The sequence below is a fragment of the Salarias fasciatus genome, chromosome 11 (assembly GCF_902148845.1).
Source record: "Salarias fasciatus chromosome 11, fSalaFa1.1, whole genome shotgun sequence".
NCBI classification, from domain to species: Eukaryota; Metazoa; Chordata; class Actinopteri; order Blenniiformes; family Blenniidae; genus Salarias; species Salarias fasciatus.
The window spans coordinates 12,002,649-12,208,469 of NC_043755.1; the positions used below are offsets into that span (position 1 = coordinate 12,002,649).

Consider the following 205,821-nt stretch of genomic DNA (forward strand, 5'->3'; position numbering starts at 1 on the left):
TCTCCCTCATTCACTGTAGGATTGAAGGGAATACAGCCTGTGGAGGAAGTCGGGGTACCGATAGAAAACCCACTCACGCACAGGGAGAACATGCAGACTCCACACAGGAGCTGCTGTAGGAAACACTGCTCACTGGATCTCCACAGATTTTTCTCAATATTTCTAACCTAACTTTAACGTATCTGACCTGAAAAAAGTAATTATAAATAAACAGCAGCAGGGAGAACATGCAAACTCCACTCAGACAAACTCCTTAAAAGCATTTTTAAACAAAATAAACTAGTCTACAGTGCAGAAGTCAAGACCACATGTATAAGTGTCAATAAATTGAAATTGTTGCTCAAAAACAGCGAGCCTCCAGCCTGACCTGCGGCTTCCGGCTCGTCACATGGAGCTTCAGCAGGCCGTTTGGCCGTCCTGCTGAAGCGGTTCGCTCATGGCGTCTTTATCAGACGCAGCAGTTTGCAGATATTTTCAGAAGAAAGGCTCAAAAAAAAAAAGAAAAAGCCTTTGTGCAGCTCTGCAGGCTGATTCTCACTCAGCATTCATGAAGCAGCCATGCTTTTCCACTGCAGTTATTTCAGCCCCGCTGATTCTGGGGAGACACCTGAGAGCCATTCTCATCCTCACTTTGATTTTTTTTGTCCCTGATGAGACCGACGACTGCATTTCTGGAGAAATATGAAAAGATTATTTCAACCCAACAGTGTTGAGAAGGTTTCAGCCCGCCTCTCAGATTAAGCCCCATTCATCACCGGAGTTTGGCGATAATAGTTTGGCTCAGTTCTGGTGCTCGTCTTGAAGGCGTTTGGTCAAATTGAGATCAAGACTGAATGTGGGGGCGGAAAAAAAAACCGATTTCTTCATCTCGCTGTCTCTGTGGAAAACAATAACTGTCATTTTAATACGCAAGAGGAGATAAAAGTAACACGCATCACTTAAAACGATGTAATTCCAAAGTTCGAGTCAAACTGATCTAGTTTTGAGATGAGGATGTTCATGACACAAACTGAAAGTAGGATATAAAGTAAAAGGCCAGCTGGGTCTAATTAGCAGCTTTATGTAAGAAACAGCAGCCCGCAGGCTTCATGCACTCATTCACATAAACCACTGTTAAAATCAGACACACACAAACAAAGAGAGAATGAGTTCATCCCTCCCTGGTGGTAAAACAAGACGTAACTGTGTGATGATGAATAAATGATGATATTTTCAAACACAAACTGCGCCGCTTTACCAGAATAAATCCCAGATGAGATTAACCTGGAGAGTTAAATATTGATCGGATGACGATTAGAAGCTGTCACGTGTATCAGATGTTTCTCACCTCCGTCTCTTCATCATTACTTGGGACAGCTGAGCTCATTAGAGGAATTCCATCAGGAGGATGAAAAGCAGAAGAAGTGGTCGATTCTTTCCTTGTCTCAGGACATTTTTGTCTGAAAACAAAATGTTCGATTTAAGGGGTTTACATTTGAAAAAAAGCCCCACAATTTATGTGAGACTTTTATTTGCTTTTTTTTTGTCCTACTAAACAACATCAGTGATATAAACAGGTTACATTCACTCAGCGATTCCAAAGAAATTATTGTTATTTCTGCTTTTTTTTCATGAAGATGCAGCTCTTAATGTTGTCTAATAATTGCTGTATAAATCCCTATTTAAATTTCTTTTCATCAGCTTTATTGATCTGTGATAGTGACTAATTTCAAGCTCTAGCAGTGCGTTTAATATTGGCGCTCGTCATTCATGACGATTTCTGTTCCTCACTTTACTTTATCTCTACTTTCTGTTACTTGGATCACTGAAAAACAGCTGCAAAGATAACTCCATTCACTCTGCTCTACATTCCTGTCAGACTGGACACATTTACACCGAGAGGATGGATGGATGGATGGATGGATGATGGATGGCCGATCATTGCCCGCTGTCAGATTAGAAACCTGAATCTCTTTTTACTTGTGTACTTTAAGCACGTTTCACTGCCCGTGTTTTTCTCTCGCCGCCGCTGTTGTCGAATCAGCTCCTGTTCTTTTCCATAAATATCTGCACTTCAGCTCTCTGTGGCTTCTCAAAGTTCTGCAGGGCAAGACAAAGATAGAGTTTGGGTGAAGGAGGCGTCCGTGTCTGAAGACTGAAGGCAGACATTATCTTGATGTTCAGCTTCGCCGCAGTACAGTTGACCCCCCCCTGCTTTCACCCGCGGCTCCTCGCTCCTTAATTGTGACATTTAGAATATCCGTGCTCCTCAGTTATCAGCTCCAGTTCAAAGGTCAATATGTCTTCAGCTTCACCGTGATTGACAGACACTCAAAGCAAAGCAGCAGCCATTAGCGAGCTGATAATGAAGGATAATGGTAGTAATTATGAGAGATTTAGCGTTACTCCGGCGCTGTTTGAGGGTTAAACTGAGGCCAGACGCTCGGATCACAGGCGGAAGGTTTCCAGTTTATAAGATATCTCAAATTGGATCCAGGTTACATCACTGAACCGCCGCTTGCATAATCCAGTCTTGGCAAAAAAGTAAATTAAATAGAAACTGAATTGAGTGTTTAACATTCTGTTGGATAATAAAATGTTCCCTGAAAGTTTTTTTTAGTGCCATTATCAAACCAGAAGGCCCGAACCATTTTGTCTTTACTAAAAATAAATCCTTAGCTTTATGTAACCTTTTTATATAGTGTCTAATGATTACTTGGAGTTCCTGTGAAGCTTCAGCACCCACACAGTTAACTGGATGAAGTTAGAAGAGGTTTATTTTTTAATGTATGTGTTTAATAATCTGTTAATTAAGACGAACCTGGTGAGACGAAGGTGAATCTGATGGCTGCAGAATGAGTGAGTCCCCTAAAGATTCGCTGTAATCCTTCCAGAAAGCATTCTTTTATTGAAGCGTGATGGCAGAAGGCTGATATATTTCAGACACTTCATTTCCTGTTGATTTGCTGCATTAGTCACTTTGCTGACCTTGAGAATCTGAGTGGTTGAGACTCTGCATGTACGTCACCGTGTCCACTTTTCACCACCGTTCAAGGTAAAGAAAGTGGCCTTTTTTCCTGCTTTCATTTGGAAATTATTAGTTTTTGACCAACGTTCCTGAAAATTGTTTATTCAGAATAAGGAGACCTTCAGTTTCTTTATTTGGTAAAATTTTAATTTTGTTTTTTATTGAGTCTATAAATCAGACTGCAAACGATCTAGATGCTATAAATCTAAATTAGAACCAAGAGCTTCTTTGATGCTCGTATAAGCACCAGGATCACTGAACCACTTCCACTAATCATTGAGAGCCGGAGCAGAATCGAAGTTGGTGAAGGATGGATGGGTCAGTATTGTGTGATAAAATTAGAATGTACATCCAGACGCTGCAGGAGCAGAAATGCATTGAATTATAAAACATCTTGGATACAAATCTGGTTCAGAATTCTGAGTGGGTAGAGGCACGTTCTGCCTACAAATAATTCAAATTACTTCAGGAAGAAATAGTTCAAACGCACATGAAAGACCTTTCTGAGTCACACTAATCCTCCTGTCAACTGAACAACATTTTTAATTAAAACTAGTCAACAAAATAAAAATACCCAAACTTTAAAGAACAGATTACTTCATTAATCCTCTTGGTAGGAATTATTTCTCTGCATTTAATTCATCCCATGACTGCACGGTGGTAAACTGTCAGCAGAGGGATTTGAACCTGCAAACCTTCAGGCTCTCTCTGCCTTCGCAGTCAGAAAACCCTGCAAGGTCGCAGTGGTGATGAGCCGCGTTATCAGGTGAAATCCGAGGAAACGACGTCAAATCCAGAGTGATCGCTCGTCTCCAGTCGAGTTATTTCAGACGCAGCCTTCTTGTCGTCATTTTAATCCTCGAGATGAAAGCGCTTTGATAAAAACAGCCCCGGCGTCCTGAGAGGACGGACCTCAAACTTTCGGGCGACTGTGGCCTCGACCAGGGTGGGTGGGGAATAATGAAACACTGGTTTGTTTAACCAAATGGTATTACTGATGTTGGCTCGCCATGTTGAGTCATTTAGCTGACTAATTGTGCACATCTCTGAATCACATCTAATGTCTGATGAGGTCTCCCATCATTCAAACTCTCTGTCCTCACTTTAGGTTATCTGATCCCTCTGTATGTCTGTCTCTTTGTTCACTCTGCATGCGGTGCAGTTAAAATCCATGTAAGCTAAAGCCCGGAGTCTCCTCCGGTACGTCGGGTCTCAAACAGACTCCGGTGATCAGAGGTTGATTTTGGAGGCAGGGGAAGAGAATGAACGCGACTCATTCATCCTGCTCGGCGGAGACGTGTGGTAATAGCTGTGGGTCAGCAGGGAGTTAGTTCTGCTCTCGCTCCCGCTGTCAGTCACTGTAATCGCTCCGTCTGAAAAGTCTCCTCCCTGAACGTGGCAAACACACTTGGTGGAGGTTTGAACATGCTGTAACAAAACTGAAATCACCATCAGTAGAGCATGTTCATTGTGTTCAAGTTCAAGTTTATTTATATAGCACATTTAAAAACAGAAACATACTGCCCCAAAGTGCTTTCCATGATTGTTAAACCGCCATTATGTAATAAAAGGTCAACTATAATAAACATTAAACACAAGACTAAAACAAAACCTGGTAATACAATAAAATTACAATACCAAAAGCCTTAAAATCAACTTGAATTGAAAGCCAGTGAAAAGAAGTGGGTTTTCAGCAATGATTTAAAAGACTCAACAGAGGAAGCATGTCTGATATTAATAGGAAGAGTATTCCAAAGTTCAGGGCCTGCAATAGCAAATGCCCGGTCCCCTCTAGTTCTTAGATTAGACCATGGGATGTCCAGAAGAAGTTGGTTGGAGGACCTCAAGGTTCTTTGTGGGGTACGCAGCGTAATCAGCTCAGTTAAATAAGAAGGTGCGAAATTGTGCAAAGATTTAAAAACCAGCAGCAACATTTTAAATTGGATTCTAAAACTAATAGGAAGCCAATGAAGGGAAGCTAAAACTGGAGTGATGTGCTCACAGCGTCTAGTTCCTGTAAGCATCCGAGCTGCAGCATTTTGGACCAGCTGAAGCCTGCGGATAGAAGACTGGTCCAGGCCGTAATACAAAGAGTTGCAGTAGTCAATCCGGGATGAAATCAGAGCGTGAATGACTTTTTCCAGTTGATTGGGAGGGAGGTAAGGCTTAACCTTCCCCAAAAGTCTCAACTGGAAAAAGCTAGTTTTAACCACTGAACTAATCTGTTTTTCCATTTTAAACTCGCTGTCAATATAAACACCCAGACTTCTTACAACAGGGCAGCAATAAGATGACAATTGCCCCAGCAATTGCTGTGTTACTGAACAGTGAAGCACTGAAACAGTTCCAGCTGTAACTGGAGCTGCTCGAGGACTTTTTTAAGTTTTAAAAATGTACAACTGTTTAATATGCACCTTCAAGGAAAAATACTCTGAAAAATAAATAACAAAACCTTTTTGATGATTTGAGTCTGGAGGGGTGAAGAACTGTCATGTTTCAGTACAGCTGATATTCCTCTCGGTGATTACTGCCGCCGTTTAAAGAGGAGCTTCGACTCTGCTGATGCTACAAAAGATGTGATTTGGTTTTAATTTAATGGTTGAACAGAGCGTCGCCTCCGCTCGTCTCTGCTACATCTTTATCATGTCAGTGTATTTTTTTTGTTCTTTTCGCCTCAGCAGCTCTTTCAGTCTGCAGCTTTCTGCCTGCAGTCGCTCTGCATCCGGTTCACTGGAACAAATCGACTTTCAGTTTATAAGAAAATACATCATGTCTCAACTGCATGCGCCTGCTGTGATTTTTCAGACAGTTCAATTTGGATTCGACTGAAAAACAAGACTCACAACCATGTCAAATATAAGAAGAAAGTAATTTTTATGAAGCAGCAGATCGTAGGAAGGGTGAAGATTAAAGCCACTGTGATGTGAAGTAACACACTCCTATGTTCGGGTCGTATTAATTCAGCTTTAAAAGCTTTCAGATGTTAACGTGAGTTTCTAAAAGTGGATGTTAAGATTATTGTGATGCTTTTGAATTTCATACCCGGCAACAATGTTGCTTTTGGGATTATCAATAAATCTAAAAGAGACCATCCTTCAGTGGGATCATTCCAGTGGGTAACCAGAGAAAACCCACACAGGCCTATGAAGAACATGCAGTGACATTAACAAGGGATTTTCTCACCAAAACATTCATTGCTTCATGTAACTCAAGGTTGGTAAATCCACTCATATTAGAAATGACAGCAGCAGAAGCAGTAGAAAAATGTTTTATTGGTCACATATAGAATGAATACAGACTGAAATTTGGCCTCTATATTTATAACCCGCAGCTGGGGGGGGTCAAAGGTCGTGCTCACAGAGCCACAGGCTGCGGGATTCACTCCTGCAGACGTTTGATCACAAGCCGTCTTCGCTCAGCTCCAGGCCTCCGCTGCGGCTTCAATCCAGCAGAACCTCGCTGGGATTCATTTCATCCATTTAAGTCCGCGGACGATCGGCGGCTCATCGATCCGGGTGCACCCAGTCCCAGACGTGGAGGGAGCCGTCGGAGGCGGCGGACAGCAGCGTCCGCGGGCGCTCGGGGTGCCACGCGTGCGAAGTGACCAAGACGGGGGTGCCTCCGTCGGCCTGCGGCGAGGAAACAGCGTGGCCGCGGTGCTGGAAGAGCGGCCGGGCGTCCCGCGGCTCCATGGTCCACGCAGACGTGTCGTAGAGCTGAACCACCCCACTGAAGCCTGACGGAGAGGAAGGGGGGAGGTTTAAAAGCTTTTCTTGGTCATTTCTAGTAATCCTGAGAAAAATGTACTTAAAGCTCGCATAGCTTAGAAAGTATGTGGTCTAGAAATATAAGAGGCAGAAAAAAAACCTGTTATTAATTGATTTGACCAAATGAAAAATGAAAAATTGCAGTTTTTCAGTTCTTTTAAGTAAAAAATGAAAACTATTCAGGACTGAGTGTGTTGGAAAAAGCTGGCATGCTAAAACTCTGATGGTAGAATGTGCAGCGATATTTAATTATAATGACTGCTGCTGCTGCTGCTGCTGCTGCTGCTGCTGACCACACCAGTCTGACTATGCGCTCCTCTCGATGCGATTCTGCTTGACCTGAAAAGGTAACGCAACTCCTCATAGCAGCCTCTCTGTTTCCACTCCGTTAGAAGCAAAGGCTTCGGGAGGTTAATGAAATATGTTGAGCATGAAAACACGGTGCTGAACTCAATGTTTCCCCTCGACAATGGTCGACTACTCTTAATTAAAACTAACTGCACTAAACAGCAGAGCTGCAGCGGAGTCAGGTCTGACTGGATCAGGCATTAACAGCGCTGAACCTGTTTTGATGTTAAATTACGGATGAAGCGTGCGCTCTGACTCGTGCTTCTGTGTGAACTAACCTGACACCGACACGCAGTCGTCCAGAGCTGGAGCCCACGACACGTCGATGCGGTCCGGGCTGCAGCGGCGGGTCTGGACGTCCAGCTGAGCCCGACTCACGGCTTCTCCTGGGTTCCTGAAGTCCGACACAACCGCCCGTCCCGAAGAAGACAACCGGACGGCTTTGCAGCTGGACACGTGTGGACCTGCGGACACGTCTGTCCACCAGAGGACGGATTCTCCCGGGGAAGGCGGCGGAGGCGAGGACTGAGACGCGCCTGGTTTACGAGTGTCAGCAATGTGAAGGCGCCCGTTACAGCAGCTGGCGAGGAAAACCGAGTCGTTCACAAACTGTAATGAACTCAGAGGATCTGCTGAGTCGGTCTCTGTCGGGACAAAACGACACACAAAAGTCCAAAAGACATCTGGTTATTAGAGAAACTGCACCCTGGCTTGTTTGAATCTGAAAAGCAGCTGATCAAATCCTGATGGAGCTCACTGAGAATTTAGTTGGAAAACAAGCCCAATATTGGATTCTGACGACTCGGTGTGTGTTTAAACAGCAAGGTGTACATTACGGATGGAGCAGTGTGTTACCCAGTCGGTAAATCCTCTGTCCTGAAGTCACCTCGGTCAGCTGGACGTCGCCGCTCTGAGCTCCATGGAGGACCTGCGGTGGTGAAGAGAGCGGAGCGGCGATCCTGCTGCCGCTGCCCGGAGCGCTCCGCCCGCCCTCCAGGCTTCCTGTTCTTCTGATCACGTCTGGTGTTGGACAACAAGACGCGGCAGACAAACAGTCGTGGGGGAAAAGAGCAGAGAACACGGCTAAGACTGCATTCCTGAAGGACGCTGTGTCAGAATTATCATTTTCATGGATGGATGGAAACAGGCCGACCCTGCTGTCTTCTGACTTGCAATAAATCAAATGGTGCACCACAACTTGGTTTTCATAGACTGACACTATCAGCAGAAGCAGTTTCTCGTTCGACTTGCAGTCAGACTCTACTGAGGAGCTTCAGAGAGGAAACTCACCGCTGTCGTCTCCTCCGAGCTCCCACAGCCGCAGGTCAGAGCTCAGCCCATCATTAGTCACAACACACCTACGACAAGAACACCAAGGTGTTACATTTAACTAAGTAACTAATCATGACGTACTCTAAATCAGATTATAAACAAACAAAAAAGTGACACATTCACAACTGTTTCACCCCCAATTTATACAGTAAATGTGTGAGTTCTGTTCTATTATCAGTTTTTCTGTCCACTTGTTTCCATGATAATTTCTTGGACAGAAAATACTACGCTGCTTGGATCCATGCATACACAGGCAGAACATGCAAACTCCATACAGAAAACTACCATCAGAACAAAAACACAAATTAAGTTAAAACAAAAAAAAGCTTAAACAACGTCATTCATGACATTAAAAGGCAGAAACTCTTTCAAATAACTGTGAAAATGATAAATTGCTGCCTGACGGTGAGCTTTTATCCTCTTTCTCATGTCTGCTATTTTTTGATCAATTTCTTTTGCTTTCATGTCTTTGTAGCTGCACGTAATCAAATTGTTTCACATTTACTAAACTAAATCCCACAAAAGAAACGTTGAAACCGGGGTTTTCTGTGCTCAGTCACTTCACAGGCATGAGACATCAATGAAAGGAGGAAAGAGCGGAATTCCGTTGAATCGTTTCCCTCGCATGCGTCAGGACTCACCGTGTTCCCGGGATGTGTTTGAGGTGCCGGACGGGGCCGTCCGTGAAACCCCCATGGGCGACTTTGAAGTCTCGCTCAGCACAGAGGCCCTGGACACAGACGGTGAGTGCCTAATTGATGAATCCATCATGTTTAAGAAAAACACAAACATTCAAACCATTAACTTACCTGATTTTCATCGGCATAAAGTTTCAGCGGCAGACGAAGCTCCAACATTTCATTTTTTGACGGGCTGTAACCTGCGACGCAGACGGCTGCAAACACAGAGGAAGACAAAGGACCTGAAAGACGACAACCTGCAGATTCAGGGTTCAGCTTCATACTGTGTGAGTGATCGTGTCTCCTTATGTGAGAGGTTAGTGTAATCAATACAATCCATACAGCCAGGGTTACAGAGACTGAAGCTGACTGTGGCTCAAAAGGTAATGAAAGGTTTCATATGTACTGCAGGGCAAATACAGAAATAGAAACTATTCAAACCTCCAGGCTATTTAGTCAACATTGAGCTTCATAAACATGTAGCTGGACAGTAGAGGAAAGTCAAAGTATTAAAATCATCCAGGGGGGAACATGCAAACTCAAAACAGAAGGGGCCTGAAGATTGTCTCCTGTTAAACAAGTACCAGCAAAAACAAAAACAAACAACAACAACAACAACAAACTGTGACCTTTCAGCTATGTTGTTTATGTTTACAAACGTTTAAGTAACTAACAACTGGAGCAGCAGTTTGTCTGAAATCTCATTTGCATGTTTTTGTGTTCTGTCATTTTCTCTGAACTAAAGCTAAAGGCTAAGCTTGACTGTGATCTTTTAATTTTTATGTATATTTACTCAGTAAATGAAACGGAGAAGAGAAATCCAGGCGGTGATCCTCAAAAGCCTCTCAAGGCAACAATGTCACAAAATGAAGATGGGGATTGTCACACTATATAAATCCACACTCACTTTTCCCAGAGGTCCACTCGATGACCTGGGTGGGATGTTCCAACTGGAACACATGAAGATCTTCATACCTGAAGGAAACACAGCTCATCAGGTATTAACATGTTGTGTATAACACACACGCACGCACGCGCGCACACACACACACACACACACACACTAACTTATCTACTCATACTAACTGTGTACATATGAGGAAGAGATAGAGTGCTTAGTTGTGGTTTTTAAAGAAACACTTTTGATGCTTTGGATTTGCGCCCACACGACTACAAAACCAGACTCCATACAGAAATAACCCGATTTGTCTTTTTTTTTCTTTAAGAATAATTGTCGGTAGTTTTATCGCAAACTGTCATTTTACTGTTACATTTCTCTGACTATACTGTCTTATTCGTCTTGGTTAGAGCGGCAAAAATCACTACATGTTCTGTACAAAAGGGAATTATGTGGTTGAGGTTTCAGAAGCGCGCGAGAGGAGTCAGCTCTGCACAGTTAGCTTCGATTAGCTTGAATGTTAAGAAATATTTATTTTGAAAAAAGTGCTTTAAATGAAGGATAAAACGTTCTGCTCACGTTTTTAAAGACTCGATGAACCAGTCATCTAAAATATCCTCAGGCTCCGACTCCTCCATCTCCACACGAGTTTCTGGGGGAATGTTTATGTTGAAGCAACTTTCCTGTTTCTTTGGGTCTTTGACTTGTGAGATGCAGCCCGCAGCGCCACCTGCCGGTGTGGGGTCACCACTGAGTGGAGAGGTGAAGGTGGACTGAGGACAAAGGATTGAGTTCAAAAAGGTGAAGAAAAGCGGTGAAGGAGAGAGTGCAGGCAGGATTCAATAAACAGACTTATATGTGAGAGGAAAGGTTCACAGAAGCAGCCGCATATGTGAGCAGGAGCAGATATTAAACTCATTTTAAAGGCAGGTTGACAAATCCTCTTCCTCTATGATCCTGTTGCCTCCAGCAGACGGTCCTGAACATGACCCGGTCAGTGACGGACGTGGATTTACTATAACATAATTTGTGTTGCTCCGTAGGTTTTGCGTTGATAGACATAGTTCTGTTATTAATCTTACAGTCCCTCCAATTTGACAGTTTTCGCCCAATTTGAGACTCATGATTTAGAAGTGTTATTTGAAAATAAATGTTGCGAATTTTTACATTTGAATTGTCTGTAATTTTTGCATTAACTGATGTAGTTCAAATTCAATTTGTGATGCCAATGGTCCAGTATGGTTGTTTGAAGTTTTACCTTCACAATGAATGTTGTGAATTGCGACACATTATTAAACAGTTAAATCCATTTTGAGACGAGTAAAGCTAATGTTTCAAGTAATACATTGAATATGATTGTTGACATGAAGATAGACATTTTCTTGCCGTTGTGGTCCATGCACAGTGTTTCTTTGATAATGAATGCAGTGTTGTCACTAAAGACAAATTACTTCAACAGTACATGACAATTTTCATTTGCTTGAATGAAAGAAGAATGAACTGATCTGCAATTTATTTCAAGATTTATGTTGTACATACAGTTAGATCTTCCTTGCTTTAATTTTTTATTATCCTTACTATGATTTGCACTATTGCTTATTCTTTATTTGCACCTTTCATTACTTTTTACACCCACTGTGTGTTCTACAAGCCTCCTGCGCCTGTAAATTTCTCCGCTGTGAGATTAAAAAAGTCTATTCTATTCTATTCTATTCTATTCTATTCTATTCTATTCTATGTTTTCTCTATTATGGCAAGTACAGTAACAAACTAACAAGCAATATTTCCAGAGTTAGTTTAGATGAACTCTCGGAGCCAATAATGAAAATGAATAGTCAGCCTCAGAAAGTCAGAATATCAAGTCTCGACCATCCAGCAGATGAGTTTGGAGCGTGCTTTTACTTCACATGTGACTGGCTGGAAGTGATCATGTAGGTTGGCTGTATATAATCTCCTCTCAGATGGCTTGATAAGCCTAATGGAGTGAAAGCTTTTCTAACAGTATCAACCAGCTGTGGTCAGCATAAACACGCTCTCCCGCCTGCTTGCTCCTCTGCCTCCAACTTTATATCAAACAAACCACATAGATGGAAAAACCACGAGTGTAAATGAGTTCTGAGTAATTGGAAATGTTTGTTAAACGTGCCGACACGATGCCTCGTGCATCTTGTTAAACTATTGAGACGTTACTCTGGCCAGCACAAAGTCTGACATTCAAAATCCTCCAGTACCTAATCATGCTGAGGTTATTTAAGCCAAGACAAATAATTAAACGGATGACAAACCAGCACCTGCTCTGCTGACTGGAGGGGGGCAAAGAAAATCTGAATAAAGAAACTTTATAAAATCTAGCAGACTTGAAGTAGTGCTTTTATGCTGTGAGAGTTAATGTGTTTTAAAGCTTTTGGATTCACTGTGATGTTTTGGCAAATTAGCTGAAAGAAGCTGAAGTTCACAACCCTTTTTAGAGACCATTCTGAGGCCCTCCAAGGAAAATGGCTTTGAGCCACTTGGTTAATGTCGTGGAATTGGTCTTATCTTCGGAGACAAGATCACTGTAATCTCAACATAATTTGTAGTTTTAGGATAAACTATTAAAGTCATTGCTGTGACTCTTTTTCAGTTGTTGTTTTTTTTCTTTTTCTTTTTTGGACAGGTGACAACCTCCTTCCTACATGTGCAGCTGTCTGTCACCCAGACTGTTTGCTTCCCTCCTCCTCTCCTCCTCTTCATCAGCTCGGTGGTTCTGTTCATCCTGCTGTCTGGCAGGAGAGAAACTGACTCATACCTCTGTCACTCAGCCAGCAGGAGAGCAGACAACCTGCAGGCAGGCGTTCGGCACAGGGCTGTTTGGTCTTCATGTAAGGCAGCAACAGAGTAATGATTCAGTTTAAAAGAGACCGATAAAGTGATGATGCCCAGCCCTCAGACATGCTCATTGGTAAATAAGATTATGGATCAATCGAGGTACTGTGCAAGCAGCCACAATCTCTGCAAGTCCAGCTCATTTTCTGACTCATCATCAGGTTTTTTCTTTAAGCCTCTTTCCATCAATGTGTTTAATAGGATTGCTGTGCAATGTAGTTTCAGGCCTGTCTGCTTTTTTACATCAATCACTAATTATTTTCCTTTATATTTTTATTTGAATGACACAGTGCTGATCAAGACTGCTTTATGACAATTTGATTGAATAGCTAACCTGAAAAAGTGGAAGTATATTATTTCCTGGTTACATACAGGGGGCCATATAATACAGTGAGTTGTTTCAAAACTGTTTCCTGTTTGGAGCCAGTATTTTCTCTTTGGCTGTTAGTACAATTTCTTTATTTACTCGTGGCTGATTAGAAAGTCCAGATGTGTAGTCAGGTTGAGGACTGATCTCTGAGGAATCAAACAGCTTGCATGATGAGGATCAGTGGCCACCAAGCAATTACAACAAAAGCCATCAGAGCAAAATTCTTCAGTTCATTTCTGCAGTAAATGGAAAATTCCCACAACAGAACAATATATATATTTATAACTTGGCAGTGTTTTGAGCCTAAGCACTTTACACATGCAGCAGTATGAGAGAGATAGATCTGCTTAAAGAGGTTTGGATATTATGTAAATTTTGAGTTCAGATACTCTGATAGTTTCCAAAATGGACATTATCTGGAGTTAAAGAATCTTCTCAAACAACTTTAAAACAACTTTAATCTGCTTGTAGTTTAAGTATTTTGATTCTGCAAGGGACTTATCTAACAAACCAGTCAGCTGAAGTGTGCACTGGGCCACCTCCATGCAGCTCAAAGAGAGATATATGAACTGCTGTTTGTAAAAACACGGATTACTCAACCAGCGAGCGGCTCGACTCTTGGAAAAGGCCTCATCGACCGAGCGTCTCTGCTTTTCACATCCACCCTGACCTCGATCCAGTGAGAGGCTGGATGAATGGACGCACGGTGACTAACATTTACCGACAAAAAAAAAAAAACACATACCAACCACTTTATTTATTCTGACAAAAGCAGCCTCCCCATGCATCCAACAAGTTACAGCGGTGATCAGTAAATCTCTCACAGACTCAGTTTGAACAGAACAAAGCAACCGAGTTTCGCATTGATCGTCGGCGTCGACTTTATTCCATCGCAGAGATCTGATGTCTGAGTCTTTCCCGCTGCTGTCGTTTCACTCTCGCAGCAGGAAGACTTGTGTTTCCCTCGGGCACTATCGCTTCTCAGACGAGCCGGAACTGTTCCCAGCTGAGCATCAACAGGATCCCCGCAGCAGAATAAGCTGTGTGTACAATCTTCTAGACCCTTCGATCGGAGGTTTTATCATCATTAACCATCCATGTTTCCTGTAGCTGTAAGAACTGAAACAATACACAGCAACACCCAGATACATTTTGTAAACTACTGCTGGCTTGATATTGATCACAGGTGGCTGTAAAATGTGTCATCTTTTCAATATCAGAAAAAGGAATGACGTCTGTCTCGAAAGTAAGTGCAGAGACACAAATACTGAGTGGACTGTGCTGAGAGGTGCTGTGGCTGCATCCATTCACTGGAAAGTTTTAATTCTCTGTGACTCAGAGTTTTTCTGTTGTCCACAAACACATCTGCCATGTCTGTTTACTCACTGCAGTGAGCACACACTGCTTCATTTGGACTCATCTGCACATAAAACTCCGAACGCTCACTGAATCACAATCAGAGTCCTTCAATTATAAAAAGTCAGGATTAGACTCAGTTCTTCCGGTGTGTTTTCAGAGGCAGGCGGATCACAAAGTGCAATAAAAAGTTATCTTCTTTTAATGGAACGAGGTGTTGTCCGTATATAACAACAAGACATATGGACAAAAGGTATCAGACCGGGATTACAGCTCTCATAAATCCAGCTCTCACGATGTCTTATTTTTTGGAGGTTATTGCATCTCCTGGTGCATTTTTTTTTCTTCTTTCATGAGTGAGCCTCCCTTTGAAAGAAATTCAGTAAAAAACAGACAAAACAAACAAACAAACAAACAAAAAATTACATTTAAAACTTAAATCCAAAAGTATCTCATAATTGAGCACACCAAATCCTACATCTTTCCTCTACAGCTCTACAGATGTCATGTGGAAAACACCCAACAAGCTGTAATGATTCACTCTGCTTCTGTTCCATGATTGCTTTATTTTCTAAGTGTCTTTTCCAAGGAAATGATGTCGAACTAGCCTGAGTGTGACTATTACAGCCACCACACTGCTGTTTCTCAGGTTAGTATAAGTGACATGGATAAAACAAGTATTTCTCATGCATGGTGAATGGGCGGACCCAGTGTTTCGCTGACCCATCAGCCCTTTAATCTTCAAATCTTCATCCTGGTGATTGTCTCTGTTTTCTCTGACATCTCAGATGCTGCTTGAGTCAAGTGGATGAAATTATGCTTTAAAAAAAACAACAACAAAGAGCTCCAGACTCACAAACTGCAAAGAGAAGATACGTTCTCTGCAGGTGTGGAGTGAGCGTCAGTCCTGGTGTCTGCCACAGACCCATCGGAGCCGAGGGTGGTCCCGGAGGTCTGCCGGCTCCAGGGTGGAGAACCAGCTGCACTGGCAGGCGTACGCCCGCAAACCTGTCCTCCTCTGCAACTTGCTCCTGAGCTTCTGACGGTCCGGCATGTTGTTCCTGTCCACAGAGGGAGAAAGACGTCATGCAGTCGAACTTTAATCCCTTCTGAAGATAAGCCGAGTGTTTTCTGCTCTGCCCTGCGCCGACGGTGCAGCTACAAATTAATTAGGAGATAAAATGAACAATGTGCAGTGATTTTTAATTATTAATCAGCTGTAAGGAAACACGGCGTAGGAATGAAATGAGGTTCTGAATGGCCTTAAATGACGTTTTACCAGTAAGAGTAGAGTCACATTTTATGCTGATCCATCTGCTTATTCACAATTCATCAAGTTCAATGACTTCTTCAAAACTTCGACTGAATATCACCAACACTCAAGTTAATGCATGATTCATTATGAATACTGATGATTATAAAAAAAAAAATCTGTAAAGTTTTCTAGCAATAAATAAGAAAACAAACTTTGAAGACACAAAGAAAACTTGTTCAAATGTCTCCACGTGTTTTAGTAATAAATGTGTATAAAACAAAACAAAAAAGAAACATCATAGTAAAAAAAAAAGCAACAGATCTTCATAGCATGAGTGATTATTCTGCATGAAGGCAACAATACAGAAGAGACAGAAGAAAGCCGCCAACTGACACCAGTAACATGTACTATACTGTGCAGTTTTCAAATTGTCTTTATAGATTAATTACGACCATGCATGTGATCCGCTTCGGTTTTTTTGTCATCTTCTGTTTGTTACAAGAGCACAGCAGACTTGTGTTTCCCATTTGTCTTTTTAAGTTTTTATGAAAAGCCTCAGCCATTGGTAAAACAAGTCCAAAATAAACCCCTCTCACACAAGCTACTGTTTGCGTCAATGCTGAATAAATCATTTCAGACAAAGAAAGAGTTTGAGTACGGACTGATGTGCAGACCACTGACGTGTCATCTGGCAAATCTTTTAAAACAGAAAAATCTATTTCCTTACTTTCAAAAAAAGGTGCAGTTTGAGATACAAACTGCAATCTTTCTTAAACTTGTTGAAATCAGCTAAAAAACACGGAGAAACATTCAGATGAATGAGAACGTGACTTCAAGTAAACTATGTAAATAAAGATGTTCTTTAACCGTACTTGTTTGTCTGGAGTTCTCTGAAAGGAAATGCACATGTCCAGGAAGGAACAGTAAACAGCGACCGCGTGCATCATCTCAGCCGATTGTCTCTCTGCTGTTCCTTCTTCCTTTCACCACTTGCGGGTGGAGAGGCGGCTGATGAAGCTTCACCGAGAACACGTTTGGTGGACAGGAAGGGCAAACTCATCATCCTGAGTGCTTCCGAGTGTTGGAAAGTGTTCTGAACTTAACAGAGTCACACTTCAGGTAAACTCCACGCTTGCAGAGAGAAGCATGAGGCGGCGTTAAAATGTCAGTGGCGCTAATGGCTGTATTTCATGTTGAAAAGTGGAAAGGTGACACAAGGCTGTTTAGTTTCAATATATTTTTAGTTTTTTTATTTTTTATTTATTCAAAATCAACCACTTTTTTGAAATAACCCCACAACTTCACACCTGTTTCCTTCAAAACTCAAACACATACAGTCAAGGTTAAATAGTCACTATAAAAGCAATGATAGATGAGAATGTAACTGTGTCCATGATGGATGGATGGATGGATGGACTCGATCTGTCCACAGGATGTTTAGATGTCCACATGAAACATTTTATTTCTTTCTGTTGTATTGGTAGGACTGTTTGTTTTGCTACCACTGCCAGTCCGTGAGGTATAGTAATGTAGGCATTAATAATACTTGCAAGTGACTGGAAACAAGGATGGTGTTGCAACAATCTTGTTTACTTTGTGTGGCATCGAAACCTTGACTCCTCATCTCCGGTTCTGTCTCACAAAATTCCACAACACACAGGAGTAGTGTCTCTACTTTGAGTGTCTCACATTCAAAATCATACATGTAATCCATTGGCCTGAGACTGGACACATGAAAAATGAACAGGCCCAACATGTATCATAAAAAAACAACCAGCAGCTGCGGGTAGATCTCAGAGATTTACAAAGATTATCATGAAAAAGTTCATTATTTTTTTTTAACTCATTTCAGAAAGTGAAAACCAGATATTATATAGATTCATTACACATAGAATAATTCAAGTTTTATTTCTTGAAATTTGGATGATTGTCATCTGACAGAGTCAGAATCAGAACATCTGCAGAGTCTGTGATAAAAGTCCTTCGAAGATGAAGTCCATCAAAATTAAAAATAAAATAAACCATGTTGATAATTGAACAAAACAGAATTTGCACTTTAATAGATTATCTTGATTATATCAGTTGACTGGAGGAGAGGTGTATTATCCTGACATTAGGTACAACACTTAGGAGAAAATTTAGAGGCCAGGATGTCACACTCCTCCACTGAACTTCTTTATCACTTGCATGGCCATCCAGATAAAATACAAAGTAGAAAATGAACATCTTTGTTTGAATGCGATCATAAGAACATCAAATACAAGATCTGACCACAGATAAGAAAACTATCTATCTATTGAGTGTGAAATCATTAATGATCTCCAACTTTAGTCTCTTCAACTTAACTTCAACTGTTAAGTTAAACTTTTTTATTTGACAAACTGCAATAAAGGTCAGTCAGAAATGTGAGTAGATTCATCAGGTTTCACAATAAGTAAAGAGAAATGCTCATTTCTCATTGAAAATCCTATTATTCTCTTGAGTCCCTCAGGAAAAAGGGAAGAAATGAACATCAGTCAAGCATTCCAACGGCTCAATACTGCCCTCTCCTGGATAACTGGAGAAAAAGCTAAGCTTCAGACTCACCTCAGGAACAAGTAATCACAGGATGAGTCCCACTCACAGTCATCAAACATCAGCACCCGGAAGTCACAGGAAACACACCGCAGCTGGTCACATGACCTGATGACGCACAGTTATTAAAGTTTTAAAACGTTTGATAGTACAGACACATTAAACCAACCCTACATCAGTCATTTACACATTAAAAGGACAATTTATCAAAACACACTCAACAGTTCAGGTGGGTGTTTGACTCAGAACCAAGAGACCTGAGAAAAACTTTGTTTTCATTAAAAAAAAAAAAAAAATGTTTCTCACACCTTTGGGATGTCGCCGTTCCAACTCCATTTGAGACTGAGCTCCCACCAATGAAAACAGGACAGCACCTGACACAGAACAAGCCTCAGCATCATGATCAGGTCCAAGCTCCACAAGGATGACATGTTAGAATATTATGAATGCAGTAATGGAAAATAAATCAAGACTTTTTTAATATCAGAATTAAAAAAATATGAATATAGAGCCCAGTTTTTATACACATACATAATACATAACACACACATAATTACGAAACATGTGTTGACTGGTTAATTAAATCACGTACTTTCTTCCTCCAGGCTGAGATAACAGCTTTTTGTCCACTTGTCTTCCCTCACAACACTGTTTTGTCTGAAATAAAGACACAAAACACAACAAAAAACCTGTAATTTGTCATTACACAAGTTCTTGTTAACATAAAGGCCAGACTCCATTAACACCTGTACCTGCCTTGACTCTTGGGTCTGCTCTTTAGTCACATTTACAAAGCTGTGTTTGGTTTTGCTGATGCATCTCCAAATAAGCTGAAATCCACACGCGGTGGTAGGAATCTTTGCCCTTCACATTTTCAGATCATTGCTGTGTCGGTGATAGGAAGATCTATTGTGAGATCTTAATGTGGAGATACTGTACTTTTTGAAAGGTAAAAACTAAAGGAAAGTTAATTCAAACAATGCAACATTATGTGAAACATGAACAGATGGGACTCTAAAGTGTTCACAATTATAATTAATATTTTTTCTCTGGAGGGCTCCAGCTTTGTGTTTGTCATGTGTGCAGCTTCACCTTTGGATGAGCTGAATCTCCGTAGTCTTCTTCCAACAACTCTTCCAGCAGGGCGTCGATATCATCACTGACACTGCTCACAGCGTGGCGGACATTTGCGCCACTAATTGAGAGTCAAAACACAAAGTGAAGGTGATCATGTGTTTCTGTCGTGGCAGAAGTTTGCGTCAAACATCACTGCATGATTCTCTCACTCGTACAATCTATGCAATGTGTCAACGTGAAAAATACAGTTTACATTAGCTTGAAGCTGAGTTGTTAGCCAGTCTAGTTGTGTTAACCTGAGTTTTTCCAGTTCGTCTGTCTTTTTCTCGCATTTTGTAGCCCCAGTCGAGTTCACGTGAGCTGGAGACGTGACGGACACGTTACGACAAAACTTTTTCTCCACTTCATCCAGCAGATCGTCCAGATCATCATCATCGGCCATCACAAGCCTTTAGCTCCTCGGCTAGCTAGTAGAGGTAGCCTCTAGCACCCGGAGCGTTCACTGTTGCTAAGTAACAGGAGAACAAGCCGGAAGAGAGATACCTAAATTTCAAAATAAATGTTAACTCGGCTTCGGTTTGTGTCGTGTGCTTTGGGTGCTTTTACCAGCACGCCGATATCCGCAAAATGCAGTGATTACGGATCGAAAATCACGATGAACAGTCAGAGGGATGCGCGAGAGAAGAAAGGATAAACGAATTTCGTTGTCAGCAGGATTCTGTTTAACACTCGACCGCCTGCATGCATATGGAGTTTGAGGCAATTAAATATTTAAAGACAACTAGCAATTTTTTTCTTTCAAACGTCTTTTTGACATTGCTTTCAAGGCAACAAAACCACAAACTCTTTTCTTACGGATATGACGGTGTAAAACCACGTGACCACGTTGAAGGTGTTCGGTTTTTAATTTTTGTCAAAATGCTTCACGCTGATGAATGTTGTGAAGGATAAATTTGCACTGCAAATCCTACTGAGCGAAGAAACAAATAAAAATGTCTGGAATAAATGGTCAGTTGCGAGTTCGAGCGTAAAAACACTCACGTTCACCGACTTGTCCAGCAGATGTCACCGTTTGTGGCCGTGTGCCACGACCTGGCGAACTACTTCAACCTAAACTACTTCATATTTTTGTCATGGAATTACATTTTTTGTCGTCGATGAAGAAAAACAAATCATTAATATGTCGTTGATAAAACTAAATAACCCGATCTGATTCATACATACAACGCATGCGTTTCAATTTTGCCGCACTAAAATCTGCCTGAAAGCAAAACCTGACTGATCACAAAAACATATTTACGTCATCTGAAATATTTATTCACGCTCTGACATCGCGTTAAATTGCATTAATTGATTAATTTTATGACGAGAACGACGATGTCAGAAATAATATTATATATTTCGTTCTGGCATTTTGAGTAGCCGCCCCTGTTGGGTCCTAACTTGGGTCCTTCCTCAACGTGGGAGACGCGAAAATGTGAAGTTGTTTTGAACTTGTGAGGTTACTCACTTACGATACTCGCTTATTTACTGGTCGTAACTTCACACATCATAAACTCGGTGTTACTGTGGACCTCCGTGGAGCTCGACCATGATGCCGGGAGACAGCCAGAGCAGGACTGTGGCCATCGCCGCGGACGCCACTTTTGGAAACTGTCAGAACTGCTCTGTTCTACAGCAGGTCAGTGCACGTTGCTAACACGGAGGCTTATTTAATAACACAGATCGCGTGCCTTTGTCTTATGGGCTTACCTGAGCTTGAAAGTTGATTTCTGTTTTGTGTGTCCTTTTCTGGCTGTTGTTGTAGAATCTGACCGAGTATGTGACCTCATTTCTGGCTCTGAAACAGAAGATTACCGTCTCGGAGTGAGTATTAAATGTAATGTGTAAACTCTGTTTATTTAAAGCGTATTGCTGGGATATTTGTGTCACGTTGTCACCCGTTGATTCATCATTTTATTCCTTTTATTGGCTTTATGTTCTTCAAGACATAGCAAAGTAACAATCAGGCGCTTTTGGATGGCATTTGCAATGAATGGATCTTTACTGAGCTTGGGGTTCTGGGACACTCGATCTATGTAAAATTAACAAACTGCGCAAGATCGATAGATTGCACAACTACAATACATAGCGATCGATAGATTACGACTATTGCAAGCTATTTTGTATTGACAGATCTTTGCACACATAACGGATCCATTATTTGCGCAGGTTATTGTTGTGTATCTGGGTGCAGCCCAGACCGTGTTATGCTCCTTGTTACAGTTTGCAGCTATGGTAATATGTTTATTTTCTCATCACCTGTTTCATAGTGACACAATTAGGCTTCAGCAACAGTTGGAGGAGCTGCAGATCCGGTTGGGTTCTTTGGAGACAAAGACAGCAGATTATGAATGTGTGCAAGCAGAACTGGAAGAGAAAAAGGTATGTCCTTTTTAAGTTTGATTTTATTCAAATATTGTGGTTAGGAATGATAATTTGTTGTATGTTATTGTAGCTGGTACACCACTATTCCCACAAGTGTTTCGAGTTCTGACTTGTTGTGCATAAGTTTTTTTCAACCTGAACTGAAATGAAAATCCTGCTTCTGGTTTTTTTTGTTTGTTTGTTTGTTTTTTTACATCAGGCAGATATTAACTTTGTATCTGTTTTATAGAATGCTCTTAAGACCTATGTGGGTTTGTCTGAAGAAATGGAAAACCTGAAGCAAAGAAATGCCAAGATACTTGCAGAGTAAGTTATGACATCTGTCAAGTGAGTGTCAGTTGAAATTATGGTGTTGCATTAGTGTCTAAAGGATATAATGTTTTTTTTTCTGTCCCTCAGGAATAAAGAGCTTGCAGATCAACTCAAGGGTGTAAAAGGTACTTTTTTTCCTTTTCATCAATGTTGCAATTCATGGTGTTTAGGGTGATTTGCAAAGCATTACAGTGAATACTTCTCTTGATTTTCTCTGAATTTGTTGTTATAATTGTTAGATACAACGGAAACACAATCACTTGAAAATTTACAGCTCAGGAAGGAAAAGGCTACTGTGGAAAATGACTTGAAGAAAACCCAGGTAAGCAAAAGCAAATGTATACATTTGACTTGTTGTGCATAAGTTTTTTTCAACCTGAACTGAACTGAAAATCCTGCTTCTGTTTTTCTAAAATGTCATTTTCAACTTTTCAGGCATCTTTGAAGAAATGTCAGACACAAGCAGAGAAAGTTGAAATGTTGATGAAGGAAAAATCCAAGATGACAAGCATGTAAGATCATTTCCGTTTCACACTTTATGATTAACGTACACATTTTTGGCTTCTCAGTTCAATGCTCAATGGTGCGTAGCTACCTGTCTCTCCTTCAAGGTGAAATTTTAAACAATGTTGTTTTCATACAAACAGAAAAGACGACCTTGAAAACAAAGTGAGACTTCTCGAAGGTCAGTATGAAGAATCAGATATTATTCAGTATGCTGTGCATGTCTTGGATGTTTATGCAATAATGCTGTATTGTTTTGAAATGATTTCAGATTCGGTTTGCAAGCAGAATCTGCAAATATCCCAGCTGACCAAAGAGAAGAACCTGCTTGAAAGAAACATTGATGACCTCCAGGTACATTAAGAGCTTCAGTTTGAGGCAAATATTTCCCAACAATATGTACATAATTTTTCTCATTGTTTAATTTTCTGTTTAGGTGAGACTGAGGAGACTGGAAAGAGAAAGGAGTAAAGGTAAGATTTTTATTTATTTATTTTACTGATGGTGTCACAAGTGGAAACTTGTTTTTGTTGTAGCCATATATTATACATTTACAAGTTGTGGACATATTGAACTGTTTCTTCATCTGTAGTTGTAAAGACAACTTTACCAACTCACACTCTAACCAGTGTGATCGAGGAAGATTGTTTTTCTATTGTTGGACTGAAACATCGTTATTTCTCTCAAAGAATATAGAAGCGTGACAACTCAGGCAAGTGCGCCCACGGAGCCCAGAGTTGACAAAGGTAAGCAGGAAGGATTTTAGATTGATTACATTAGTTTAGTTTCATCAGCTAAAATCTTTTAACGTGGTCATTGACTGAATGTGGTTTTTTTTCTCCCTTATCTCCAGACAAGTTCAAGGCTCTGTTGGAGAATTTGTGGGCATGTGTACAGCCAGAGCAGAAGCAGACTGACAACCAGTTGCACTGTGCAGGTGAAGCATCATCATTGGACTGTCTCTCACTCTCACTCTGTCTCACTCTCTCACTTGTTTATGTAACCGTCACATTTCACTTTTGTGATTGCAGATTCCAGCTTCAAGCAGCTTTTTCCTTCTACACCACAAAAGAAATTGAATTCTCATGAGAAAGAAATGACTCTGCCAGCTTCTTGTAAAATCAGTGACTCCTCCAGTTCCCACACAGCCCGGAAATTATCTCCACAAGCACAAAAAGCCATTGAGCACCAAGTATCACCTCAGCGATTAAGAGGGAAAAAACTATCAAGTTCTCAAAAAAGGGCCAAGCGATCACCAAAGAAAGACAAAAATGAGTTAGTCACCGACGTGAACAACCTGGAAATGTCTATCGAGGAGATATTGGCATTATTTAAGCCTGTGCCTCCCTGCTTATCGCCCCTACGAGATGTGGTGAGAATTTTTTTTTTTTGCATTTTTAGCTTTCCTTACATATGTGCTGAGTTAACTTTGTCACAATAGCTCTGGTTTGCTGTTCAATTGAAAAACTATAGATTTATGAGAATTCCAGGATATTTTACAAATGGAAAAAAAGCTACTATTTGTTCAAATTGCATCAGTTTAAATAGAAAAAAAAATCCATTACATTAATCTTCATGTAGCACTGTTTAGTTGAAATACATTCTCTAAATTCTTCTTTCTGTATTTCTCTCTGGACACGCAGGTGGAATCTATGGATATTGATGACAATGAAAAGGAAACTCATCCTACACTGACAGAGGACCGTTTGCCTCTCGAACAAGAGGAGTCCTTCCACACCGCCACACCACTGTCCAGTCAGAAGAACACTACTGCTTTTCCAGCAGAGGAGGACACGGACTCGCCGATGGCCACAAATAACGACAGTGGACACATTTCAAATGAAACAGGCTCAAAACACTTAGAACAGAGTGTGTCGAGTTCTCAAATGAAGGATAAAATGAATGCAATCAATGAAAATGGATATACTGAAGGAGTCATAGTGACTGAGCCGGAGCCAGCATCTGCACCATCAGGATCCACAACAGAACCGTCGGCGTCTTTGTTCAACGGCACAGTTGTGATTGAACCTGTTTCAGTACCTGATAGTTTGATCATCGGTGATGCCAACAGCACATCTGGAGCTAAACCAGGAAATTCCACTGCGGAGGTAAAGCAGGATCAGTCTGAGAGTCTCATCAAAATGGATTTAGACACAAACCATCGCAGCGACACTGATGCAAGAACAGTCACTCCTGCTGATGGAGAGTCACTCAAAGGAGGAGATGCTACTGCGATGTCCAGTGAAGCATTACCAGTGTCACTAGCAACCTCCTCACCATTTACAAATGATGTGACGGAAACCGATTCCCCCAGAACAGAAAGAACGTCGGATGGTGAGAAGAGTGAAGGCGGATCTGCAATCAAGACCCAGAAAAGTATTGAGTCTTCACAGAAAGACCAAGAAATGGCAAAAGTTTCTCTTTGTGCAGCCAGTGACCATCATGAATCTAATGAAATGGTTGAACAGAGGACAGAAATCATTGAGTCAGCCGTGGTTCTTGCAAAGGAAAATGGAAAAGCAATACAAGAAACTGCTGGAGATGGTATGGAAGCTTTTCCTATTCAGTCAAATGGTGGCAAAAAATTGCCATCTCCCATGAAATCTCCACTGCTGAAGGAAGATCAGGAACATGGCCAAGCTATAGTGTCAGTACCTTCAAAGAATCTCACGAGCATAGACACAATGGAAATAGAGATGATGGAAGATCATGGATCGGCCCTTTCAGACCTTCAGGAGAAGCAAACTCTGGACTGTCAATCCTCGAAGGAAAATGCAGATTCTCCTTGCACGCAGTTGAGTCCAACATGTGGATCACCCACTATAAAATCGCAAACTGTAGAAAGCGAGACCGACCCATCACAATTGAAGACAGATGCTAACTCTGAATGTATTTCAAATAAAGAAATCCCTGTTCCTATTTCAGAGAAAGAAGCCACATTTCAAAGAAATATTGTCCAAGACTTCCATCAGGACGGCGTAGATTCTGGTAGTGCTGTCTCATTTAATCACAATGCTGCTCCGACACACAAACAAAAAGATTTGGAGTCTTGTGCAGAGAAGTGTAAAGAGCAGGGTTCAGATTCTGATGAGTGTAAAAAGGAGAACAAAACAGTAAATTCAAAAACAGAGTGCATGAGCCAGATTCTCTCTGAAGTGGGTTCTCCTCTTCCTCCTCTCTTGACCCCCCTCCTCACTCCTCCAAAGATGCCTGTATCGATCAACCCAAGGCATGCAATTGGCAAACTGTTGTTTCCGTCACCCATGGATACACTGAACTCACCTTTGACCCCTGTGCCAGCCCACCTGACGCCCAACGGTCAGCAGCAGAGCTCTTCCTCTCTGAACAGCCCGGTGCCTCCAAACGGAGTCCCCTCATCGCCTCTTCAGTTCGGCTCAGCCACGCCGAAGCACGCTGTTCCAGTCCCCGGTCGCCTCCCCGTAGCGGCAGTGAATTCCTCCCAGTCATCTTCCACCAGTCACTCTCAGGAAAACTCCATGAGGATCCTGGACAGCATGTATCCAGAGCTGTCTGCTCGAGCCCGGACTCTCAGCATTCTCAGAGGCAACGTCGGTCTCGCAGTCGGTCCGTCAGACGGTGGATCTTCACCCATGGCGGCAGATAGTCAGGTGTCCAGCTTTAAAACTCTGAATTCCACTTCCACGGCCTTCACCAACACTGTCAGGGGGGAAAAAAGACCAGCCAACAGTTTGCTCCAACCTGTAAGCAAATGTCTCCGGCTTGACAGCAGCTCAGCTGATGCTGTTGGCAAGCATGTGCTTCCCCCGTCTTCAAACGGTGGAGGGAACTCTGCCTCGTCCCAGACTCCCAATGTCAGGCAGCCAGAAAATGACCCAAGCTCTGGCTCACCGGAGACCGGAGAGCGTGCCAAGCAAAACCTTATAGTTGACTCTTTAAAGAAAATCGAAAGCCAGTGCTTTGATCTGATGCCTGTGATCCGGAGCCACCTGCATGTCGGTAACCTGCCAAAAAAACCTGTGCTGAGAGACGAGGAGAAGGAGGTCATCTCTGAGATTTGCATCAGCAGCTCAGTGAGTATACCTGTTTGCTGTTTTCCTTTTGTAATTAACAGTTTAATCTTTGCCACCGAACAGCTGCGTTAATTTTTCCATCTCTTTGGCAATTTTTTGCTTGTGATTTTTTCTTTTTCATGCTGGGTTTTATCAGATTTATTAGAAAGTCAGCGTCTGAGATTTCGCATTCGTTTTTTTTTGTTGTGTGTGTAAATAAACACATCTTTTTCGTCATTGGCTTTTTCAGCACATGGCAGATGAGATGATTTTAGCCATCCTCAACAGACTGAAAACCGGAAAACGTGAGCTGAGCAGGAGCAGCATGCAGGCCCTTTGCCGGGTCTACACCGGGATCTGTAGACAGAAGAGAGACCACGAAAAGGCTCGCCTTCTGGCTTATAGCATTCTCACTGAAGGTAAGCAATTTATTTATAGCGGTATTCAAAACATCCTGTTGTACTTTTATGCAGGTGTTTTCTGGATTTGCAATTTCTTAATGAAACTGAAAGGAACCAATTGTTTTTGTGTCCTTTCTGTATTATTGTGACCATTAAGCTACACTCAGTTTCAAAAATGCTCTCAGTGCTGTAACCGTGCACCTTCTCACTGACGACTTGAGCTTAGCTGTACTTTTTTTAAATCCTGTCCTTCCCTCTGCAGATTTCCCAGAGTGTTCTCAGCTGGTTTTGTTTATAGTGACAACATGGCCCACCGTCCTTTCACACAGCAGTTCCCTGTGCCAGGCCATTCATACCGTCACAAAGCTGAAAGCCACAGATGAGGTTCTCAGCTGCCTTTCACCGTTCCTGGGTTGGGAGAAGGTATTGTGCAGTGTATACATTCAGTTTGTCCTGACTTCTCAATACCAAGTATTAATAAAATATAATATTTATGTATGGTAAGAACATGTGGGTCTTGCATGCCTTTACATGAAACAGCTTTCATACAGTTTAATTGGTGGGATTTTAAGGTTTTAGAGGCATTTTTCTTGCCCATCTGTCCTGTTAGTCTCTGATTTCAGGTGAAGTGTGCAATCTAATACCTATCTGTCTCTGTCACCACAGAGTCCTCCATGTGACATTGACCATCTGATCTCCAGGACTCTGTCTGAGATCCAGTCAGGCGTAAATCTGTCTTTCACAAAGCACAGTCGGTACGGGGATGACCTGGATACAGTGGCTTGGGAGCGCGTCCTCACACTGCACCTCCTTTGCTCGCACAAGAAGTGGAAATGGACTTACGAACATTTACTAGGGTACATTCTCTTACTTTCTTTCACATTGATTTAGTACAGTTTGCTCAGAGAATTTGTGGACAGAACAAAAAGGTTTGATGTTTTTACCTTTGACAGGAAGGAGGTGTGGCCAATAATGAACACTTGGGTAACACAGCCAAGAGATCAACAAGAGCCGGTGTCCGACGTGACTGTGGCCACTGTACTCCGACTTATAGGTGAACTGTCTCAAACATATGTTGTAAACAGTAATTCAGTCACCAGAGCACAGAAGGACAGCTTATTGTGTTGTTTTTTCTTTTAAACAGGGTGCCTTTGCCAGCTTGGACTCAAAGAGAAGTCTGTCACCTCTGTGGCAACAGTTGCTAATGTCATCAACACGTTTGGTCAGCGTGGACACAGGGAAGGTACGGTGTGTGAATGTGTGCGTGAATGGGTGAATGTGTTAATGCAGTGTAAAGCGCTTTGGGCTCTGTCAATGCAGTGTAAAAGCGCTATATAAGTGTAGACCATTTACCATTAGTTGTACGCTAGACCACAGTGAATACAGAATCTGTTCCTTTTTTCAGTTTAATTATCTTTGTTTGATGTTAAGACTGAGGTGACTTATGTGGGGTCCCGTCATTAAATCAGTATTTATAGGTCATCTAGACATGATAAAGCACAGTTGCATATTGCGTTTCTTGTCAAATTGAGTCCAAATGACAGACGTGACGTTAAAGTGTCTGTGCCGTGTCATATGTCTGCAGGTGTGCCATGGGAGGTCCAGCTCGCAGCAGTCTACTGCATCTACGACGTGTCTCCCTGCAACCCCAAACACGCCCTCGATGCCCTGGCAGAATGGAGAGGAGACGTGTCTCAAAGCGTGCCTCCTGCAGTCACCAGCTGCATTAACCAGTTAGCCTCCATTTGTCGACAAGTCAAACACTAGGAAATGCAAAACCTCACATAAGCTTTGTTCTTCCACATTTTAAAATGTAGCAAGTGTGACAGCAGCGTTCACTGCACTGTCTTGTAGCTATTTACAAATTGTACGATATCTTAGAACTTAATATTTAATTATGTTTACAGACTTGAAGACTTGTTTTTTAAATGCTCATTTCATCTGAAGGATGTCAAAGTCGTAGGTTCTTCTCAGATGTGGTGGAAACACTTGTTCATTTTTTTTAAATACCCTGTAATTTGAATCAGCCACAAACTGCAACAAGTGTACAGACACGTCTTTGTGCTACTCTGCAATACTCAGGTTCAGCTGTAAATATTGTACAGTCATTAGGTTGCAGTGCTAATGTAAATGTTTTCTTTAAAATACATTGTGTAAATAAGGGATATATGTTTATAATCAAGTAACATAATCATAAAATTATGGCGCTGTACCATTTGATGTTTCAGAGAATTAAAAGTGATCAGTTTTTTTTGTAGTCCTCCTTTTTCTGCTTTTCCTCAGTTATATTGAGTTCCAGGCCATGTTGCTCACGAAACTACGAATAAAGTGAGAACTGGCCATTAAAATTAGTCTGATCTGAAGCTGCTGTATGTTGCATACGAGCACCGGCGGATGTGATGTTTGACCACAAAGCTAAAATCCTCACTTTTTCTTTCTGCATTTGCATATCAGTAAAAGTGACTTTCATTAAAAAAAATGTAGATGTCACTGAAGTGTCAAATGTGACAGTTTTTGAAATTGTTGATGAACTGGATACATTATTGCACTTATTCTAGCCACAATTATTCCTTTGATTATGAAACATTCTGAATTGTGGTCGCTGGTTCGATGTTTTTAAAACTTTGTGAATATATCGTGATAACATCACATATGCACTCATTTGTGTGGATATGTGGGGAAAAGGGTGTCCTTTCGTGCATGTGCGTGTGTGTGCGCACGCGCGCGCGTGTAACTTGCCCCTGTCAGTTTAGGGGGCGTGCTCACAGATTTAAATCCCTGGCGCATGCGCACTGGCTGATCCGTGCTGCTGGCTGCGCCATATTGGCTGGTTTACATGGGGAGTGGAGTTGAGCGAGCGGCTTTAAATAAAAACCCAGATCAATTTCTGGACATGAAGCTCTTCGGGGATATCGAGTAAAATTCGGCGCACTTGGCTTCATCAGTTTACTCGAGTGAACCGCGTTCAGTTTGCCGAGCAGGTTGCGGTTTCCCCCCCACCGGCGAGGAGGTTCTCGGCAAACTCGAGTCCAATGGATCCCAGGACCGCTTGGATCCAGCCGGAGCAGAAGGGACCTGCCAATTCCCTGTGGATGCACATTTGGGAAACCTCTCAGGGATTCGGGGTGAACTCCATCGTCGACAACCACTTTCACCAACAGCGCAACTTGGCCGTGCACAACGCAAACTCCGCGGACTCCCGGGGCGAGTTCTACCCCGGAGCGGCGCCGCCGCCGCCGCTGCCCGGGGTCGCGTTCGGGAAGCTGGCGAAGCGAGACGGAGGCGGAGAGAGGGGAAGCGTCCGGAGGAAGGGCTCGCTGTCGCCGTCCTCCTCCTCGCTGGACTCGGAGGCCGAGAGCTCGTCGCCCTCCGGCTCGTCTCTGCAGATCGACAATCTGAACGTGAATGAAGAGGCCAAGCAGTTCCTCCACTACGGCGATCCGGGCGACGGCAGCGTCCGGCAGCAGTGCCCCCCTCCGCCTCCGCCTCCCCGCACCGCTCAGCAACACTGTCGCAGCATGCAACAATCCGGCGGCCACACCCCCACCGGGATGAAAAATCAGCATGGGAACGGCAGGCAGCACCACTCCCCCGGCCGCAGGAGGCCACTGAGCCGGGCCAACACTTTCCACGGCGTCCCCCCGGCCCTGTCCCCGTCCCCGTCCCCGAGCCTGTCCTCCGGCTGCAGCGGCCACTGTGGAGACTCCTGCTGCTGCCTGTGGAGGACCAGGCGCTACAGTCCGGACATCAACGGGTAAGACAGTCCCGCATGAGGGAACCAACCAGACCGGGGCCATCCGCAGAGAATAACTCGCACTGTATCTCCCCTCCATGCACGCAGCATTACATTCAGTTCTAATGAAACATAGGAACTGTGGAGGGCCCTGTCACAAGCTGAACTTTGCCACCCCCCCTCCCCCCCCTTTTTTTTTCTTTCTTGGAAATCCTGAAAAAAGCATTCAGGAAAGATGAAAATATATTATGTGAACAAGAAGGGTTGGTAAAGAAAGGAAATGATAAATTACTAATTGAACCATGCATTCTGTACATTTTTTTCCCTACAAGGAAACCAATCCACAGTCAGAAAATGAACCCCTTTCCTTGGAGTTGATAAAAAAAAAAAAAAAAAAAAAAAAAAATCGTATCCAAAATTCTTCATGCTCCCATTGTAGTGGTCTGACCCATTGAGGATCAACTACTAAATGAAATTAAAATAAATGTGACACCTCTGGTTCACAGTTGGCTATGAGTTTAAGCCTGAATGTTGCTACAGGGAATGTTTTATCAGTGAATGACAGCTAATCAGTATTGCATGAAATCAGTGCACACATTTAAATCTGATTGAACATCATGTGAGCTGAACAGGAACAACCAAATAGCTTTACTCTCGGAGTTCGTCAAATGTCAGTCTTTCAAATTTCACCTCACTTCTCTCTCTCTCTCTTCACATCTTTATCATTTTCAGTCTTCATGAAGAAATAGTCGACTTTTTCAACTTCATGTCGCCGCGGCCTGAGGAGGAGGCCATGAGACGAGACGTTGTGAACAGAATAGAGAGCGTCATCAAGGACCTGTGGCCCACAGCCCGGGTGAGTTTCCATCAGCAGGAGCTCAGAGAGGGAAGCCCCCGCTGCTACTCCTGGATATTGAAGTGTCTCTCCAGCAGACTCTGATCTCTCTTTAAATTTCCTTGTGGTATTACTGGAGGCGCCTCATGCTGCTCAGTTTTTGCTTCTTTTGTCCATTTCAATAGCAGCTCCCTGACATGGTGACTGTCATAAATCCATGAAAGCGCTGCCAGTTGCAACTTCCCTTTCTTGTATCAGTTTTTCAAGTAAAAAAAGCAATGAAAATGTCTCTGAGTTTCAGAAATGTTTAAATTGACTTGTCCAAGCAGTGGTGGAGAGGTTCGCAGTTCAAGTCCAGCTTGTAACCTTGTGCTTCAATACTTTTTTGTATTGACTTTAGTTTCCTGCTTTATAAATCCCATCACAAAGCTGCGATGCACCCTGTGAATCAGTGGTATTGGTTTCTATACGCAGACGTCATGTGTGGAGCTTTAATCCACCCGGGCGCAGTCAGCAGTCTCGTTTACAGTACAGTATATGTCCTCCTAGTACAGCCAAGATATGATCATTTATTTATGTATTCCCAAAGAAACAAGTGTTATTTTTCCGTTGTTTCCTGCCAACAGAGTCGTTGACAGCGATGGTACAGATTTTTTTTCTAACAATGTAAACATTTGAACTAATCTTGGCCTGCAGAAGTCCCACAGGGTTTCACTCTGACTGATGGTGCTTAAAAAAATCTCCAGAGATCATGAAAATGAAGAGCTTCAGAACAGTGTGTAATCTAGGAATGACTTTGGGTTATGGTCCTGCAGTGTGTAGTTCTCACATTATACCATCTGTACTGTCCAGTGTATCCTTTTTGTTGAGCTTGCTTTCTTTCCTGTTTGCAGATTTGATGAACATGAATCAACCTGTTGGCCTCCAAACCCCCAGATCTATTTAAACCACATTTATTCATTTGCTCTGTTGTCTGCAGGTGGAGATATTTGGCAGTTTCAGTACAGGACTTTATCTTCCAACGAGGTTGGTTGTCATTTCCCATTATAGTCTGAACTTACACTTTTGTTAAATGTATCAGTCTTTCACTTTTTAGGATATAATTTACGATCAGTTTGTTTTTTTTTTCCCCTCTTATTTCATTTTCTGTTGCTGCCATCATGGACTGTTATAGGGATTGTATGCATGCCCTGACATTATGAAGGTCTTAGAGGGAAAAACAAAACTTCATTATTGCTTATTTAACAAATTTCCTGGTGCGACCGTTTCTTTTGGGACACTTCAGTTTTCATATGTCGTATATTTCAGATTTCTGTTTCTAATCCCTAGAACAAAAAGTAGCTGATAACCTTTTGGAAGTATTTCTTCATGAAAGTGTTTTTCGTGGCTGCCATTGCTTCAAAACTCTTCAAACTGCCACTCAGATCATTCTGTGCTGTCTGCATCAGAATGCATCGGAGGTGTTGAAGCAAATCATAAGGGAATAAAAGTGTTTCAGGTAAGACCTATTTTGTGGTTTTGTCCTCAGTGACATTGATCTGGTGGTGTTTGGGAAGTGGAACCATCCTCCTCTGCAGCAGCTGGAGCAAGCCCTGAGAAAACACAACGTGGCTGGGCCGTATCCCATTAAAGTCCTTGACAAAGCTACAGTAAGGCACCAAAAATCTGTCTGTTTACAAGCAGGTTCGCTTTAATTCAACCCCAGACTAAGTAAATCTTGTTTTGCAGGTGCCAATCATAAAGCTCACTGATCATCAAACGGAGGTGAAAGTCGACATCAGCTTTAACGTGGAGACGGCGGTCAAAGCAGCACAGTTCATCAAAAGCTACCTTAAAGTGAGTCCTGTAACTCGTGGCATTTCGACGCTGTGCTCACATTAGTAATCTTTCGGCGATTGCTGACTTTCTCCTTTATTTTGCAGAAGTACACAGTTCTGTCACCTCTGATCTTCGTTCTGAAGCAGTTCTTGCTGCAGAGGGACTTGAATGAAGTCTTCACTGGAGGAATCAGCTCATACAGTCTGATCCTGATGGCCATTAGCTTCCTGCAGGTACACTTGCATGCATGTCTTTTGGGATTATTAAATCCCCTTCTTTGTTGCCAGAACACTCAGTAATTTCAATAATACCCAGGTCTTAATGGGCGATGGAGGAACAAATGTGTGCAGCAGGTGTTGCATCTACTAAATCTGAGTCTGAATCTGATGGATTAGTAAAGGAACGCAGCAGGTTAAAAACAGCTGAAGGTATGGGACGATAGGAGGATGGGCACTGTTGTGTATGTATATAAAACAATGGTGTTCAGACTGCTTTTAAATAGGAAGTGTTGTGTTCTGCTATTTTAAACTCGTGAGAAAGGCAGCTTATGCAAATTCAAACCTTCTACCATATTAGCAATGCACTGATGACACTAGTATTGACCTGTTTGATGAGCTGTAGTAGTTTTAGGGTTTTTTTCCAGATCAAATTGCATTTTTTAAGTGTTCAGTTCATTTTTAGTTCTGTGATGAGGAATAATTCTAAAATAAAGCCATGAAAGTTTCTACATTCTCCTTTTCTCTGCATCATAAAACTGATTTGTAATTGATTTGAGTTGCATCGTGGCTGTAATGAGTGCTTCCTGTTCCGTTGTCACAGTTACATCCTCGGATCGACACTCGACGTGCCAACATCAACCTGGGCATCCTGCTGATAGAGTTTTTTGAACTGTATGGCCGTGATTTTAACTACATGAAAACCGGGATCCAGGTGAAGAATGGGGGCGCCTACCTGTCCAAGCAGGACATGATGAAAGCCATGATGAATGGAAACAGGCCCTCTATGCTCTGCATTGAAGATCCCATACAGCCAGGTGAGCCTGAACTCTTATTAAAACAGAGTAACTTGAGCGGCACTTGATTTCACACCTACGAGGGCCAAAAACTAGGGTCCACCTAAATACGGCCAGTGTCAAAGCCCCTTAAATTTAGAGTGTTGACTGTCTTGAATATACTACTTTGTGATTAAATGCATACCGTAAATCCTCTAATAATGACCTGTATTCCATTAAAAGCCCGTCTCCTTTAATGACTAGTTGCGTCTTTGAAGAAAGCTCATAAAAGCCGCCTCCCAATACAAGCCTGTTTTTTTTTTTTTTTTTTTTTGGTCTTTTGTTTTTTTCTGTGAAGCGCTACAGCACTGTACTGACAGTAGTCTGTGCAACAGCGCCAGTCCTCCTGGTATGGCGACTGTGTATTACATGCGTCCGGTAAAAATGGCGAAGGGACAGAAAACATTAAACTCGATGTTGAAATTTTATTTTTTTCACATCTATTGCAAAAAGTACATTTACAGTACATTTTACTGGGTTCAAACTAACACAAAAGATCTTTCTGCTCTTTTTGAACATTTTAAAATATAAGCCTCTCTCTTATACATGCCTCCTTCCATTAAAAGCCTGGTGCCAGCTTCAGTTGAGGCAAATAAAAGCCCCGGCTACTATAAGAGGATTTACGGTACATTATCTACCAGGTTAACTTGTTTGGTGTGCTTTTTTTCCTCTGTCCTCACAGGGAACGACGTCGGCAGGAGTTCTTATGGAATCCTCCAAGTGAAGCAAGTGTTTGACTTTGCCTACATGGTGCTGAGTCATGCTGTGTCCCCTCTTGCGCGTGCATATCCCAACAAAGACAACAATGACAGGTTGGCTTATTTGAAAACTTATGAGATCAGTTAATTCATTTTTATTTATTTATTTATTTTTTTAGCAAACTACTTTACATCTTCTTAATTGTAATTTTATTTAGGGTCTGGTGGCGCTGTCCTGTCTTTGTAAAGAACTTGCCTCTCTTTTGTAGTGCATTAGGACGAATCATCAAAGTGAGCCCAGAGGTCCTGGCTTACAGAGACTGGACCATAAAGAAGTGGGGAGCCAAGCAGTTTGCTAAGATGGATCATAATGGTAACCTTTGGTTTGCATCTACTTAATTGTACTCAGAACTGTGACGCTCCAGTAAAGCGACGGATCACTTCAGACACAAGTGATAAATGTGATTTAATGCTACAAATTCAAAGAAACCCGTGTCAATCGTCGTATTGTTTGGCTCACAGACATCGAGGCCTGTGAACAGGACCTCGCCAGGCTGATGCTGGTGGAGGATCAGAGGGACAGCTCCTCCCCCACCAGTGCAGAGTCGCAGTCGCCGTCTCCAGTCTTCCTGCCCAGTCCTCAGCACCATTCATCCTCATCATCCGCGTGCTCGCTGTGCTCCTCTTCTGGGAGTGATGCTGTGAGGACAAAAATATTTTTATCTTGGCTTCACTGCATCTGCAGAAGCATGTGCTGTAAAGTTTTGACCTTTTCCCTGCACTTAAGTTAAACGCTGTATCTTTTTTCTTCCAGGAGTCCGATTCTCCTCCAAACAACAGTACTGTTATCCAGCTTCACCCCATCACTCTGGCCTCGGTCCATTCAGTGATCCAGCTGGCTTCTGACCTGAGGGCCGCACATCCAGCAGGCTTCATCCAAACATCGCCTCAGGTTAGCTGCGAAATGATCAGCCCTCTGATTATTTTAAATCGAGGTGTATCTTCTAGTTTCACGTCTTCCCTGCCGTATTAAGATAATGTAATGACGTCATTTTCGCTCGTTTCTTCTCAGGTCCAGATGTCTCTACCGGAAGGAGTCGCCGTCTCCTCGCTCCCCGACTGCCAGTTCTACCACGAGTCTCCTCCTTCCATCGGTATTGTGCACCGTCACACTTCACACGTCACTCAAGTCTCCCAGCACACCAACTCCACCAGCCCCGCCCCCAGCCCCCTCCACCAGCTCTACCACCCTCAGGTAGGAGGGCAGCACAGCCACGCCTACACCGTGACATCCATTTCAAACGGCTCTGCCGAGACGCACAAATTTGGCTTCAAGCACAACCAAGGCGGCGGCGCGCACCACCAGAACCCCTCCCAGAGTACCTCCAGTCCCCAGCGAAGGTTCGCCCCCCAGGGCCACAACGTGGCGCCGGGCTTCAGGAACCACCAGCAGCAGTACAGCCGCAACACGTGGCGGCGCCGGAAAAGGGACAGTCTTCCCGCTGCCAACCAGACCAGATGAAATCTGACTGCTCGACCCGACCCGACCCGACCCGACCCGACCCATCCCGGTTTGTTCCAGACCTCTCGCAGCCCCATCCTGAAGGATTAGACGATCTCACGCTAGTTTTTCCCTATGGCTGGTTTTTCAAAAACACGCCTAAAAAAGTGCTAGACTTCACAGGTCCATTCAAGCAGTCTCTCATCACATGTAGGAAAACTGTGAAAGGCTTAAAAATCTTGTTACAATCCACCTGGAGTCAGAAACTTTCTCTGAATTTGATGCACACCAGCAGAGACTTGAGTTGACTGAGGAATCGATCTTCTCATCAGTGGCACCTGCTGATTGGCTGATTGATGAGTCCACTTTTCCACGCAGCTCGAGCATCTTTTGAGCATCACGTGCCATAGCACCCAACCGGTTCATCGAGTCCGACATGTCTTGACGCTGACCGGGCCCGTATTTTTATATTGAGGTTTGGGCTCATTTGGTCTCCTGAACGAAACTCCTTTTAGCTCAAATCTGGATCCCAAATTCTTAAAGCTTGGACTATCGTCTTAAAAATTGTATTCCAGACTGAAGCAAAGCACTACCTTTCTACCTATGCAGCGCAACGCTGACGATGTTTCTGTGTGACGGCACAAAAGGACCTTGTCTCAAGTGCTTAAACTGTGATGACTTGTTTGAATGTATTCAGCATTTTCTTTTTTTTTGAGTGTTGGTCGTTACCTTTTGTTCCTTTCGTTTTTGTCACTGAGGGATTTCTTTCTCCACATTGGCACTATATTTTGTTCCGTACTGTAAACGTTGACACCTTATTTTTTACTTTTGTTGCATTGATGTGCAATAATGACTGGCTTTTATTTAATTTATTTCACTTTTGTTTTTTGTTTTTTTAGGGGTCTCCCCCCCTCTTGTTTTCCAAGACTATACTGATCTGTGCAATAGATGGATTTAAGGGCCTAAAAGGAATGTGTGTTTGCGTTGGAGTGTGTGTGTGTGTGTGTGAGTGTGAATGCGTGTGCAGCTTTCAGACAGTAGAGAGAGCTGTGGTGTAACATGAGAAATGTGCCAAAAATCCCACAATGCCAACATAATACTCATGTTTCATTTTTAAGTGTATTATGATCACTTGAAAGCTATTTGCGAACTGCCTGTCCAAATCTTTTTCCACCAGTATTCTCATTTCATTTCAGACATATCACTCAGTATTCGGTAGTTTTCCTTGGCTGTGTTTCCACATGATAGACCGGAGACTCTATTGGGGGAAATGCGCATTTAGCTGTGTTTACTTGTGTCATTTCAAAAACTGGTTGGTGCTACTTATTACCAGCAACGTACTTGTTTTTTGCCTTAGAATATCCTTTTTATTTTGTTAAAGCAACAGTTTAACTGCCTTCTGAAATGACCAAATCTGCCCCCCCTGGTTTCCTGTCCGTAGCCAGAGCTTCCTCCCTTCCTTTCAACAGGCACTGCCAGAGTTATTTGGCTTTTATTTCTCCGTAAAGCTTCTAGATCGAGGCTCCATTGCAGTCAGTGTTTGTTACCATTAGCATCATCTCATGTTTTGTTTTTTTTTTCTTTTTTCATTTTTCCTCCATTCAACAATGGATGATTCTAAATCAGTTGTTTATACGGTCCTTATAACTTTGAGGTATTCCTATGCCATATTAAGAGTCAGTTCAAGACAAGGTTTCACAGCAACATAGTTTACACATCAATCCACGCAAGGCTTCTGAGCTCGAAACACTTTTTCCAAAACGTGTTTTATAGATTTCAGAAAGCCAACGTCTAGAATTCAATGTTAAGATCCAAAATTCAAGGCCTGATTATTGTGACCGCTTCTGCCCCGAATATAACACTCTACATGTTTTTCTTACAGCGCAGCTTTTCAGCAGGTTGTTAAATAACCGGTAGGCGGTCGGCTGTCGTTTCACTCCAGGCCCCCTCTCCTCAGCTCATATCTGTGTAATTAGGTGGGTTGTAACGTGTAAACTGACTGACGTATAGATGTATACCTTGTTTTTTATGTAAGTTTTCTATTTTTTTAATAAAAGGTTTTAAAACTATATCCACACTGGTGTGTACTTCCTGTGCTTGTTTTTTACTTTTTCTCAATAGTTTTTTTTTTTTTTTTTTTTTTTTTTTTTTTTCAGAACGCCTGAATTGCATCTTTGTAGTTCCTCATTGTGACTGAAGGGGGCACTCTTGGATCACTGCTTGTCTGTATCAATTCCACGGGCTTGCAGATTGTCAACAGGGTGCAGGGAAGTGGAAAATGGCAAAAGAAGATCTTTAATTAAGTCACTCACACTGGAGGGTTAATGCCTAAAAACCATTGTCCTTTTTTTTTCTTCTTCTAATTAGCGCGATGGAGAAAAGCCCCCTCGCGGAGACCCCTTTTACTCCGTTGACCCACACTCGCTGACTAAAGAAATTAGACTCTTAATCCATGTTGCAGTGCACTTTTTAAAAAAAAAAAAAGATACATTGGCAAAGCTGCAGTTTATAATATTATTGAAATCTGGCTCTTTGTTCCCAAAGGATATATTAACCAGATTAGAAGAGCTTTGAGTATTGGGGGAAATGTGCAGACACAAATACCCCGACATACAGTGGGGCCAGTCTTGTCAGCATACTGATGGGGATTTCAGTTTCCATGATGCACTGTATTTATGTTTACAATGAATGCGGCATCAGGGATCATGTCAACATCTCCAGTCTTCGGGGAATAATAACCTCCAGCCTCCAGCCCCTGCGCTGAGCGAAGATGACATTTGGCTATGAAACTCCTTTTATGAGGGGGTGGTTTGCATGATGCACGGAGATAAACACAATGTCAGATTTAGTGAGTCTAAATGTTAATCGGTATACAAGCTGGTTATGATATTACCTCTGTGTGACTTTTTCCATCATGATCAGTGCTCTATAAATATGTGGAAACCAGTTACTGAAATAAAAGAACTTCACATGAGGGCCTTCTCTTGAAATCGCTCTGCCATCGACAGTAAAGTTCCTCTCAGAAAAGGTCAAAAGACTCTCTGGCTATTTCAGGCACTCGGCGTCTTGACGGTAAATTCTGCATTTCTCTCTAATCAGCTTCTTCACGTCTTCGGCTCTGCAGTGCAATGCGGCTCGGTATGTGAGCGTTATTAGTGTTTGCGAACAGCATTGTTCAGATGAACTGCTCGGACAGAACAGATGCCAGTTAGAGCTCGAGTATTATGTGGTTGAGATTCTCTGATATTGCAGCCTATAAATAAATGTCGTATCTCTTCCTCCTCGGTTTCTTCCTCGAGTTATTGCGAAATGTTCTTGTGCAGCATGTTTTATATTCAGCCGTTTCAGGAAGTATGTCGAGTAAAAACATCAGAAAAAAAGTTTGTGGTTGTCTGTACTAATGATTTTCAACTACTGTGCCATGCAAATTTGCAGAATCACTCAGTCCAAAGTACCTGTTGCCATGTTGAGACAGAGAGAGTAATTAAATGCACCACTTAAATGAAATTTGTGATGCAGTGAGAAAGAGCACAAGGTGGGTCGATAATGGTCAAGTGTCTGGAAAAACTGAACTCTGGACGACGGACCCCGAACAAAGACGTGACCTGAATGAAAACTCAAGAATAATCGGCAGCAAGTAAAACACCAACATACTGAGCTCAAGGTGGCAAGGCAGTGCTATTCCAGGCAAACTCACGAGTCATTTTCAAACTAAACACCGCAGAACATTTTGTAACACTTTGTGAACAGACTGAGAAACGGGCAGATTTCTTGTCAAGCAGCACAGATGAGCTCCTGACGCCAGCTGTAAAATCCCTCAGCTGAGAGCCAAATACACCTCCCTGGAAAGCTATGAAAAAACAAATAGTTAAAGCGCTCCTTTCAGACAGCACAAATGCCAGAAGTGTTGAGGATGTGTCTGCGGACATCAAAAGCGGAGTAACGCAAAAGATTGCTGTCAAAAACTTCTAATTTCAACTCTAGGAGGTGTGGACATGCCTGTGTTGGAAGATGTATGGAAAAACATATTGATTTTTTTTTAAGTGCATTTTTACACATTTATGTGATTAAATTGGGTCAGAGTTGGGGCTCAAAGTGTTCCTCACTGTCTTTAGACAGTTTTTGCTTAATTGCAGCCAAGGAGTTTCTTATTCTTGCAAACAGAGCTGATTTAATTTTGCTTCCAGTTTCATCACCGTATCGATGTGAGCGGAGCTTTTAAACCAGGACTGCTGAGAGCTGCTGAGGGAGAGATTTGTGAGTCTTTTATCAATTCCTGCAATAATATAAACTCCGTGCTCATCTAAACAGGCTCAGGACTCATGTGGAGTCCGTATAAATAAAGCCAGATGCAATAATGTGTGTTTTGATAGGTGGGCCACCAAAGTAAAAGACAAAAGTGCTTTGATGCTGAAAGGTTTGAAAAGCTTTGGTCTATGTTACTGTAGCTCTAAACTGGATATTGAAAATGAGTTTTTGATCTAACTTTGCATAAATGTTTATCGAATTTGGCATCAAAGCAAGAAACTCAGAGGAGAAGCTCTATATGAGGAGATCTAATGTTCCTTATTCTTCTGGGAACATATTCTTCTTCCTTTTATTTGATTTCTTTTTGCGTATTTCACTCTCAGGGGGAAAATGTAAATTACATTCACAAGCCTTTTTTTTAATGAAGGTATTATTATGTTTTCTAGCACTGACAGAGTCTCCTGCTGTGAATGTAAGCATTTATGAAGACGTCCTGTTGCAGCTGAAAGAAACTAACATGTCAGAAAAAAAACCCCCCTCCAGTTATCTATGTGAGCTATACAGAATGTTTTAGAATATTTTCCACGTCCTGGTTGTTTGTGTGTATTTGGCCGTATATTCTATGATTACTGCTCCGTCTGGTTCATCCTGCTGGTAAAGAGGTGAGCTGTCCAAACAACGAAGGCAGCGCTCGGTGTTAAAGGACTCCATTGATCTGGAGTCATTATGGTTGGAGTTAAGCCTCGTGTCAATAAAAATTACCTAAATCGACCCTAAAGTCTTTTTAAGTGGATGTCAATGTGGATCTCTGGTCTACTAAAATGCTCCTCCTGCTTTAATACAAAGCCATATCATGCATGTTTGGTTTCTGTATTTTCTTTTATTTTATACCAAGCATGAATCATCTGTGTTTTCAATTCAATGTCACATTCAAGCGGATCTGGTCAGAATTAAAAGCAGACATGGAAATAGAAGCACTGATACGACTCTCCTCAGTGTTTTTGGCAATTAATCGTCTAGTCTGCCTGTCTCTCCTGTTCTGCCTTCATATCGTCCCAGAATACAAAGAGGAAAGTGATCAAAGAGCTCCGTCCGAACTGCTGACAGGCTTCATTTGTTGTGTTCTTGAGATGTATGGAGAACATCTCTGCTATTACGTGGTTCACAGCTTGAAGCCACCTATACACAAATAATGAATAAAGATGATGATAACAGACCAGACTGTTTTAATAGAACGGAGGGCAAACATGTTGATGGACTGCTTGCCATTCTTTCATTTCTCAAATTATAAGTCACACTTTCTGTCGAACTCATTATGTTTTGTTTTTTTTATTATAATACATATTGCAAAATGAAAGATGTGGACAGATATCAACACAAATAATGCTGTAGTGGTTCAAACTCTCAGCACAAAGTGAGAAAATTCCCAGTCTGCTCCAGTTTCAATTGCTTTTCTTCCAGTCATGAGTTGGGACTGGAGCTGGTCCCTGTTGACCCTCAGCTGCTCTGCGCTGTGCAGAAGATGGATAGATGTTGGTGTTTGCTGCACTTTCACAAACACTTAAATAGATTTTCTTTAACACTCTGCCAGTGTTTTTTTTTTTTTTTTTCCTGCAGAGGCCCTGAGATGTATTTCTCCTTTCCAAAGAAGCTTCCATCATGTCAGTCCATGCTATTGTTCCTCCACCCTCCTCATTGCCCGGGCAGATTTGGACCATTAGGCAATGCAGAAGTTTGTAGTTTGAGCTGTTTTTTGAGGTCAACCCTCTTCTGCCACTCACATCTATGCCTAAAGATGGAACCACTCCCTTGTGGCTGCGGTCCTTCACTTTGCCTTCTTGTCTGATGAAGTGAATCTGCGGCTTTGGGGTTGATGATTCTGCTATATTAGTCTGAAATCTTTGTTCCTTCGGAAACCGCTGCCAGTTTTCTTGATGGTGGCAACACCCTGGGTAAAACTGATTTGGAGGCAGTCATAGTGTGCTGCATTTGGGCGTTTTGGCATTGAGGAGACAGCAGCTGCCCTCCAGATAACACCAGAGTAATGAGAATGATGTCTTATGCAGACTTGATCTAGAATCTTAACTTTGCCGTGAAACCCTTCAAATGTCCGTTCAGGTTATGAGTCTTTTGGTCACTGCCTTCCACTTTGTCCACTGTCCTTGCAGACTCTTGATCAGTGATTTATCTGGATTCATGCTTAAAAACAAGCAGTTTGAGAAACTGGGGGTATTTTCATAAAATCAAAGTATTAGTCCAGAGCCTTGTTGGCACTGTGCTCATTCGTATAGAATTCACATTTCAACTAATAAACACAAAGTGTCTCTCGTTTCTTCTGAAAGTCGGAGCACACATTTCTCGGCTTCACTTACCATAATTTCATGCTCAATCACAACCCAGTTCAGCGGAGACTCCGTTTCTTATATGGCTCAAATAGTCCTGATGGATTCAACGTTCTCCATTCAGCCTCCTCTCGCTATAAAAATCAACAGCGACCCATAGAAGCCAGTGTTCAGGTGCTTCACACAAAACCAATTTTTTCCACACTGAATAATAGACCTGATTTTCTTTCCTGCAGGTTTAAGAAATACTCTCTCTCTCTCTCTCTCTCTCTCTCTCTCTCTCTCTCTCTCTCTCTCTCTCTCTCTCTCTCTCTCTCTCTCTCTCTCTCTCTCTCTAAAGATGTTTACAGCTGAGTAGAAGTGATCCATGCACCTTCTGTTTTTGCAGATCATTACTTTCATGTTTGGTATTTTTCCCTACAGATTGGTGGCAGGCAGGGTTAATTTTTCATACTTTACAGGGGAGAGTCAACAAATATTGCATGAGGAGTAAAGTTACTCGGGTGTGACCTTCATCGACTGGTCTGCTGGTGATGAATGGTTAGATATTGGATTCTGGGTTGATATATTTTGAAAGGTGTTTGTCTCTTGAAAGGCTATTCATCAAAACTGAAGCACTGACACATTTAGGTGTAACTTGTTGGTGCAGATCTAAAGACCCGGCCTTCTATGATTTTTGATTTGAATTAGGTGTTTCAACTTACTAAGACACAGTTGCAAAATGTTTTTGCCGTTGGTCCATTTTTTTTTTTCAACATTCAGAAGCTCCTGCCTAATGTTTTTGGACAACTTCAGTTATTTGAAGAAATATTCAAATATCTTAGTACCAACATATTAAATTATTGGATGTGTGGTATTGTAAATCAGAAAGTCAGGTTATGTTATTATTATGTTAACTTTGATTTGCCATTGACACATCGTCTCAGTCGATGAAAAAAAAAATCAGAGTGTCAATTTGATTAGTTTGAATATTATCACAAACAAATGGAATTAGAAACAAAATCGTTTTGAATGATTTTATTTTCTATAATACTTAATCCTGTGCAGGGTCACAGGGCCTGGAGCCAAAGGACAGGACACACCGTGGACAGGTCACCAGTGGATCGCAGGATAAACGAGACAAGACACACACACACACACACACACACACACACACACACACACACACACACACACACACACACACACACACACACACCTGCTGGCAATTTAGGGTCATCAGGTAACTTCAGCTGCACACGTTTTTGGACTGTTGGAAGAAACCAGAGTATCCAGAGGAAACTCGGGCACTTGCAGGAAAAACATAAGTAGATTGGTTTCTTTTTCCATTTTCCACTTGTAATCACTGATAACTGCTGATCAAACAAATGTTGACATGTACATTTGTGTATCCGGTATTATTTAATGAGAAAGACATTTCTCTTCCTCTTGCCTTCTCTCTCTCCCTCTCTCTATCTCGCTTTTGTCTCTCTCTCACACACACACATACACATACACACACATGCAGCAGGGCTTTTTTTCACATTAATGAACTATTATGTGCGTCATTATTTTTTTCACACTCATTCAGAAATTGTGTTTCCTGAAGTGAAGTGAAACTGAGAATTAATTAGTGTGCATACTGTTCTATTGACCGTGTGTGTGTGTGTGTGTGTGTGTGTGTGTGTGTGTGTGTGTGTGTGTGTGTGTGTGTGTTCAATCTATACACTTGTGAATCACTTGCATTTGAACCAATGGGTTTATGTGTGTTGCATTAAGTTTTTCATGCACATGTGTGAAAAAGACACAAAAGTCATCCCGATATATTTTCTGCTGCATTCAGCACCGATCTATACTTTTTGAAGTGATGATTTTGCCATGAATGACTATTCATTGACAGGATATGATACAAAATGCAAAGAAAATAGAAAGTTAACAACTCGACTTCAGAGACATTCACTTGCATGCTCCTTCTCAACATGTGGGGCTGGGCCTCTTGTCCACATTCATTTTTTCAAGAAAATTATTTCCCCACTTTTCCTTCACTGTTGATCATCAAACCACACGAACACTGAGCTTTTCGTTCTTCATTACCAGAAAAAAAAATCCACCCACACCAGTTCTGCCACAGTACAAAACCACAAGATGCAACTTAAATGGAGTGGAGAGCACATCAAACCACCAATCTAATCACAGCTATCTGCCTTTCAGTGGACGAGCACAGCAGCACCCCTGGAGATAGCAGTGGTGCTTCTGAAAATCTGAAACACCATCTGAAAACTGAAAGCTCATTCTTTAGAAACACCAACTTAAAACTTTGGAAATGTCCAACAATCTAAACTTCGTAGTACATCTTTTCTCATGCTGGCAATACAAAAGGATTTTCAAAATTTTTAGCTGCATTCTGACTCATGTGTCACTCTAGTGAAGCAGTAGTCATTATATTACATTAAATCAAGTCGTTACATTAAATTCATGCTCTCAGTTTTTGGACAGAAACTGCAGTTCCAAGAGAAAATTCGTGCATACGCAGGAAGAATATGCAAACTTCATACAGAAAGACCCCCTCAGACAGTGTTGAGATGCATTACAGCAGCGGGTGGTCAAAACTGTAAAACTGTTGGACAAAATGTCAATCTTAAGTATTCTATTGGGAGATGTCTTGATTGATTGAAAGCATCTAACCTATGCTGACAGAGTGTGTGCTACCCTTTTCCTGTTGCCAGTGCCACATTTTGCCTAAACTACAAGAATTTTCTATTAATCCATCACCGCAAGTGAAAAATCTGGGTGTGATCTTCGATTCTGAGCTGAATTTTATCCAACACATTAAGAACATCAGCAGAGTTGGTTTTGATCTCTTAAAAAACATAGCCAGAGTCCGCCCTATTCTCTCTCGGGCCAACATGGAGGCCCTAATGCATGCTTTTATCACCAGTCATATTGACTATTGCAATGGCTTCTTTCCGGTCTTGCGAAGAAGAGCATTAAAGGTTTACAACTTTTACAAAATTCAGCAACTCGTGTCCTGACGAGGACTAGAAAGCGGGCCCACATTACACCAGTTTTAAAATCGCTGCATTGGCTCCCCGTGTCTCTCAGGATCGATTTTAAGGTTCTCTTAATGGTTTTTAAGTGTCTTAATGGTCTTGGGCCTTCTTAGCTTTCAGATCTGCTTTTACCCTATCAGCCTCCGCAGACCCTGCGCTCCTGTGGCAAGCGTCTCCTCCAAATACCTCATGTTAAAGGTGCTGTAGGCAGGATTCCGTATCTCCGCCATCGAAGATGGTGATTTGAAACCCAACACAGGCAATCCTGTCCTGTTTTCTCTGACATCACGCCCTCACGCAAGTTAAGCCCCTCCCACAAGAACGTGCGACGAACGCCCCTCGACCAATCACGGTTAGAGCCTCATGGGCTCTTCTGATTGGTCAAAGATACCTGGAGCTGTCGAGATTCCTTTTCAGCTCAGAAAAGAGTCAGATGGAAACGCTGCGCCCTCGCGGTAGTGTAATTATGCTACACTCCTAAAGGATTATCAATGGATACTCTAACATTTAATCCAAAGAAAACACAGAAAAATTAGCACTGACTCGCAAAATCCTGCCTACAGCACCTTTAACTTAAAGACTCAGGGTGAGGTATCTTTCAAGTTCTATGGTCCTAAACTCTGGAACGACTCGCCGCGAAAGCTCAGGGACACGGAGAATGTTCACATTTTTAAGAGCAGGCCCAAGACCCACCTTTTTGGTCTAGCTTTTAACTGATATTTATTTTTAGTTTAGTCTTGATTTGGTATCATTTGTTACTCATTAATCTGTTTTATTTATCTTATTTATGTTGTATTTATTCATTATCCTATTAATATTTTATAATGCTTGTGCTCTACTCTATATTTTAGCCTCATTTAGCCTTTTTTAGTCTTAAGTTTTTATGTTTTTACCTATTGTTATTTTCAAGTGTTTCCTCTGAGGGAACCCTCTGCATTGGCAGAGGGGCTCACTTGTGTCTGCCAGACTGCTGTGCTGTGGGTTCTTGGTAGAGATTTGGGGATCACTCCCCCGTCTCCTCTGGGTGTCCTGTGCCGGAGCCCTGGTTGCCATGGGCGACCTGCTGCTCTCGATGTAGATGGCTCCTGGGTGTGTTTCCTCTTCCAACTCATCTGTGCCCAGCCTTATATTCTATTTTAATACTCAATTCATTAGTTTATGGTGGAGGAAGGGAGGGTGGAGGGATGGTCTGTGTTCTTGTGCTGTATCTTTGGTTTTGGGGAAGACGTATTGGTGGGTGGAATGGGTGGAGCGGGTTTGCTTTTAATCTGTGAAACACTTTGTGTTGCAATTTTTATGTCTAGATTCAGGGTTGTGAAGCTGGGTTGTTGGGTGATGCAGGTTGAACCGACGGCACACATACACACACACACACACACACACACACACAGAAACATACACACACACACACACACACAGATGTAGAATTTTCAAAACAAACTGAAAGGCTTCCTATTTAGGTGTGGGCTTAAAAGGCTCTTCAGACTCCTTTTCGATCATGTGAACATGCAAACTGCACTTTTCAAAGACACATTCTTCAACATTTGTTTTTTTTTTATTTATTTTTTTTACATTTTCATAATGAAGATATCAGTACATTAATCATTATATACAGAGGGGGGCTGCTGCTGGGGGCTGAGGGGCCTGCGGGGGGCCTGAGGGGGGCCGGAGGAGGGCTGCTGCTGAGGGCCTGAGGGGCCTGAGGAGGGCTGCTGCTGGGGGCCTGAGGGGGGCCGGAGGAGGGCTGCTGCTGGAGGCCTGAGGGGCCTGAGGAGGGCTGCTACTGGGGGCCTGAGGGGGGCCGGAGGAGGGCTGCTCCTGGGGGCCTGAGGGGGGCCGGAGGAGGGCTGCTACTGGGGGCTTGAGGGGGGCCGGAGGAGGGCTGCTGCTGGGGGCCTGAGGGGTCCCGGAGGAGGGCTGCTGCTGGGGGCCTGAGGGGGGCCGGAGGAGGGCTGCTGCTGGGGGCCTGAGGGGGGCCTGAGGAGGGCTGCTGCTGGGGGCCTGAGGGGGGCCTGAGGAGGGCTGCTACTGGGGGCCTGAGGGGGGCCGGAGGAGGGCTGCTGCTGGGGGCCTGAGGGGGGCCGGAGGAGGGCTGCTGCTGAGGGCCTGAGGGGCCCGAGGGAGGCCTGAGGAGTGCTACTACTGGGGGCCTTAGGGGCCTGAGGAGGGTTGCTGCTGGAGGCCTGAAGGGCCTGAGGGGGGCTGCTGCTGAGGGCCTGAGGGGCCTGAGGGGGACCTGAGGGGGGCCGGAGGAAGGCTGCTGCTGAGGGCCTGAGGGGGGCCGGAGGAGGGCTGCTGCTGAGGGCCTGAGGGGGGCCTGAGGAGGGCTGCTACTGGGGGCCTGAGGGGGGCCAGAGGAGGGCTGCTGCTGGGGGTCTGAGGGGGGTCGGAGGTGGGCTGCTGCTGAGGGCCTGAGGGGCCCGAGGGAGGCCTGAGGAGTGCTGCTACTGGGGGCCTGAGGGGCCTGAGGAGGGTTGCTGCTGGAGGCCTGAAGGGCCTGAGGGGGGCTGCTGCTGAGGGCCTGAGGGGCCTGAGGGGGACCTGAGGGGGGCCGGAGGAAGGCTGCTGCTGAGGGCCTGAGGGGGGCCGGAGGAGGGCTGCTGCTGAGGGCCTGAGGAGGGCTGCTGCTGGGGCCTGTGGGGGGCTGGAGGAAGGCTGCTGCTGAGGGCCTGAGGGGGGCCGGAGGAGGGCTGCTGCTGAGGGCCTGAGGGGGGCCTGAGGAGGGCTGCTGCTCAGGGCCTGAGGGGGGCCTGAGGAGGGCTGCTGCTGGGGGCCTGAGGGGCCTGAGGGGGGATGGAGGAAGGCTGCTGCTGGGGGCCTGAGGGGGGCCGGAGGAGGGCTGCTGCTGGGGGCCTGAGGGGGGCCTGAGGAGGACTGCTACTGGGGACCTGAGGGGCCTGAGGAGGGTTGCTGCTGGGGGCCTGAGGGGGGCCGGAGGAGGGCTGCTGCTGGGGGCCTGAGGGGGGCCGGAGGAGGGCTGCTGCTGAGGGCCTGAGGGGCCCGAGGGAGGCCTGAGGAGTGCTGCTACTGGGGGCCTGAGGGGCCTGAGGAGGGTTGCTGCTGGAGGCCTGAAGGGCCAGAGGGGGGCTGCTGCTGAGGGCCTGAGGGGCCTGAGGGGGACCTGAGGGGGGCCGGAGGAAGGCTGCTGCTGAGGGCCTGAGGGGGGCCGGAGGGGGGCTGCTGCTGAGGGCCTGAGGGGGGCCTGAGGAGGGCTGCTACTGGGGGCCTGAGGGGGGCCAGAGGAAGGCTGCTGCTGGGGGCCTGAGGGGGGCTGGAGGAGGGCTGCTGCTGAGGGCCTGAGGGGCCCGAGGGAGGCCTGAGGAGTGCTGCTACTGGGGGCCTGAGGGGCCTGAGGAGGGTTGCTGCTGGAGGCCTGAAGGGCCTGAGGGGGGCTGCTGCTGAGGGCCTGAGGGGGACCTGAGGGGGGCCGGAGGAAGGCTGCTGCTGAGGGCCTGAGGGGGGCCGGAGGAGGGCTGCTGCTGAGGGCCTGAGGAGGGCTGCTGCTGGGGCCTGTGGGGGGCTGGAGGAGGGCTGCTACTGAGGGCCTGAGGGGGGCCGGAGGAGGGCTGCTGCTGAGGGCCTGAGGGGGGCCTGAGGAGGGCTGCTGCTCAGGGCCTGAGGGGGGCCTGAGGAGGGCTGCTGCTGGGGGCCTGAGGGGCCTGAGGGGGGATGGAGGAAGGCTGCTGCTGGGGGCCTGAGGGGGGCCGGAGGAGGGCTGCTGCTGGGGGCCTGAGGGGGGCCTGAGGAGGACTGCTACTAGGGACCTGAGGGGCCTGAGGAGGGCTGCTGCTGGGGGCCTGAGGGGGGCCGGAGGAGGGCTGCTGCTGGGGGCCTGAGGGGGGCCGGAGGAGGGCTGCTGCTGAGGGCCTGAGGGGCCCGAGGGAGGCCTGAGGAGTGCTGCTACTGGGGGCCTGAGGGGCCTGAGGAGGGTTGCTGCTGGAGGCCTGAAGGGCCTGAGGGGGGCTGCTGCTGAGGGCCTGAGGGGCCTGAGGGGGACCTGAGGGGGGCCGGAGGAATGCTGCTGCTGAGGGCCTGAGGGGGGCCGGAGGAGGGCTGCTGCTGGGGGCCTGAGGGGGGCCTGAGGAGGGCTGCTGCTGGGGGCCTGAGGGGGGCCGGAGGAGGGCTGCTGCTGGGGGCCTGAGGGGGGCTGCTGCTGGGGGCCTGAGGGGCCTGAGGAGGGCTGCTACTGGGGGCCTTAGGGGGTCGGAGGAAGGCTGCTGCTGGGGGCCTGAGGGGGGCCTGAGGAGGGCTGCTGAGGGGGGCCTGTGGAGGGCTGCTGCTGGGGGCCTGAGGGGCCTGAGGAGGGCTGCTGCTGGGGGCCTGAGGGGCCTGAGGGGGGCCTGATGAGGGCTGCTGTTGGTGGCCTGAGGGGTCTGGGTGGGGCTGCTGGTGGGGGTTGAGGGGGACTGCTGGTGGGGGCTGAGGGGGGCTGCTGCTGGGGGCTGGGTGAGGTTACTGCTGTGGGTCTGGGTGGGGCTTCTGGTGGGGGCACATGTAGGGCTTAAACCCTGGGCGCATACGGGCCTGGTGCCGGGAATGTGCGCGGGGCTCCATCTCAGGACAAACATGTTTTTTCTGCTGGGGATCTGGTTTGGGCTCCTGCTGGGGGCCTGGACGGAGCTTTTGGTGGGGGCAGATGCAGGGCTGAAACCCTTGGTGCACGCGGGGCTCTCGCTGGGAATGTGCGTTGGGCTCCAGCTGGGTGCACATATTGTTTTTCAGCGGGGGGCCTGGGTGGGGTTTCTGCTGGGGCTCTGGCTGGTGTTCCTGCTGGGGTCCTGGGTGGAGCTTCTGCCGGGGGTGAACGTAGAGCTTGTAACCTGGGCGCACGCGGGACTCTCGCCGGGAATGGGCCTGGGGCCCTCGCGGGTGGGGTTTCTGCTGGGTGCCTGGGTGTGGCTTCTGCTGGGGCCCTGGGTGGAGCTTCTGCTGGGGGTGAACGTAGGGCTCGTACCCTGGGCGCACGCGGGACTCTCGCCGGGAATCTGCCTGGGTATGGAGATAATTTTGTTTCTTTATTATTCAATCAATCAAAAACGGTTTTGCAAACAAAAAAGGGAGTTGAGACCAAAAAACATAAAGTTGCAATTAAAAAATAAAAGTTCAATCAAATACAAAAGATCTGAGAACTAAATAATTTAAGTGGCAACCCACCAAAATTTTTTTTTTTTTTTTTTTTTTTTTTTTTTTTAGATCAAAACAGAAAAAAGCTTTGGTTTTGAATTCTAAAGTTTTGCTTGCAAATCCAAAAGTTTTGCTTGCGAATCTGACTGAACCCAATGGGCGGGGCCAACAGAGAAGAGCTCCTATTGGTCGTTTTGACCTCACTCTACCGCCTGTCTCCGTGCTGTTGCTAGCTGCTTCCGCATTCGGTAAAGGCCAGTACACATTACAGGCTTTTTTCAGTCTTCCCCGATTCAGAGACCACACACTGGATGACAACAGAGGACAGATCGCACCAGATCTTCCTCTCCTGATCTTCTAGTGTGTGGAGTCGCTGTGGAACAGACTAGAAGATTCTTCATCAGAGAATCGGCTCCTCACTCTTCCAAATCTCGCGGAGTCAAACTTGACTTTGAGCAGTTTCCCTTCAGTCCTGTGTTCACATTAATCTCCACTATTAATAATAAGAGAAGAGCTCATTCCCTCAGGTCATTCATTCATATCGGCATCGGCTTCGTTCTTTCAGAGCACACCCACCCACCACAAAGTGATCTTTTATTCATGATTCATAATTTCTCCTGTTGTGTTATTTCTTCTAGTCTAGTTTTTGGATATATTATCAAAAAAGCGATTGTTTGGGTACTGCACTTGAAAGGCAGTTTCAACCATTACATTCATAGTTAGAGCGGGTGTGAAAATGTTTATATTGTGTTATTTTATGACAAATAATTATAAGTTTATGTACCTGGGGCTCCTGACCAAGTCAAGTATTAGTTAAGTATGTTGTGTTTCGGAAGCGTTCAATGGAGATCCCGGTTGGTAAGTCTGGATTGTGCCGAGTGTTCGGGGAGTCGGTACTTAAAGGGAGGGGAAGGGTTTAGTTTCTTCTGTTTTTTTATGCTTGGTTTTATTGTAAGAGAGGCATTTTCTTCAGGTTTTTTGCTGAGAGGCTATGAGGTATATTACTGTCAAACCACTTTTTTTTTTCTCATGAACAAAGTTGTAAAAGTTGTCAGTTTTAATGTTAATGGTTTAAATGGGCCTCTCAAACGAAAAAGAGTGCTAACATACTTAAAAAAGATTAAAACTGATATAGCCTTTATTCAGGAGACTCGTCTCACTATAGAAGAGCACAAAAAATTAAAGAGAGGGTGAATAGGCCAGGTTTTATCCTTGTCTTTTAACTCCAAGGCAAGAGGAGTTGCTATTTTGATAAATAAAAATATTCTCATCACTATCCATGATACAATTACTGACCCATTAGGCCGCTATGTTTTGATAAATTGTCAACTTTACTCAGAACAATGGACTTTGCTAAATCTTTATGCTCCAAACTATGATGATGTTTCTTTTATCCAGGACATTTTTCAGGAGGTCATAAACATATTCTTATGGGAGGAGACTTCAACTTCTGTTTGGATCCAGTACTGGATAAATCTTCAACCTCCATTTCCAAAACAAACTCAGCCTTACTACTTTGTCATTTATGAATTATTTAAATCTAGCAGACGTCTAGAGGCAGATGCAGCCCCAAAACATAGACTACTTATATTATTCGGGCCGTAATAATTCACATACAAGAATCGATTTTTTCTTACTGTCAACACAGTTGAGTTACAGAGTCCGAATATTTACCAAGGATTTTCTCTGATCATTCCCCCCTTACTCGGTCAATAGAAATGCCAGAAAAAGGACCAACTTTAGATAGGTGGTCTTTGAATCCAACCCTCCTAAAGAAAACTGACTTCTGTACTTTTGTCAGGGAAAAAATCAAACTATTTTGTGAAACAAATTGTGCCTCCTCACCAAATAGTTTCATATTATGGGATACATTAAAAGCTTATTTAAGAGGACAGATCATTTCCTATACAAATAGACTTAAAAAAAAATCTTAGACAGCAGAATTGGAAATTTTAGAGAGTGACATTCTGAGCCTGGAGAAAAATTTTCAACATCATTAAGATAAAAAGACTTACAATTTATTGGTCAATAAAAAACTTAAGTATAATACATTAAGTACTTATAGAGCTGAGAAGAATATTTTGAGAACAAAACAAAGGCACTATGAATTGGGGGAAAATCTCAAAAGATCCTGTCTTGGCAGTTAAAAAGGGAGGAAAGTTTAAAAACAATTAATCAAATTGAAAATGAATGTGGATGTATTACCCAAAATCCAAAAGAAATCAATTAAACCTTCAAAAACTTTTATGTTAATCTATATAAATTAGAATCGCCGGAAGATCTGTCTGCAGTAGATAGATTTTTATCTAATCTAGGACAAGAGGGATCTCGATCTCCCATTTACTTCAAAAGAAATCCAGGAGGCTTTATCTTTACAATCCAATAAATCACCAGGGGAAGATGGGTTTCCTCCTGAATTTTATAAAGAGTTTAAGGATTTGCATGTGCCTCTTCTTATGGATGTAATAAATCTAGCATCCAGAACACAAAGACTTCCTGACTCCTTTTTTTTGGCTATAATTACAGTGATCCCTAAAAAAAACAAAGATCCCCTAAAGTGCTCATCTTATAGACCGATCTCCCTTTTGAATACTGATTATAAAGTGATTTCTAAAGCTCTAGCAAATAGGCTGAGTAATAAATATTTACCAAAACTGATACACCCAGACCAGGTGGGTTTTATTCAGAAGAGATCCTCTGCCAATAATTTATGCAGGTTGTTTAATATTATTCATGAGGCAACATCCAGTGCTGAACCCAGTATAGCTGTCACTTTAGAAGCTGAAAAAGCCTTTGACAGGCTTGAATGGCCTTATTTATTCAAGGTGTTATCTAAATTTGGATTTGGTTCTTATTCTGTTAATTGGATAAATACACTTTATAGAAAACCACAAGCTAAATATTATTACTAACAGACAAATTTCCACTGTTTTCCCCCTGAACAGGTCGAGCCGACAAGGTTGCCCCTCATCCCCTGGCCTTTTTGTTACAGCCATCGAGCCTTTGGCCGAGTTAATCAGGCAAGATTCAGAGATAAAGGGGGTAAAAGTGGGTAGGACGACACATAAAGTTAATCTTATGGCAGATGATATTATTCTGTATTTAACAAACCTGTTCAATTCTCTGGCTAAATTACAATCAATTTTACATAATTTTGAGTTTGTTTCAGGATATAAAGTTAATTATGAAAAAAGTGAAATTCTTCCCCTCTCAGACTTTGATTATGTGGAATATCAACAGAGGAGCCCATTTAAATGGTCCCCAGAGGGGATAAGATACCTTGGAATAATGGTGGATAAAAATTTAAAGAATCTGTACAATCTTGATTATGTGACACAAATTAGTCAAATAACAGAGGATCTGAAAAAATGGACAAATCTACCTATTACCTTGATTGGCCAGATAAATTGTATTAAAATGAACATATTGCCTAGACTGCAATACCTCTTTCAAGTCCTTACCGATTCCATTACCACTCAGTTTTTTTAAGAACCTTAATAAACATATTAGACTATTCACATGCAATGGTAAACCTCCAAGGGTTTCAACTGAAAAACTTACCTGGGACTTTAAATTGGGGGGTCTTAAATTACCAAATCTGAAAAAGCATTATTTGGCAGCCCAAATGCAACTTGTTTCTTTTCTTTTTGGTAGGGAAAATATCCCACCGTGGGTTTTAATTGGAATGCATGCACTCAAAGAACTGTTCCTGAGGATTTTGTTTATAAGTGGACGCCCAAAACTATTTCTATTAGAACTGACAACCCTGTATTAATACATGTCATCAAAACATGGTACGAAGTTCGTAAAAATGTTGGACTGGAAAATAATTTGTTACCCAAAACACCTCTGAAACAGAATGGACTCATACCCATGTCACTGGACAATAAGACTTTGGAAATCTGGCACCAGAAAGGAGTCCGCTATCTGGAGGACTGTTATGAGAATGGATCTCTTATGTCTTTTGAGGAACTGAGGAGGAAGTATGATCTGTCCAGCAGAAACTTCTTCTGTTACTTACAGTTAAGATGCTTTCGTAAAACTGCTCTTGGACATCAAAGGACTCTGCCTACACTCAGTGAGCTGGAGAGACTACTTCATAAGGGCAACGCACCTCGTCTTATTTCAAAAGTGTACTCTCTCCTGATGGAGGATACTACAAAACCAGGTCTCCATAAGTCAAGGGAGAGATGGGAGTTGGACTTGAATATGTCAATTCGTCCAGAGCTCTGGTCTGACTTATCAATCAATCAATCAATCAAATTTTATTTCTAAAGCGCCTTCCAACTGCCAAACGGAGCACAAGGCGCTTAACAGAGTAAAACAAAATAAATAAGTAAAAACACTTTAAGACACAAAGTACTAAAAGGGGCTAAACATCAAACGCTAAATGAAAAAGGTGCGTTTTCAAATGACATTTAAAAACATTAAGTGCAGTGATAGACTTTAAATCCAGAGGAAGAGAGTTCCAGAGCTTCGGGCCAAGAACAGCAAAAGAGCGGTCACCAAACTTTCTATATCTCGCCCTGGGGACAACCAAGGAGGTGTGGCTTGACGAGCGTAGAGTCCTGGCAGGTTGATAAATTTGCAACAGCTCTGAGATGTAAGGGGGGGCATACCCATTAGTAGCCATAAACACAAACACCAGAATCTTGTACTGGACTCGGAACCGCACCGGAAGCCAGTGGAGAGCTTGAAGGACCGGAGTAATGTGTGAGTATTTTGAGGAGTTGGAGATGAGACGAGCTGCTGCGTTCTGAACCAACTGAAGTTTATGGAGGAGTGAGAGATTCAGTCCAGCGTAAAGGGCGTTACAATAGTCAAGTCTTATGTCAAAAAAGTTTAACTACCACAATTAATTCCAGATACAGGCTGACCAAATTATAACTTTCTCCATCAAACCTACATCACGCCAGAGAAGCTGCATAAATATAAACCTGAGATATCCAGCTTGTGCTTTCGATGTGGTATTGAAGAGGGCTCCTTCCTGCACTGCACATGGTCTTCCACTAAACTTAATACATTCTGGCATGATTTCTCAGACATCATAACAAGAATCTTGGGAGTACATCTCTCATCATGTCCTCAAATGTGCTTGTTAGGGGATTTAACAAATATTGAAGCTCATTTGAGAAGAACTCTAAAGAAGTTTCTGGCTTTGGCCTTATGTGTTGCCAGGAAGTGCGCAGCCACTACATGGAAGTCTGATTCCATGTTTCCATGATTGATTGAATAATAAAGAAACAAAACTATCTCCATACCTGGGGCCCCAGCGGGTGGGGTTTCTGCTGGGTGCCTGGGTGGGGCGCCTGCTGGAGGCATATAGGAAGCTCCTGCAGGGGGCGAGGGTGGCGCTCCAGTCGGGGGTGAGAATAGGGCTCATACCCCGGGCGCACGCGGGACTTTCGGCGGTCACGTGTGTGGGACCCCAGTTGGGGGCACGTCTGAGGCTCTCGATGAAGCCCACTCGGTGCAAACTGGTTCATCTTGGATGACTGCTGTAAATACATCGGTTCAGAACATGTTGCTTTCACAAATGTCCAATATGCACCTGTCTCACACACACACACATCTGCTAAATCTAACAATATGAGCAAAATGAAACAGTATAAGCCAGGAAAGTTGTTGTGGAGTGTTGCCAATTCAGAAAACATTGGTGTAAAACACTTTTGTAGTTTATTTCCAGTAATAATGTGAAATATTGACTTGAAAACAGAGGTTCTTACATTTCTTAGTGAGCGGTTGGTTCTCCTAAGGGTTTGTCGTCCGTCAAAAGCGCTGGAAAACTGGAATTCAGCAAGACTTGAAAGCTAAAAGCTCGCTAAGCAATTACAAGGGCAGTTTTTTAATGGTTCGGTCATAAAGGTCGACAGCAAGATGCAATGTGTCTGCACTGGAGGTCGCAAAAATTTAAAATGAAACCCAGTTCAAACTGGCTGCAGTGCAGATTTGAGTGGATCAAAGAGTTGCTGTAGAAACGGAGTCGGACTCTGGGCACATGACTTGGAATCGAGTCAGACTCGATTCATGAATTTGATGATTCTCGAGTTGACTTACAACTTTAACTTGGACTTGAGTCGAGACTGTTTTCCCCCAAACACAGATTGAAAAAGAAAAGTTTGTGAACGTGTGTGTATGCGATGTGCGCGTGCATGCACGATACGATTAATGTACTGCATTGAGCGAACATTAAACCCCACCGCCCGACCCGGGCTAAGGCCGGGTTGTGAACCCGGCGGGCACGCGGAGTGACGGCAGGGCGCGCAGGGCGCGCAGGACGCAGCGCGGACAGGTCCGGTTCCGAGCTCACGTTCCGGGGTCAGGCCGAGCCGAGGAACCCCGCGCCGCACCCCCTCCCCGCCTGCTGCCCCGGTGACGGCCGTGAGAGAGCCTCCAGCAGACGAGGTGAGGAAACGGAGGCTGTAGCCGGAGATGGAGGCTGTGGACTCTGGTCCTTGTTGTTCAAGTGGAGGAGCTGAGCGCAGTGGCGGTCCTAGCTGGTTTAGCGCCCCGGGCTGCAGCAGCCCAAGCTGCTTTGCGGGGTGGGGAGGGTGGGGTGGCTATGACTATGGGACTTTTAATTCTAAGAAAAAAATAAGTTAATTATGCTTTAAAATGACCATGAAAGCACCTGAAATCTTTATTTGGAATTAACCTGCCAGTTTATTCTAATTAATGAGCGGCTTTAATATGTCTCATATGTAAATAAGACATGACTTTATTCTGCTCATTCTGCACAGGCTTGTTCCCTCCAGACAGTTATTTAAGGAGAGCCTCAGTAGAAATATATCATGAAAAGAGTGGATGGATTGAAGCATATCTATGCAGACATATTATACAGCTGTAGCATCAAAGTTAACGGAGAAAGAAAGAGAGAAAGCTCCAGCGCCAGGATCCGTTTACTTCCTATCCTGTGGCTCCTCTCTCTCTCTCTTTTTTAATTCTTCTTTTCAAATGCAACCATTAAGAGCAACAGGAACAATGATTATTTCTGATTACATTTCTGTGTACATATTGGGTGATGCAGGTTGAACCGACGGCACGGATGAGTCATTGTGTTTCATGTATCTCCACACACACACACACACACACACTCCACATCGCTGTCCATCATCACACAGTGTCCACACCTGCACCAATTTGTGTTACTGTCAGTCTATTGATAACCTCTCCTCCTCTGAATCACTACCTTTGTTTGTTTGTTTGTTTGTTTTGTCTTGTAATTTCTTTCTCATGAGAAATTGTATGCATTACAGGTCTTTATCCCATTTTTCCATAGATCAGGAGTATTCTGTGTGTTTCTCTTCCCCTTTAACATCTACTTCTAATAACAATATGTAGTTTCTTGAGAAAGTTAACACTTATGTATTTCCTCAAACATATATGTCAGTGTAAATTGCAACTTTGATTGGCAGAAAGAAATAACCATGATCCAATAATCAGCATAGGGCAGTATGAAGATTCTTATCAATATCTGTATGCATTTGTCCAGGTAAAGCTCTTGAAATGCCTCTGCTGTGTGAAAAGGAGTCTTTGGTAGATACCATTCAACCTGACAGCAGCCCTTCAAACTGATGCTGACATGAAATTCTGACAACTGAAATTCTGAAGTTCTGTAGTTTTCACATCAGGCCACAAGTCAGCGCTGTTTGTTTTAGTAATGACACCTCACACACACATATGAGTGCAGAAAACAATACACATTAACAATGACAAGCACATAGATGTTTAGCCACCACTGTTGATATAGTCCATGTCCTCGTTGATATCGTCCATCTCCTCGCGCATCTGCAATAGTGCCATTAATTACGGTAGCCATTCGCAACCTTGGGGTCCCGACCCCACTTGGAGACCAGAAGTGATTTCTTAGGGGCACCAAATAATTTTGGAAAAACATAAATGCGCATAATTAATTTTGAATTACATTATTTTGGATAGGGAGCATTTTTTAAAGTGTAAGATAGCTGTCAATTAAAATTCGTATTCCTCCAATAAACCCAATGATGAGGCCAATCAGTGAATGTGTGAACACTGCCATTGTCAAACTGATAGCTTAAAGGCACCATAACTAAGAAATTTACTCATCCCATTTTTCACATGTCATCGAAGAAACATTCCCTTTCAATAATCTGTTGTCTCCATCAACAAATGTCTTCATCAAGTTTTTTTTTCTTTCAAAAGTTTCAATTTCAGGACAGAATAACTCCGATGGGCGGGGCTGGACTGTCACACTTCTGGGTTCCAGAGTCAATCATATCGGTATGTGAGTTCCTGAGGTTGCCAAATAAGCAGTGCAGCAATCCATATTTTCTGACTGCGTGCGCGCTACAATGGCAAAGCACCTGAACTCTCTAAACTCACTTAAACTTAAACTGTCAACCTGCACGACGCCCTCCAGGAGAAGTTCTAAAGGTCCCTGGTTAAATCCTGGGTTTTTGCAGGCTATAAGAACTTTGCAGTCACAGGGTACATCAGGTCTCTAAACTGTCTCTTATACTTTGAAAGAACAATGGAACAGTTCCCAGTTTTTAGTGTTTCTGCCATTGCCGTGTAAATGTTTCTGGAATGAAAACACAAAAGCATTGATCATCTTTCCTAAAAGAGCACATCTCCATTCTAAAAACTTTGAAAATCAACTTCTTTTGAAGTTGAACCACAAACACCTGTAAAATACTTGCCAAGAGAATTGTCTGTCTTGTTAAATATTATGCCAGAATTGTAAATAATTCACAATTTTTGAGCTTGTAAAGCTTATGTTTACAATGCTCTGTTCTAAATAAATTTGAGCAGACAGTGTTTTGCCTGGTTCTTATTTTGAATATTTACTACATTCACAATTCACGTTCAATATTTTGCATTTTTTTCATCAGAAATAAATATTTTTACTTTTTACTTGCAAAGTAAATTTTAAAGCAAGTGCTTTTGTACTTTTACTGAAGTAAATTATTCCTTGGGTACTTTGACTTTTACTTAATTATTTTTTTGCCCCAGTATCTGTACTTTTACTTAAGTAAACAAAATGAGTACTTCTTCCACCACTGTCCAACATTTTTGGGAAGTCAACCGACCTGTTGATAAGAGGAAACAATGAGAGACAATAGGGATTTTTTTTTCTTTTCCCTAGCCATATAACAACCTCCGTCCAGGACTGTCAGCATGTGAACTCCAAACTCTCCACCTGACACGGTTGGCCACAGAGCTCAGACACTTGATTTTTGATCTGTTTATGAGCGCCTCCCCCGGGCTGCGCTCTGATCTGGCGGTCTGCCTCCGTTCTCCACGGAGCTCAAACACGCTCGCTGTGTTTCCACCGGACGCGATGCGAATTTTTCGTGCGATGAGATTATATACAAAGTCAGTGCAATGACGCGATTGTCGCTCAACCTCGAGCACCTCACCCTCAGCTGACGCTGACTCCTCCATGCCAAATACAGAGCAGCGATGCATGATGTGATGTACTGCATGAGGCAAATGGTGATCACACCAGATACTGACTGGTTCTGAGTCCCCAGACACCCAGTAAAGCAAAAAATAATGCACATTTCAGGGTGGCCTTTTATTAGTCTAAGGCACACCTGTGCACTAATGATGGAGTCTGATGAGCATCTTGATGTGGCACATCTGTGAGGTGGGATGGATTATCTCAGCAAAGCAGAAGTGCTCGCTATCACACATTTAGACAGATTTGTGAACAAAATTTGAAAGAAATGGCAATATTGTGTATCTGGAATGAATTTTAGATCTTTGAGTCCATCTCATGAAAAATGGGAGCAAAAACAAAAGTGTTGCGTTTATATTTTTGTTGAGTATACATTGGAGTTGTTTGTTTTGTTTTTTGGTATAGAATGTGCCTTTGAGTACTCTTCGGATGTTAAAAACAGCAGAAAGACCTCGACAGCCAGATTTAATTCCTCTCTTGCTTTTAATCACTTTATGTTGCTGTGCAAATTTATCTGCGACTGTGCATTTGCGTTTTACTCTTTGAAAAACTTTTTTTTTTTTTTTTCAAATGAAGATTTGACACATGAATAAGGCTTTCAGGCCTCAAGTGTTAAAGAACTGTTCGATCTTCTCAAAAATATGTTTGTGGCAGTGTAGCAAAGTGCACAGAGTGCTTAGACGTACAAACCCATTTATTAAAATTACAGTATTTATTTTGATTTGGTAGAAATACATTTGCTTATAAAATAAAATGCAGACTCTGTTGTGGAGTGAAGTAAAATTCTTCCTGTTCATGATGGGCACACACCGTCTTCTCAGATCAACTAAAAATGGACATTTGACCGAGTTGACGCTCAGAAACTGCGGCAATGACAAAATGACCATTTTTGTGTTGAGAAATAGCAGGTGTTGCTCTGGAACTGACATCCATTCACACCAGTCTCGTCTTTGACAAGGCGTTCATTCATCCATCCATCTTCTATACCCTCTTTATCGAGGCTGAGGTCGAAGGGGGCTGGGGCCCATCTCAGCAAACACAGTGTGGGAGGCAGAGTAAATCCAGGTCACTAGTCAATCACAAGACAAGGCCAAGACTGAAAGACGGAGAGTGACCCACACACACACACACACACCTGCAGACAAAATGGAGTCATCAGTTAATATAACATACATGTCTTTGGGATTGTGGGAGGAAGGTAGATCACACAGAGAAAATTCAGGCAGACATGGAGCCCAAACAGAAGGACCCTGGATTAGATTGTAGTGTTTTCACTGTGACAACAGATTCTCTGTACAGTCTGTCAAGTCAAAGCGATCTTCCGGAGGGGAAGGTGAAGCTGAGTGGTGAAAACGCTGAACGGTTAATGAGGAACACCTGCCTGATTGTTCAGCGCTGCCTTTAAGAAGGACACACACCCACACAGTGGGTTTTGCTGCTTGTGTGAGATGCTGCCAAAGCAAAAGGGTTTATTTATTGGAAGTTTAAGTTTGTTAAAAGTTGGCCTGTGCACACTAAAGACATATTTGAGTGCACAGAGGCAGCCAGTAAAGATGACGAGGCTCTTTTGCTGAGCAATCTGAAAAAGTGAAATATGTAGTAATTGCTGAATGCGGAGGGTTGCTGAATATTCCCGGGCATTCGAAAGTGATTTATTCTCAGCACTGAGATGTATTTAATTTCATAGATTTCATTTATTAATTTAATGAATATTTTTTTCATAGTCAACGCTTGAATAATTTGGGATAAGCATTTGTTAATATGCATGCACTGTGCAACATCTAAGGTTTTGGATGTAATCCTCCCACAATCCAAAATGCATGTGCTCAAGGTTAACGGATCACTCTAAACAGCCCGAAGATGTGAAAATGTGTAATTATCTGTCTCTGTGCTTTGCTCTGCAGTGGACTTTCCAGGTTTTATGTTTCCTCACTGTTGGCCCCATTGGTCTGTAATTCTTAGCTGGGTGGGATGGTGCTGAATACGAAAGATGCCGCTCGCATTATTTCTTGGAAAACATCTGCCTGTTAGCTCAAATTACACATAAGACTTCTGTCATCAATTCAAGTTAGCATACATGAATGATAGATGAGCATAAAACTAAAACAGCAGAATAAAACAAATTAAAGGAATTTGAGAAGCCTTTATTAATGATGTACAATGGTAGTAAACAATGGGCATTATGTAAACAGACGACACAGTGCAGTTTTTGCACTAGTCTAACATCAAATCAAGGCTATGGCTGAGATTAATGGCATTGTAATGCGAAATAAAAGTAGTCCTGATGAAATATCTCAATATGACCACCGCCTGCAGTGTTGGGACACTGAGGGAAAGTGACAGGTAAATTGCATTTGCGGATGATTAATTTTTCATGGCAAAAAAAAAATCCAGATAATTTGCATTTCAAGTGTTATTTGAAATGAGTCTTTCATGACAGCAGTTAATGTTTTTTAATTACTTAATTTTCATCTGCACGCAGCTCTCTATAAGGCAACAGATTAAAGGATAAAATGAATTTATGCAAATGCTCGTGAAACTGATCAGCTTCAAATGCAAAGAGGACGTAGAAGAAAATCTTCTATTTTTGCAAATATATTCGGCATACGGCACGACAGCCTTCAAAGAATTGCTTTGAATTTTAAGCACAAATAGCACCCCCAAAAAAAAACTATCAATCAACAATCATCAAGATGGTGATGAGCATCACTTCAGTTTCAACTTTCCTCCAAACTTTCTTTAAAATCTGTCAGGAAGTCGGCTGGTTTTCTTCTGAACGCTGCCAAACATCTCGGCTTGGTTGTCATGTGTCGCACCATAACTCAGACAGCTGTGCCCCGATAATGATGAGACGCGTTTAATTACAGATCTTGTTCATTAACACATCCTCTCTGGCGTGCTCGCCAGTCAGCTGTGCGCGGTATTTTCGGAGACAGCGTGTGTGTGAGTCAGAGCCCTGTCACACTCAGACTCACACACACAGGTAATGCTGTGTTAACGCTTTGATTCCGTTTTCATTTTCATGCATCCATTCTAGTTTCCTTCATCTTCACACCAGTCTCCATGTTTTACGATCCTTCTCCTTCAGTGTTTTGTGTCAATTCCTGACTTGAGCTGCTGCGTCTCGTGACTGGATTTTTCTACATATGTCAGATCATCCCTCTTTCATCCATCCATCTTCAAACTCTGTCATCTATTTCACAGTTGTGAGTCGCCGGGACGATCTCACCTGACAGTGGGTGAAGGCAGGATAAACCCTGGAGGGGCAGCAAATCGATCACAGAGAGACGAGTTCTCTTCATGCGAGTCCTTTGGCAATGTCAAACCTGCTTTGGTTTTAATTTTACTACTATTGATTACCTGTCTAACTGTTGAGATGACAATATTATGTTCTACTGCCCCACTTTTTTCATATGAATGGTATTTTACATTCAAGATCATATTATTTATTCTAATAATTCTTTACAAGTCACCATAGTTTGAATAGTTTCTAGTTTTCTAGAGTTACTTCTTCAAAAGGTAATTTTCCGGTTAATGCGAACAAAAAATAACTAAGTAAGGTAGCTGTTGCTTTTACTTCGATGTGTCTCCCTCATCGGGGTATTTAGCTTTCTAATTGTGCAGTGGCATTGGTGTAACTGATTACTCCGTGTTTTGAAAAGAACCAGCAAATAATATTTATAGAGTTCATTACTTATGGACAGACTGAATTAATTCCTCAATGACAGTCTTGTGCTGACATATTCTCTCATTCGCGGCTGTAAATGAATTCTATCCTGCAAATTCTATCTGCAAAGCTACTGTACAGCCCATCTCTGGCATTATTCTACCTGCAGAGAACATCACTCAACCATAAAGGGCATAAAACGGCTCTCGTTCCCATGTCTGAGTTTAGACCGTCAGAATAATGGTTTCTTTTTTAAATAGCTTTCGTCTGAGCACTGTCCTCTGACCGAAGGCTGATAAGAATGAGGGCCGGCACAAAGACGTCAGCGGCCCATACAACGGCACCGAGCTGTTCGCCCGCTGATTCATTATCATTCAAGCTTTTTCTGAGCGCAAAGGACATCTGGACTGTTATGCTAAGGATGATGGAGACGAGTGGACCAAGTGGTTGCTCATTTCTTTTCTTTTTTTTTTTTTTTTTTTTCGCTTTTTGGAAACTTTTATATAATTCACATGGGCAGAAGTGCTATAAAATGTATTCTTTGTTCTATGATGAGGAAACATATTAAGATTTCTGATGTCAGTTTGGCAAATAAAAAGTTTGAGACACTGGATCACTACTGTCAAACAACAGCTACAAGAAAACTATAACAAAACTATGTTGCTCATTTTAGACTAGTCCTCCAAAATGTCTTTTATCGTCAATACAATCCATATCAATGTGTGTTATTGTCTCAGTAATGAACTGTAAACCGTCCATCATGTGAACCTTTGGCTTACATGATGTAGTTGTTTGGTATTGATAGAAGATAAGGGTATGGATTGCTATTAAATCTGTGTTGAGAATACTAACATGCCTCAGGTTTGAAGCAGTAATATTAATTACGCGATTTCAAACACCAAAGTTTCCATAAACTTGTCACCTTTACATCTGTCACACATGAACATGGTTGTGAAACTCCTGCTCTCTGTGCAACACCCTGCTGTTCACTTCCTGCTTTCTGCTGCTTCGTTGTCATCATTTACTTTTTTATTTGTGTTCCACCCTTTAACTTCCCACTACTTGGTGTAACTTCAACTAGAAAGAACAGAAATACATGCATAAATTGAGATCTTCCCGTCATTTTGTAATATTTATTCTGATGTTATGCTTTTGAAGCAGCTACAATGAAGGCCTTTATATTAATAATGGATCAAATGACTACTAATGTGAAAGCAGTCAGTGATGGTGGGGAGAGGCCCACACAGAGATGCACGTGCCTGCAGCTCTGCTTTGCGCTGAACAGCAACACAGCAACAACAAACCTGCTGTTTTCAGCAAAAATGCTGTAATAACGTTACGTGCAGCTGAGACACAAAGATTGCTACTCAAAAGCTTCCGTTTTTCTGTTCAGGTGTTCGTACAGACCCGGAGAAGGAGAGGGCTACGCACTGATTTTGACGGCAGTGTTAACGGTCAGCCGTTATGTGGTCGGTTCTCTACATCACATTCGTGCAGCGCTGGTACATTATTTCGATTTAACTTGTTACACTTCCACAGACAGGCGAAGGAAATCAATCAGTGCTAGTTAAATATAACAAGATTTAATGGAAGCAAGGGCACTTAAAAAATGTAGACATAGAGAATGTATTAATTAACATGCCATTATTTTAATGAATTTCAGAGAAGGCCTTGTAAATGACACAGAAGACATTATTCCAGCCCTGACATTTTGTTCAACCTTTAATGTGGAAAATATTGGGAATGGAAGCTCAATTATTGACTCTTCATGGTTTTGATGTTGAAGCCTATTTTCATTTCAAATGTGAATAAAATGTGACTCAGAGAGGGAACGTTGGCCAGCTTTTAAATCATAAAATATATATTTTCCAAGATGGAAAGATGATCATTTGTCATGGTATTGTCTGGTAGCCCTTTAAAAACAACTTTTAAAACAGCATTAGACTTTAATTCAAAAACTGATTATATATACAGTGAAAAGGTGAGAAATAAGGAGCCTCAAAATATGGAGACAGAACAGTTTGGATTTCTGACCTTCAAAAATGTAATCTAAGAGCTTCTTTGGATGAAACTAAAATTTCAATTACAAATTCTGGTGTGCAAATGTTGAACAGCAGGTATTATGTTGGACATTTAAAAGACAAGTTCAGTTTTGAAATTATATACAAAGTCCTAAGATACAAATGCAGGCGTTGATAATTGAAAGAATAAGTTTTACATTCTTGTCTGTATTTTTCATTCTCATATTCATAAATTAAAAATACAAATAGTAATTTGGATGGAAATTCCATCATGGAATTACATATGTAAAATAATTAAACAATTTCTGCAGCCTTTCTGGACCTGGCGGGAAACATTTATTTCATATTTATATTATAGCTTTTCTATGTATTTTTAATTCTACAGTCACCAGTGGTAGTGCATGGGGTTAGGGTTGAATTAGCTGTAAAATTATGAAAGTAAAGATAAAAAATGATGAGGGGAAGATGTTGGAATAACGATATTTTTCAAGAAAGCAGGTTTATTGTGTACATTTAGTACATTTGAGCACTTCGTAGGTTCACCACTTGTAATGCCACAGTCCTAAACACTTATTTTAGTTGTGTATTGTGTGTTTTGTTGGTCTTGCTGCTGTGTAGCTTTCTTAATTTATTATTCATCAAATAAAGCACATCTGATCTCATTTAAAACAAAAATATGTGATGGAATAATAAGGTATAATACACGATTTTGATTTCCGGGTGGATCACCTAAATAATTGGTGGGTCTGTTTGTCAATCATTCTGACGAGCTGCTTTCGTAAGGCGGTTCTACGTGCTTGCGCCCAATCAGCTTCTCCCTTTTGCGCATGCGCATTCAGAGTGTTTATGTAGCCGGTGAGCTTCTGAGCTAGTACTTACCGATGGCGAGTCTGACACAATGAAACTGTAACTGTTTCGGAAAAAAAGCTTTATTTATGAGCGAGGCGGATCGCAGAAACTGTAAACAGAGCCATGCACGCCGGAGAAGAGGAGATCGCGCTCGTACACTTCCGTGTTTCCTGGAAGAAGCAGGAGAGCCGGGCGGATGGTCTGGCGCATGCGCGTTGTTCAAAAAGTGAGTAGCTTCGTCTTTTCGAGAAAATCGTGTATTAGACCTGCTGCAAAGGTATTTGTCCACAAAACATTTGTGGATGGATGAGTTTTCAGCAACTTATACATCTCTTCACAAGGAACCTTTCACCTTTTTCATTGAGGTTTAACAGAATATTTACCATCTTAAACATACAATGTATAGATGTGACAGAAATACAGTAGGTGTTTACTGTTGAAAACTTCAGAGCCTGGTTCCTTTTAATGACGCAGTTGCGGAAATAAAGAATGAATTCACACCACTGGAGTTGTTGCACGTGGTACTTGTTATCAGGTGCCAGTGTAGCTTCAACCCTCATCCTCTGACCAAAGGGAGCCTCACGCTGTAAGTGAAAATGAGAAAAGATGAAGGGCTGGGAGAGTAATGAAATGGAGAAGCGGTGAGAGAAAGGTGAGAAGAAGGATGCAGAGAGAGACCAGCGAGAATTATACAAGAGGATAACGTCATGAAATGTGTTTTTATTGGAAAATAGAACAAAGGGCAGCAGATGATTGCCTCTCACGTTGTGCAATGTAGCAATGTAAAAAGAGGACAGTGTGAGTGACTGAGAAGAAGTCTCGTGATCACACTCCAGCTGTTCTCACTCTGACATGGACACACATTTCCCACTAATTTTCTTTACATTTGTCACACTTATGCTTAGTTTTCATCTATATTTTCTAATCACTCGGTGTTCAGATGAAACACCCCACAGGGTGGTGCACTGGAAAGTCTTGTGGAACTGATCTGGGAGGAAATGTCGTTCCTGATTAGGTGTTTTAGGGAAAGTTAAAAAGTCAAAAGTACTGTAGATGTGAGTTGAGTCCAAATAAGTCACACTCTCTGAGGTGTGAACGAAGGAAAATTTCCACCTCTCTGCTGCCCAGAGTCTGTGAATAATTAAAGACATTTTTAAAGACCTGTGTAAAAAATATATATATAACTAATCTCCTTCTCTTTTCTTGTGCTTTGAAAATTTACCCAGGGTTGTTATATCTGTGCTGCTACCTTTAGATCGAAAGTGTGAGCAATTGTGTAAAAAAAAAAACGAGATTTTGTTGGTGGTTCGCTCCATTGAAAGTCTGTTTAAACTTTAAGCACCTGAGGAATCACTGAGCCCAACAAAGGTGTCTTCTTTCTTTTTAACAGTTTTTTTTTTTCAGAAGGTGGAGGTTCTGCTGGTGTTTTGCAGCCTTGGTCTGTACTTTTGCTGCATAGAGGTGTAATGGTTACCATTCTGTCTTCAAGCTGCCCGTTGTGTTTTTCATACATAGCTTGTCAGATGAATGATCTCTGAACCAAGAGGACAATTTTCTTCACATACAGGTAAACTTCCTCTTATATTTTGTTTCATCTATTGCTGAAAAGATGACATTCATCCATCCATCTTTTGATATCTTTAGGTGTAATACTGGAGCAAATCCCAGCAGACTGTAAGGGAAAGGCAAAGTATAACGTGGACGAGTCATCTGTCCATCACAGACCAGACAGGCAGAAAAAAGGCAATCACATGGGTGGAGACCAGAGCACTCAGAAATATCACTCACAATAGAACATGCCAAAGCCACATATACAGCCCCAAAGTCCTGACTCAATCCAAGGGTATTTTCACTTTAATACAAGAGCACTAACCACTGAACGAACAAGCAGCCCTGGAGTGTCCGAAATCCTAAGTTAAATTTGCTACATTGAGGAATTTTAAATGCATGTGGTGCACATAGGTATTTTAGCTACTCTGTGTGAGCATGTTTACTTCATTAGAGAAACCCAATTAAAAAAATGTAAATGTACATGAATAAAAATATGAAGCTAATTTATTAATTTGCAACAGAATTCAGGATTGTACAACACTGTTTTAAAAATACAAAAAAAGTGAAGGCACGTTTAAAGGGAGAGTGCATACAAATAACTATAAACAGAAGAAAACAACTTCAATTAGTGTAATGACCTCTTTAATGGGTTATGAACAGCCAGAAGGTGGTGCTGAAAGCAGTTGGAGTATGCAAGCTAACAACGTCACCTGTGACCCGTTGGTGACCCGACAACGGTATTAAGTTCCGGTGTCACCACAGGCTCAGCTCCTCGTTTCTTCTCGCATGCAGTTCGCAAACAGCTTTGAAGTTTACGGGACTAGCCTATGTGGCATTCAGACTGCGTCACTGATAACCTTGTGACTGTGTTGGTCAGAGCAGCAAAGTTTGCCCTCCAAAGGCTGCCACGGCAGTTACCCCCTTTTTTCACCTTCGTTCCAAGGTGGGCTGGTGCCGCTGTGGCATAACTTCTGGTTGAGGGATTCACTCTTAACCTCCTGCCAGACGGTGAGGGTGCTGAATCTCTTCTCTTTGATTATCTGGTTGACGGCGGCCTCACTCCTCCACTGAGAATTCTTCAGGAGGGCCACATGCTGCTGCTGCTGGCCCCCTTCTGCTCCCCCTGCATGGTTCCTGTGCTGCGCAGACTTCCCCGTAGTGAACCGCGGTCCGGTTCCCTTCCAACAGGAGAGATATGTTGTCTGTTGAGGTCAGGTTTGCCACTCCATTCCTCAACGACTCCACTCAGTCTTGGATTCTTGTGGGCAGTCGCCCTCCATCTACCTTGTATGTGGCAGCAATATCAGTCCAGCATAAGTACAAATGGCACAGTAGGGAGCCATGAAACCTTTTGTCGGCTTTCTTATGGGGTCTATGGGGCCTCACCCCCCAAGACCCCCACAGGTTCCAGCATGGAACCTGCACTCAGTGCTAGAGGGCTTGTGTCAACCTCTTCATGAGCCTTTGGCAAAAAGTGGAGCTACAATGAGGGCCTACATTTTTGCTGGCCATTAACTTGGTGAAACTCATGGTACACGCTTAGTCTATCAGCCCATTATGCCTGAGGTGCCATCTGGATATTAGGGGTGCCACTCTAAGTCCGAATGCTGTCTTTTCCCAACAGAGCTGTTGGATCTACGGTCTATTCGTTTCGTTTCGTTTCGTTTATTTGGGCATATCACATAACATAAACATGTCAACAAAATATACAAAACCATTCAATGAAAGCCCAAAAGGAGTAGGCTGAAGCAGAAGCTTATCAGTGCCTACCCCTTCCCATATCTCGTAATTATATCACTGAGGGTCACATGGCAATGTTGTTGTATTTGTACATAATTTTATCATTCATTCAGCCTTTAAGGCTTGCACAATATGGCTCCATCAAACATTCCTCGAGAGAGGAAGGAACTCTTGTGCCCAGTATGAGCCCAGGGATGCTATGTTGACACTACCACAGGAATTTATACCTCTGAACAGCCTTTGGTCTGTTATGGAGACCCTGACGTAGACTCTGCTCTCTCCAAGCAGCGCTTTTCCCACTGCATTGTGGATACCATTCACCATTTTTTCAGGCGGCAAACTGCCCTATTGGGTGTGCTGCCACTCCACCAGAGCGGTGTCCACATCTTGGACCGCCTTGAGGGGAGTACCCCTGGACGACATTTGTGCCGCTGCCTCCTGGGTGATGCCTGGTACCCTTTTCTAGACTGAACAGCATGAATGCTGCCGTTCCTCATTCCCTGGGCATTGTCCTTGGCTCTGCAGAGGCTTGTCATAGAGGTTGGTCTCTGTGATTTCTCATGATTATGCTGGCATAAGTCATTTAGTGCTTTCAGCACTGCCTTCTGGCATTTAGTAGGGATGAAATAAAACAAAAGTCACAAATATCACTAAGGTTCTATAAATCCTGGATGACCTCCAGAGTGCTCTGTCACTCAGAATCCATGTGATCACGTGAAAAGATTCTGTAGGAACCAAGCCTGTGGTGAAAAAGGAACTTAATACCTTTCTAGGGTCACCCAGGGGTTACAGATGATGTGGTTGGCAAACATACTCAAATGCATACTCACTTCACATGCATGAAGGGGATTCATAGAACAGAAGTTAATTATGCTGCAGATTTTCATTCACAAGTTAATGCAGAACTATGCAACTTTTTTTTTATCTCAGATATTTTTCAGAATCCCTGTGGGGGTAAACAAAGACTTGGCACGGTGATTCGCCGGTCCCTCCACTGCCCCCGGGGTCTGTGTCCTGAAAACAGCACTTGCAACTTTCAGAGGAGCGGACCCGACTACATCTCGCGAAAACAAACCTGCTTTACGGCACTCATACAAGTAAAAAAGCGCGTAAAACAAACACGAAACCCTTGCTACTGTTAGCAACGCCACCCTTGGCTGCTCACGGATGGCAGAACCAAAAAGACAGAAAAAAACCTTTGACTGTTGAGTGGAAACAAAGGAAACGGGAGTGGGATGCTCTCTGCATGCGGGGTGTGTGTGTGTGTGTGTGTGTGTGTGGTGGGGGGGGGGGGGTGCGGAGAATGTTTACGACAGTGAGCTTTCACAGGAGACCAGTAGGGGGAACGCTAAAGCAAATCTTGCATGGTCCTGCTTTAAATCTCATTAGCATCACAATCACTTTAAGCTCTGCTTCAACTTCATTTTGGCTTATTGGCATAAAAATAACCAAAAGTGCAGCCTTCTAACATTCAGAAAATAACTTTTATCTTGTCAATCTTCTCTGTGTTGGAAAAAGCTTCCCAGCAACATTAGGATGAAGACGCACTAGCCAAAAATATTTTTATTTTTTTTTTTTTTTACTCAAATTCTCAGGACCACATCCAACTCCATCAATGATGCTGATACACAGAGAACAGATGAAAGAGGGGATAGATGAGAGTAAAGGAGGAGGAAGTAGGTCGAGATGGAATAAGCCCACCAATGTATGGAGGGAGACAGGAGGGTGAAGAGAGGAGAATTTGTTTTTTTAAAGGCATGTAATTCAGGAAAGGTCCAGGATGGAAAATGGTGGAAAGGAAAAATTGAAAAGGGAACTTGTAGGTGAGATAAACAAAGTTTATACAGATGGTGAACACCTTAAAGAGAAGAGAAATTTGAAATAAACAAAAGTAAAGTATAGACTTAATTTTTTGGGGAAAAGCTAAGAACAAAACAAGCATTTGAGGATTGGGGATAAAGGAGTGTATTAAACCATAGAAAAGCACAGCAAGAGTGCATCTCTGTTACATTTCTGGCAACTGAAAATTGAGATAATGGTGGAATGAAGAGGTGAAATATGAGAGAGACCACTACATAAAAAGGACAAATATAATTTCTTTTTTCAATACTTCCTCCAAAATGAAACTATTTAGTACAGCCTCCATCATCAGCTGCGCGAACTCCCCTCACTGGGGAGTTCATATAGTATGAAAACAGTGTTTTCAGAGCTGTTTTCTGTGTCATGCTAAAAAATAACAACAACAAAAATTCACTGTTTTAGAACAAGTCCTGAAGGCTTTGACTGTGGAAAACATTTTGCTTTATTTCCAAATTGCAAGTCATAAAATTGACTAAGCAGATAAGAACACTAATTAAATCGATTAGATAAAACACTGATGATCCCCATGGGGAAATTGGAAAAGGAAAGATTTAGATAAGACCAGAGCCAATTAAGCAACAATCCACTGTCACTGCGTCAGCCCCCATTTATAATTCAGTGCACAATGATATAGTTTGTCATGGAATGAAGATTTTAGTAAAATTCTTAGCATTGTATGAACACATACAAATAAAACCTTTCCAGATATACTTTACACATTTGTTGGTTTGTGTACAGAGGGGTCTTACCAAAAAAACAACACTTTTCAAGCACGCCTTTGACTGTCAGGGACTGTTGCCATGGACCATTCTGGAGTTAGGATGGTGTAAGCTTTTCGTGCTGTGAGTCTTCTTCTTTCCCCCTCCCATATCTTCTCACTTTGGACCTGGAAGATTTCAGCCTGAAGAACTTGAAGTTTGTGCTTTGTGCTTCCTGCCTCCATCAAATCTGCAGCGTGTGGATTAGCTTGATGTCTGATGTGAACTTGTTTGTTTGGTGGTCTTTTTCATATCTTTCCTCTGCTGGGGGGTTACTTCATGCTAAGAGGTTTTTCCTTTCTATATGTAGATTATTTTTTCTTTCTAGATTTTATTTGAATGTATATTTCCATGAGATGGCTGATTGTAACATTATAATGAAATGGAAAAATGTAGTGGAATTGAGCACTGAATGTTGGGACATTGGGGTTTAAACATCTGTCATGAATGTCTGCCTGTGAAATGTTATTATAGATTGATATCTGAATTTTGACTGTTGGTTCAATACCACATGTCTATGTTATAGACTTCCCCCAAAAGACACATCATTATTCTTAAAATTAATTATTTTTATTTTTGCAATGAACAGTACAAGATATTTCTACTGTGACACTGGAGGCATTTCATTCACATTTTCAGGCATCACTGATCAGCTGTCAGTATGTGGCAGATGATATGTTTTCTTACTCTAGATCCTCTGTTCTTTGCTTGTAACCGCAGTGCCCTGCATTGCACTGCACTGCATGGATGACCTACAATTTAATGTGGCAGCTAAATGCATCCAGACTCCACCGTGTATCGATTCCATTGTACAGATATCTAATTCTCTACAACTATTGCATGTTGTTTAAATATGTTTACATCAAAATCTTTATTAGATTAGAGAAAAAGTATTTTTTTTTTTTTTTTACATCATGTTCTTGGATTTCTGCTTCTAGTTCAGCCTGATGAGACCTGCTACAGCATTTCTTAGATAGGCATAGAGTGGATATCAATTAACTGATTTTTAGTTTCTTTCTTGAAAAATGTATAAGGAATTTAACGAAAAGAATGTTATTGAAGAGCATCCACCATATTAAAGTAAATCAGAGAAAGGGGGGCATTTCTGCTACAAAACTCGTCATCATCCCTGGGAATGAGCTCTAAAATTAAGCTCTGGGATTGAGACCAAAACCTGTCCGATCTGGTTTTATTAAACAATCATGTCACATAATGTGCTCCCTGTAAACCCTCATGCAGGAATCTCCTCTTTTCTGTTTTTCTCTCTCTGGCTGTCTTCTCCCTGCTGCTGCACCTTCTTTCTCTCCCTCCCTTCCCCTCCCCCTTGAGCCCTGTCTCCCTCCCCTTTCCCTTCACTTCCCTCCCACTTTTCTCTCTCACTCTAAAGAGCACTCAGTCTCTGCTGCTTCTCTTCATTTTTCCACCCCAACATGTTGGCAGGGGGAGAAAGAGGAGGATGCTGCGCTCCAGCCTCAGTGCGTTCTTGCCACCTCTCCGGCCAGCGCGCACTGCCTCTGACTCAGACTCAGCCTCAGCCTCGGCTTTCAGTTGCCTCCGCCTGAAGGACTTAAAAGAGGAGGTGGAGGAGGAGGCAAAGAACAAACTGGAGCCCAGGAGCTCTCACTCCAGGGTCCCCAACAGGAACAACAACAGCAGGAGAATACAACAAAACAACTGCTCCTCATCTGTGGTGGAAACTACCCATCCCTCAGCAGTGGCCACCTCCACCTCCTCCTCAGGCTTCCCTCCCTCTTTTTCCCTCCTCTCAGTTCCAAGATCCATGTGGCAAGAGGCAATAAGAAGAAAGCGCTACCTCCTTGACCGGGCAGGAGTGTCTGGTGAAGTGGATAAAGGGGGAGGAAGAGGAGGTGGCCAGGAGAGGAGGAACAGGTCTCCAGACTGGCTGTATGAGTCCTACTACTGCATGAGCCAGCAGCATCCCCTGATTGTGTTCCTGCTGCTCATAGTGATGGGAGCCTGTCTGGCTCTGCTGACTGTGTTCTTTGCTTCAGGACTGGTAAGTTGTTCATTCACAACACACACAAACTGCATAAGGTGTGTGAGCACTTTGCATGAGGACAGAGACATCCTGGAAAAGTGATGCACATGCATGCCCGTGTTTTTCTTTCAATATATGTAGATATAGGGCTTTAGTGAGTGGCTTGTAATTTCATGAAAAACTTGCATCTTTACACACAAGCACAACACCTACATGCACGCACACGTGGACTCCGGTCGTCTTGGTTGCAGGACTAATGTGAAGAGAAGGGTGAGCTGAGAGCGAGGGGGAGGATACGGGGCTCAGTTATTGTCTGAGCTCATGGCTGAGTGAACTACAGAAAGGAGATCAGTTTCTCTCTGTCACTATTTTGACAGGGTTAACTTTACCCAAAGAATCTGGGAAATTCAAAGCAGGGGACTATAACAGGTCATGCTGAACTAAAGGAAATCCTTTTTTTTTTTTTTTTTTCCCCAAATGCATAGTTTGAGCTTTAACTCAGAATGAAGCTGCCTTGGTCACAGTAGCACATCAAAATAGAAGAGTGTTTTTTGGGAAAGCATGAAATATAGTGATGAATATTTTAGTGCACTTACCAATGTGACTGTATTATTGCTTGTTGCATTAGCGGAGTGCCTCTCCAATTTTTTGTCTCTGCTGAGTCTGCTATTAAGAAGGGATTAGTCTAAAACACACTGGAGGGGAAAAAAAGGAGAAAGTGTTGGACTCACTGATACACACAACATCACATGAATAAAGAGACCATTATCATTCAGTGAAATAGTGCATGTTTTGTGTTAAATGAAAATAAAGGTAGAAAATCCTGCATGACAGACTGTGTCCACATTGTGCGAGTTTTAGCTGTGAGAAACACACAATGAAGACAATCTGTCAAAACAAACAAAAATCCTGGATTATAACAAGGAATAGACAAAATGTCCAAAAAAGACTAAATTGTTGAACGATTCCTGATAATTGAGCAATTTGTGGTTTTTGATTGATGCCACCGCTGCACAGAGACCATATTTACTGTGACTGGTCAGTAAATATCAGTTTTATTAGGCATGTGATTACTTTTCAGCCCAACGTAAGGACAAATCCAACCACCTTTATGATACACAGTAATGATGAATGCCCAATTACAATATGCATGTTCAAATAAGGCATGCAAGGATATTTTAATTTTAAATCGGCTGAATCGAGCCCCGCAGGAATAGGCTGAGACACCTCTGAATACCAAATTGCTGATAGACTAACTTGTGTGTATCACCCTGCTCCAGGACCGCTCCTATGAAACTTTAACCAGACATGTGCTTCTGCAGCATTTCACTATTTTCTGTGCAACAACAAAGAAAATTTCTCTTTTTTTTTTTTTTTTTTTTCTATTTTACTGTTGTGCCGCCCACCTTGTTCACAACAAACACTCAGCCTATGACTTGATCCGTGGATGTTTTCAATTTGGTATTTCCTTTAATTAGAGGAAGGCAGACAAGGTTAAAGAGAACTGAAGTTAGGCACCAATTATATTCTGCTCACTGCTTTCTTTTTTCAAATTCCTAATTCCTACCTAAATTCCTGCCTGACACAACTTGGCATTAATAATCCAAAAATCAAACACTGAGAGCAGCGTTCATTTCCATCTCTGTCATCCCAGCGGTTTGAGTTTTTAACTGTGATGACTTTCAATTCATGGCCATCGCTGCCACACGACAGACTATTTCACTGTGTTAAATTTCATATGGGAACCGTCTGACAGGGTTTGTGTTAAAAGCTGTGCTAGAAGTGTCAGAATATTGATTTAAAAGCAGCTACAACATTAACTATTAATGCAGAGTTAGACCATCAAAGCCACAGAACCAAACCAAGGATTTTGGGTGAAGGAATAATATTCTCCTCCAATGAGACCCAGACAGTGTGATTCAGCATGTTGTGATTATTATGTCGAATTTGTAGAAATGAGATAAACATCTCAGAGACTCTTTCAGGCTATCTGTCTTTTCTCTTCCCTCCATCATCCTCTGTTTCTTCCGGTTCTCATAGCATCCCTCACCTCCTCATATTTCTGCCCCTCTCCTTTATTCGTATCCCATCATCCCTCCGTCCTGCTGGCTGCCTGACCTAAATCCCCGTACTGTTTTGGAGCTCTGCTCAGGGCGAGACAAACTCTGTGTGGCTCTCCGCAGCCACACACACATCCTCTCCTGTCCTAGTACATCGGCTGTGCATGAGAGACGGGGGGGGGAGCTGGGGGTGGGGGCTGACGGAGGAGAAAGAGAGCCGCGGAGAGGACGAGTGCAATGAGAAGCAATGATGAGCAGCCAGGCTTTGAGAAAAACAGATAATGGAATGAAATTTAAAAAATCTTATTTAGTGATTGCACTTGATAAAACAAATCAGCGTGGAAATTATTGGTTGATGATTAACAAATGGATTGATGATTATTGGCAGATGTGGCAGATTTCCATGCCTACGTAGTCAAATGTGGCACATCTGTGTCAGTGTCCTGACCCACCTCCATCCCGTGTAGCACCACAGAAAAAGCCCTCATTGGCTGAATTCTGGCTGACTAGTGGCAGAAGAGGAAAACAAGAATGTCTCATTTTACTGTGCAGTCCACCTACATCTACCTAGAAGAAACTCCTGAAATTTTTAGAAGTTTCATGTTCAAGAGTGTTTCAGAAAGTTGAAGCCACATCTATAATAGATTCACAGCTGAATATCCATTATTGATGGAGCTTCATCTTCCTCCTGCTTCACACTGAAAGGTTTTATAGATATTTTTTTCTCTGTCAAAGCTGTTCTCTCGGAATCACGTACGCCCAAACATGGTGATTTAAAAAAAAAAGAAAGTTTGCACAAATAAACTAGATTTCTCTGTATGTCTGATCAGTGTGATCAGTATGGTGGCAATGAAAAGCAAATACATCCCTTTGTTTTCTTTTTGTCTTGCATTTCCAATTTGTCATTTCAGGTGAGTGGAAGTCAAACAACATGATGAAAATTTTGATTTCATTTCTCAAATTGAAACTCGCATTTGTTGATAGAAAAATGATTCGCTCATGATCAAAGTGGTCATGGTCATTTTTCATTAAAAAAAAAAACGAGTGGCAGATCAGGCAATAAATCTCATATTTAAAAAGTTAAATGCGGTATTATGAATACAATTTATCCTGTAACAATTTAAATGATGAAAACTTGAACATTACTCTCAAAAAGTACATCATCTCACTTTAATTCTTCCTCCTCTGTTCTTTGGTTGTTTTCCAGCAGAATTTTCTGAGATCTGAAAAGTAAAGTGGTTTTAACACAGGCTCACACTTATGAAGTGTGACGTCCTGTTTTTTTTTTTTTTTTTTTTTTGCAGGAAAACATTCTTTTTTCTAAATCTCTCGTCCTTTTGATAAACCTCAGTATTTCTGCTCTCACGATGATTTCCTTTGTCATGTCCTTTTCCAGAACGTGGCGGACCACGTGGCCTTTGTAATCACTGTGCCCACGGCACTGGCTATATTCCTGGCTGTGTTCGTGCTCGTCTGCATCGAGTCCATCTTCAAGAAGCTTTTACGTGTTTTCTCCTTGGTCATCTGGGCTTGCTTGGTTGCCATGGGTTACCTTTTTATGTTCTTTGGCGGGATCGTGTGTCCATGGGATCAGGTAAGGAAGAGGTTCACTGAACGTTCATATTGAACATATCCATACACTGATAAGAAAATATCTGATGTGATCCAAGTCAAAATAAGCAGAACAAGTAAGTACACCATTGGTTACACTATATGGACAATAAAGATATGATATCTGCATGAAAAGATAGCACTTCTATCAAAAAAATGAAATGTAACTAAGCTCCTTTTAGGATATTTTAACAACATTCAATAGGAATTTTGATTCACTTGCTTTAATTCAGACACATGTTTGAGCCTGGGCTCCATCGCCAAAAGTCAGATTTCATTTGCTTGAAATGACACTGATGCCTAGAAAAAGACGTCACAGTAATGTGTTTACAGACTCCATGTGCAGTTGTTCCATTCACCTTATTGGAAACGTCCTTGCTGCAGTTTGTTGTTGATGACAGTCACACTTGCTTCTTTCCCATCTTCTGCTCTCTGTGTCTCAGAAAAGACAGGCCAGCCCCAACAGTACACACACACACACACACACACACACACACACACACACACACACACACACACACACACACACAGCCGAGCAGAGGAGAGAAAGGTCAGGTGAAGATAATGTAACCTAAGCTGACAACTGCGCTTGTTGCGTTACGACAACTGTGATAAAAGTGAACTGAAAGCCAAGAGGGTTCATTTGGTGATGCACAGATGGAGCAAATCTGGGACAAAATATCAGGAAAGAGGTAAATGGTTTGTAACGTATTTGAAGAGAAGGTTCTGCAATTCTTGTGTCCTGATATGGGGTTTGTTGTACTACATGACATTGTGCTGCTACTTGTCTTATCTTTCACACCAGAACCCAAATAATTGAACTGTTTTTCATGAAAATGTTTGCCTCCGGTTGTGCAGAGTGTGTTACTGTAGAGAACTGTACAATGGCATGGCAGCATGAAGAAATGGGTGATTTATTTTAACGTATCAACATATATTGATATATAAATAGTACAATATCCACTTTTTTGGAGAAGAATACATCTACGTCAACAATAACCGGTCTCGTAGGAGAAATGACTGAAATTGTTTTTGTTTATGATTCGAACCAGCTCTGGCTGATATCTGTGAAATTACTTTTTAACCATTTTACATGTGAATGCAAAGCGTTGTCTGGCAAGAAATGGTTTGAGCTGCATTTTTCACTTCTTCATTTCACCTGCATCTGATCAAATTATTTCTCTTTAATTGAACTTTATGCAAGAGGCAGATGTCTGGTTCCTGGTCTTTCGTTTGGACTATGAGCTTTCCTAGAAGATATGCAAACTACAGCTGTGTCTGAACCAATTCATTGCATCGGAAATGCATAAGAACATTCATTCATTCATTTTTACTTCTATCTCCAGATAGATCTTTATTTAAAATGTTATTTTTTTTAAATATAACTTAAGTTTCATTGTGCCTTTAACACACATTCACCTTCCCAGTTGACCCTAGCTGAAGTGTTGCTGAGATTTCTTAACTTTCTTCTTGATACTTTCATAAAATTATTTATGTTTAGCTGTGCCACACTTTAGAAAGATCGTCAAGCAACCATGTATAAATTGTAAATGTTTAAATCTCAGTGTTAAACCAATAATTATTACAGTGGTTATGTTAATTTAAACACACACATACACACACCTTTTCCTTGATTGCTGGAAAATCTCATGGACCCCAGAGGCAGGGGAAGAGGCTCGATCTGGGTTTTATTTACTTATATCCGTTCTGCTTGACTGCTTGACTTGTCTTTGACATTACACCCAAGCTGCTCTGCAGCCCTAATGGGGATTTGGAGTCCACCATATGACAGAGTGAGATGATCTTCGGTATTTCATGTGGAGTGTTGTTATAAAGCAATTTAAGAGATATGAAATGGGACACAGGAATTTAACCGGACTGTGAAATGCAGAACATGCGTCTTTGCTCCAACAATTTCTCTTGTGATTTCTGACCTGCATCATGAAACAGGCTCCGTCTTCGTCTCTGAATCCTAATTTTATCGTGCCTTTGTCTGTTGCAAATAAGCTGAGAAACTAATTTGGATTTGCTGGTATGGATTGTTTATAACAGTACTTTTTAAGGAGCATAATAAAATATTAATAAGATCAAAACTGCATTATTGAAGCCGGGCCATCTGTTGCTAAAAAGAATTGTTCTCCATTAAGAACATTAAATGGCATGGCCTTCGTCAATAATCATCCAATATTAATTTAATGGGAAAGAAATTGATTGTTCATGTAAGTGTTTTTAATGACTGAGCTGATTACAAAAGCAAAGTCAATACTTTATTGCAAAGGCTATTATAATAGTTTCACCAGAACTGCACTGGGATACATCAGCTTGTGTAGTATTAATAAAAGAATACTACAGATCGTACTTTGGTGGAAATCAAGTTTAATTTGAAAGATTGTTATTGCTTTGACAACATTAGTAAATATACTATATCTTTCTTTAAATGGATTATTTAATTTACCTATCTAAAGGACAGTGGTGGTATTTAAAAAAGGTTTTCCACTTTTTAACGATTTTAAGCATGGATGAGCGTGGTTCAGGGATCTGCACTCTCACCATACAAAACGTTCACCTGTTTGGCTCGGGGGTCTTTACAGGGTGAAGTTTCCATGTATTTGAGACTAATTGATGATTATAAAATCGCGTGAAGGTGCCTTTGCATTGGCTATAGATGTCAGTGTGAGTGTGTGTGATGGGTGTATGATATGCTGCATGGTGGAACAGTGGTTTGCACTCTCACTTCCCACTGAAAAGCTATGGGTTGAAATTCCGGTCGGGTCTTTCTTTGTGGAGTTTGCATTTCCTCCAGGCAGTGTGGTTCCAGTCTAAAAGCATGCGTGTGAGGTTAATCGGTGACCCTAACAGGTGTGTGTTTGTCTGTCTCTGGCTGCTCGCCTTGTGATGGGCTGGTGACCCGTTCCGGGCGACTCCCTCCCACCTCCACAGATAAAGACGAATGGATGAATGGAAGTGTGTCATACATATCCACCGATGTGTAAACATAAAGCTGTGGTAACGTTACATCTGTGGTCTCAAGACAAAGGACTGTATCTCGCTGCATCCTGCAGCACGACTTGCTGAAAACAGCGAAGCCATTTGAAAGCCGCACTCACTCACTGGGGTTTGGCAAGACAAATGTCGAGTGCGGACTTGTCTCTGACAAAGAGGTAACTAAAGATGCACTGATTCACCACACCTCTCCATTCATTCCTTTCTTCTGCTCCCTGAAAATGTCAGGCCATTATCCCATTAAGGCTCTCTCGCTGCTGCATCTTAGCTGTGTTAATTAACACTTATTTGAAGAGACATTACCGTCGATAGGCTCTCCGCTCTCTGCGTTTTCAGGGGCTTCTTGTCGGTTTATAGTTTGAGGAAGTGATGACTCATTAGCGTCGTCACGTTGCTTCATTTCAGTGTTTGGTATATTCATTTCACTGAGGAGAACAGAAACCCTATGTCATGCAGCAACGTGAACAATATCTTCATGCAGTCAGTAATTAAGAAGAATGGAAGCTTTGAATAATACATATGAGATGTTTGCCAATAACCCAGAATAATTTTTGAGGCCTCTCCTGATTTTATGCAAGTCAGCTTAATAAAAGGAACAGCTCCCAATGCCTTCCTGAATGAGTGATGGAGGGACATGTACAAAAGAAAACCAAAGACAGAACACGAGACAAATGATTTGTTCTGGAGGACATGATAGTAAACCCTGGAGGGTTGGGATGCGTCATGCCACACCTATGAAGTTATGGCTGTGGAAGATCAGGCTGGGATTTAACAGTAAATCCGCAGAGAGGAAGGTACGGAGGGGATCATTTTAATCTCCAGTAAATTGGCAGAAGTATTTACAGGTTCTCCTAATGCAGGTCAGTGTCTGCCAGAAGACGTTTTGTGGCACGAAATGTCGCTGCAGAGCAGAACTGACCAAGTGTGAGATCGTTCACCCGCTGAGGGAGAACACGAGCTGGATTTACACTTCTTTCATAGCAATCACATACCGGTACTTCTTGCAAGAAAAGTCAGGTATCAGAATCTGATCGAAGGTGTCAGCTAAATTATAAACTAAAAAGAAAAGTGAAATACATGTATGAAAGCAAATGACAGTTACATAGAAAAAAATCTTCTTCACATTTATTTTTTGGAATTAATGGGAAAAGTTTTCCTTTTTTCCCTCGAGCTTGGTTTTCAGAGTTATTCCCAAATAATAAACTGATACTCTGAAAAGTTACCCATGAGTTCCTGAATGCTTTCTAAAGTTAGATACAGTCGAGGCAAGAGTTTGCTGCTCCAATCAAGTGAGAGCTTTTGCTTCAACTTCTAAGCATCTCTGAAATTTACAAAACTATATTATTTAAGATAAACTATTCATTCAGAAAAAGAAAACAAGATGTTTTTTGTGTGAATGCAAAAACTTAATTCGTTTATCTTTGTGACATTTCCAGATGTGTGTTCTATGAGCACAGTTTAACGTGCCGTGGTGGGTGAGCTCTCGCTGCCCCCTTTAAAGGGGCTGTATCATGCTTTTTTAGCTAGTCCAAACCCTAGAAATGGCATTAACATGGTAATAGTTTATTTTTGGCGCTAAGTTAAAGTAATTTTGTGTGAAATAAAAGATTTTCTGGGGCTAATTCTGAAACCCGGAAGAGAAAACGCTCTGTTTCACTGAAAATCCCGCCTCTCCCCCTGTGGACTTTGACTGACAGCGGACTTCAACCAATCAGCGCTTCAAAACAAATATGCTGGCGAGCTTTAGCTCTTTAGCTCTAGCTTCTCCACACGCAAAGACACGCGAAAACATCTTTTCCTGTGAGAAACTCACCAAGCGCAGACCCTTCAGACCCTTCAGACTCTTGCTCTTGCTTGGCTGTTGCTTTCAGACGATGGTTAAAGTTTATCTCCATAATCAGAGTTAGAAAAAAGCAGCAACGCTGATTGCCGAGGGCCTGCGGGAGGGGGGTTCAGGGGAGCCATCTTCACAGTGTGACGTCAAAGTGGGAAAACAGAGCGTTTTCACGGGTGCAGGAGGGGCTGCCTCTCTGAGCAGCACAACAAGGAGGAAAGCTCAAACACATAGGCACGAAGGAAAAAAACGCTTTGGGGGTGTTTTTGGTGAGTACATAACTATATAACAAGGTTAAAACGTACAAAAAGTGAATTTTGCATGATACAGCCCCTTTAAACTGTCTTTGATTACAGAATGGATCCCCTGATTCCTAAAGTTTTATAAAGCAGATGAGACAGTGTATGTATTTTTAATCATATTATTCTGCAGAAAAAAAACCCAAAAACAAACGGCACCAAAAAGAAAATCTTCCACACACTGGCATTCCAGGTTACGTCGTCCCAGTCTCATTGATACAAGCTTTAACTCTGAAAATGAGCTCATTTACAACTAACTCCAGAAAGGATCTTTAGGTTTAAACACGTTTGCATGTGTTGCACTCTTTGCCACTCCTGACGTTCTTTTCTTTTTTTTTTAAGCTATGGACTTGGAATCAGCTCTGCAGCTTTGCCCAATTATATTAACAACCAATCTGTGAATCTGTGGTCACCCTGGTATTACTGAGCAGGCGCTAAATGGATCGCTGCTACAGAGAAGAAACAGAAGATTCAAAGCGAAACCCAGGGCTAATTAAATACTGCTGTAGCAGGAAGGTGGCCATGAGAAGCAGGGGGATGAATCAGTGATTAGAGAAAGGGATTCATGCTCTCTCATCACCTCGCCTGTCATGTAAAGCCCCAAGCTCATTAGGAGTCGTGGATTTTTTTCATATTCTTCATGCACTGCTGCTGTTGCTAGTGAGTGTTTGAAAACGGTGCTGCCCTTTGTCACAATATGGAATATATGTGCGTGTGTGTGTGTGCGTGTGTAAAAACTTCGCGAACAAGTGCTACTTCTGGATCAGTTATAAAATACTGTCATGAGCGGGAGATTAGGTGTTCCTGCTCCTACACTTGAAAGAAAAGATTCATCCCAGCAGAAAGACGTGCTGGACTGCAGGTGGAAACACAAACACCAGTGAAAATATCAGAGATACCTTTGTTCTCATGGTCAAAGGGCTCCAACCTGCGACTGCTCTGCTCATTCTTGACCGCACAGATTCAGTAAGATGCTGAAAATGTTCCTCAGAGGTTTCAATTCATTTTCACAAGCAAATATTGCAAATCGGCTGTTTTTCTCCAAGGACCTCTCTCCCATTGTAAACAGTCACTAATTTCTGGCCTGTTTGATCAAACGTTAGTCTTGGTCAGAATAAGGGAGAATTCATTCAGTCAATGGGCTTTTATGTATCCAGTAAAAAAAATAAAAAATTCAATAGAATTCCACCTATTTGTTTTTTTTAAACTGAAGCATAATTACTAGGGATGTGCGATACCACTTTTTTTCAGACCGATACCAAGTACGAGTACTTCATCTTCAGTACTCACCGATACCGATACTTGCATACCGATACTTTATACACATAAAATTTAAAATAATGCAATGAGATTATTTTTGAAAATGAATTTTATTTCCAATAAAAAGGCAGCCCAGCCACTATGTTTAAGTCCAAAATAATAATCTGAAAAATAAAACAAGCAACTGAGTTTGCACTTATTTAAATGAAATTAAGTGCAAGATAAAACAATTTCTCTGAGTTTTACACTTTACATAAACTAAGGTTTTTAAATGTACTAATTTGAATTATTTTTTTATGAACTAAAGTCAAAGATAGAAAAACCCCTGAGTTTAAAGAGTTGCTCGTGTTCTCTGTGCTGCTCTCGGATCTCTGCTCTTCAGTTTCTCGGTCTTCTGCAGAGTTTGCCGTCGAGTTGCTGCCGGAGTTTTCTTTTTTCCAGCACAACAGCGTCAGACTCTCGTCCACAAGCTTCGCCCTGAGGTGTTTAAACAAATTACTAGTGGTAAATGAACAACATCGCGCACCTCCTTTAGCAATTTTAGCATTGCAGAGTTAGCATTCTGCAAAGCTCGGCTCGTTTTCACTTATATAACAGAATTTCCACACCGGCGAAGTTTTGGTGAGACGAGCAGCCGTTCTGGATTCATTCCTGTTGTCTCTGCTCTGGATGAGACTCATGGAGAAGTCAGCCCGCTGCAGTGTAGCCCTGCGCCTGTCAGCAACTCCCAGAGAGGAGCTTCTTCCTCTTTCATGTTTGTCGGCAGCTTGCATCCCATTCGGTTGCACTACCGCCAACTGCTGGTGAGGAGGGCTTACTACGCGTGGGGTTTTCTTGCCGTGAGTATCGGCGGCTGGTATCGGTAGCCTTCACGAGTACCCGATACCTTGAAATAAGGCCAGTATCGGCCCGATACCGATACCTGGTATCGGTACTCGCACATCCCTAATAATTACAATCAAAAATTTGCTAAACTTAAGCCTAAAGAACAGTGTATTATCAGTCCTGCTTACGGCCCCAAAAAATTCATGCAGGAGCTGAAAACTTTACTGCTGGAGGCAGGGCCGTTTCTAGCTTCATGGGGGCCCTAGGCAAGATGTTGTTTGGGGGCCCCTATTTTTTCAGACTGTAATGAAGAGATTCCTAACCCTTTAGATGGTCCACTAAGCCTAGGCTACAGTTAAAATCAAACGTCTTAAGAGTTGAGCCACTCAGACAAGTTAAACCGATAAAACTATAATACAAGGAAAATCATCCTCTGTATGTCAATAAATAAAACAGATTGAGAATTTATAAAAGAAAAAAACATTTACTTTAAATAATAAAACATAGCAAATCAACATGTATTTTAAAGTTCAACAATCAAAACAAACCACCGCTTAAAATAATACTTAACACAACAGTCTCACACTCAGCACAACAGCTAATAACAAACTATTCACAGTAACAGTCCCAGTATATTGCGTTCAAAATGTCTGCTTCCTAGCTTTCTGCCATCTTCTTTTCTGGGAAACGTAAAAACAGAACTGATCTGAAATGGCCCTCTACTATATCAGTTCTGAATGAATCAGAGAAAACTGATGGCCACTGGCAGGTCAGCTGGATCAAAAACAGACAGCTGACCATGTAAATGTGCAGTTGATGGTTCCTGGGCAGAAAGAGGTTCTGAAGTGAGTGATTGTCCTGGAGCTTTCTGGACAGAAGGAGGTTTGGAAGCACTTGATGGCCCTGGGGCTTCCTGGTCAGGATGTTCAGACGATCTCTCAGGCTCGATGTCTGGAGCGCCAACATATTTTAGAATTGCTCCTGCAACGACAAAGCTCATTAGGTTATCAAGCAAAAAATAGATCCTGAGTACATATTCTATTTTATTATTACAGCGTTGTTGCAGTAATACAGAAAATTAAAATTATCTGTCTTTAAACTAAACATTGTGATGTACAGTGTCCCTTTAAAGTTTGTACCCAGTTACAAAGTTGCCACTTTTAAGAGTTTTCTGCATTAGTTTACCAATTGTACTAAATTAATAAAACTAAGACAAATGAACCACTGCCATAACAGTCTAAAATAAGAAGAAAACACCATGCCTAGTATTTATAGATCACACTCATTGAACACATTACTTGTATTTGTTTTTATTGGTTTAATATTGTTTTATTGGTTTTAAATTATGTACTTATTTTTATTCATATACTTTAATTATTTTGGAGCGCACTTAGGTCACTGTATGTGTTGTAAAGGGCTCTATTAAATAAATGTTGATTGATTGATCGATTAAAAAACATACCTTTAAAAGAGTTCTTTAAATCAAAAACAAAAAAGTGGCACAGTTTTAATTAGAGTCCTATACAATACACTCTAAACTTAGTAAATTAATTCTAACTAATCATAAAATAAAGTGTAAAATTTGTGAGAGACAACTTCCACACAGAGCAGACTACTACAACGACATGCCCTCCCTCCTTATAATCTGAATAAACAGGTCTACGGGTCTAGAGTCAGCCAATCATTCCCATGGCAAGACAGGCCAGCTTTCATGAGACAAACATTAAAGCTGAGTTTGTGACTAACAGATAATAGCAGACAGCAAGCTAACATTTATCCAACACTAGATAGTGCGACAAATAAACAAACTTGCAAAAAAAAAAAAAAAAAAAACTTCACATCACCTTACCTTTATCCTTTGAACGTTTTTCTTCCTCAGTTCTTCCTCAGTCTTCTTTTTCTTCCGTTTTTCCGCGCCGCTGGGCTTTCTTTTTGATACCATTATGGTTTGTTTTGTTAATCCACTCGCTAATGATTGGTAGCTGTCAATCATTCCCATCGTACCTGTCGGCGGCCGCTACGTGACGTCACTTGCTGTGTGACAGTGCGGTCCAACAGACTAATAATGCCACAAATCATTGCAGTTTATTTTATTTATATCCAACGTTTATTTTTAAGCATATTAGAGGTGTAATAAACACAAGAGCTAGCTACAGATAAAAAAAGGACATTTTAATTTTCCTCAGAAGAGGTTGAACATGCAGCTTTGGGGCCCCCTGGTGGCTTGGGGGCCCTAGGCATTCGCCTAGTTGGCCTATAGGAAGAAACGGCCCTGGCTGGAGGAATATTGGCAGAGTCTTTAGGCTGATTCAGTCAATTTGGTCAAGACTCAGCCTCCTACAGTGTGAAGCTGTGCACAAAGGTCACTGCACCAATTTGAGGCTGTCTGGGATTTACCCTAATTTAACAGATCCGTGCGGTGCAGACGATCTCCAGCCAACCACTCCCATATGTCGTGCTTCTGTCCCAGATTTGCCACCTTTTGGTCTAAAATTTTCAAAACCCAGTGCACAGCTTATAATCCCACAATCACTGCTGAACCTCGACTAGCCCTGTTTGGAAACCCCCCCGATAACCACTCACCTCGAGGCAGGCGGCTCATTCCCCAGAGCTGGAGACTGCCTCACCCTCCTTCACACAACAGATGGATGAAGGAAGTGCTACTGTTCATCAAACTGGAAAAGCTCTGATTCTCCCTCCATGGTTCCAGGAACACAGTTGAAATTTGGAGACCTTTATTACATCGTTTTCAGTCTTTGACAGAGAGAGAGAGAGAGAGAGAGAGAGAGACAGAAACTTGAGATGTCAGCTGTATTTTGAGGCTACTGATGTAGATTTATTTAATGTTTGCAGTTAATTTACAACGTGCATGGTGTGTGAGAATGGAATTGCACAGGGAGGAGCCCCCTGGTCAAGACACATGCCACGAACAAACCGTGAAACCACATTACAGGTGCAGAATGAGATTGGAAATTCACAACAAATTGGAACTGCTGAGCAATTCACCTTCATTATTGGATACAGTTTAATACTGTAAGCTTTTTAACACTCTTTAATCCTGCCAGAGAACATCCCAAGCGTTTTAATGCAGCCAAATGTGAGGGTTTTGTGGAATAACTCGGCGAGAAGACAGCCAGCACACGGGCAGTATTTGTACAAGAAATTGTGCCAAAACAGATAAGACATTACCCAGCATCCTCTGTACAGCTGTCGCTTCACAGTTTCAGTCCAGCTGAGGTTAAGATGCTTAGAGGAGTAGTTAAAGCACAGTCCTTCACATGTGCACTTGACCCATCGAGCATTTTAAAACCCAATTCAGTGCCTGACGCAGTCCTTTCAATTTGCATTCATCGAAGCAAGAGGTTATATTCCCAAGGTATTTCACACTGCACTTTTTAAGCCTGTTTTACAAAACAGTAGTCTTGATCCCTCAGTTCCCTGCAGCTCTCAGCCAATCTTTAGTCCCTGAGTTTTATAAATATTTTAGAAAAAAAAAATATTTTGAATTCAGCTATTTTATCAACTTGACATATATGTGGTAGATAGTTCACTCTGGTCTTTTGGGTTCATCATCACAGAAAAGCAACTGTAGTTAAAGTGCCAAATGTTATCAGACTCTATTGAGACACCAGTAAAATTCATCAATACTACTCAGTTTAGAGCTCAGTCTTTGTCCTTCAGTGTACTATCTTTTTTTTTTTTAACTTATATCTACCAGCTGAAAATTGAGAGTTTGAAGAATACAAAATGCATAGGTCTCTGAATTATGAGTAAAAGTTTTCTGTCTTCAAACTATACGAAGGATGTCAACCTTACTTCGCTTCACTTGTCTTCTGGAGCGGATCAAATTAGTGAAATGTGTGAAAAATTACAACAACTCCAAATGTTTTCTTTTGTTTCCATGAAAATGAATGACAGCAAAAAAATGGCAGAGTTTACATATATTTAGATTTATTTTGCAAAACTTATAACAATTTCCTTTTAAAGGCACTCTGCATTATCATAACAGTATAACTAGATGGATTTTTCTGTCATTTAATTGAACTTTTAACAGGAGACTTTCCTTCCCTTATTTATTGTCTCATCAAGAAAACTATTTTAAAATTATTTTAAACTAACATTATGTTCCATGTGTGCATGAAATTGAGTGTTTTTGGTAGAATGAAGGAAAATAACATAAAATACAGAAAGGTTATTTTTGAGACACTTTCAAATTTCTTGAAAAGCAACAAACAAAAGAAGAATTATTGTAGTGTTTCTAGTTTCGGGGTTGAAAAGGTGAATGTGACCAGTTTAACGATTTACAGATAACATCACCAAATATCTTGCAATTTTTTTTGTCATTGAAGGAGACTTTTACCAACGAAATGCTAGTCGTACGATACGACTCATATCGTCATTTTGTTCACTGAAAAACTGCTGACTGTAGTGCCACAGCAAGTTTGATCCAATATTAGAGTTTGTTAATGTTGGGAGGAGGGTGAAGTCAGGTCAGCGGCTTGTAGTGTGGTGTTGAAGTTCTGTGCTGCTTCTGCTCCAATAAGCACTCAATACATCTTGTCCAGCCTTTTCCTGCCATGGACAGCATTATTATGATGGAATAGATACTTGGACATCTTTGAAGTGGTTTGAATGGTCGCATTGCCAAAATACGTGCACTGGTTTTAAATGAAAGGCCGTCGCCGTTCAGGGTAGCTGATAGTACGTATGAATGACAGTGTGATTATCAGAAGTATCCCTTCTCTTCTTCACGTCAGTACAAATTCTTTGACCCAAACCCTGTGAATACTAACAAGCTAAATGGACATCCCCAGTGCCAGAAATAACATGATATTGGTCCAGTACTACAGGACTCTGCAGCCGTAGGGACATGCTGTCTGCTGTCAAAGAATAACAGCATTAGTTTATGCTGACATGCTCCAAGGGACCGAAGAAGAAATTATGTTATTATGAACTGCACTGTGAGTAGAGTGCACGGAGAAGATAGACACTCCCATCCATGTAATCCTGCATTCTCCAACTTTTGCTTAAACATTTCAGGGTGCTGGGGATTATTACACATCTCTCACGATTATGATTACTGGCACACTGGACAGAAATACAATATAAATGCATTTAAAATCTCAGTACAGCGTGGTCGTCACCTCTCGTATATGGTGTAAAAATCACATAATTTATCTTGAATGAACATTTTAACAACAGAAATGATTTGATTCTTTACGATCCGCGAATTTTTTCAAGTGTTTTTGTTTCTACAAGTTATTTCTGACTTGCACGGTTCTCAGTTGTCACTCCTGCTATATTTATGTCTGAATTTTACTTAGTTTGTATCAGTGTATTTGTTTCACCTCTATGGAATCCTCTTCCAGTCTGTGAACATCCTGTATATATAATAAAAACCTCCAGGATCATGCAGTGAATATTTCTGCAGTGTCCCCTGGAAGAGTTTGGATGGAGTACACTTTTGCATTTTTATACCTTTTATCAATTGGATTCTTATCCTCCCCCCACAAAACCCCCTCTGTTCGCTGGTGGTGAGGAGAAGGGCTTATCTGTGCGGTCCAGCCTCTGCCCCTCACTGAGAGACGTCTGGAACCCGTCCCATCGCCTCTTTTTCCTTCTCCCTGTCTCTTGGGCATTCATGACACACACACACACACACACACACACACACACACACACACACACACACACACACACACACACACACACACACACACACACACACACACACACACACACAAGGCCAGGCTCATTTAAGCCAGAGGACCTGGAGAGAGGGGAGATTGGGAAAAAGAAAAGCCCTGTCAGGTTGGAAGTACAAAGAAGAGCGTAGATAGTATGAGGGCAAAAAATAGTGATGGAAAAGTCGGGAAAGCAGAGGGGAGGATAACAGAAAAGAGGGAGGCAGAGCAGATAGGGAGATATGCAGTTTAAGTATATTTTATTCTGAGCTTACCAACCTTTAGCTTATCTTAATGATTGGAATCAAAAGGCCTGAGCTCGCTGAGGAAATTACAACCCACAAAAATGCAGTGGACGATTTCTCACTAATCCTGTATCTTCACTGTAAAAAGATAAATCTGTCTTTTCACTGCGTCGCTTAGCTGTGTAACAGTTAATTTATTTAACATTAATTCTTTAACTTTATTCTGAAACATTGTTAATGAAAGGATTCATTATATTCCCAAGATTTAGCGAGAATGTCAAGAAATCAAATGGGTTGTTAAAAAAGCAGGCTAACAAAACCCAGTGCATACTCACGTAGGCAATCACGCCACATTGTAAATCCAACCAGTAAACTCGTCTCATCCGCTGTCTGCGGACTAAAAGCCTGACGTAATTGACACACCATCTCTATAATTTGTTTTATGAACCCTCCTCGGTGTCATTATCCTGAAATGATTCACAATGCAGAGGAAAAAAGTGGACAGTACCGCCATAAATGTCAGTGGATGAGGGAGAAAGAAAAAAAAAAAGCAACTGCCTTCTTCACCTAATTGTCAGAGATGATGGTCTTTACGTGCCGCTCCTCGCCGCACTGGCGGATGCTCTTCACCGTGTCATTACTGGAGCAAATATCAAACACGCGGGAAAACTCAGCAGGTGTCTCACCCCCTGCAGCGTCTCCATTATCCTTGGTATTCATTGACGATCGAGTTAGTGGCATTGGATTTCAGAGCATTAATTTCAGAGAAAGCCTTTCTGGACTCGAAGCAAATGATGTTTCTGTGCTCGACGATAGTTGGCAGAAATTAGCGCCACTCTCCATTAGGAAGTAAGTTAATACTCCAGTAGTTAACGTTTTGTATGGGTTATGGGTTAGGAGGCCACACAGAGGTCAAATCAAAAAATCTTTAGTTTGAAGGATTCTCCAACTGTTCATTGTTTTTATTTTGAAATTTCCTACTGGTGGACACACCCACTGTAATGATGGCGATGTGATCCACCAGCATTAGGTTTCATTGCAACTCTTTAGCAAATGACAGATCAGAAATAGGACGTACAGCCTTCCTTAGAGGCAATCTGGAAGATGCTCCAAGGAAAAGAGGCCAGAAAAAGCATTAGTTAAGGAGCTATCACCTCAGGAAATCACTAAGGATGTCTCTATCATTTGCGGTCCGAACCCTCTGTTCCAGCTTTTCTCTTTTCATACCGTGAATTCTCTCTGGCATGAGAGGGAAGCTCGCATCCAGAAAATGCATATGTTATGTATGAGTCTACTAATCTTACACCGGTGGCCTACTTCAGCTGAAGCAGCTTTTATCTATTCAACATTTTAAAATTCATGTCTTCATAGAATTTTTTTGTGGTGGGTTTTCTCTTTTTTTTTTTTTTTTGACAAGTTAACAGTAATGATCTGACTAAAGCCTTAAACCTCCACATCCACTCTTGTGAGGACCATCGTTAGGGCCCGTTACTGTCTTTTCACCCTTGAGACTTTTTATTTTTTTTCCCCTCTCTCCCGTTCACTTTCCCCACTGCTCCTCATCAGCTGACACACTTCTCCACAGCTGTTTTATCCTCTTTGCCAACACCATAAATATGTGATTTGTGAATGAGTGTGCATGGCAATTACATCCCTACCCTTTCTGCCTACTTTCCCGCTCCTGCTTCTCAAGCTGTCCACCTCCAAAACTTTTCACGTTTGCAATCGGATCTTGATTATTGTTGCCAGTATCCCTGAAGCCTGACATTGTGAAAATAAAACAAGACTGCACCCAATTAAAGCTCAGCCCAGCAGAGGTGCAGCGGGAGTACAGAACAGGTTTCTCCTGGGCTGCAGGGATGCTACTGCAATGCATAAAATGGCATTTCTAGTTTTGCTTTCAGAATCACTGTCACCAGAAAACAATTTATTTTGTTCGAGTGTTAAACTTCTTTTTCTCATATGCTCAACACATGAAAGGTTGTACCATAACGTATCGTACTAGCACCAGTTCCCTATTAGTGGCTGAACAATCCATATTCAGCTGTAGAGAAACAGACGGTGATCGTTCCACCACCTACTTTTTCTCCCTTTGCACTGAATAACCCCAGTCGATTCAAAATCTAACGTAACATTCCCCACAAAGGAGATTACTGCGAATGCTCATTGGTTTATGTAGAAAGATAAAGGCCTTACAACGAATGGAAAATGGAAACCCCAGACTGCACGTCCAGGAAGACATCTGATTAAATGAGAAGAAATGGTTAAGGTGAAAGCTGAGCAGCTCCACAGCATGGTGCTCGTACTTCTGTCACGGCCAATCAGACAAACCACTGGCGTCATGTCAGTGACCCCTACAAGCCCCAAGAGACAAATGGAAATGGCAGCAAGAATTGGAATCCTGTCAGTGGCCTAATCATTACTTGTCTTTGCCGCGAGTCATAGGATGTCAGTTTACTCACCCTGACATCTGGATGGCCCCGACAATTATAGGCTGTCTCATCAATGCGTTTCTTCCACCAGGGCGAGGACTTATAGACCTGCAAGTGAAAAAGACGGTTCTGGGTAATCTACCAGCTATGTCTACCCAGTGGGAAGAGTGCAGGGACTGAACTGCAGTCTGTCTGTGACACTTTTGTTTTATACATGGCGTTTGAAATCTGTGAAAAACCCACTACTTTTTGTGGTATTCTGTAAATAAACTCACCTTATATTTTCATTATTGGGATGGATTGTTGCTGTTTTATATAAGAATAGGCACAAAGCATGTGTGGGATTCCAGATCTTTAATTTATAATGTAGTAAGCCACAGAGCACAATGTCAAACCGCAAGTAAAATTGGCTCAAAGGAAGACTGTCGAACAAAAGCAACAACAAATAGGAAGAAAAATTACAAGTGCTTGACCTACAAGGTAAAAACAGCTATACATAGACAAGTCAAATAGCAAATGTACCAAAAAAAAAAGATAGTTCTTCTCATCGGACCGCTGCCGGATCACCTCACCTCACCGAGCGGGACCCTGACAGCGCTGCTCCCTGTGGCACAGTCTGCATCTCGCATGTAGTGAAGGTTAACAATTCGATAGGAAAGGCGGAGAAGTAATTTCCTCGAGGGGAATCAATAAAGTATGGTTTCCTAACAGACATTACAGAAATAATTATCTTGCATCAACCCAGTTTCTCTAAAGAACGCCGGCTAGCTGTCCATATTGAATTTTTCACCAAAAAATATTTCAAGGCGTGGTGTGATCTCATTTATGCAAATTTTGTGCACTGCCCTGAAATTGTATGTGCACAACAGAACGTGTGTGACCAGAGCGCCACAGAGTGTATTTAATCTCTATGAATAATATGCAGGACTTGAGAAGCCCTTTGTGTCCAATTACAACCGTCAAAGGACAGTGAAAGACTAAAGGTGATACAGACTTTGTGATTTTGGCCTATTTTAGAAGAAAGATGAGAAACTATAAAGATTTCTCTTGTTGTAAGTGGAAAATGGTGATCGTCATGGGATGGTCATGCAGATTTTCAATGCCTTATATAAACTGGAGGAGTCGCTCCACATTTGACTTTCTCATCTGCTGCTGTGGCTTATGTAAAGTAAAAACTGCAAACTGATCATACGCAATTGAAAGTAGACGGGCACAAGTGTGGAATTTACTGGAGGCTCATACCTGTTGTGGACGTGGTTCTGAGATTAAAAGACCTCTTTCAGTGTGAACCCCTTGACATTAGCTAATATGTACATTCAGAGCTGTAGTCTGCCTTTGAGGAAAGCTGCATAGAGCGACGTTAGTCTCCAAAGCCAAACAGAGGAGGTGCTGTTCGACTCTTGCCTCCTCCCTCTCTTTGGTTTCTTTTCCTGTCTTCTTTCCATCTCAGTACACCCTAACTGAGCTTCCCCACCGACCCTGAAAATAAACACGGAAAGGTTAAGCCGGCGCCAGAACACTGGCCTCTTTCTATCCGCCGACGGCAGCAGACGAGGGATTTTCGCTGTGCAGCGGAAGGCATATTCAGAAATATGTGTGTAGGATCCCTAAGCATGTGGAGCTTGGATCAAAAAAGGAATCCCTCCATACTCTACATCAGTGGCAGCACGTTTGAAGTGCAGGAGTTGATTGCCCCATTTTTTGCTTCCTGCAATCAAGAGAGCTCAGGTAGCAAGAAGATGCTAAGAATGCAAAAATGACGGTGCTATTTTTTATTCATATCATTTAGCCTGTTCATATCACATTCTTAGTTTTAATGGCACAGATGAAACTCTCCAGAAATATATTTTTTTTTATTAAAAAACAAACAACAACAAAAAAAAAAAGCAGAGACAGGATCCAGGCTGGTGTTTTGTTCCCATCTGTATCTTATGCTCTTTCTCATGCTCTCTTCCTCATTCCCCCCCGTGGATGCGTTACAAGTCTTTCTCTTTCTCCGCAGGTGTCATTTTTCCTGTTTATTGTGTTTGTGGTTTACACCATGCTGCCATTCTCCATGCGGGACGCCATCATTGCCAGTGTTGTGACCTCCGCCTCTCACACCGTCGTGCTAAGCGTCTCCTTATCCACCACAGACGACCACATGGAGCCTATAGTGTGGCAGGTAAGGTTAAGAAACATAAACAAAACTGACGTACAACAGATCAAACATCTCTCTTTTTTTAATATATATATATATATATATATATATATATATATATATATATATATATATACATATATACATATATATGAACTGATTTCTGTATAATTGCAGGCGGTACAAGTTACAGAATATAAAAACTTGATTATAGGTACTTGTTACTAGTTCCATAGGGAGGAGAGGCTTATCAAGTTTGCATGAATGTTAATCTTTACAAAAATGTTAAAAAGGACCATTTTCTATCATTGTCTAATCTATCAAAAAAGTAATGTTCACCAGCTGTCCTCAATATTTTTATTTGCAGCACAGAGCAAATGGTTGATTGACATGTATCTTGGGAGGGGGCGGGACATTTGTAAGTTTGTTTGAATGGGAGTTTAAACCAGTTGACTGAATGACAAATGAAAAGTGTGTTATATCATTCACCCCCCTTGCGTTATGTTGGAAACTCAGGCTTCCATTTTCCTATTTTCTATCTATTTTTAGTTGTATTATAATGTTACATTAGCTGAAGCTTTATCCTCAGAGGAACCAACACCGTTATTCCAGCCAGCAGTGACTGGAAAAACGTGATGCCTCCGCCGAGGCTGAGTCACCCTCCTGCCCCATGAAAGGGGTTGACAGCATCACTTTTCATTCAGCTTCACTCCCCTCGCTCCATTTAGAAAGCGTCTGTCTTACTCCACACTGCTGAGCTCCTGCTTATCACTCCTCATCCACTGACTGGACATGAATGGACGGACAGCAGGGCAACGATCCAAAATTAAAACCAGAACTTATTGACGGTCTCCTGGTACTGTCCAGAAAAATATGAACAATTTTTTGTCGATATATAAGAAATTTGGATCTGCCACTCAGGAATTACTGCACCGAATTTAGTTCTAAGTGAGATCTCTCTGCGTAATATTCACTCCGTCACTGTCTTGCTGTGGAAGTTGGGACACATCCTCTCCGGACCTCAGTTTGAGGTTCAACCCAACACCCAAACCATTCGCTAAGAGGAGATTCAAGTGAAAGTGGCCATCAGCACACGGTAGCCATTTTCAGCAAAGTGCAGACTTCAGAGAAGTGTGCTGCACGGCCATAACAGGGTGAGACGGCTCTTTCGTAATGGTCACACATTATTAACACAAACATTGACCACTTTAACTAACACCAATTTCAAGTTTTCTATTGTCTGTCTGGTAACCAGGGTTCCCATGCATTGCTGAGACATCCCAAATTCATCTTTATTTATAAAGCATCATTCATATGTAAAAACAACACAAAGTGCATGGGCCTCTTGGAAATGATGAACTTGGCACGTGGTCTCCGAGTGTAGAGCTGCTTGTCACTGAAAAACATGCTGTCAGAAACGTGTCATTTTCCTGTCATCAGACTGTCTGCCTCGCGTTACGAGGGCCAGAGAGTACTGAATGTGAAATGCAATCTGCAAATGCATTGAATATGATTTAGGATTGTTTAAGCCAAGATAGAAGTCAAAAGACGTTTACTTTCAAGTAGAGTATTACACCAAAAAACTGAATCCCATTTAAAGGTATTGTTGGAGTCTTTGCCTCTATTGCAGAGTCTTGAATGCCTCATCACTTCACCACCACATGGGTATCCTGACAGTTGAGGTCAATGTGCATTTGCTTGATGGTTGCTTGTTAAATCTCTGCAACAATAGGGTTTTTTTCACTTAGGAAATATTTCCTTTTTGATTTGTGTGTGGGTTTTTTTTTCTATACAGGTACCAAATTGGCTGCATCCCTCCCCTCTGTCTTTCCTTGGCAGGAACCACTATCTGTTCCCTCTTTTATTTCAGGACAAGATGTCGCTGATGTTCTGTTCTTTAGATAAGATTAGTGAGGTTGGGCGACATGATGCTCGAAGGCTCCTGCTTTCTCGTCAGTTCTCTGCCAGTGTGACAGTCTGCAACACCACAGCATGCTGATTAATCAGTTGGAAAATTGGCTGTCACACTTTACACTTTACACTATCTGATACATGCCTAATTAATTGCCTCTGGCTGTACAGTGAAAGGGGAGGTTGTTGTTGTTTTTTTTTCCATCATATGCTGTGGTTTACATTGAGTACCTAATCACATTAAAATGTAAACTCAATATGCAGATGCTTTTGACTTATTTTCTGACAGCAGCTCTCCAATCAAGGTTATGGTTTTGTCACAAAGATATTTATAGAATTGAAAAAAAAACCTAGTCAGTCATTATATTGTGTACAATATGTAAAAATGCATTATTTATCAGGAAAATCTAAGTTAGTTGATTTCTTTTTTCTTCCTTAGAATCCTCAAAATGTAAATGTCCTTCATTTGCATTTGGCCCACTGACTTTTTGTTTGTTTTGTTTGGCTGCACTCAAACATGAACTGAGATTTCCCTTTAAAGAAAAGAAAAAAAATATAGATGTGTCATCCAGGTGCACCATGTGAATTTAAATGCTGCAGCCTTGAAAATATACAAGATTGCAGGTCGTCCAACATGAACTGATTTCATTACAGACTGTCTGCTCATGTGATGGCTGCTCAACTTAACAGTGCTAGGATCTCTCAGTGATCGTTCTCAGTCTTTTATGGCCAGATTGTATTTACTCTGGTGGTTATTAACACTGAAATGTCACAGGATATAAACAAGAATGCACATGTGACCTTCACTCCCAGCATGAGTCCTTTGTGCTTCCTGACTTAAACAAATGGTTTAATTAACAGTTTGTTCAGAATCAAGAAAAGACTTTGTTTTTGCATTACTCAAGTGTGCATACAAACTACCCCGGGGATATTGAGAGAGAAGGAATCACGCTGGCATTTTCACTGTGTCAAGTCCATTACACTTTACAGTGCTGGCTCATTGGATTACTAATGAACCTGCTCATTTATTGAAGAGGTGAAAGGAAGGACTGGATCCGAATTCCTGTGACTGCAACATTTAGAAAAACTTAGCACTTCTTCCTCTTGTGTGAACTTTGTTTTGGATGCACAATAGTATTATTAGTTTGACCTTTTTTATAGATATGTGATTAGAAAATGCTTGTATTATCATTATGCTACTCAACATAAACCTAAATTATAACTAAATAATTAATATTATTAGTTGTCATCTTAGGAGTAATTGAAATGAATCATTGTTGTGATGGCTTTGTGCGCATTCCTTGAATCTTTTCTTTGCTTTTGAAACCACTTTGAACAGTTTTTATGTCATTTGATAAACTTCACACAATCAACGGCTCATTGAGACAAATACGTATAAAGAGTATTCACAGCACATGGTTTAAAAAAGCAAGAAAGACCAAAAACCACCCAGCATTAATAGCTGTCATCAAACTAAACCCTCGGATGTAGTTAATCCCAGATTGCTCCAGCAGAGCTTGAAACCCCAGAGAGGCGAGTCTCACCTAACCCTGCTGTTATCTGTAATTGAGTATCAGTAAGGTGCAAATGATGTGCATAGCCCGTGTGTTCACACAGCTGACCTTTGAGATGGTTTAGATGATGTTTTGTCGTGTTTGTTGTCAGCTGATATACTAACACTCTGTTTCACTGAGTGCGTTCTCCCGAGCAGTAAAAATACAGGATGCATCAAATCAATTATTTATTCTTTGTTTTTTGTTTTTTTGGAGGTGGGGGTTGCTGTTGATCCCCTCAAAAGGTATGAGGGGAATGTCACAATGAAAGTTGACATGTATTAGTTTTAGTTAAGTTCCAATGAATTAAAAAAATAATAAGAATTAAACTTTATTGCCAAAAAAAAAAAAAAAAAGGACAAGAACAAATACTTCAAGGTCTACAACGGCGCATCCTTCTGATGATGTAATTTTTTTACTGTTGTTGAGAAATTAAGTATTTTATACAGCGTATGTTTTGCTGAAAACCCTTTTTTGAAGCACCTCATAAAAAGCCTCTATCTTCTTTGTGCCTGCTTTTACTCATTTGTGTTGTGTTCTGAACCCTCTTCTCTGGACTCTGCTCCGCAGCAGAGTTCACACTATTCTGTCAGTTTTTCTATTGAAACCTGGCGGTGGCGAACAAAACCGGCCTTGTGCACATTACCCCTTTTAATTTGTAGAAAAATACCTACGGCTTTGTGTCTTCTTTCAGTGTTTGGAAATGTGCAGGGGAGAGATAATAAACTCAGCACAGGACGGTGAGAGAGACGGCTGTCCCAGATACAGTGAATAGAGGTGAACAGGAGCAAAGCCAGCAGGACCACGCTCATGGATCTGGACTCTGACCGCCATGTTTGCTGTGGAGTAATATAAAACAGTAACATTACTGCTCAGTGTGAGTTTAATATATGCTGAGACTGATTTTATTGCACGGTGGCTCTGGAATATGCTGATGAGTACTCATTGTCCTGTTAAAAATCTGCCCATTTATTATCTATTGCACTTTAAAGTTTGAAAATATTCAGTCCAAGGTTATGCGGGCTTTATGCATTCAGCTATAATCGCGGGCCACTCGTGTCATTGTGCTGTGAGTTATGCATGAGATAGTCAGGCAATAATTAGAAACCAAAATGAACAGAAGAAGTATTGCAGCAATTAGTTGTTTTGCCAGAAGTTGCTCGATTGACTACAGTTTTCGTTGATGTGAATATGACGTGAACTTTCTCATCTAAATTGTTTGATTTTTAAATTCAGCTTGTTGTAGCTTTGCTTGGTGTTCATCTCTATTTGTTTCTAGAGGAATGTTGACACGAGGACTGGTTTCTTGGAAATCACTGAGCGGGGTCAGGGATAGAGGTCTTTATCCTCACATCACTCTGTGTCTCTCTGGTTAACAAATCTTCTACGGCCTTCAGTCTGTGTGGACGGTTTGTTTTAAATTACTCTTCTCCAGTGAATGAAATGAAAGCTGCACACTTATGTGCCACTTCGGCACTTGAGGTAATGTTACTGCTGGATGAGCAATTTTTTTTTCAGCTTTATCAACTTATCTCAAACCTTGAAAGTCATTGAAAAAGAAAAACAACTATTTACATTCAGAATTTTCCAGGCATCTGTATTTTACTTATTTAGTTTCTTTCTGACATCAATATGTTGTTTTCAAACATCAATATGTTTTTGATCTTTTAAATGTAAATCTGATCATCGTTTCCCATGAATACCACAACCTTTCATATTATTTCTGCAGAACATATTGAATTGATACCATCTCTACCTGTCTGTGTTCTACTCCTGCACAGATTTTGGCCAATGTTATCATTTTCATGTGTGGCAACATGGCCGGAGCGTACCACAAGCACCTGATGGAGCTGGCGCTCAAACAGACTTACGAGGACACCTGCAACTGCATCAAGTCCCCGATTAAGCTGGAGTTTGAGAAGAGGCAGCAGGTAAAAGAATCAATGACTCTGACTGAGCAGAAAGTCAAACAAGCGAGTGAAAGTCATCCAGCAGCACAGCAGAAGTAACAGTCCCAGTCACCATGGTGAAAACAACACGTTTCAGATTTCCAGTGTTGATGAGATTTTTTTCAAAACATTAGGTTTGGAACTGATTTTTTGTTTGAACATACCCATCAGTAAGCTAAGGTGACATTTAAGTGAAGCTACAAGCATTCACGCAACTTCATCTATTTTAAGCATTTTTTTTTTATTGTCTGTGCTGTGATGTACTACTTATATACCTGCACTGTCTCACTGAGAGTGGTGAATATTCACACATTCAGTGTCAAACTGCTTGTTGCTTCAACAGCATTGAATGCATCTTTAATGTCATAAATGTTAGTTCTTGACTGCTGAGTCAGGGTTTTTCATAATAAGGAGCATCTTATACATGCATCCTGTTTATTGCTTGTTTTCTGCTTACAGCTTGAATAGCGGTGTAGTGGTTTTCATTATCGCCTCACAGTGAGTCCATGCAGGTCTGTCTGCTGCAGGGGTCCGCAACCTGTGGCTCTGGAGCCACATGTGGCCTTTCAGCTCCTCTGCAGCGGCTCCCTGAAGCTTTCAGAATATGGATTAAAAACCAACATTTGTTTCATTTTATGTGCATTCTAAACTGATTTTCCAAAATGCTCTAATCTCCAGGCTAAAAACAGCTAAATAGGGGAAAACAACTGACTGAATAAAGGGGGAAAAGGAGAAAAAAGTAAAACAATACGTAAAAGTGACAAAACAAAAAAGAAGACAAGAAAAATGACAAAAAAGGAAAAAGAAGGAATAAAGAAAAAAGATTAAAATGAAAAGAAAAAGGGGAAAAAATAAGAAAAATAAAGACAAAAAGAAACATGCAAAAAAAAAAAAGCACAAAATAGCCAAAATATATAAATTAGCTAAAGTGGGGAAACAGCTAAAAATGTAATATATCAATGTTGAATCTGTGACAGTTGATGCAACCTAATTTTTTATGTGTATTTTAACAAGTTATATTTCTTTATTTCAAATGATTATCATGTTTTGGCTCCAGACTTACTTTCGTTTGTTTCTTGTTGCAACATTGTGGCCAGAGGCCCTTTTGGTCATAACGTTTGCAGCAGCTTCCTGATCGTGGAGGAGCTTACGTTCATGTGTGTGTGCATGTTTTTTCCTGGGCAGTCTGTATTAAATAAATGCACTGTAGGTGTGAATTTGAGTGTGTGTATTAGACTGGTGACTTGTTCAGGTACCCCGCCTTTTGCTTGGAGGTGCGGACTGCAGCCCTAGAAGGATGGATGGATGTATGGATGGATGGATGTTCTGCCCTGATTGGATAATAAATTTGGTGCAGCTGCTCTCCTGCAGCGCAGTTTCATGTGTGATATTAGCAAGGTGTTGATGAAAGCTTGCTGATGTGAGAGTCTGGAATGCAGCCAGCTTGTTACGACAGCTGCCAGGATCCTCGTCACTTGGGGAGTTTTTTTTTGTCAGATAGGGGTAGATCCAGCTGTTGTTGCGAGCGCTGGGGCTTTTGGTGGTGCTGGGCTGGTTTTCCCCCTCGGGCGAAGTCAGTTTGCGTTGTTGGAGCTGCCATGAGTGAGGCTGAAAATGTTCTGGGTGGAGCAGTCTTTCAGTAGCCCTGGAGTGCTGCCGCTGCCTGTGACAGATGGTAGGAACTGTGCAGAGGCACATTTCTCCCGGGCTCTCAGTACTCTCATAATATATGCTGTTTGCTGAATGCTTTTATCCAAAGTGCTCGGGTCTGCGGTGAGTGCATACATTTTCGGTTTGAGTGGTCCAAGTGGGGGACGATGTGAATTCATCACAAGCCCAAATCCCTGGCAGCGTTTGTTAGAAGGCATCAGCCCCCGCCTAGAACCCTCTGGGTGCGACCAGTGCGGCGATGTGATCAGCAGCTGTCAAGGTGGGAATGTCATTGGTTATATCAGGTGTTTTCTACTACCCTGAACTTTTGGTCACCCCAACATGAAATATTGGCAAGTTGTTTCACTGAGAAACATAAACTGTTAAATTAGAGAGCAAAGTGGCTTAACTGCTGAGTTGGACCTTCATTGGCAAGATAGACGGTTATAGTAAGAGCGCTCATGACTTTGAGCACCAGGAAGTCAATGTGACACAGTGCAGAGTCTAATTGACCTTCACTTAGCACTTGAAACTTTAATGGATGCCACTGAAGGCTTTTTGTCTCCTCTTGTCATCATAGGTTAATACATCAAAATTAGATTGACTGAATTCAATTAAATATCCATTTGCAGGGAAAAATTGGAAAGTTTTTTTAGAGACAAGTGAAGGTCCCCGATTGCAATCTGACAACACATGGAGTTGATATCAGAATATAAACTCTCCGTCAAATGGGGAAAAACCGGTTGTCACGTCAGTGTCGAAACTGTTTTACCAGGCAGGCAATCTGTGACTGTATTCATTTACTGTGAATTGCATTTGACTTTTGACATTTTACAGGTTTATTTATGTCTCATGATGTACTTGAAAAGCAGTCTTGTCTTTATCGTGATGCTTTGACGCCTCAGACCTTCATTAATGTCTGCCTGTCTGTTTTTCTTGGTTTTAAATCTGAGCACACTTTTTCTAACCTATGAATCCTGATGTATTCAGCTTTCATACTGGATCCCTTTTTTTTTTTTTTAAGTAATATGTTGAATGTAATAATCACTTTGTTCTTCTTGATTTTCTTAAGTCCTGCATTACCTCTTCTTCTTCTTCTTCTTCTCCTGTCCTGGTCTATAGGAGCGTCTCCTGCTGTCGTTGCTGCCGGCTCACATCGCCCGTGTCATGAAAGCTGAAATCATTCAGAGACTGAAGGGTCCAAACTTTGGCCAGATTGAAAACACAAACAACTTCCACAATCTTTATGTCCAGAGACACACCAATGTCAGGCATGTAGTACTTATTTTTTTTTTCCTCTAAATTCTACCAGGCATAAAATAACAAGTGGAGCAGCTGGAGTGTTTGAAAGCTTTTCTGACTTTTTCACTTTTGTATCTGTAGCATACTTTATGCTGATATAGTTGGATTCACACGGCTGGCCAGTGATTGCTCACCTGGAGAGCTGGTGCACATGCTGAATGAGCTCTTTGGAAAATTCGATCAAATTGCTAAGGTAAAGAAGTCGTGTATTGCTATATTGTGCTTCTGAATACTTCAAATCATTTTTTTCCTTTCCACTGATGTGAATATTTTGTATGATTTACTGATGGTAAAGTGATCCAGTCAAAAGTTCCCAGCATTTAAGTATCAAACTCTGAACAGGAAAACTTCAGCAAAATGAAATCCACACATCAAAACACAGTTTTGAGTGCAGGAAACATTTAGACTTCAACCAGCTTCACAATTCATTTTGCATTCAGGTTTTCTTTTGATCATCGAAAAATGCATTATTCTTTTCCTGCACATACTTGGTCAAACCTGTTCCACTTTGATGTAATATTCATGCACACAAGCACAATTTGATCACCTAAAGTAAACTTTCTAAACTTTAATGATGCAAAATTCAGCAGCTCTGCTAAATGGATTTTACTTATATTGCTCATTTTAACGCTTGAACTGTCTCAACGAGTTTACATGATCCGTCTCACACACACACACACACACACACACACACACACACACACACACACACACACACACACACACACACACACACACACACACACACGCATGCACACACACCAAAGGTGACCTCTTTGAAAGATGTTTGCACACCAGTAGAAGCAGCCAGGGATTCAGATTCCTTTCTGAACACTTTCTGTTATTACATTTTTTTAAAACCTTGTTTTCTTTTTGCAGGAAAATGAATGTATGCGGATTAAGATTCTTGGTGACTGCTACTACTGTGTGTCTGGACTGCCTGAGTCGCTACCGAATCATGCAAAAAATTGTGTGAAAATGGGTTTGGACATGTGTGAGGCCATTGAGTAAGTGACAGCTAATTTACACTGCTGCCAAAAAAACATATTTTTCTGTCCCTCTGTAACACAGTGGTAAATAGTGCTTCAGCAGGATAAAATATGCATGACGATTTGCCAGTGATGAAAATAATGCCACATTGTGATTGACGGAGACTGACAGTGAGGACTGACATATTTGGAAAGATGTCTTTTGTTATTCTTTGTATTTATTATTTTATGATTCATCGATTCTGTGTTCACATTAGCTTTCCTCTCTCGATTCCTGACAGGAAGGTACGGCTCGCCACCGGGGTTGACATCAACATGCGCGTCGGCGTCCATTCTGGGAACGTCCTGTGTGGCGTCATCGGACTTCAGAAGTGGCAGTATGACGTGTGGTCACATGACGTCACGCTGGCCAATCACATGGAAGCAGGAGGCGTACCGGGGTGAGCGGCACACGCCGATCAGTTAATCTTACTTTACACTTTATGAAAACCAAAATATATTTTCTAATATACGTAGTAATCGATTGAACTCTTCTTTGCCAGGCGAGTCCACATCACATCTGTGACACTGGAGCATCTGAACGGCGCCTATAAGGTGGAAGATGGCGACGGGCAAGAAAGAGACCCCTACCTGAAGGAGCATGAAGTCGTCACCTATCTGGTCATTAACCCGAAGGTACTGTACAGAACGGATCGCGGGGAGATCGAAGGAAACGCCGTGGGATCACCGGATTTCCTTCGTTGTGTCCAGGTCGAGCGCCGGAGCCCTCAGCCTCATTATCGACCCAGACACACTCTGTACGGAGCGAAGATGAGAGCTTCAGTCAGGATGACGCGCTACTTGGAGTCGTGGGGAGCCGCCAAGCCCTTCGCCAACCTGCACCACAGAGACAGCATGACTAACGAGAACGGGAAGATCAACACTGCAGTGTGTAATGTTTTCACTCTGCTCATGTCGTGATGTAGGGGATGAAAAGTTCATGTGGAAGGGCTAACCCCACGCTCTCCTCTGCCTTGGCTTTCAGGACGTGCCGATGGGGCAGTATCACTTCCAGAGGAGATCAGAGAGGCAAGCTGCTCACTTTACAGCAGAGTTTCTTTTGACAGGATTTTTCTTTTATTGTTTATTTATCACATGCAAGAAATAAGATGATTTTTTTTTTTTTGCTTAAGGTTTTGCGTTAACTTTAAAAGATGCTCTGCTTCACTTGATTCATTTTTTTCTTGTTGAAGGACAAAATCTCAGAAGAAGAGATTTGAGGAAGAACTTAATGAGAGGATGATCAGGACCTTTGATGGGATCAATTCACAAAAGTAAGCACGCATATGTATAAGTACATTAAATTTTCTCTTTTTTTTTTTTTTTTTACTTATTTTTGGTTCAATATCAATGTCTTAATGTATCCAGACAGTGGCTCAAGTCTGAGGACATCCAGAGAATATCGCTCTTCTTTCACAACAAATCCTTAGAGAAGGAGGTGAGAAACTTTCCAAGTAAATCAGAAGCCTTTTCCATTTCTGTGTGGCGATGCTGGCGCAGTAAAAAAAAAAGGACAAACAAAAGGATAAAGGACACACGTTGTTAGGCAGTGTATTGTTAGTGCCCACTCTCATCTGAAGCCTTATAAATCACACAGAGACATGTCATGCCTCAGTGTGCCGCCGACAAGCTCCTGAAGTGGCTCCGTTATCGCTTTTAAAAAGCCTTTTTTGCTGATGTCTAACCTTTTTTTTTTCATCTTTTCAGTACAGAGCAACAACCTTGCCGGCCTTCAAGTACTACATCACCTGCGCCTGCCTGATATTTTTCTGCATCTTTATCGTGCAGATCCTTGTGCTGCCAAAGTACGTGACTTTTATTTTGAAATGCCTCATTATGAAACACTTAACATGCATTGGTTCGGTGTGCACAAATGCATATCTATTCCTATGCAATGTTTAAAACTCTGCTTGTGTTTAGTCAAAAAAAAAAAAAGTTGACTGTCTTCTTTAATCAGTCTTGAGCCCCTTCAAATGTATGTCTGTTTTGTAGGACAGCTGTCTTGGGCATTTCCTTCGGAATGGCTTTTCTCATCCTGTCTTTGATCCTCTTCATATGTTTCATCGGACACTTCCTGGTAAGTGGTCTTTTCCTCCCAATTAATTTACTACCAGCATAATTATTTCACTCCACTTTCATTAGAATCCAGGCGAGATATCCTGACGGCCTAATGGAGCTCTTCCGTCCTCATCCCAAAGCTAGACTACAGGCACAGGAGAGGCTGGAGTGGCCCTGTGGCAGGTTAAAACGTCCATTAAAAACCCCTCAGGTGAACGTAAGGACCACTCTGATTCGACCTTGGAGCAAAAATTAGTTCATTTCTCTGCCGAGTTAGATGTCCTGCGGTGGTCGGTGCAAAGTTATCTCTAATACTGTCAAGCAAAGACAAATGCGAAGCTACGATAAGGAGAGAGAATGAGAGGAAAAATAAATGAGTATTAAAAACATTAAAAGCGCCCAAAGATTCAGAACCCGCAGGCCACTGCGCTCGATAGCTGATGTTTAATTCTTTGATGGTGAGAATGTGATTTTTGCCCCTGCGGACTTCCGGAGACTGAAAACCAAACCCAGCACTCCACACCTAAAGCTGAGAGGCCCCCTGCTGATGTGTGTCAGTGTTTCGCACTGCTCAGCTTTGGCTTCAGCTTTTGAAGAGTCGAACCAGTGTTTCATGTTACAGCTTTGATAGAAAAAAAACATTTAAAATCAGCCAGAAGCCAATGTTTGTTTGTTTTTTTTTTTAGTATTACTATTTTATTGGAAACATTTGGCTCTGGGAGAAAAAAACACATGCCTGTTTCTTAAATGCAGAGGAGTGTGTTTTAGTTTCAAATAGCACACTCAGTTCTTTCACCACAGCTCTGAGCCAGGAGAGAAGACCATTGATGAAACGGAGGTAAACAAACCAAGTGTGATTGAATCCATGATCCTGGTCTGAGTGAAGTCATTTAAAAGGCGGGAGGATGGATGACAAACTCACAACAAGAGAGACAAAGCAGATCTTTAAAATAACTCCTGACGGAGTGAGTTGGAGTTTCTCCTGCCTCTGCCACTGCGTCACTTCACTTTATGTTCCTTCATCCCCTCCGGCTTTTAACTCTCATTTACATGTTTCATTTGAGTCCTGTCTGTTATGATTTTAACCACTGCACTGCTTTAAAGACAAATTGGAAAATTTCATGCAGATGTCTTGTTTTCGGTACAAAGTGATGTCCCGAGCTCTTCCCAGTGATCCCCAAGGCTCACAACAATCCGCCGTCCTCACTATATTGTTTTGTTATGTACATCCCCGAGCTATTCGAATGTCAGAACCGCTCAGCCTCAGCTATGCTCAGATATTGCTCTGGGATCAAACTAATGATGCAGGTATTCTGTCTCCATGTTTCAATATGAAACATATTTAGCTGCAGTATTGCTGAAAAGACACAAACCTGTACTGTACTGGCCTCATCAGCATTATGCAGAGATTAACCGAATTATTATAATTTACTTAACTATTAGGGAAACTAAATGATAAAAAAATACTTGCATGAACTCTTCTGTTGGATATTTAGACATGACGTGTGTGGATTTTCTAGAACTGTTGAAAAAGTCTGATATTTCATGACAATACCAATAGAAACAGCTGTGTTTTGTCTCTTCCTTCCCCTCGGTCAGTGTCCCAACACATTTCATTTATTCATTTCACTTTAAAACATGATATAAATCTTGACTTGAAATTTGATAAAATTCTCCATAAACACGACAACAGCCACCTGCAATGTATGTATATATATTTGCAGATGACATATTGCGGGGTAGTGGTGTGCAGAATGTGCCAACAGGTTCTGCATGACATTTTACTGAAATCCAGTCACATTTATCCTTTTTGGCAAAAGGGGGCAAAGTTCAACAACTCTGTTAGGAACTGTAGAAAACACAAACTACCATGCCCCCTAACTGTCAGCTTTTATTTTAATTTTATTTAATTTGTGTAGTGTGGTGTGTGGTGTATTCGGTCATGTGCTGCTGCTGCTGCAACTGTGAGTTTTCTTACTGTGAATAAACTATCGACCGCTGGACTTCGGCAGAAAGTGGAGGTACCCAGTGTGAATCCACAGGGAGAAAGGAGCTCGCCGTTTCTTTTTCCTCATGATTTCATTCATGATGGATTTCAGAATGCAGCGCTGAATGCCCTTCATATGACAGAGGGCCACTCGATGTGTAATTGTATGGCTCTTGAACTTGTTGATTGGCTCTACTGAGGCAATTAGGTTTTAGTCAATAATTCTCTCAAACACACGTGTGTTCTTATGTAGGAATTTTTTTTTGCAGGGTGTATCATCTCACTGGTGGATCTCCAGTCTGTTTCCTCCACTTCTTGGCTCCGGAGTCCTCTTGCGCTCTGATCTTCTTGTGTTTGTGTTGTTGTTGTGTCCCTGCAGCACTGCAGTAAAAGCACCTCTGCTTCTTGGATGTGGCTGCTGAGGTCATCTGTCATTATTGCCAACAAGCCGTGGCCCCGCATCACTCTCACCATGACAACCACGGCGCTAATACTCATAATGGCAGTCTTCAACATGGTAAGCTATTATATGTTCAGGTGCAGCACTCGGCGACGGAGAACGCGCTGTCGGAGCTTCTTCCGGAGCAAAATGTCCCTCGGATAACTCTTGCATCATTAGATGCAAACCATTTAGGATGTAATTGAATGCATATTTATGTTGCACAAACAAAAAAGTCAGCGGAGACCTCTTGTTTTATTGGCTAAACTAAATCAGAATTTCTGTAAACACCACTGTCTTAATCAATTTTTGATATATAACTGAAATGAGGCATTTGTCAAAGTGGGTACATTATATTATCTTGGGTAGAGACTGTGAGAGCACATTTGTGTTTTCTCTGTGCTGTATCGATTACTGTGCTTTCTGCTTCTTTTATTTGCTCACTGCCAGGCATATTGGATATTTCAGAATATAATTACCTGCAGGAAAATATGTATGTTTTTTTTCTTTCTTTTCCATGTGGCTGTCTAGTTAGCTTTCTCTCCTGCACTATATAAAAGTCCAAACAGCGTCTGATCAGAGTGACGCAGAAAGACAGCGTATTGCCCTTTGAATGTTATTTGGCTCATCTTCAATGATCATAACATTTATTTTGTGAAAGTTTATTTCTGGAGCGTAAAAAGGAGACAAAAAACATAAATGGAGGAAAGCTTAAGGTAGAATAAACGGCCCGAGGCCTGAAAGGAAACTGCGTGATAAAGCACGGTGTCAGGACCCCGGTTCAGACCTTCACACCAATCGATTGCAGAGATTATAATCGTGTTTTGCGTCTGACGTGGGTCAGTCGCTCAAGGCGGATGAACCAAATTAACTTGGCTCTGCTCAGCGGGGCAGCCAATCCCCATCTGATCCTGCAGGTTCGCTTTAAAGGACACTATTGAATGGTTGTCACCGTCGGCCTCTTATCTAACCAGATTCTGTTTTCCCCCCGCGAGTCCAATGCAGACGAGCTCATCTTTTCTCCTGCTGATGGCAGCAGACAGCGTTTTCACTAAGTGCACATAAATTCTGTGATTTGTTTTCAGTGGCGAAATGAAATAGAAAATTTCATGGAACTTATTTAAAAATAGACAAAGACAAGGGATTCTGTTCTTTTCTTTCTTCCAGTTCTTCTTGGAAGACGGCGTGCTGCCTCCGGTTCCTCTTCACAATTCATCAAATGAAACGCTGTTTTACTCTAACAGCATTACCGGAGAAAACAATTTCTACCTTCCAGTAAGTGAAAGAAAACATTTTCATCATGTCTTTTCCTGAGCCTTTTTGTTTAAATCATTGGTGGTAATCAACAAACCCTCCTGCCTCTCGTCCCGTCTAGTATTTAATTTACAGTTGCATCCTGGGCCTGATTTCTTGCTCGGTGTTTCTGAGGATAAACTACGAGCTGAAGATGATGATCATGCTGGCAGCTTTGGTGGTCTACAACGTCATCATCCTGCAGACCCACGCCTCTCTGCTGGACGAGTATAGCAGGTTTCTGTACAAGACCGAAATCCTGGACAGGTAGGTTTTATTATCTGTTGGACGGCATCTGCCTCAGCAAGTGCCACAGCAACCTTGAAATTTAAACTTTAAAGTTTTTTTCTTTTTATTTTATTTTATTGTGAAACCAAATATAAGTTAAAAAAAAAATGTTCATGTTTTTGCGAAGCCAAACAATTAGTTGCAAAAACTGCTATGAATTCAACATAAAGAGTTATATTTTAATGAATGGATTGATGATTTATTTGGAATTTGGTTTTGTGGTTTGTTTCCTGGATTGGAGCTTCTTGCAAGGCTGGTTTTGGTCCACAGGCCTTATGTTTGACAGCCCTGGTGTAGGGTAAATTTGATTTTTGATGGCACTTTGCTGGTTTGAATAACTTGACCCATAATTGAATACAGAATGTATCAATATAAGATAATATGCAGGTAGTAGTCATTAAAATAAGACATGTTCATCCCAGCAGAAACAGTCCTCAAGTTTCTGAATCTGCAGTTTCAGCAACTAGTTAAGTAACTGGACGACCATATTTTAATAAAATCAATGTTTTTTGTTAGAAGAGTGTTGTTAACAAAGAGAGACGAGCATTTGTCATTTGTTGTTCCATCTGTGTTCTTGAATGAGTGGGTCGAGTGTTTTTCCCTGTTCGTTTATTTCTCGTGGGTTTTTGTTGTTCAGTCTGGATGAAATCACTTTCCGTTCTTAGTTTTTGATGAGAAGTTTGTTGTTCAGTTGAATTTTCTGTCTGATAAGAGTAAGCGATCATTCATTGAATTTTTTTTGGAGGAGGGGAAACATAAACTTAGCATATAGGTATTTTCGTCTGTGCTGTTGAGTTTATTAAGCTCGATTTTGATTTGCTGAAAGTCATCTTAATGAGTCTGTTTTTCACTTATAAGTCCTTCCCAGCATCCAGGTTCGGCTTGTAATATTAGCAATAGAAGCTTTGAGGTTGGATGGATCCTCCATGTGACTTTTTCTGTCTCCAGATGATAATTGGAATTGTAAGACTGAGCGATGGCACCTATGGATATTTCTGATTATTCCGCTCTTGCGTCTGAACTAAACAGCTGAAACAGACTGAAAAACTGACATCATAAATAGACAAATCCAGGATCTTCTTCAAAGATGGTGAATGATTGAATAAATCCGTGGGCATTATGGCAGCTTCTATTGTGTTTTTATTGGGGAAAATGTGAAGCCTCTCTGGTTCATATCTGGAAGCTCCTCATACAAATAAAACCTTTTTCATTAAAATGTCCAAAATCATTTTTCAGAGAGTCTCACAGCATCAGTCCCTCTTTCATTTAAAATATATGAATGACTTAAAAGAAGAAGAAGAAGAAAAGTATCACTGAATCATGATAATCTGTGTGATTTCCAGTAAAGGAAGGTACTGTCCTTTATAGTTTCCTGTCAAAAACCAATGAAGTGAGATTTTGTGGAAATTTCTCAGTGAATATCACATTACTATGAGCAGCTACCATATAAAACAGATTTTTCTGAATATGGAACTTGTAAATTGGAAGCTTCAGATGTTTCCAATAGTTAAAAATAAACATTTAACTATATTATTGCCAATTCCTGGGCAACAGGCTTCGTGTGTGTGTGTGCCCCGTCACTGTGTTCAAGCTGCTCTGACGTGGCCATTTGTTCTCGCAGAGACTCGATTAGGTGAAGCAGGCGAGAGCAGAACTTGTGGACTGTTTTCTCAGTCATCTGCTGAGCTCTGCCCTAGATAAGAGCCCATAAATATGCAAAATGTGCTTGCTGAAATTAGGATGCACAGTCCTGTGTGAGTCTAATCACACATGCAGAACTTAATTAAGGATGGCCACTGCTGTGAAGAGAAATCTGTCTCTTTGTTGGCTTTAACTATATAATTGGTACATTTAAATCTCACCCCCCCCCCCCCCCCCCCCCCCCCCCCCCACACACACACACACACACACACACACACACTAACACTAACATCTGCTTTCATGCAGTATGAGTTGTGGGAAAATCTGTTATGTTTACAGTGCTGAATCTTTATCGGTTCTCTGGAAATATCTCATAAATGTTCCCTCGCAGGAAAGTTCAGCCACTTAAACTCACGTAGCAGCCAAGCTGTTGTGGCAGCAGAGCAGGAGCGACGGTCTGGACTGAGCGACAGCTTGAAATGAAACGGTCTGCTAACCAGTCGTGTGACATGTGTCACCACTGATTGCAATCACAATTTTTAACGAATCCCTCTCCGTCTTTAGCTTTTCACCCACTACGTTGCTTCTCTGTTCTCTCTGTCTTTATCCGTTTCTCATCTCACTCATTGCGTTTTCTTCTGCTGTTTTTTTTCCTCCCCTACCCTTCAAGACCAGGAGTTCTCAAAGACCTGAAGACTATGGGCTCTATCTCCCTCTTTATCTTCTTTATCACCCTTCTTGTGCTTGCCAGACAGGTAAGTCTGCGCCGTAATAGTTTGAGTGACGTTATCGTCTGTCCTCCGCAGCACATTTCATCTCCACGGCTCAGAAAGAAGAATAGGTTGCAACTTGGTGCCATTTCATTTCAGCAGGCTCACCATTGTGCTGTAATCCTCGTTTTCTTTTCTGTTTTATTACCTGCTGTGCCTTTCTGATCCATAGCTGTTTTTTTTTTTTTTTTTTAATTCCCTCATCATTTCACCTGACAATAACCCATCTATGTCCTCCACATGTTTATTAGCCTGGGAAGTGGATCCTCCATATTTTGCAGAGCAAAAAAATCTTTTTCCCAACACATCTGATAAAATTAATATACAATGTAAACAGATATTGAAGATAGGTTAATTCAGTGAAATTTAATCCACAAAGTTGTCAATGTCAATCATTTATTGATCATTTATAAGTCAAAGTAAAATAATGACCATTTATCTAAACAACATTTTCTTTATTCAGATATATTTTCCAGATTTTTTTCAATTTAAATGCAATGTAAATGCTTGAAACTTTTTTTTAAAGATTATTTTAAGAATGTACAATATCCTGGCAAAACAAATAACTTTTAAATATTTTTTATAGTTTTATTAAAAAACTTATTTTAGGTCCAGTGGTCCTTTTCACCCATATCATCTCTTCAAGCACAAGGCTCTGACATTAGTTCACATCTGTGACATTAATATTGCCTAAATGATGGTGTATATAAAACACTCTGCACCAAAACCAAGCTTCATATTGGACGTTCAGTCACCTCCTTTTGTAAGTCACAGTAGTGATTTACATTAGCGAGTCTGCAGTTACTCAGGTGAACTCTGACATTCACTGATCAATAGAGCAGGGGGAGCGGGTCATCCTTGAGACTCCCGTCTGTTAACTAAACAGGCTACCCAGCGAGATTTGCCTCAAGGTTTGGAAATGTGATCACATGCTAAAACATAAGAGTCAATCGGATGGGAACATTTAAAAAAATGTCCAAAATACTGGGAGGCCGACATAATAATAGATCACACACAGTTCAAGCTACAACACAAATTCAACAACCCCATTTTACCACGTCACATTGATTTGAACCACATTTCTCCATCCAATCTTTCCAAATCCAAGCATTTACACGTTTTCCCAATCAATATGTTTCACTCACTCATTCATTCGTGAAGTGTGTGCAGCTCCCACAGTGTTTCAGCCTAGAAATAAAGTGCCACAGTGCTGTGGAGCTCCAGTCACGTCATGGCGTCAGGTTCTGTTTGAGACCAATCACACCAGCGCAGCAGCCTTCACTTTCTGATTGTTCGATTGCTTTTCACTCAGACCTCATGTTGACACGTGAAATATAAGTCATAACTGCATGTATGTGTATATATACTATATCTAAGTGCTTAATTTCACACCATTAAGACACATTATCACAGCAGAATCTGCATGGTCTTTGCAATTTAAGTTTGGCATACAGTTATACTATTGTACCCGACGACACACTGTGAAAATAAGATGGAAAATGTGCTTGGAAGGATTTCTACGTCACACAAATATTGGGAACAGTTGCTGCTGGATTTTAGTTCAGCGCCACAAGTGGCAGCAGATTAAGACTGAGTGGATAATAAATGGTTTTGCAAAAGACAAATTACTTTAGCTCCCTGCTCAATAACTGTGCTCCGTGAGCAGCTAACCATGCAGGCGAACAACTGAATCTATTCATTATTTTCTGAGCCTTCTTTTCACCTCCGCACGGTTTTTATTTCTATTTATTATCAGGAGTTAAGTTTCTAATATAAAGTCATGTTAGGTCTTCAATCTGATAATTTCACAACCATGTTTCGGTTTGGTTGTTTAATCTTTTATACCAACTTTAATCACCCTGCGCATCTCAGGAACAGCAGTAAATGGAGCGGAGCTCCTGAGCTGCGAGGCAGGTAGAACATGAAAACAAATGAAATGTCATGTGATTCATTCCATCCAAAACTTACCAGTTATCTTATTTCTTAACCATATTTCTGCTTTCTTAACTTTAATTTGCAAGAAAACTCTGTGATACATTGTGCTGGATGATGATTTTGGTTTATTTCCTTTATCTACAAAACAAGACTTCTCATCACGCCGTAGATGTTTTGTTTCGCAAAGCCTAATTATTTGTTGAATGCTTCTTACCGTTTATCAAATAATGAATTGTTATTGACAGGGTCCTCAGTTATAAAAGTAGAACTCATCTTTTGCTGCCTTGTTTAAAAAAAATATTGAAAATGTTACAACTATTTTGCAGCTCAGTCTTTTGATTTATTAAATTAATTGTTAAATGGATTAATTGAAATAATATCAATTAAATAGAAAAAAAAGGGTTTTTTTCAATAATCATAAGGAAAAAAATCTCAGACATTTTTTTTTCTTTCAACCCCATAATTGGAAACCTGCTGAATCACACAGTGAGAATTTCTCCTTCAGTGTATCAGAATCGCAGCACATTTGTCTCGTCATTTCTGTGTGTTTTCCGTATTTGTGACTGTTTCTTCTTCTCTTTGTGACTTGGAAAGCAAAGCTGTAGAGCTCTACCTTCAGTCTCTTCACCTCTGTGTCCTCTTGTAACAGAATGAATATTACTGTAGGTTAGACTTTCTCTGGAAGAACAAGTTCAAGAAGGAGTGCGAGGAGATTGAGACCATGGAGAACCTCAACCGGGTCCTGCTGGAGAACGTCCTGCCCGCACACGTCGCAGAGCACTTCCTGGCACGCAACTGGAAAAACGAGGTTGGAAATGAACGCTTCCTTTTAATGACTGCATTAAAAATGTATAATCGTGTTTGGACGAGTGGATGTGGAGCGGATCCATTGCTCCTTCAGTGCCTGCGACTGCATCCTTTCTCCCCAGCTTGATTTAGTGAATTAGATAAACTGTTAAGTGTGTGTGAATACATGGCGTATAACAGACTCCACCAGTTACACAATTGTATAAAATGAGTCACAGTAAATGCATGTCGTCCCCTCTAAAAACTATTACCAGCAGCACTTCAGCTCAGCTCTACTTTACATGAAAACTTCTCAAGTGGAATAGGCTTGTGTAATGCAGCAGAAGTGAGATTCATTTTCTGTTATGATGGCAAAACATGAGGAGACGGAGTGGAGATTTCCTCCTGCTTTCTGCAAACGCCATTTTTAAATCATCCTCAATCTGGCGCCGTCCACAGAATACTTTTCACATTGTCAGGCTTTATATCGAAAGAAAATGCAAAGTTGTGGCCTTTTGGAAGTGTGTGTGTGTGTGTGTGTGTGTGTGTGTGTGTGTGTGTGTGTGTGTGTGTGTGTGTGTGTGTGTGTGCTTGCTTAAAAAGGACTGCATGCTGCAAAGACTGACTGACCAGTCAGCAAAGAATTTTTTTCTACTCTTGAACACCGTCCAAGAGCAAGAAGCAGCTCTAATGGATTTTTAAGTGACTGGGAAGCCTCCTTGGCCATTTTTCATTTGTCCGTTTTATCACTTGTGTCACATCTTTTTTTCTCTTGTCTCCTCCTGGGACTGATTTTCTGTGCTATTTGTGAACCTAAATAGACACAAAAACCTCCAGTGAGATCAAGATCTAACAAGAGTCCATTAGAACCGAGTCCTCTGTGTTCTATCTGTTCGAAGTCTGTGGTTGATCATGTTTCAGCTGATTATTTCATATGCTGACTTTGCGGGTGTGTGAGCCAACATCTGTATTGTGTTTACTGCTGCTTTGTGTCACGCAGGATCTCTACCACCAGTCGTATGACCTGGTTTGTGTCATGTTTGCCTCCATCCCGGACTTTAAAGAGTTCTACACCGAGTCTGACGTGAACAAGGAAGGGTTGGAGTGCCTCAGGCTCCTCAATGAAATCATCGCTGACTTCGATGAGGTGTGTGTCTTTTAATATGCTTGTTTCATACAAACCCCAAATCCCAAACATGATTTGCAATCTATAAAAGACTTGGACAAGTTGACTAAACGGAGAGTGAACGAGCAGAGAGTAGCTGTACAGGTTGTTTATTTTTTACCCACTGAGCGAGTTGTCTTTGTGTTTCTTTGTTCAGTTGCTTTCCAAACCTAAATTCAGCGGCGTGGAAAAGATTAAGACTATTGGAAGCACTTACATGGCAGCCACGGGGCTCAACGCATCACCTGGGCCTGAGTACACATCACAGGTACACACACACACACACACATCCATTATCCATCCTTTCACATGAGTAAATAAGCATTGCTGGTGTTCTCCTGCTGCAGGAACATGACAGACAGTACATGCACATCGGCACTATGGTGGAGTTCGCGTTCGCCTTGGTGGGAAAGCTGGACGTCATCAACAAACACTCATTCAATGACTTCAAACTCAGAGTCGGTAAGTCATATGGGACTGCCTCCACTTCAGTTCCACTTCCACCTGCAGTTCACTTTACTCCTTAATGTGACTGCACTGCACGTTCATTTTTCCACCTCTCTAACTTTACTGATCGCTCCGTGAGAATAGTGGATAACGGCTCCAACAAAAAGCAATGGACGACCGCAGCGTGTAACGCCGAGCCATTCAAACCTTCTCTGCTGCTGGAGTCTGTACTTTATGATAGGAGTCATTATCTAAGCAGAAAATCAGAGCGGTCGGAATATCATAAAAATAACACTAAGCATGCAGAAAACACAGGTGGGGAAGCAGGCAGGGCCCAGCTGCCAGCGTGTGGCGAGAGTCAGAGTTCGATACCTTCAGCCTGGCTGTGAAGGTCTCAGCATGGGATGCTCCATTAACTCAGCAGCGCGCCCGTGTGCGACTGTACATCCCCGCTGCTTCCAGACGGGGCCGAAAATGCTTCAGCGGTAAAGGATGCAAGTCTCCGCCCTCTGGGGACCGCACAAAAGCGGGTGGATTTATTCCCGTGTGCTTCCTGCTCGCGGTACAAACGCGGCCGTCTCAGACAATCTGGAGGCTGAGTCAGACGTGCGGGTTGGAGAGAGACCTGGTGTCATGTCAGGGCTGTAAAAAGCGCCGGAGCCTGCTTAGCGAAGGTGCTGAGAGCGTCGAGGGATTAAGGGTTCAGCTCCATTTAGCTTCCACTTCTGCTCATGTTCTGATGAAATCTTGTGAAAAGCTTTGTTTATGCTGAAAGCACTGGGTTTTGAGGTGCAGTTATTAATACAGCAAAATAAAACAAAATAGAAAAGTTCTTGCATGTATTCTGGATCAAATTCAATTAAAATGTCAGTTTTTAGAGGCTTAAGATGAGATTTTCCTCTCATTAAAACCACAAAGCCTCTATTTTACCAAATAAAGACATTTTATCAGTGAGATAATGGAATTGCTCTGGGCTGAGATAAACACATTCCCTGGCTCGATCGCAGAATGTGAAATTGTTTCTCCTGATTTGTCTTGTTTGTTTTTTGCCAGGTATTAATCACGGTCCAGTGATAGCTGGAGTCATCGGGGCCCAGAAACCACAGTATGATATCTGGGGAAATACAGTGAATGTGGCCAGCAGAATGGACAGCACTGGAGTCCTGGGCAAAATACAGGTATCTCATGAAAATCCTCAACAGGCTTTGCCCATCTAGCATATTTCTCGGTGGCTGTAAACTGGCTTTTTTTCTTTTTCTTAAATAAGCTTTTTATTAAAAGAGGACTTGTAGGAACAGAACAATCCCAGGAGATAATTCAGTTAAAAGTCACTCGGTTCCATTAAGAAACCCGACAATGGACTCCTGGGTTCCTGATTAATAGTTAATCTCATTAAATACACGACTGCTGTTATTGAATAAAGTCAGTTGTGAAAAGATCTATCAGGCACAGCGGAAAAGAAAAAAAAGAGTAATTGTGTGGTTTGTGGTTTGTTTTGTGTTTCTTCAGAAGAACGGTGTGAGATTTGGGCATAACTTCATCCAGTTTTCTTACTTTATTGACAGATGCAATTGAACACTTCAAAAGGTTTCATGACACTTGACTAAGCACAGTGTCTGTACAGCAAAAGCAAAACACTGTTTGTTCATGACAGTTAGCCTGCTTAAAGTGAAATGCCATATTTTGCGGACTATTCTTCCCACTTTTTTCAGTTGTTTGACCGGTAATGCCACTTATACAGTGAAGCTACTTATCCACCAAAATGGCCTGGTACCATACCACCTAGATTTATGTCAGCAGAATGCTGCAAAACGAGCTAAATGTTGGCAAAATGTTGTTTTTTTTTAAATCTGAATCAGTCCAAACAGCATCTGTTTTGGGTACTTCCCATTCCACCCTCATGTCTTTGTCGATACGCAGCCTTGCTTTGGAGATCCGTGTGGACAATATGAATTTATTAAACCTCCAGGACATACTCCAGCAGTGGAAAGCAACAACCATGAGGCCTTCTCCACATGGGTTCATTTTAAATGGCAATGCTGATGTATAGAAGATAAACCTTTCTCCCCCCTGCATGTGTCGTTTATGGCAGCAGGGGACACCTCATGATCTTCACGTCATGTGACATCTTCAAATCGTCTATTGGCGTCCTGTCTGAGCACTGATAAGACGTAATGGTTTTTCACCTGCGTGGCATGTTTCTGTGGCAATCATTCGGTCTTCAGAGGGTTGGATTACGCTTCACGGCTCGCACACATTTGATGGAGTCGTCCGCTTGCGGCGTGCGGCACACCTGCAGAGATCTCAATTGCATTCTGGAATTGCTCGTTTATATTTTGAGATACATGCAGAAGGGGAGAATGAGGAACGCTCCACAGATATTCTAAATCCAGTGTTGAGTTATGCTGACGTACAACTGAATTTAAACTCCCGCTGTGTGCAGCTTGCATTATAGCTTCTAATTCATGCATGCACAGGTTAAATTATTCTTCCACAGCCCCTAATGACAGCAAAGACATGCATTGTTTTCAGATATACCTGATGCACTCATTGCATGCAAACAGGAATTTAAAGTGAAAAAAACAGAAGACAGAACAAAAAACAAAGCTGTTGTTTCTCCTGTGGTTCTTCCTGCAGGTGACAGAGGAGACGAGTCGGATCCTTCTGACCCTGGGCTACATGTGCTCCTGCAGAGGCATCATCAACGTCAAAGGCAAAGGAGAGCTCAAGACCTTCTTTGTGCATACAGAAATGACTCGCTCGCTGTCCCAGGGGAATGTAATGCCGTAAAAACGGTTCAGAGTACTCTGAATTCATACTGGCACAAAAAGCAGACTTTTATCTCAGACGGACGAGGTTTGATCTTCTCACTCTGGGTTCAACAGAAACCAAGAACGAGGCATGAAGAATTCCAATTTCCGCTGGAAGGAGGAGAGAAATCTGAGTTTACTGTTGCATTGCAGGCGACCTTTGCCACAGCTGTAGTATACGATTTGTCACTTATGTATGTAAGTGTAGCATGTACAGCAGATAGGCGGCAACAACCCCCCTCCCCCGTCGGAAAGACGAAAGAAAGGCATGCTGTGCTTTGAATGTTGACGGCAGAAATACCAGACTGGGAAAGCCAGAAGTAATCGTGTGTGAAGTCAAAGAGGAGAATTTGAAATGGATCCATATCAGCACACAGACGGTCAGCTCCGAGGTTGAGTGCATGAAAGCTGATCCTGTTTCGCCGCAGTCGGGTTTAGTTCGGATTCAGATGAAGTCCAGCTGAACAGTTGAGAAAATAGGAAAAAAGGTCAAGTGAACCATATTTCAAAGCCCAGCCAACCAACGAGGTGTACAATATGTACATAAATCCATCGACCTTGTTAGAAGCAGGAAATCTTGGATGTATTTTACAGGTGGTCTAGGACTATGAGAGAAAATTGATTAGGGAAAAACAAAACAAAACATGAATATAGAGTGTTATGATATTCATGCAAGGCCAGGTTTTCCAAAACAATCTGCACTTATAACATCTTGTCCACGTGTTTTATTTGAAGACGTCAGTTTTTCTGTGGGAAGATGACGACGTAAAATCAGAAGCTAGATACATAAACATTTCGTGGTTTTTACAAACAGGTGAGAAGATTAGAAAGCCAAGTTTGATCAAAGCACTTTTTATTGGCCTGATTGGTCGTCACAGTTTGATTTGAAAAAAACTATTTTAACTTTCAATTTCATCATGTTTGAAGTAATACTGCATATTCACCCAGTTTTAGTACATCTATGAATAAAACGAGGCTTTCGGGCACTACAGAAGATAAAAGAAATCGCATATGTCTCAGTGCGTCTGGCCCGTCGTGTTTGATGCACAGATCAGAGCCTACAGCTAAAAGATATGCTGGAAAACAAGAAGCGTATCTGGAAGGACAGAGATGGTTTCGGTGTTAAAGGGGAACGGTCGTTTTTACAATCTGGACCTTATTTCACATTCGTAACAACAACATTTACTCACCTGTTTGACTTTGGTGTGATTTGCAGTTGGTTCGGAGATAATTAGATGCTCCCATATCCATATAACGGCAGCGGGCGGGGCACCGACATGCAGCCATTACAGACGCTCTTTTCTCTTATGTTTGTTGTGGTGTGGTAGATACATGGAAATTTATTAACTCAGAATCACTTAGCGCTATCGGGAAGTCTGTAAACCGGCTAGATTGAGCAACTCTCCAGGAACTCTGAAGCGATGATGTCATCACACTGCGCCGTGGCGCACATTCATTCTGTTTGTTTACATGGAAGTAGCGTCTCTGCTCTGCAGTCAGACCACGGCATCTCGATCGGCTTTTTTAGGCAGTCAAGAGTTTATTTTCAGCTGGTTGTAACTTTGGTACAATGGTTGTAGTGTGCATATACCCTGGTTGTGAAAGTAAAATGACAAGCTGGACGTCATTGAGCTCACACGTTCCCACTTCGTGACCGGGATTTATTGAAGCTATGGCTAATAGCGCTCAACACGGACCCCAGCATCAAAGTTCAAACTTTACGACGTTTGGATTATCGGGTGTGTAGTGCCCATTTCACATCGGAGGACTTCTTCCCAGTTCAGGAAAGAAATGAAGGCCAGAAGATCCAGAGAATGAACCTCAAAAAAGAATGCCATCCAGCGGCTGCAGGAGGAGGACAGGTCGAGGTAACGTGACACTAATGCTATTCATTTTTTTCTTTACTACTGTCTAGAGGCTGGGATGTTTGCTGTTTAGTTCATTTGAGCAACAACAAAGGATGATACAAGTATATCTGTCAATAACAAGAGTTGTACATAAACAGTAAATATTCTGTACACTGTTGCTCAAAAGGAGTAGGAACAAGTTTATAACACTCTAGCCAACTCTAGACATTGGTAAAGAAAAATAGTGTGAAGTGATGCTGAGTTAATAAATTTCCATGTATCTACCACACCACAACAAACATAAGAGAAAAGAGTGTCTGTCATGGCTGCATGTCGGTGCCCCGCCCGCTGCCATTATATGGATATGGGAGCATCTAATTATCTCCGAACCAACTGCAAATCACACCAAAGTCAAACAGGTGAGTAAATGTTGTTGTTACAAATGTGAAATAAGGTCCAGATTGTAAAAACGACCGTTCCCCTTTAAGATTTTCTTTTGGAAAATTCAGGCCTGACCTGTGTACAGGGTAGCTGTAGTGTGTGTGGTCCGGTGGTTTTTTTGTAAGAAAAGAAAATACTACCAAAAAAGTGTTTTGATGTTTTCATGATGCTATCTTTGTTTTTTTCCCTTCTTCTTTTTGTATAAAAATAAAATTTCTATGTATTTCAGTTCTACGGAGTGTTTTTGAGCTGCTGTGTCAACACACTTCAACTGCACTGCTTTTAATTTGGCAGGAGAAAATACTTTGATTGAACAGAGCGGTGTTAGACTGAAGAATCGGCCCTCTTTGCTCACTGACTTGATGTTAGCCGGCGCTCTCTGGTGAGCGCCACGGTTCAGATACAATATGTCTGAACTCATTGGTAACTAATGGGCTGAATCATTGAATGCAGGAGCACTGCCGGGGTAATGTGTTCCTCGCACTGCAGTGTCCATTCTCAATTAAATCTTGAATTTCCAAGTCGAGATGAGCACAGCACCAGGGGAGGTGCACCAAAACTGATAATGGCATGATTAGCGGCCACGCTGCTTTCAGGTGAAAAGCCCGAATCTTAAAAATGAGACGGAAACAGAAGGCCTCTCTTCTACTTTGACTTCTGAAAACCAAACCGAAACTCCCAGAAATACTGACATTAGGCGAGCGTTTGAGGACATTTACGGGCGACCTTTTTCACAGTGCGGCTGCGTCTGCAGACTCTGTCCTCTGACCTCGAAACAAAGAACGCTGACATGACATTTTCAAAATGCGCGAATCCAAGTTTTGACCTTGGCTGGACTGGACAAAAACCCATCATTTGACCTCAGCTCCTGACATTTACAGCACTTAAGCGAGACTCACTTGGACACTTCTCTTGACTCCAAGCATTAATATTTTTTTCTCCACGCAGTTGTCTTCACATTATTTAAATTGACTTAATGAGATCCACCATCTGCTTTTTGTATATCTGTGAACAATCATACTTAAAATAGAAGTTACCATGGTAACAGCTCGATGTCCTACATACGTCCTTGTGGCCACTACATGAGGGATCGATTGGAAGGTGATAATATTTCTATGAGTCACTGTTTGTCAACATAAAGCTGTTACTTGACGTCACAGAGGAGCGCCACGCCCCGGAGGATCCAGTGCTCTGGAGGAAGGGACGTCTTCAGGTCTACGGCCGCGATGTAATTAACATCCGTCCGGATCGGCTTCTTGTAGATCGGACAGGAGTAGAGACGGGGATCCTTCAGCCCTGTCCCGAAGAGAGGGAAAGAAATGATCGCTCAGCAGCAACGATACACAGAACTAATGAACATAAATCGTCATGTTTTCTCACTGCTCCTCTATTGATTTGGGGGTTTTATGCAGTCATTTTCTAAGCTAATCAGTTGTTTGCAAGTCCGTCATGACATGATGGGTTTCTGGAGCAGTTTACTGAGCGTCCTCCCATCATGCAAATCTTTCTGTCAAGCAAACAGTATTTACAGGGATCGAACTGCAAATCTTGAAGAAATTAACAGTCAAGCAGTTTCCAAGTCTCCGGTCCCTTGTCTTCACCAAAACAGACTCCTCTCCTTGGCAAGCGCTGGTGCACAGAAATATCCCTCTTGTGTTCCGTCTCACACTCATACCAAGCAGGCAGCCTTCTTACAGGAAAAGCTGGGAGGGGATGTGGTGTAAACAAACCACATTACGTATATCATTGGATCATTGATTCGTTTTCAAAGCAGCCTCGCTTGTGAGCGTCCACAGAGGCCCGTCTATCCGCGGCATGTCTGAATATACTCCGGCCTCATCCAGAACAAACAAAGCGCCGCATATTGCTGGTAATCTATTCCCAGACAAAATAAATAGCACTTAGTCTGCTTGACATTTAAATGTTACATCCATCAAGGGACTGCGTGGGATGCAGACATTGAGGAAGAGAGACTGAGAGACCCTCTTAAAAACAGACAGGATTACAGTGAGATAAAACTCACCGTTATTCTCAGCGTACATCCTGATCACGGGCATCATCTCGAAGAGCACTTTCGGTTTGGAGTCCGTGAGTCTGCAGCTCCGCCGGTCCCAGCCGGCCCCCTCCAGGTGGAGGCCGTAGACGTACACTCCCTCCGTCGGCGGCTGGGCGATGTCGTCCTTCATCCACCTCGTCACCTCGTTGCACAGCACCATGCGGTCCAGCGCCCAGCCCTTGTTGGCGCGCGTGATCTCCTAGGAGCGCATGCACAAAAATAAGAGTGGTTAAAGGAGAAACGTGGGCGCTGCAACCCGGGCAGGAAGCGTGAATGACAGAAATGACCCTTGGCAACTCTTTACCCATAAAAACAAACAAAAAAAAAAACAAAACATTTTGATAAAAGGGTTGTTATAAAGGTGCAAGACTGTATGGCAGATAAGTGCAGTCCATCTTAGACACTGCTTTGGAAGACAATATGGCAACAGAAAGGAGAGGGGTCACAATAAATACATGAGATGTGAGTATTGTATTCTTTCACTCATTTTATTTTCATCTATGAAGAGAGGAAAAAACACGCAAAAGCTTATTGGGAATGATTAGACAAACAGGGCTTGATTAGTAATGACAAGGATGGATACGCCTTAAAAAAACAAGCCGTCTTTTCAAACACATGACAGACAGAGGAAAGCGCTCAGTCTGTGCTGTGCTGTATACAAGCTGTTTGGTTGGACATGGCTGATTTACTTGGGAACCAACAGCAGTTTGACAAATCCCTGCTCAGTTACAGTCGACTCCATCCCACACATTTCCAGTTTTTGTGAGAAATAAAACAACATGTTTAAAAGCCTAATATTGACCTACCACTGAATTACATAATACTGAATTACCAAATTATGTCAAGAAAACAAGACAATCACACACACACACGAAACTGGATTATCAAGAGAAAAGTCACACACAGGGGGAACATGGAAACTGTCAGGGTTCACATTTCGTGACTTCTGTTGTTTGTGAGATTCTTCCTGTCTTTCGTTTCAGGCTTCTTGACTTTCCTTCCTCATGTTTGATTGCTGCTCCCCGCCCTGAGCCTGACTGTGTGATTTTCTTCATCCGGTGGCGTCGGTACATGTTGGGCGTCTGTTTGCTCTGCTCATCAGTCCATTTGTGTTCCATGTGAATAACCTTCTGTCTGTGTGTTTCCACTTTTCACTGAACGTTCATTGCATCCCCGGTGCTCTTCTGGTCTTTATTTTTTTTGGTGTTTTGTATTTCTGGTTTTGCCATTTATTGAAATGAAGGCTTTATTTCTGCCAACGCCGGGTTATTGAGTCGTCTCCTGAGCCAAACCCAACACATGAGCTGAACTCATAACCCTCCTGGTTTGATTACTATCCACTGCCGTGTGGCTGAAATACTGTTATATTCCTTTTATGTTAATTTATCAGCTTAGGTATTTATGTGCATATTAATAACATTTTACTTTTAAGCAAAGGTGGAGAAAAAGCCAATGATGACAAATATGTGTCTATCTAAAAAGAAAGGACAACATACATTAAATGTATTTCATATTTTAAAGTGTATTATTTAATTGTTATTATCAGGAAAAAGATCCAGCGTTTGGATGAAGGGGAGCTAAGTTTTGAATTTGTAATTTTCTCCCTAACTGCATGAACAGAAATGGGAATTCACTAGAAAAACGTGTCCTCCCTCACACCATGCATGCGTGCACGTGTGAGGCGTTTTGCACGTGAGCACATGCTTGTGTGTTTGCGTGCGCGTGTCAGACGTGGCATTGTGCCTGCCCCTCCCTCTGCGTGCCATCTGTAGGTGGGGAGCTTGCCGCCGTGTGTACCTGTCTCATGGCCGTCAGGAAGCCCTGCGGGTTGAAGAAGCCTGTCATCCAGAAGCAGTTGGGCCGCCCTTCAAAGATCCAGGCCTGGAACTGGCGGTTCCGCTCCAGCAGCTCCGTGAACCAGAAGCCCAGGGTGCTGGAGGCCCACGACGCCTGAGAAAAACAACAACAGCAACCACAAAAAACAACGAGACGAATGAAACTGGGACTGTCGTCCAGGTGGATCAGATTACAGGACAAAGAGAGGCCAAACACTGACTGTCAATCACCATGCGGCTGAAGGAAAAAGAGACTTCGGCACAGAGAATCAAGAAAAATGATCCAAAAGCGATTGTGGTACTGCAGGTCTAAAGCACTGCAGCAATTCCAGCTGGTATTATCCTAATGATGTAATGTTTGTGAGCGCACGGCTTGATTGCCAATGGAACGACTCAAATGGAGGGAAAGGGAGAAGTCATGCCAAGTCACACTTCTTGGTCATTTGCTTCGGCTCCCTCTCCATCACTGTTAATATTCCCCGGTTTCCTCAAGCAAAGCAAATTTCACGATTTCCATTCATCACAGGAATGGATTTGTGCGCTGTGCATACAGTTTGAGAATAAAGGTACTTCAATAAGAACCAGTTGGTGAGGTCTAAACACCGACGTTTTGACTGAAAACCATGATCTGCTCCCGTCTCCTGAGCATAAATTATCTGACGCTTTCATGAACAAACACAAACACTGAAGATGATAAATACCAGCAGATAAATGTTGGTATTTATCATATCATTGATCATTGTGCTGTGAGGCTAAAATGACTTGTTACTGTTCTTCACTACCCTTCAGTGCTTGTAGATGGACAGAAAATCAGATTAACATGGCTCATTTAACTGAAAAGAGTAAAACATTCTGAGCGAAATCAGTTTTTTTGTTTTCGTTCTTGCTTTGTTGCCGTTTTAATTCAGGGTCTTTTTTTTTCCAACGGACCTTCTTCCAGCGTGCAGGAATGCGAGCATCGTACATGCAGTCCAGGGCGTCCCGCAGGTTCTCGCTCATGATGATGGTTCCATCGATGGCCAGCTTGAGGTCAGTCAGCGTGTTTCGAACCAGAACTAGGACTCTCTGCATGCGATCGATTTCCTGGCGCAGGAAAATGTTCATGGGCTCAAAGGGCCCCATCTTCTGGAGGTGCTCTCTCACCTAGTTCAGTCAAATTAGATGAGATAAAACTTCAATGAAGTGATCAATAAATACAAGGAAGACGAATGGATGAATCTATACAGACATACTAAATAAGACAAAAGCTCTTTAGTGGATGTAAATCACATAAATACATGATCCATATTTATTTCAGCACACACCAATTGTACAGCTTTCTTCTGGGTTATACAAATTGTTCACATAATTTTGATCATCTATCTATCTATCTATCTATCTATCTTGAGCTGTCACCACTTCTATATGAATCTCTGCATTACTTGTCTCACTCTAAAATATCTTGTCAACATGGAAAACCAGCTCCCTGTTTCTTCTTCCTTTCATACACTGTGCTTACAGACAGGAGGGAAAGAAAGAGAATGTTTTAGGCGGTGCGGAGACAGTTTTCCATGACGTGCTTTGCACCTCAGCTCAGAGTCACATTATCACCTCGCTTTTTGCAGTGGCAAAAAAAAAGAAAGAAAAAATCTTGCAACAGATTTCTCAAAAAAGGCTGACACAAGAGGAGTCAGGTTCACTCACAGCCGTTGTCTATTTCTGCTCTATTTTTATGGCCACCATCCTGATCACACTTTCTACTCCTTTGCCTGCACCACAGCAGAAAGAACAGAGGGACCACTGCACATGTTGCTTCACAAAAGTCGCACGCTTCCCTGAGGGTGCTCATGGTGTGTGCACACAAACACACAAACACAACACTGCCTCTGCTCACTCACTTCAAAAGGTACGTAGTCAGCAGGTAGTTTCTCCAACATATCGTCAGCAAGCCGGGACACTGCAGCCTCCCTGGTCTCCCCTCCGCCTGACGAGCTGTCCTTGGGCTGAATGCTGAGGATGGTGTCCAGGACGTCCTTCGCCAGCTTGCTCTGGAAGGTTATGTCTGCATTTGGGTGGAGACCAAACACCTCTGGAGTGTCGTAGGCTGGAAGAGCCTGAGACGGAGACACAGCAGAGGCCAAACATTTGGATCGGAGATCGTCTTTGAAAGTATTTTCAGACAGGTATGGTCTCAAAGGGTTCCACACAGCTTTTACGCTAACGACGCTGTAGCTTATTGCTGAATTCTGAACCTGCAGGTCCCCATTTTTAAAACACCTCACTAGATTATCTTTGTTTAAGCAGCTAATCTGAAGTTTTATACACACATTTCCCTGCACTGCAGTTTTTTTCCCCCTTTTCTAATCTCCTTTGTTCCACGTTTGCGCTCTCAACTCAAGGGAATCATCACCCAGGAGATTCCCGCTATGCCTTCATGAGCAAGCCAAATGTTTTACATCCCGAATGTCAGGCCTACGTGGCAGCTCGAGCGTTTTTGTAGTTATTAGCTAACATCCCTGATGTGGAAGGGACTCAAAACGACGAACATATACACTAAATAGAAAGAGAGAAGATCAAGCCAAGCGCCACACTGGAAATAAATCTCTCAACCCTTTTAGATGGTGTCTACGTCTCTATGATGTTTAAATTAAGCCCATGGAGGCTTGTTAGCGGCCCATTCATTGGCCCGGGCGTTGGAGGAAGGAGCCATCTATAGCAGATAAGGCAGTGTGTCCTCAGGTCCACAGCTGAGTCCCACAACAGCAGACAGATCGGCTCTTGCCCCTCGCTGTGGTCATTTATTTTCTCGCAGGGGAATTTACCTTCGTCCCTGTCTGTTTGCATTTCATCTAAACGCGTGCTCGCATTGTGCTCTGTAGCACATTTTGTCTCTGCAGATAAAGCGCGAATGTGCCTGCCTGCACCGTGACAGACAAAAACAAAGAGGGTTGTTAGCAAATTTTCACGTGTGCAGTCTGCTTGAGTCAAATCCCGGTCTCTATGAGTGTTTCATTTCTGTGTGTGTGTGTGTGTGTGCCTGTGTGTTCTCCAAGGCTGTGTTTTGTCATTCTCTGTTTGAGAGGCAGCACAGAGGAATAAGCTTGCTGAGCCTGGCAGCGCTGAGCATCCATCATAATGAAACTAGCGTTAATGAAACAAGCTCAGGAACCGCCCCCAGGCACACACACACACCAGCCACACACACCAGAACAATCATAAATCATACATAATCTGTAATAAAATGAGCATTCTTGCATTATATTTGAAGTGAAATGCGGAAGTTTGCTTTTACAATAAAAAACAGGACATCAATCACCTTCAGCAGCCTAATAGCTGCACTTGTGTTTTGGGATGCGGAGAAACGGTGTGGAAAAATAAAATCCAGCAACATCACGAGTTTTTAACAAAAATCGACAACAGCGTCTGCCGCATATTAATATCAGGTTAGTTGATGAAAGAAAAAAAATCATGCTTGTCTTCATGAGTCTTTACAGATCGATGGATGTGAGTAATCAGTTAAGCAGGAGGCTTCAGGGCCGCTGTTGAACTACTGCCTGACTAATCAATAGTCTGCTTTGCTTGATAACACTGCAAAGATCTCCCCAACTCTTAATGTGTCAAATCAACCATGACAAATTAATTTAGCGAGCTTAAAATACATAAAGATATGAGGTACTTACACTGCAGAAAATGCAAAAAAAAAAAAAAAAGAAAAGACAGAAATGAAAAAGTAAATATTATCCCTGTTGATCATTGCTACCTATGACCTTTCGAAAGGAAGACTTGGTTTAGTTAGGAGTAGAACAAGGTGCTCAGCAAATTATTGGCAGGATGCTGCTGCTGCTGAAGTCCTGGTGGCATTTTTTTAAGTCACTGATAAACCATCCAGTCACTATAAAGGAGTTCTACTGGTTCATTTTTAGATGAAAAATGAACACTATCATATCATATTTAATCATTATGCTGTGCTAAATGCTCACAGTTAAATATGACAATGTATGAAATGGTTGATGAATGATTACAGTTTCAGATGTAATTTGTAACAAGTTTGTCACTTATAACACACTGGAACTTCGAAGCAAAGTGACAGAAGTGTTATGTGGAGGAATCTAAAGTCCTGAGTTGTATCGTATTTAATATTACTCAAATCACTATATTTAAAATGAGTCAAGCGACTTGATATCAAAGTAAACTGTTTGACCTACATTTGACATATTTACACAGCAGAGACGCTTTGAATTTATCCTTTTCTTAATTGACATTTTACTTTCTGCGAGTACTGCTACACCAAACAACTGTGTCACGTTAAATAACTCTAAACAGCGCTGTGTCTTTACAAACTCACTAATTCATGCTAGAGCATATTATTTATGTTTATTGGGTATTATCCTCAAAGTTGAGATGGTTTAACAAAATTTTCACAGATTTGTTTTATTTATCAGCTATACTTCAGTCACAGGTTCCTTTTCTTTCTCTTTTTTAATTTGTTTTACATTTTTTTTGCAGCAGTTCAGGTTTTGTAATAACCTGGAATTCAGCTTGCTCTTTATAACACTGTTGTCTTTTACATATTCAACAACTGAGTTCAGAACACATGACATGACCTTCCTTTAATCCTTTGAGAACCTTGATTTAAGCTGTCATATGTAATCGCATGAACATTTATAAGGTATTTCAAAGAGCATTGTCAATGCATTTTGATGCCTTATGGATGAACTCATGATGTATAATACAACAGACCTTTCTAGAAAACAGGGATATGCAGTTTTTACTGACGAATGCACACCACACACGCACTGATATTGTTTTGACATTTCGGTTTCACTCAGGTGACTTTTTTACTCACTGGATAGTTTATTGTTGTGCAAATCAAGTTTCAGTCAGTTGAATATTTCTTTTCTTGGCGTGCACCACTGCAGAGAAGCGACTGACCTGAATGTATGTTAGATACTGGTCGACGCTGGAGCACTTGGGGATGCTGTAGCCGCTGTAGAAGTTGAAGGCCGGTCCAAACATGTCCTCGCTGAACCACACTTTGGCAAAGGTGTTGAGGAGGCGTTTGTCGTAGTCATCGGTCACACGGCCGCCGTACTGAATCTCTCCAATCATGTACCGCACTGTGTTCCAGGAAACACCCTGAGAAAATGTAGATAAATTTGTAATGCAATCATTTCCGTTTGTGAATCAGTGTGTGGAAGTGTTCGCCTACTTTTTTAATGTCCATGTCGTCCAGGTGGTTCTGAACAAACTGGACAGTGGCATTAAAGTCGGCCTGGTTAAACTCGTAGGGGATGTTCCATCCCAGAGGGCCGTACTTCCTCCTCTCCTGGACCGTGCTGTGCAGAAACGCTACGCCGTACAGCATCGGCTTCCACTGCACCATGTTACTGACGTCCAGAAGGTCCTGGTTTATACCTGGTCGGGGTATAAGTGTGTATGAGTGAAATCTGCTGTTTCTATTGAGATTACCATTTGAAACTACAGTATTCCAGTCATAAACAGTTATTTAAACACAGCAGCCAAGAAAACAATTCACGATAACAGGGGAGTAAATCCCAACGTAAAGTCCCTTTGCAGTGACGATCTCAGATTTCTAACAGAAAAAAAAAAAGAATTATTACGCTGAAAGCTGCAGGCAAACAATTTCTATTCTGAGTAATCTGATGATAAAAATGCAGCTGCTAATAGTGTCTCGGATTCAAGAGCTTGGAGATAAGAACGCACAGAGACTTTCAGTTGTCCCTCAAGACTCACATATATTTATTTTCCATATAAGTGAGGAGAAGGCAGCTGCTTCATGCATATTAAATATGCCTCTGCTTCCTGAACATTCGAATAACAGCTCAAACTCAAGCTTCAGCTTGCTTAAAATTTCACATCCTTTCCTTCAAGCCTTGTGGTATTTGGGTGCAACAATAAATTAAAAAGCAAACAGGTGTTCTTGCTGGGTTTTTTCCCCTCACAACTACTTTAGTTTCACTAAATACCTGGAGCCAAAGTAACACAAAATAATAAGCAGTCTGATGTCTCACCAGTCTATCATGTCTGGTTTCGTATTTTTTTTTGTGCTGTAGTTGGGGAGGGAGCACTAGAAAGAGGGACGCTGCACGACTGGACAGACTCGAGAAGCGAGCTGGCTCAGAGGTGGGTACAGGGCGGGACTCTGGTTTCAGACCCTGGAGAACACTGTCTCCATCCTGGATAATCTTGAAGCCCAGATCAGATTTGCTGTCTATGTGATTTTTTTGATCATGTGGTTATACACATTTTACCGAGTGACCCACACCTGATTCGTTCATTGTGCATGCCTACTTTAAACTTCAGGTTACATGTAAGCCAAACACTAACTATAAAGCCCTTAAAGAAAAAAAATAATGATTTTGAATTATGTCCTCCGCTACCCAAAGACTGTGAAGTCATGTGACCTCTTCAACTGACCATCTCCTCTCTCATCTTCTCCTGTCTGATAGCCTCCATGCTTCTCATTGGTTTACTGCGTATTCACTATTTATGCAACAAAATAAGCTAGACGGTCACAGATTTAATGCGTTCTTAAGAAAATCTGATCAGCCTGGTATTTATTTATTCTATCTTTTTCTTTTTACTTTTCTGTTTCTGTGCAGCACTTTGGTCAGCCGAAGTTGTTTTTTAAATGTGCTATATAAATAAAATTGAACTGAATTGGTCACCCGGTGGTCGCCTCTTGCAGATATCCAATACATATCTGACTTATGTCCACATATGAATCCGGCCTGTATGCGATCTCAAAATATCTGAACGCATTCATCTTTTTCCTGCTTACACTGTTCAAAGTGTCATGGCAGTTCCAGGGTGTACCCTGCCTTTGACTATGCTCAGTGGGAATAGGCTGCAGCCCCCCACGGCTCAAAGGTGGATAAAGTGGAATAGAAGATGGCTACATTTCTATTCTTATCCTATTCTTTTCTTTTTGTGTGTGTGTGTGTGTGTAATTTTCTCTCTCATTTATAACAACACAATCCAATTCACTGAGTGTGATAAGAAACAATTGAATCTCTTCGCTGGCTTAACAAGACTAAAACACTGTATTGATTCAGGCTTGAAAGTATGAACTCCAATTCCTGGAATAACCTCGGCAGTGTCATCTCATTTAGTGGAATAATCAATGAGGAACTATGAGCCACTGATTGTGATGTATAGCACTGATCCTACCGACATAGGTCCTTTTGAGGCCTGCCTTGAGGCCTTGAGGAGGCTCATTGGTAAACTTGATTGACATCTGCAGGAGTGTGATGGGGAAGTGTCTGTGGGCCTCGGTGGTCATCCAGAGGCGGAAGGTGTCGTTGACAAAGTCCGTCTCCGCCACCGTGTCCATTAGCTCATCCATGAAATCCAGACCCAGATGGCAGTTCTGCAGCAAGGCCCAGCCACCCTGGAGATAATGTTCAGTGATTTCCAACCATACCAAAGACAGTAAAGACAAGAGGTCAGGCTCTTCACAAAAGCACTCTTCCTGCTGCTGCATCAAATGGCACAAAAATAGCATTGTTTGGACTCACATTAGCCATGGTCTGCTGCAATAGCTTGCGAGCATGGACCTCTTGTCCCTGTCCCATGGAGACATATCGGGTCTCAATCTTCAATTTCTTCCCCAGTGCAATAATGGAGTCTGTTGGATCTGAACCCATTGAAAGGAAGCAGATGAGAGGCGTTCTGGGGTCTGATTCCTCCCACATCTTCTCCAAGTCAAGAATCACCCCTTCAGTGTACTTGTCTCCCATTGCATCCATTATGTATTTCCGGGCCTGGAGGAAAAACATGAATAAATCAGAAGAAGGTAGCAGTGATTGTTGACTGTTTTGTCCTACAAAATGCTGAAACACCTGGGGACAGAAAAAAGGGCAAATCCTGTTACAACCTTTCTAACCCTAAAAGGCTTGAAACTGACTGGACAGTTAAAAGGGTTTTTCTTAACTGGATTACTCTTCAGCCAACAGCAAAAACTGAGTTCAGACGAGGTAAACTACTACAGACAGAGCAGCAAAATAATCCCACTCTGGGCTTGTTTACACCACAACTATCAATCGGTAAAATATGGACATCCATTTGCCACTGCAGATATTTAGTAACAGTAGTTCTTGGAATGAAATGTATTTCCCTGAATGCATTCCATGTTTTAGTTGAATGAAAAAAAAAAGTTGAAGGAACTTCATGCGACACTACATGTGACCCAAACTTTTTATTTTAGATTCTCGGTTAAGTCTCTCGGTACACTCCTTTCTTTACCTGTGCAATAGTTCTGTCAGGACACCAGCAGCGGATGAGGAGCAGCCGTCTAAAACAGTCCAGGCTCTGATCATAACCGTTTGGGATCGCCTCCTCCTCCGGAGCCTCCTTATCGAACCACGATTTCCACTGCTTCTCATTACGACTTATCTGAGAAGAAACGTACAAACAAGTCACAGCAAAGAGAAACCAAAGAAAAATAATCAAACAAGTCTTTAACTGTACCGCATTACACCAAATCCAGACAGAATAATGAATAACACAAGTACATAAAACTACAAGAAAAGTTCATTTAAATAAAGACATATTTATGCTAGAATGGTCCACAGAAATGGATTTATTGTAAGCTAAAATGAAAAAGCAAGGAGCAAATGTACCCTCCGTTTTTCTTAAATATTAAAATGTATTCAGTCTGTACTCCTCTAGATGCCAGTTCCAAATTGCCCAAATTGTCCTAATGTGCATAAAAACCATAATGACCATGCCCCTGTTGGTACCTGCACAACACTGGGTGCTGATGATTACCATTTTTCTCCTTTGATTTTTTTTTAAACAGACTGAACAGAGTTAGATAACACCCAGCAGGAGAACAACAGGCACACTTTATTATACACAGGCGAGGTTCTTTTTATGTCTAAAAGATCCATTCAAAACAAGCACTTACAGATATGTATCATGGAACACACTGAAAATCAGAAGATTCTGCAACAACATGACTTCCTAAATTAATACCAGCGGTGCTGACTCCGTGAAAACACTGTGTGTTTCCAGAGTGTGAGGTGAAGGGTGCAACAGACAATTCATTTGCACATTTATATGCACACAGTGACTCAGGAGAGAAAAAGAAATCAAACTGTACAAGAAGAACAACCAGTACAAGATCAGGTGGGGAGTGAGATTTGCACTTTGTTATTCTGCTGAATCTCCCATATTTAGAGTTTGGGACTTGCAGTGCAGACCAGGAGCCGCCTTGTGGAGCCGCACATCACTTATAACTCTACTGTGTTTGTCTATATTGCATTATATTCCTTTATTAGAATTATACCAAATGTTTTCAACATTAATAACATTTTTCTTTGTAAAGCCAAGAATGTATAAAAAAGAAATAAACATCATGAGAAGAACTGAGTGTTTTATATCAGTTTAAAAACTGGATAGTCAGCATTGATAGCATTAAAATGATAATTATTAGTGTTGCCATATGAAAATGCTGGACAAATCAGAAAGATATTTCAAACTTTTGTCCAATACAGTTTTTATTTTCTGCAACGATCTTAACAGAGGATGGTGTTACGGCCCCAGTGTTTCTGCCCCTGTTGCTCTCCCTACAGGCCTCCGGCTGCACAGAGCTTGCAATCACACAACTATCTACACCTGAGAGGAGTCTCAGTCTATATAAGCCAGCAAGCTGAGTCAGCGCTCTCTGCCACTCTGCCGCTCTGCCTGTTTGCTGCCCAGCTGTGTTGCTTCAGGTTTCTACTCCACTCCTCCAGCTGACCATGCAGTCCTTGGTGTTCTTTTGTTTGGTTTCAAACTGACGCACCACACATTTCCCACTGCGGTCATGCACCTACATACACCACTGATCCACATTACCACACCTTGTTAGTATGATTTTCATTCGAAAAAAATCATTTGGCATTTGAAATCTCACTGCATTTCCTCCTTTGTTGTGGCTTACGGAGCCGGTCGTAACAGTGGTTACCCTCATTCAACTAACTTTACAAGGGGGTTTAGTGACTTTATTGAAATAAAGGTAGCATTTAAAAGAGTGCCTGTTGTGGTCCTTTCATACAGTGGAAGAAAGATACACACATAAAAGCAATCAAACATGCATATTAACAGAGAGAGAGAGAGAGTGTGTGTGTGTGTGTGTGTGTGTGTGTGTGTGTGTGTGTGTGCGTTCTCGTATTTCTATCCTTGTCGGGGCCAAATGTCCCCACAAGGATAGCAAAACGTGGAACGACGTGCCTTGTGGGGACCTTTTTCCGGTCCTAAGTAGGAGAAACAGTGTTTTCTTGACCATGTTGTTGTTACTGAAAAAAGTAAAAGTGCAAAAACATTTCTTTAGGGTTAGGCTTTGTTGTGGTGTGGGTTAGGGTTAGGGTAAGGGTCAGGGTTAGGGGCTAGACATGAATGGGAGTCAATGGACGGTCCCCACAAGGATAGAAATACAAGACTGTGCGCACACGTGTGTGTGTGTGTGTGTGCTCAGTGGAAATTGATTGGAAGTTTCTCCAAACTCGGCTCATTTCACACTACGATGAGTTTTTTCCTTCATGGGAGCCACAAGGCTGTCAGTCACCCACAAGGATGAGTGTATGCATACGTGAGCAACAGTCCATCGAGATAACCGTGCGTGTGTGTGTGTGTGTGTGTGTGTGTGTGTGTGTGTGTGTGTGTGTGTGTGTGTGTGTGTGCCCACAGTAATGCATGAAGAACAGAGGTGAGAAGTGAGCCTTGATGAGACCGATATTGACATGCTCTGTCGAGCAAAGGAGAGCTGTGAAAATATTTAATAAGCACCTTGAGACCAGAGCTGTTGTATGTGTGTGTGTGTGTGTGTGTGTGTGTGTGTGTGTGTGTGTGTGTGTGTGTGTGTGTGTGTGTGTGTGTGTGTGTGTGTGAGTGCGTGTGCCTGCCTGAATGTGTGTGTTTGTCTGGAACTGCCATCTGCAGACCTGGGAGCTGAAAATCTTTGTGGTGGGCAAGTTAAGGTATCGTACACCTGTCAGCACATACCTAGATTGTGTGAGTGTGTGTGTGCGTGTGTGTGCGTGTGTATACAGTACCTGGTCCAGTATATCAGAGAACTGCCACAGTTTACTGAGCTCTACAAGGTTGAGCCAGGTCATGTCGAGGATCCATTTCGCTGGTTTCTGGGGGCAAGCCTTCAGATCCAGTGATGCGCCTCCTGAAAGATGCAGACAGACGCTTGAAACTGTGCATCAATATCAATATTCTGAAATGCTGAAACTGACATGATGGCTAATGTCTGACACACATACAATCATGGAAACAAAATCTTAAAAAAAATACAGAACTAATCCTGAAGTATTGTGATTTGATGCAGAGCAGCTCTCGGCTGACAGATGGTGAAGCTGCATGCACGTAGCAGACTGTCTCACTTCGGGCTCCGCTTGTTGCCATTGCTGGCTTTTATCCCTGCAGTGAGGAGCACTCCCGACTCAGTGAGCTGCTACAGTGCCAGTATGTTCAAAATGTGTTTGGATCCTTTGATGAGCCTTGAAACAAATCTACTCACAGCAAATAATGAACAACGGTTAAAACAAACAAGAACAATTGATGCAATTCTAGAAGATGGAGAACGACAAAATAAACATTGTTCCTTCAAATATTCTTGTTGACCTGCGTGGCTGTTAGTCCTCTGTGAACCTGGAATGTGAAGCTGTTGATTTTGTTACAGCATCTGACTTGAAATCCCTTCAAAGTCTTTTTTTATCTGTATTTTTTCTTTCTTTTTTTTCAGTATAGTGTCGTACTGTAGCTGTGTTAGCCCTCACTTTACTGTGCAGAGGTAAATAAGACATGTACGATCAATCGGCACTCGGGGTCAAACGTTACCATCCTACCTTTAATGAGAGTGAGAAACTCCTCATGTTTCACTCTGTTGCTCTGCATGTCGATCTTCAGCGTGAGCAGCATGGTGAAAAGGAACTTGTGCTCTTCGTACAGGCCCCGCGCTGCGTACTTATACACCTCAAAGGTCATGAACTCGATGATGTTGGCGCTCCGTTTGCTGGTAATGGGACTTCTTGACGAGCTGTTTGTAGTGCAGACGACAGTTCATAATCGATCATTTCAGTAGCTTTTTAATCAAGCTGCTTTATTGTGAAACTCCAGGAGACCTCCTGTTTCTTGTTTTATGTTGTTGCTTTGGAGAATAAAAGGTGTTACAGAAGCTTACATTTCCCTAATTATCTCTGATAAATTGTTCGACGCTGCTCTACTGAGGCTTGCTCAACATCACCCTGAAAGCTCCCGATGCCACAGCCGTCATGTTCAGGATGTAGACATTACCAAAATTAACGACAGAAAGTTTTATTTTCTTTTGTAAATTAAGAAGCAACTAGCACAAAGATTCTGTCTGAAGGTGTAATGAAGATAATGTAATGAAAAGCTTAATCTGAAAGGCAAAAGTAAGAGCAACTGAGTTCCATTTTTGTCGTAATCTTTAAAATAGCCTCAAAATGGGGGGAAAACACATCCCACGGGTCTTCCCTGCTGATGAATTCAGTAGCCTATGAGTGTGAATATTCTGTAGATATGACCTTATACCAGCTGTTAAACAATTGTTCTGACAGACAAATGTTATCGGACATGAGATATTCAATAAGGAAAACACCAGGGCACTTTACAGCTATATGAATCCGGCTGTTTCAGTTATCGAGATCAATACCAGCTTCCTCTGGCTCACTGACACCACAAACATGCGCACTCCTCTTTTCTGATTGCCGAGGAAAGAGAAATAATGTGCTGTGTTTTGTTAATGGCACTATTTGTGATGGAATGAGTGATTTTTTTTTTTTTTCCTTTCAGTTGACCGTGTTTGTGCAACTACTCTATTAAACCAATATCACACCTGACATCGCACTGTTTTCAGCTTTTTTTTATTCACCACTTTTCTGATTATCAGTGTGGCAGCCTCCTTTCTCCCTCCTGTGATAAAACTTAAATACAGCCGTATGGACGTCTGCAGTGAGTCACAGGCAGAAAAAACAACTAGCAGTTGTGAGAACTAAAAATAGTTCCCCATGGAGACTTGGAAAACACATAATGAAAAGCAACACTGGCAAAAACTGGAAATAATCATTTGACTACTTCATCAAAACAGTTTAAAACAACACAACAGCATCACACTCAAAGAAATCCAAACAGGCAAACCCAAGGAAGTACAGAGCAAAGTGTACTCACCGGGCAAGAGAAAGGTCGAAAAGTCCCAGAAACTGTCGAAGAGAGGTCTGATACATGATGTTGACCATGCTCATCTCTGTGATGAGGAAATACAGAATGCTGCCTCTGGTGGCCACTGACAACACACACACACACACAGACACAAATTGGATGAAACTGAAAGAAAAGAAGATATTTCACAGAATTGCTTTCCATAAAACCGATGAGACAAAGTGAATCAGAATGTCCGTTGAAAGATAAATTAACACAGACTTGCAGGATCTGAACCTACAAACATCCGTTACTGAATCCTGACTCCAGTCCGGCGGACATACTGTGAAAAAACAAGCGTTAAGTTGTGATGTACTGAGGAGAAGACAGGACGACGTGCCTGGTCGGTACTCCTCTCTGGCAGCGTTAATCTGGATCTCCGTCTCGGCAGCAATCTGCAGCTTCTGAGTGACCTCCTCAGCGGTGCGCTTTGTGTTGCTGAGAACGAGAATCAAACTCTCATCGTCCACCAGGGAGCCCTTAAAACAAAAACAAAACAAAAAAAACATGGTTTAAAGGTCTGTGAGAAAAATATTTTAGAGATTACTTCAGACAGTCTTGGATATGTAACAGCAATATTCATCCTTCCATTTGCGACTTGCCTGTGTGCTGGTCAGCCGGTAGAGGAGGTTGTCCTCCAGCTCTTTCATCTTTCTCTTGTTAGAGGTCACATCTTCCAAGAGGTCTGTCCTCTCCTTCTCCAGCTCCTAGTGTCAGAAAAAGACGTAAGATGCACAGACCACAGAGGGTAAATGTAAAGATCATTACAACCAAAAGGTTTTTACACCTTGCAGGTATTATTATAAATTTAACGCTTTCGAACTGAGTGTTTAATTTCTACCACCAGAAATATATCCAAGCAACGTAGGTGAGAAGTGAATATACAAAATTACACGATACATGGTATTTAGTCATGTCTTTGGCTGGTGTTGGAGATGTGTCTGGAGCATGTAAAAGTGGTTTGAAATGGTTCCTGTTTGCTGTGATCTGTACCATCACTGTATTCTTAAATGGTTATGACATTTTTGGGCCACACGGTGGTTTAGGCATTAACATACTTCAGTCATACTGAGAAGGTCAGCAATTTGTTTCCAGGTAGACTTTGGGGCCTTTCCATAATGAGTCTACATGTTCCCCTTGTGCATTGGTTTCCTTTCCTACAGTCAAGAATCTTTGAGGTTAAAATGATGATTTAAAATTCCCAGTAAAAGACTATGTGTGTGTCTAATCACCTATGCTGTTTGTAGCAGAGGTTTCCACATCTTATTTTTAAACAACTTCTGCCGTGGTTACAGACTAAAAGCCCTCTCTCCTAAAAACCAGCCAGGCTTTAATGAGGCAGATTGATTTTTGTTGTTTGATTTTCTTTAAGTTTAATCAGAAATGGTGCGAGACTGACAGAAAAAAATATTGCATTTGAGTATTTCAATGAGTGAAAATCATCACAGTGGCGTGCATCAGAAGTCTCTGCACAGCTCTTGTAAGAAATGCAATGCTCAAAAGAAAAACGCAACATTTTAAATTATATTCTCAAAACAACATATAGATGAGATCTCCAGCTGAATGATACATAAATATTCATCCCACAGGCACGATTGCAGATCCATTATTTGGAAAGAGACAGGGGCAGCAATTAAAGTCACACAGCGGACAACGTTGTACATATGAGATGCAACAACACTGGCGTAAAAGAATCGACAATAATGTTGAGCTGGTGAGAGTAGCGTGAGCAGCAAAGACAAGAACCATTTTTTTTTTTTTGCCTCAGCTCGAAAATGATTAAATCCATATTTAGTACGCAGATAACAAGCCATTTTTCTCATCAAGCATAAATCTTTCATTTCGTGATGAATCATTACTGGGAAGAAAATTGCTTTTCTGCAGCAGGACCAGTCTTTTCACAGTGACAATCAATGAGTCCTCTGTATTGGTGCATTTATAATACACTCGCTTGTGTCCCAGTATGAATGACTCAAGTCCCTGTGTGTGTGTGTGTGTGTGTGTGCTGTTGATATTGATGTGAGTGAACACAATTTCTTGTTGGCTGGTTGTTTCTTCACGCTGCCTGTCTCTATGGGCATCATGAGTTTCCTGCTCTATATTCAAAGGGTGATAATAACCCCCGAGTTGTATTGTCACAGTTTGAGCTTGTTAGAGGGAGAAAATGGGGCACGCAGAGAGAGGTGGGGTTCGGAAGATTGCATGTAAATGGCCTCCTAAAGCTTTTCATGCAACAATAACCTGTGCGTGTTGCATTAGATCAAAGGTGCATCCTTTCTGCGGAGACAGAGTAGAGCTGACAGTAATAAGAATCGATGTGAGAGAGCATCGCAGCTGAACTGAACCATCTCATTATTGGATATCGTCATCTTTTTTTCCTTTTTGACCGACTCTACCTGTTTTTCAGTGAGGATGACTCTGCCCAGCAGCTGGTCCTCCAGTCCCCTCATGGTGACCGTGAAGTCAATGATGGAGGAGCGAGCGCTGATCTCTGGAGTGTAGGCTGGGTTCGGCAGCTTGGTGGTCATGTACAGCCTGAAGCCCTTCATCACATCCACCTCTTTGTCACCAACTTTCACCTGCAAAATGAAAAAAAAATAAGGAAAATGAACGACTGAACATGGGTCAGAATATTGCTAATTCACTCAAAGAACAGCAAAAAAGAGGAAATCACTAGAATCAAAACGTGTCTCACCTGATAGCCAGCTATATATACATCAAAGCTACATATGAAGAATGAAATCACACACTCTTCTAGATTATTCACCAGAGAATAAATGCTGCTGCTTGTGGCTTACATAGACCCTGTTTATGTGATTTTCACAGTCTTGATTTCACAGAAGACCTTGGAGGATGAAAGTGATTGGAGCCTTGATTTGCTGCTCTGTTTTAAGCCTGGTGGAGCTGAAGGTCTGAACCTGCTCCTCATGCTCTCTGATTTGAGGGTAAAGGTCGAAGGCATGCCTCCAAAAAACTGAGATTAGTTCTCTTTCCCGAGGCAAAGGAAATCAGGCTTTGTGCTGGATACAAGGCAGAGCATTTACTGAGGTATTTGTGTGTGGATATTACAATAAGTCTCATTACTGCAATAAAATAATAATGCAAATTGAGAGGCTTGCAGCTCCAGTTAAGGGGCCACATCTTGTCACTAAAGATTAAATCAACCAACAGGACCGTCCATAGCATGTAATGACTGAAATATTATACTGAAAACATACTAAACTATACTGAAAATATACAAATAAAACTGCTGACACATTTTTCTCGTGCTGATAGAAGTGTGTGTGCGCGAGCGCACGCAGACGTGCTCTTGAGTTTTGTGTGATCACCATTTAATTACTCATGGCGGTACAACTTCTAATTACCCATCTGCCGGTTTGTCCCTGGAGCTGTCGACCGCAGGCACCTTCACTTCCTCCTCACAGTCAGATAATAATAGAAATTAAATATTTCCAGAGAAGGGGAGAGGGGCTGAGTTCATAATTAGTTAATAACCCTTTAACGGGGTCCATCATTAAGTGGCAGGAAGGTTCACATTCAAATGTTTTCCATGTGGAGCATGTACTTAATTGCAATCACTAGGGGGTGTGTAGTTGTTTTTATGTGTAGTATATTTAATGAGTGTATAGACGGGTGTGCTTTATACAAGCAATCAAATCAAATTCTGCTGTCAGAGCTGCAGAATATGCGAGGAATGTGTGCTTGAGTCTAGTTTTGTAACACTCAGAGACACATTCAGGTGTGTGAACAGATCTGCTTTCACATTTAGAATCAACATCCAGTTGTGAGGGCTATCTCTCTCAGCTAATGAAATTCAGATAAAAATGAACCTTGTCGGTGTGCAGCTGATCAAATTAAACTATTTAATAGTACATATAATAAGGATGCTGAGACTTATCTACTTTTCATAGTGCGCTTGCACAAATGGTAAAAGTGGAAATAAAAGATATTTGAGTACACATAAATACAAATTCACAAACTGATAAGGCCACGAGAGTCACAAAAGTGATTCAATAGAGATGTGAACATCATGTTTGCAAACTAGAATTCCCTCTAAATTATTTTGTGTTCTGATTAAATTATTAAGCTGTCAGGGATGATTCAGTCTCAGTTCAGGTTGTGGCTGGTTATTACAAGATTTTTGTCTGACACTGCCTGCATAAAAAATTAATGTGTTTAGAAAAAAAATAGCTTTTGACAAAAACCGCACTCTGGCCTTTTGTCATTATTAAGAGTCACATGCTTTGTGAAAACGAACATTCAAGATACCATTACCTGAACCTGCCACCAACTGTTGAATGACATATTAAGTGTGTAGCTTAATCTCCTTTCAGTGTGCTTATCGCATGCTTACCTTAAAAGTAGGAAATTTGTTGAGGGGAATATTTCTTTGTTGTAGAATTGTTTATTACCCGTTACTCTTGAAATCTTGTTCCTTTCCATTTGGAATGGTACTAAATTTGTAGGTAACGTGCATTTTGGGATGGGAAACACAACTATGAGAAAAATACGTACACAGCAAATTTTCCAGTGTTGAATTAACTCTGAAAGTGTTAAAGAGTGGTCTCATATATATACTTTTGTAGTGTTAAAATCTCAACACTGACCAGTGTTAATTTTCTAATGCTGACACTCTGTAGAGTTATATTAATATTCCTCTCTGTTGACCAGTGTTCCTATTTAACTCTATACAGTGTTAATTCTTAGAATGAACACTTGAAAGTGTATATGTTAACACTTACATTTAACACTACAACAGTGTATATATGAGACCACTCTTAACACTTTCCGAATTAATTCAACACCGTAAAATTTGTTGTGTATCAAACCTCTCTCCCAATACCACACAGCCTTTATTTACTGTTGTTATTGACTCTTGTTTTTGGGGTGCTGACATTCAGGTGTCTATCAAGATGAACATCCCATTACTCCGCAGTCTGAATGCACTCTGTGCTCCAACATGAACACTTGTGGGATCAGCTTAAGACTGTTGTTTTTCCCAGGTTGACCAACACAACCAGGTAGATTGCGACAAATGCTGGTTGAAAAATGGTATACCGTCTGATAAAAAGCTGCCTTTTATATGTGCTGAGACTCCTGGTTGCTTTTTAATAATTAATATTTACTTGAATTTTTCAATATGTCCTGTTTCATCAGATTTCAGTAGACAAAACAATTACTATGTCAGTTTGACAAAAGCTGAATCTGGTTCTGAAAAATAGAAGATAGGAGAATGTATATGTGAAAGAAATGGTGACTCAGAAAAAAAATCAATCAATACTTCAAACAGTCAAAGTCTGTAAGCGTGAACAATTAACTGGAGTCAAGACAGTTGGTCTGGCTGACATGATTAGAGACGACAACACCCTCCCCTCCTCCAGCCTGGACCACCCGTGTTGTGTTGGATCAGTGAGCTTGTTTCTCCTGCCTGAGTTGATCAACCTGAGTCAGTTCAGGTATGATACTTGGCCTGGCCAGGACAACCTGCCAAATCCCCAATCATGCGTTCCCCTCCGGCACTCAAAAATGCTCATTTCACACTCCTAACCAAGGAAACCAGAAATCTGGCACACGGAGCTCTCGGTGGGGTTATTTCTGCCCTTTTTACCTTGTAAGTGGAGCCGGTTTTGATGAAGTTTTTCTCGAGGATGTTGTCAAGTGCAGGGTCCAATTCCTCTCCAACGTCCTCGATCAAAAGAGGGCGACCGAGAGACAAACTGTCCTCTAGGTGGTTTTTGAAGTACCTGTGGTTCAGTGAGGTGATCTGAAATCAGAACCATGAACATATTTGAAGAGGATAACTGTTTGATCTCGAGATGTGTGAAACCCCACCTGCTCTGACCTACTCAGTCCTAATGAACCACCATATAACTCTCTTATAACAGTTTAGAATACAGTCACTTCTCCTGCTGTTTCATAAAAAGCACTGTATAAAATTGTTGCAACACAAACAAGAAAGAATGTACAGTAATTCTGTCAAATGAAGCATACAGTATGTGTGATATCACCTTTATTCCTGCAAGGCTGCAGAAGCTGACATCTGTCTGGGGACTGTGACTTGCCATACTAAAAATACATTGCTTTTAAGTCTGCTATTTTTAGAAAAAATATCATGACAGTACACACAATTTGTCTGATGACTGATAGAAAGGGTTAAAACCTGCAGCGTCTTCAGGACACTCATAATAGGACTGCAGAATGCTTTCACTCAGCTTAGAGATTGAACCTAACAGGGCGAGTGACCTTGGCTGAGCTTATTATGCCGGCGCAATTTACGGCACTTTGTTCAGTGTCCTGTGAATGTTGAACAATGAAAGGAACTGAATGCTTCTGAAATTGATATACTGAAATATTTATTACTATTCAGAATTTTGACGATTGGGAAGGGCAATAGAAGTTAGATATAAAAGAGAATACAAAGGAGGGGAAATTATCTTATTCTAAAAGGATCGTGATGTTACCACTTTAACAGCACCAGGATATCGACAGAATAATTTCTGTATGATGTGATTTATTTATATGCACTCAACATAGGTTAACAATTCATTGTAAAAAAAAATACCTGCAGCTCATTTCGAGCTTCTTTGTTCTTGATCCAGATTTTACCCTGCGTCTGTGGATCGATGAGCAGGGGAAAGCGGGCGGCTTTGGTCACAATGATGCCGTTATGAATCGACAGATCATCATTGGGGAGCCCCTGTAAGACAGAATTCAAATGAATAGCACAACTTTACCCTGTCATTTGGAAAATGTGAATGCCAAGTAATTGCAGGAGGTTTTTCTCACAACATTTATTTTAATAAAACAATTAATGCGATGTTTAACATGGATTAAGAATGAAAAACACTTTTTTATTTTTGGTGCAGCAATAGGTGATAAAATATTTTATTAGCAGCATCAAGAGAAACACACCGCTAACCTGTAAGTTCCATTCACTAACAGTGGGTGCATCAATGAGCAGCTCGGTCAGATTGAGGTTATTGCCGAACGGGATGCAGCGCTGCTTCAGCTCTCGCTGCCAGTCGTTGAACAGCAGGTTACGAAACTCCTGATTAAAAGGGCCAGAGTAAGACAAGAAGGCTGTGGCCAGAAGGACGTCACCTGCAACAAGAAGACCCAGACGGACTATTAAATGTGCAAAAAAAAAATTATGATGCAGGCTGTAATGTATGTGTTGGGGTTTAAATGTCAAAAAAGTAAATCTGTCATGCTAATTACAAACATAAATTCTTTAAATTATCCACGACGGTTCAGATTCTAATGTAAAATCTAATGTGAAGAGTGTTACGGTCACATTAAGCTTTTTGTAAAGTAAGTCACCCTGCTACGGCACCCACCAACGAGACGTTTGGTCTGAGCAGCAAACTCCTTGCTCTGCTCCGTCCACCTCTCCTTCTCTCCCGCCAGGCCGCTGATGAGACTGGACGCCGTCTGCATCTTGTGTCGGCAGCGGTCAGCATCTTCCAGCAGAGTCTGATGGGACAGGGGCCGAGACGCAGGTCAGTAGGTTGACGTGTCCTCTTCTGCCAATGAACATACTTTTCTGTCCTCTTTATGACAATGTGGGTTTCCCTCAAGTGGCTCCGTCCTTACGCCGCTTCAACTGAAGGTGAAACTCTAAACGGCTTTTCTTTTCTTTTTATTTCTTGTAGAGGATCATTTACATTTACGTTCAGGTTACCAGTTCTCAAGAGTGGAAAATACTCTGATAATCACAGTGTTAAACATCTAAAGCCGAATGAAACAGATATCCAGTTCCTGATCTGATGATGAATCTGAGCATTTTCATAAATAGATTCAGGTGACAGCTGTTGTCTTGACAACCGGAGCTTTGAGAACACTCCTCTTATAACTGAAGTTCAAATGTTTTATTCACTTAAGACGCACTTGATCAGTTTCAAGACATAAAGACTCAAGTCCTCGAGTAAAAAAATAAAAAAATATGATAATAGCATGTAAACATATTTGCTGCATTAAAGGGACTGGAGTCGAACAAGACATTGGGAACTGCATGTGTGGGTAACCACGACAATATGCATGTGCAAGAAGAATATATGTGTGTGCAAGAAGAATGTATGTGTGTAAAAAGACAACGTATGTGCATGAGAGAGAAAATACATGTATGTGAGTGGTAAATATACGTTTGTGTGTGTGTGAGAGAGGGCCAGAATGAATTATGTCTTGTACGGCCCCTAATAGAACTGAACAATGCAGCACCAATGCTCTTCAAACTTACACAAGTGTCATTAATATTGAAATTTCCCCATATATTACAGGCTCCAATAAAGCAGACTAGCATTTCTCCAACTGCAGAGAATCCAATGTTTTTAGTTATTTATAAGAGAGAGAGTCAGAGAAATGTCACAATCTTCATTTTGACAGCTGCTGTTGTAAAAATCCATTATATAAGTAAAATATAATCCCATAATGTTGAAATTAATTATAACATGCATGTCTTTGCACAAACTATCGTCTTTTTGTGTGGAAAAGTGACGTGGGGCTGTGTGACAGAGTGGATCTGTTGACCTGTTTCTCCATCATGGCCTTCTCATACTCTGCCTGCACTTCATCCAGCTCAGCTTGCTTTGCATCCAGCTCAGCCTGAGCCTTCTGAAGGTCCACATTCGCTATGGCCAGACGGTTCTGCTGCACCGCCAAGTTAGCCTGTAAAAAGAAAGGGGAAGGAGAAGAAGACAGAGAGATCTGTTTCAGCGCATGAGAAGCCCGTGAGGATCGCGGCTCTGCTCTCACGGGACTGGAAATGGAGGATAAAATGACCAAAGGCCACATTAATAAAAAGATGTGGGAATGTGGCATGATAAAGAAAGGAGTTGGGTGTGAATATTTCATATTCCTTATTTCACTGGTGCATTTTTTTTTTTTTTTTTTTGGGTGAAGCAAGAAGGCAAGACTTTCAGAGTTGATACAGAGGAGGAGGAAGGGGTGAGGAGGAGGGCAGAGGAGGAAGGAAGACAGAATCTGAGGAGAGCAGGGAGGATATTTTCTGGGTAGAATGAGGCTGAGGGAAAAAAAAAAAACACGGAAAGAGGCTTAGAAACAAATTTTGAGTAAAGTTGTGGAGTTGTCCAAGTATCTGTGCATCAGAGAGTGTTGGAGTGCCTCGGAGAAGAGCGAGCGTGGCGCTTTCATTTAATATTAATTGACATCTGAGAGCGCCATCCCCGCTTGTCTCTGGGTCTGTCTGCGTCTCCGTCTGGCAGTCCGGCTCACCAGCTTAAAGGGAAGCCACCATTGAGCTGGAAACCAGAAAATCAATTTTCCAGGCTGTGTTCCACGCTTTAGCTAAAGGTCAGGATCAAAGAAAAGACGCAAGGGGTTCTCCTGGAGGTTGTGAGGAATATGAGTAAAAACTGAGCGTGTGCCCTCGTGTGTGTGTGTGTGTGTGTGTGTGTGTGTGTGTGTGTGTGTGTGTGTGTGTGTGTGTGTGTGTGTGTGTGTGTGTGTATCGAGCACAAAGGACACGGTGAAGGCTCGTGGGAGACAAACCTACACAAAGTGAGAATGATAAAGGAAGGAGCGGGAGAGACAAGAATGGGTGGGAACGCTGAAATGTGGAGGGGCAGAGACGATGTTGATGTAGCAGATATAAGCTGTAGTGTGAGGCAGGAGAGAAAATCAATGAAAAGAAAAGAATCTCAAAGTTAAAATAACAGGACAGCATCAGGCAGTAAACATTTAATCCACCTTCATGCTCTAGATTACTGATTAACAACAGGAATTTTTTAAACAGAGAGTTCCTAACATCTTGGATGGATCGTAAGAACATAAGAAATTAAAGCTGGTGTCCGGAGTTTTGAACGAGAGAGGTTTTTTTTTTAATCCAATGTCTCGAGGTTCCGCCCTCCCTCTGCTTTCATGAGCGACCAAGCCACGCCCCTTTAATTGTGCACGCTGAGAGCCTCCGAGTCCTACAGCATCCTACATGTTTAGCTGTTTACGGTGGATGTTCAGCAGACAGTGGATATATACGAGGTTAGCGGGCCGGCCTCTGCGTTGCGAACTCTCCTCTGCCTGGGCGAGCGGCCGTGCACTCTGGCTGCGCGCACACTTTGATTGACAACACGAGAATGCGGAAGCTCGAAATCTATTGGCTGATGCTGACCGGCGCTTTTTCGGATAACATGGGGGTCTATGAGACGAAGGCGGGGCTCATAAACAAATTTTTATATTGCTTTATGCTAATATTATATTGTAGTATCGAACCAGACTGACATATTTAAGCTCTGTTGAAAAATGATACATACGTTGGAAACGAACGGAAACTCCAGACACGAGCTTTAAGTCTTAAAGGGCAATTATCAATACAGAAGACACACTGATCTTGACATACATTGACAGCTTTCATTCTGTGATGGCTATGTCAGCAGTCACATTTTTATATCTTCAATTTGTTCAAATAAATAAATATCTGAATGTTGAATTCAAGATAAAAGTGAACAGTGATTAGTTAGAAAAAAATAAAACAACTAACCTCCACAGTTTTTCATTTGTAAGTAAAATGTAATTAACATAAAATTAGAGATAATATTTGATGATAAATTTGAAATATCTCCCACTCTCATGGCACATAGAGGGTATTGAGCTGTGTTTTGAAATATTACTTGGGAAATATATGCTCCGATGATTGTTTAGTGCTTCTCTATTGTATATTTGAGGAAGAAGAGCAGTGCCATGGCAGTGTTGGAATTGGTGCGATAGAAATAATAACTGAATAAAACCTGCCCCTTGACAAAATGTCACTTATATGCAAATAGTATTTACTGTGAAAACTGTTTGAGCATTAAAAAAAAATCACTTTAGAATAACTTTGATTTAAAATTTTTCTTAAATCTGATTACTGATCAAAACACGTGACAGATGAGGATGAACGTTATGCAGTAAACTAAATGTTTATTTACAAAAAGCAAACAGCAAACCCAGCTTGATTCACCTTTCATGACTGACAGGAACGTCTCAGTGGGGTTTGTCTTTAAGCGTCCTTCTTACTACTGTACTTTAATTTCTTGACCAAGCCGTCTCCTGGGATTAATCCACTTTCAAGGTTTGCTTAACAGGATTAAACTGGAGAGTCCCTGAAAACCTGCCTCGAGATGCACTCAGCCTTCCAATTTTATTTTGTGTGCTCACGATACGTAGACAAATGCCTCATCATTTTGAAATTGGGGGGCACTTCCATCTCCTACACAATTGGCAATTTGTTGCTGCCAAATTGTGGGGATAAGAAAATGTCTTTTTTTTCCTCTATTAGAGATGGTGTGTGCTGTTTTTGTAGCCTGGGGTGGTCTACAGATAAACAACCACTCTTCTCTAAAGGACTTTGAGAGCGCGAGGCCAAGGACTCTGCTGGGAAGAGTTAGTCCTCCTCATGCCAAATTACTGGGGTCATAATGATGTGCGTATGGAAATGCAATGATCTCTAAGAGAGGATTTAGACATTACTGTAGGTTCATCCACTGCCTGACAAACTATCTCAAATTATCATAATTTTCCATGAAAGCAGAGCTTCATCTTTCTGTAAGATGACACATTTTCAGTTACCTTCAAGGGCAAGACCTCCTTGTTGATGGAGAAGAAAGAAGCCATGGCTTTGGTCCATGATGCGAGTCCGGCCACGTTGCCACACACCCTCTTCGCTGTTTCGATGTTGTAGTCAGGCATCTCAAAATAAGGCTGCAGCAGCTCCACCATCTCCTCATTAATTGTGTCTTTGGGGAATTGCTTCAAGAGAAAAGGAGAGGCAGGAGACAGGGGGTTGAGAGGTTGAGCGGTGAATTGTTTCAGTCCATGCAAAACACGCATAATTACCACAGGGGTAACATTCTTACATCAACAACGTGGCCAAAACTACAGGAGATTATTAGAAAACAAGCAGAGAACTGACAGGTGTGCAGTGAGAGATGAGGGGATGCAAACAGAGGAGCAGGTGAGGCATGCGTTCATATAATTACTCGCAGCTTGGCGTCTTCACATATACATGCAATTATTTGACACTTTTAAGACTGGTTGTGGAATGCGGATCACCAGCTGAACGTGTCTGATCTACACTTTTTCTCCATGAATGTAATCCTGGTCAATGTACCTGCAAGCTGCCCAGAAAGTTTCCAGCAGTCATAAGTTTCAGCGACTCCTGCCACGAGGGAGTGATGCAGTTCTTCTCCGGGTCAACTCTGACCGCGTTGACCCGCCTCTGGAAAAGCAGCAGGACGCAGTCCATGATCCGCATGATGAGGTGTGGTGGCCGGCCGAGCGTTCGAACTGTAGCGATGTCAGACGGCTTTATTGTCTGTGGAGGGAAAGGCAGGGGAAACACAAGAAAGAAACGTTTGAACCGGCTCAGTATGAACTGAATTCAGCAACGATGCCTTTCTGTTGCACGTTTCAGGTTGGCGCCATGCGACAAGAAAAACTGACATTATGAAATCTTTTATCTAAGCCACACTGTGGCATCGTGGTTGGAATTTTTGCATAAGTTCAAGAATATTCCTCATTTCAGTCCAGGAAAAGATGCAGAAAGAAAAAGTGGTTAGAAAGCCAGAAAAGCGGATGAACACAGGATAAGCTACAGGATTAACAAAAAGACAAACAGAGAGAGAGTGGATCAGTTGAGAACAAAGAATAAGCTTCACTCATTCATGTTTTCTCTGGAGAGGTTTATACTGTAAAGGCAACTGAGCTAAATGTAAAAGTATAGTGTGTGTTCAGGGAAAAAAAAACGTTTAAGTACTGACAAGAAGGAGCAAAGGGAAAAGAAATATCTGCAAATCGTACAGAATGAGAAGAGTTCAGCAGAAGGGGACATAGATTTACCTCCAGGGATTGATTAAAATGAAAGACAGACAGCGGGGAAGTTCAGAAGCTGTCCTCCTGAGAATTGTTCATCAGGCCCCCTGCCTGCTCGTCTCCTCTTTCCTTCTTTTTTCTCCTCTTCCTTCCTGGCTCTATTTCCACTCAGCTAAAGTCCAGCGTGACCAACGTACAGTCTGGCTTATTGTGCAATTTCACTTGTTCCAGTCCAGGATTTATCATTATTTCTCTCAGCGTCATGTAAAAATAAACAACTGGATGCTTTTGCATACAGGAGATATTTCATGGATCAGAAAAACAGAAAAAGCATGAATTTCTATCTTATTAACTATAAAGTTTGTGCAGGATTCTGTGCAAGGCAACCACTCCCAAGCCCACTAACTTTATTACAATCGCATTAATACATTATTAACAGGATGTCATCAAATTCCTCATCCAATATTGTTCAGCATTCAACATACAGCAACATTATGGAAAAGAGGCCTATTAAACTCCTTCTGTTTTTCACCTGCTATCAATTAACAAACTTTGTGAATGAGTGACAAATGAGCGCTATCACTTTTATAACAGGTGTCGGATGAATCATTTTTTTTATTATAATGGACTTGATAAATCCACAATCGAGATGCAGGGACATTAATGACGGCAGATTGCCCAGGGACAGTTCTCAGGGAAATTCAAGGTTTCTATATGCAGCAGTAACATTAAAAAAAAAAAATCTAATCAGACATATGCCGCAGGAGATCTACTGTAAATGCAACCATTGACCCAGGAGGATATCTTTAATTACAATGCGCCTCGAGGTCTGAGACCTCCACGCTAACTTTAGACACACCAGTCAAGAGAGGCTGCAGGCGCAGCTCTCCAGCAGCTTCACACAGCGAGTCACCGAGGCTCTGTGGTGCTTTGAAGCAACAGTCAAAGTGTGGGAGAAAAAAACCCACTGGTGCAAATCCGGCCACACGCTGAAGTAAGTATATTGCTGTAACATGCAGTGTACGGACACTTTTCTGTACACTTAAGCTTAATTGAGGGGCAAAATTATACCGTCAGAAGTAACACATTTGAAGAAGAGAATACAGGAGGAGTGACGCTAAATCAGAGACAGTGTTTATTCACACCACACACAGGAATTCATTGTTTGGTTCCTTCTTTCCCAAAGTCAGATCATTAAGAGCTGGGAATATTCACACTTCAAGCAGAATCTACCATTGGACAAAACACTTTTAATATATACTTACTCCAAAAAAAAAAAAAAAAAAAAAGAATTAAGTGGCTCAACAATTTGGCATTAAATGAGATAAATTGTCCTAAATATATGAACCTTCTCTGTGGAGACAGACTGTCAGTGTTTCACTGGTGTTTTTATGTTGCAAGATGGCTGTTTATCAATCCTTTACCTGCAGCGCAGCTTCTGCCTCCTGAAGAGCTGGACGTGCAGCTTCCAGTTTCTCTTCAGCAATGGCTTTGTCGGCTGAAATGCTGTCAACGATGGCTTGGGCTTTGTCCTTCACCTTTTGCACCTCGACCTTGACTCGCTCGGCAGCCTGAGCTTTGACGGTCACGACCTTCAACACCTGTGAATAGGCAAAAAAATAAAAAATTAAATAAACCGGGTGATTTAAACTTTTGTTTTCTGCATTATCAACTAAAGATGGTTCACAAATAGGATATATGTGCTTACAAAGAAATCAGTTCTAGATCGATAGTTAAGCATCAACTGTGCTCCAGTCCTCATCCGTAAGATAGAAACTCAAAGCCTACCATGTCAGCCTTGTCGTTCGCCACCTGCAGCTCCTTCTCTTTGACCTCCAACTCTTTGCTAAGAGCTGCTACAGACTCCGATGCCTCTTTCAGCTTTTGAAGGCCAGTAATCATTCTGAAAACAACAACACTGTTTTTGAAAGCAAACTGGCAAAGTAAGGTACAACTGAAGCATCTCTACAGCTTCCTAAAACACTGACAGTCTGAGATGTGTACTTGAATCTGTCCCTGGGATCCTGCTTGCTCCAAATTAATACTGTGGCATTTTGCATACTATTTGGAAAAAACTAATAAGCTTTGAGCGGCAACACTGGAATATAACGATGAAAAGCTGATAATAAAAAGTAAGACTTGTTTGTTCCTGGAACAAATATTTCAGTCCTGTGAGTTGACTCACCTGTTGGCCATAGTCTGCACCTCTGACCTCTTTTCCTTGTAAATGGCCTTGTAGCCCTGAATGAAGGACAGGTAGGACTTGGGTGTGACGTGGGTGGAGCGCCGGTATCTACATTTAAAACCGAGTGTCAGTGCGTCTGTTTAAATTTTACTTTTGACCAAATGGGAAGGAATTTTTTAGCATTTATTCCTTGTAATTTGCACGGTTTAATGAAGTGCTGTACCTCTGGAAGTAGTCGACACACTTCTCTGCTACGCCGTCCTGAAAGGAGCCCATGCACTGGACTACTTCACGTTTCACCTGGGGTGAGCACTCAATGTCATAGAGCGACAGAAAATGCTCTGAAACTGAAAGAAAAAAAAACATTTTGAAAATAGCAAAAATAACTGGAGGAAAACAAACACTTCATACAGGTTATTGAATTCACAGAATGCCAACTTGCTGCTGGCAAAATAAAAATGTACCTAAATCTAAGTGATTGCTTCACATTATGAAAATGACGAAGATCCTGATTTAGGCTTTAGGTCATATTTTTGCTTGTACCTGCGACGAGCGCATCCTTCGGCCAGCGGCTGAACCAGTCCATGGTGCAGCCGGATATGAGCGCCGGGAACTTCAGCGCTCGGTTGCGGAACTTTTCTCCGACCGGCGAGAAGCACAAAACGACGTGGAGGTTGTGCCGCACTCTGGACATGAAGTACTCGTAGAGATTCTCGTTGGTCGGGGGTCGTCTGGGAAACTCCCGCTTCATGACGGGAGTCAGGTCGCTGAGGATCTCGTCGATCTCGTCCCGAGCGAAGAGGTTGGACACCTGCAGACAAAAGCACAAACATCTTACTTTAAACAACATCAAAGGAGCACTTTCTGACCTCTGAACTTCACTCTTAAACAAAATTACTGAATCTTAAAGTGATCTAGAATCTAATTTTAGGAAGGTGAGGAGAGCTTTGCTCTATTGCCAAGAGATGCTCCTCCATGTTGTGGATGTAGGCATATTAAAGGTACAGGAAGCAGCTGAGTCGCTCATAAATTCAAAAGCAATTTATATTACTTGTTCCCTTGGCAGCGAGTCTCTGGAAATGAGTCAATACAGGAGATGTCTTCTCACCCTTCATATTCAATGCTGCGGTTGCAACATTCTGAATAAGCTGGAATTTATTCATAAACCTGCATTTTAAGTCTAGAATAGCATGTGACAGACTAGCAAAGAAACCATACATGAGACGACATAAAAAGTATACAAAAAAAGAGGAAAATTAATTAGAAGATTATAATATAAAAAAAAAAAAGAATGTATAATAAGAAGGGCCAGTTAAAATTTGAACTTATTTTTCCTTGCAGAAAGTTGAATCTTTCAGAAATGAAAGATTTTGATACACATGAAACTTCTTTCCATCAGCTGACATGGAGACTGTGCATTATGTTGGGACAGCTGTGTCCTCGGGACAGACACTGGACCCCGAGTGGCTCCCAGCGTTATGTGAACACCTAGTATGGCAGCAATTACATCGGTGTGTGAATGTCTGAATGGGCAAATGTGACATATGATGTAAAAACAGTGAGAACTTTTAAGCGCTAGAATGAACTATATAAATAAAGCACATTTATAGTCCATTTGCTGAAATTTGAGGTGAATTGCCCCTTGCAATGACCTTAGCATTATCATTCTGGAAGTGACTTTCGAAAATGGGCATACTTCATGAAAGGATGACCTTGTTCAACAACATTACTTAGGAAGACGGTTACATAGAAATGGTTTGGTGGAACAAAGAGGCTGAAGTGTGACGAGAATATGTGGAGCGGCCTGTTGCATCAGCAGCAGCCTGAACAACTGGCTCAAGGCGGCGGAGATTCATTTGGGAAAATTGTAATGGCTATGATGCAAATGTTGCAGCACAAATTAAGACTCATCTGACCAGGCGGTGCTGTTCCAAACTTCTGGTAAGCACTTCTGGCAAACCTGTTCCTGTTTTTGTGACAAGAGCAGTGTTGTTGTCTGCTGCTGTTGCCATCTGTCTCTGGATGTATTCTGTGCTTCCATCTGGCCCACCGTTTTGACGTCACGCGCTGTCCTTCAAATCATTAAATGTTGGATTAATGATTCAGTGAATCTACATAACCTTGTGATTACCCAGCAGCACCGCTTTTCAGACTTCTCTGGTCTCAAGAGGAACATTTTTAGACTCAGGTTAATCCTAATGAAAGCAAAAAAACAGTTCGTCACACCAACGCGTCATCGTAAATCATTGCATGGGCTTTTTTTTTTTTTTTGAAGACGTGGGACCTATAAATCACCGACAAATCAGCGGTCATTCATACCTATGGGTACTTTAAGAATTACTAATTCACCTCAGGTGCACGTTTTTAGAGTCTGCGAGGAAACCTGGAGAAAATCAATGCATAGTAGGAACATGCAAACCTAACATGAAAAGCCCCATCTCAAACCCAACCAAAGATTTGCCACTGTGCAGTGAGAGTGCCAACCGCGTTGCTTCTCCTGTGTGTGAACCGCTGACCTCGCCCGACGAGAGGACGTTGTTCATGTACTCGAGGAAAGACTCGTCTTTGATTTCGTTGTCAGTGAAGATGAAGCTGATGCCTTTCCCATGCTGGCCGGCCGTTCGGTACAGACCCTTCAGGTCATCCATCAGGTTGGCCGTGTTGTACGAGCTACGAAGCAAGAGAAAGCACAGCAGAAATCAGTTAGAACCAGATGCAGTGAGACGCATTTTAGAGGTGGCTGCTTCCTCCAGAGGCAGCTGTGAAGCCAAGATATAAGACCAAGCACATGACGCTCATTAATATTAACAGCAAACACTAAAACCTGTTCATGGAAAATATGATTAAAAAAACCATAGGAAATGATAATGATAAATACTCATGGGGGTGAGAAAGAAAAACAGTTTGCAAAAATGGGCAGAGAAGCCAGAATGAGACTTGCGCAATGGTGTCGACAAAGTGCAGGAAGGAGTCAGCTGAAGCAAATGACAGTAAGAGAAAAAGGAGCCTTTCTTAGTTTTCTTTTATTTTTTTTTAAGTGAGTCTCCAAGAGCAACAGCATTATTTTTCACAAAGAATATTCAGCTGAAGAAGGGCCTGAGCTGCCAAGATAACTCACAGTAAAAATCAGTCCGATCCCATTTTGTTCTGAACGCATTCTGTCCCTGATATTAAATCATCTGACTGCTGGTCCTGAACTGTGAAGATTCAATCAAACGGGAGAACTCAGACACACTCGTCCTCATGTTCAGTAAACAAGAATCATGATGATTTTCAGCTTTCACTTATTTATATAGCGATTAACTGTTTGGCACCCTCTTGATCATTTTAAGACGGTGATAATAAGTAACAGAAAACATTTGAATATTCTCTCTTGGGCTAGGAATTGAACTTGTTAATTTTGATTAATTCATCACAGAACAAATAATGCATCACAAAATTACTGTTTTTAATCATGCCTAATTTTTTACACAGAACATTTCTAAGTGCACCTCGCAAAGCTCCCTCCAGTTCCCAGTGTATTGATCACACACTGATGCAGCTGATGCATGAAACACTAAACTCCCCGGTGGAAAGCAGCTGAGAACAGTCGCAGGCTGACAGATGTGATTCCTGAAACAGATGAGACTGTCCCGTTTAGCCCAGAATGGATGGAAAGTTTTGGTTTGAAAAAGTGTTGGATGGAAGTGTGGATAAGCCATGCAGCGAAGAAGCTGCACATCATTGCAGAAATATACGGACTTGGTTTTATGCCAGTACTTGAGATGAAGGTTAGCAATAGTTGACATTTGAATTGAGACAAACAGGTTTGATGTGAGTGTATTCATTGATTCATTAATCTACAGAATCCACTGGAGACCTGTGGCTATTATACCGTTGTTTAGAGTGTTCATGTGCGTGTGTGTGTACCGTGTGAGAGTGATCTGGAATATCTTGTATCCCGCGATGAAGGAGGCCAGCCTGGTCAGGCTTTGCTTGCCAGAACCCCCGACGCCCACCAGCAAGGCATTACCCCCTGGTGTCCGGATGATCCTCGACACCTGCACACATGGTCATACATACACACCAAATTCGGATAAAATGAAAGTATTTCTTCATGGAGAAATTCAAAAAGAGAGAAAAAAAAAAGTAAGGTTCAAAGGGAAAAAAAACACTTTTGTGCAAGTTTCTATGAGCAAGCAGCCATTCAAAGGCTGGGGAAATTATATTGTATAAAGAGAAAAGGGAACATTTTGGACTCAAAAGCTGCATAATGATGCCTCAAAGAGGCTTTGATAATCAAACCGCACTGGTGCAACAAAGTGAGGAGCAAATCAACGAGGACACAAATGGCACATTGTGAGTGGGAATGCGTACGCATGCTTGTCAAGGAAAATCATTGATAAGGAGGAGAAAAATGGAAAATATAAGGAAAAGACGATGGAAGAAGGAATGGAATGAATATAAGAACAAAATAGTCCAGGGGAAAAATGCAGCAGAAAAGTGGATTTAAAATAAAAGGCATCACTTGCATAATGTAAATGCCAAATAGTGAAAAGGTCATGTCAGCGGTCTACCATGATGTGAAAAAGAATCTCAGCTTTTAACACTTGAATTAGTAGATATAGAAAGAAAAAAACTGCAGCGCACCTTGACCAGATGTATCATAGCATCCTGAAAGAAGACCATGTCCATGCCTGTACCCCTGACACTCTCGTTGTAATGACTCAGGAACATGTTCAGGCGCTCTTTTAAACTCTCGAACGATTCGATGGACTCGTAAACTTTGGGCAAATCAAAGTCTGAATCTTCTGGCTCTTCCCCTGTGACATTTTTTGGAAAGATTTTACATTGAAATTTGTTGCAGAAATCCATGAGACAACTCCAAATAAACAAATAAAATCTTCAGCTGCCAACGAGTTTCTGGATTCAGCAGTACCTGTAGCTTCAGGGGCGTCTCGCAAGAAGTCAACAAAGTATCTCTCTACTCCATAATCCACAATGTTTTTGTGCTCCTCGCCGAGCTCCTCCTCCACCACCGAAGCCAGAGTCTGGTCGAACCATTCCACGTCATCCAGCATTGTGAATCGATCCGCTATCACACGCTTGCATTCATGTTTCCAGAGCGCCAGCAACACCTGCGGAGGAACTCTTGATGTTAAAGTTGAGACAACAGCTCTGTGACTGCAGGCAAAACAACGACTATCAATCACAGCTCACTATAACGGCCAGATACACCCTGGGTAGGACGCAGGTCTTCGCAGTTTTGCCATATATAGACTAAAGTCATCCAACTTTGCCTCAGCAGAGATGTTGTTTGCTGAGACTCTGGACAGCCCAAGGTCGAAGACATATTTCACTGTATTGAATTATTCAGCAAGGCCACAAACCAATGGGGAGTCGGCCACCTCAGTGAGAACTCAGATTGCGATGGCAGAATTTTAGATTTCCATTTTTTTAAACTCAATTCTTACAAACCAGAAATAGATTCTATCTGCCTTTAATGTTGCACACACACTTTGTCATACGACTGCATATCATCATGTACAATCATAACCACATAGGGAGGGTATTTTATCATTCTGTCAGGCTCTTGATAGTGTAGTGTGCTGCAGAGCGTTGTGGGATAGAGTGCCACTTCACTGTATATCTCGCTCTGCTTCTTCTGCATGAACGCCAACAGAAGACCGATGGGAATCAGATCACAGTACTGAAGTTATTAGATTATTATAAAACTAAGGCTAACACACTTAAAGTGTTGGATGAATGAAATTTTCAATGCTTTGACTGATACTGGTAAGAATTTAAGACTTATCTAATCCTATTTAATTCCGATTAAATATAGATTAGCATAAATCTGTCTTCAATTCGCAGCACATCGCTACAGTTCTTGTCTCCTTTTATTATTCACCTTGTAAAAATCATGCAGCAGAAACTGTCGCAAAGTTATTTTGCCCTTCAAATGACTCACTTTCTAAACTAAATGATCAAAAAAATCAGCACATGCATGCTTGCAATATTATTTTTAGCACAAATGCACCTGAGTCTCCTCACCTGGGAAGCACTGACCACCTCTGCGTTCGTGCTCAGCATGCCCTGCCAGACTCTGGACAGATCCCTCAGGTTGAAGATATAGTGGAACTTTGCAGGAGTTGGAAGCATTTTGGCTTTGGTCAGCTGCCAGAGGCGGCGAGTCAGAGACACCAGGCGACGCACTGTGCTCTGAACCTCCTCACTGAAACCACGGCGAGCGCAAAAATGACCCTCGCCAATCACACCTGTATGACAGGAATGGTAATACATCATCAGCACTTAAAGATAATGGCGTAAACTTATATGTATTATGCATTAATCATTTTATTGCTGTAGAAAAAAAACAAAGATGAAGGCCAAACACACTGTTCTACCCACCAAATATCTTGTCTATGGAAGCATTGGAGGGCAAAGTGCAGTTAAAGATGGAGAACTGCCGTTTGAGTCTCTGTGGAATGTCATTGCGTCCTCCTCCTGGATGAATCATAGCTGCCAGGAATTGAACATCTACAATATTTGTGAACTCTCCCGGTTTCTCCAGATTGAAAAAGCCATTCTGCTCCATCAGCTGCCTGACAATCTCATTTGTGACCTGCAACGGAGGGCAGAAATGCTGCCTTAATCTCAGTCTAAGTCAGGAAGAGGTTTATCTCACAATAACCAATATTATGGTTTACAAGTCTACAGAATTGTGAAATTGTTCAATAAATCTGACCCAAATATTTTCTTAATGATCTGTCAGAATAAAACAACTCCACCGTAAATATTAGAATAATCCCAAACCTGGTCTCCCCACTCATTAATGACAGGCATGTTGATATCATCTATAAAAATGGACATTTTCTTCCCAGCAGGGGGTCCGTAAGTGGTCCCCATCCTCTTGTCAACGTAACTCTCGACTGTCCTCTGAAAAATAAGAAAACAAGGGAAGCACAGAGGTGGGAATAAAACACACCTAAGAATGAACAAGACAAAAAAATAACAAGGAAGATGGAAAGGGAGATCATTTATGTTCCACAGAAATACAACCCAGTGTGACAACTTGATAAATGTGCAGCTCCTGAACCGACTGATGCAGCTTTACCTGGAACATGAGTGGAGTGGTGGCGGAGGAGAAATTGAGACTCTTTCCCATGTGGGTCTCAGTGTCGTATTTTGACATGTAGCTCTTGATGATGACAGTCTTTGCAGTTCCCTGCTCCCCAATCAGTAAAACAGCCTAAGAAGCAAGCATAAAAATGAAAATAAGAGTAGACTTCAGTTTCTTTTAAGACCGAAGCATAACCTAAAGTCAACCCCATAGTAACATTCCTGATTTGTAGCTTTCTGTGTCATTAAAATTCCTGGAAGGATTTAATACTATGAGATTTATTTACATGGTGCTGTGGCATTTATAATCCCTGAAAATGTTTGTGTTGTGTATAAATGTGTGTTTTTCGATGGATGGATGGATGGAAATTTGAAAAAGGAGGTGTACAAAGCTGACTTTCAAAAGAAATTTTGACTTCATTTCAACTGATTATTTGCAGATTTCGTGACAGATTATCTCCCATGTTGCATTTTTTCTTTGTTTGCCAAAATCCGATTTATCTGCTGTACCGCTCTCATTCATTTAATGACTCCCGACATAAACATGTCCGGCTCGCACGAAGGAAACAAGTAAACAACAAGCACATCCAGAAGATTGTTCTCTTGTAAACAGGGTCTAATGCAGGCAAAACGTCATTCCGATTACTCCTTGAGTAGTTGATCACCTGCAAAATGTACCCAAGCATACAATTTCGTACACTTTATGCAGGAGCTTCGTAAATCACATCCATAGTGTCTAAAGACAAACAGCAATCACAGGACGACCACTTCTGTACAGGCTGACTGTGAGCTGTAGATATAAGCTGTGAAAATAGATAATGTGATGCTAAATATTCCTGAAGTTCAAAAAATCTCTTGAGAGATGAGTTAAATCTGTAAACTGAGGGAATTATGAAGAACAAGAATGGATGAAGAAACACTGTGCTGCCCACAAATGAAGACACAAACATATAATGGATGTTGAGGTAACCTCACCTTTCCCTGCTTGGCGACAGTCTGAATCAGGAAGTCTGTTCTGACATTGTCGACATTGGGAACCAGGATGGAGCTGTACTCTGGGGTGAAATCAGACGGATAAACATATTCCTCTACTCTGGTGCTCCAGTGGACCCAGCGACCTGTTGAAAAACAAATGAATCGATTAAAAACATAAAGCACAACGTAGAAATTAATTCAGAGCAAAAGGTGATGCTCCAAAGTTACACACAAGAATAACAACTGCAACTGAGACTTGTCAAAAATATGCTTGTTTGTATTAAATCCAGATGTGACACCATCTGTATTAAAATGTATGCTCACCATCTGCGGTGACATGGTAGTCAAATATGGTGTCCTCGCTTTCGGGGGGAATGTCAGGCAGGTTCAGACAAATGCTGTCGTTGGCTCTCAGCCACATCTCCATCTTCCTCCGGTCGTCCAGTTCAAGTAAGGCTCCGATGCTCCACATCAGGGAAAAGACGTACAGCCGCTCCAGATACTCTCTCGATAACTCACCGCACTGCTCCTGCAGAGTAGCAAGCATTCATTATCGAGTACTTTGAGATATAATCGAACAACCCACCTTAAAAAAAAAAAAAAACTTCCAAAGTATACAAACTAGGTTGGAATTAATACTTTATAACTGTGCTGTTTTACACTGTTTTGGATCACAATGAAATACAGATGAAAAACCAATTTTGAGAAATAAAGTCATTTCAAGAGGCGTTCTTCTGTTTCTTCAATCAATAATTAAAGAACTAATTTCTTCAAAAATGAAGGACTGTCAAACAAAATGCTAAGGGCCAAAGACTGGTCCATTCCGCTGTGGGGGGTAACTTTTCATGTAATGTCATGGAAAAATTACCAAGATAATATAAACTTCAACCTTTCCATGCAGTTTCATGTTTCCTTTTTCTAAAGAACAGCAAATATTCCAACACAGACAGCTAATCCGAGAGATCAATGATGTAACGGTCAATCCATCCATCAATTGTCTAAGCCGCTTGTCCTTCTCAATCCCAGCTGCTGTGGGCGAGGGCGGGGTCACCCTGGACAGGTCACCCGTCTGTCGCAGGGCCAACACATACAGGCAGACAACCATTCACACCTAGGGCGACAAATTAACCTTACATGCATGTTTTTGGACTTTGGGAGGAAGCCGGAGAACCCGGAGGGAACCCACGCACACATGCAAACTCCACACAGAAAGGCCCCGAGTCCAAGCTGGTATTTGAGCCCAGGACCTTCTTGCTGTGAGGCAAGAGCACTAATCACTGCACCACCGTGCGGCAAAACCAAGATACAATAGTCAATCCTAGCTACCTTACTGCCGTTAAAAGCAACACTGGTAATAAGGTTAATTTCTGAAAATATACATGAGGAAGGCTGCAAGATGCTAAATAATCAACGCTGGTAAACAATGGGCGTTGGTGTTAAGGCTCATATCCTATCACGTAACTGGTCTTGATGTGTTTTCCCTGTGATGCACTGGTGACCGGTGTGTATCCTGCCTTTGTCTGCTCGGATCATCTTCAGCACCCTGCGACACCAGGCTGCATAAAGCAGCATAGAAGATGAGTGGCTCGACGGTATAGATTTGCTGTACAGTTAAGAGTTCTTTATATGAGCTGGCATCTGTTTTGAGTGTTTTATTCTCAGAGCAGGAAAATATTTCAAACGCTTTCTATTGGTATAAATCTCCATGTCTGCCTCAGCGGGATTCCTGTCCAGGCAGTACGACTGAAACACTTTATCATTAATATATACAGGGAAAGCTGCGTGAGTCCCCACGGAGGGGAACGGGGACCAGCTGTCCCCTTACCTTTGATGGTATAAGTCCCTGCAGCATGTTTATGCACTGCATAATGACAAAGGCTTCCAGCATGTCCATCTTGAACTCCAGCGACTGCACGCTGAAGCGGTACAGTTCCGAGAAGGAGGAAGAGAAGAGGCCTCTCAGTACCGACGCCTCCTGCGGTGATCGTTTCTTCAACCAGCCCTGGGAGCACGAAGACGAAGCACAAATGAAGACTGAAATAAATCCTTCTTTTCTTCACCTCAGTGGGTCCACTCACCTCCAGTATGGGGCTCCAGCTGAGCACAGAGGAGCTCATGAACACCATGCCGTTCCGCGAGACGGTGGCCGGGGAAGCATTGTCGATGTTGTGGGGCTCAAAAACCACTTTACAGTTGGGAGCCATCGGGATGCGATCTCCATTTGCCAGAGTGAGAGTTTTGTTGTCGTCCAAAACCGAGTTCAGGTTTTCAATCCAGATGGCATCTACTGGTCCATCCAGCACGATCCAGATGTGCTCACCTGAGAGAGAAATCAATAATGTTCCTTTATGTCAAAATGAAAACAACAGAAATTGGTGTATTCACCCATTTTTAGAAAGATATATGATATTCAAAGTATTAAAAATGCTTTCAATCTCATATCCATCTGCAAAATAAACTAAAGATTGAATTTAACAGTTAATACTTTCATGTCTGTCTTGTCTCAACAAAATCAGAATTTATGGACAAGAACTTCATGTTTGAGTTATCGTGTTCTTCAATCTTGCTCTGAGATATCTGACTGGAATGCTCCTGTCCTGAACCCAACATTTTTTTTTTAGTTTGATGCATCTGAACCTGGAGCGGCTATTTATCATAATTTTGTGTTGATTTGTGACTTTTTTCTTTTTTCATTTTTAGGAGAATTCAACCATGAACTGAAGCCTTTCATGACTCCTTACTGACGACTCATCAAAGCAACAAACTGCACCTTTATGCAGGGAGCAGCTGCATCAGGACACACAGATTTCCTATTCCCACAGACATGCATGCAAACATTTGAACCCATAGAAGCACATTTCGTCACATAAAAGCAAGCGCTCATATATTCATAATGTTGCCCACATCTATTTTTAATATTGTGTGTGATTTCAGAGTAGAGGGATATAAGTGCTGTTAATTATGCTTTGAACTATACAACATATGCCACTGTGTATGTAGATAATTTTATCAAGTTTTCACACACACACTTCACTCATGGTAACATAATTGTAGGTGCGTGGACAGACAAACCGACCTTTCTTGGCTCTCAGTGTTTTCCTCCAAAGCGTAGAAAAGATGCCATCTGTCCAGTCGTTTGTTGCCACATCTAGTCGACCAAACATCTGGGGTGCTGTGATGGCTTTGGGGTTCATGCGCATCTCTCTGTGAGGCTCACCACACTCTGGAGCAGACATTTATAGCTGACATAAACTACTCACTCAAAGGTTTTTGACTGTAAAAACAAACTTTTTACTTTTTTTTTTGTTTCTTTTTCCTAAAATAGTACACACACACGCAATGACCCTACCTGTCATGGCTTTCATTAGTGTTTGAATGCACGTTGTTTTCCCAGCACCGCTGGGACCCAGTGCCATCATGCCATGTCGAACTCTTTGAGTCTCGAACAACTGGATCACCTTCAGCTTCCAGGGAGGGTGGATGATCAGACCTGCATCCTCCACCTGCAGCAATAAACATGAACATCTGAGGTTTCAAAGGGATTTACAGGCAGTAATAAATTAAAATCAAGTCATATGATGTATCCCACATGATAACAACACACTGAACTCCACACACATTTTAAGACACTATAAATAAAGTTTATGCTACCATGGTCGTGAAAATGGAAATGGAATTGAAAGAGACATAAAAACACTTCATCCTTGCAAACCTCGTGAAAGCTCTTCCTCACTCCCTCCTACCTGTTTGTCAATGGCAGCCTCGAGTTTGGGGTAACCTGCTTTATCAAGCTGGATGCTCGGAAAAAGGTCTTCAATCAGACTCAGGAAGAGCGGCTCATCCTCATCAATCTAAAAAGAAATATGCGAGCATCGTATGTTTGAAGAAAAACACAAATTCACATCAAAGACTTATCTATAAACTCTTTATCAGCAGCAATTCACAGTATTAATCCAAATAATTAAGAAAGGGTATTGAATGACAATAAGCTGACAAGGTGGGGCTGCTGATAACCAGGGATTAATTTTGAACAGCACGGGGGGCGTGGAAAAACTGATTAACTTGCGGTTTATATAGGGGGGTTGAGAAGCCGGTTATTAAGTGTTGTACATTAACAAGCAGTGCGAATGCTTTAAAATGCTGCTTATATAGCTTTGCATGGCAGTGAGTGTCAGGGTTAATGTTTTTTCCAGTGTGTTTTTTGTAAACTTCTCTCGTTCAGCCTCCTTGACTTCTGTTCGATTGCTCTTCGTTGCCCTGGTGTCTTTCACCTGTTCCTGATAGTGAGATTGTCTGCATCTGGTGGCTGCAGGATAAGTTGAGCCTCTGGGTGACAGTTCATCTGAGTTCTGTTTCTCTGGGCTGTTGTTCCAGCATTTCTCTGTATTTTTTGTTCTGTCATAAAAGGTGTTTCTGTTTCAGCACCTGCTGTGTCTGGCATTTGAGCCCCTCACACACCTGCGACAGTGAGGACAATGCAATATTCTCTGTGGCAATGAACTGATATTTACACATTTTAACAGCCTTTTGATACCATGTGTGTTCAAAACAGGAGTGTCCAAACATTTTCTGTTGAGGAAAATGCATGTGCTGAAAATGCATATGTAAACAAATTTATCCGGGGCAGGGACACTCAATAGATAGGTCTGCCATTTTTGATGACCACACATTTCTTTAATTACCTATATTTTTTCCCTTTAATTTTCACACCACACTTTTCCTAGAAATGTATCAAAATGTATGTATTCATTAGTTTAAGACTGGTCAAACTCACAAGACAATGTTGTTAATTGCAAGATTATTATGGGGTCCAGATCTGTATCATCGAGATGAAATCAGCCTACAGGCACAGTTTGGATGAAACTCCTGTTTTCGAAAATGTCTAAAGTCATACAAACCTTTCTTTAGCCTTATAGAAAGGGCTACCATTTTTAATTTGAATGTTTTCCTTTTATCATTAATGAAATTACTGAGTCATTTCTATTAAATGCATGAATGTCTGCTGCATATGAAACAAACAGAACAAACGTTATCCATTTAAAGCTGCGTTTCACACATCCTAGACTGACCAGTTTGGACAGATTCATGTCCCTCAGGACCCTCATGACAATGGTGGACTCTGTGTCACTGGGGTTGGCTCGCTTGGCTGCTCCCAGTGTTCGCAGAACTGACAGAATGTTCCGCAGGCCAAAGTCGTAGTGAACCTGCACAATCACAGAAAGCACTTTGCTGTCATGGGTAGCTTTGTACAACACTGTGTGGAATGAAAATCTCTATGGTATCTTCTAGCCAGATGACAGAGGCGCATCAAACGTAAATGAAACACAGACGTTATATAAACATACTGGCTTGGAGGTCAACTTCTTCTTCTTCTTTTTTTTTTTTTTTACCTGCTTTGAGAGTTGCTCCTCACACAGCTTGTAAAGCGTAAAGAATTTCCGAGCCAGCTCCATGTTGTCGATGAACCCACAACTGGCCAGTTTCACCCGAATAATGATTTGACGGTCAGGAACCATCATGGCCACGGAGCGGAAGTTGATTTTCAGGTTCTCAGGAAGCTCCTGACGACCTGCATAACCTGGGTTCTGTTTTCACACGGAAATAAATTAGGAGTTTAGGTATTAAAAAAAAAAAAAAAAAAAAAGCAATGCAGCTAAATGAAATCTGTTTCTGTAAAATACAGCATATGTACACCACATGTGAACAATTTCTTTCAGCTTCTAAGTAATAGTGCATGATGTCTAGAATATAATTAATGTGCATAGCAAAACAGAATCTCTCAGCTAGTTACTGCAAACCCCTGTAGACCGAGGTTCACTGTTTCACGCCTGCCTTTGATTACAGTGTCGAGGCACATATGGGGGTATATATATACATACAGCTATACACACACACACACACACACACACACACACACACACACACACACACACACACACACACACATACATATGGGCGCGAAAACACACACCCACATAGATCTGAGGTGAGAAACTGAACCGGCTCACCACAGGAGAGAATTACTGTGTTTTCTGTTTAATGACTTGCTGTGGGATATCAGCTGCACTTAATGAGATGAAGTCATTTTTTCACAAGAAGAGCGTGACAAATTGGTCCTGCTACTATTATCACTTACTTGGATAAACTGCTGAATGGTAAATATTGTAATAACTAATTGTTTTGAATCGGTCGCTTCAAGATAAAATTCCTTCATTATTATAGTGTGCAGGCTATTTGGCTGTAGAATATGTGATGCTTTAAACAAAACAAAACAAAAAAAAAAACAGGTTTAGCTTCCAGTGAAAAAGACTGGTTGACATTTTTAAGCATTCTAAAACAGCTATTTGATACATTGTGAAAGCTGTTTCAGAATTGAGTGTATCCGGGTGACACGGACTCAAATCCCTTCCAATCACTCAAAAAAAGAATAGGAATGAAGACCGCTCTACATCTGGGTAACATGGCGCAGTTGTGTTGCTGACCATGGTGAGGAAGATTCCAAACTCGGGGTTCATGTCCACACTGTCTCCGTCAGTGAAGATGAAGCTCCGGCGACGCTCTTTCTTGCAGGTGAGAACTATTGCGATCTGCTGGGCTGCTACAGACAGCACCGGGAGGTCAATCCGGTTAAACTCATCAAAACAGCCCCACGAGCCGGACTGGGCCAGACCTGGAAATCACACACACACACACACTCAGACACAAATTCATCCTGGTAGACATCGATCAGTGGAATGTCGTATGTTACTTTTCTTTTCTTTACTTTTACTGTTACCTTTAAATATCCTTCCCAAGCCTCTGAAGTCCATTTGATCAGAACAGTTGAAGACCACAACATACTTCCCCAAGCAGCGGCCCATGTCCTTGGTGGTCTCAGTTTTTCCTGAATGAGGTAAAATGCAGCTACTGGTGAAAAACTGTGTGATGAAGAGACTGATCCTGTTCTTCATTTTAATGTGAATTTGATTTGTATCTTTTCAGTTAAACTAGAGAATGTGCCAGGCTGGTATTTCTTTTCTTCCTATCAATGCAACATATTATCTGTTTCAAAACCTTTTTGTTCATTTCACGATCTTGCATTGCTACTAAACCAGCTAAATGTTATGCATGCAAGGTCCCAATTTTTAATTACAAAATTCCACAACACTACCTTATCCTGTGCCAGATGTGTAATCATACCTCTTTACAGTAAAAATCAGTTAACTTAAAATGTGTAGATTCATACCTGTCCCCGCTGGACCGGCAGGCGCTCCTCCCATACTCATCCCCAGAGCCTGGGCCAAGGTGATGTAACACCTGTTCAAATGAAGATACAAACTTTCTTAACCACACATTCACTCTATCAACAAAGCTTTTTTTTCCTCCCCGTTTCTGTTCAACTTCATTTGTCAAACCCCAAAACACAGACGATGGGATTCCCGACAGGGAGGCTGGAGGCCAGGCACATTGAGGATGCGCTCGCTTTGAAGCAAATGGATCGTCCTGTGAATAGTAAGTTGCCGAGGATGACTGATAGCGGGACCTGAGCGTGTCCCGGCTCAACCTCGGTCTCGGTTGCCATTGCATAGCTGACCTCCAGTGACAAATCATTGTAAAATGGGACTCCTGGCATATTTTCTGTCCTTCAACAAGTCTTTCTTTCGCTTCAGTGTGGTTCAAGTATACCTTTATAACTCTGACTCATAGACGATAACTCTGACTCAGCAGCAGAGACCATGGAGAAAAGAAATAGAAAGAAAGACGGTGAGTGACAAAAAGGGGAACAAAGAATAGTCATTTTAACTGAGGAGAATGAATCATACAGCAAATTGAGGCAGAGAGAGATGGCAGAGGGAAAATCAGGGCCGTCTTTGTGCCTTTGGCCATAAGGCCAACATGCCACTTCTTTGGAGAGCTGCTGTCTGATGACTGGTAACTCTCTCTCCCCCCGCTGTTGTCCCTTTGCATCTGCTTCTCCATGTCTCTCATCCTTTTTTCTCTCTGTCTGCTCTCATATTTCTCCGCCAGTGTCTGTTAGTCTGACACTGTGTTTATTTTTTTTTTCCCAGTGATACTTCTGCCTCGCTCCCTTGTCTCATCCTGTCCGTCCGTCTCTGTCAGTCATATCTCCTGTCAGTGACAGAGGTGGCGGTCACGGTGCGAGAGAGCCTGCTGCTGCTGTCCAATCCAATCCCTTCCCACCACTGACACTTGTTAGTCAAAATAACTAATTGAAAGAACTCTCACTCGCGCTCAGGTGGAACAGGCAAACTCCACACAGACCTGAATGAAGTCAGAATTACTATTTTTTAAATCAGTATTATATTAAGTAAAAAAAAATGTAATGCAGACAAAATAAAAAAGGTATTTTCTTTTTTGTTCTTTTCAGGCAAGCAGGCTTATCATCTTATTATCTTATACATGAATTACATTTTTTACCAAGACGGCCTACTTTTCTGAAGAGAAGGGAAGAGAAAATACTTCTGAAAGTCATTACTTGTCATGAGGCAAGCGGGGTGTAGCTTGAGTCCAGAGTTAATCACATGTGCATCACTCTGAGGGGAGACGAGGCAGCTTGGAAACACATTTATCTCATATGTTTCATCAGGCCTGTCAACATCATTAACAATGCAGAATAAGGACTGATGTTCACACCGGAGGGAGGGCTTTAACCAGATATATCGTTAAAAATGTACCTTTATGAGAATGTGTGTGTGGATTTATGAGTTGTTCTTTACCTGTCAGTCAAAGGAGTAATGACAAGCCTTTCAGTGCAACCTAAGAATTCGTTCTGGTAGACGAAGCCCACGTCGGTGATGTTGATGATCATCTTATCGGAGTCCTCGTTGAAGTAGAAACGGCACTGCTTCAGCCACTCGAAATCACTGGTGCTTTTGACATGCAGCCGACACTGCGGGGAGAAAGAGTCAAATCGTGACGGGGAAAAGAGTGATAAAGGAGGACAGGAAGAGAGAGGAGGAGACATTTATATTTGAAGGAGAGAAAAGGGCAGATAAAAGACGGTGAGGGAGAAAATGAGAAATTGCAGGGCGTCGTTCAGGAGGTGATGTGAGACGAGAGATGAAGGTGGGATCAAAGATGCAGGCAGGGATGGAAGGGCAGAATTCATGAAGGGGGCATGGGATGATGGGAAGGGTCCTTTGAAAAGGTGGAGAAAAAAGGAGTCACAGGTGGAGGGATGGCGAAGCAGCAGAAGAGACAGGCCAAAGGATGAAAATGCCATGAAAGGAAGGCGAAGACACAAACTCCAAATCAATTGAGAAGAAGCAGTTAAACAAGAAACAGGTGAGAAGAACAGATGGGGAGAAATAATTATAAGAGAAAACAGGGGGAAAATTAAACATAAGGGGAAAAAAACTAAGGTCACTCTTGTTATATCTATAATGGAAAAATGCAAGGACTTACAGGTCAGCTATAACCCCACACACAATGCAACAAGCATGACAATGAGACACAAAATATAAAAAAAAGCACTAACTTCATGAGAACCTCTCTGACCCCTTTAACATCTGAAATCCTCATTTAATTCCACGTCGTCGAAGAGCGTGTTGATTATGATTTAAGTTAACCGGCTTTAGCCTGCGTCAGAACTGGAGTTTCAAAGACAGCCCTTTCTTTCCTGAGTATTACTTCGCTTCCATTAAAATAGTTTGGACAACTTCTGATAGAACTAAGAGAGCTCTTTGCAGTAAACATATTTGTTATTCACAGCCGCAGAGAGTCTGAATATTAAACATGTTTTACAAAGTGCTCGCTATCTTCAGCAGAAGATTCTAGATGTACAGAACAGAAATTGCAAAAAGCTTGTGTCTGTAGCTGCGCGCACACACATTAAGCTGTCACGATATTTATGTTATGACGGCTCAGTTTTTAATTATGCAAAACTCACACTAAGCCTTTGGGAATCATGCTTGCTTAGTTGAGGTTTATTACCAGTTCTCACTGCTTACGTAGCACTTTTCCATCTCCTGTTTACAAACAACAGAACTTTTACAGTTTTAATGCAGAACATGATGACAACCCTGATAATTCATTGGCATCAAACAGTCAAAGGATTCCATCAATTCAAAGCTAATCTAATTTAATGTAATTTGTGCCACTGTAGTTTTGTGTTCTTCTCTGCATGAGACACACTGTGTCAGTTTTTTCAATCTCTTTAACGGTCAATAATTTTCTCACCAGCTCATCAAATATGTCTCTCTGATGAACATGGATTGTGATGAGGGTCTCGTATTTGGTCCTCTCCACAGCCTCCAAGTCTCTTGTGGTCATATCGATCAGTGTATTCAGCAGATCGAGGAACAGCTGGTTGGTTTTCGCCATGATCCGCCGGTCGTATCTGGCATTGGACAGAGCCTCCTCGGAGTCTCTCGTCCATATCATCTGGATACCCAGCAACCCAACCTAGATCAAGAACAATATCTTCCATGATGTTCGACATGCACTGATAACTTTTAAAAATGTAACAGCATGTTGAAGAGCTGCAGCTTGGAATCCAGCCAACACCTACTTGAGCTGGGAAGGAATTGAGGAAGTCAATCAGCTGGAAGCCAGAGTCCTGGACGGTCAGGGCAGCCTGTCGGATCACCAGGTGCAACGACCTCTGAGACTCTTTCAGCAGAGCATTGAGCCACACTTCCACATTTCCCTCTGCCGTGACGGGACGGTCCAGCTCGACGGTCTCCCCCTCTCGGGACAACACGGCCAGAATACGGTCATATATCTAAGAAAGAAGAAATACTCCTGTGAATAACCAATAGCTGTAATTTCCTACAAACAAAGCTGAGCGTTTCTCACAGTTTAACACCAGCAAGTAGTTTCGTGTAAAGTTCACCTTGTCATGGAATCGCACACATTTGATGTTGTCAAAGACATTGAGGAGATGAGCTTGGATGGTGTGAGAGTCTGAGGCCTGACCCAGGATCTCCAGCAAAGCCGGATCAGACACAAAGAAGAAACGAGGAAATAACAAACGCTTCTTCTCCAAATAGCTGTTTGAAAAGAGATTAAAAATATATATATATATTTCCAAGAGTTTTATAGCGTCAGACGAACAATACATCAAAGTGGGATGTTTCAGATTTTTAAAGAAGAACCTAACAGAGTGAACAATTAGTGGCTGTACATTTTCCACAGGAAACTTCCATATAGCTTTAACACCGTGAGGTTATCAATATTTTAGTCCCTTGCACTCACCCTGTCAGTGACTTCTGGCAGATCTCCAGCTGCTCGAGGAGGTGAGGAAGCAGCTGTCCCATGGTCTCGTCTCCCACGCATGACTGGACCACGTTGGGCATTTCGTGGGCTCGCATCATGATCTTCACCCATGATTTGTCGATGTTAGAGAACCGCTTTGCTTCCTAGAATAATGATAAAGTCAGTCAATCAACCTCAACATCAGAGGCTGGGTCATTACAAAAAAAAAACCAAGCTGGTGTGGAAATTAATAATTTCCTTAACTTCAAAAAGATTATTTCAACGATTACAGACCATATTAAAGATAAAAATTGGATCAATTCTCCATACTCTACCTTCGGTAGCTGTTTAGCAATGTCTCCACCCACAAACACAGCCTCCAGATAGATCCAAAGGTTCTGGACAGTCATCCAGTGTTCGATGATGTCGGTTGTGTTGGAGAGATTCTGAACCCACTTCTGAATCTGGGCTTTAAACGGAGTGTTGTACCTGAGGGGTGAATCAGTATGCAATCTCTACATTTAGACACACACTGGCGGGGGGGGCTTTCAGAGCAGACAGGGCAATCTGATTACATTCATTAGGCCGACAGTGGTGCACAATCCTGTAGGGCCACAGCTCTGAATATTTTATATACCCTTTCCTGCTCCGACACACCTCAGTCTTTCTGCAGAGCTCATTGATGAAACATTCAATAGACTCGGGGGCGTCGGGGCAGTGAAGCCTTGTTCTCATCAGATATCTGTCATTGACGCTCATGTGGATGCTGCATACCTGTTGCTCATAAGGGAGCCTAAAATCATTAGGCTGTCCTCCATGCTGGTGATGATCTCTGATGTGCTGTCTCCTCTCAGGAGCAGCTCTCCGCGGGTTTTGAAGTTGGCAAACGTAAAAGTCTTGTTGTCCCACTCAGCAATCACTTGCTTCAGCTTCTGCTCAATATCACGTTCTTTCACAGCACTGATGCAGATGTCCTGCATAAAAAAAACACCATAATATGACATTTTTCTTCAGAACAAAACCACTCACTGAACTGAGACAAGTAAGAATGACATTTATATATAAATGTTAATTCAATTAACTGTACTTAATACATACAATCAATAATAAAAAAATCTATTTGAGAAAATAGACAAACTTTTCTCAACTCTACATGTTGTTTTCAAGGTGTGTTATATAGCCTGTATGTGTGGATTTGACAAAAATCAAAATATTCCTTTTTCATTTTGTGTGAATTATGCACTTTTTTGTTAATCACACACAGTTTACTGTTCAGTCTTACCTCAATTTCCTCTTTATATTTGAGCAGAGGAGCCTCCATGATGTTTCTCAACTTGAACGTATCTGTTTCCACTTCAAATGTATGTCCAGTGACCTGCACCCAGTGTCACGAATTAAACATCTTTAAATAATATCAATAAAAATCTAAATTACAATTATTGTGTTTTGCCAACCTCAGTAATTCTCTTCCAGTGACGAGTCATCATCGCTTTGTTAGTCATGAGTTCCAGCAGGGGGCAGCACTCACTGAATTCGTCGATAGTCTTCTTCAGGTCCAGGAAGGCCTGCCACTCCTTCAGGGCGCGAGGCAGCTTGCGACACCTGGTGGTTGATGGAGGAAAACAATCCTTACCAAAGGAGAGATGTTTTCCCATTTGGCATCTAAAAGGCTGAAATAGAACTGGTCTTTTTTGAAGTGAACATGACTGATACTGGTGGGAAAATAATCAAATTGCAAAATGTTTAAGCATGGAAAAAAAAAACAGTTTGTAGTCCCAAAGACTATTTATACAGTAAATTCCATGACAAATAAAGGTGCAGCCTGAGTCTATGGTGAAGCTGCAAAGAAAATGAGAAAAAGGATGATAGAAAGGGTGATTAGAAGTGTTTTGAAAAGTGGAAAATTCAGGGGTGGCATTGAAACCATTATTCTTAACAGTGTGCCTTTGCACCTTGGAAAGAATTGCAATGCATGTTATGTAATTTAAGCTCTGTAGGTCAGTCACTATGAAGTAGTGAGACAAACTTTTACAAAATGCTGCATGACAACACCAAGATCTGAAATTAACAGATTTATGATCAATTACATTACTGCATCTGTAACATTACATCTGATATTTAATTGTTTGATTACATAACATTTACTTTGCACATGACTGTGGAACAAGTGGAAAAATGCCCCCAAAGTTTGTTGAGTCTTCAAGCCAATATTATCGTTGACAGTGAGGTGATATTTTCACCTCGTGAACCTCAGAAGTTTAAGTATCAGAATTATTGTGCATTGTTCTAAAGCCTAAAATAGCTCATTCAGAACTGACAGCCAGAATACATGCTAGAGGAAGAAGCTGTAGCGGAGCCAGAGTGGGGGCAAGGGGGCGGTCGCCTCAGGGCCCATAAGCTCATAGGGCCCCGTTTTATGTGATGTGTTCACATTTACTCGTAAATAAATTCTTATAATAAAATGTGCAGTGTGTGCGAGAAGGTATACGCATATGATTGTGGGCTCCAATTTGCCAATTCTTACATTATGACTGTCCATGAATGCATCAGAGCTGTAAGCCAGCGCTGATTGGCTGTGCGGCATGAACGAGTTTTTTCTTTTGCACTTGATCTGAACTCTTTGGAGAGAAGTTCAACAGTATGCTATGCTAGCCGCTAGCAATACTACCCAAAACCTAACATCGGAGCCATCGGTGAGTCAGTGAAACCTTCAAAAATATTGTCTTTATCAGAATGCTGTGGTCTTAAACACCTGCCTATTTGAAGGTGCCTTGTGTTGCCCTCAACTATAAGAGACCGCCGAGTCTATCTTTTTTCTAATATACGTGAATTCCAAAAGATATAGATAGCTGTGTTTATATCTAGCTGAATAGATTGTGTAATTTTAGACCAGCTGTGTTCATTTTATATTTAAACTGTATCAAAGACGGTACAGATTTAGCCCGTGAGTTTTTAATCTGACTTTTCAGCACCATGGACAGCGAACGCTCTGAGATTGACACGTACCGTAAGGGCCTGTTGAGAATGCTCCGCCCCCTCTGTACTGAGACCCACGCTCTGCCTCTGGGAAGAAGCTTTTCCTTCATATTGATCTCTTACATCAACACATGGACCACTTGTAATTACTAACTTCTAATCTTCAACTACTTTATTGTTATCAATGAAGAAAACAGGAAGTGAAACTCTTCACTGTCCTCCAGTTTAAGTTGTTTAGCTTGCACTCACTGGACCTTTTTCTCCGTCAGGGGAAAATAAAGAGGAAGGACGGAGTTCAAAGAAAAGCTCGATTGGTAAAAAAAAAAAAAAAAAAAAAAAAAAAAAAATCATGCAATACATAATGAAAAAACATCTCAACAACTCCAGTGAAAGAGCTATTTATGTAGTCCTGAGGGCATCTACTCACAAATGAAAAACACTTTACTTGTTTTTTTCTCATTCAAATATTTTAATTTGTTTAAGTCAGACTGCATCTGCAGCAAATGACAGCTTGATTTGTATGCACGACAGCTACTTTTTCACTTCACTCTAGTGTTGTTTGTTACAAGATCAACAGAGTGCATGATCTTTAGGCACTATAAATGTGCACAACTCTGGGGGGAGAAAAGCTGTTCAATACTGTAGCTTAAGGTGCCTGCATTTCCTTTTATAACAAATGAACCTACTAACCTTGTCTGGAAGTCCAGCAGCTCATTATTGATCCTCTCAATGTGGATGTCAGCCCAAAGAATGTCATAGTAACCGTTAACCGTTTCAATGACGTTGTTGTAAAGGCCGTACAGTTTTTGCAACAGAGTCAGCTGCTTCCTGATCTCCAGCAGCTGAGGATGCTGGGTAACAGGCAGCCCGAACAGTTCCTCTCCACCTGTGTAAGTGATGTATTTCCTAAACAGATTATCAAATCGGTTCTGAAGGAGAAAAGGGTAACAAGAGTCAGTTCAGAGGGGGAAAATACAATTACAATAAATTATTCTTACATTATGCTCATATTAAGTAAATACTGCTTTTAGTTGTTGCTTAGCTGAAGAAAAAGACATTAAATAAATACAAATACCGTTCCTTACAGACAAGCAAACAGTCATTAACGCACCTGGAACATAATGAGTCTATCACTGGCATCCTGAGGAGCTAAACCCACCACCATAGGACCGTCCTGCGAAAGAGAAACACGTCAGTCGTTTAGCAATATGTCTCAATCAACCTACAACACTAAAGTGTCCCTTAAATCGCTGTATCCATACACTTATCACTTTGTCTTTACCTTGTCATAATCATGGTAAAAGTGTTGGCAGTCCTCAAGGAACGTCCCCACGTTGCTGAGCAGCTCTCCTCTGAAGTTGGGCTGCAGGGACACCAGCTCGTTCTGTACCTCTGTGCTGCGGGACAGGAGCTTTTCCCAGGTGTAGCGCAGAGTGTCCACCTTATCCGCCTCCTCTTTGGCCACCATCAGTTCATATTTGTGGAACATGGCATAGGACTCCTATGTGGAAAACGTGAGATGCTAAGCAATCCTTGTGACATTGAGCGGTCCATGTACTGACACAACTGATTTGATACATGAGGTGAAAACTCTTACTAGAAAAGACAATTTAAACTCTCCAGTTGTACTGTATAAGACATGTGAGACTATGCTGTACCTCTACAGGTCCAACTTGAAAATCAATAGATATCTGGTGCTCCCTGATTTCTTTGAGTGCTGCCATGGCGATCCGGATGTCGTCCAGATCTTTGATTTGTCGATTTAGCTTTTTTCCTGCTTCGTCTACAAAAGCAAAGATTTGCTCCATCTCCGAGCGATATTTCCTGTTACAGGCGAGTCCGTAATCCACAATCCAGTTCTTGGTTTCAGCAGTGAGGGACATCTTCAGAGACGCTAGCACAAAATCAGAAACTGTGAGATTCAGAGACGTAACTATCTGAAAGTCATGTAAGCACCAGTTCTGCGGCTCTGCCTGACCTGTAAACAGGGCCAAGGCTCCAACAATAATGTAGTCCGGCTCAGAGTTGATCTCCTGCTCCAGATCTCGATAGAAGAGGATCTGACTCTCAAACTCTGACAGCAGAGGACTCCCCTGGACAAATCTATTAAAAGGCAAACAAGACACAAATTGGTAAAGGATTGGCACAACGGTCTTCTAGTATTTGAATATCATTTATTAAGTTCAACGTGCTTCCGCATGGTGTCTTCACGATCCTTTCTCCAGATGTGATGGTAATGACTGAAATGCTCAAGCGACCTTACAACTTCCTGTATATTTAAAAAAAAAAAAAATCAAAAAGCACAATAAATAGACCTACTGAACAGAATAAAGTCAAATAAAACATTTAACAGATGATAACAAGGCGTGTTTTGATTTCTTACTGATTCTATCAATTATAGCATATTTCTATAAATAATGAATATCTAAGTAGATCAGTCTCCATTTACCTTTTTGGTAGAGATGATCGATGTGCCGAGAACAGACACAAGTTTGACTATCTCCTTGTTCTCAGACACACTCTTGTAGTAATTTTTGACTTGAAATGGGAGGGCCTGGATCACTGATGCTGAAATATCTGAGATGCTGCCATCTGGAAAGCAACAGAATGATTACTGTGACAAACAGAAGGTATCTAAACATGGACACACCTTCAGGCCTGTTGCATAAAATTGCATAAAAAGAAGACGCTGATGCAAAAGTGAGCAAACGGAGTCCATAAAAGTCAGTATCACAGATATTGTGGAATATTCAATAGGAATAATGATTTTTCAAAAAATTACTCTTTCGGTTTTCTTTTCAAATTATTGCAGTTTTTAATAGTAGTTGGCTGATTCTTTCAAAAACTCTTGACATAAAACTAAAAGTTGATGTCCCTTACAGCCAAAGGGCCCTAAAACTTTATCACCCGTTGAGCATTTTAATCCATTAACCATTTGAAAACCTCTGTGGGACATAAAAGAAAGGGCTGTTTGACTTGAATGTAAATTTAAAATTATTTCATTTTACTGGCACTTAGAAAATGTAACTTGTCCTTTGATGTGAAAGCTTTGCTCTAGGGTTATATGACTGAGTGATGAAAATGTTATGAATATTGCAATGTGAGCAATTTGAATTGAAGAGAAATCCAGCTTATTGTTGTTCAGAGCAAAAAGCTGTGCTTCTGTCCTGTTATACCGGCCAGACTCCGGTACGTTGTCGCTCCATCCTCTGATTCACTCTCCGAACTGTCTTGTTTGAGCGCTGCCATACGTCTCTCATTCATTTTTCTCTGAAAAACAAAACAAAAATAATTGCTCATCACCTCATCTGCCAAACCAAAGTGTTTTATATATATATATACATATATATATTTGGAACAGTGATGAAACTCACCTTAGATATCCTTTCTTTGCTCCACTGACTGACTCCTTTGCTGACACTGACGACACACTCCACGGCCCGGCTGAGAGCCTGCTGCACTTCCTCCAGAGCTGGAACGATGGCGATGTTCGGGATGGACAGTGTCACATCCACTCTGAAGATCGCCTGCTCGCCACTGCTCCTGCCACGGCTCGGAGAGTCACTTTCACCTGTAGGGGAAGAGCTTTAAAGACTGACGTTTGACTTGATCAAAACAGGATGGCCCCTAATTTTTGCCTTGGGAGGGTCACATTCATATTTTCAGCTTTATTCTACAGACCTTAATGTTAGTGCATTAGATCATTAGAACTATAGGAACTTTTGTTCAAATCCACATGCTGAAAGCTACAGAAATTGTGCACTCAGGGAATCATCATAGTTTTTATTTCTCTAATACATTATATTCAAAACAATAATAATAATAAAATTATCAGATTTCTCCCCTCCAAAAAATCAGGCTGTTTAAAAATCTTCATTAGTTGTAAACTTTTCTAAACACTCTTTCATTGCACTCAAAACATGGGGATTCCTATGATTTCCTTTTTTCTTTTTCTTGTTTTTAAGAGTCTTTACAGGTTTTTTGTTGTTCTGGCCACTGAAGTAATTTCATTTTAATAGTTATTCTGAGAGATTATTGATACTGGGTGCTTGTCATTTATAGTGTGTGAAACATTAATGTAAATAAGAAAGCAGAAATACATTCCCTTTACAGCGAGCCAAGGCTCACCTATGAAATGCACTAATGAGGAGGTATGGATGCGCTTGCGCAGCATCTCCAGGGTGTTGCGTGTCACTCTGAGCAAGGCATCCACATTACGGTGATTGAAGTGCGAGAGCAGCTCCTGGGCTTCCTCCTCCATCACCTCCATCAGATCCCTCTTCTTCTTCTTTTTCATTAGAGGTGAGGAAGGACCGACGCTAGCAGGAGGCACCAGTGTGTTTCTGGAGAAAAGGCGTCCCTCTGAACGCCCCTCCTCTTCACCTGAGGAGGAAACACATTTAGAATAATTTTTTTTAATGAACAATTCTCCTGGATTTGTTGCAGAGTTCTTATTAGTTGAGCAATATTCATTTTTATCATTAAAGTTGTATGAAAAAGTAGTAATGTTATTCATGTCACATATTGACCTGGTCACCTTTTGCAAATTAAATTGAACTTTATCCCTTTGTATTGTATCTGATCTTGTAAAGAAAATGTGGGGATACCTTCACTGTCAACGTGGTCAATGGTTTTGCTTTCAGTGCAGCTTTCCTCTTCAACTTTGTCGACCTCTTCTTTTTGGCTGTGGTCGAACTCAAGCAGCATGTTGATCAGTTCATTCGCAGCCTCCTCCACTTGTGAGCTCTTCACATGGAGATTTTGAGCCTGTTTAATGCACAGGTCCTATAGACATATTTAAAGTTAGAGGATGGTGAGTTTGATGAAAGGATTAATGCAGTTGCACAGCAACTTTTCTTAAGAATTTACCTTGGTCGTACGAACAAACTCGTCACATGTGACTGGTTCGTCCTCTGGCAGAGCGCAGAGTGTGGCTACGCTCATCTCCTGCAGCACTGCATCAATCCTGAATTCAACCAAATCATTCACCCGGTCCAGCAACAGCTCCAGGTCAACTGGAGACACGGAGAAACATAAGAAAGTGAGGGACTCATGTAGAAACAACATAAAAATATATATAATTTTTGAAAAAAGATGGCAAAGGATGTTTCTAAAGGACTTGCTTGTGGCAACAAAACTAGTGAATCCATTATGTAAATCCATTATGCAAATTTCATTACATGCCGACTGTGCTGAGTTGCAGGATGTTTTAAGTGTCAGCATGTGAGACATTGATCACACAGGATTTTTTTCTGCTTACCCAATGCCTTGTCAATGCGGCTGAGATACTTCTCTATGTTCAGAGATGTCCAGTTAAGGGAGGTCAAACCTGGCTGTATAGCCTCATCCACCTGCCAAGAACGTGATGCATTTGGTGACAATGCACTTTGTACAGTGGCTGGCATGCACACACAGTTCCATTCTGACAGAGATTCATGAGCCAGAAGAAAAGCTTGCTTTACAAAAACTGAAACCGATATCGATGTTTCCAGATACCTAAAAATGGTTCAAGTCAAGCAAGTTGTTTGGTCCCAGCAGTCATTAGAAGTTGTTCCTCAACACAGCCTTACCTTGGCTACATGCGGTGTGGTCAGCTGCGCAAAAGCACTCTGGATCTTTGCCCGCACTCTTTTGTTCTCAGTCAGCATTAGCTAAAAGAGAAAACATGTCAGCATAGTTCATGTATTTCAGCAGAGGCTGAAACAGCTCTGAGTCTGAAATTTTTATTCAAAGTTGGGGAGATATGAATTCCAGTATACTTGATTTGTTCACCTGTTACAGGTGAACAAATCAAATCAGTTTGCAATGTGACCTACTTAGTATGAGATAAATGAAGTTGTTGAAAGATAGACATAGCCACCTGCAATGTTTTGTAGTTTTTCTTGAAGATTTCCTGCTTCTGTTGCAGCAGTGCAGCAAAGGGAGGGATTTCCAAATCCATCCTCATCATGCAGTTCACCTCCCGAATCTGAGTCAGAATCTCTGGATCAAAGTTGACAAACAGTTCTCCTGTCTCTGGAGACCGGACCAGCAGGGAGGCCTGCAGGCCCACCCTGGCTTCCTCCATCTGTGCAGAACATATCAAGTTATCACGCTGGAACAAAACCAACTGGTAGAGGAGAGATTTACTGTGAGCAACTGTCTTATAGAGTCGAATTCCCTGAATGTTTTACATTTTTCATCCAGTTGTGATGGTAGAGCATCTCAAACTCCAAGAGGACCCTCGCTACTCTGTTGAAGTTCCTGATGATCTTTTTAGCCTCAGGTGTCGAAAGAACTCCTGGATGCTACATGGGACGATGGACAGAGAAAGACTGAATGATCTGGAAGAAAGTTACTGTCTCCAGTTAAACAAACCAAAGACTGGAGTACCTGCTGAAAGAGATCCATGGGACCCTGGATTTGGGTGTACAGCTGTCGCACCCACTTGATCCGACCTGCGACCGGAGGCAAGTCCCTGCTGATGGGAGGATCCAGTTTCTGCTTCAGGTAGATGCGGGAAACCATTTCAATGTCCCGGCCGTAATTCTGCAGAATGCGCTGATACCGCTCATCAATACCGAGATCTGGGATTCCCAATCTGTTCTCAGTGGATGCAGAAACACAAATGTTAGATTGTCATCAGGTTTAATGAAGTATTAATAAGCATTTAACAATGTGTTACCTTTCAAATTTTTTCAACACATTCAGTGCTCTTTCTGTATTTTGAATCTTTTCAAAGGTGCTATCCATGAAACTCTTCAGCTGTTTCTGAAAACACAAACATCGTTGACAGAACAGACTGTGAAGTAATATCGCATCATGAGTTTGACTAACATATCCTTGCTCTGAGGTTTGAAAAACCTTTGATTGTGCAGTCTATCACATGGATAAAGGTTCACAAAAGTTCCATCCATTCAACCAAATCGAATAGGGAAAGACTGGAAAAATGCAATCCACCTGTGTAATTCCATTGTGCTCATAGTTTCCCAGATGGCTGTATAGGTGTTTAAGTGTAGCTTTTGTACAGTTGTTGCATTTTATGCTCTTGTAAATGTAGCTTCTGTATAGAGTTATTATTCTGTAGGAGAATGTATAAAATCTCACCGAGAGCACTAAATTGGCCAGCTCTGATTTCCAACTTAAAATGCATTTAGTTTTTCATTACTGAATGGATGATTGTAATTGATATTTCATTTCAAATCAGTTAATTCATCATCTTTCTTGCATTCATTTGTTTGAAATTATCTTCAAGCGAAGAAAGTGAAAGGGAGCTGCATGTGGCCTGCAGGCCACCAGCTGCCTATGTCTCTGGGATTATGAAGTACAGTAACAAGTCTAATTAGTTATTAAATGAATGTTACCTATACAGCGTGTTTCACTGTTCAGTGGGCTCAGAGATTTTTTCTCTTTTAGTCACATTCGCATTTACACACTCACACACCAATGGCGACAGCTGCTCTGCACTGGGAGCAGCATGGAGTGCCCGAGGACATCAGATCAGGCTCAAACCACCAACCTTGAGACTGGCGCTACCAGACCGGGCTCCGCCGCTCCTGCAGTGTACTTACATGGAGCTCAGCAGTGCTTTTGCAGAATTCCTCATAGTCAACATCAAAGTCGGTTTTTCTGTGGTCGAGGAAACTGTAGTGTTTTTTCTTCATGTTCAGCACAATAGCCTGGCAATACAGATATTTTATTTTTTAATCACAAATTCAAAAGAATCTCAAAATGTGCTTAACTGTTGCTGTAAACCCCAGTGAGACAATGCTCAACAGATATGATTCCCACTGTGGAGCTGTATCATGGAAAGACCCTGGTTACCTTAGCTGTCAAGTTAATTACTGTGATAAAATAAAGTGTACATTTACATACATAATACATGTAACACCAGGTCTTAAAGCTTACAATTAATTATTGATTGACTGTAAAGCGAGCAGACACTTCCTCCAAAGGAGAGGTCACCAATCCCTTTTAATTTGGCTCCATTTAGTTATTTAGACGATAAAAAGACCAGTGAAATTCCAATGGACAATCTGAGCAGCATGACAAACACACAGTTAGTGATTACAAATCTGATCGCTAATCAAGACCATTAGAAATATATTTTAATTACATCTCAAAGGAATGAGAGCTGTTGTGCAGCACGTTCCCATTTCACAAAATATGGAACCAGAAACCAATGAAGACGTTACAGAGAGCCTCTTTAATGTAAATAGTGGTTGTTGCTATGAATTGTAGCCTCATCATGAAATGCTAAATAGGTTAGATGTTCATCTGGGACAGCTTTGGAAATGAAGTACCAATATGCTGACGCCTTCCAGATGCCAGCTGATAACCATCCAATCTTTTTACATGAATCACGGAGGTGAGTGAGTGTGATAGCTGTCTGCAACAATGAATCAAACCACAGTGCAGGAGACAGGATCCACGGATATGAGGGCTGAGCACCAATAATCCCCACAATTCAAAGAATACAGGGATTTTTGATGTTTTCAGAAGAGAAAAGCAAAGAGGGGAACTCCCTTTGCCTTTCCCTGAGGGATCCAGAGAGCCTGAGAGCCCGAAAAAGTACTATATTTAATTCTATATATATAATATATAGAGAACATGACGACATACCATTTTGAAATGCATGCATGTTGTTATTTTAGAGTTTAGTCACATGGTAATAGAGGGAACCATTAGTGCAAATAAAAAGAAGCATGCACTAAGTTATGTCTTATTTACTATGTGTACAATATCTGTGGATCTAATGTGGAAAACATAAAAACACAAACTTAATGAAAATCAAATATTAGCAACACATTTTGAAGTGGTTTGTTTATGGCATATGCGGTTAGTATATTTAAAGTATTACAGAATTATTCATGCAATAAAATGATACTGCGATGCCGTCACTTCCGGTTCACCTGATCTGGCACTCGCTGAGAACAAACTCTCTTGGTGGGTGTTTTACTAGAGAGGCTGCAGGATGAATTGTCTGCATTTGTTCTGTTTCCAAACTTAATTCTGTACTTTTTCATTTCTGAGTATAGCAGAGGTGGCTTGAAGTGTTTACAAATCAAACAACCACTTTGAAAATAAGATGTTTCATATATTTTTGGTGTTTGTGAGTGAGAGAGGGAGATAGAATGTATGAATGTAAAGCATATCACAACTTCCACAAGCAAAAATCTGCTGTTTGCTGTCTGCAATATGGTGAATACTATTAGAAGGAGAGAAATAACCTGACTGAAAGTGGAATACTACTTTTTCAGTAAATATTCTTTAAATAATAAGCTGTTTATATGGCAACTTGAAAGAGACTTTTCTTTTAAATCTTTTTTTTTTTTTATTTATTTACTCTCAACAAAAAATGTCCCATCATGGGAAGAAGGGTCCCATTTGCTCCCATTCGCATTTTGCCTCTGCACTGCTTGAATCCAACGTTCTCGTGTGGAAAAACATGAAAGGAAATTTTTCCCTCATTCTTAATATTGTGGTTTCAACAGCCAAAGGCAAGAAATACGCATCTTCTTTTTAAGTCTGATTGTCTTGTGTGTCTAATCTATGCGTTGCATCGTTTGTACGCAGCAACGTAGCGACGTCGTGCATTTGTTTTCATCGAGTACTTCTGAACCGGAAGTAGGTGCAATGTCCCTCATATAACTTTCAATTTTTTTCAACAGCTAACTACTAAAATGTACCATGCAGTAGTACATGCTGAAGAAGACTGAAGCATTACCTCCCATTTCCCCTGCATTTCTGCAGTCTGTACATCCAAGGAAGCAGAAACAAACAGATGGTTCACATCAATACACTCTCCAGGGACGCCTCAACACACAAGCTACTGTATATTCATACAGCAGGCTCAAATATTTCTTCTCTATAATTGACGGCATGGCAAGAAAAAAAAATTGTAATAAACCCAATCTTTTTCACAATACGAAAAACCAGCAGAAATGATATAATTTGTCACTGTGAAGAAAGAGGTCCACATTTAAGGAGCTCTCTCAGTGCACTCTTCTGAGCCTCACTGATAATGCCCCATCTGAATATCTCAAAATATAGAACTATAAACTATTTTTGTCTGTTTATTCCATCTTATCTGTGAATGGACTTGCAGTCAAGAAACATATGGTTTGATAAAGATACCTGTTGCACAAGCATTCAGCTGTCATGTATCACATTTAATATCAATAGAAAATGGGAGCAATACGGGCTCAGCTGGTCAGCAGTGACTCTTCATCACTAAATGGAGCCACTCTCTGCACTAGCAAGATGCTTTGACAACAGTCCCATCTAATAATGAATACTCACTTGAAACCTGGTGGCCATGGTCTCCAGTCCTTCTATCTTTGAGTCCTGCAGAGCGGAGTAGGTGGAAATGGTACCGAACATTTCTAGGATCTTGTTGAGCCGCCGCTGGAATGTGTCAAACTTCCCGAAAATGTACATCTCGCTGAAGTCAAACTGCCTCTCTGTGGGAGTCTGTTCCAGCTTCTGTTTGGTTTTGTGAAAACATCGTTGGTACTCCTGAATTAATACGGCAAAGACAGATTGAGATGACAGTTACATTTCCATTCTTTATTCATGACACAGTTAATTTACTGATAATAGCCTATACACATATTACCTTAAAAAAATTCTACCTATTTGGGTAAAATACACATATTCTCAATAGAAAGACATCGACCTTCACGTGGCATACAGCACACTCAGCTCATAAGAGCTGCTCAGTACCTGGTTCAGGTGGATGGCAGCTTTGATTTTGTCAGCAACAACCTGTTGCGGTTGGTCCCATATTGAAGTGGAACCATTATTGGTGATGTAAGCCTTACATGATGTGATCATCTGGTTTGTTACCTGCAGAGACACATGAACATGATTATAACAAAAAGGGTTTTTTTTTTTAATCGTAAATGGATTTCACTCATACAGCATTTTTCCACCACTTGAGCAGTCCTCAAAACACTTGACATTGTTCATCACATTCATCTGTTCACACACATCAGTGGCGGTGGCTGTCATGCAAGGTGATCAGTCAATCCACTGAGTTTGGGGTTCAGTGTCTTGAAGGATACTTCATCAGGTGGACAGATTTGGAATCAAGCCTGCAACCTTCTAATTGAGAGATGGCCCACTCTACCGACGCTCTACCCAGAGCCACAACGTCCCCACATGGTAGCCATTTAGAGTTTATACAATCAAGTTTTAATAAATTAGAGCAGTTGGTAAAAGTGTTCTACAAAAAAAAAAAAAAAAAAAAATTCAAAGAAGGAAAGGAATTGATGTCAAGGAAGCAAGCTACCAATTAAATCCTGTTTATATGTAAAAATGATAGAAAATTGTAAATCCTTTCGGGCATCATTGTGTTTTTTAATGTTGGGCTGAAATACTGCAGTAATGCCCTCCAGAAGCAATAGCATTATATTTATTTTCCTTCCATTTTGTTTTAAATTCAGCAAAAACAATTTTCGTTGCCTTTCAAAATGATCATATTTAGTCTATAAGTACCTTAGCTGACTCTCATTGCTAATTGTAAATGCAGTCCTTCTTAAATAATGTTGCATTTTCGTCCCTACCTTCACAAAAAGTGATGTGATCTTCTCTGATGTGTTGTAATAGCGAGATATACTGTGAATCATCCTGATCGCATTGATCAGGCCCGGGATCGCATCAACCATCGACACCTGAAAGGACAAAATTTCTTGCTGAACTTTCTGAACATTTTCCCGACTAAATCACATGTAAAAGACATATACTATTATTAATCAAGTACTCTGCTCAGGGATCACAGCAAGTTTTCTTACAGGGTCACTGTTGTAGAGGGGATCGCAGAATTTCTCCAGGCTATAGAGGTATTTGACATTGTCTTTGGCCTCGTTGGCTGCATCAGTGATCCGTGTGTCCAGTTCCCGCCATACCTAGACCAAACACAGTCCCATTACATAATTATCATTACACCTTCTATGATGAAAACAGTGAAAAGAAGATACTCTAGTCAAACAGAAATTGCATTTATTAAATCAGAAAAATCTTTTGATTGACAGCTGTGGAATTGTTTCTGACCTTTATGAGCTTGGACTTGGCCAGTAGGAGCACGCCCAGTACGGCTCTGACGTCAGGAGTCTTCAGCTGGTCCAGTAAGTAGTTGAAACGGGACATCCGCTTCTTCCAGTGGTCGAGCTCAGCCCGAGGGCCCAGGTCGTCGGCCTCCTTTCTGAGCTGGTCGCTCTCAGCTAGAACCTGGAGAACACCGATACTTTACGCGCACTTCTCACTTGTGTGGTTTATCCTTCCCTTTCTGCGACCTACACACACTCCATGTACGAGTATTTATAGCGATGTGGCCTTCCTCCTTTAACATTAGCATACAGAAGTGGCTTTCAAGCCTCCTCTGGGGAGCTTCATCTGGGGGGCGCCATAGAAATTCTGAGGTTTGCAGCAGAATGTACAAGAAAAGATCATGATGAAAAGTTTAATTAATTTCAAAATATTACATCAAAACAGATTTTTCTTTAGAAAGGAATTAAAATCGTCCTCTCGTCCTTCCACACTTTGAAAACCCCCTGATAAAATGTTGATGCTCAATTATGCTGCATAAAATTTTGTGCTGAATGTGTATTGAGAAAAATCCCATTGACAAATGTTCACAGGCAGGTTTAAAACTATTTTCAGGATGAATATACATATTAAGTACTGGTTGTTTCAGTTTTATTTAATTTTAGCAAATATCTAGTTAATTTTTTTTGTCTTGACATGTTCTGCATTTAGCAACCTTAGTTCTTCATTTCTTTTTTTTTTAAATTCTCTTTCAAAATCTGACCGTGAGCTTCTGCAGTCTGCACGGTACACATCCAGTGTGAGGATGAACAGTGACTTCGATACACTTGAGAACACTGCCTTACGTGTTCTATCTGTTTGATCCAAACTTTCATGCAGGCCTCAATCTTTTCCGTGGTTTCTGAGCTGTTGGCTGCCGCCGTGTAGTCCGATGGACTCTTCAGCAGCCGCAAGTCAAAGGCATCGCACTCTTTCAAAGTAACCTGAAACGAAAGCCGTGAAGGAACGCATTTTTCTTTTGATGTCTGTAAATCATTTGCGTGCGGATACAGATGAGTGTTCTTAGCTTTTATTTGTCCATTATGTTTATTAGGGAACAAACCAAAGGAGTCATATAGCTCATGCTTCCTACCTTTTCTTGCAGACTCTCCTGTGCTCCAGCCAGAACGGACACAAAGCCCTCCAGAGAGCATACGAAGTCCTGTTTGACAGCCTGGGCCTGGGGACTGGCCAGCTCGCCCCAACCGTGGTTCATCTTCCTCAGTGTGGGGATAAAGATCTCGGAAAGCAGCTGCTCCACACTTTTTAACAGACCCACCTTCGTTGTGTCCAACATGTTGAAATTTACTTCCTGAGAAAAAGGTAAGCACATATAAAGACCCATGAAACAAGATGAAACTGTTTAGAAAGTATCTTCGAAGTGACAGTAAATGTTGTGTCCAGCCCTGCTGTAACTTGTGAGCAATATAAAGCTCCAGTGGGAAGCGATTCACCACAGACAGCTCCGGTTTCTTTTGTAACTTCATCATTTCATCATTATTTCACTCCATATCTTTAAAAACAGCCCCCAACAGGACAAAGATCTGAATGTACGCAAATGAGCTGTGACCACAGGATGAATGAACATACTCAAGTTTGCGATTGACTCACAGTTCATGGATGCATCGCAACAGGCCAACTGTGGATGTTTGGTTATTGTTTTTTATTTGTTTTTGGGTTTTTTTTGTTATCGATCAAGTTCCTCTTAAAAATAGTTATATTTGAACACAAATAATAATGACTTCAGTTTGATTTTAAAAATATAACAAACTCTTTAGCATTTAAACAAAAAATAAAAAGAATAAAAAATAAAAAAAACAAGAAAAAGTTTGTCCCTTAAGTTATTTACATGGCCACTAGGAGACACTAGATTTTGAAATGTATTGCTTTTAATTTGGGGCATGAGTTAATGACCAGTGCGCTGGTTTCCTAGGGAATGACAATCTGAATCACAAAGTGAGTTTTAACCCTATTGGGCCTCTTTTCAACATGTTGGGGTGGAAAGACAAGGATTGGTGGTTTGATAAAATTTGGGCTGATTTTCACAATACTATTTGGTGTGTATTTAGAAACTATTTCCACCCACTTCCAAATCTTCCCAAAGCACCACTCAGCATGATATATGACAATATGAGCCAGATGGACGATAACGCCTAGCGTCGTAAACCAGCCCCGCCCACTCCTCATCCACGTTTGGATTTTGGCGCTGGGGAGGCCCCAGCTCCAAAATGAAAATGTAGATGTATAGTGGGCGAGGCTGGTTTACGCGGCTAGATAACGCCATGACCCGCCCTACTAAGCCTCTGACTGGATAGAATTTATGACATTCACTGATTGGATTGATTAATGTGTGTTGTGGGGAGAGAGAGTTATTATGAGTCATATTTTTTAATTACTATTTTAATTACAATAAGATGGATTTAAGTGTTTGGTTGCTCATGTTTCATATTAGTTTTGGAAAAGTTTTTTTTGCATTTGCAATGATTCTGTGATTGAGAAGGCAATCTGTGTTGACTGTTGTCTGATTGCAGTGTTTGTAGAGAGCCTGTTTGTGCTGCTTTTTGTCTTTATTTAGTTCAGTTGTGTATTTATTACATTCTCTTTATTATGCAAATACCAGTTTTAAGGTTTTAACATGGGTGTCTAGAGAGATTGAGATTTGAGCTGGTTTTTATTGAGTTGGGCAAGTTTAAAGTTGTGTTTGGGCTGGAAACAGTGACTCAGATCTGGCAACCCTGTCACCTGCATGCAGAAAGTCAGAATAAAGCTAGCTGGTTTTTCTGTTGGATTGCAAATGTATAGCAGGTACTTAAGAGGCAAGCTAATGTCACCTAATACTAGAGCTGGTTGATGGAACAGGACGGGGAGAGACAGCAGTTCTGCCACTGTATCAAGCAGTCGTGATAAAAAATACAGCATACAAGTAACAATCTCAATAATTGTAACAGTGTCAATAATTTCAGAAAGAAATCAGTTGCTTGTCTCTTACCAATAAAGGTATTGCTATTCCAGACACATTACTTCATGCTATGCTCGGTTTAGATATTTAAACTGTAACAATCAGAAGTACACCTTTTTTTTTTAAATGTTTTACTCTGCTTATTTTGTACTTGCTTAGTCTTTTTACTGTGCTGTACAGACACTGTACTGTGTGTACTGCAGTAAGCATGTACACACAATTATATGCCCTCTTTTTGGCTCCAACAAACAGAGAAGTTGACCTTTCAGCTTCTCTCACTGTAAATGTCTTGAACCAAACTGTTACAAGTGATTATGAGTCTTTGCTCCAGAAAGCTAGTGATCGACAAGAATAAATGAAGAGGAACAGCCTTATATATTGTAGCACTGCTGAAAACTCCCACAAATCACAAATGAGCAATTGCAATAAAAAACAATGACTGTGTGTGCTATTGACAAGCCATCAAGAAAATGGACTCTATGAAAGTTGTCCATAAAAGGGTATGATCATAGTTTTTTTCTCCTTCAATTGGAAGTGGCTTTGCTTCCCTTCAAATCCCCCATCAGCCCTCACCCTGGAAGCACTTAATGGCTTTGTTTTCACATTTCCCAAAAGCACAAACTGACTCACTCTGTGTATGTTCTCCGAGGTGATTGCCTTTGAAGTGTTGGCTCTGGTAAAAAAGACACACACTCCGGTCAGAGCCACATCCCTCCCATCTGTCACAAACACTTTGGGTTTCTTGCTGGAACCAGGCTGCTGGGAAACTGGCTGGACAGATGCAGAGGCTGAGGGTGCTGCTGCTGCTGCTGCTGCTGCTGCTGCTGAAATTAATAATTACACAGAGAGACAATAGTTCGGATGACAACATGCTGGAGAATTTGATTTAGAGAATCATTTTATAGAGAGATTATTTTTGTAATCAGTTGTATTTCATCTTACCTGCTTCCGCTGGCTCAGTGTTCTGATAGTAGAACATGAGGTGTGGAAGACCTTCAGCCACAAAGAACTGCTCCATACGGTCAATCTGAATGACATGTCAACCTTACTTTTACCTGCCACCAGCCAAAAGCATAGACACTCAAATAAAAATGAAAATATTCCAGTCTTTAATACCTGGTCCCCCTCCAGTATTGCATCTTCCACGTCTGCTTTTTCCAGTCCGAGACATGAAGCTACAATACTGAGGATGTAGTCATGTCTTCCATCCAGCTGGGCCCGCTTCGCTTCACGCTCCTCTTTCAGCTTTTGCTAATCAAAGTAGATTGACAGGAACAATTAAAATCTGAGTACTGTGGCTAATTAAGCTGAACAGAGGATTCAGGGATTCCTGATGATCTTAACAGTACACTTTTACATGGTATGGTAATAAATTCTATACTGAAGACAGGGAAAATAGAATAAAATAGAAAGTAATATAAAATGGGATAAAACTAATATAAATAGACACAATAAAAAAGTGGTTACAAGAGTAAACATAATTATGTGCACAATGTTAGAATACAGACTACTGAATAACTCAGTTATCTTTTATTAGCTTATCTTGCAAGCTTAATCATCTCAAATACAGTGAAAATGAAAAAAACTGAAATCGCTCAAAATTAAATAGCGTGAAGGCCATATTCCTCCAGCTTGACGTGTGCTGATAAAGCTGTTATTAATGACAGATGATGAAGTTCTCTGATGATAAAGCAGCCCAGGCCTGATGCACTCATCGGTTCATTCAGAGAAGCAGTTCTAACCACAGCTCTTTACAGCTTCGGTGAGTGAGCAGTAGGCTTTTCCAAATAAGCTCTGAAACAAAATGATGTAACTACTTGGTATACTACAGTATATAGGAACCCTGTGGTTCACCATGCGGTCCTTTTCTCTGTGGAATGTCCTTCTATGTATTTTCTGCGATTCTCTTTCTTACCCACTCAAAGCGAATCTTGTGTTTTAAAAGCTGTATCTAAGTCGAGGACTTGAGTCAGTCCGAAGTGGAGCACAGGATGCATTGTATCTTCATGCACGCTGGCTATGTCTTGCTGGATTCTATTGAAATACTTTTCAGCCATAGATGTGAGAGACTTTAAAAGATCTAACTAATAAAAACCCAGGTAAGACATTCAATGAACATACAGGAAGCGACTGAAAAGGTAGAGCGAATGAGCAAAAGATGAGAGAAAAGCGATGAAAGAAGACGACGACAATGATGTAAAGGATGGAGTGGAAAACGCTAAACTTTAAATAAAGGGATCAACTGGAATGGATGATGAAAGAGATATTAAGTGTTTGTATCAAAGCACTGTATAGGTGAACATTCGCTGTGAGAGAAAATCTGTATATATGGGAGACGCAGAAATACAGGAGATAACATTTAGATACAGAGAGCCTTTCTGTATAGAACACAGTATTTAGAGGTCAAGGTATTGGTTCGTGTGAGCTGAAGCTTGTGAGGTGGGTGTTCATGTCAAGCCAGTGTGAGATCGAGGACTGCTACAAGCTTTCAAGCTGTGCGTGTCAACATGCTGCAGGTGGTGGGAGCTGCAACTTCTAAAAAATAAATTCAAGCTGCAGTCGGTCATCTGCATGTTTGTAGAGTCTATTTGCCAGGCAGACACTGCCGTCAATGGCCAAGTATTTTGTCTTCATTCAGATTGTGCTTTGCTATAGATATGTGTACTTGATGGTTAATGTACAAACAAATATATAAACGGTTTTAACACGTTCAAAATATTAACATTTGCCTTTCAAGATTGTAAACTTTTTGCATTGCTGAGAAGTTCCGTTGAATTGGTATATTTCAAACGATTGTCCATAAATCTCACCTTATTAAAGTCTCTGTAGAAACAAACACATTACAGACAGGCAGATACATCTCGTTGGCTGACCATACAAAAAGCTTGCCAAGCCAACAGCCATTTCACACACAGCATTTATTCCAAACTGTACCGTCGACCGAGTCATTCTTCAGGGCTGACACAAACAGTTGGGATGCGATTGCAACAGCGTCATGCAGATTATTCAAACAACCAGTCAAAGACACCATTCTATGCCATGCACAACCACACTAACTACGTAATATAACAGCGGATTCCATCAGTCACACACACACTTCCATGCTCAGTTATTCCCACTACCAGGAGACACATAAGCCAGCTCTGGCAGACCCATCCTATAACAACTACAATAACAGCTTTCAGAAACAAAGCCTCATTCCAACATAAGTTACAGCACAGCTGAAAATTCCAAACTGAAACACATTCTGTTTTCTGGATGTAACAGAAAAGTCTTCATTTGAACATTGAAACTGAACATTTTTGGCATTTATGATCAATCTATCTGCAAATTCAGATCTTCTTGGGTCACAGTGTAACACTGTCAAAGACAGGAACAGCAGTGTGTCACTGTTTTGAAGCTAATTTACCTTGTTTTCTTTCAAACCAAACAGTAGCAAATGAAAGATACCAGCAGGGCTACAGGTTAATTACATGATCTACGATGGAAATACAACTTTAAATGGCGCCACAAAAATAGCAGCATCCGTGCTGAATGATTTCTCTTACCTGGATGACCTTGGAAACAGTTTGTTTCCAGAGCTGCTTCGTGAACATCTGCGACATGACAGCTCCTTGTCTCTCCGCCTCAACTCTTCTATAGCTCCTCTATAGCCTGCTATCACTTTCTTATCTCCATGTACACAGGGGGGAGCTGCATGCTCGGGCCCTCCAGGGTTTGCCCTATCATATTGTCAGTGGTGGCCACTCAGCCAGCTGAGCTGCAGGCATGGCTGCTTTAGGATTAATGACCAGTCATTTCAAAGGGGTAAAGGTGTGTTTGACATTTTTTCCGTTATTGTTATTATCACTAATCCAAATGCATACATGTAAAGATGCAGACAGGGTCACATCACACTATATTTAGAGGTATTATAGTGATGAAGGAGCAACCAAAGTCGAGACAGTTACTGTTAATTTATAAGATCTTAAGATATGATTTGTATATGATAAGATTAGGACAGGTGTCAATGTCAGCTATAACATAACTGCAAGTATTAAATAAGTACTTAAGAAGGATGTAGCCTGTGTCATCTAGAGCAGTCATTTGTCTTACTGAATCAAATATAATGTGTAAAAACTCCAGGTTATAAAATAAAATGACTGTGAAAGTCAGAAATGAGTGCCATGTATGAGTGACATACTTTATTTTGGAGCGTTAGAGGCAAGAAATTCAAATTCCACATTCAACTTTTTTGCACAAGAAATATTATGAGAGGACAATGTGAAGAAATAATCCTTTCTGGGAGTAAAAAATTATTTTAAAAATAGGGAATAAATGCATATATTCCAGTCTTGACCTGTCATCATTCCAGTAATTTTATTGCACACATACTCTCAGTATAGAATATAACCACTGTTTTCTGTGTTAAACGTTAGTTTGAGTGTTATTGTTCTCTCTTAGATGTAAATATAATTTGATTAGAGCCGTCTGTAGATGTGTGATGCTTTCGCACACAGATAAAAGCGGTTTTGTCTTCCTTTGGCATTCTGATAGGTGGTTGATACAAGCACATCAGCTGTTTCCTGAATCCTGACACATTAATGATGAATTACATTTGGCCAAAGCAGATAGTCAAGTAGCCAAGTCGTCTGTAACTTCAGAACACTTGGGTCACCTTACCTTGTTTTGATAGTCTGGCTTAAAATGCAGCATTGTCGTTGCCACCCTCTGACGCTGACACTTCTTTTGAAGTCATTCCACCTTCTTAATTGGCTCTGCTTTTCATGACATTAGAGAATTGCTGCTTCCAACAAAGAAGACAAGACACCGAACAAGTAGCTTTGCCACGGTACGTAAGCAATCGGCCGTCTTATTTGCCATGTGAGAAAGGTTACTGCCCTGAAACTATGAGAGTGTTGCTCCTGAAGGGGGCTGCAAACTGGATAACGTGGTGTTGGATGACCTCCTGTCGGCAAGGTAATTATCAAAGTCTTGGTCTCACCTTACAAGTCTATTACAACAGAATGGAGGGACATGCAGAATAGAGGACGGGCGCAGTAGGAGTGGAAACACTGAAACTGGAACTGGGCCTGACTGAATCATTGTGAAATTTAACCACTGAACATGTTGGGATGCAGCCCATCATGCATGCATAGAGTATAAGGTCTGTTATTGTAGCAGAAAATAAGCTGCAGTGTAAGAAATGTAGCAGGACGACAGGTGTCATGCATGAAGGCCTTGGCTACTGTGTCCCCTCCCATTGTATGCCGACTGAAACAAACAAGGCAATGAATGTAGGTGCAAGTTTTAAGGAGGCAACGAGGAAAGGGTCAAACAATAAGGGTTTTACAGGCAGTGGCATTGTGCCAAAGCAGGTTACAGCTGCGGCTTCTTTTCCTCAAACCTTCTGCTCGGAAAAGTTGCAATTACAGTAAATTGGCAAGAGTGAACTTCAGTGCTTGAAGGCAACACTGATGATCCAAGCAGCCAAAATGTCTTTGTTTATTCCAACTCAAATACAATTTTGTTGCTGTTTTTTTTTGTTGTTGTTGTTTTTTGGTTTTTTTTTTATAGTCAGAAAGATGACATTTATTTTTGGAGTAAACATGTCATTTGTACATTCTGGCTCAACCTTAGATATTCTAATCAATTCAAAGGAAATTTTAAGGAAAATGATAGACACATCAGCAGCAGTAGCAGTGCTTGTGTATTTCTGAACTTTTATCCAAACTTCCACAGTGACATGCTTAACGGCTCTAAAGCCCTGATCTACAGCTGTAACCTCATATCTGAAAATTACATTTCAAAAATATGTCAGAAACAGTTTGTAATTCACAAACACAAACACTCACACACACACACACACACACACACACACCTTCCACCAATGAATATTAAATGCCATTAGCTTCTATGGGGGCACCCAGCAGATGAGGGGCAGAGCTCTCCTCACAGGACCTGAGTTGTGGTTTGATATTTGGGGGGGTGGGTGGGGGGGAACACGATTGCAAAGCTTTGCATTAAAAAGTGGTGCGGTCATCAATTTTTCACTATGCCATGACTGATTTTCTATGTTGAACTGTCTGGATGTGAGCTGCCGTGAAACAGGAGAGTGGCCATAAATTAGAAATGAGGGAGTGGTGAGATCAGTAAGAGGAAGCACACAGACAGGGAGAGGATCTACTGTTTTATCAGTGAACACCTGCACAGACACAGATAGACCAACGCATTTATTTTTATTGATTTATCACTGATTGCATGTTTTCAGATTTTTAAATCTATTTCTGTACAGCATTTCAGTTGAGCAGTGGTTGTTTTTAGGTGCTCTAGAAATAAAGTTGAGTTGAGTTGGTTAACACACACACTTTGCTCAAAATGTCAAATATAATGCAGACTCATCTATTCTCAACTTGCATTGCTTCTTTATTTACAGGATTTGTTTGCTGTGTGGTTGGAGTGACTCTTGGGTGCAATTAAAGACAATAAATTACTATTGGCTCACATTACCTCTATTCTCACAAGTAGCTCTATTGTAGGAAAATGCTTTACTGTACTTTATCACTGAAGGCTGATTAAACATGTGCACTGCAGTAGCCTAAATAATGCATAATTCAAAACTACCTGCCCTTGAGTGATAATTATGCAATGCAATGACTTTTTTTTTACTTGTATGCAAAATTGTGCTTTGTTTTTTTCTCAAACTTAATATCTCAAGGACTGGAAATGCAAAACACTCTACTGAAGGAGATATGATATTAACTTCTGTTTCAAATTGAACTACTGCAGATTTGATGTAAAGTGAGAATCCACTTTGGATTTAAATTAGTTAGCCTTTTACTAAAATAAAATAAAAAAAAAAACATCCAGAGGAGCACTAAAAAATGGTTATGAAAAAATGAAATGATAACCACAGTTTAAGGGCTCTCCCTGGGTGTAATAAAGTCTTTTTATTTCATTCTAATTAAGTGTAAGCCACAGATTACAAAAGACTCCCAGGTGTCTGTGCTCCATCCCCTCCTGTGGCTGGAGGTGATGAAGGAAATGTGCTGGGAACATCCCTCCATCTAGTGGACTGAAGCCTACAATACAACCAACTGCTATACAGTAACCATCTTTATCTAGGAGGGGGAGGATTCAAGAGTGATTCTCAAAACAGCTGAGACGAATTTTGAAAGTAAACATAAAATCAAGAATAATATCACAAGAGGAAAGGAAATTCAAATGGAACCCCGAACTGACTTTACCACTGACTAAACTTAGGATGAAACTGATAAATTAAAATATATATTTAATGGAAAATCTCAGAATGGAACTTTATTAAATTTGTCTTGAAGTGTTTCAGTGTTTTAATACAAATTATTTTTCCTTTGAAAAATTTGTTTTGTTTTAACAATGCCTGATTATTCAAATAGAAAACATCTGTGCAAACTTTAAGTGGAGTTATGCATACATGTATAGGGATTTTTTTTGGTTTTGGTTCTATATTCTATAAAAGCATAATTTGGTAGTGCCGTGATGTCAACATCAGGAAGCTGAACAACAACTATAACACTTAAACTGGACCCCTGCAAAGTACACAAGGAAATAAACAACCGAGAGAAACCCTGAGGAATAGTAAAGTCTTAGCTCAGAGAATCAAAACATACATAAAAGTGAGTGACATTTCTTTTCTTCAGTTGTTTTAATTTTCCAGATCTGAGAAGTATTGATCAAACCTGAATCTCCCTGATGGACTCCACGAGCACAGGAGCCGGGGCAGGTCTGCTCTTGTAGCTGACTTTAGTGGTCCGAGAGTTGAAGGCCATGACTGAAACATTCCCGCACAGAAACCATTCCTTCTGCTCTTGAACCGAAATCCCAGATTTTGTCAGTGAAGTGTTTCCCTGCCTGATTGAGAGTGTAAGTTTTCCGAGATTTGGTTGAAGCTCCGACTTCCCAGACTCCAGTTTCGTGTTGACTGTAGTTTCCATGGTAACAAACAAAGGGAGCAGGGAGCTGGTACCAAAACAACACAGGGTCAATGATTCACCAGCTTTCCTCTGTGTTTGATGAGGTTGCGGGGGGGTGGGGGGGTGGGGGTCATGCTGAATGCTATACTGTGAAAATCACAGCCACATGTGTCGAGCTGTTTGTTTGTTTGTTTGTTTGTTTATTTTGTTTCGAGCTGAATTTCATTCACAGTGCTCGGCAGTAAACAAAAATTACATTACAATATACAAAAATCATTACAATCAATACAGCATAATACAATAACAAAACACATTTATATTAGCTCGAAAAGGAGTGGAATGAAGTAACACTTATTATCTCCCACCCCTCTTTACTTTAACTCTTTAGCTCAAGATATTACAACCTTCATTGTTACACAGTTGTGTTCACAGTACAATTTATAACACTTCCTTTTTTATAAACAAAAATCATTCCCCTTAATATATTTTTCAAAAGTAATTTCTTTCAGTTTCTTTTTAAATAACTTCATATTTGGACATTCCTTGAGCTTCCTACCCAGGTTGTTCCACAATTTTACCCCTTGAACTGAAGGACAAAGTCTTTTCCGTTTATTATTCGCCCATCTAACTTTAAAATTCTGTGTATGACGTAAATTGTACCCTACTCCTACTCTTTTAGAAAATAAAAGTTGGATGTTTTTTGGAAGATTGTCCTTACTTGCCCTAAATACAATTTGTACAGTCAATAAATCAACAATATCTTGAAATTTTAATAATTTAGAATTTGCAAAAAGTATGTTTGTATGTTCTCTGTAACCGACACCATGTATTATTCTTATTGCTTTCTTCTGTAAAATGACAAGAGGGTGTAATGCTGTTTTATAATTATTTCCCCATACTTCTGCACAGTAAGTAAAATATGGCAAAACTAATGAACAATAAAGTATACGCAGTGAATTTTTATTTAGATCATGTTTTGCCTTATTTATTACTGAAATACTTCTTGAAACTTTTCTTTGAACATGGCTTATATGTGATTTCCAATTAATTTTATCATCTATTAATACTCCTAAGAATTTTATTTCATTTACTTTTTCAATAATTTTATCATCCAACTTAATTTCAACATCATTTGTTCCCATGTTTCCAAACACCATTAACTTGGTTTTCCCCAAGTTTAATGACAATTTGTTTCTATCTAACCACGATTTAATTTTTTTCAATTCTGTATTCATTTCCTGCTCTAATGCCTGGAGGTCATCCCCAGTACAAAAAATAGTCGTATCATCAGCAAACAAAACTAACTTGAGAACATCTGAAACTTTACATATATCATTTATATAAAGAATAAATAAAATGGGGCCCAATACTGCCCCCTGTGGGACACCACAAGAAACATCCAACAATAAAGAACAGAAATCTCCAAGTTGTACAAATTGTTTTCGGTCAGTCAGATAACTCTTTACCCATTCCAATACTCTCCCTCGGATCCCATACCTCTCTAACTTATCTATTAAAATATCATGGTTAATAGTGTCTGTTGCATTGTGAGGAACAGTGAATAGGGGATTTACATTTATTTATTTACTTCTTTATTTGTGAATGCAAGATTGAGAGGAATTACTAGACCACAATGGCATCACTACCTCAAATATAACTGGTTGTAGTGTAGTGTGATCATCAGGGTCTAAATTACCTGAGAAGCTAAGACGGAATCTGTCTGCAGCATTTATGAGGGTTTGTTTGGTCAATTGTGTAAATGTTTGAAAAATGTATACTGTATATTATAGTGTTATATTTACATTTTGAAACATATATAAATGTTTAGATTTGTCTTTTTTCCTTTTATTTGGACAAAATCAGAATATAAGAGAACTACAAGAAATAAAACCTGACTTTGTAGGAGAGGAAACGGTTTGAACAGGATATAATTAAACATTTTAACCTTAAAAAAAGGGCCACAGAGGAAATCAGTTTGAATGATTTGCCCATAAAGTTCCAGAGTTGGGCCTCATGAATCTTGATGAAAAATTATGAAGGCCCACAATTCATCCTGAAAATGCTTGGTCCACAGCGCGCCCTATAGTTAAAGACAGGAAGTGCAGGTGAGCCTGACAGATGTAGAAATAAATACTCACGTACTGCAACGAAAAGTTCAGGTTGAGTCTACAATTGTAAATATTATTAAGTGCATATAATGGTTGCCACTTTTAAAATAGTGACTGAAAATGACAACAAATATAATATTCAAATTTATATGAGAACCTTTTGAACTGTATTTTGATGCCATTTTATTAGAAAGTGTCAGGATGGGGGAGTAACGGATTACATGTAACGGTGCTGTACTGTGGAACTGGAGGAACAGTTTGAACTGATGGTGCTGCTTCTGAGTCAGAAAAAAAGAAAGTCAGATTGTCAGTAGGTTAGAGGTTAAAGGTCATGTTGTTGGTTTTAATTGGGGCTGAACACGCAGAGTTCAGCAGAGTTCATAACATTAAGAGCATTTAGTGTTTGCTGTGTGTAGAGTTGTCAATACTCCATGAGGATGACACATTGTATTTGTCTATGTCTTTATTTTTGTTTTCTGGTGGATTAATCTAAAAGTAACTAAAAGTAATCTGGTACTGTACATTTTAATTGAAATAATTAGAGTAAGTTACTGATTACATTTTTTGACAATTAACTTGTAATTGTACCCGATTGCAATTTTAAAGTAACCCTTCCAACCCTGGAAAGTGTTTATTGTTTGTTTTGGCAGAGAAATGACTGATTTAACATTTTTTAAACATATTTTAATGTTTATCTGTGTAATGTGCTTTGAGTCTTGATGTAAATGAATTGAATTGCACTGAATTACGCTATTGCCAAAACAATAAAACATATATTGGTTTAAAAGTAACATTGTTTTTTGATAAGCACTTTTTCACTAGTTTTATACTGGAGTATTTTCAACAGTACAACAACATTTTCACTTGTGAGTACAAGGGACGCCACGTGTGCTACTTACAGTGTTTGTGGTTCTTCTTCCACATCCATTTTTTAGGAGATACATCCCAACTCAAGGAAAAGTAGCACAGCAGTTGTTTTTTTTTAATTTACACCTGAGAAATATATCACGGACATGAGACTTATAAGCCTTTGTGGTTTATGTTGTCATTTTTTACTGTGTGAATGAGTTTTGTTCTTTTTTTTATTATCAGAAATAAAACATTTTTGTTGTTCCTCACTTCATCATCATCGTGAAAGCTGAAGTCTAGAAGAGACATTCAGTCTTTATTATGAGGTGACAAACAATGCAAGTGTTTGTGTATGACTTACTATACCTGTGTGACTGAATATCCATGATATCTAGTTTAGAATTGCGCTGGTTCTTAAATGAGAAAGGAGGAAGTGGCAGAAGCTGTTTACTGATATGACTAAAATACTTGACTAGCTCATATATATATATATATATATATATATATATATATATATATATATATATATATATATACTATATATATATATACACACACACACACACACACACACATATATATATATATATATAGTATATATATATATATATATATATATATATATATATATATATATATATATATATATATATATATATATATGGTACTCATTTGCATTTAATCACATGCCCAGTAGATGATAGTAGTACTGTTCATCTGGCAACATATGGATATTTCAAGAAAACTAAGGTAACCAGAATAAAGGCTTCTTATTTCCATCTACCCTATCAATGTAGAGAATTTTTGAAAGCTGACATTACCATTATATTAGGGTTACACTATGTGACAGCTTATAACCAATATTCACAAAGTCATCTGGGAGCGGCTCCAGTGTCCTGCAACCATGACTTTAAATAAAGGTGGATGATGTCCATGAATATGTGCATAAGCAATGGATTGCTCATAATGCACAAATTCAACTCAACTCTCACCCTTTAAACATGAATTAATCCACATAATGCATATGCCAGTTCATCCCCCGGGGCTTAAAATCAGATGACTTTTATCACATTCAGAATTAGAGCCAACTACACCAGCATCACTGCTGTTGAATTCAACCAGGACAAATACAAACACCTCTCTGCACCTCACACCATATGATCTGGAAGATTGACACAACATTCGGAAAGGCTTCAATATTTAATGAACTATTGTGAATCTGTATGTCCCAGATATTGATGACCCAGTTTTATTCCACTCAATTTTCTCTTAATGTGAGAAGCTCGACAGCTGTAATTGTACATGATTTCAAACAGTCATAACTGTGGATCTAGATCGCTTTTGAAGTTCAAAACAAGAATAACAATCACAGTCAGTCAAATCTATGCAGGACGAAATTAATGACTTTGGACTT

At 41.5% G+C, this 205,821-nt stretch overlaps 6 protein-coding genes across 8 annotated transcripts; 3 read left to right on the forward strand and 3 right to left on the reverse strand.

The window, feature by feature from the left end:
- Positions 1 to 6,243: 6,243 nt before the first annotated feature.
- wdr73 (WD repeat domain 73) lies at positions 6,244 to 10,683 on the reverse strand. The gene is made up of 8 exons (XM_030102896.1): positions 10,612 to 10,683; positions 10,042 to 10,109; positions 9,264 to 9,349; positions 9,096 to 9,184; positions 8,413 to 8,480; positions 7,978 to 8,142; positions 7,401 to 7,766; positions 6,244 to 6,743 (listed from the first exon to the last, which is right to left on the reverse strand). Exons 1-8 carry the CDS (start codon positions 10,668 to 10,670, stop codon positions 6,511 to 6,513), a joined length of 1,134 nt encoding a protein of 377 aa, XP_029958756.1. The 5' UTR covers positions 10,671 to 10,683; the 3' UTR covers positions 6,244 to 6,510.
- Positions 10,684 to 14,091: 3,408 nt separating this feature from the next.
- Positions 14,092 to 20,372, reverse strand: cfap418 (cilia and flagella associated protein 418). Of its 2 annotated transcripts, XM_030102632.1 has the most exons (7): positions 20,367 to 20,372; positions 19,826 to 19,978; positions 19,545 to 19,647; positions 19,045 to 19,109; positions 18,761 to 18,826; positions 18,465 to 18,560; positions 14,092 to 15,684 (listed from the first exon to the last, which is right to left on the reverse strand). In XM_030102632.1, the coding sequence occupies exons 2-7, from the start codon at positions 19,969 to 19,971 to the stop codon at positions 15,525 to 15,527; spliced, it is 636 nt and encodes a 211-aa protein (XP_029958492.1). In that variant the 5' UTR covers positions 19,972 to 19,978; positions 20,367 to 20,372; the 3' UTR covers positions 14,092 to 15,524. The 2 variants fall into 2 exon arrangements, with proteins under 2 accessions (XP_029958492.1, XP_029958491.1); XM_030102631.1 differs by lacking the exon at positions 20,367 to 20,372 and having other exon boundaries at positions 19,826 to 20,012.
- Positions 20,373 to 20,985: 613 nt separating this feature from the next.
- Positions 20,986 to 29,444, forward strand: ice1 (KIAA0947-like (H. sapiens)). Its single transcript, XM_030102628.1, has 20 exons — positions 20,986 to 21,210; positions 21,337 to 21,395; positions 21,842 to 21,953; positions 22,186 to 22,262; positions 22,356 to 22,393; positions 22,508 to 22,590; positions 22,704 to 22,780; positions 22,916 to 22,953; positions 23,044 to 23,126; positions 23,209 to 23,245; positions 23,462 to 23,518; positions 23,626 to 23,709; positions 23,804 to 24,144; positions 24,416 to 26,824; positions 27,054 to 27,222; positions 27,467 to 27,627; positions 27,871 to 28,061; positions 28,158 to 28,258; positions 28,349 to 28,447; positions 28,790 to 29,444. The coding sequence occupies exons 1-20, from the start codon at positions 21,121 to 21,123 to the stop codon at positions 28,969 to 28,971; spliced, it is 4,488 nt and encodes a 1,495-aa protein (XP_029958488.1). The 5' UTR covers positions 20,986 to 21,120; the 3' UTR covers positions 28,972 to 29,444.
- Positions 29,445 to 30,018: 574 nt separating this feature from the next.
- On the forward strand, positions 30,019 to 38,907 carry LOC115396655 (terminal nucleotidyltransferase 4A-like). 2 transcript variants are annotated; one of them, XM_030102630.1, is made up of 13 exons: positions 30,019 to 30,958; positions 31,670 to 31,793; positions 32,752 to 32,798; positions 33,301 to 33,421; positions 33,501 to 33,608; positions 33,695 to 33,823; positions 34,410 to 34,623; positions 35,324 to 35,453; positions 35,609 to 35,712; positions 35,862 to 36,040; positions 36,154 to 36,291; positions 36,412 to 36,876; positions 36,916 to 38,907. In XM_030102630.1, the coding sequence occupies exons 1-12, from the start codon at positions 30,237 to 30,239 to the stop codon at positions 36,859 to 36,861; spliced, it is 2,466 nt and encodes an 821-aa protein (XP_029958490.1). In that variant the 5' UTR covers positions 30,019 to 30,236; the 3' UTR covers positions 36,862 to 36,876; positions 36,916 to 38,907. The 2 variants fall into 2 exon arrangements, with proteins under 2 accessions (XP_029958490.1, XP_029958489.1); XM_030102629.1 differs by having other exon boundaries at positions 36,412 to 38,907.
- A 35,958-nt stretch (positions 38,908 to 74,865) lies between these two features.
- Positions 74,866 to 122,117, forward strand: adcy2a (adenylate cyclase 2a). Its single transcript, XM_030101948.1, has 25 exons — positions 74,866 to 75,485; positions 78,924 to 79,121; positions 96,723 to 96,884; positions 102,106 to 102,255; positions 105,046 to 105,194; positions 105,307 to 105,418; positions 106,105 to 106,232; positions 106,496 to 106,654; positions 106,757 to 106,889; positions 106,965 to 107,141; positions 107,239 to 107,282; positions 107,447 to 107,527; positions 107,622 to 107,691; positions 107,961 to 108,058; positions 108,246 to 108,330; positions 110,678 to 110,815; positions 111,905 to 112,012; positions 112,113 to 112,297; positions 114,630 to 114,714; positions 117,314 to 117,472; positions 118,451 to 118,597; positions 118,773 to 118,883; positions 118,963 to 119,077; positions 120,116 to 120,240; positions 121,700 to 122,117. The coding sequence occupies exons 1-25, from the start codon at positions 74,925 to 74,927 to the stop codon at positions 121,850 to 121,852; spliced, it is 3,633 nt and encodes a 1,210-aa protein (XP_029957808.1). The 5' UTR covers positions 74,866 to 74,924; the 3' UTR covers positions 121,853 to 122,117.
- A 3,137-nt stretch (positions 122,118 to 125,254) lies between these two features.
- On the reverse strand, positions 125,255 to 201,345 carry dnah5 (dynein, axonemal, heavy chain 5). The gene is made up of 88 exons (XM_030101949.1): positions 201,217 to 201,345; positions 194,636 to 194,770; positions 194,462 to 194,546; positions 194,150 to 194,331; positions 191,654 to 191,872; positions 191,367 to 191,504; positions 190,528 to 190,704; positions 190,269 to 190,382; positions 190,041 to 190,148; positions 189,199 to 189,321; positions 188,776 to 188,991; positions 188,201 to 188,227; positions 186,045 to 186,152; positions 185,159 to 185,244; positions 184,867 to 185,074; positions 184,668 to 184,781; positions 184,355 to 184,561; positions 184,065 to 184,145; positions 183,755 to 183,845; positions 183,364 to 183,509; positions 183,102 to 183,279; positions 182,623 to 182,877; positions 181,869 to 182,065; positions 181,671 to 181,764; positions 180,944 to 181,086; positions 180,687 to 180,763; positions 180,473 to 180,597; positions 180,153 to 180,388; positions 179,777 to 179,995; positions 179,606 to 179,668; positions 179,185 to 179,423; positions 176,973 to 177,120; positions 176,801 to 176,893; positions 176,293 to 176,492; positions 175,854 to 176,007; positions 175,519 to 175,682; positions 175,157 to 175,313; positions 174,833 to 175,045; positions 174,502 to 174,726; positions 173,040 to 173,212; positions 171,548 to 171,618; positions 171,098 to 171,205; positions 170,805 to 170,992; positions 169,713 to 169,907; positions 169,392 to 169,526; positions 168,066 to 168,173; positions 167,672 to 167,825; positions 167,399 to 167,545; positions 166,401 to 166,642; positions 166,148 to 166,324; positions 164,647 to 164,851; positions 164,323 to 164,465; positions 163,343 to 163,477; positions 163,042 to 163,164; positions 162,637 to 162,850; positions 162,280 to 162,503; positions 161,165 to 161,363; positions 160,876 to 161,048; positions 160,156 to 160,286; positions 158,763 to 158,916; positions 156,790 to 157,057; positions 156,470 to 156,593; positions 156,247 to 156,354; positions 155,850 to 155,964; positions 155,486 to 155,662; positions 153,361 to 153,564; positions 152,820 to 152,999; positions 149,787 to 149,924; positions 148,598 to 148,733; positions 148,180 to 148,361; positions 147,823 to 147,957; positions 146,869 to 147,024; positions 143,657 to 143,839; positions 141,863 to 141,967; positions 141,601 to 141,739; positions 141,231 to 141,345; positions 139,889 to 140,079; positions 139,088 to 139,209; positions 136,296 to 136,445; positions 135,569 to 135,814; positions 135,222 to 135,441; positions 133,240 to 133,445; positions 132,963 to 133,166; positions 129,929 to 130,144; positions 128,982 to 129,194; positions 128,014 to 128,166; positions 126,184 to 126,415; positions 125,255 to 125,456 (listed from the first exon to the last, which is right to left on the reverse strand). The coding sequence occupies exons 1-88, from the start codon at positions 201,304 to 201,306 to the stop codon at positions 125,305 to 125,307; spliced, it is 14,004 nt and encodes a 4,667-aa protein (XP_029957809.1). The 5' UTR covers positions 201,307 to 201,345; the 3' UTR covers positions 125,255 to 125,304.
- Positions 201,346 to 205,821: the final 4,476 nt, after the last annotated feature.

Bases quoted from the DNA above. Each gene is read 5' to 3' on its own strand.
- wdr73 (XM_030102896.1), bottom strand. From the start codon at position 10,670: ATGGAGGAGTCGGAGCCTGAGGATATTTTAGATGACTGGTTCATCGAG. The intron at 9,185-9,263 runs GTAAGTTAATGG...GTCTGTGTCCAG, and splicing joins TTTATGCCGATGAAAATCAG to GGCCTCTGTGCTGAGCGAGA. The intron at 8,481-9,095 runs GTGAGTCCTGAC...TTCTTGTCGTAG, and splicing joins AAACACATCCCGGGAACACG to GTGTGTTGTGACTAATGATG.
- cfap418 (XM_030102632.1), bottom strand. From the start codon at position 19,971: ATGGCCGATGATGATGATCTGGACGATCTGCTGGATGAAGTGGAGAAA. The intron at 19,110-19,544 runs GTGAAGCTGCAC...TCTTTATTTCAG, and splicing joins GAGATTCAGCTCATCCAAAG to ACAAAACAGTGTTGTGAGGG. The intron at 18,561-18,760 runs GTGTGAGAAACA...GTGCGTCATCAG, and splicing joins GGAACGGCGACATCCCAAAG to GTCATGTGACCAGCTGCGGT.
- ice1 (XM_030102628.1), top strand. From the start codon at position 21,121: ATGATGCCGGGAGACAGCCAGAGCAGGACTGTGGCCATCGCCGCGGAC. The intron at 28,259-28,348 runs GTGAACTGTCTC...TCTTTTAAACAG, and splicing joins CACTGTACTCCGACTTATAG to GGTGCCTTTGCCAGCTTGGA. The intron at 28,448-28,789 runs GTACGGTGTGTG...ATATGTCTGCAG, and splicing joins TCAGCGTGGACACAGGGAAG to GTGTGCCATGGGAGGTCCAG.
- LOC115396655 (XM_030102629.1), top strand. From the start codon at position 30,237: ATGGATCCCAGGACCGCTTGGATCCAGCCGGAGCAGAAGGGACCTGCC. The intron at 35,454-35,608 runs GTTGGCTTATTT...TCTCTTTTGTAG, and splicing joins AACAAAGACAACAATGACAG to TGCATTAGGACGAATCATCA. The intron at 36,041-36,153 runs GTGAGGACAAAA...TTTTTCTTCCAG, and splicing joins CCTCTTCTGGGAGTGATGCT to GAGTCCGATTCTCCTCCAAA.
- adcy2a (XM_030101948.1), top strand. From the start codon at position 74,925: ATGCTGCGCTCCAGCCTCAGTGCGTTCTTGCCACCTCTCCGGCCAGCG. The intron at 112,298-114,629 runs GTAGGTTTTATT...CTACCCTTCAAG, and splicing joins AAGACCGAAATCCTGGACAG to ACCAGGAGTTCTCAAAGACC. The intron at 118,884-118,962 runs GTACACACACAC...CTCCTGCTGCAG, and splicing joins GGCCTGAGTACACATCACAG to GAACATGACAGACAGTACAT.
- dnah5 (XM_030101949.1), bottom strand. From the start codon at position 201,306: ATGGCCTTCAACTCTCGGACCACTAAAGTCAGCTACAAGAGCAGACCT. The intron at 181,765-181,868 runs GTGAGTTTCATC...TTTGTTTTTCAG, and splicing joins GCAAAGAAAGGATATCTAAG to AGAAAAATGAATGAGAGACG. The intron at 161,049-161,164 runs GTACTGCTGAAT...AAAATGTCACAG, and splicing joins AGACGCCCCTGAAGCTACAG to GGGAAGAGCCAGAAGATTCA.